Below are 288,358 nucleotides of genomic sequence, written 5' to 3' on the forward strand. Positions count from 1 at the left end.
GCTCCCATTTTGCAGATGTGAAAATTCAGGTTCAGATTAACAATGAATAATTACTAAGAGCCTTCTAAGTACCAGGGCCCAGCACTGTCAACAGCATGATGACAGTAAAGCACATAATTTTATGGAAATATAGAGCCCTATCCCTGGACTCAAATGCCAACCTTATAAAACTATATCTCCAATCTCATAGATTTTTATATTTTATACAGGGAGTTAAATTCAGGAGTATTCTTCTTTTAAGTAAAAACTCTAGACCTTTATTTTGTTTGTTTGTTTGTTTGTTTGTTTGTTTGTTTGTTTTGAACAGGGTCTCATGAGTTTGCTGAGAACCTTGCCACATTGCCAAGGATGTCTTTAAACTTGGGATTCTCCTGTCTCAGTCTTCCAAGTACTGAAATTACAAGTGCACACCTTCAAGGCTGGCACATAGCTTTTTGATCTAGTAAAGTTACTTAGAATTAGTATGGAAGAATGGAGTTTGCTGTCTCTGGCAAACAAACAAACAAAACCTGTTTAGGAAAGTGAAGATGTCCTGTTTCAAAGGCTTTAAAGAGAAATACAGGGGTCTGAGGAAGGAAACATAATATCTAAGAAGGAGGACAGGCTCTCTTCCCTTCCTCAAAAATCTAAGTTTTTTTTTTTAAAATTAATGAATACCTTCCTGCTAAAGTGGCATTATTTTGAATATGCACTAAAAGTATAAATTAGAACAAAGACCATATTTCCCAGCAAGAAGCTTGCATGTCCCTCGGGTGCCCCTGGAGCTGCTGGTGGCCAACTCTCCATCTGGGATGTCGCCAACTATCTTTCATCTGTTCATCTTAGAATAGTCAGAGCCATCCATAGAAAAGGGCGAAGGGCTTATCTTTTGGAGTTGCCTTGGCAGAAGGAGGAATCCAAAGGCTTCACGTGAAGCCTTTTTTTCACATTGTATTTACGCAGTTGTTGGATGTAATAATGTCTTTGGGGGAAACTTGGCCCTACCTCTTAAGATCAGTAGAACACAATTAACTTACTCTCATCCTATTGTCCTGTCTTTCCAATAGGGAGTCATCTATTAAAAGCACAGGCTTGGGTGTATTCATTTTGAGTCACCCCCTCATGCCATTTTGGCATGGGGTTGTATTTCTATTTTCTGTATTTCTATCTTTTAATAAACTTCTTTAAATCTTCAAAAAAAAAAGCACAGGCTTTGCATAACCTATAAATTACAAAGTGATCGCAGATTATCTCTTTTGTTCCCCAAAACTAAAAATTTCAGCTCCAACCATCCCCAGAAGTGCTTTTTATTCTTTCTAAATTGAACATGGAATACCTGTTCTCAACACCAGTTAAACAAAAACTAAAGCAAAACAAACAATCAAAAAACAAAAAGAAAAGCAAAACAAAAGAGAAAAAGACTTCATGGAATCTCTCATTAAATATAATTGAATATTCCTGGAACATCCCATTTAAAATCTCTTCAAGAAAAGGTGAAATCTAAACTCTAAACATGAGCCTTTTTATTTTAATATTATTTTTGAAAGAGATGAATGCATCACCAGGAGAACACAACTTATCTAATCACCACTTTGAACACTGCGATGCTATCTCATTAATCCTCCACAAAATGCCTCATTATTAAAATAATATGTGGGAAGTTTGTAGTCCAAACAACCCAGGATACAAATTCACTGCTAGAATGTTCCAGAATGTGTCAGACAGAATAAAACTACCAGACCTTTCATCTTATTCTAACCATAGACGTGATGTCCATGAGGAACTGTAGTTCTTCACATGACTGCTTTGTATAGGGCCAGGAAATGGTCCCAAACATAGAGACCCATGCCGGAGAGCACTCTGACTGCTCCTGTCCTCAGCCTCGATGCAAAGCCTGCAAGTGTCTCCTATCAATTAGACATTCATCCCAGAGAAGGGCTGACTAAATGCACAAGGCCGAGGAAGCTGCAGGGTTTTATGCCTTATTAATTGGACATTGCTATTTAAACTCTTGAAGACTTCAAATGGCTTTGGCATGCAGTCAGAACCATAAAATAAATGGACTCACAAAGTGAAAAGGAATACTCTGAGCTACACAATTTCCTCTCCCTCCCTAAAACTGCAAACCATGTCTGGTACCAGAATTCCAAATCTCAGTTGAATACACCGAGAGTCCTCAAATGCTGTGCCACTGTGATCCAGACTCTTCTTCCCCTTTTAGTTCTGGCCTCTTCAAGCGGTCATAGCATGAATTAATAGCCTTCCTTATTTTAAGTCGGCCAATGGGTATGCATGTGTTGAAAGAATTTATGCACCAGACTAAAATCTCACTTGATTTTTTCCCACCCCTTTGTTCTGGCTAGTGCTTTATCATATAATAGTGTCTTCTTTTCCAAGCGAGTCTTTCCTATACAGCATGCTAAAAAGAATGTGAGCTAAGCACTAAGCATGGGAGATGGTTTATTTCTGAGAGAAAAAGGTGGTAGGAGAGAGCAGCACAGGCTTCTTTTTGTCTTTCTTTCTTTTTGTTGTGGTACTAGGGATTGAATTCAGGGGCATTCTACCTCCAACTCTATACCCTCATCCTTATTTATTTACTGAAACAAGATCTTGCTACTTTGCTAAGGATCTCACTAAGAAGTTGAGGCAAACCTGTGAGCCTGCTATTGCAGCTTCCCAAGTATTGGGATTACAGGCATATGCCAGTACCCCAGGGCAGGCCTGGGTTTAATTGGGACATCTCTTCTGCTTAGGTGGGTCACCCCGAGGAATTTTCTTAAGTCCACCAGCCTCAGTGTTCTTTCTACAAAGTGGAGCTATGGATGCGTTCCTTCCAGATTTATTTTTAGGATAGTGTCATATAATACAGGAAGGCACTAAACCTGGTGTAGAGTGCTTGGTGAGCACTTCATAAATGGAGTCTTTGATTTAAGTAGATGTTTGAAATTAAATGGTCAAGATATCTATCTTAAAGTTGATAAATGAAGCTAACATCCCAGGAAAGAAATAAGGCAGGACAATGGGACTAGTGATTTACCTTCCCTTAGGATGCTGGGGTCCTTCCTTCCCCACCCCTTGGTGGAAATATTCCTTGCACTGCAATTCCTTATGTCTCGCAAGTTTCAATCAATACAATTGATTTAATGATTAATTCATTGTGTTCCTCAGTAAAAAGCCCAGCATTGACGTCTTAAAATGGAATCTCATTGCGTTTGAGCCAAACAAAACTAATTGGCAGCAATCATTTAAAGGGGAAGCTCACAGCATTATGAACACGCACAAGGAGGATCAAAAATAAAACGAATAAGCAGTGACTAGTTCTATTTTAAGAATGCAGAAATGGAGGGGCGAGGCCCAGTGTTAGTGCCCTCTGGCTGCCTGAGCTGGACTGATCATCCCCCTGTTATATCACATCCCTGGGGAGGAACCTTTACATTTTGTCCTTTCTAGGAGGACATGTGGATCTTTTTGGGGGAGGAAATTATTATTAGGAATAATTGTGTTCTTTTTGGCTTGTGGTTTGTTTTCGTCTCACCGACTATAATCAATAAGACTTTCATTCCTTTATTGGCTTATAGAAGTTGTAGCGACACATCTCTGTCCATATCTTTGTACTGAATTTTCAGTTGTGCATGACGAATATTGTCTAATTTCTGGATATGTATTACCATTTCTGCCATTATTTTCTTTTGTTTCATCTTTTTATTTATTTTATTTTTAGTATTTTGGTACTGGGGATTAAACCCCGGGAAATTCTACTTCCAAGCTATACCCCTAGTCCTTTTTATTAATTTTATTTATTATTATTGTTGTTATGAAATAGGATCCTGCTAGGTGGCTGAGATTCATCTTGACCACCAAATTAATAATATTAAAGTGAATTATCTAATGGAAGTATATTAGCTAACAAATAAACACATATAGAAATTAGAAAAAAATAAAACCTGACTTCCTGGACTCCCATGTCACAAACTAAGTTCGTTGTTGGCTACCTGGAGCAGGGTATGCTTTAAATATAGAGGAAAATGGGCTCTGCCAACCGTTACCCATTCCAGTGACTGGTTCCTTCTTTGCTTTCAGTCTTTCAGCATTTCCTTGAGTCTGAGAGAGAGCTGGTGAGCCTCTAGCTGAGGCTGTGGGAGGTGACTCCTGGAAGGCCTGGGAGGCTGGTGTGGCCACATGGTGTCAGTCTTGCAGCGCTGCTGCTGGTAGGACTCTGGCACTGTCTTTGGCAGCAGGAAATGTTCCTGCTTTCCTCACTCACCTCTTGGGTGAACAGGGATAAAATAGCATCCAGAACAGTTGTTCCTGCCCCAGAGAGGAGGGAGAAGAGCTCTATTTGAGATGTTCTTTTTTTTCTAGCTGTGCAGTATGTGCACAAGTTTAAGTCAATGGAAGAAAAGAGATATAATAATAATAATAATAATAATAATAATTATTATTATTATTATTATTATTATTATTTATCATCATCATTATTTGTGATAATGGAAATTAAACCCTGGGGTATTCTACCAATGAGCTGAACTTCACCCCCAGCCATCTTATTTTTTGTTTTGAAATAGGTATCACTAAGTTACAGTGTGCTGGCCTTGAACCTATGATCCTCTCAGTCTTCCAAGTACCAGTGTGCCCGACTGAAACAATGATTTTTGAAACTTCTTTTCTTCTACAGGGAGCACTGTTGATGGGATCATAAATTCAGCAATGTCCAGCGAGGGGTTCCTGAGAGAGCTGAGTGTCTTGGAGAAGTTCTGGGCCTCAAAGCCTGATGACCTAGATTTTTATCAATTATTGGTTCCTATGCCCCCACACCCTCACTGGCTAGTTTGTGTGGCCTTGAACCATTCTTAAACTTTTTGTGCCTCAGTTTCTTAATCTCCAAGATAAAACTATAAACCCTGTTTCAGATGAATGCTGAGAGAGTTAAGTTGGGTTGGAATGGTTGAACGTAAACTTCGAATAGACATTCAATAAATGAGAGCTGTTATTGATAAAATGTGAGAGTAGCTGCTGTCTGCTTTAAGTTTAAAATAAACCTTGTATCTCTTTCCAGTGTCCAATTAAGCTGAGCAGAAGTATGTGTGTGAGAAAGAAAGAAGGATGGAGAGAGAGAGAGAGAGAGAGAGAGAGAGAGAGAGAGAGAGAGAGAGAGAGAGAGAGAAGTGCTAGAGAGAGGAAGCTAGTATAAAGAGAAGGACAGAGAAAAAAAGAGCTAGTGTGTGTAGTGATCACAGGACATAAGTGCCCCTAGTATATCACATGAGACAGTTACTGAACTTGCATGCTAGCTTCTTGCTCCTACCTGAAGGTGCAGTGACTTCCTTCTCGTTTGAGTCAGCACTGTGTGATGTTTACGAGAGACCAACCTAGAGCACAGAGTATGGAGCAGTCTCTTCCAAGATCAGAGCTCACCGACCCTGTGCTCCAGCATCATTGGCTCCAACACTTTTTAGCCCATGGCTGCAGACAGACCAGCCAAAAAGGCAGGAACTGTGGGATCAAGTGCAGGTGGCATTTTAGCTCCTGGACTTATTAGCTGGATGAACTTGAGTAATCATTTACCCTTGCAGAGTTTTCATCAATTGTAAAAGTGAGAGTAATGACAATTATTCATGGTGTTTTCTAGGGAGCTCAAGTGAAACCACTGAAGTTCAAGGAAGCAGGAAGTCCCAGTGGCTCTTCTCTCTGCTCAGACTGAGGCCATTAAGACTGCCCCCACATGACACTGAAAATGTCTCCCTAGTCTCATGGCATCTTCTGGAACTATAAACAAGGAAAACACAAGTTTTATTTTATTACATACATGTAGCTAGATAGGTAGATAAATGGTTTCTGGGCAATGAGATATATAGATATATGGCTTTGGAAGAAGGCTGTGTGAAAAATTGAAGTCACCTGAATTGGTAGAATTATAGCAAATATATGTTTTTGCTGGTCTTCTTTGATTCACAGACATCTATAAGCTAAGTTTAACATGGGATAACTGTTAGGTCCTGTTTTTATTTATGGATTCTCAGGCAGGCTAGATAGAAATGCCAGTCTTCGACTAGACTCATTCGCTCTTGCTGGGATCTTGTATGTCCAAGTATCACTGAATATGGAATCCATTGGAATCATGAGCTGCTTCTCCTTAAGCTATGGGTTCCTGCATTCCTAAATTGAGGGTTTTGAGACTCAGTAGTCTCTATGTTGACCTGCACTATGACATTGTAGTAGACTCTTAGATGGGTGCTGATAGATTATGGATTGCAAACACATCCTTTTTATAGGGAGTGGAAACTGAGGCCCAGGAAAGAATTTAATGATTTTTCCTATCCCCCTGAAGTGCAGAGCTATTTCAATGGGTCATCTTCTTACTTACACGGCAATGGGTTATGATCCAGAGGGTAGTTAAATACTTAAGAGGCAAGGATGAAAGTATAGCTCACTCACAAGCCTATTATTATAATCTGAAGGGAAACTTCTCAAGACCTTAACATCTAGAAACCCTCTTTAATGTGGGCCATTGTGTCACAAACTTAGACTTTCATGGTTTAACAATTCCTTCAAATAGAGTGATGAACAAATGAAACATAATCCCCCTCGAAGTAAAAAACAGAGTGGTTAAGCTGTGTGCAATGGTTCATGCCTGTGATTCTAGTGTTTGGGAAGCTGAGACAGGAAGATTATGGGTTTGAGGCCAGTGTGAGCAATTTAGTGAGACTCTCAGAAACTTAGTGAGACCCTAAGTTTTTGAAAATAAAATAGCTAAAAGGGTTGGGGGGGGGTCTAGCTATAGCTTAGAAGGTAGAATGTCCCTGGGTTCAATACCCAGTACAAAAGTTAAAAAGAAATGAGGAGTTATTATGATACACGAATCTTTCAGAGTAAATGTTTTATAAAATGTACACTTTGAAATTTCTAATTTATGAATGCTATTTTGGGTAATTTATTGGTTTTCATCTTTCATCTCTGTAACAATTGAGTGACATAGACATGTTTACTATCATTTTATGTTGAGGAAATGTATTCATAAAGGTCAAGGAATTTTCCTCCAGTGCCTATAGATAACTGGCAGTGATTTCCACTGTGTATTGTTTATAATTTTGTATACAAACACAATGTATACTTCTCCTATATTTCAGCTCATAATGTTCTCTATGCCTGGAATTTGATTGCCCCAATTCCTGGCTGGGTATCTTCCTCAGGAATTGTCTTGGCTGGGCCTAGTGCTCCTCCTCTGTGGCCCAAACACTTTCTTCATTTCTCTCTTAATACTGCCCACTTCATTTTGAGAGTGTGTATTTATATGTCTCCTCTTCTCAGTAACTTACAAAGTTTTTAAGAGCAGGTGCTATATCTTCACTTGTCTCTGTAGGATTTTGTTAGGATAAATTCAGATTTTCTAAACCTCTTGTAGTGGAGGAGGATCTCTCTGTTGCAATAAACTGCACTGAACTAAGCCAGTTTTATAATGTCAAAGTCCCAAACCTTTCCCATCACACCACCCTGCATCCCATTCCAACCAGAGAAGTTTGATTAACTTTTGGTCCAACTAACTGATGAACCTATTTTTTTTCCTCCTAAGTTAGCTGGTAATTCTGTTGGAAATTATAGGAAGTACATTTTGGAGGAGAATTGGCATCTAAACTCGAATTTATATTACAGCAAAGATTGAATTAATAATCTAAATAGAAACTCCTTAGTATGGTGCTGGGACTAAAGAGAGTTCTAAGTAAACATTAGCTGTTATTTAAGTTCCTACAGTTTCAGAGAATGCATTCAGTCATTATCAATAATATTTTTGTTCTCATAATGCCTTGAGTCTAAGATTATATTACAATATCTAATGGCTAGATTGATATAACCTAAATTTAAGTTTCTTGTGCTTGGAGCAAAAGCCAGACAGAAACCACTCAGGCTTATTCTCTCAGAGTTTACTACCTATTCACACAAGACACTATTGTCTGCAGAGGGGTGTCACTAGAACTCCACTCTGCCTGAGGTCAAGTTAAATCTTCCTTCCCTCTACCCTGACAATTATGCTGGGAACCATCGGGAGAACAGCATGCTAAAGGATGAGATTGCCCATATTTTTTCCAACTTGCCATTATTTTTTAAGAATAGATTCATGGGGCTTTTTTGTTTGTCTTTCTATGTGTTGCTGTCCCTCCTATTGAAGTTTAAAGACATGCTCTTCTCTCCCCACATCCTTTCTTTTCATATCTGATGCGAAACCCTGAAGGTTATTATTCATAAATAGCTCCATGTTCTGTTTATGACTTATTCACAGTTTCATACTCTCTGAAACAGTAGTATAGGTTCTTGACTTGTCTTTCTGCCCTTGATCATGTTAAATTATGTTGGTTCAGTGCCTCAGGATCTCCCACAAACTCAGAAAAATTAGATCTTTTCAATCTGATAAGCAAATTTCTTTATACTCTATCCTGATCACTTCTATGCCTATGGGTCCTATCTCTGACATCTTCCTTGCCCAGATATTGAGGTGCACATTGAAGATGTAAGATGCCAAGCATCCGTGTCCTAATTGATTCTTGCTGGAAATTTTGTGCCTCAATATATTCCTGCTGTCAGGGATTATCTTCTTCCCCATATATTTGGCAATTTCTATAGATCATTCAAGATCCAACAACAACATTCCCTCCTCTGGGAAGCCTCTCTCCCTCCCCCAGCCATGCATGTTGCCATTTGTTTTCTGGGTTCCCACTGCACTTGCCCAGCCCACTGTTCTGTTAGAGGAAGAGTTTTGGATATTTACGAAGGAACTTTTGCTGTAGGACTGAAGGGATCAAAATGACTACTTGCTATGATATACTATTTCCCCCCTCCCCATGACTGAAGTATAAAAATTGAACTGTCTATGGTATTTTTCTAGGGAATTCTCAAGAATGAGAGGGATAAATAGGACCATGTAGGCATCATGAGTGAACAGGATAACATGGAAGAATGAATGCTGGTTATTGGAGACTGATTCTGAGCTCAGATTGACAGTTCTGATCCACATATTCCACCTGGGGCCTATCCAGCTCCCCAGAGTAAGCAGAGGCTTAGAAAAAATTTCCAGCAAGAATCAATTAGGGGTGGGGGCTGACTGGGCGATGTGTGCATGTATGTCTACAAAAGTTTGTAACCCACTATGATGTATGAATACAGTGCACCAATAAAAAATTTAAAATAAATAAATAAATAAATAAATAAATAAATGTAAAAAAAAGAATCAATTAGGACACACGTGCTTGGCATCTTACATCTTGTATTTTCTCAGAAGCCTTAAGTAACAGAGTGAGGATTTAGGATCCTGGTTTCGTCACAGCCACACTTTATAACTATACCCCAATATTATGAATGCTATTTATTTATGTGCGTCTCCTCCCTGCTAGAATGTTAGCTCTGTGTGCCCAGGGTCTTTGTAGTGACAGAAGCAATACTGAGCAGAATTAGCAGGGCTGGTGACAGTGTGGAGGACTTTGGATGTAGTCAGTTTAGGTGTCAAGCTCACCTGTGCCACTTAATGGGGTATGCCTTCAACCAACTTATATGCTCTGTCTGTATATGATCTGTCTGTGCCTCAGTTTCTCTATGCACACAGTGAAGATGATATATTAAGTTGGTCCAATCACCTAATGTGTGTAGAAGATGTGTGCCTGTCATATAGCTGGTTTTGAATAAAAGCTACATATAACTATTCTTATTCCTCCTGGGTATACTATTTTATCACCATATCATAGGCAGCTAATAAATAGAGACACATAGTTAAGCAGTAGATGATGAGCTTTCAAGGCACTGTGTAACTTGGTTTGAGGCCGAGTGTGTTGTATAAAGAGCATGAGGGTGAACTGGAGCTCTGCTACCTCCTACTTTCGTCAACATGGATGCTATTTGACTTGTCTCAGCTTCTCTTCTGGTCAGCATTCCTACATCTAAAACATAAAGGCCTGACCATGTATCTTAGAGGAAGAAAGATTTATCATCTTACAGTTTCAGGTTCAGGCCACGTGAGGCTGAGGACTGAGGATTTCAGAGTACGGTGGTGGGAGGAGGAGAAAGCAAGAGCACTTGGAGACTGGAAGCAAGAGAGCATAGGGGGAGGAGAGAGCATGGGTCCGACCCCTCCAGCCACACCGAACAGCACAGGTGACATCCCAGGTAAATCCACTGCAATGGATTTATCCATTACTGCTGAGATTACAATTTTCATGACTCAATTACATCAGCTCCAAACATTAATAAATGAGGTCTTGAGGGACATTTTATATCTAACTACAATAGCTTTATAGTATCTTATTTAGTCTTAGAGGTTGGTGTCATTGCTATAGGCAACTTTATTAGGGTGTCTATGTAGTGTATAATCTCTCATTTTCTTGACAGCTGATTCCTATGAATGGAAGCCTTGTGGTAGAGAATGCTAGAGCAGGGTTCCTGAGAAATCTCTATTTACCAAGAGCTCTTGGAACTCCTGAATCCTGTCTTCTGAATGGATACACTTTGTGTTATTGTGACCCAGTTTTTGATTTGGTAATTCATTTTATTATATTGTAAGTGGGCAAGGATTATATATTTTATTTACCTGTACAGCTTCAGATATTTGGGGTATCATTTAGCAAAATTCAATAAGTTTAATATATTTTGAAAAAAGACAAGTTCATCTAATTAATATAGCTGAATTTTTATTTTTTGGGGGGTCATAAGCTAATGAATATAATTATTTAAGTTCAACCATATCCAGATATCTCAACAATTCCAAACAAAGGTAACTCCATATCTGTGCTTTTTTATTTTTATTTATTTATTTGGTGGTATTGGGGACAGAATCCAAGATTCATTTTACCTCTGATATATATATATATATATATATATATATATATATATATATATATATATATATATGATTTTTTTTGAAACAGGGTTGCTGAGGGCCTTGTTGTGTTGCTGAGGCTGGCCTTAAACCTTTGGTCCCCCTGTCTCAGCTTCCCAAGTACTGAGATTTAAGATGTCTACCACCATACCTGGCATAAATTGGATCTGTTTAATGAGGAGATGAAATACTTAAGCCTAACTGAGGTCTTGAGGTGGGGATAGGTGGTGGCTGGGTAAGATTTATTGAGGTGTTAATTTTATGTCCAGTCATCTCATTATCTTCTGTCCTAATAGTCACCCTAGTCATTGCAAAGTCTACTTATAGAATAGGAAACTCCCAGAAAAAATAAAAAAAGATTACAGACCTGAAAAAAAGATTACAGAGCAGCAGTTCCAGAATGCAAAATCTGAGCCATTCCCTTTTTAGTAAACACCCAACTTTGCAAAGCAGCAGAAATGATTCCCAGAGAAGGCTCAACACATGGTAGGACCTCAATCTATGTTTATGGTATGGATGAAGGGATACTAGCAAAACATCTAGCAAAATAAAAGGTCCTAAAAAGCCAACAGAGGTAGAAAGGGCTCCAGAATGTTTCCAGAGACAGAAAAGGCTCCTCTTCAAGGGTCATTGGAAAGAGACTAAGAGTCAACAAGTACTGACTGCACCCACAAGGAAAAGGAATAAGCATTTTGAATGCTCCCCCTCCGGCCCCATTTGCCAAGTTGACAAGTTAATTACTCAGCTATCAGGAGATAACTTGGTAGCAGTAACACGTGTAACTGTGTAATTATCAGGGGTTCCAGTAGTCGCTGTGTAATTATCAAGTAGTTTTCATGAAACAACATGTGTTTGCTTGTAAATATACAATTAAGTGGTGTCGCCACCGTTAACTATGAAACAAAACCAGCATCTGGTACTTAAGGTGCCAGCTGTGGGTCCCTACAATTAAACTTTTCTTTAAATAGAACTAAGTTTCCCAAAGGCGCTAAGTCACAAAAACCCTCAGAAGCACATCTGATACTACTGCTAACTCTATCCTCTTGCCTAAAACGATAACTTCCTGGTTCCCTAACAAACTTTAAGAAATCCTGTGTATTCCCCAAGGTAAGGCTCAAATGTCTGCTCTCTCTCTCTCTCTCTCTCTCTCTCTCTCTCTCTCTCTCTCTCTCTATTCTTAGAGATTCCTTCAAGCCAAATGCACACTCTGCATCCTTCAACTCCCTAAACCTCTCTATACCTCTTATGACTTTGCAAAGAGTATACCTTGTTGGGAATTTTAGTTTGTTTTGATCTTCTGGTCATTCCACAAATATTTATTATGTCCCTACTATGTGTCAGACTCTGTGGTAGGCAATGGGAATATAGTCATCAACAAAGTAGATATGATTACAAACTCTACATTAGAGCAGGAAAAACATGTATATAAAAATATGAGTGTGATGTCTTTTAAATTTTTTTCTAGGTACTACGGATTGAACCCAGGGCCTTATGTATATGCTAGGTAAACACTTATCACCAAGCTATATTTCTGGCCCAAGTGTGATGAATCATAAAAAATAAAAAATAAAGTCTAAGGCTATGCTTGTTAATTCTCTTCTTATTCTATCTTATCGGAGGTCTGAATCGTATTTACTCACTTATTCATTATTTATTTAGCATATATTTTGTGTTATTCTCTATGTCACTTGCTAGGGATTTTAGAATAAACAGATAGACATTATCTCTACTTTTATTATCTGTCAAGGACCTGGCATTCATCAAGTAATCTGTGCATATGTGTTCTTGCCAATGACATCAGCTAACAACCCTAATATAGATGTATTAATATGCTTATCATTGCATTGTCCAGGAGAACCCAGTGAATATCATCATAGAGTATAGTTATTACTACTGGTCATGTTAGATATTGGCCAGATGTAAAAATTTAGCTTTGTAACTTATATAATATATATTATTCTACTCATTATTTATAAAAAGTCTTTGGTAAAAATTTGAAAAGTACAAAGGATACAAAGATCAAAATAACCACACCAAATTTTCTCATTTGGAGAAGTCTGTTAGCATTTATTTTCCTTCTATAGAAAAGCAATATCATAAATCTCATACTCTGCTTCACCATGAACATCACAGGCCCAATTTTAGTTTAACTCTGTATCTGTCAGAAGTTTTCAAAACAAGTGATGGACACAATTTTATCTCCACAGAAGGAAACACTCTCTAAACCAAACAAAAATAAAATAGTAAAAAAATTTTCAAAGGAAAATCTTGCAAAAATTGTATAGTCTATAATTAAAAGTACTTGTATATAAAATACTATACTTGGGAAAGTGTTTGTATTAAATACAAAGTTTATTTTATTTTACATAAAGTATTCATTCATACAAATAGGTATGAAAAATAAACGAATATCCTAGCATATATTTATGCAAATTAAATGCATTTTTTTTTGTGTGGGTCTGTGGATGGAACCCAGGGGCATTTAACCTCTGAGCTACACCCTCTGCTCTATTTTTTCTTTATTTTGAGACAGGGTCTCAGTAAGTTGCAGAGGGCCTAACTAAGTAGCAGAGGCTGTCAGTGAACTGCGATCCTCCAGTCTCAGACTCCCAAATGCTGCATTAAAAGGGTGCACCACCATGCCCAGCTGAAATCCTTTTAAAAAAAGGAATTAAAATATGACAATAAAAACTTTAATAATATAAGTAATCAAATAAAAATAAGCCCAAATTCACCATAACATACTTTCCTTTAATAAATCTGAGGGTGATGGGCAGTGGTAAAGAGAAAACACAAATACTACTGGAAGATAAGCAAATTGACTTTAGAAAATTACATTGGAACTACTTTCCTGATGACCCAGCAACTCACTAGTCTTGAAGCTCATCTCAGGATTATATGTAATGAAGAACAATCAGAACCAACGTTGGTTCCAATGTCAACCACATGTCAGAATGTTGACTTTGAGTTGAATCCCATACCTGAGCATTAACTATATTCTGTCTCCTCGTGTTCCTTTATCTACAAAAAGTCTGTCTATCTTGTCACTCTCCTCTCGTTCATATGATGGTAACTTCCCTGAAGCAAGTTGACCACTGAAATCTTGTCTAGATCTGCTAACCTATTTGTAGATTGACCTATTGCTATTGATTTCTTTCCCTGCTCCCCAAATATCACCCAGCCAGCAGGTAATCACTTGTCAGAATTGAAGCAAACAGTTGGTGGTTGACAGGCTTCATCTACATGTGAACACATGTATCTTTATTCTTTATGAATCAATTTACTTTTTTGTAAGATTCAAATTAACACATGTAAACATATGTCAAGTGCTTACTGTAAAAATATCTTAAAAAATTATCGATTTATTTCTCAGTGATATTTGTGTGACCCTAGAAAAATTATTTAATGTCTTTGATTCATACTTTCCCTATCTATCTGCTAAATAAAACTAATATCAAAGTGTACCCATGGGCTTTTATGAAGACTAAATGAGATAATACAGGAGAGAATTCCCTTGCTAACCACAAAGCACATTGCTTCTTACATATTAAACATTTTTCAACATTTATTGTATGAATGATTGAAGGAATTGAGTGAAAGAGTGATTAGTTTCTATGCCACTCTCATATCATATTTATTGATTTAATTCACAGAAATTATTAAGTATCTCTAAGTTCCAGATGCTATATTAGATCCTAGGGGATAGTGCAGTGAACACAATAGCCTCTCATGTAGATTTGCAATTGGTGTGATAGATAGATCTCAGTAAAATAATCAGTCAGTCCATTACTACTGCAGTGTGTGCTACCAAATCAATGTGAAGTGTAAGGCAAAAATGAAAACACAGGCCTAGTGACAAGTAAAATGTGACTTGACAAAGGATCAGATTGGTCTCCCCTTCCTTCCTATTTTCCTTCCTATTATTTATTGAATGTGATCCAAGAGATAAAGGCTGGCCTTGTAGTAACTCAGATCTATATTTGATTCTAGCCCTACCTCTTTAAGATCTGACTGCTGAATGCCAACCTATTTGTGCAATCTACTTCCCTTCCCTGTGCTTCTGTTTTCTCATCTGTAAAATGGGGGTGTAATGGGGTATTAAGAAACTGAGGTGAATTAACATGCATGTAAAATCCCAGCATAGTGCTGTGCCCATCACTCAATAGATGGATTATCTTATTTGTTTCTTTTGGGAAGTTGAACTGTAGCCCTCTTCTAAGTGAAGGTTCTCTGGCTCTTTCTCAAGGATTTTAAGTGTGAGTGATGGACACAATTCTCTCCTTGATACATAGTCTCCCATCCCTCCAGAAGTAGAGGCTCTGCACATAAGATGAGCATGGCCTTCTCAAGAGATCCTTACCAGGAATAATGGTTGTGTTGGGGATTACCTTCAAATATAGTTCTCAGTGTCTACTAATTTGAAGCTGGCTGGAAAAATAAAGGAATTTCAGAAATCAAGACATCTCTTAGAGTCACTTCCAACTTCTATATGATGTATGACGTAGACTGAGCTTACTCTTCCTCTTTCTCTCTCTATGCTTTTTTCCTCCCTTCCCTTTATCCAAAAATGTAAAGTAATCAAGTATTTTTTCACCTGAAAGGACAAAAGTAAATCTTACGGTATATAATAGGTATATATTTAAGAAAACACAGTTCCTATCAACCAGAAATTCAAAAGTTGATCCTAAAACTTAGACTTACAAGATTGCACTAAAAATAAGATCTGACTATAAATTATTCCCAAGTAGAATAGCTTTCTGTGATAGAAAGAGCATGAATTTTATCAAGCAGATGACATTTTATGGCCATATAATCTTGAAGTAAGTTTCTTAAAGTCCCTTTAAGCTTTGGTTTGCAATAATACATATTTACAGGTTGTTGTGAGACTTGAATAAAGTGATGTATATAAGTGCTTGGGATGTGAAAGATAGCTGACTAATTGAAACCATGATTGTTTTTATTAGAGGTTATTTTCCCACCCTTTTATTTGCTATTAAACCTCACATTTTGACCTAAGGAATATAATTTGATTCCGTCCTGTAAGGTACAATAAGTCAATCCCAGCCGATTTTATCCAACATGAAGTTCAATGTCAAAAATTAACATTCAATAAATAATAGGAAGGAAAATAGGAAGGAAGGGGAGACCAATCCGATCCTTTGTCAAGTCACATTTTACTTGTCACTAGGCCTGTGTTTTCATTTTTGCCTTACACTTCACATTGATCAGCTGTTCTACCAACAAACAGATTTAAAATGCTTTTACAACGTTGACTTATTCAGTGACTTCATTATTAAAAGAATACTGAGGAGGAAGTCAAGAAATAGTTTTCCAAGATCCATTACCACGTGAAAACTGCCCTCTTCCCATCTGTCTCTTGAAATATCACCTCACATTCAGTTTTATGCTATTACAGTAGCAATAAAACAACTCTCTGCAAGATACATGGAAAGTCCATCACTCTTTACTAGTGTAAAACACAGGCTACAGGAAGAGGCATCTTACGATAACTTGAAGCTCAGATAAAAACATACATATGTGGTGATAACAGTTGTATACATTTTAACTCATAAACATTAAAGATGATCACACCAGCTTTTAGATAGGAGAATACAGTAAAATTTGGTCTCTCTGTCATATCAACTAGTTAAATGATGGAAAGAAAAAACCCTCAACATTAAGCCCAGAAGCAAAGACCATTTTGTTTTAATTAATGAGAAACACTTAGAATCTGAAAGGACTGCACATATATATGAGAGGAAGATTTAAGTTTAAAATTAAGTAACTAAAAGCTCTTAAAATCATATGCATAATTATTATGCTTTTTGGAAATAAGTCATACTTGGCAAATCATTTACAATAATAAAGCAGTTGCTATTTTGTATAATCTTTCTATCCCAGAATTCCTGGGGTCAGCTGAAGAAAGAAGTCCTAGGAAGAGGGGTCTCCATAAGGAGAGGAGGAAGGTGTTTCTGTCTTCTTGTTGTTTTCGCTCCTATTGTGAGTCGATCCCATGACATTCACTTGTCTCAACAGGTATGGTCTGCTCCACTTGAAGCTGAATCCAGCACTTTTGTGCATGTCCCATATCATTTTTATGGCGAAGCCTGCAGACTCATATGCTCTTGAGATGGAGACACCTGTTTCAGAGGATAGGTGGTCAGGGGTTCACAGTGTTAACGTGCATCAGAATCAGCTGGAAGGCTCATTAGAATACAGGCAGATGAATCTGAACTGCTGACTTTCTGATTCAGTAAGTCCAGGGTCAGGTTCAAGGTTTAATGTTTCTGATAAGTTTCCATATAATACTGATACTGGTGGTCTGGGGACCCCATTTTGAAGATCATCAATGTAGAGGTTAATTACGATCAGAGGCTCCAACATTGGACTGCCTGGATTCCTATCCCAACTCTTTCATTTACAGGACCCTGAGAAAATTGCTTTATCCTTTTCAACCTCAGCATCTTCTGCTATAAAATGTTCCAACTCAAAGCATTATTACATGGATTCAATAATGTAATGCAAATGAATTTTTCATCACTGTGTTCAGGGCTTGATAATTATTTTTTAAAAGATGTTAACTTTTTTAAACAGTATTCTAAAAGTTAGCTAGTTTTTAACAGTGTTTTGTTATCTTCCTCTGCAAAACATTGTCTGTAAGCTGTTTTAAGCAGCTAACAGCTGGAGAGGAAGGACAAAGACTAGCAAGCAGCAAGGTTCAATAACAGATATGATTTATATTTAGGTCACAGCGAGTAATCAGATTTTATTGCACTTTGGTGCCATGCAGCTGTGTAAGAATCATCTGAGAGGATGCTGAATAAATAAATATAACATATATAATATAGAATACATATAATGTATAACATATATATCATATGTAGTAAATATGTATGTTACCAGATATTTGGATTTACTAAGTCTGAGACAAGCTCTGGAATTTGAAATTTTAAAAATAAAGTAAAATAAAATAAAATAGGGCTGGGAGTGTAGTTCAGAGGTAGAAAGTCCCTGGTTTCAATCCCCAGTACCCAAACAAACAAATAAACAAAAAACACCTCCCAGACTCTTCTGATGTACTTTCACATGTAAAAGCCACTGGTGTTGGTCATACAATTGCATTTCCAACATTCAGATTTTAAGGAACTGTTCTCAACTTTATTTGAATAATAGAACCATCTGGGGAATTTTCAAAAAATGTTATTAGTGAGGCTGCACCCCAGACTGATTACATCAGTAACTCTGTGGGCTGGGTTCTGGAATCAGATTCTTTTTATCAGTTTATTTATTTATTTTTTAAAGATCCAATTGTTTACCATGCACAGCCAAATTTGAAAATTAGTGGTCTAAGACAAGGAAAGCTTTATTGAATGAAGGTGAATTGGCAAAAAAATTTAAGTACTGAGCACTATTGTATTAAGCACACCTGATCTTCTTATGCATTAAGTGTTCAGAGGTGGGAGAAGGACACAGAAAGGTTTGCCCCTAAATCATGTTTCTTCAAATTTCCATTGGGGCAGCCTTTGCATCTTCTGTATCTTGAATGAGATACTGTTTCATGTTTGTTAATCCCACTTCCTTCATTAAAATATTGAAGTAAACTTGTTTTGTTTTGCCTGCAAAATGTATATTCCAAGATCCTCAGTCCACAATAATACAGGCCCCTATATATACCATGTTACATATATATATATATATATACACACACATACACATACACACACATATATATGCATATTATAACATGTATGTGTATATATTAATTTATGATAAAACTTTATATTGGGCCTAGAAATAAAAACAACCACTAGCAATGAAATAAAGAAATTAAAGTAATATATCATAACAAAAGTTGTGTGAATCTGTCTCTCAAGGTATCTTATTTTGGTGTACTAATCCTGTTTGACTGGGGGTAAATGAAACTGCAGGAGATGAAACTATGGAGCATAAGGGGCAACTATTTTACTGTGATGAGTATTTTCATATGTAATCTAATTAGAACCATAAAGATCATGAGTATGAAGTAAATATTACCTTCCCCACTTTGCAGATGAAACGTGAACTCCAGCACGATGTCACTTAATTGCCCACAGGTCACCACTAGTGAGATGTGTGATGACAGCCAGACTTCACATTTTCAACCTCACAGCAATACCTTCTTTAAAATGGCCTCCATGCCCGGTACTTGAGAGGCTGATAAAAAAGGATAGCAGGTTTGGGGCCAGCCTCAGCATCCTGTTCCACAATAAAAAATAAATTTTAAAAAAGGCCTGGAGGTATATCTGGAGGTAGAATACCCTGGGTTCAATCCTTAATATCACAAAAAAATCTTAATTTTTTTCTAGAATTCCAAAATATTCATAAAATGTTACTCAATAAGATGGGATTGAAACTGAATGTTAATAGATGAGATAAAAAAGAGTCATTCTTGACCAGAGGCAGTAAGCTTCTCCTCTGTCCCCAGGAAGAGATTAAGAAGCTTCAGCTCCAATGTCCTTCGGTAGCTCTGCCTAATATGTGTCTGAGAAAGAAATAGCTCTGAAAGAATACAGCTTTTATTAAATTGATTTGCTTACTTTCTTAGATATTTGATTGCCCTCAAAGTTTTTCATCATCTCCTCACCATTTACAATATTGGACATAAAAATAAAAAGTTTTATTGAACAATAAAAATGCTCTAATAAAAATGAAAGTGGTAAATCCTTCCAAGTGGCAGCACTGAAGGTGTTCTATGCAAGCCAAGAACTCGGGCCTGAGTTGGGAAATGCAGTCCTAGCCATAGGATAATATTAAGCCTTATTTTTAACCAAAAAAAATAGAAAATTTCAGCATATATAGATCTATGGAAGAGACCGAGAATGCTGTCTATGAGGGATGATTCAAGGCTTTGGCCTATACAAAAGACATAATATTTCCATTTTTTTGTGTCCTGAATGAACACTGCACATCCAGTGCTATCTCAAGTCACTTTGGTGGAGGGATTTATGAGGTATTGGATAGCAAGCTGATTAAATGAGCCTCTGCAAATAGATGAGGTATAAACTTACCTGTCACAGACAATGGAACTGTTTTAAGGGGGGGTTCAAGATTCATCCCAGTCTCTATGACATTTTCCTTTAATAATGCATCTTGAAAAATAAGATGTTTAGCTAAGGCTGCTAATTCTTTGAAACTCTAATCATTTAAGCTGTCTAGCCTTGTTCAGGGTAATTATTTCTATCCATTATCCATCATGCTAAGAAATGACAGCTCAGGGACACAGAGACTTTTCAAGCAAATGCTTTAAGACAGTGTTTTAGTTTGCAGGCACTAGCCAATGTTAATTAAATTATATAAACAATGACTCATGGCATAAATACAGCACAGAGAAGCCTGAAAGAAAAAAAAAATAGTTCAATAACTTTAAAACTATTCTTCCAAAAGAAAATAAAAGGGACCTTTTTGCTTTTTGGCTTTGTGTCTATATTCCTAAAAAGTCAGTTGTTAAAATATGATGTTTTTGAGGGTCTAACTTTTTAGATTTGTGGGGAATAAAATGGCCATTCCTTTATTTGGGATTGGATATACATTTACTTTAAAGGGAGAGAATTGAACATTTTTAGGGTCACAGAACCATGAGTCAATCCTCTAGCCACTATCCAAGAGAAAACCCAATTCTAATGAATGAGATTTTTATTATTATTAATGTAACTGCCAATATTTATTTATGTAACTGGCAATATTTATCTATTATACATGATTTTGAGTGAAATTATCAATATTTCTTTCACACATATCATTATTTTCTGATGAGTATACGAAAAGTTTTAGGTTACCTTGTTTTTTTTTTTGTTGGTTTGAAATTTTTATTCTCTTAGGTGAATGATGTCAGAACCAGTGGCATATATTAAAACATGGAGAAGCCATTGTATCTCACCCATTTACTTCCTTTTCTATACTAAGAGAAATAAAGTATCTGATAGGTCACTTCTTTTCTTTATGATAAAGCCAACAGCTCATCAGCCTCCTAGAAACTGAGAATTTTGGAATGCTTAATTAATACCTACATAAATGAAAGGAATTTCTATGTTACTCTTACCTTCTTTTGACTTCCCTTTAACCATGCATGATAGAGTCATAGGAAGAACTGGTCAGGAAACAAACTTTGACTATGTGAGCATATCCTGTTAACTTAGGAGATTTAGGCCAATACCTTATAAGCTCATTCATCTCTATATGGCCCAGGAGGCCTGAAAGGGTGCTTCATATGGCCTCAGTAATAGTGCTGTGTAGCAGCTGCTCCAGCTTGAGCTACCATGAGATCACCATAGGATCCAAGCACATTTATGAGAGTGAGGGAAATGGCCACAAGAGGGTATTGTTTATGGATCCACAAAACCTAAAGAATACCACACACATTCTAAAAGAAGAGAAAGCCAGTATTGTATTAGTCAGAGTTTGAGAGCAAATTCAATCTACCTTTGACTTTTTTTTTTTCTATTCAGACTCTCAACAGATTGAATGACGCCCACCCACAGTGGGGAGGGCCATTTGCTTTACTTAGTTCATAAACTCAAATGCTAATCTCTTCTGGGAATTCACTCACAGACATACCAGAAATCTAGCCAGATATCTGGGCATCCTGCACGCTGTGGCCTAGTAAAGTTGACATGAAATTAACATCAGATATCAAGTTCACACTTGGTATTGGAGAGGAGGACTAATGAGGTTTAATTGTGCAGCTCTCTTTCTGATTTCCCACTGACCAAACCCCATCAATTCACAAGTGAATCTTAACTTTCTAGAACTCTAGTAAAACAATGATTAAGCAATAATAAACACAGGCAAATCAATAAACAAATTGCTATCTGGTCCAATATGAACAGCAACTTCTGTAGGGAGCAGCCATACTAGTGGCTGCAGCAATTATGGAAAGCAGAGTTTTTGATGCAAAACCAGCATTCTCAATAGTCAGCAACCTTAGCACACATGTCAGGGGACAGAGGCAACAGTGAGGCCACTTCTATATACAGCAGCAGATTGTATGCTGGTATGATCAATGTCAAACACCAAACTTGGGCAATGCTCTTGATAAGACACAGTGTTGGACAGCTCACTTAAGGACATCACATATTGAAACCAGAGCCTTACTCACTCTATTAGCTACTCCCCTGCTTTAAGGAGAACAGTATCTGAAGAGTTGGCCATATTAGTTTTTGTGTCTATGATAGCATTATTAAATGAAAGACATGCCATGGACTGGCATATATGAATGTTAGCTGAATTAGCTGAATATGCCTTAGTGATTCTAAAGTATTTGAACTATTTATTTAAATAAATAAAAGGTCTCCATTGTTAGAACTATTTTTACAATGCGCTGAGTAGACTCATGGGAAATCAATTATCCCAAGGAAAGAGGGTCATATTATACAAACTTGTTTTAATGATGAAAAAGCAGTATTATGTATGCAAGATATACAAAAGATGTTTATAAAATGGAGAGGTGATCCAAAGCAGAAGATTATAGCCACTTTGATAATCAATTAGAGTATAAAAAGTTCCCACAGCTTGGACCATTTGGGCTGAATATAACATCATGCATGAGGTACAAGGTAATGGGTTTTTTTTTTTTAATATAAGATGGGGTAGTGAGAATTATATGATATGTCAGAACAGAATAAAGTAGGTTGCATGGATATTTTTGTTATATTCTTTCACATTAAAATTGAAATTATTTCTCATATAATGTAAGTTATATTAAGTTGCCTCTAAGTTCTTGGAATACTAATATTTTCTGGGACAATAATGGCATGAGTGAAGTTTTCAAATATTTCCACATGGGAATCAATTGTTTCATGGTGATTGGTGGCAAAGAAAAGAGAGATCTCTTAGTTGGGAAGTATTAGGCTCCTGAATATGAAATTACCATTAACTGTTTCCTATCTTGGACTTACCTCATAGACATTTGCTTTAGACAAATTTCCAAATATTTGAGGACTTCCTAGATATCATTCTGTTATTAATTTCTAATTTAATTATGCTATGATCAGAGGCAATAGTATAATTTCAATATGTTGAAATGTAATTAGACTTGCTTTGTGGCCTAACATATGATATGTTATGGTGAATGTTTCATGAACCCTTGGAAAAATGTGTTAATTATGCAATATTTGGTTTAGCTTTCTATAAATGTCAATTAGGTGAAGTTGATTATAATGTTGTGCAAGACTTCTATATTATTATTTTCTATCTATTTAAAGAAAGATTGTTTAAATCTCCATATATTATTGTTGGATATGCTCATTCATCTTTTGGTATTTCCATTTTTACTACATTCACCCTGAAGCTCTATTAGGTTCTTAAGCACACATAAACACTAAGACTGTCCTTTGTATATCTATGAGACATCCCTCTTTATATCTGGAAATATCATATTTCCTAAAGTCTAATTCTTTTATAGCAATATAACTAGTTTAGCTTTCATATAATGCTTGCATGATATTTTTTATTTTCCTCTTAATTCTTTTTTTTTTTTTTGGTACTGGGGGTAGAACCCAGGAGCATTCTACCTCTGAGCTACAGACCCAGCCCTATTTTTTATTCTTTATTTTGGAACAGGGTCTCACTGAGTTGCAAAGGTCTCACTAAAGTAGCTTAGTGTGCCCAGAAACCATGATCCTCCTATCCTAGCCTCCCAAATGCTGGGATTACAAGCATGTACCACCATGTCTGGCTCTCCTCTTACTTCTAACCTGTGTCTTTATATTTAATATCAGCTTCATGTCAATCACATAAAATAGAATCTTTTAAGTATTCTGACTATTCCTAACTTTTAATTGGAGTTTTATACAATTTTAATATAACATATATATTGGTATAGCTTGATTTATGGCTACTATTTTACTGCTTGCCTTTTCTCCTATCTTTATTTCCTTTTTCTTCTTTTCTGAAGAAGTATTATAAGATATTCTTATGTTTGATCTTATGTATGTAAGTGCCCCATCTTGGCCACTCTTAAGATATTTATACATCTCTGATGTTAAGTAATTTCATTGTAGTATGACTTGGTGTGACTTCTGTTGTCGATTCTCCTACTTTTGAACAAGCTTCATGGACATGTGGGTTTATAAAGTTAGTTTAAAGACAAAACCACTATTTCTTCTAACTATTTTTAACCATCTGCCTTACTTCTTTAGGACTTCAATTAAATGCATATTAGCATGCTTAATATTACCTCAGGTCACTGTGAATTTAGTTATTTTTCAGTCTTTTTTTTTGGTTAATGCTTCAATTTGGATAAGTTTCATTACTATGTCTCTAAGTTTCCTGCTTTTCTCTTACAGTATCTATTGATAATCCAATCCAGTATTTTTTATTCCAAATCTGCAACTTTTAATATTTAATATATTCCATTTCCCTCTATACTTTGTTCAAGTTTTCTTTTAAATCTTTGGTCATATTCATAATGGCTAAATTTCCTATCTGCCAATTTACTCAGTTATTACATTTCTGAGTCTGTTTCTGTTGACTTTTTTATTTTTTTTATTTGTTATGGGTCAACCTCTTCTTTGCATGTACCATGGCTTTTTATTGGATGCTGAATTTGTATATATAATATTTGAGAATGTGTGGATTTTTGTCATGCATAAGAGGTTGTAAAATTTGGTTTTTCATTAATTTCCTTGTAGATATCTTGATTCTTCTGTTTCTTGTTTTTAAGGATTATTAGAGGTGATCTAAGATGGCCTTTATTCTAGATCTAGTTTAGATTTACTGTGTAGGCATAACCCATCTGAGATTAACACTGAATGCACTAGGTATTCAACAAGCTTCTCCACTTTGGTTAGAACCTGAAATCTCCAGCCTTGTAAGAGCTCTGGAAATTGTTTACCTTATAGCTTTGAAAATTGTTATTTCTATGGTCATTCTCTTTCTTTGGTCTTGTGCATTCTCATGCTATACATACAAAACTTTATTTTCTGGCAGACTAAAGGGGATATCATGCAGATTTCTTAAACTTTTCTTCTGCATAGCTTCTTCTCTTCTGTTATTTCACCTTGAAAATTATGTTCATTCAGTCTAACAAATTTTCTTTTCTGTCTCCTTTCAGAGAAGCCATTGTTCTTGTGCTCCCTCTTCCTGTGTAGTGATTCAGAAACAGGACAAATGCAGCACGTCCTTCTTTATTTTACTGCTCTACTTTAAAAGCAACACTCCTGTACTACCTGTTGCTCCATGTCAGGTAACAGGCATTCATGTAGATTGTCTAATTTTCTAGTCCTGTGCTACAAACAGGCAAATTTGATACTAGACATCCTTATGGAATTCTTTCTTTTTACTTTTATGGTACGGGGGATGGAACCCAGGGGCATTCTACCTCCAATTTATACTTCCAGCCTTATTTTTTATTATTTACTTTGAAACAAGTTCTCACTAAATTGCGAAGGGCCTCACTATGTAGCTGAGGCTGGCCATAAATCTGCAATCCTCCTGTCTCAATCTCCCAAGTACTAGGATTACAAGCATGTACCACAATGCCCAGCTCACAAAAGGCATTTTTATTATTTCCTGGGGGCATTCTACCTCCAACCTATATCTCCAGCCCTATTTTTTTATTCTTTATTTTGAAACAGGGTCTCACTAAGTTTCAGAGTGCCTCACTAAGTAGCTGAGGCTGGCCTCAAACCTGTGATCCTCCTGTTTCAACAAAAGGTATTTTTAAATGAAATAAAAATATATGAAGAAGAACGAGATAAAGGAAATATTTGGAATATTTAAATATAATGGAAATGTAGTTAGACATGTGTTACATAATGAATATTTGGTCAATGATGTTCTGCATATATGACAGTGTTCCCATGAAGATTTTAAGGGAGTTGAAATATCTGTGATACCTAGTACTCTCCTTAGACTGCAACACAATGCATTACTTGCATATTTATGGTGATGCTGCCTTAAGCAAACCTACTGTGCTACCAGCCATGTAAAAGTATATGTACTGCATATACAATTACATATAGTATGTAATATTTAATAATAGTAGTAATGAGTATATGTTACTTATGTATTTATTCATTATGCTATTATTTTTATTACTTTAGAGTGTACTCCTTCTGCTTATAAAAAATTCACTGTAAAACACTCTGCCATGTTTCACCTGCAGTCACCGCTTGTGCCTCATGCTTACATTGCCTCAGCCGAATAAGAGGTCAGAAGTAATTGACCTATGCTATATATATTTATAAAAACACACTCTATACTGTTTCCACAACAACAAAATTTCCTGATAATATATTTCTCAAAACAGTCCTCATTAAATGATATGTCTGTATTTGAAATAATAATTACTGAAAATTTCTTTAAATTAATGTCAGACACCAAATTATATGTCAAGGAAGGTCAGAGGATACGAAGCAAGATAAATGTACTCAAATTTATATTTAAGCATATTGTTTTCAAATTAAAATGACTCTATAAGATATAGTCTATTAAAATATTTTCGATAATATATTTCACGTGTTTCTGACAGTTCTTATATAGACCACATTTATAAGCAACACAAGCTACAGTAAGTTCTCAAATATCTTTAAGACTCAGTTTCCTTACTTATTATACCAGCACGATAGTACCAATCTCAAGAGGCTAGTAATACTAATATATTTTATTTAATTAAAACTAATCAGGTATATAAAGTTTGGCCCTTAGAGGAAGACTGGTTCTGTCATTTAATTAACAGTCATAGAAATTGTAGTTTAAAAAGAGGTACAATTCTATAGCTACTTACATGTCTCCTGTTGATTATAAAATAATCTTCTCTTATAAATCAAACAACCAGTGAAAGGCAAGTTAACATCAACGATCTCATATTATTGCACTTTAATTATCCTACCATATCACTGAAGAATACAACGGTATTCCCTCTGTGCCAATATTTAATTGGCTACTGGTTTAAATAATAAATTTATTTAGCACTTTTCACAAACCACAAGGAATTAAAAACTACACATATAGGATCATTTAAATTTCTTCTATATCTGGCTTTTAGCCACCACAATATGATTTAATCCAACACAGAATTCTAAAATGCTATTCCAACTTCAAAGCCAAGACATACATGCCATTTTTTCTTTATTAATAAGATAGAATAGAGATATCTGTAAACGCAGCAAGAAATATTTTCAAGTTGAAGCAAAGCTTATTGACTTCTAGAATAACCTGACTTCCATATTCTGTTAGGTTTTAAAAATAAAATTTATGCAGAGCACAGATGTGCACCCGGGCCTGGGATAAGTGAACGGCAGCAAGAAAGAAGCCAGTTCAATTCACTGCATAAACAGCTGGAGAGTGTTTGGGCCTTTTGGAGCCTCATGGATCCTAATCCTGCTATTTCCAAACTGCTTCCAGCATGGAGAGGGCAGGAGCTAGACAAAGGGAGAAGGGAGGTGACATTGTCAGGGCTCTAGTTAGCCCCCTTGTTTCATTAGAATAGCTTCTGTGTTTTATTTGGGCAACTGTATTGTTTCACTGAGAAAAGAAAATATTGTTGTTTACTGAAAATTGTCAAATCATGATCTAGTTGAATGATCTCATTTTCCAGATGAGAATGACAACCAAAGAGTTACTTCATGCAAATGTACACGACTAATTAGTGACATTGTTATGAGTAGAATGCAAAGTCATGGTCTCCTGGGCTGCAGTCCCCCCTTCCCTTTCCTTCCCTTCCCTCCCCTTCCCTTCCCTTTTATTCCTCCTCCTCCTCCTCCTCCTCCTCCTCCTCCTCCTCCTCCTCCTCCTCCTCCTCCTTCTTTTCTTATTCTTCTTCTTTCTTCTTCTTTTCTCTCTCTCTCTACCCCCTCAGGTACTTGGGATTGAATTCATGATAGCCTATCTCCAAACTACATTTCTAGTGCCTTTTATTTTTTACGGTTTTGAAACAATGTCTTGCTAAATTGCTGAGAGCCCCATCAAGTTGCTGAGGCTGAACTTGAACCTTCCATCCTTCTGTCTCAGCATCCCAAGTACTTGTCTTACAGATATGCACCTGACTGCTGTTTCTTAAAACAAACCAACATATATATCTCAAATGAGTGCTTCTCGAATTTTGCTTCTTTGTTCTTTATTTCAAGTTATGTACTAGGTGAGAGGAAGACAAAATAAAGTTAACATCTATTGGAAAGAACAGGCTGCTAAGCCAGTAATTTCAATGTAGCCTTGTAAGTGCGCCTTGGAGGTAAGCAGAGGTGCTATTGGGATGCATATGAGGAATACATCAGTCCTACAGGGAATGAGGAGGCAGGGGAGAGCAGAGAAGGATTGTAAAGGATATTAATATATTTGACAAAAAAGTAAACAAAATTACTTCTCCATACAGGAAACAGGGCACTGAGGTGAGAATTGTGTTCCAGGAGAACAGATTGATGTAATAGGAAAGGGGGATGTGGGCTATAAGCTACTCTAACTTGCATCTGGGATGACCCCCAAGGTTCATGCATTAAAGCTTAGTTCCCAGATTAGTACTATTTGGAGGTAGTAAAGCTTTTAAGTGGTGTGGCTAACTGGATGTGGTGGTGTGCACTGAGACAGGATCAAAATTCAAGTATTGGTTCAGAAACTTAATGAGACCCTGTTTCAAATTTTTAAAAATGGGGATGAGGATGTAGCTCACAGTGAGAAAGTCCTTGGGTTCAATCCTCAGGACTAAAACAAAACAAAACAAATGTTGTATGGGCTAGAAGGAGGTGTCATTAGGGGTGCCCTCTAAGGAGATATGGGAGTCTGGTCTATTTTTCTTTTGGATTCCTGGATGCGATAAGACAAACAGCTTCCTCTGCCACGTGCCCTGTCATGGTGTGCTGCTGTTTGGCCATGAGACAAAATCAAGGTGGGTCAACTGATCATAGACTGAAACCTCCAGAACTGTGAGCCCAAGAAACCTCTTGTGGATTTAAGCTGATTATCTTAGATATACCATTAGAGCAGTGCCATGCTGACTGACAGAGACATATGAGGAATGAGAGAGGAGGGGAGGTCACAGAGGCCCAGTAGATTTTAGCCCAAAGAATCTGAGGAAGGAGCTGAAGACCTTCCCAATGGTTCATTCTGTCCCTCTGGTCCCTGCATCAATGGGCAGCTGTGCACCCCTTACAGGAGCTGACCATTGGCTGCCTAAGGAGAGCAACCTAATCCAACCCAGTTCTAACTAACTACCTGCAGCATCATCTCCACTCTGTCATTCTTCAGAGGTGTTTCCAGATGACATTTTATGACAAGTAACTAGTTAACCAACAAAGGGGAATAAAAATATATGAATCAGATATCGGCTTCCATTGGCTTTCTCTTTGCTCAATCTGTAAAAAATACTCTAAAATGGAATAAACACAGGATGTCCTAGAGATGGTTTGTCAGCTGAGCATGGGGTGAGACCCCTATTTAATAGGAATAATATCAGTGGAAGAAATGTTCTGAACCAGAGCTCTGGTTTTGCACTGCTTTTGAAGTGCACAAAATGAAAATAAAAGCAAAATGAAAAATCAGGTGATAGAAGAGGTAATACGAAGTATCAGAAATAGAGACTTCTTAAAATAAAATGTATGCCATCAAATTGAGTGTGGGGGCACATACCTGCAATCCCAGCACTTGGGATGCTGAGACAGGAGGACTGCAGGTTCAAGCAAAATCTCAGCAACATAGCAAGACTCTCAACAACCTAGGGATACTCTGTTTCAAAATAAAAAGGGAATGGGGTATAGCTCAGAGGCAGAATGCCTCTGTGTTCAATTTCTACTAGCCAACGTGAAATAAATAAATGAATAAAATGTATGCTATAGCAGCAACATTTTTGCTATAAAATATAGCTTTTTTAACAATTATTTTTATTTATTTATTTATTTATTTATTTATTTATTTATTTATTTGGTACTGGGGTTCTTGGAAGCCCTTCTACCTCTGGGCTACACTCCCAGACCTATTTTTATATTTTTTTAATTTGGAAACAGGGTCTCCTAAGCCAGCGTGTGTGGCTGGCTTCGAACCTGCGCGATCCTCCTGTCTCTGCCTCCCAAGCACGGGGATTACAAGTGTGCGCCACCACGCCCGGCTAAAATATAGCTTAAGGAAATGTTTTAAAAACTAAATATAGTTTTCCAGGTTGGAAAAATAAATATTGTTAATATCCTAATTTTCATCAAACTAATATGTATGTTTAATGCAATATTAAAGCACAATCTCAAAGGGATTTTGGCAGAAAACCGGCAAAATGATTTTAAAAGGTATTAAGAAAGTCTATAGCCCAGAATAATCATAATGATTCTGAAAATTAACTAAATTGGAACATTTTCATTACCTATTTCAAGGCATACTATAATAATATATTAATCTGACAGTATATATCTTTGTCAACATTCTGTTATAATTCAAACAATTGACCACAAAAATTAGAAAAAGGGAGATATTATAGTTAAATATAGACTGGCCCCTTGAAGAGCCCATAAATTGGGGTTTGGAGTTTATGTAATTGAGTCATGAGGGTTGTAATCCCTGCAGTGGATAAATCCATTGGATTTACCTGTGTGGTAGCCTAAGCCTGTAGGATGTGCTTGGAGAAGGTGGGTCCTTGGGGATGTTCCCTTGGAGATTACATATGGTTCCTCCTTCCCCTGATCTCTCATTTGCTTCTGGTTTCCATAATGTGAGGAGCACAGCTCATGTGCTCTCCTTGTCTCTATTTTCTGCTGCCATGGTGACCTGAGATCCATGGTCTCTGCTCTCACATGGACTGAACCCCTGTATCTCCAAGAAAAGCTGAGAGCAAATAAACCTTTCCTTTTTTGAATGACATGTCAAGGCTTTAGAATATAACTGTGAGATTACTAAGCAATATAGGAGATATATTTGTTTCTAGTTTTGGGAGATTTGGGGGTTCAGGCCATGAGATGATAGAGCTCAGAACATGGAGGTGGGAAGCAGAAAGTGGGAGAACAAGGACTCTGCTCTCACAACATGGAGGCCAGAAACGAGAGGGCATGCAACCAAGGAGATTCGAAGACAAAAGCACAATCTCTATATCTCTAATGGATAAATATCTATTACAATGGATTTATCCACAAGTGAGATTACATATCGAATACCTCCTGGAGTGCTCATCTATTAATGATCAGAGTCAGGCAGTTATAATTTCATCAGTAGATAAATCCATAGTGCGTTTGTCTGCCTGGTAACATAGGCAGGTGGGGTATGGCTGGAAGGAGTGACCTTAGAGATTATGCTTGCATCGTTGAATCTCCTTGGTTGCTGGTGTTTTCTCTTTTTACTGGCCTCCATGATGTGAGAGGAGAGCCCTTGTTTTCTCTTTTTCTCTATTTCCTTCCCTGATATCTGGAGATGCTGACTTCACATGGAATAAACCCTGGAATTTCCAAAAATCTGTGAGCAGATAAATCTATCTTCCTCTATATTGTGTGGTCAGTTGGATTATAGTACTAAGAATGTTGACTGAAACACTAACCATAACAGTATAGTACTGGCAAATAAATATGTCAATCAGTGGAATAAAAAAAGAGTCCAGAAATAGACCAACACACACACACACACACACACACACACACACACACACACACACACGATTGCTCAGTGTGAATGACATATGTGATTCGTTTACTTTAACAAGGCTATTTGATGGAAATGTGTTCAATAAACATTGTTGAAACAATTGGCTATCTCTATGATAAACAATTGAGCCATGGTCTTTGTCTCACATTCCATTCATACATTAACTCAAAATGGGCAATCTTTGAGTTAATGTATGAATGTACATTAACTCTGTTAATGTTATGCTTTGAACATTTTAAAAGACACAAAGAAGAAAATATTTGTGATTCTGGGGTGGACACACTTCACAGATAGGATACAAAGTAGAGAATTTATGCTCTTTTGGATACAGTGGAGAGAGCTATCGTCAAATGTGTGTGTGTGTGTGTGTGTGTGTGTGTGTGTGTGTGTGTGTGAGAGAGAGAGAGAGAGAGAGAGAGAGAGAGAGAGAGAGAGAGAGAACTTGCTATCACCAAGAATAGATTGAATCAACTTCATAAACTGAGAGAGTCCTTAATTAAGTTATATTAAAATAAATATTTTCTGCAGGTTAAGGTCTGACTTAAAGATTGACCATCAGAAAAACTAGGGGAATAAAATCTAAGTCATATATTAACTCCATGGAACAGTTTTAATTTGTGCAATATAGAAAATATAATTTTCTATATTGTGGAGTATATGTGGCTCAGATATAAAAATACTTATATGATCATGCAAATACTGATTATTCACTTAGTATTGTTTAAAACTTACATCCAGCCAGGCGCAGTGACACATACTTGTAATCCTAGCATTTGGGAGGCTGAGACAGGAGGATCAAGGTTTATTGCCAGCCTCAGCTATTTAGTGAGGCCCTTTGCAACTCATTGAGACCCTATTTTAAATAAAAAATATTATTCAAATTATTCTGTAATAAAGAATAAAAATAGGGCTAAGAATGTAGCTTGGAGGTAGAACGCCCCTGGGTTATATCCCAGTACCGCTAAAAACAAAACAAAACAAAACAAAACAAAAAAACCCATACATCCTAGGAGAATACAAAAAGAGAAAACATAAGATACGTGAAACACTTAAAAGTGTGATCTTGAGTGGGAGGAAGAGAGTGAGTAATAACTGAAGTTGAAAAAGAAGAAAAGCAATATAAGCATGCTATTAGAAGTAATAATCCAGATAACATAGTGGAGAGAAAAGCTGTTAGATGAGTTATAAGTCAGGACGAGAGTTAGGATTGAGAGTGTATGTGGGATGGGGGATGTGAAATATCAAAGGGAAATGAAGCGTGTGATTTCTGCTTTGAAGAAGTCTTTTAGTTAAACTGCTAAATACTTTTAGCTACAATGAACAGGTCTTCCTCTGATGAAAAGAAGAATTGCATATTTTAAAAAATGAAAAGGGCTGGGTCTGGTGGTGCATGCTTGTAATTCCAGTGCTTAGGAGGCTGAGACAGGAGCATCACTGGTTTGTGGCTAGCCTCAGCTACTTAGTGAGGCCCTCTGCAATGTAGTGAGACCTTATTTCAAAATAAAGAATAAAATAGGGTTAGGGGTATAGCTTGGAGGTAGAATACCCCAAGTTTCATCCCTAGTGCCACAATAAATAAATAAATAAATAAATAAATAAATAAATAAAATGAGGTCAACAAATAGGAAAGAAGAGGATAGAAAGAATACTGTAGTAAACTGCTTCATAGAGAAGATAATAAATATAACCTTGCAGAATAAATGAACTAAAACTAGCTCAATGTTATACAAATGAGTATTTATTGCTTGAAATAAAATTTTGTAGTGATGATATTTTAGAGATGTAAAAGAATCTCAAATGATTTCAGCAAAAAATTACGATATTTGTCAGATGATTTCTTTTGTATCACTACTTATAATAAAGACATTAGAGTTTAAGATGCAAATACAAAAAGCAATCCCAAGAGCCAGTGCTTATTTGGCACTTACTATATGTCAGCCAATTGTCCTAAAGACTTAATTTTAAAAAATTAAATCCCCACTCAGTCTTATGAGATAGTAACTAGCACTGTCACCATTTACCAGTCAGGAAACTTGTCCAAGGTCACAATAATTAAGAGACAGAGCTAAGATTCAATCTCAGGCAGTCTGACATTCCAATCAAGTGGAACAAAGCCATATTTTTGATACAATTTATTACTGTGCATAATACATTAGGATTTGTATAAGTACATAAATGAATACAAAGTGCATGAAGGACTTTGAGTTCATAGCTGAAAAACTTTCAGTACTTTATGTACTAAAAGTAAATTCATGATTATTTCTTCTCCATCATTAGAAGTTCATATATACAAGTCAGTTAAAAGCGTTTTATTTGGTGGAGGAGAGGGAATCTTATTAGTTGGAAGATCAGAGACAATTTATATTCAACATTGCTATATTTTGTACCAAGTTTATTATCTTAGGAAACCTTTTCTGACCAACAAGCTAGGAGATAGATTTCCTATTATATGCTTTCATAGCATTCTATACTTTTTAATGACAAAAAATAATTACAACATTTTCTAAATTATAAGGTTTTCAATGGCAGGTGCCATATAGGCTTTTGGTAATAAGTTCTGAACATAGATACACATGCATTATTTTGGTAGTTTGGTTTCCATTCTTTAGGGTAGATATCCAGAAGTGGAATTGCTGGATCAAATGGTAAGTTTGTTCCCATTCTTCTGAGGACCCTCCATACTGTTTTCCAAAGTGGTTGTATTAACTTGCAATCCCACCAGCAATGTTTTAGAGTTCCCACTTTTCACATCCTGGTCAGCATTTATTGTTGTTTGTGTTTTGAATGATTGTGATTCTAGTTGGAATTAGGTAAAATTCATGCATTTATTGGCCATTTGAATTTCTTCTTTCATGAAGTGTCTATTTAATTCACTTGCCCATTTTTAATTGGGTTATTTGTTTTCTTAGTGCTGAGTTTTCTGAGTTTTCAGTATATTTTAGGTATTAGTCCTCTATCAGAGGCATAGGTGGCAAAAATCTTCTCCCATTCTGTTGGCTCTTGATTGAGGGTCTTGACAGTTTCCTTTGCTGTATAAAAGCTCTTCAGTTTCATGCAATCTTGCATATTGATTTGCTTTTTAGGTTCTTATGTGTTTGGGATCTTGTTAAGAAAGTTTTTATCTATGCCTATGTGTTGCAGTGCTAGACCTATGCCCTCTTCAAAGATCCTCAAAGTCTCTGCTCTAATATCCAAGTCTTTGATTCAGCTTGAACTGACTCTTCTGCAGGGCAAGAAAGTGGGATTTATTTCCATTTTTCTGCATCTTGTTAACCAGTTTTGCCAAAATCATCTGTTGAACAGCCTATCATTTTTCCAGTGTATGTTTTTAGCCCTTTTATAAAAAATCAATTGGCTGTAAGTGTATGGATTTGTTTCTGAGTCTTCTATTCTGCTCCATTGGTCTATGTATCTGTTTTTGTGCCAGTATCATGCTATTTTTATTACAATGGCTTTGTATTATAGTTTAAAGTCAGGTATTGTGAATCTTCCTGCATGGTTTTTGTTGCTGAGAACTACTTTGGCTATTCTGAGGAGTTTTTTGTTGTTCCAAATGAACTTAGGGACTGATTTTTTCATGTCTGTGAGGAATAACTGTGTAATTTGATAGGCATTACTTTGAATCTTTAGATCACTTTTGGAAGTATGGCCATTTTAATGGTATTTATCTCCTATCCATGAACATGGAAGATCTTTCCATCTTCTAAGATCTTCTTTGATTTCTTTTTTCAATGTTTTATAATTTTCTTCATAGAGGTCTTTTACCTCCTTGGTTAAGTTTATTCCTAAATATTTTATTTTTTTTGTGTGTAGAAAATACTGAGTGGAAGTGTTTTCTGAGTTTCTTTTTCAGTGGATTTATGGTTGGTGTACAGAAAAGCTTCTGATTTTTTAAGATTGGTTATGTATACAGACTACTGAATTTGTTGATCAGTTCTATAAGCCTTTTGGTTGAATTTGTTGGGTCCTCTAAGGATTGTATTATGTCATCTGAAAATAGTGAAAATATGAGTTCTTCTTTTCCTATTTGTACTCCTTTGATTTCCTTTTCTTGCCTTATTGCTCTGGCTAGAGTCTCTAGTACTATATTGAAGAAAAGTGGTGATAATGGATATCCTTGTCTTGTTTCTGTTTTTAGGGGAAATTCTCAAAGTTTTTTCCCATTTAATATGATGTTGGCTATGGGCTTATTGTAGATTTCCTTTATGATGTTGAGGTAGGTTCCTTATATTCTGATTATCTGCAGTGCTTTTTATCATAAATGAATGTTGGGTTTTATCAATGCTTTTTCAGCTTCTATTGAAATGATCATGTGATTTTTGTCTTTGGTTCTGTTTATATGATGAATTACATGAATTGATTTTTGTTGAACCAGCTCTGCATCCCTGGGATGAACTCTACCTGGTCATGGTGTATGATTTTCTTGATGTTATTTTGAATGTGTGTTGCTAGTATTTTGTTTAGCAGTTTTGCATCTAAGCTCATCAAAGATACAGTCATGTAGTTTTCCTTCCTTCACATGTTTATGTGGTTTCTTTAGGTCTTCTAGTTTCATTCCATTATGGTCTAAAAAGACACAGGGAAGCATGGCACATTTTTTGAATTTGCTAGTGCTCACTTTGTGGCCCAGGATATGATCTGTTTTGGAGAAGATTTAATCATGAGCAGCTGAGAAAAATGTACACTCTGCTGTAGTTGGGTGAAATATTCTATATGTGTCTAACAGGTCTATTTGATGTGTTCTTGAGGTCTGAGGCATATTTCCTGACCTTTTGTTTAGAAGATCAGTCTAATAGTTTGAGAGGGGTGTTGAAGTCTCCCAGTATTATTGTATTGGGATTTATGTGTTATTTAATGTCACAAAAAGTTTATTTAATGAAAGTAGCTGCACCTATGTTGGGGCATAGATGTTGATTATTATTTTCTATTTCTGTATTGTTCTTTTTACCAGTAAAATGACTTTCTTTGTCTCTTCTAATAAGCTTGAGCTTGAAGTCTAACTTGTCTGATATCATAGTTGCTAATTCTGCTTATCTTCAAGTTCCATTGGTATGGATTACCTTGCTCAGAGATATTTGCAAATTGACATCCTTTCAATCATTTAGCTTACAATTTAACAAATATTAAATTAATTTTAATTATTTTATCTTTTATTTCTTAGAATTTTAGTTTTGATTTTGTTAAATATGCTTTTATTGGTACATTGTACTCTTACATCATTATGAAATTCAGAAAGATAGGAACATACATGCACACATTACTTGGTGATCTTTCTCTGGATCCCTTGCCATTCCCTTCCCTTTATTATACTTGATGTTGATATTGGCATTAGTAATTTCCCATATATACATAACTTCAATGGCAGTTTTTACTTCATTGATTTTCCCTGTGTCCCAACATCATCCTCCCCTAAGCCCTGTATATTGCTTCAACTGAAGTTTCTCCTCCATTATTTGAAGTCTTTGTTTTTGATTACTCCCTAGTTTCTTCATATGGGAGAAAACAATGATGCTTCAATTTTGTTTTTGTTTTATAATACTTATTTTTTTCAAAATATATTCCTGTTTTTATTTTCTTCAATTCTTATGACTGGCTAATCTCACATAACACAGTACTCTCTAGTTCCATCCATTTTCCTGCAAATTACATAATTTTGTTCTTCATTAGTGCTGAGTAGAATTCCATTGTGTGTATATCCCAGAATTTTTTTTTTTTACTGGTACTGGGATTCCTGGAAACCCTTCTACCTCTGGGCTATACTTCCAGACTTATTTTATACTTTTTTATTTGGAAAGAGGGTCCCTTAAGCCAGTGCAGCTGGCTTCGAACCTGCATGATCCTCCTGTCTCTGCCTCCCAAGTGTGGGGATACAAGCATGCGCCACCATGCCGGGCAATAATTTTTTAATACATCATCTTTTGATGGACATCTAGGTTGGTTCCATTATTTGGCTATTCTAAATTGCACTGCTATAAAGATGGATATGCATGCATTGCTGTAATATTCTAATTTCAGTCTTTTTGAAAGATACTCAGAACTGGTATAGCTAGATCATATGGAGAATTCATTCCCACTCTTTGGATATACCTCTTACTTACATAGTGGCTATGCTAATTTGTAATCCCACCAGTAGTGTTTAAGAGTTCTAATTTTTCTATATCCTTGCCAGAATTCCCTTTACAATCAGGAACAAGACAAGGATGCCCACTATCACTACTCCTTTTCAATATAGTGTGTGAAACTCTAGCTAGAGCCAGAAGGCAAGAGAAGGAAATCAAAGGAATATAAGTAGGAAAAGAAGAACTGAAATATCTATTGGCAGATGACATGAACCTATACTTAGAAGACCCAAAAAATGCAACTAGAAGATTTCTGGAGCTGATTAATAAATTCATCCTATTCAGCCAAATTGTGGGATACAAAGATTCAAACTATAAGTGGCTTTTTTATATGCCAACTATAAATTCACTAATTTTTAAATTTTTTTGTATATTTGTAATTTTCTTTCATTATTTTATCCTTATCTTGCCACATTCCTCGTTAAGATAATTTTAATTGTGAAATAGTTTTAGATTATAGAACAGTTACCAAGATATACTCTTAAGCCAGTTTCCCATAACAAAAAATATTTACTCCTAACATGTTTCAATATGATTAAATTATTTAATGTACAGTACTTTCAATGTGTTTTGTTATTTCTAGACTCTTGGGTTAAAATGTTTCCCACTTCCAGGATCTATTGTTTCTCTTCTGTACTAGATATATTCATGGATTTTTACCAATTTTAGAAAACTTAAACTATTTTGTAATGGGAATTGTCTTATTTAGCTTTTTAAATTGTGCTTTGGGCTATAGAAATATGAGTATAGGGTAGATTTTCACCTGTTTCTGTCTGGTCAAGTGAGTTTTCTAAGTCTTACATTTCTTCCCATTATTTCTCAAATGGAATTTCTGCCTAGTATGACGTATACAAATTCAGACTTTTTATTCTACATATTACATAGACTTGGAGTTTTGAAAATCAACAGATCATTCTTTTTCCACTCACAAAGCTAAGCAGGTGATAAGTTTGCAGAATACCTGGACAAGTAATTGGGCATTTTCTAGAAAACCATTCATGTAAACTGTCTATTACCTGCCCATTGCAGGGAGCTTCCTTTAACTTCACACTTTGTACGTGGCCCTATAAGCTCCTCAAGAAGACATGTAAATCCCAACTCCTAATTTGATAAACTAAACTCCTTTGTATATTTTACATTTATTATTTGTAGTTTATTCTTTCTACTTTTTATGTTGGGGAGTTGGAAGATAGTTAAAATGGGTTGGCCTACCTCTGCCTGCTCAATGCATCACTTTTAACTGGATTTTAGATCTGCTTATTGGTTTAGAGATTACTCTCATCAGTAAAGGAGTGTATCTGGGACAATAGGATGAAAGAGAGAAAACCAGGGCTCTTCTAGATCTCCATGTATTGAAGATATAAATGATGACAAATGAGTGTGCTCAAGATTGCAAATTCAAGCTATAGAAATAATGGAGTTGTTGATTAGCATGTATCTAAAAAGATCCTGATAGCTTAGTGACTAAGTTCACCTTTGTATCAAAGATGTATTTTGCTAGAAAGTTAAAGAACAATGATGAAATTTTTATTTCTTACTATACTACATATGTTGCTCACTAGGCACTTAGTAAACTATTTTTTTTACATTTCTAAACAATTACCTTAAATCATTCTTTATATCTCATCTCATTTAGGACTTAAATATCTCATCACATCTACCAGCTTCCCTTCTCCAATTTTCTATCTGCATATGAACTTTAAAGATTATTTCCAAGCTATTATCTTCCTGGCTATAGCTTTAGCTTCCCTAAAAATCACTCCTGATTTTTTCCACCAGCAAAACTGCTAAAACTCACCATTCCAATAGTACTAGTCTAAGACACAGCCTCCAGGATAACTTTTCCCTATATTCACCCCCGTTGTTAAATCTTCTAAACAGCCGGCCATGGTGGTGTACATTTGTAATCTCAGTACTTGGGAGGCTGAGACAGGAAGGTCATATGGGTTCTAAGGTAGCCTTAGCTACTTAGTGAGGCTTTCAGCACCTTAGTGAGACTCTGTTTCCAAATAAAAACATAAAATAGGTCTGGGAGTGTAGCCCAGAGGTAGAAGGCCCCTGGTTTCCATCTCCAGTACCATAAACACACAAACACACACACACACACACACACACACACACACACACACACACACACACCTTCTAGCCATCCACTTTGTATTCATGATTGATATTCAAACACCTAAATTCAATTCAAAACTGCAGAAACTGGATGTCTTCCTTTCATAGTCAAACTAAATGAGACCCATAGCACAAAGAAATATTCTAAGTTCACTAATATGGGATGATTAGAGCTTTTTGGAGGCCTTGCTTAGGTATGTATACAAATGAAAACAAGATAGATTTGTTAACACCTAGGGTCCAGTTCCAAGTGACAGAGATCATCCTACTCTCAATAGAAGTAATTGCAAATTGAAAGTAGGGGACTAGGAAATTGATAAATAGGCAGGCCTCCTGGAAGGATACTTTTATACCATCCATGGTCTTCCAAGTGAACTATTACTGCTATTTTGAGAAAAGGTAAAGCCTAAGGAATCCACTAGACCAACTGCAGAAGGGAAGATCCTAATATCTGAGTGTGCCACGACCACTGTTGACTCCAAAAACACATTACTTAAACTCTGATCTCAAAATGAGAAAGCTGCTGTCAGAACTATTAGTTCTTGTCATTTTGTGCCTACTGGTCCTATTACCTTGGAGTCCAACTTAGGTTTGAATGCTGGTTCTTATACGTATCAGCTATGTAACCGTGGAAATACTATTTTTTATCTTTCAGTCTTGGTCTTTTTACATATGGAATGTGAGTAAACATAATTCATAGGTTTGCTACAAAAGTGAATAAGCTCCTGGGCAATGTCTGATGCATAAGTAATACACCCAAATATTATTTACCTTTCTAAATCTGGCAAGCCTTTAGCTCACTTTGAGACCGTGAATGAGCTAGTCTGCATGCAGTGATATTAAAATGCAATTGATGATATGTTTCTTGATCTTCCCACAGGATGGTGGTAAGAATCTGGTGAAATGGAATGTGTAAAAAATGCTAAACTCACTGGGCATGGTGGCAAACACTTGTAATCCCCGTTCGTGGGAGGCGGAGACAGGAGGTTCGCGCAGATTCGAAGCCAGCCACACTGGCTTAACAGACCGTGTTTCCAAATAAAAATATAAAAAATAGGTCTGGGAGTGTAGCTCGGAGGTAGAAGGGTTTCCAGGAATCCCACTACCACCAAAAAAAAAAAAGGTAAACTCTGTGAATTGTTAGGTAGTATTATTTCTTTTATACGCCAAATGGGCTGTTGTAATAGATTTGAACAACCACCTCTGTCTGAGGATATAGTTGAATCTTTTTTTTTAGTTGAATCTTTTACAAAATAATTTTCTATTTGATTTTCTTTCACTGACAATATGTCAGGTGAGTCAAACTTAATGAATGAATATGCGTGTAGGTTTGCATCTAGGAAAACAAATGATAAAATAGTAAGAAGATGCTATCAATGAGGAAGGCTTCAAGGTACACAGATCATTATGCCTGTAAAGATGATTTATGATGGCTTTTCAAGCATGGAGACAGGCCTTGCTTCAAGAAAACTCAATATCTGAATCCCAATGCTTACAAAACCCAAATGAGGGGGTAATCAATCACTTCACAAGAGGATTCCTCACCCTGCAAACACATTTTCTTTTACATAGGGAATATCCCAAATAGAAATCAATTAAGTTTATAAGATTTAATTTGCTCAAAATGTTTCAGGAAAAGAAGATCCATCTGTCTAAATGTCTCCTACACTAAGGATGGTCACCATCTGTTTTCTAATCCCCACAGGGAGGCAAATAAAAGATTTAATTCTAAAACGTGAGATTTAAGTTGATCTGAGGGAGAATTTCATATCCACGTAGGCTTGTTAATCATAAGCTCTGATTAGGGATGGATAGCTATGAACTTTAACACATGTTTAGAAATGAGATGGCCTTCTCTGTTTTCTCCCAAAAGGTGGATGAAGATTATACCTATCTAAGGACTGAAGTGGTTGCAGTAACCTTTGAGGCCATGTAGGACTTGAGAAGTAAGGCTTATTGAAGTGCAGATAGCATTCAGAGCTATTTGTGAAAAGCATTAGGAGAGATCTTGCCATATGGAATAAATTTCTCAATTTAAGATTGCGTGCAGAAGAGAGAGTAAATATAGAGGCAGTGAAGGGCTGGAAGACATCTCTACAGCAATATGCTCTCTGAAATCCGGGACACTTGTTTTGCCAAATTGGGCAGGAAATTTTGAGAGAATATACTTTCTTGTGAAGATTTTCCTGGAGATTTCTACAACTTCCCCTCTTCGTGTTTAGCACAGCTCAACAAGTGTATACAGAGGTACAGAGACAAAAAGAATGGAAGAGAAATGAAGTTTAAAGAACATCTTTTAAGTGTCTAATATCTCAGTTCAATTTGGCTTTGTTCATTTGTTTACTTGGTGACTTGAATTAGTTTGAGGAGATGATAAGTTTAAGATAGTTGATCTTTCTCTCCTGAAAAACATATTCTTAGCACTGTATTTATATTTCTAGTAGTATGCTAGTAAATATTTTACAAATGATACTCTGAGGGGGAAAATTTCTAAAGCTCTGATTTGTAGCATTTGCCAATTTCTGTGGTATAATTTCCCCTACTTTGGACGATTTCAATCATCAGGAAGGCAGAAAAGGCAAAGCCACAAAGACTTGCCTACAATCATTTCTCATGAACCTGCTCCAGCAAACATGCACATTTTCTTCCTGACATTTGCCATTCTCATTGGATTGAGACTGGTACCCTCCTTATATCTCCATCTCACTCTAAACCTGTGTCTCTGGTTCTTCAACCTGGGTGCTTGGTTGCTTAGGGACTCATTTCTATCCTCTGCTTCCCCTGTCACACACCTGTGCCTGTCCAGTGCTTGACTAATTTATGTAGAGGACATCACTGGATCAGTGAATGATGGGTTTTAAATTCTGAATTACACTGAAGTCTGACGATGAAGAGTAAAATCTTACTTTATTTTCTTATTTTTGTAATTTAAGATTGTGTTAAAATATTACTGATACCAATTAGTCAGTTTTCCTCATCTTTCTTCGTATCTAAACTTAGAATTTAGCCAGATATTGGGTAGCAGCTTTCTTAAGGAATGTGATCTCTCCTTAGGCCATTATGCCAAAGCCTTGCCAGATTTCTGAGCGCATTTGAAGACAGAGAGAATGGGAACCAATTCTATCAACAATATGCATGTAGGGGCCTGTTGCAAAAGTTCGCCACAGAGAAAAGTGGCAATAAAGGTAAAACTCTTTTTTCTGTTCTTGGCAACCTGTCGGAGGGGAAGGTTTAGATGTGAGCAGATTGAGGCCTTGAATCTGTGATCCTCCTGTCTCAACCTCCCAAGTACTGAGATTATAGGCCTGTGCCACCATGCCCAGCTGTGAAATCATTTTGATAAAGTATATAGAGAAAATGAAGAGTTAGGAATTTTCTGAGTGGGAAAACGGTAAGTGGAGACTCCTGGAATTTCATAATAAAATATAAGAGATTCATAGAGAAAGGGATTCAATACTGATGACCAGCTGAAATGAATCACTAATTCCGAGCTACCTCCTAATTCTTATTATTAAATAATAAGCCTATGTTGCTTAAGCCACAATTAATTATTCCACTATATGCAATCTGAAGACCTCCTTACCTGCTGTATTGTCAATTCTGAAGACACTTCTGATGAATTCCTCCATCGCCTGGTTTCTATTCACCTTTGCTTCCCTCCATTTTGTCACATCTCAAGCCACCTAAGTCCTCTAAATATATCATGTGGTTCCTTACCTTTGCTCAATCATTTCGTTCTTTTTGGAAGATACACTCTAAATTATCTCAAACTCCATAATTTTTTAAAATTTTTCCAGGTTTGGGGTTGGAACCCGGGGGCATTCGACTTCCAAGCTACACCCCCTGCTCTATTTTTTATTTTTTATTTTGAAACAGGGTCTCACTAAGTTGTGGAGGGTCTCACTAAATTGCTGAGGCTGTCCACGAACCGTGATCCTCCAGCCTCAGCCTCCCGAATGCTGGGATTACAAGTGTGCGCCACCACGCCCGGCTCCAAAGTCGATAATTCTTCATCTTCTCTATCTGCTTTATCATATCTGGGCATGGTGGCACACACCTATAATCCCAGTACTTGGTACCCCGAGAGAGGGTGACAGGTTCAAGACCAGCTTAAGCAACTTAGGGAGACTCTTAGCAACCTAGGTAGATCCTATCTCAAAAGAAAAAAAATATAAAAGACTGAGGGAATAGCTCAAAGGTAAAATGCCCCTGGGTTCAGTCCTCAATACCAAAAAAGAAAGAGAAAGGGAGGAGAGGAAGAGTGAAAGTGAGAGCGAGAGAAAGCTAGAGGGAGAAGAGAGAAGAGAGAAGAGAGAAGAGAGAGGAAAAAGGACTGGACTCTTGTGAACCACATTCAGTGAAGACTCCCATGACCAACTTTGAGATAACAGCAACAGAGATCCATGCATGCAAAGGATCATGTGTTCTCTAAGAATGGGTATTTCTAGATGAATCTTGGAATTTTGTAGACTGAACATATTGACATGGCCTAGGTATCACCTGGTATAGGAAGAGAGTCTCAATAATGACTGATATTAAGGAAGAATGAAGGCTCAGAATAGACTAAATTATAAAGAAACTTGATATTTTTAAAAAATATACCTTCAGTTGTTTGGTTGTCAGCAATAAAGGCTGGTGGGGATCATGTAGATTGCAAACATATAAGCTCTTGTCTTACTTCAAGTTAGCCTCAACTTACTGTTTTAACTGTAAGCCTGAGAGTATATAACTACCAGGGTTGAGATTTTCACTTTTAAGAGGCAAAGGATGAGTTTGATTTCTTTTAAAAGTTTTGGAATTTTTCTGAATTTTCTTATCTGTAAAGGAAAGAAAACACAGGAACAGAATTGTGTAAATGCATTAGTAAAACGAGAGGATAATGCCGGGCGTGGTGGCGCATGCTTGTAATCCCCGCGCTTGGGAGGCAGAGACAGGAGGATTACACAGGTTCGAAGCCAGCTGTGCTGGCTTATGAGACTCTGTTTCCAAATAAAAATATAAAATAGGTCTGGGAGTGTAGCCCAGAGGTAGAAGGGTTTCCAAAAACCCCAGTACCACCAAAATAAATAAATAAATAAATAAATAAATAAATAAATAAATAAATAAATAAATATATATAGAGAGAGGATAAGGATGAAGAAAATTTTTACTTATGGCACACCAACTATATACCTGACATTTGAAATGCATTGTATTGTTTATTTCTCAAATGAGTCTGAAATGTGGCTGTTTGTTATTCTACCCACAGATGAAAAACCTGAGGCACAGGATGAGAAAGGAGCTTGCTGGAGTCATTCACCTAGGAGGTGGTAGTGATAAATTCCTATCAGAGGCTGGTAATAGATTCTTTTGTTCAATACAAAAAGAAAAAGAGAAGCACAACAGAAGATACCTCCTTTGTGCAATTGAGAATTTAAAATTCAGAGTAAAGGCTTAGAGGGATAGCCTCTGAAGGAAGGGAGGCAAGTCTTCAGTTTGCTGAATTTGACTCAGCATTCTAGCATCTGACATCATCCCCAGGAGGCCATTTCTGACTGATTCTCCATGCATGAATCAAATAGTTCTCCATATCTATTGTGCATTGACTCTTCAGTAAACCAGCTATTAATTTTTTTTCTGAAAAGATGTTAGTGCATGCACTTATATGTAGTGTTAACAATTAAAATTCCGTTTGCCTCAGATATTGAATCCCAACCAATTTGGCCTGGTTGTAAACCAATTCCAGTATAGTCACAATCAATCTAAAAGATGCCCTGAATACAGAATGCAATAACCTCCTTAAAAACAAGTGAAAAATTAAGAAAACCTACATGGAGGATAGGAATAACCTTCTTTGTCAAACCATGTCAATAATTCTAAAAGAGCAGACAGCTCTCAACGCAATAGGCCCATATATAAAATGGTGAACCCTTCCCAAGCGAGTAAGAAATATGCATGTTAAAGGACTTTATGCAATTATGTTCAAGGAATATTAAACCTTAATTAATGTACTGGTGATTTCAATAATAAAATACCCAGTGTTGTCTAAGAACAAATGGAAAGCATTAAACCAATGGCTAGATTTATAGCAGAATAAATCAAGCACGTTGTCAAGTTCGTCAGGGAAATCTCTCCACCTATATATGTCCTTGGTTCCAGAGAGCTCCCTCCCAGAACACCAGACATTCTGTCAATGACGCTCCACACTCATGAATTGTGACTATTGCAATACATTTAAATTATAGATGGGGTGCTTTCTGGGGAGCCATGTGTCTGTAAAGTGACCGAAGGTGCATAATTCCCTGATTTGCTTAATCTAGTCACTCTATACATCTGTGCATGTGTTTAGGGGTATAAGCCTGGAGATGGGGTGGGAATATGAAGGCTGTGGATGCTGAGCTGAGTGGAGGGAGAAGCAGCTGCATTGAAACATAGGAAAAACAAAGAGCCAAAAAAAAGATTTTTTTTCCTTATGAATATATTTAACGTGTTAAACAGATTCTGGCAATTTCCTGATGGCTCCAAAAGAAGCCTGAGCTGAGATTTTCACAGAGAGTGTTCCAGGCTCTGAATACTGTACCTCGTGTATTGAATCACATCTGCTACAGAGAGGAAGCAATGAATAATTAACTCGGCCTCCACATCACTGCCATAGATTACAGTCGTCTTGACTGCTGGGATGCCTTGCACAACATAAACCATTTAGAAAACTCAGTTATTCTCTTTCCTTTTAAATTTGTCTTGCCATCACTTACCACTTAAAGGGGTAAATCTTTCTCTAGTTTTAATTAAAGCATTTAAAATAATTTACATTGAAATCATATGTGCTCGGGTCTGTCAGAATTGATGCTTTAATAACATGCCATCCCTTTCTCCATTGCCCTGAAATCTGTTAAAATTACCACTAATCTAATTGGGAACAAAGTTGTCAAATGCATGCAGCTCTGACAGTTTGTCTTTCTGCAAACTGCCAACAGATTGCAAGTTACGCATGTGTTGAGCAGATGGGTAAGTTAAAAGGAACACCCCCCCAAAAAAAAGCAATTTATTAAATCACCTGGAACCAGCAGCTCCGGTCCAAAAATAGTGAGAATGAAATATAGCAGGAGCTGGGAGTGCTGGCACTAGAATATACCAGAAGGTACCGGTTACAAAACAAGATAAACATTTGGAGATGCCTCAGCTGTGTTACAGAATAATGAGGAGTTATTTAACCCGATATAGATTACCAGCCAAAATTAATTTAGGGTGCAGCTTTTTTGGAAAATGGTTTGCAAAGTGATTGCTTTAACCCTTTGCTGTCTTTCTGTTATCAAAGGAGAACAGGCAGGGTTTTTTTCCCTTTTCTTGTTCTCATAGAAAAAAGTGCACATCATGTACATTGATGCATCTATGCCTTTGCACACACAACACACTGGCATACGTTTACACATACATCCATACTTATATATGTATGAACAACAGGCACAGCTGTGTACTGATATACTAACATATGTTCACACACATGAATAAATATGACCTTGTGCATATGTACACACAACCACAAAACATATATGTATATGTATGTTGGCATCTATTATCTATCTATCTATCTATCTATCTATCTATCTATCTATCTATCATCTATCATCTTCTAACTATCCACCCATGACTATACTCATAAGAAATTGCTTAATTTTTATCATCTGAAGCAAGGTTCTGAGCAAGGCATGCACACATGCATGAATCACTCAGTCTATCACTGCTGTTATCATAAGTTTTTCTTTGTGTTCTAGGGAAAGACCATCAGGCAGATGCTGAGGAAGGACACAGGCCGGTGTGGGGTAGGAGAGTAGGGAGTAGGGGAAGTAAAGCCTAGTGGCCTCTTCTCGCTCTATACATCTACTGTGCAAACTTTTTGTGTGTTTGGCACTGGAAATTGAACCCAGGGGCATTGACCTTTGAGCTAAACCTCAGCCCCCATTTTATTATTTTATTTTGAAACAGGGTCTCACTGAATTGCAGAGGGCCTCACTAAATGCCTGAGGCTGTCAGCGAACTTGCGATCCTTCTGTCTCAGCTTCCTAAGGACTGGGATTACAGGTGTGTGCCACCATACCCACTTGATTAGAACTTTTGAGAAGACTTATGAGGCTTTCATAAACCTTAAGATCCAACAAATAAAGAGGACATATTTTAGCTAGTATTTGTCTAATTTAAGCAACTTGGATCTGCATAAAATCGATTCAGTTTTTAAAGAGTAATAAATCAAAATTAAAGATGTATTCTTTTCCTGCAAGGAGATCTTGACAGGCCCAGAGAATCAGAAAATTAACTCTCTTTCTGTTCCTGAAATAAGCCAATACAATTATTTCAAGGAGAATCTTTTGCTAGAAGTATAGGTAATCAGCCATAAAGAGACAGGAAACAAGCCTGTGGTCAAGAGCCCGAGGGGAAAGTAGTAGATTCAAGAAAACAGACATTGGTTCTTGGCTCACCTCCCCATTCCCACTGGCGCCTGGGGATATCATCCACTTCCATAGTTCTGGCCACCATATACCTTCCGGCTTGAAAATCTGTCTTTCTAATCGTGGTTGTTCTCATTTGGAGCCAGTGTCCTGTATCCAAAAACCTGTGTCAAATCCCTACTTGAACATGGGTTTAGAATGAACTCCCTCATCAATTCTCTACTAACTTTCTTTTTTTTTTAATCTATTGCTATGTTAGTTATTCACATCTGTTGACACTGTATCATCTAAGTGTTAAAAATGGGAATAATCGCCAGGCATGGTGGCACATGCTTGTAATCCCAGCGCTTGGGAGGCTGAGACAGGAGGATCGTACAGGTTCGAATCCAGCCTCAGCTACTTAGTGAGGCTCTCAGCAACTTAATGAGACCCTGTTTCCAAATAAAATATAAAATAGATCTGGGAGTATAGCCCAGAGGTAGAAAGCCCCTGGGTTCCACTCCCAGTACAACTTAAAAAAAAAAAAGGGAGTAATCTTTGTCACCTACTCTATCAAACAGACATAGCTGTAAGATGATTGGTGCAACCTAAGGACAAGAGACTCCAGAGGTCGGGCCATTTAAGGAAAGTTTATTGCAGGTGAGGCTAGCTGCTGGGCTGTCTTTGGCAGGAGAACAGCAGCATTAGGAGGAGGCCAGACACTTTTTCTATGAGAGAGAGAAAGGGAGGGGGTAGTGCCTGGTCCCAGGAACAGCCAGACTCAGTTGTTCACAGGTGGTAAGGGCTGAACTTTGTGGTCAGGGCTAGAATATTACCCTCTTGTGACTTATTTCTTATTTTTGCTAACTGCTCCTTAGACTGGATCAGACTGCCCCTTTGTTATCTGGTGCAACCATGTGCAACCATGAGACCCACGTAGCTATAGTGTGAAACCCACCAGGTCCCCATGTACCTCCGACCTAACATTCAGCCTTTTAATCATGGTAATAGGTGTCCAGTTTTTGATCCAGCTTTTTCCTGCTGAGTGTTTGTGGGGAGATCCCATAGGCTCTATCAGAGTAGTGGTCGTTGCAGTCCCAGGTGAGACAGCCTCCAGAGGGAGAGCAGGAGAATAAATGCCCTCACGGCCTTTGAAGGAAGAAAGAGGATATGAATAGCCACTGTTGGTGTGATCAGGATCACTAGATGAGGTCCTGTCCACCATGGACCAAGGGTCTGTGAATGAGAGGCTTTTATAAAGATCAGGTTTTAGGGGGAGGGAGCCAGCAAAAGAACCAGGGTCAGGCTGTGGGAGGACACAGTCTGGATGTTACTGGAGCAATTCTCTAAAGAAGTGTGAGGGTGGGCAGATATCTAATTAGTGGAGATTGGCTCTGATGGGAGAGGTTTCCCAGAAGAAAGGGATGCCCATAAATGAGTTTGAAGGGGCTTAGAAAGGAGGGACTTAAAGGTACATAACTGTTAAAATTAAGATCATCGTAAATAGCACTAATACAGTTAGTCTTAAAGCACTTCATTGTACCCCATTATATCAGCTTCTGGATGTGACTGGAGCAGGGCAAGTTCTCCTCCTCAGGATCAGCTTGCTTGAGTTTTCAGATTTCTCGTTAGCAGTCTGGTGGGTTGTCTCTGTGACAGTTGGCTCTGAGGCTGCTGACTTCAGGCAGCTGTGATGAACTGGGATAGCTAGACTGGTGTTTTGTCTAATACCCATTTATACATTTTTAACATTTGGGAAGCACAAATATATATAGCATTACAGTTACAGAGGAGTTAACTTTCACTTTAGATGTGAAATTTAGATAATCATAGCAAACAGACTATAGAAAATACAGGAAATTATCTTACTAGAACTTCACTGTAAACCTTTTGACTACTTTTTAAATATAACCATCTTTATCACATGCAATATTCCTTTCATAAACTTTAGCCTACACAATCATTCTTCAACATGCTCAAACCTTCTGCAACTTGTTTTTAGCCACTTTCACCTCATTTATTCTCTCTGGTTCATACTCCTTCTCCCTTAACTAAAGATATAACTCAGCCAGCATTTTCTCCTAAAAAAGTCTTCTCTGAGCCTTTCCTATCTCTACCTCCTGCCATGGTCAGAAGGTTTTGTAAACTCAGAATGAGCATCACCTATTAAAGGCACCGAGAAATTGTTTGGTAATTTAGGGTAATTCTAAATTAAATTGTAATTTAATTCCTTTGTGTTTCCTTTCTTCCTTCTTGCCATCATTTTCCCCCTGATCCTAAGGATTGAATCCATGTTAGGACAGCAATCTACCACTGAGCTATCTCTGCAGCTTCTTCCTTCCTTCCTTCCTTCCTTCCTTCCTTCCTTCCTTCCTTCCTTCCTTCCTTCTTTCTTCCCTCCCTCCCTCCCTCCCTCTTCCTCTCTTTCTTGATTTTTTTTTTTTTCAGTACTGGGAATTGAACCCAGCTACCCTCCCAGCCCTAATTTTTTTTTTTGAAACAGGTTCTCACTAAACTGCAGAGGTCTCATTAAGAATTTGAGGCTGTCTGCAAACTGTGATCCTCTATCTCAACCTCCCAAGTACCAGGATTACAAGCGTGTGCCACCACACCTGGCTTCTTCCTTCCTTCCTCCCTCCCTCCCTCCCTCCCTTCCTTCCTTCCTTCCTTCCTTCGTTCCTTCCTTCCTTCCTTCCTTCCTTCCTTCTTCCTTCCTTCCTTTTTTCTTGTTATTAATTACTTCATTTAGTCCTGACAAAAATTTTATAAAGTAAATCCTATTATTATGCCCATTTTTAAATGGACGGGAGACTTAGGAATTTGAATGTCCTATTCAGTGGCAACATATTTAACAAGTGAAGGAGCCAAAGAGTTCAAAGCAGAGTTTCTTTCTAGAGTCTGTATCTTCAATGATTGTATTAAAGGCAAAGTTCTGTTATGTAGTGATGTTTCTTATACTTGTACATGTGTGAAAATAGCCTTCACAAATAAAGAGTAATTATAAAAGATTATAAAAGATAAATTCCAAACAGCATATTTTCATTCAATAGGTTAAATGTAGCATTCTGCTTGCAAGCCAAGATTATTTTCAGGAGACTTTAGTGTGATATTTAAGATATCACAAATTAATAATATTTGGTCAGTTGTTCAGTTTTCAAAATGAAAATTCCTCATGTACTTTGAAAATCAATAAATATTAAGGACTTAAAAGGAGCGTTAAGGAAATAAATAATAATATTATATTTTTCAACAAAATTCAAAATAGTTTAAATAGCATTTTTCTAGCCAGGAACCTTTTGTTGTTCTAGAAGACAAAGAAATTCACGGAAAAGAAAATGAAACTATTCCAAGACCCTGTAGGACAAAGATCTACCATTTCTGCAAAGATCACATTATCAACTAATCAAATAAATTTTGAAGGAATTCAGAATAGGTATTGAGGAAGGAAGGGGAGCAACTCAATAAGTGGGATTGGTAGTTCAAATTCTCAATTCATTGAGAGAGGTTATGGCCACAAATTATTATAATTTACTAATATTTTGTATGTGTGTGAGAGAGAGAACTTAAATAGAATATGCAATATGAAATTTCTCTTATTTTTATCCTTTAGGGTAGTATGCAGTAAAAATTCTTTATCACTGGGCATGGAGGTGGTGCATTGCTGTAATCCAACTATTTAGGAGGCTAAGACAGGAGGATCACAGGTTTGAGGCTAGTCTTGGTAATTTACTGAGACCTTTAGGACCTTAGCAAGACCTTGTTTGAAAATTAAAATAAAAAGTAAAAAAGGTGGTCATGTACCTCAGAGATAGAATGCTTCTGAGTTCAATCCCCATTACCAAAAACAAAACAAAAATGGCCAATATCAAAGCTATTATATTATTCAGATGTCCATGTATGCATGGAGTCTTCAGTGGTTTCTAAGCAAGGTATACATTAAGTTCAGCTGAAAAGTTTTTCAAGAACACACAAATCTGATACCAGAAGACTCTTATTTAGGAGTTCTAGATAAGCATTAGCTTCCACACATTGAAAATCTTTCTAGATGACTTTGATTTCCATCCATGTTTTATAGAGGAAGAACTAGGTTATGCTGCAGGAACAAAAATAAGCACACAACAAAATAAGCACACAACAAAATCTCAGTGGTGTAGCAGAACTAAAGTATGTTTCTTGCTTATGTTACGTGGGACATATGGGTTAGCAGAGAGACTGTGTTGGCCACACAGAATTTGCATTGACTAAGACTTCATTTAGTCATCCTACTATGACTAAGAGCAATAGCAAGGATACCTGGAAAATCTCTCTCTCTCTCTCTCTCTCTCTCTCTCTCTCTCTCTCTCTCTCTCTCTCTCTCACACACACACACACACACACACACACACACTATATATATATATATATATATATATATATATATATATATATATATATATCTTTTTTTTTTTTGTGGTGTTGGGGATTGAACCCATGGGTATTCTACCTCCAAGTTAAACCACAAGCCCTATTTTTTTCTTTTTTGGAGAACTGGGGATTGAGCTCAAGAGCATTATACCTCTGACCTATTTTTTTGCATGTTTTTTGTCTATTTTATTTCCACTCTGTATATAACTGTTTATTTCTTGTAATATACTTCTCTTATTGGTGTATTGTTTCAAACAGTCTTCATCTTGATGAGGTTCAGAGTGATAAAAACATACATGCACACAGGACTCCTTGAAGGTCTCAAAAAGTTGCGGAGGCCCCAGCCCTATTTTATTCTTTATTTTGAAATAGGGTTTCACTAAGTTGCAGAGAGCCTCTTTAAGTTGCTGAGGCTGGCTGCGAATTTATGATCCTCTGGTCTCAGCTTCCCAAGTACTGGGATAACCATACCCAGCTTCACACTAGGTATTAAAACTTCTGCCTAGAGTACTGCTTCTCACAGTCCATTGGCTGAACCAAGTCACATGACCACATATTACTTCACAGTGGAAGGGGATTTTGAATTTTACCATCTTCCCAGGAATGAGGAAACCTGGAAATATTAGTGAACAACGAAAATAGGCTAGAAAAATCTTTGATTAAGAAGCATGAGTTCAATCTCTTCAGTTTATAAAGAAGGAAGTCACAGAGAAATTAAGTGAACTTCTGAAATTGCACAGCTAATTAGTAGAACTTGGATTAGCATTATGGTTTCCTGACTGTACATCTAATTTCTCAAAGTATTCAAACTAATTATGTTTTTGTTTTTGTTTTTGTTTGTGTGTGTTACTGGAAGTTAAACCCAGGGTCTATTGCCTCTGAACTACACTCTCAGCCTGTTCATTTTTTATTTTGAAGCAGGGTCTCACTAAGTTGTAGAGGGTCTCACTAAGTTTACTGAGTTTGCTCTTGAACCTGCAATCCTTCTGTCTCAGCATTCCATGTACTGGGATTACAATCGTAAGCCATCACACCCAGCTCTATTACAACTAATTTAACCTACTTTTGTTGCCACATATTCTTCTTTTCCTTTTAACCTGTTGACAGAAAATTTCAGAATCAGAAAAATTTTCTTTTTTAACAATTTATTCAGGGCTTGTGATTTATTTGATAGTAGATTTAAATAAGATATTTTTAACCCCACTTAGAAACAATCCACTTTCATGATTTATTACAACTTTCTTCCCATGTTAATTACACTCATTTCTTAGGAAATGACTCATGGCTAATCACACTAAGAATAAAATTAGTTATATTTCCCTTTTTGTTATAAAATGAGTGTAAATAACTTTAAAGGCAAATTTTCTAAAATCAAAAAAGCATGTAATAGTTCCTAATTCAGCAACATTATGCAAAATAGCAGACTTGGGGAGTAGTAAATCCAGATGCTGTCATATTATTTTATGAAACAGAGCAGCAATTTATGTTTCTTTATTATTAAAACAAGCTCTATCAATTGAATTTCTTTGTGGAAATGCTCTGTTTTTGAGGGCAAAAGTACCATTAAAAAATTCCTAGACTAAAACCTGTTGTACAGTTTCTTTGCCCACTGGAGAGATAAAAAACCATTACATTTAAGTATCATAATAGCTAGCATATGCTATTTCTTAGAAATGACACCACCATCTGGATTAGGGTCTACTGATGATTTCATACAATACTCTAGCTTTCTTTGAGTATAAAGAGGCCAAATTGTTCTGACTTTAACTACCCTGTTGTACTAATGAAAAATAATAAAAGGTTACGCTTATGTTTGACCTGCTTGCTGGAGATCACATTTTGCTCTATTAATAAATTATATAATTACCATAGTAGTTGGGAATGCAGAAGGCAAACCAGATGCCTGTGTTAAGAATGTGAGCTGGGGTCCAGAGCCACCTCCCAATATTATCCATTTCTAGCCAAGCAGATGATGAGATTTTCCTGGTTGCAAAAAAGCACAATTCTGTAGTGCAAAGCCCACCCACCTTGTGATCAAATCTGTGCTCTACTGTTTACTAATAATGGGACCTTGGGCATGTGACTCAATTTCTCTGAGCCTCAACATCAACTATAAAATGAGGATAATACTATCTATGATGAGTTTATTAAGAAACTTAAGGACTGTGTCTGTAAAATCTCTTTTTCACAAAGTAATAAGCTAGCACATCAAAATAATAATTATTTTTCCTCCCTTTAGTAATTGTCATTGACTTCAACCCGCACATGAAGAAGCAAAACACTAAATTGAAATAAGGATGGGTGGTCATGATGTGGAAGAAATCAAATTGCAAATATAAGCAAGAGTGCATTACACATCATGTTAATCCACTGGACAAATGTGGCAAAAACCACTGGACATTAAAAATATACTCCTGTGTAGAACCTGATCACAGTATTAGTTTATTTTCATGTAAGCTTCCCTCATGGCTGATTGTCTTTAAAGGTCATTTGGTGATAAAATCCAGTTTAATCCCCTTGATGAACCAAAGTCATTAAATATATGAGTGAGTGAGGGTGGGGGTTGGGGTGGGAAATGCAGAAGGGTGGAGGAAGGGGACCCTCTCACCTGGCTGATTCCTCCCCAGCCCCTTGGCTATTGTCATGCACACAGTGAACCCTCTGGGCCAATCCATCTGACTGGCTGTGCAGGGATGGGGCAGCCGGTATAATTGATGGGCTCAATCTGACCAGGCACAGGTGGCACGGAGACTGCATACAGCAGCTTCTCGGGTTTGCCAGTGCCATCTGTTGCCATAAGAACATCTGTCGTCAAGGTCACCCTGTCACCCTCTGTTAAAGTTACAGGTTTGGTGAGCAGGATAATGTCACCTAAGAAGAAGGGGTTGTATGTTGGGGGATGGGAAGAAAGAGAAAGAGAGACCGAGACACAAAAAGATAATAGGAAATCTTTTTGTTTTTAATTATGAAAGATGAATAATAAGAACTGAGTAAAAAATGAAAAAAAAAACCACATGTGATTTTAAAGGGAAGCATCCTTGGAAAAAGGTTTGCCAAAGTTTATTGTCATTGTTCTCTCTAGCTAAAACATGAGCTCCTTTTAGAGAGTAAGAACATTTTTACCAGAAGCATGCTACACATTTGTAAAAGAGATGTGATATGTAATTATAGTAGTATTTACTTGTAAAGACAAGGACTTTTCTTCCTGCTTGCTAACCACAAAAAACAATTTTTATTGTGATTCTTTTGTATATTTGATTAAGCATTTGGTGTGTGTGTGTGTGTGTGTGTGTGTGTGTGTGTGTGTGTAGTAGTAGTAGTAGTAGTCGTCGTCGTCGTCGTCATAGAGTAGTAGTAGAATCTACTTGTAAAAACAAGCACTTTTCTCCCTGCTTGGCTTGCTAACTGTAAAAACCAATTTCTGGTGTGATGCTTTTGTATAAGTATATCTGATTAAGCGTGTGTGTGTGTGTGTGTGTGTGTGTGTGTGTGTGTGTGTGTGTATGTGTATGTTCAGAGAGGAAGCAGAATGGAAGGAGATATTGCATATATCAAAGTATTTAACTGGCATTTAGGCTTTGCTCTTCTGCCAGAGAGAATGACCCATTTGTTAATAAAAAACAATTAAGTTAATAGACTCAAATGAGCTGATGAGCAACGTACTGTAATGAAGCAAACGTAATATTGGATTTTGAAGCAGTGAGCAGTACATGCAGCCAGACTTCCTCCAGTGATGGCTCATCATTCTCCCTCCCCCACCCACCCCATGTTTGTTGCTGACACTTTTTAAAGCAGTTTCACCCAGTGGTAAAGAAACATCATTCCCATCTGTTTAGGAAGTATGACTTTACTTATTGGACCAATATTGCTGGCACTGTGGGTTTTCAGGGACTTAATGATTATTATTGGATGGTGAAATGAAAAGAGGGAGACAATCTGCTGGATTTCATAAAACATACTCACATTTGCCCCATCAAACGTATAAGGTAGCAGATGAGGACAGTATGGTTTCTCAGCAGATGAGAGGGCCAGAAAAAAAATAGACAGAAAGGAAAATAGATGTTCTTTATTTTATCTGTACCTGTAACCTGGCCACCCAAAACCAGGAAGAACATTAAAATAGGGTTCTTGGAAAGAAAGAAAATGCCTATGAACAACTGCAATTACAGTATTATTGAATATGTGGAGTTTGATCCTTGATTCCATTGATTTCATTTTTGGAGAGTAGAAACATGATGATTGACAATAATTAAAGATAGGTTTAAAGCCAGTTTCAGCAACTTGGAGGCTCTCAGCAATGCTGCAAGACCCTGTTTCCAAATAAAAATAAAAAAATAGGGCTAGAGGTATAGCTCAGTGGTAGACTGCCCCTGGGTTCAATCCCCAGCACCACAAAAATAGAAAGAAAGAAAGAAAGAAAGAAAGAAAGAAAGAAAGAAAGAAAGAAAGAAAGAAAGAAAGAGAGAAAGAGACACCGTCCTACTCTGTCTTCTACTTGGAGATGTCTCTCCCATCCTCTCTTCTGAATCCTCTTTTCCCCATCCAAGACAAGTAATGAAAGTATGGTGAAAAAAAGATTAATTCAAGGAAGGGGATCATAAACATTGACTTTGATACTCTGGACTTCAAAATTATGTAGGCACATCCACTTGAATCTATAGTCCAAATAGAACAAAGGAAAATTTTAATTATTTGGCTTCATGGGGTTTACAACAATTAATTTCTCTTATAAGCCAATTCTTGTTAAATTATGATGCAGTTGGTAAACAATTGGATGTGTACTGCTGACTATGCAACCCTAAGAAAATCACTTAACATCTGGAATTTCTGCCATGAACCATTCATCCAAATCTGAGTTCTTTAAAGGGAATTGGTTTCCATGTGTGTCTTCCCCCCTCTAGTTTCTAAAGAAGATCTCTTTCCCAGCGTTCTCACTTGATCCCACTTCTTGTCTTGCCATTTTTATGCTTTTAGTTATATGCCTTAAGTTTGACAGCCAGATCCTGTCTTTTCAGATCTATCAATTTTCTCGTTTACTTTTTAAAATAAAATTTATTGGTGCATTGTAGTTGTACATTTTAATGGAGTACAAGATGGTAGAGGCATATAGGCACACATTTAGTCCTTACCCAGTCCCCGCCCCTTCCCTTCCCCCTCCCTCCTTCTCATGTTTAGCTTAGTGATTGACTTTGCTGTTTGTTAATGTACCTCATGTACATTAGGGAATTTCTCTATTCCTCCCCTCCTTCCTATCAGTTTGGTCTTCTTATTTGCTCATCTATAGTATCTCCTTCTTCATCTAAAGTTCTTACTATGACCCATTTTCTCCCTATCTTTTGAATATTAAGGAGAACATCTGATTTCTTATTTTTTGTGAATGACCAATCTCCCTTAGTATAATGTTCTCCAGTTCCATCCATTTCCCTGTAAATGATGTAATTTTGTTCTTTATGGTGGAGCAAAATTCCATTGTGTACATATACCACAGTTTGTAATCCATTCATATGTTGATAAACATCTTCTCTGGTTCCATAGTTTGGCAATGATGAATTGTGCAGCTATGAACATAGATGCACATGCATTTAGTTTTGTAGTTTGGTTTCCTTTCTTTTGGGTAGATACCCAGAAGTAGTATTGCTGGATCATATGGTAGGTTAGTTCCCATTTTTCTGAGGATCCTCCATGCTGTTTTCCAAAGTGGTTGCACTAATTTGCAATCCCACCAACAATGTATTAGAGTTTTTCCACTTCTCTAGTAGGAGTTACGTGAAATCTCAGGATAGTTTTGATTGGCCTCTCTCTGATTGCTAATGATATTGAGTATTTTTTCATGTGTTTATTGGCCATTTGGATTTTCTCTTTTGTGAAATGTCTATTTAGTTCACATTTCCTTTTAAGACTGCCTTAATAATATAGTTTACCAGGGAAACAACTGAACGTTTTGTTTTGGAGCATGGGCTTCAAAGTCACTTTGAGAAGTTGGCCATTTACTAGCTCAGTGCCCGTGTGTGTGTGTGTGTGTGTGGTGTTTCCTATCAGTGGTTTTCAGTTTGAATTATCCAAAGACAAAGCACAGAAGTACCATATTTGACCTTCAAGAGGTGAGATAGTAACACGTTCTCTGATCAGAAGTAGCTTTCTTAAATGCTTAGGGTCTGTGTAATAAACAGACCAGCTGAAGTACTGTCCTATAGTTAACACATTTGAAATCCACTGTATTTTATGGTCCCCAAGAGTCCATTGTGCATTACTAGTCTGAGATCTATACTATGACTATATATATTCACACTAACCTTTCAGAGGAAGCTGTAGAAGTCAAACATAGTTTATTTTATTTCTTGATGGTTCAAGAAGTTCTTTATGGACACAGGAGTTTTGAACTGTTGTGAGGTAAGAACTTTATCCTGAGTTCTTATTTTTTCAATCTGGCAAACAACCTCAGACTGTGTTATGTCTTTGGATGTTCATGTGAATCAGATGTTCACTTTTTTTTCTTTTGCCAACTTTCTTAACTCCGAATTTACTGCTTCTGGTATGCTTGTAAATAAGAAACTAAATAATGGATCTTGTTAGTTTTAAGTGTAAACTGCAAGTAATAAAGATATGGGTGAAGACATCAAGATCTAATCTGAACGAGATGCCTGAATAGATTCTGTCAATTGACTTTTGTTCTCTACTTGGAGGATGAGCTCATAAATGTTTAATGTCAGTTGGGGATGGATGAATCTCAAATTCATAGCATTTGCTGATTTATAGGGTGTAAATAATCCCACCATGGATGATTTCAAGCTACCGCTGAGTTATCACTGAACACAAACTTTGTTGAACTTGAAATTGTGAAGAGATGAGAATACCTACTTTATGGGATTTACTGTCCTATTAGAGACTTGTATAAAGTAATCTGCTGCATTGTTAACATTAGTATACACCAAAATATTTGATAGAAATGGGAGACCTCAGAAGAACTGGACCCATGGTAGCATTTATAACTGCTGATTTTTTCTTCTATAAACATGGTTTCTTTTAAAATCTAACATTTTAGCTTATATATCTTAGACAATCTAAACAGTTATAGAATTCAGCTCTTTCAATCCCTGTGTGGCCATCTGAAATAGGGTTAGCCACATCTTTTTTTTTTTTTGTCCTAGAGACAAAAAAATTTATTTATTTATTTATTTATTTATTTATTTATTTATTTATTTTTAGGAAACTGGAGGATACATGTTCAAGGGAGAACACAGACTATCCCAAAAGGGAGAGAGCCTAGCCATATCTTAAAAGTAAGAAAACTAAGGCTTCGAGTGGCAAAAATTACTCCAAGTCTCACAGATAGTCATATATGTAATGGGAATTTGAATCCAGGAAGTCTGGCTCAAAATCCAACATTTTAAGCCACTATAAATCAACTTTGTAAACAACATAGCACATTTGACTTATGTGTTTTTTTTAACAAGTTAACATATGTATGCAACACTGTAGTTAACCTAAAGAAGCTATATGCAAATTTGTTTTTTACCAAAGGAAAAAAATGAGAGATGTTAAGACTCAAACATCTATAAACTGTATTTTTTTATTCTTATTAACTTGCTTGGGAATGAACAGAACACAATTTATTTATTAAACCAAATAATATATTTATACAGACAGATTCCTCAAAATTGAAGGTTGATGTTTAGGATGAATCTTTTAGAACTACCCAAATTAACCACTTGTCTTTCTGTCTTTCTCAGAAATAAATCTTTCAACTGCTTCCTCCACCAAACAGCTGCAAAACTCCACACTGTTCTTTGAAGGAGCAACAGAGAAAACCAGCTTACTTTCTGGGGCATGTGGGAGAGAGATCTAGAATCCCAGCTATTGAGGTGATATTAGACTGACTAGGGTATCTCTTTGTTAAAAGCGTAGGAGATAACTTACCTTCACTTGTAAAAATACTCATCAGTGTTATCTACATACTACCCCTTTGTGGCAAAGCATCAGGGATTATTCATATCATTAAATATATCGAATTAAATTATTTGATTACAACACCACCTCGTGTTCATAGTCTCTCAGTCTTCATACTTTGGGGTATCTCCTCCCAGGTTTTAATATAAGGTGAAGGAAGGGCATTGGCCTAGGAATCAGAGAATTTTTTTCTGCAATTAGGAGCAAACATAATGGTAGTGAATGTGACCACCTGCTTCACTCTCTATTAGGCCAGCTTATAAAATCTTGGGGAAGAAAGGTGGCAGCAGAGCTATCTCCCAAAGCATTATAGAGAAGTCTCTGTAACAGTCTCTTTAGACACCTCTTTATAGTTTAGTTTCTGACCCTTCTTGTATTGAGAACCTATGGCTTTGTTACATGTTTACCTAAATATGTGTACAAATGTATTGAATATGTGAATATTAAATTCGTTTATGTTGTAATGAGTAGTTCTCTTTCTAGAAAATTTTCAGCCGGGCATGGTGGCACACGCTTATTATCCCAGTATTTGGGAGGCTGAGACAGGAGGATCACAGTTTTGCGCCCAGCCTCAGCCACTTAGGCCCTCCACAACTTGGTGAGACCCTGTTTCAAAATAAACAACAAAAATAGGGCTCAGAGGTAGAATACACCTGGGTTCAATACCCAGTATCACAAAAAATAAAGAAAAATTTTCTCCCCATCATTAAGAACATTCTATGATAGTAGAGTCCCAGTGTTTCACCCAGGTCCATTCCTTTTCTTCTCCTGTACACAACCTACCAGCTTTGCTGTTCAATGAATGTCCACTGAGGGCCTGCCATTTTGGGTTGGTACTCATGATCTGCTCCATCCATGTCTCAAGTGTATCATGTTCATGAGACCAGGCTTCTTATCAGCACTCTCAATTTTATGTTTTCTACTTACTTTAACATAAGAATAAAATACAATAAAATATTCAAATATTGCACAAACAGTGATGTGAGTGCAAAGATGCTAAGACCATTGGCCGGTACAGTTTTGCCAATGTATTCATGCTTATTCGTCGGAGAATATATGAAAATAAATTTGGCACCCAAAATGAGGTTTAGGTATATTGAATCTAAAAAATATCACTTTTATCAAAACCAAATATCCTTAAGATGGAGACTGTCTATAACAGAAAGAACAAACGTGCCAGGTGCTGTAATTTCTTGTTCTTTTATCTCACCCCCTCCTATTTCTCCCTAGTAAGTGATAAGGATAGTAAAGGGGCCACTATGTGCCAGGTCCTGTACAAGATCATTTGTGCAAATGTTCTCAGATGATGGATGTGGCCAATAGTGTATTTTATAGCAAAAACCCAAACAAAACAAACCCTAAGTCTCCTTCAGAAACTGCTATTTTCAATAGAGTTCTCATCACTGAACTGAAGAATGGAATTAAGAAAGAACTTTTAATTATTAGAAAATGACCCAATAAAACTGAACTTAAATAGATCATTACTGATAAGGCTTCTGTGTGGGATTGGAGAATGGTTCCACGGGAAACAACCAGATTCCTGATACTTTTAAAGAAATAGTTCTGATGCTCAGTGTGTGTGTGTGTGTGTGTGTGTGTGTGTGTGTTGATAAATTTCTACCTCTAGGCATTTCTTGAGGAAAAGAGGGATGGGCTTCTTGGAGATGGAAGGACTGGTGACCTAGAATCAGCAGGCCCACATTCTAGACTTACTTCTTTTTCTTGACCTACTGAGTTCTCTTGGCTCCATGCTTCTCAGGGGCCTCAGATTAGCCTTCTATACAAGGGGAGTTAGAACTAATTCCTCTCTGAAGTCTTTTTCAATTTGTTGTATGTGACCAGACCTAGCTCTTAAACATACTCCCAAAAACATACAGAAAAGTAGAAGGATTATTTGAAAATTAAGCCTCTTATCTTCTCACTTGAACACTCTAAGTCTTATATAATAATCACTTCTAGAAATCAGGCTGGCCTGGCAAATACATGAGGACTAAAAATATAAGTGCACAACAGTATAATCACTTGTAAAGTACATTTCTGATCAATCTTGTTAGGCTTCTGATATGGAAAACCAAAGGCAAGTATCCCGATTAAGTCTTCATCCCTTTGGCAAACAAGAACGTAGATCGATACGCTGGCAATGGTGAATAAAGTCTTTAGTTTTCACTTCTTCATCCTTTAATAATGTCTTTTCAAGGATGGCCCAAACCAGCAGGGCTGCCACAACATCAGCAACGAGAGTGGATCCGTGGATCTTAAGGTCAGCAGTTACGCCAGAAAACTCAACGTGAAGACATCTGCCTGGGAAAGTGGAGTTTGGAGTCTCTGAGAGCGGCCCCAGGAAAAGCGTCTTGCCCCCAAGGACAGAGCTGAGACGTGGAGAGTGGAAGACGGACAGTACCTCCAGCACAGCAAGCAGCGCAAGCACCGGTCCAGGACGAGGAGCCTCCTTAGCGTGAGCAGCGGGATGGAGGGGGACAATGAGGATAATGAAGTCCCTGAGGTTACCAGAAGTCGTAGTCCAGGCCCCCTGCAAGTGGACGGAATGCCCTCCATGCACCTGGAGAGGCCGCCCAGGGTGCCTCCTCGCGCCGCCTCACAGAGGCCTCCAACCAGGGAGACTTTCCATCCTCCTCCGCCAGTCCCACCCCGAGGTCGCTGATTCCACCTCCTAGAGCCTGCTTATCTCAGGACTTTAAGACTAACTCACCAACTTCAGCCTATAAACTGTATTTTAATCTTTTCAACTATCTCCTTTTTCCACATTCTATCTTCAAATTTTTATTTAATTTAAAATTTAAAATTATTGTTATATAAGTTACATAGCATAGCCAGACAGTCAATTGTTATGAAAACGATAAAAATAAAAACAAAGGAGCAAATACAAGTCTGATTTCTTTAATCAATATCCATTAATTCAAAGTACCATTCTAGAATATTGGTTTGCAAATAATATGTCACTGACCATCACAAAGACACATAATTTAAGCAACCATAAATGCAATGTCACATTATAAAAGACTTCTAATTTAATTGAGTTTAAAGTAGGTCAAAGTATGTCATTTATACCTCTCTGAGTAGTATATGCTTAAAATTACTTCCCAGAAAAGAAAAACAAAACTTAACACACAGAAGGATGACCAGTTCTTTCCAAAGATGAAACTATTTCCTCCAGTGATTTATTTCTATATGAATCCACTTGGCTGGGAAAACAATGGGCCTGAACACTAATCAGCAGATAGAGATGAATCCAAGTTGATAGTAAGTTAATCAATTCCCTGCAAAGGTAGTCCAGCAAAAGGTTCAGCTTTTGCTTGATGCAATTCATTTTCCTGACTATGATTCTCAGTAATCTATTCTGAGCTTACTATTGTGAGAAACTATTTCTGGATATCAAGGAAAGAACAACTGGGCTAGATCAAATTGTTTTCTTGCTTACCATTTTCAAGTAAAATCAACTGTGTGTTTATGTGTGTGCTGGTGTCTTCCTTGCTAAAATGGTAGCACTCCAGCCTCAGAAACACATACTAGTTAGCAGGGTCTGAAAAACTTCGGGTGGTGAGGGAACATACCTTTTTTCTCTTATTCCACCTCCTCCTAGCTTCAATTTAAAACAGGTAACCTTATTATCTACTTCTGGTAGTCCTGACCTAATTAGTTTTGCCAAGAGCCTAGCAATGTTTGACTGCGGAAAATTAACATACAAGTTTCTCATAGGTACTTGGGGGAAAGGAGAGAAATAAAACCACCAGCAAAATATTTCCCCAAATCCAGCCAGACTTCCTTAGTACCACATACTTTATGCCATGTTAATTTACCCAGCCAGAAGCCCAGAGCTACACCCTCCAGATGACTGGCAAGGTTAGGCTTTAGCTTTTTTAATAACCTTCTTATACACATATACTTATATATCCAGGATCTATGAAGTACACAGATGATTATTTAGGATTAATGGATCATCCGGAGTGCCAGTTGGCACATTTTGAGTAAAAAGTATAACAAATGCAGCTGTTTACTAATAAATAAAGCCTCAGCTGTAAGGGAAATAAATTAGATGCATTTAATTGGTAGGCTTCAAAGCCCCCTTTATTACAATGCGACTTCTTGTTATTTTATGATGTCAGAGTAGATGGCGGATTGACAGAGTGTTTATGAATCACAGTTTGCAGATGGCACTCTTGGTTGTCGGCAGCTAGGAGGACACAGAGCATGAGGTCTCTGTAGCAGGTTTTGCCAAAGACGACCCCTTGAGAATTAGCTGTCTCCATTTCTCTCATGCCAATCTCTCCTTGGCAGAACCCCACTTCAAAAGCCCACCTTCAATAAATTGCAGCTTTCTGGCTGGGAATCAAAGAGAGCTCACACCCAGAGAGTACCCTCAAACCCAGGTGATCTCTGTTGTTGCTGAGGAGGCCTGTGTGATAGTTATGGAAGAGGCATCCTGCAATATTTTTTTGCAGAAACGAACCCGGCATTAGGCAGGGCAAAAACCCTCTACCTTCCCACTCACTTGGCTCCCTACAGCCCACCTCCTTGCAGTTGACAGGAGTGATTTCCCTTCTCTCAGAACAGAATAAGGTCCTTGCACTTGGGCTTCAGAGCTTCCCTAACTAATGACAGCTTTGTCATCATACAGCTGAAAATAGAGGTGGGGGAGGTCTTCCCAGCCCCTGGAGCTGAGGCTTTGCCACTTCTGTACTCCTTGTGTAGCCCTGGTCACTTGTCACTTTTATGAATGGGAACAACACACAGAAGATATGCAGTTTCAGTTGTAAACAAATTTATGAACTGTTGTCACCAGTTGCATTCACAACGGATGGTTTTCTAATGGGATATCTAACATATAGCAAGATGAAAGCCCTTTGCACAGAACAAAGTATAGTTTGAACACATAGTAATAATGAGGTTAACAGTAATAGCAGTAATAATATCAGTAGCTACCGTTTGAGTAATTACCTTAGGATAGGCTAAAACCCCTTCCCAAAGGATTACTAAAGCTATGATAGTTTAAGACACATTTAATACCATCCCCTATCTCTTGTTTCTTTTTCTTATCTTGTCATGTTTAGTCACATAAGCCCTGGCCACATGTCCAGGAGAACCCCAAGAGAAATTCCAAGACTACTGCTTTTTCTATTGCCTCTATGTCCCCAGTGCAGAGCATCTGGTTTCTCCAGCTATCTAACGAAGCTTGAACTAGAATGGCTTCTGATGGTCAGGCTTTAACGAATATGAATATTGCTTATTGGCAAGGAGCAAAATCAATCCTAAAAGCTTCAGGTGGGAAAGGAATGAAGCTCAGAGTTTTCACTGTGGAGAAGGCCTCCTATTTCATGATAATATAGGAAAGATTTATTTCAAATGAGGAATAATAGGGCTAGGGGTAAAAGTCATTGTAGGGTCCTTGCCTAGTATGTACCAGGCCCTAGGTTTGATTCACACTGTTTCCATCCCTACCACAACACAAAACAGAACAACGAAGAACAAATTAAATGAGGGGTTAGATATTTGTGTTAAAGAAATTATGGGTGCATATATACAAAGACCAAGTTAAGGAGTCTGCTCTTACTACTTTGACATTGTACTAGAATTTCTAATCATCACAAAAGGCAATATATGAATATACATGTATATATATATGTATATATATATATATATATATATATATATATAATGGTTAAATATAAAATTGAAGCTATCTAGATCAGAAGGAAAGTAATACACCATCTTTATTCACAGATGACATGATCTTATAGATAGGAAATCACAAGGAATCTACAAAAACAAAAACCAAACCTAAATAAATGAGTTCACACCACCACAGGATATAAGAGCAATATACAAAAATATGTTTCTATATAATCACAATAAACAATCTGAAAGTGAAATAAAGAAAAGTTTCACTCACAATGGTATCACAAAGAACAAGATACTTAAGACTACTTTTAACAAAGAATATATCAAGTATATATACTGCAAACTACAAATCATTTTTGAGAAAAATTAAAGAGATGTACATAAAAGATATCATGTTCATAGATTCACAGTCAATATTGTTAACACAGAAATTCTCCTCCAATTTATCTATAGTTGCAATGCAATCCCTAGCAAAATCTCAATTGGCTTGTTGTTGTTGCAGAAATTTGAAAGATAATTCTGTAATTTGTGTAGAAATATGAAGAACCATTGCACCCTTGAACAAGAATAAAAAGTTTGAGGATATACACTCTCCAATTACATTTTTTATAAAGCTATAGTAATCAAGATAGGCTAGCACTTAGTATTGTTTGACATAAAAATCAATAGAACAGAGTAAATATATTGTGTTTCCATCTATATAAAATAAACAAAACTAAATTATAAGGGCAAAAGGCATAAATAGTTGCTTAGGGCTACAGATGGGAAAATTGACTGGAAAGTGTCTTGAGAGCTCTTTTTTGGAATAATGTAAGTGTCCTGTGTCTTGATAGGCAAGTGATTACTTGATTCTTTTCGTTTATCAAATGTCATTAACCTGCATAATTAAATAATTATATAGCCGGGCGTGGTGGCGCACGCTTGTAATCCCTGTGCTTGGAAGGCAGAGACAGGAGGATTGCAGAGGTTCAAAGCCAGCCTTGCTGGTTTAAGAGACCCTGTTCCCCCACCCCCCAAAAAAATATATATATAAAAGGTCTGGGAGTGTAGCCTGGAGGTAGAAGGATTTCCAGGAACCCTAGTACCACACACACACACACACATACAATTATTATTATTATAATGTATTGTTTTTAAATTATACTTTAATAAAATGAATTCTAAACTAAAATTAAAAATTATTAGCACTGAACACAGGAAAGAGATAAACCTGGAATTACGACAAATATTAAAATAAACCTACTTAAAAAATAGACATTGTCTTAGTCCTTTTGAGCTGTAATCACAAAATACTATAAAGTGGTGCTACAGGTTAAATGTATACTCCAAAGTCTGTGATTAGAAACTTAACCCCTAAGGTAATAGAGTTAAAAGGTGAGACTTTTAAGAAGTGCTAAGGCCAAGAGGATTCTGCCTTTATCAGTACATTGATGCTGTTATCACAGGAGTGGGTCCATGATAAAAGGGGACATTTGCTTCCCTCTTGATTCTTTTGTCCTCTGTCTTCTGCATGATATGACTCACCATGAAGGCTCTCATCATATGCCACCCCTTGATCATGGAACTGAAATTATGTTCAAATTAATAAAGGAGATCAGTAAGTTAGCTGATAGGCAATGATTAATAAACAAAAACAAAGCTTTACTTTATCCAGTAAAGCAATTAAAAACAATTTAGAAAAAATGCTTTAAAATATGAAAAATAAATGAAATTTAAAATACCTAGGAATTAACCTGGCCAAGAAAAAAATGAGAACCATATGGAGAAAATTAGAAATTTTTAATAGTTCTGCTAATCAGGTAGAACTAAGTAGAGAGGTATTTATTCATTTTAAAGCTACTAATTAATAATTAATTAGTCTATATTTCTTCAAATTTCCCTTGAAAAATATTGCAGATAATGCCAGAAAAATATTTGAAATAAATACATAATATTTTTTACCAGATATACATATTGACGTACACAGGCATATGCGGTATATGCAGATTTAATTAGTTGCCTAATTAAAATCAAATGTTCTCTCAGTTTTATTAATCCTATCCTCTGTTTTACTCAAAGCAATGTGCTTAAACAATAAACCACATTTCCTAATTACTCCTGTAGCTAGGAGTAGTCATATATCACTTTTCATACTAAGATCAGTTCTTGGGGCTTCTGAGAAAGCACAATAAAGGTATACCTACTTCATGAAATACCTGTATCTCTTTTCCCTCCATTTTTTTTTGGCAGGTCTGGGGGTGGAACCCAGGGGAATTCAACCTCTGAGCTACACCCTCTGCCCTATTGTTTATTCTTTATTTTGAAACCGGGTCTCACTGAGTTCCAGAGGGCCTCACTAAGTAGCTGAGGCTGTCCGTGAACCACAATCCTCAGGTCTCAGCCACCTGAATGCTGGGATTACAAGCATACACCATCACACTCAGCTTTTTCCCTCTTTCTTATTGTTTCCCAGAACATAAATGTGCTGCTGAAAGTAAAGCAATCATTTTGCAAACATGAAGAAAATGCCCTCTGGGTGAAAATTACACTCATGCTTTTGTTGGGGAGAACTTGAGAAGCCTCTGTTTCTAATGTCAACAGAGCCATATTAGCCCTGGACTGAGTTTCAGCTTCCTGTTATGTGAGAATGATAAATACCTTATTTCATTAAGCTAATGTAGTTATTTTTCTTTATTCTATTACTTAAAAATTAATGAAATTCCTGATAAAATTCTTCAAACTACCATAACTAAAAAAATTATGCATGGTGCTATTAATGCTAGAGTAGATAAAAACATTAACGGATGTTCCAGATTTATATTTATAAATATCTCATCTATCTAGTAGTTTTCAATAAAGGAGGCATATAAAGTAAATTCCAGTTCCAGGAAAATGGCAACCAAGAGAAGCAGCACATACCAGTCCTGCTGACACCTGATCTCCATTGCCTCAAAAACAGTGTTCTACAAGGCCAGAAAATACTATCAGTAGAGGAATAAAACCAACAGATACAAGGGACAGGTTAAAAGAAATTTAGAAGACCAAGCAGAGAGCAAAAAGAAACTTGCCTGCCTTGCAGCAGCAGGCTCCACAGTGTCGCTATCTTGCCTCAGAGTACCAGCCTCCAGAGATGAAAAGGAAAAGAAAAACAACCAAAGACCTTACGTGAGCAGTTGCAGACCTTTGGGGTTGTAAGCCATCAGGTCTTCCTGCATGAACACCGGATACAACTTCCAGCAGTGGCAGCCAAAATTACCACACTCTCCAGGGATCCAGAGTGGAGCTCAACACCAGAAATGAAACCTGCCAGACTCATAGCTAAGAGTGCCCAGTCAGCACCATTATGCCTCACTGCACCAGAATCTAGGAATGATCAGGAAAACATCCAAAGACCTGAAGTAAGCAGATGCAGATCATAGAAATTTTAAGTCATCAGTTCCTCCTGCACAAACACCTGCTACAACTTGCAGCACTGGTGGCCAAGCCCACCACACCCTCCAGAGATCCAGACCAGTGCACACAAAAACCGTAAGTGAAGCTGAGGTCCCTGCAGGACAACACCCAGTATGGTGCCCCCAGGGACTTGCACAGCCACCATAAACATCCTGAGTCTAATACTTTACAGTTCAATTCAGAGAAGGAGGGGGTGGAGTCTACAACTTGCAACAGTGGTAGATGAGCTTACCGCACCCTTCAGAAATCCAGAATAGAATCTCACTTCTAGAAGATGATCACTCCAAAAAAATGAACACATAGCATATAACTTAGAAAAAACAATTAGACAGCATTAATTGGACATTGAAGAAGTATAGGCCCATTTTAAAAGAGCTAACATACGAATAATTGGCATAGAGGAGAGAAAAAAAGATGAAACCAAGGGGATCAACCATCTCTTCAAAGAAGGAATATCAGAAAGTTTTCCAAACATAGAGCAAGATATCAATGCACAGGTATAAAAAACCTTATAGAATCCCCTTTAGACAAAATCAGAGAAAATGTTCCCCAAGCCACATAACAGTCAAACTGACCAATGTAGAAGCCAAGGAGAGAATCTTAGCAGCAACAAAAACAAATGACCAAGTGACATTCAGAGGCAAACCAATTAGAATCACTCCAGACTTTCCAAACCAAGTCATGAAAGCCAGAAGGGCCTGGAGTTGTATATTCCGAACTCTGAAAGAAAACAATTTGGAACCAAAAATTTCCTACCCAGCAAAACTATCATTCCAATTAGACAGGGAAATAAAAGTCTTCCATGATAAACAGAAGCTGAAGAAATTTGTGTCTTCCAAACCCGAACTAGAGAAAACACTCAATGAGATTAACTGCAAAGAAATACGTAATACACGCCAGAACCAGAGAAACAAGAATTTCCATTCAAAAAACAATTTAGCAAAGAAGAATAAACACTAAAACAGAAGTTAAATTGCAACATGTTAGGAATTTTAAAAAAATCTCTCAATAATCACAGTGAACATAAATGGCCTTAACTCCCTAATAAAAAGACATAAAGTGGCAAAATGGGTTACAAAGCAGAATTGATCTATCTGCTTCCTGCAAGAAACACACCTTACAAGTAAAGAGAGTAACATACTTTAGGTAAAGGGCTGGATCAATGTAATCCAAGCCAGTGGAACTCAAAGACAAACATGGATAGCAACTATGATATCAGACAAGTTAGACTTCAAACTCAAGGTTATTACAATAGACAAAGACGGTCATTTTTTACTGGCAAAAGGAACAATCTAAAAAGAGAAAATAACAATAGTCAACATTTATGCTCCAAACATAGGTGCAGCTACCTTCGTAAAACAAACTCTTTGTGACATTAAGTAACGTAAATCTCAATACAGTAATACTTGGAGAGTTCAACACCCCTCTCACACCATTAGACCAATCTTCTAGACAAAGGTCAGTAAAGATGCCTCAGACCTAAAGAATACCTATTAGACACATATAGAATATTCCACCCAACTACATCAGGGTTCACATTTTTCTCAGCTACTCACAGAACCTTCTCCAAAATAGATCAATTCCTGGGACACAAGTGAGCACTAGCAGATTTAAAAAATGTGACATTTCAAAACACAATGTCTTTTTGGAACACAATAAAATGAAACTAGATATCAACTATAAGAAGACCCAGAGAAGCCAAATAAACATGTGAAGACTGAACACCATAGTGCTGAATGAAAAATTGGTCATAGAAGAAGTAAGGGGTGAAATCAAGAAATTTCTTGATTTCAAACAAAGAAAAATAGAGATACAACATATCAAAACCTCTGGGACTCTTTGAAGGCAGGATTAAAAGGAAAATTCATAGCCCTAAGTGCTCACATAAGAAAACAGAAAATCATCAAATAAATAACCTAATGACATACTTCAAAGCCTTTGAAAAACAAGAAAAATCTAACCCCAAAGCCAGTATAAGGCAGGAAATTGTCAAAATTAGAGCAGAAATCAATAAGGTAGAGAATAAAAAATAATACAGAAAATCAACAAAACCAAGAAACTTAGCACTAAGAAAGCAAATAACCCAGTAAAAAATGGGCAAGTGAACTAAATAGATACTTCATGAAGAAAGAAATTCAAATGACTGATAAATGCATGAAAAAATGCTCAACATCATTAGCAATCAGAGAGATGCAAATCAGAACTACCCTGAGATTTCACCTAACTTCAACTAGAATGGAAATTATTCAAAACACAAACAACAACAAATGCTGGTGAGGATATGCAGAAGTGGGACCTCTAATACATTGTTGGTGGTACTGCAAATTAGTGCAACCACTTTTGAAAACAGTATCAAGGATCCACAGAGGAATGAGGACAAACTTGCCATATGATACAGCAATACCACTTCTGGGTATCTACCCAAAAGAAAGGAAACCAAACTAATGCATGTGTATCTATGTTAATAGCTGCCTAATTCACCATAGCCAAACTATAGAACCAGCCAAGATGTCCATCAACAAATGAATGGATTACAAAACTGTGGGATATGTACACAATAGAATTTTTCTCAGCCATAAAGAAAAAATTATATCATTTACAGGGAAATTAATGGAACTAGAGGACATTATGATAAGTAAGGTTAGTCAGTCACAAAAAATGAGTTATCAGATGCTCTCCCTAATATGTGAGAGGGAGAAATAAGTCATAGGAGGAACTCTAGATGAAGAAGATTTTATAGATGGAACAAATAAGGTGACCTGAGGGGATGGAAGAGGGAAAGAGGGAAAGTCTCTAATGTACATGATGTACTTTAACAAACCTATCAAAGTCAATCACTAAGCCAAGCATAAGAAGGAGGGAGGGGGAGGGAATGGAGTGGGAATTGGGGAAGGGCTAAATGAGTGATGTGTGCATGTGTGCCTCTACTATTTTGTATCCCATTAAGATGTATGACTATAATGCACCAATAAAATATTAAAAGAAAAAAAAATTAAAGTACCATAACTCATTTAAAGAAGCTAAAAGATGAAGATTTTTAGTAGGGCAGATTTGATCATCTTTTGAAGTATACCTGTATTCTGGTAGCCAGTCCCTTTCTGTCTCTATAACCCCGCAGTAGTCCCTTATTTCTCTGCAGCCCCTGTATCTTATATTACAGAATGTCCTCCATCACTGAAACTGCTCATCCTTGGTGAGTCTCTGTCCTGCTCTGCTTCAAGCTGTTCCTCAGGATTCCTAACATTGGACCTTTCACAATGGGTAAGTTCTCGCAGATTGACTCCTTAATTCAAAAGTCAGTTGTCTTAAAAATGTTTGATATTCCATCCTCTGCACTCTTTTCTGGCAGCCATTTATGTTGATGGATTAGGTCAGAAAGCCTAAGCTTTTCATTTAGTTCTTCTTAACACCCTTGTCATTTAAGTCCATTAGTATATGAATAGTGGACTTTAAAATATTATATTAGATTTTATTGCTTTTTGACAAAGGCAGTTCAAGAATAATTTCTGAATATCTTACAGAAACCATAAAATGTCAAAGCCACAAGGACCCTTAGAAATCACCTGCTATTACCTCTTATTTCACAGATGGAGAAACTGCAGCCCAGAGACAAGAGCGGTTTGCCTTATTATTGCACACTTCATTAGTGAAGGTACTGTAGATAAAACCTTAATACCTAATATATGTTCATCTCAATCTCCACTTGTACAGGCTTTCTTCCCTGCTTTTGGAGGGGCCACCCTTATTTATTTATCTTGTTTCCAGTAGGGGATTCCTGTTCTCCTCTATCTGGAGGAAGTGGCTGCTACTGAGCAACTAGAGTTTGTTTCTTCATTGCCTTCCTTGCTCCCATCAGCACAGGGGAAATGATTTCTAAGTGGAGAGGTGGCAAAAACCTGAAAACTCTGCAAACAAGAAGCCAGCTCATTGCACTAACATCTCAGCAGTGCAGATCCATCTCTCACTCATTCTTATAGACATCCTGGTCATACACATGGTGGCTCCTGTGCTTTCCAGTCTCTATGCAGTAAGAGGGCAGAGGCTAGTGGATAGGAGGCTTTTTCACACTCTTCAAATCAATTTTACTGATAATAAAATGAATACTGTACTTTAATCCTTATTTTATTTTGTGAATATTTTTCTTAAAATGTTTCAGTGGCTTCCCATACCCTACTGCAGCGTTTTCTAAATGAGTGTAACATAGGGTACTTAATATGATGCTGAGAGACAAGAAGAAAATATTAGAATATGTATTCTATCTACTTTGGTAATATGTTCTAAATTCTCTTTTAGATACTTTATAATATAAATAATATATTAGATAAAAGCATGTAAATTTATACATACAGTATATATATATATATATATACAGAATATATATTATATATACAGGATATATATATTATATATACAGAATATATACATATACATATAGTATATCTATATAATATATATTTAATCTCACCTCTGATTTAAGAAGAAAGTTGGAAACCAGGAGTAAATTATATTGCCTTACAAATTTTGAACTGTAAACTTATGACCTAAAGGTAAATTGTGAACAAAATATGGTCTGAGTCCATCCAGGAATGGATCTCACAACAACTCAAGAGACAATAGAGGCAGAGAAATGCGTTCACGTTGAGCCATCTCTTCTCACTTTATTTGTGGGGGACTAAGAACACAGAAGACTTTCTCATGCTGAGAGTCAGGCTGACTGAGCTCTTGTTTGTCCAGGCACCTGAAGGTAACTTTCATTTTCTGTTGTTAGGCTTCTAAGTAGGGGAAGGAGGAGAGAGGCAAGAGTAGGTTCCCAACAGCACGTGGCCAAGTCTTTGGCAGCCTTTGGCACTTTGTTCAAGAAATGTTTCCAATTTGATGTGGTGAAGTACACCTATAATGCCAGTACTTGGGAGGTTGAGAGAGGAGAATTACAGGTTCGAGGCCAGCCTCAGCAACTTAGTGAGGCCCTGTTTCAAAATAAAGTAAAATAAAATGAAATAAAGTCGGGCTGGAGTGTAGCTCAGTGCGTTAGAATGCTCCTGGGTTCAATACCTAATACAAATAAAATGTTTCCTTCCAAACTGGACATCTTTCTTCTGACCTCACATCCAAAATCAATTTGTTCTTGGCCAATACAAGGTTCTAGATACTTCCATGGCTGACAACTTTATAACCAAAGACAATTGGAAAAGGCAAATGGGTCCTGAATGACATGTGCCATTACTTTTTTGGCTGGATGATACTGGGTTTTGATGTGGCTTTCCTGGAAGTTTCTGAACTTGTTCTATGGCGATTGAAATAGCAGGTGAGTAATTATTCACCTGAGAGCCTGGCAAAAGGAAGCACTCCTGAAGCAAAGACAGGAATCTCATCTGTATCCAGTCTTAAACATATTTTTCTTTTTTGTGGTACCAGGGATTGAATACAGGGGCATTGTATCTCCTAACTACACCCCCAGCCTTATTTTTTTTTTAATTTTCAAACAGGTTCTCACTAAGTTGTGGAGGGCCTCAACAAGTAGCTGAGGCTGGCTGCGAACATGTAATCCTTCTGTCTCAACCATTCAAGTACTGGGATTACAAGCATGTTCCACCATGCCTGACACATCTTTTTTATTCTAATGTATTTTATATATTATTACATTCCTATCGACATATATGCTTATATAGACAGGGAAGTTTATATAGTGTCTGAGGACAGGCTAGCTATCCAAACTCTTAATGAAATGAGTCATGTTGAAAATCTAGGAGCTGGTCACCAGGCAGAGCCAATAGAAAGGCTATCAGGTTAGAACATCTTAGTTTGTTCTAAGAAATGCAAAAAGTCCAATGTGATCTGGGCAGAGTGGACTAAGGGGATAGTGGTAGGAGATAAGGTCCAACAGTAATCTAGATGTGAGGTTAGGATGCCATTATGCCATTATACCTACCACTTTGAGTCTTTTAGTTCATGTAATGTAAAAGTATGGGAAAATTTGAGAAGAGGGCATGACTTATGCTGAAAGGGGCACTCTAGTGTACAATAGAGAATAAACCTTGAGAAGAAAAGAACACAAGAAGAAAGAGAATGAGGTTATTATATACATGTGTCATAAGACCACATAAGTATGTAAGTATGCCTCACAAATACTTACCACGTAAGTATGCCTCGGGAAAAAAAAATATATATATATAATATTATTTGCAAATTAATGATATCATTATGAGAAAGATACTACTGTTCCTGTTTAGGAGCCATAAATAGAGATAGAGACTGGCTTGGGCTAGAGCATGGAAGCAGGGTGGAAATGAGAAGTGGCAGCACTCCAGATGTGTTTTGAAGGCAGAGCCTGATAGGTTTGCTGATGTGTGAGTGTGAGGGGAAAAGTGAAGTTGATGATGACAAAGTTTTAGCTTGAACAACTGAATATAGTAAGATGGGGAATAGGGTGGAAAGAGGGTGAGTCTGGCTTAAAGACGGAAGTGGACAGCTGTCTTCCAACATGTTAGTTTGGAAATGTGTATTAGCCACTCTTGAGAGAAGTCAAGTACATAGTGATATATATATATATATATATATATATATATATATATATATATATATATATATATATATATTCAGAATTCAGTTAGGACTAACGATAAAAATTTAGTCGGTGACATTAAATATTGAAAAATAGAACAACTTTTATCACTTAAGAAGCAAATACAGATAGAGAAGAGAAATAGCAGAAAGGACTGATTCCAATAATTTATTAACAAAGATATCAAGCAAACTTATACAATTTAACATATCTCTTGGTGGTCCAATTTCTATGGAATAATAGAAATTTTTAAAATAAGATGAGGACTTTACCCTCTAGGATGAAAAATTAATATATTTAAAAAAATTCTTCCAGTGAGCACTAAACTTAGCTCTACCTCTTAATACAAGTGAGGCCTTTTATAAATTACTTTATGTACTTGAATTTCAATATATTTACCTTGCAAGTTGTATTCTAAGTGCCTATATTATAGCAAGTATTCCCCCACACATTTTCTACCTTAATCTTGAGTACTCTAATTTCTCCTTTTTAAAATAAGGGGGAGCCTGGTATGGTGGCGCATGCTTGTAATCCCCTCGCTTGGGAGGCAGACAGGAGGATTTCACAGGTTCGAAGCCAGCCACACTGGCTTAAGAGACCCTCTTTCCAAATAAAAAAGTATAAAAGAGATCTGGAGTGTAGTCCAGAACCAGAAGGGTTTCCAGGAACCCAAGTACCACCAAAATAAATAAATAAAGAAAGAAATATACAAATAAACAAATAAATAAAATAAGTAGAAAAATGGCCTCTATTAGTGGTTAAGGGAGTTAAATGAGATAGTGTGTGTGATACTTATAAGCCTTTCTGAATACTAAATATTATTATTGCCATCATATGATTTTTAAATATAAGCAAAAGGCAGAGAAGAAATATGAAATAACTGTCTCCATGAAAAGAGGCCTGGTACATGCCTAGCTTTTAATAAATGTACTGATAATGACAGTGACATTGGGTGACTGTAGAGAGGATGGTAAGGGAGGTAATGATTGTGGTGCTATGAAGGGTGTGGATGGGGGGTTGAAAAGAAATTTAGCTCTATTTCTCACCAAACTGTAAGCTATGGAATGCATTTTCCTTTCTCACATATATGAATCAATAAATGCATCTTGGGGTTCAAACCACAGGACTAACAAAAATAAAACAATTAAAATATTTAAAAATGAATGGAGAGAGAGAGAGAGAGAGAGAGAGAGAGAGAGAGAGAGAGAGAGAGAGAGAGAGAGAGAGAGGGAGAGGAAGCGAGTGCTGCCTTTCTTAGTATATATTTCTGAAACAAATTTATTTTTACCTCTAGACATAAGGGATCTCTATTTCTTCCAAGAGGATTACAAAAAGTCCTCTGTGGAATTGGGAAAATTTGAAAATCAAGCAGCCAGGTCCTTCCTTTTTGCTCTAAGAAGTTCTGAGGAAGAAAATAGGTCAGCATAAACTGAAGCAATATTTTCAACCTGATAAATTGGTCTTTGTGTTCTTTGGCTGTACTCAAAGACAGAAATTAAAGATCAGCATCCCAATGAAGGAGGTAACAATCTGCCCATGTCAAGTGTGGGATTTGGCTTCATTCCATGTCATATTTAAAGGGTGACATTGGTGCATCATGACACCTTCAGAGGTTGATGAACCAGGATAGAGAGGGGCAGGAAAGCAAACTAATAAGGAATAGGAAGAGATAAAATGATTCACCTGTTAACAAAAATAGAGAAGGCTAAAAAACAGCAATGGCTGTTTTTATGTATGAAAAGAGAGTCTCAAGAAAGAATGAGACTGAGTCACAGTCTTCAGAAGACAGTTCTAGGACCAGTGCATGGAAATTTCAGGGAGCAGATCTGAGTTTATGATAAGAAAACCTTGATAAGGTGACTGCTTAGCAATGCTTCAAAAGATAGGAAGGGGGTTGTAATTTATATTCAATGTTCTTTTTATATTTTTCTGCATTTTTCAGTTTTTCTCCAGGATTGTAATTTATGTTATAATCAGAGGATAAAACAACCGCATTCTTTACCATAAGAGAAAGAGAGAGAGAACTAACATGTAATGAGATGTTATTTGTCCAGTATTTGACACGTTATTGGAAAAACAAGTAATAGAGCTGATTGAGTATATGTATAAAATATTTTTTCTAATCAATGCCCCTAAAACTTATTTATCATCTCTTATTAACTCTTGAGATCATTTTTTGTTACATTAAGTTATTAAAATTAGTTTTATATAGCATTAAACTTTCTCCCCAGCCTCAGTTCAAGCTTCGCTCTTGGTTCCAGGGAATGATAAGGGTGAGGATATGGGGTGCGGAAACACTGGCATTCATTGACCTCATCTTTTCCTTCTTGTTCTACATCCTCTGGTGGGAGGGATTAGTGGAAAGAGAAGAAAGCACCGGCATCTTTTTAATTGAGTCTTCACTGGTGGCTTCAGGGTACTGCTGCTCCTCCTTAGAAGAATACACTGTGTGGCAGGCATCCAAACGGGGGTAGCTAGTTAGTCATAGTGGTAGCTGAGGTTTGGCCATTTCTTTTTTAAAAACCCTACTTTTGAGCTGGATGTGGTGGCATGCGCTTGTAATCCCAGTACTGAAGAGACTGAGACAGGAGGATCACAGATTCATGGCTGGCCTCAGCTATTTGGTGAGGGCGCTCCACAAATTAGTGAGACCCTGTTTTAATATAAAGGATAAAAAATAGGGCTGGGGGTGTAGCTCAGAGGTAGACTGCCTCTGGGTTCAATCCTCAGTACTGAAAAACAACAACAACAACAACAACATCCTTTTATTGGTGCATTGTAATTATATATCATAGTGAGGTTCCAGTTGGTACAACATACATGTATACTTGGTATTCTTTCCTCCAGATCCCACCCTGCTGCCCCCTCTACCCTATACATGTTAGTGAGATTAGTAGTGGCACCTTCGTGTATGGATATGGCATTATTTGAACTATTTCCTTCAACAATTCTCCTTTTTATCTTTTCATTCTCCTCTCTCAATTCCTTTCCACTCTTCTCTTGGACTCTTTCCTCATTTGTCTGAAATCCCTTTTGTTTCCAATTTTCTCTGTATTTTTCACATATGAGAGAAAACATATGGCTCTTGACTTTGTGAAAATGGCTCAGCTGCTGACAGCTATTTTGTTTTTCTTGCTCTATAACATTGGCTATTTAATGCCTATTTACTCTCTGATTGGAGCCCTAACACCCAATTTTAAGACAATAAGAAAAACTTCACCTTCTTTTCTATGACATATATGTTATGTTGCATGTTACTATTTTCATGTTACTATTTGCATATTACATGATTCATAAATGTTCCTATTTAACCCTTATGAGAAAGTTATAAAGAAATACTATTTTATTATTGACAAGGATATTAAGGTCCAAGAGACAGAAAGCACCTAATGTCACTGTACTAAGAAGAATAATGGAGTGAGGGTAAATCCAGGTCTGGCTGACTTCTAAGGATACCCTTTGCCCACTACATCAGTAACAGTCACCTATGCAGCAGTTTAAGAATTTAGGCTTGGCTAGAAGTCCAGTTTCATCATGGCCAGCCTTAGTTTCCTATACTATTGAGTATAGCATTGAGTATAGCATAAATAAATATTAAATATAGTTCTCAAAGAACTGTTGGGAGAAATAAATATTATATTATATTATATAATAAATATAATATAATAATATATTATATAATATATATTATATAATATATTATATAATATTATAATATAATAAATATTATATATTTAAATATAATAAATATTATATTGAAATTAATGTCTCATTTAAAGTCTAGAATTATCTAGGTGTGGTGGTGCACCCTTATAATTCCAGTAGAGACAGAAGAATTGCAAGGTATCGATAATCTCAGCAACCTAGCAAGACCTTTTTTTTTTAAAAAAAAATGGGCTGGGGTGTAGCTTGAGGCAGAATGCCCATGAGTTTAATCCCCAGTACCCACTTCCCAAATAATAAGAAGAAAAGTCTATGATGTATAAGTGTCTGGTAAATATTAGTGATTATTTTATGCAAGGGGTTCTACATACATACCATCCTGACCCCATAATACTCTTCCTATGCAAAGGGAAGAGGGACAAGGTCTATCTGAGTGACTTTCCATGGTCTGAATTCAGCTTCTGGTATCAGACTCTGTCTGCAGAGCTTGGTAATGTGGAGGAGGCTCCTAGAGTCTACTAACAAGAACAAAGAAATGAGCTTCCACAGCCATCCCAGGTTTGCCTCTCCTTGAAAGGTACAACCATTGCTGTCATTTTGTTAAAAATAGTAATGATCCACATGGCAAAGACAGTGATAATAAACAGGGAAGATTATACCCAGAGCTACTCACAAATAATGAGCTCTCTATTCCTGGAAAAAGTTCAGTGGAAAGCTGGGTGGCCATTGTTTAGTCATCTGAGGCAGGATTCCAACACCATGTTGAAGGTTGAGAGGATGACCTACATGTTCCAATCCAACTCTCTTCTTTCAGCCTGAGTGCCTTGAGCTGTCTGCCTGAATTGAAGCCTTCCTTCCTGGCCTGCACTACTCCATGCTATTTCCATTTTGAGCATGCCATGTACTACTTCCCCAAGGGTGTTCAGTCTGCACCACTAAATGGTAATGCTGACAAAGAAGAAAAACAGAACTTGTTCCTTGAGCCAAGCATACCACATTTGTTTTTCCCTTTCCCAAACATGCAGCTTATTTAGAGAGCCCAATGACTCTGCTCTTGTTATATATTACTCCTAGTAGACATGTTTGCTCACATCCGTGAGAGTGCTCTGTGGGAGAGCTGTGAGATTATTCCCTCCATTCTTCCGAATCATATTTAATACAGATGCGAGCCAGATTTTGGTAGTGTGTTGCAATCTCATTAGAACGATCACTTCTTTCCATTCCAGACCAATGGGCATTCAACCTTGCCTAAGAGAAGTTCTTGGTGGAAAACTTGAATTCTCATTTTTTCTTTTCCACAGAAGAACCACCATGGAGTCAGACTCACAGCTTTTCAGGTTGGTTTAGCACAAACTGCTGGGTGAACAACTGCATCTGTGAAAGTTAATGTCCTGTCCCTTAGCCCAGATGAATAAATCCATCTCTTTATTGGCACCATGAAAATTTTCCATTTTTTGAACATCTAAAGTTTTATTTTTTTTTATGTACAGGGAGAATTTTTCAGCCAAGATCACCTGATTTCTAAAACAGAGTTTTTGTTTTTTCCTGAGTTAAATAAAAATGACAAAGATGAAAAATAAAATAAGAAAAAACAAAAACAAAAAAATGCGGGGAAGTCAACAGACCACACAGAAAAACATTTAAATTCATTTCTTCATGCGTGGACTGAATTTCCTCACACACAGAAAAAGCCAAAAAAGTTGGAAGTTGATTTTTTTCTTTTTAAATATTACTTTTTTTCAATTTATTTTTATATTAGTAGATGATGTGAGAGTCATTACATTTTATAGGCTTGAACAAAATCTTACCATTTCTTACTAATATTATGCAATGACATAATGCCATTTGTAGAGGTGTCGCATAAAGCAATTGACTTTTACTGGCTTCTGATGGCAGGGCTTGCCATTTTATATTCTGTTTTATGTAAGCATTTTCCAAATTTATCGACCTCACAGGATTTCTCAGGTTGCCTAATTATGGTAGGAAGAAGATAGCTCTGTGGCCTGACACAAGAACCTATTAAAGCTACTTTTCTTTTTAAAAAGGGAATACAAAACGTGGGGTGGGACATACTGCTAACATTTAATGCATGCCCACTATGGGCTGGATGCTGGCATGTTGAAATAAATCAAATGGTAGATATGGTGTACCTGGCACTACACTGTCAATACGTCTATTTAATTGAACAAACCGAGGCTTGGTTGTTATGCCCAGCATCATAATTGCTACTAAGTGTAGGTACTAGGATGTCCGCATAGGTTTGACTTCAAAACGATGCCTTGAAATATTAAACTCCTGGTGGATCAGTCTTGCAGGGAAATCCACTGAAAATGGGTTAATTCTTATTTTGAGAAATATATGCAGCAGGTGAAGACTCAGAAGTGCCTATCCAGTGTATTAAAAATTGGCAACTTTTGTTTATCCCCATGATTCCTATTCATTGGGGTTCAAAGTTTAATTAAAGAAGCTCTGGACCATCTCAAGAAAATAAGACTACTCTTTGTAGAAAAATATATATTTTCAAATTGTGCAAGATATGAAAGCTTACATTGCAAGTTCCCAAACCCTAATAGTCCATGGATGTTACTTAGTTCCTCCCCTGAGGAGTCTGCCTTTTTCCTTTTCCTTTTCCTTACTATTACAAACTACGAATCTGGATCAAGCTAAAATTCTTAAGAGAGAGGTAGAGTAGGGATACGAAAAAAAAGAGGGGTGAATCTGAGTCATATTATATAATAAAAATTATTGTCATACTGAATAATACTGAATAATAATAGGTTCTCTAATTGACCTAAGAAATTTTCTAATCAAGATTTTGCCTTCAAACTGAAAAAATTTGAGGCCCTAAAAGGGGAATAAAGATCTACTCAAAGCTTTGATGTAACTTTTTTTTGCTGATTCATCCCGATTGAATGAGTGCTTAGCCATGGGACAAAAGTATATGTAGTTATGAATTGATGAAAAGTTTGCAAATACCGTTTTTCAGAAAGAGCTCTCAGCACTTTGAGCTTGACACTTCCTATCACTGTTCTCAAAGTGTTATGACTACCCTTACTAAGATCAACCTCATTGTTTTTGTCTATTTCCTTTATCCTCTACCCTCATACTATTTCTTATGACCATCTCTCTTTCTTCCAGCCTCAAAATGAAACAAAAATAAATATTCAAAGGAACTATTTATCTTTGTGAGAGAGGAAGAGTCTCAAATTCCTGGGTGGATGTTTGCAAAGTTCCTGAGATTAGATAATTATACATAAAGAGAAAATGGAAAAGAACTGAATTAAGTGGGAAAAGAAGTAGAGGTGAAAGTAACTGGACACGTATTATTTTAATTGTGAGTCAGAAGAAGCAACTCTCATAAGGAGCCAAGGAGCAAATATCAGAAATGATGAATGAGTTATAATTGAATTTGGAGCCCCTCCACAGTCTAGATGACCTGCCTGTTGACACTGATGTGCACTGGTTAATCTCAGTAAATGTAAACTGATCAAATAAAGAGAGAGGAACATTGTAAACCTTGATGGAGATAATGCCATGAAGGAACAACTTGACTCCCTGACCAAATTGGTTGTAATTTCTCTATGGGTGGTGCAAGTACCAACATACGGCATAATCACATAGGATATGCTGCTCTTTCCCCTTTCCCCCTTCTTTCTACTGTGCACAACTAGAAGAGCTGTGCTAGTCTATGTTCATATGCAGTCATATATTAAAATTTCATGTGTACCAGGCACTTGGAAAAATTTTATTGGGTGAGTGAGCCAATATATGAAGTAATTTGTCCAAATTAACAGTAAGTGTAATGATCTAACTAGCAACCAAGGCCAGGGCTCCAGATCCAAGTGTAGTAGTTCTTCCCAAATATTTTCTATCTTTTCATAGGCACTTAAGAATGGATGAATAAAATAGATAAAGAACAGAACTTCTTTGATTCAAAGAAGTATTCTACAGAGCAGAGTCTAATATACACTTTACATTCCAAGCCCTGATATTTTTCCTAGTAACGAGGCCACCCTTCTTAGTAAGTCCAGTTTCCAGGAAATATATCTCCTTGTGCACAGAATATCCTTATTCACTTTAAGGTGGGCAAGCAGAGACTTCACTATAATATTGATACAGAGGTATTTGCAGGCTTAAGACTGATGATTTGAATTCTTCTCCCTTTAGGTTAGGTTTTGTTTTCTTAAAAGCATAGCTATAGAGCTATGTTCAAATCTCAATAGGTACAATCCTGGCCAGGAGAAGTAAGCTTTCCCTGAGTATTGAAGAAAAGCCAGGTGGCCAATAAGTTCAATTCCTAAAAAAAAAAAAAAAAAAAAAAAAAAAAAGGCCATTTAGTCTAGTGGTTTTCAACAGGGAGTGCCTCTGTTCTCTACAGGCCACTCAGCAATCCCTGGAGACTGATTTGATTGGCCACCTCTGCCTCAATTTGAGCTGCTACAACAAATTATATACTGGGTGCTTTGGGCAACTTTTTATTCTCACCACGTTAGAGAACAAGGGTCCATGATTAGGGTGCCAACATTAGGAAGGGCATTCTTTCTGGTTTCCAAATAGCCATCTTCTCACTGCATCTTCACGTGACAGAAAACAGAAAGAATAAGTAAGCTTTCTCTATCTTGTCTTGAAAGACATTTCGTCTATTATCTCCTGAAAGTCCCATCTCCAAACACCAACACATTGGAGATTACTGTATTAAGGTATGTGTTTGAGGGAAACACAAATATTCAGTTTATATTATGGAGGGTGCTCTTGGCATTTCATGAGTAGATGGCCAAGATCCTGCTAAGTATCCTACCATGCACAGAATTACCTTCTTCACCATAAATAAGGGACAAGAAATCAAAGTGAGGATCAATTACATGAGATTACATTAAACTGAAAAGCTTCTGTGCAGTAAAGAAAATTATCAAAAACTTCAATGGAGCACTGACAGAATGGAAGATTTGTTTTTCAGATACTCCTCTGATAGAAGACTAATATCTAGAATATGCAGAGAATTCAAGAAACTCACTGCAAAAAAAAAAAAAACCCAACAAATAACCCACTCAAAAAAGAGCAAGTGATCTAGACACTTTAAAAAAAAAAAAAGAAATGCAAATGGCAAACAAATGCTCAAAGTCATTGGTAATCAGAGAGATGCAAATTAATACTACCCTGAGATTTCACCTCACCCAATTAGAATGGCAATCACTAAAAATAAAAACAAATACAAACAACAACCAATGCTGATGAGAATGAGGATCCTCAGAAGAATGGAAATGAACCTTCCATGTGACCCACCAACACCACCCCTGGGCAGCTACCCAAAAGAATGGAAACCAAACTACGAGAGTAATTCATGCATATCTATGTTTACAGTGGCACAATTCACAATTGGCAAATTATGGAACAAACTGAGATGTCCATCAACAGATCAATGGATTACAAAACTATGGAACATATACAGATGGAATTTTGCTCAGCCATAAAGCAGAACCAAATTTTGTCATTTGCAGGGAAATAAATGGAAACAGAGAACAGTATGCTAAGTGAAATTAGTCACAAAAAGTGAAAAGTTGTATGTTCTCCCTAATATTCGGGAAGCTAAGGAGAAAATGGGACATAGGAGGGACTCCAGGAAAGGAAGAGAAACCTTAGATGAATGAAGAAGGTGATCTAGCTGAGGGAAATAAGAGGAGGAAAGAAGGAAACACTTCAATGAACATGATGTACATACTTATCAATCACTGTGCTGAACATGAGAAGGAAGGGAAGAGAGGGAATAGGACAGGACCTGGGGAGAGCTAAATGAGAGAGCTGTGTGCATGTATGACTCTACCACCCTGAACTTCATCAGGATATATTATTACAATGCGCCACAAAGTAAAATAAAATAAAATAAAATAAGATATAAATAGTTAGAAATTTTAAAAAGAAGTATCTGGCCAAAAATATTAGTCGTATTGCTGTCAAATAACCGTGGTATGATCTATAAAATTCCCAAGTTATACAATTCTACTATGACTCTGCTATAGAAAGTTTCAGTCTCTGACTGAGCATTTATAGAGATCTACTATTAGTTTACTCTTCCAGTGGTAGATTGTTTCAGTACTGGACAAAGGCTAGCTTAGTTGCTTTCCTTAGTGCCTTCAGAATGCTTAGTCCATCTTACCACATTGTTTTATAATTATTTGTTCATGTTGTTTTACCCATTAGAAATGAACCCTTTGAATAGCCAAGCTTAATCATATTTATCATTGCATTTATAGCTTTTCCATAATGCCTGTTACTAAAAAACACTAGTAACTATCTGGTAAATAAACAAATAAATGAAAGATTAGAGGTTTTGCATTTCAAGATATACTCTATTTCAATACTGGGCATCTCAGCTCTACCCAATGAAAGTGTTTTACATTTCAAGATATACTCTATTTCAATACTGGGCATCTCAGCTCTACCCAATGAAAGTTTAAGACTGGAGAGAGGAGCCACAGGCCACATTGGGCTCCACTCTGCTTTGCCTTTAGGTTGTTCTTGTGATTTTGGGAAGCTGTACATATTCTTACTTGGTACTTTTCTTCTGTTGGAAGTAAAACTTCCTATGAAAGTGCCGACACTAGGGTAAAATGGAAAATGTTTTAAAATCAACAAGTTTAATTTGCTGAGTACTGCATTAAAACCATTGATATGAATTGGGCTGGCCAGTTCCCATATTCCATTGCCAAACTAGAAGCATTTCTCAGTGTTGTTTTAAATTGCCATGAATCATTGGACCACTGAGCTTGGACCAATATTGGAAGAAGGATAGAGTCTGAAAACCAAATCCCCATGGTGTTCAGAAGGCCAGAATATCTGATTATCTTTTCCAACTCCAGTGTAAAGTCTGTAAGTAATAATTTATTTCACATGTGTAAAGAGTTCATATAAGTCTTATAGCACCATTTCAAAAAGAATTGCAGGAACAATTACTTATATTAAAACATCAACATATGCAGGGCGTGGTGATGCATGCTTGTAATCCCAGCATTCGGGAGGCTGAGACCAGAGGATCGTGGTTCGCGGACAGCCTCAGCTACTTAGTGAGGCCCTCTGCAACCTAGTGAGACCCTGTTTCAAAATAAAGAATAAAAATAGGCCAGGGGGTGTTACTTGAAGGTCAAATGCCCCTGGGTTCCATCCCCAGGCTCCCCACCCCCAAAAAATCAACATATCATGCAAAGAATATTATCTTTTTATATAAAACTATCTTTATTCATGAGAAGAGAGTGCTTAGAACTGTGTCTATTTTTCTTTTTTTCCTTTTTTTTTCCTGTACTGGGGATTGAACCCAGGGGCATTCTATTTCTAAGCTGTACCACCAGTCCTATTTTTGTTCTTTATTTTGAAACAGGGTCTCACTGAGTTGCAAAGGGCCTCACTAAGTAGCTGAGGCTGTCTAAGAACTGCAGTCCTCCTGTCTCAGGCTCCCAAATGCTGGGATTACAAGCGTGCACCATCACATCTGGCTAGAACTATATTTCTTGACCATTCTCTGCAATAGGTTCATAGCAAAGTTGGTGGAAATTTTGGCATGTTGTGACATTTGTTAATTCTTTTAATGTCTCAACTCATTCTTTCTTTTTTTAAATTTCTTTTGCCCTCTACTCAAATATTGCTTTCTTTTTTTGAAGATTTATTTGACTTCCTAAGCAGTGGTGTCCTTTTCCATCTGCTTTATTCAGCCATTTCTCAAACTACATTGTAATTAGCTGTTTATACATTCTTCTCTATCAGGCAAAAATCTTCTGGAGAAAGGTAATCATATTTCCTTCTCCACACCACTTTGACATCCTTTCTACAGAAACAGCCATGGTAACTTAACTTCATAATCCAGCCACAGTGTGAAAAGCTTCTTTCCTAACACCCCCTGGAGCCTGTGATACCATATTTATTTCTTAATTTTTTCTTGCTTTTCTAAACTAACCAATTTTAATTTGATCAATAGAGATGTATTAAGCTTCTAGTGTGAATTAGGTCCTGTGTTTGCATAAATAATGTAGAAATTATTTAAGAAGTGTAGGAAAAGGACTAAAATAAATAGATCATTTTCTCTGTATCAAGCACCAAGCTAGCATTTAATAAATAACTAATTTATTCCCTGCCACATCCTTTGAAAAACTATTTTTGTGTGGTATTGGGGGTACCACAAAACCTAGGGGTTTTTCTACCTCCGGGCTATACTACCAGACCTATTTTATATTTTATTTAGAAACAGGGTCTCAGTATGTTGCTGAGAGCCTCACTAAGTAGCTGAGGCTGGCTTCAAACATGGGCAATCCTCCTGTCTCAGCCTCCCAAGCACTGGGACTGCAAGCATGTGCCACCAAAACCAACAGAAACTATTGATTCTATTATAAAGATTGGGAAACTCAGTTCCATACATAGAAATCACTTGCTTAAGGTTACACAAGAGGATCTTTACATGTTACAAGAAACGTTAATCCAATCAGAAAAATAAAGCAAGTGTGCGCGCACACACACACACATACACACTTGGCAACAAGTTATTTCTCATGTGTGACAAACAAAATAGAGTAAAAATAACAAAAGTTCTGAGTATTGGGTGAGGACTCTATAATTGAGTAGCGGTTACACTAGACAATACCTTTGTTCTCTCTTTATACATTCTCCTCTAGCACATCCCCATCTTCTACCTGGGTCCTGTTAGGCTGGTCTCTAAGGGCTGCATCTTTTTCTCTAATGCACTTTATTTATAAAGAATAATGGGATTTATTATAGTATATTTATACATGAAAAAATTTACTTTGATCTTATCCACCTTCCATATCCCTCCTTGTCCTCCCCTCCCCCTCCTTGATGCCTCTCCTTTTCTCTAATAATCTCTTTGAACTTTTTCAAGTTGTCTTTTTTCTCCCATATAAGCATATGAGGGAAAGCAAATGGTACTTGTCTTTTTGTGTCTGGCTAATTTCATTTATTATTAAGATCCTTCAGTTCCATCCATTTTTCTGCAAATAACATGATTTTGTTCTTTATGGCTGAATAATACTCCACTAGGTATATCACACCACATTTTCTTTATCTATATATATGTTGACAAGCACCAGTGCTGATTGCCTAATTTGGTTATTGTGAATTGGGGCATTCCTCACAGATCTAGAAAAACAACTTGAAAATTCATATAGAAGAAAAAAACCTAAATAGTCCAACCAATCCTGAGCAAAAACAGCAATGGTGGAGTTATCACCATCTCCAATTTCAAAGTGTACTGTGGAGCCATGGTAGTAAAAACAGCATGGTATAGACACATCGACCAATGGAATAGAATAGAGAACACAGAGACAAACCCACATGGCCACAGTCATCTGGTCCTTGACAAAGGCCACAAAAAAGTACATTGGAAAAAAGACAGCCTCTTTAACAAATAGTACTGGAAATACTGGATTTGCATATATAGGTAACTCAGTCTAGATATCGTTATTTCACCATGAGCAAAAAGCAACTCCAAATGGATAAAAGACCTAAGTGGAAGAGCTGAAACCTCAACACTTCTAGAAGAAGGCATAAGGGAAATACTTAAAGAGATAGAAGCAGGAAAAAGCTTCCTGAATTGAACTTTATTCGCTCAGAAAATAATAACAAGAACCAACAAGTGGGACTGTATTGAAGTAAAAGGCTTCCCTGGATCTTGTCTGTCTTCTGGTTGTTTGTGCAGTAACATGCATGGGGAAAGGGAACTAATTCAAGGAATTTTTTCCCTTCCTCCGACTCACTTGTTGCTGGTCCAGGGTATGAGCTCTCTGCTCTCGGGAGATGGAGGGGGAGAGTGGTTCTCTTACAGATATGGCATTTATCATTCATCAGGTTTTTGTTACAGCATCCACTTCTTGTCTTTTCAGGCATAGGGTGGTAATGCTTCTTACATAAAATCTCCAAGGTCTTTAATCCCTGACCCCTGCTCCACACCATCTTCACTGACTCTTCAAATACTAGCAACGCTATTTCTGTTAGGACTGGGACTGACACACCTTAAATAGTTCCCCTCCCTTTTCTGAGATTCAGTTTTTACATCTGTTAAATGAAAATACCACATGCAATTCAGAGAAGTTTGAGGATAAGATAATATATGTTACAAGCACTGTGTAAACTTAGAGGTATGACCAACACATTTGTGATCATAAAATTATTTTTCAGTTCTGTTAGAGTTTGTACTTTCATTTAGCAAATACCTACTGAGGCTCTATTATGAGTAAGGCTCTATGATAAATACTAAGGGAACCCCGCTAAATATAGGTTTAGTTAGAAATATCTAGGGGCCCCATTAGAATAGAGGATGGAGGAGGAATAGTAATAGAAAAAACAATGACCTGGACCTTAAAAAATAGTAGCAGTTCAATAGGAGAAGTTGGGGATAGTAGGGGAGAGAACTGTGTGAGGGGTAATAGGAAGTGAGAGAGAAAAAGACATACCCAGCACCAGAGAGTAAACCATTTTCAGAGATGAGGTTGAGATGTGGTGATTTTCAAGGTCTTCCTGAAAATTATATCCTCTAAGAGTCTGGATGAGTAAGAGAGAAATAAATTTTAATATATTTTAATATCTTTTTCCTATGGTGGCATCTGTCCTGTGAAATGCTCTACATTGAAAAATAAGTGATCCAGTGGGATTTCAATGTCTTCACAGGATTCGATGGATTGCCTTAATGGATTTCACAGCAGATTGGATATTAAGATGGCCAAAAAAAGATTTAATTGAAAATATCTAATTTTGACCAATGGATATTTTTAATAAACATTTATTGAACTACTATGTCATCATTTCTTGGAACCTGAAGAGGTTAAAAAAAAAACACAAACAGCTTTTTTTTTTTTTGTGGGGCCTCTCTCTGCCTTTTTCTCCTATCACTCCTTGACATGTGCTCCCAGAATCTGGCACAAGGCCTGGAATATATTTGTACGTACACAGTAGTAGAAGTATATAGCTTCTTTTCTTTTGATTAAATGAAGACATGAATGACTTTAAGATGTAATCTAGTGCAGTCTCCCCAAAAGAACTTTCTGTGATAACAAAACATTCCAAATTTTTGCTGTTCAGTGTGAGAGCCAGTAACTATGTGTGGCTATCGAGGACTTGAAACAACATAATGAATGGGAGCTAAAGTTTTGGGTCTATTTAATTCTATTTAATACAAATTTAAATTTAAAGAGCTTCTTTGGTTAGAGATTGTTATGTTAATAGGTAAATAAACCTATTTGATTGTGTGTGTGTACATGTGCATGCTCACATGCACAAGTGTGTGTATGTGAGAGAGAGAGAGAGAGAGAGAGAGAGAGAGAGAGAGAGAGAGAGTGTGTGTGTGTGTGTGCGCGCGTGTGTGTGTGTGATACTGGGTAGTAGAACCCAGGGGGATTTCTCTAAGCTACACTCCCAGTACAATTTTAATTTTTCTTTTCAAACATAGCCTTTCTAGGTTACTGAGAGTCTTACTATCTCACTACACTAAGGAGATTGTTCTCAAATCTGCAATCCTCCTGTCTCAGCCTTCTAAATACTGGGATTACCAACATTCACCACAATGTCCAGATTTCATTTGTTATTATAACACTTCACAGTTGATGAAGTCCTTTCCCATATGTCCTCATAGCTACAGGCTTTGAGCTATGATTTGGAGGTTTCAGGCACTAAGAATCTCTACCTTGTTCCACTGTTTTTGTATTTTTTTTTCAGAACTGGGGATTGAACCCAAGGGCATTATATCTCCAATCTATCCCCCTAGCCCTATTTTTTATTATTTATTTTGAAACCGGATCTCACTAATTTTCAGAGGGCATCACTAAATAGCTGAGGCTGAACGTGAACCTGCAATCTCCCTTTCTCATCCTCCAAAAGTACTAGGATTAAAAGCCCCCTCTACCACACCCAGCTTGTTCCACTGTTAAAGCACTATTTAATCCATGTTTACTCACTTCCATGGTGAAATGAGGATACCAGGAGATGATTATCCAACTGTAATCATCATGATTCACTGAATGTGTTTACACCTGCTGGGTTTAAAATAGTACAGCTTTAATTTAGTAGCACCTGTAGTCATCCTAATTATAAAAAGGCTTGGTAGCCTGTGGGTATGCTGAAAAGTAGTTGCTGTGTGACAAGTCAAATGATCAACCTGCCAAGAAATCTACTCGAGAGATAGGATAGGTAAGCATAAACTGCTTATTATCATTTAATTATTGAAAAATGTTGTGTATATGCAAAGCAGAAAATGTAGACTATTCAAACATAGAATTTTCATATGAAATAAACAGTTAAGAAAGTCTTTTCCAATTAGGCATTCTGACATTATGTAACCTTCAACTCTCTGTCACCGATCCATTCCTGCATCAGAACCTACATTGCCTTGAAGTAAGCCTGGGGAAATCTAAGAAAAGGAAAATAAAACATGTTACTAGTTTTTCTAACCATATTGAGCTATCCTGTGACTCTCTGCCCAGTCCACATTCTTCCACAACACTACTCTCTGCAAGTCCTGTCTATCCAGTCAAGGGATCCTTCATCTCCTTCATCGATGGATGGACTCTAGCTTGGACTGTCCTACAAGAATCAGTACAAATGATACCTTATTTATTGAGATTTCCTCAAAGTCCAAATAGATGGAGTGCAATTTCCACATACTAGAACAAATAAATTACTATGATATTTTTATTTTATACTTATGCATCCTAAGCCCAACAAAGGCAGGAACTGTGTTTAAAAGAACCATTGTATTCTAAATAATTCTTACAGAATTAAATGATGATCCATTAAAAGTTGTTAAAATGAAAACAAAACAAAACACAAAAAAGTTAAAAAGAAAACTTTATGGGGCACTATTCATAGCTTGAATAAATTTCAAGTTAGATTTTGTTCCTATGTATTTATAGTGATAAATGATTGACATAATACAAAAGAAAATGATCCCCAGATATTTGGAATTGTACACTATATTATTAAGGAATTCTTGCCTTATTTTAGTGTGTTTTGCTTTGGGTAATATTAAAATTTGTCATTTTCCTCAATTCTCAAAGCTTTGAACCCCCAATTTGATTAACCAAGAATATATTCTATAACTCTTACCCTACTACTACTATTTATATGGATCCTAATATTTAATTATTCTTTCTAGATATTACAAAAGAAGTATGTTTGGGTTTTTTTTTGGTGGTACTGGGGTTCCTGGAAGCCCTTCTACCTCCGGGCTACACTCCCAGACCTATTTTTACATTTTTATTTGGAAACAGGGTCTCTTAAGCCAGCTTGCGTGGCTGGCTTCGAACCTGCGCAATCCTCCTGTCTCTGCCTCCCAAGTGTGGGGATTACAAGCGTGCACCACCACGCCCGGCCAAGAAGTAGGTTGTTTTATGTAAAATATCTACTACTAGCCAAGTGTGGTGGCACATACCTATAATCCCAGTATTTGGGAGGCTGTGACAGGAGGATTGCAGGTTCAAGACCAGCCTCAGCAACTTAACAAGACCCTGCTTTAAAATAAATTTTAAAAACTACAAAGGGCTGAAGGTGCAGCTCTAAGGTAGAATGACCCTGGGTTAAATTCCCAGTTCCTCCTCCCCTCAAAATATGTATCTGCCGGGTGTGGTGGTTTATACTTGTAATCCCCATGCTTGGGAGGCGGAGACAAGAGGATTGTGCAGGTTCAAAGCCAGCCGTGCTGGCTTAAGAGACCCTGTTTCCAAATTTAAAAAAATATATAAATAGGTCTGGGAGTGTAGCCCAGAGGTAGAAGGGTTCCCAGGAACCCCAGTACCACCAAATATATACATATATATGTACTACTAAATATAAATTTCATCAGAACAAATATTACATTTTTGTAAGTTTTGATTGTTAACACCATCCTATAGACTAGAAAAGTGCCTCATACCTAGTAAGCACTAAAAATGTTTATATTAGAATTGATAAGTATAAAAATCTCTCTGTATGATATCATTTTTATCATAGCAACCACTATAGTCACTACCATACTTAACTGACCACTATCACTCTGCTACTAACAAATTGCTGCCTCTGCTCTGGCTTCTCCTAGACAACAGCGTACCTGTCCATCAGGTGACTGTCAATCTTATTGCGGACTCTATGCATCCACCCTGGGATTATTTCACTAGTTAAACTCTTCTTTGCAAGGTCTTTTGAATGGGATATCTCCACCACAGAGCCCATGTGCTCAAGTGTCACTGTTCTCTTCAAGTGACACTTTCCAGAACACACAGGCAACTCTGGGATAATGGTGGTAAGGGAAGGTCTTCATGAGAGATGCTCAGATGGAATCTGGAAGAGAGAGCTATAATTGAAACCACAGTTCTCTCCTATAGCTCTCTCCATTCTGCCAGAGTATTTTTTCCTATGGAAACTTAATTTCTTTTCCATTAGTCTAGGCACCTTCATGAATCTCTAGTTTATGGTCTGTTATGAATCTGGAATTGTGCTGCCTTTCTTGGGGCTTCTGAGTTACAAACAAATCAAAATATGTATTTGGATATCTGTTTGTGTGATTTCCACATGTGGCCTTCCCAGAGAACTCAAGTTAGCCCAAATGGGGCCCACAGAGCAGAAGAGTGAGAGGAGGGAAATTAAAAGTCTTCACAATAAGAAGGTCAGTAAGAAAGTCATTATGATTAAGAAAGTCATAACTGGGGCTGAGGTCAGAATGAGTGTGACATAGGAACTTGCACATTCCCAATTATAGTTTGTTGTGGATCAAAGACCAGAAACTAAAAGATCAAGTTATTTCATAGAAGGAATCACTCATCCTCCCTGAACTAGCACAGATTTAACTACTCTCACTGAGTACTTTCTCATTTTCCTGTTCCAAACCATTTATCTCTCTTTGACCTATTATTAACTCTTATCTGAGCCATTATTGTACATATCACATAACAATGTTGTATTATAGCTATTTGCATATAATCTGATTAGTAATAATTAGACATACTTTGGTTTAAATCAGCTATTATCTGCCACTTACTGGATGGATGACCACATAACAATGATTTAAATTTGCTGAGTTTCAATTTCTTTAACTTACTGGTTTAAGTGTAAGCCTATTTACCATGCTATAGTTTGTTTGCAAAAATATCCAATATTCTCAATCTCATATCATTGGCCTTTGTAGTGTGACTTTGTCCTTCATCCTCAGTAACTGGTATGCACTTCTTTACTCATTGAACTTGGGCTGGTAACCCACTGTACTCACGCAATTTATCAATACATAGGCTTGAAATGTGAGCTGGAAAAAAAGACTATATATAAATATATATAATATATATATATTATTATATATAATATATATAATATATATAATATATATAATATATATAATATATATAATATATTTATTATATATAATATATATAATATATAATATATATAATATATATAATATATATTATTATATATAATATATATAATGATATATATATTATATATAATATATATATAAATATATATATATATTTATATATAGTCTTTTTCAATATATATTGCATATATATATGGCTATTTGGATCCAGTAGTTCTCAGATATTAGCTTGCATCAGATCCATTTTTAGGGCTTATTAAAATACAGACTAATGCCTACTCCCCAAGAGTTTCTAACTCATAGGTCTGCAGGAGGGTCTCTATATTTGCATTTCCAACACATCCCCATGAAATGTTGGTGCAGGTGGTCCAGGTATCATATTTTAATAATGACTGAGTCAGGTGTAGTGGTTGTAATATCAGTACCTGGGAGGCTGAGACCGGAGGATCAGAGATCCAAGATCAGCCTCAGAAACTTAGGGGGACTCTCAACAACCTAGTGAGACCCTGTTTCAAAAAAAATTTTTTTTAAAGATCTGAGTGGAGCTTAGAGGTAAAAATGTCTCTGGCTGTTTTATTTTCCATAGCCTCTCTCCCATCCTATCCCCCAAAAAGACTGATTTAAACTGCTAGGTTTGGGAATAACTTAATATAGCAAAAGCTACCTCACAATAATATTCTGAAACTTACTTGTAAATATACAGTGTCTTTGAATCTCACTATTATGTATAATTAAAAATATATAAAATCCCCTAATAACTGACATATAAAAGCCAACCAATATCTCTTTATTGTTATATCTTTCACCTCTTCAATTAGCCTATAGGTTTCTTGAAAAAAAAAAGCATCTTAGAAGTGATTGTGTCCCATTCTTGTTTCAGTTCACAGTACCTTGCAAGTTTTAAATGTGTATATTACAGTCCAGTATCTCAAACAAATAGCAAGCAGGTGTCATGGACCTGGAGACTTAACCCAGGGATGTTCTAATTCTGAACTACACCACCAGACCTTCTTGATTTTTAAATTTTGAAACAGTCTTGCTAAACTGAGAGTCTCACTAAGTTGCCAAGGATAACCTCAACCCTTCAATCCTCCTGTCTCAACCTCCCAAGTACTGGATTACAGGCATGTTTGCTACCATGCCTGGTTTGAATTTTAAGTGGCAGACAAAAATGCACAAGCCAAAAATGCACAACGCACCTCGAAAGGTTGAACATCCTGGTAAGAGGGTAGATTAAGTAAACACTCAGGAAAAGAAAGTCAAAGGGAGAATAAATAGACTAAAAGAAAATGGCAAGAGTAATATACTAGAGGTCTCTACAAGGTCTGAAGGCCACAGTGGAAATACAAGTGTAAGCAAAAGAGAAAGGAACTGAGTTATAGTCAGAATGAAAACTATCAGAATTTAACATTTGGGAAATAAGGTTATTAAATAAATTCTCATAATCTTATTTTTTAAAAAAATCTCACAATGACTCTAATGTACAGCCAGGTTGATCATAAATGTTCAACCACCCTATACTTTTTCTTGACTATGAGCAAAAGCCATGAAGACAGACAAGCAGATGATGAGCACTTCTGCAAGCTCTGAAAAACTAATGCTGAGAACATTACCCATTATGTCCTTCAATGTTTCCTAAAAAAATCCCATGGAAAGAATTTCTTTTCAATTTAGTGCTCCCCAAAGGGAAGAAGACAAATGTGTCTTCCCTGAAGGATTGCTACAATTTTTTCTCTATGATATTCAAAGCTATAAAACTCACCACGGTTACCAATTTCTCATAGCTGCTAAGAAGCTCAGGGTAAAACCTCAAACTCAGTCATTTCCATACTGGGTGAAGTGCTCAGTCACTGCTCTTGAAGCCACTTGAGAATATCTCTTTATTACCACTTACACATCTTACGTTATTCATTAAATATATTTCTTTTTCATTCTACTATAATCCTTTAGAAGTAGGGGCTATATCTTTTACATCAGTTCATCTACAGTAACTAGCATAGTATCTAGTATTCAGTAGACTCTAGGGAAATTTTTGTTAAATTATGGACCAAATGGTAGGAACTATTACATATATGAATTATATTAACACTATTGGTTAGTAGGATTTCTGTTTCTTTCTTTCATAAGTTTTACTTTTTAAATTTAAGTTAAATTTATTTTAATGACATAAAAATAAAAATTGTACATATTTATGGGTTATCATGATATTTCCATAAATGTACACATTGTATAATGTTCAAATCAGGAACAGCGTGTCTGTCTCCTTAAAAATGTACCATTTCTTTATGGTAAAAATATTCAAGATCTTTTTTTCTATCATTTTGAAATGCATATTATATTATTATTATGTCTGTCATCATACTGTGCAAAAGCGTGCTGGAGCTTCTTACTCCTAACTAACTCTAACTTAGTACCCAGGAGGAGGAAATCCTCTCCTCCTATTTCTTATATTTTCTTTTAGGCAGAAAGAACACAGTGGATCTTACACCACTGGTCATTCTCTACCCCTTTATGCAGTCTATCCCAAGCGGGCTGAATTGCCTTATCAGATTGGTAAATCTAGAGAGAGTAAATTAGATGTGCTTGGCCCCAGCCCTCTGTTTTTCCAGTTTCATCTTCTAGATATGTGTTTCTTTGATTGATTTCCTTTTACTCTTCCATTCACATTGAGCTACTTTGTACTCTGAAACCTCAACTGCCTCAGAAAGTACACATCTTGCTCTTTCATTTCTCAGTTTTAGTTCATTTTCTATCATTTTCAGAACTAAAAGATATTGGTCGAACCCAATATTTTCTTCACCTATAAGGCACCCACCAATAATATAATGTTTCAGCCCCTGAACTGTTTCTGAGGTAGCTCATTTCCCAAAGATATCACAGACTTGCTTCTTTCATGATTGGGGGGTTAGGGTTGAACTTGTGGTTATTTGTTCTACTATCTCTATAAAACATAACTTGGCTCTTTAACTTGATAATGATCTCCATTTCTTTTTATTTGTCCAATAGTAAAAATTACTTTATTTTACAGGGTGAAACCACAATAGAATATCCAATATTTATAAGCATATTTGTGAGGTGCTATATTGTAGAGCTTCAAAACCAAGTCATGCAACTCCAGACTAGTGCTCATTTGTTCCAATTGAAGATCAATATTTATCACTGAAGGTTCCAAACATGTCAGAATGTTAAGCAGGTATAAGAATACATTAGATGGTATGAAACTAACCACTCCAGGGATATCAGACTAGTGTGCACAAAAAAACATTCCTTAAAGGGCAAACAGATAATCAAACGAAAATAGTTAAAAATCAAAGATTTCAAAATCCCAGACTCAACTCAGAAGACTTGGGGAGTTCCCCTAAATAGTGCTTTCCTTTGTAGTTCAAATTATTTAGCAATGTATTAACAGATGGGGGATAATATATTGGCTCCCATTTTCACTTCTGCAAGACTAAGTTAGAAGATATAGTTTATATGTGGAGCAGTATCTCCCCCAATACTGACCCAGATTCCACAGATATATCCATCTTCATGCAGTCATAGACAAATATTGATAGCACTCAAATAGAGCAGGCTCCATAAAAACTTGTCATGGAGGAAAAAGCAGGGGAGAATGTAGGCTCCCCGAAACTTACATGCCCTAGGAGGAAAAGGAAAGTGCTTGTACTGGGCATGCCTCATTTAGTCTTCCAAAATTTACCTATCATCTATACTTTTGTGTCACTCCATTTCCCTTGGACTCGAGTGCATAAAGAGGAAGAGTTTTGGACATATTGTAAACACCGTGACACATGAACTGAAATTGATTAATAAAATCAATATGAATGAATTAAAGGGAGAAAGATAAACAGGGAGATCCCACTAGAAAAACACAGGTAGGTAGAGATAGTCACCTTGGCATTTCTAGGTATCACCTTTAGAGTACCAAAATGGAAAAATTAGCAGAGTGTTGTGGCTAAATTTACTTTTTCACACCTCTATTAAAATTCAGGCCATTGCCTGCAAGCAGCTGAACAGTAGCAATATAATCAGCATGCAACCATATCAAACAATATTCACACATTGGCAGATTTAGAATTTTCCAATAAAATATTATGGTATTGTTAGAATAATAATAGAAGTTAGCATTTATGAGCCTTCCTGTGTAGCATGCTGTACATGATACCATATTTGATCCTCAAAATAACCCTGTGAGTTAGCTATCACTATTTCTATTTTATAATTATGGAAAAGAAGGCCGAGCAACACACCAAATCCCAAAACACTGAAAGAAGTGAAGTCAGGATTTGACCCTAGATTGACTGACTATAAACCCTGTGTTCTTTTGCATCTGCCAAAGTAAACACATCTGTAAATATTATGAGGCTGGATTATGAGAACTCCTGGACCCTTCTGACTCTCCATGTTTCCATGACCTGATAGTGTAAAAAGCTCCTGTAGTCCCTAGACCATCGTGTTTCTTTCCCCCTTTTCATTATTTTCTGTTTCTTCTCTATTTGAGGGTTCCAAGATGCTACTTGGAAATATCTTGCATAAATACAGTAAAAGTCATTATAAGGTTATCCAAAGGACAAGTGTGTGTGTGTGTGTGTGTGTGTGTGTGTGTGTGTGTGTGTGTAAAGGTACAAGTGGAAAATTGTTATAAGTTTGAATTACAACCTGGTTGGACTTGTTCAGAGCTTAGCATGGAAAGACATCATATACTAACACATTAAAGAATAGATTTTACATTAAATTCTAAGATACAAAGTAAATATTAATTTAAAAATGGAAAATAAATATTTCACATTTTGGGATTTCAAAATTTGAGAGTAATCTCTACGTAGTTATATGTATATAATCCTGATCATCTCAGAAAATATTCCAGAAAGTGCTTAAAGTATACATGTATTTCCCCAATTTAAAGTAATATTGTGCCAAGAAGCACTGGACAAAGTTAAGAGATCTGGATCCTACTCTGTGATGTGAATTGTATGTGTTGGTCTCTTTGAGCATAATTTTCTTTATTTAAACCAAAGGCCAAAAAAGGCATATATTTCACAAACTTATTGTGAGTGGCCAAGGAATAATAATATACAGTAACTTCTATTTCAGTGTCTAGCCTCCAGTTATTAATAAGTGATAGATTGCATTCAAATCATATTACATTTTCTTCAAAACCTCATATCACCGTTTTGACAGTTGTAAAAGACTAAAGAAATTTTTTCATTTATATAATATTTCTTTTAGTGTTTTGGGTTCCAACAGTATGCTTGGTTTGGGATAGGGTCTATGGATATGAAAACATTACTTTTCAAGTCACTTATGATTAAGTCCAAGAGAAGAGACAATAAAACTCTGTATATAATTACAAAGCATCATGAAACATTATATGGTAGAGGTAATCCTCCAGAAAATTTCCCTATCCATAAAACAGAAATTATTCTAAATCTAACTGGATTGGTTTGGTAGAGTTATTTGGCACACACAGTGCCAAAACCATCACCCAGTGATTTTCTACATTTGGACAAATCATTACCTGACCCAGATATATGACTCTCATACTTCTCTGTGGTATTAAAACACACTCTGGACTCAGAAGTAGAAATTAAATTTTTATTCTGTGTTTATCATTTAGCCATTGCTTGACTGATAAAATCAAGACACATTTGTTAACCCTGGTTTTCCCTTCTCTGAAAGAGATATCTAGAGATATCTTAGGGGTGTGTGTGTGTGTGTGTGTGTGTGTGTGTGTGTGTGCATGTGTGTGTATTAAACAAGATAATTGCTCATTTATGTAACATTTCAAAATAACTAATCAAATGGTTACATTAAAAAGGTCAATAGTAATTTGGAGACTTAGAAACTTTGAAAAGGGCAAAGAGAATCTAAAAATCATTGAACACCTAACAGCTGAACTGAGTGGTCACCATAGATAAAAGTTTGATTATGTGTAGGATTATTAGTGCCAGAAGAGCCTCTTTGGCCTCTTGGGTCCACTGATGTTTCAGGCAGGGTGGCTGTCATAGCAGGAATCATTCTCTGACTATAGTTCTCTTCCCTATTGAGATCAAAAAGGCTTCATGATCCTCTTTCTAACACTTTTGTTTCAGGTAGTCACTACCCATGGAGCAGAGTTAACTCTTAAATTGAAACATACTTGTTATTTTGCATTCATAATTAGCCTCTGACAGTCTCTCTGGTGTGTCTTCTGTTGCCTGGTTCCACTAAGTACTGTCTGGAATGTTTTTGGAAGCCATAGGAAATATTAAGAAACAGGATGGTTTCACACATATGTTCCAAAATATCTAGAAATTAGTATAAATACATACTATGACCAAAGTACTTAGTGTCTTCAAGTAACCCGATAGCTGCTAAACTGCAACAATAGGCTTCTTCAGTTTCCTGTAGGCCTTCATGAGAACTGCTTCTACCTAAACTCACCTGCTAATGTCTTCCTAACACACTTTCAGTTCTGTAGTCAATGGGGCTATACATTTGTGACTATATATTTTTATATATACACATACACATTATATTCAAGGATAAATATACACACATGTGTATTTGTAATATTTATTTATTTGATGGTAAGCTCTTTATTGCTGTTTCAATGTCTATGATTGTGATTGGTTGATTTAAGTGTTCTATGTCTTCTTGACTGAATTTAGGAAGGTTGTATTTATCTAGAAAGTTGTCAATTTCCTCCAGATTTTCCATTTTGTTGGATTATAGTTTTTCAAAGTAGTTTCTGATAATCCTCTGGATTTCTACACTGTCAGTAGTAATGTCTCCTTTCTCATCTCTTATCTTCATGATTTGGGTTGATTCGCTCTTTTTTGTTTGTTTGTTTAGTTAGATTGGCTAGTGGTTTATCTTTCTTATTAATTTTTTCAAGAAACCAGCATTTGGTTTTGTTGATTTTCTGTATTTTTTATATTCTCTACTCTGTTAATTTCTGCTCTAATTTTAATAATTTCCTGTCTTCTACTAGCTTTGGGGTTAGATTGTTCCTGTTTTTCAAGGGCTTTGAGGTATGTTGTTAGGTTATTTATTTGAAGATTTTCTATTTTTCTTATGTGACCACTCGGTGCTATAAATTTTCCTCTTAATACTACCTTCAAAGTGTCCCAGTGGTTTTGATATGGAAGTTGTTTTCTTTCAGACTTTGGAATATGTTACTCCAAGCCCTTCTGGCTTTCATGACGTGGTTTGGGAAGTCTGGAGTGATTCTAATTCGTTTGCCTCTGAATGTCACTTGGCCTTTTGTTTTTGTTGCCTCTAAGATTCTCTCCTTGGCTTCCACATTGGTCATTTTGACAATTATGTGGCATGGGTAACCGCTTCTCTGATCCTGTCTAAAGGGAGTTCTATAAGTTTCCTGGACCTTTGTATTGATCTCTTGCTCTATGTTTGGAAATTTTTTTGCTATTACTTCCTTGAAGAGATTATTGATCCCTTTGCTTTCACCTTCTTTTCCCTCCTGTATTCTGATTATTCTTAGGTTAGCTCTCTTGAAATGGGCTTATATTTCTTTGATGTCTAATTCCTGCTGTCAGTTTTTTTTTCTATGTTATAAATTATGCCTTCGTTTTTGGAGTGATCATCTTCTAGGAGCGAGATTCTATTCTTTATGTGGTCTAATCAGTTGTTCATAGTTTGAATTGAATTGTTTACCTTTCCTCTCTGGAGCCTGGTGCTGTGAGGCAAGATGGCATCAGTGTGGATCCATCACCACAATGGGGACAGGTTTCTTTTCTGGTCTCTGGTTGTTCTTCTAGTCTTCTTTTTCTCTGTCCCTTGTATTTACAGTTTTTATTTCTCTACTGATAGTGTTTTCTGTCTATGAAAAGCACTGATTTTGTGGCAATAGAGATCGAGTGCTTGCAGGACTCCTGAACGCTGCTTTTCTCAGTCGCCATCTTCCCGGAAGTCAGATTTAATAAAATTCTATGAAGGATTATGTTTATGGGGGCTTTTGGTCTCCAGTTGCATTATCTTGCAATATCTTTGTTTTAATATTCTCAATAATGGTTGTTATATAACATGAATTGAGACTCATTCTCTTTGGTTTTCTAGAAGAGTTTGTTAAAAATTTCTCATTTGGTACTATTCATGCATTAGATATTCATGCATTGATAGTATTCACCATATAAGTCACTGGGGCTTGAAGATTTCTTTGGGAGATATTAACTATAATCATAGTTTCTGTAGTGAATATCTATTCAATATATCTTTTTCCCTCTGAGTGATCTTTGATAGATATATCTGTCAAGTAATTTTTCCATTATATCCAAATTGTCTAATTACTGGCAAAGGTACTCATAATATTCCCATCTTAAAATATCTCTAGGCTCTGTAGAGATGTTATTTTCTTTCATTTATCATATTGGCCATTATTTATATCTTTTTTTTATCTCTAATTAGTTTAATTAAAGTTTTATCAGTTTTAATGACTTTTCATGGAAACAAGGTGTTAGTTTTCTTCTTTCATTTTCATTAGTTTTGTTCATCTTTATAATTTCTCTTTATTAATTTTAAGAAATAATCTTAATCAGCCTCCTTCAATTACCACAGAGAAGAACTCTTACAGTGGGGTTGAAAGAGCCCTGACCATGAAGGTACAGAAGTTTAAAAGGACAGAAGGACTTTATTGTTGTTCTTTACCTTTATAAAAGACACTTCACAACTCTGGGGCCTAATATTCTCATTTGTGAAGTGAAACAGTAATGCTAGAAAACTCATATTCTCCTGTTTAAAAATGTCCCAGGAAACTACTTTTCAGTAAGGCATTGTAAAGGGTTTCCACTAAATAGGCCTTTTGTTACATAGGGATTTGGTCTATCTTGTTCATCACTGTTTGCCAATACCTAGAAGAATGCCTAGCACATAGTAGGTGCTTAGCATTTGTTAAAAAATGGCATGGAGTCCTTACCTTAGGAGGGCCTTCAAGGCCTTTTTAACTGGTCTTAAGCCCTTTTGTCACTATTTTTCTGCCCTTATGAATCCTGTCACAACTCTTCACCCACACAGACCATATTCTGGTTAATAAACAATTCATAATAACCTAAAAAGGATGAAATCATTGAAGTTTGGTTTTTCTAACCATAATAGAATTAATCTAGAAATCCGTAACAGAGCAATATCTGAAAGCTCACTCAATTATTTAGAATTAAACAACCACTTCTAAAGGGAATTGGAAGAGTTGTCAATATCAAGTCTTTAAAGACACAGGCTCCACCAATGGTGGTTTGAAAAACAACATGCCAACCTAGTACAGGACACAAGAATTGAAGTCAGAGCTTTAGAATAAGGTTACTCTATGAGAAACATCAATGATTGGTTAGGGCAGTGACATCCATATGGGGTATTTTAGAGATCCAGAAGGAAAGGGCAATTTAAGTGTGGTTTATAATTGGCATGTAGGAAGTGGCAAGTAATTTCCTTTGGTATTGGTTGTAGGTGACACCTTTTCTGTTGAAGCCCCAGGCTTGGCTCCAATAAACTCTTGTTTTTATTTGAGTTTCCATGCCCCAAATAGTGTTAGCCTCATGAATTAGTATTTCCTAATGAGTTGGTTGAGTGATTTTCCCTTCTTAGTCAAGAATTGCTGGGTCTGTGCCATTAGTGGCTATGCCGACCCTTAACAATTTATTTTATGACTCTCCTGAAACCAAGAAATTTATTCTTTTACCAAAATCTAGGTGAGAGGGACACAATGAACTTAGCAAGATGACTGCTTCTTTTAAATTGCAACCTCTGAATAAGAATTCAGAGAAACAGAACAACAAAAACAAAATTCAAGATGCTATGAAACCTGTGAAAAATCAACTTTCTAGTGGCTGAAAATTTTATTTCCATGAAATTGGCAGTGCATAAAAATAACTGTATTATCTAGTGCTGGTGGCGATATAGGAGATAAATCAATCTGCTCTATTATTAACATAAGTTTGAAATATAATTTATTAACAGATATTGTAATAGAACCTATATATACCCTTTGACACAGTAATCCTAGTTCTAAAAATCTATTTAATATAGTAAAATTTCTTAAGGATATGTGCAGAATAGTCTTTTCAATATTAGTTGTAGTATATAAAACACTGGGAAAATGTTCATCGATAATGGAATGATTAATAAAAGTTTTATTAACTAAAGATGTGAGCTGAAAGAAACAATATGTGGTATGACTTTTATTTTAGAAAAAAAAGAAAAAAAAACCAAAGCAAAAAATTTGTTTGCCCAGGACTCTTCTTGGAATACAGAGAAAGTGATTAAAATAAATATATATTTTTTTAATTTTTCTCCGATTCTTCAATTTTACAAAGTTGGCAGTAAAGTTGCAAGGTGGGGAATAAGGCAAAGAAGAAAAGTGATGGCAAGAACCTGCAGAGGAATGACTGGCTGAGATTAAAGAAAAACTAGAAGATTATCTTTATGATGCCGCAAAAGTGCAGGCAAGCAAGTGCTAGAAAGTGACACAAAGTAACTCAGAGATTGATTTGAAACACATGAAACTCTGCATAACAATATTCAGTACTGTTGTAATTTGATATGTTCATATATTGATTATATACTTAGTATATGTTAAAACAAATAATACAAAATCAAAGTATCTGGGGGAATAACTGTTGACATAGTTATAAAAACTCACTTGGTATATATTTTCTCTCTGCAAAATCAACTAAAAAGGAAAATGTATAGATGTGTATGTGTGTGTAATATATATAACAAATAAGGTAAAATAAAATATTTAGAAAAAACTGTTGACATAGTTATAAAATCTCATTTAGTATAAATTCTCTCTCTGAAAAATCATCAAAAATGGAAAATATATTGATGTGTGTGTAATTATATATAACAAATAATAGAACATCAGATATTTGGTGAAAAAACTGTTGACACAGTTAAATCTCTCTTTTTGGTATATAGTATTTCTCTGTTTGAAAAATCAACATATATAGGGGTATGTGTGTATATAAGCATATATACACACAATTTTTAAATTTTTTAACATATAGACTCTAGCCACAAACACCATAACACACAGAATGATGCCCTCTGTCTTGGCTAGTACCCTGCTGCCTGCACCTCAGCGTACCTGTCTTTTCCACTGCCCCTGAGCCTTGGCACCTCCAGGCTGTTAGCTCCTTGAAGACACTGTCCCTTCAGCTTTGTAGTCATGGCACCTAGCAATACCTTGCACATAGTAGGCATTCAGCAAACATGATGAGTTACATTGAAAGAAAAGGAATGGGATGGTATAAATGGTACTCAAAGAATATAAGTGGAGCCAGAAATGGTGCTGCACACCTGCAATCCTAGTACTTGGGAGGCTCAGACAGGAGGATAGGTTTGAGGCCAACCTTGAACTTAGCAAGCTGCTCAGCAACTTAGTGAGACTCTGTTTTGAAATAAAAAAATAAAAAGGTCTAAGGTTATTGGTTGGAGGTAGAATGTCCTTGGGTTTAATCCCAATTACCAAAATACCCTCTCCACAAAAGAAATCTAAATGGGAGATTTTGAAAAACAAACCGAGGCCACATGGTCCTAATCATATAACCACTTATTCCTTAACAATGAAAATAATGCATTAAATTTGAGTTTTCTATTTGATGCAGAAGTAGAATGTCCAAGATAATATGTGCGTGTGAACATGCATGTTTATGCACAGGCATGTGCACACACAGGCTTGCACTTGTGTGCATGCACGTATATGTATATATGTGGATATATATGTGTATTAGTGATATACACTGCCTTGGTGAATACTGTTGTACTGTCAATTGCATAAAAACGTTTATATTAGAGAAGTGCGGAATAGTCACAATCATGCAGAAGACCAAAACATATAACTGACCTGTTTATCGTCAGGTCTTTCATATAATAATAAACTACATATAACTTATCCATATTTAATCTTGTCTTTCTAGAATTTTGAAACTCTCTCTAGCACTGCATTTTTCTACTATAACAAGAAACGTGTGTGATTTGTTACGCTGCTATCACTCTCTTGTCCCAGTCCCTTGCACTGTGCAACCCAGCCCCTTCTCTCAGCTGGCAAGCACAGGCCCCAGATGCCAAGCTGTGGAAGATATTTATCTGCTGCATCTGGTTCCTTAGCAGATTCGACAAGCCTCTGTGCTGGCAGCTTTAGAAATGCCTTTGGGCTTGTCACATGGTACAAACTCCCAACTGGCTATCTAAATTGGCAACCATGCTTTGGCTTGCTAGAGAGAAGGCAGAAATGGCTCCTTTTTGTCCATCTACTGATACCCCTTCATGTAAAGTGACCAGTGACAAAAGTCTGTTCTCAAAGGGCAGCCCCAATGTGGGGCTAAATTCCATCTCCTGATACAAAGTCACAGGAAGTACACAACTGAGTTTTGTTTTCCGGGCCAGAGAGGATATCCCCACCATTTGGTTTTCAGCATGTCTATTCTAAAATTAAATTCAGAATGCATCATCATTTTAGAGTTGGACAGAAAAGTAAGAGTCAGCTAATTCATCTCCTTAATTTTTCTAATGAAGAAACTCAGGCTCTATAAAGGAGCAAGGATTTAGCCAAGATACCTCACAAACAGGACAGAGAAAGGGACTTGCCCCGGATGGGTGCTGCTAGTGGGGAAATGAGAAAGCCAGCTGGAGCAGAAAATGACAAAGGAGGACAGAAGACTGCAGAGAAGGAAGGCTTGGAGGTTGCAGCTGGCAGTGGCAGGGAAGCCAGCTCATAGCCAGGAGATCTGTGCTGTAAAGCAGAGGCTACCACATCAAAGCCAACCTTAAGCAAGTTACCTGACCTCTAAGCCTGAATGCTTACATATAAGGGAGGAAAAAAAAATAGACTCGGTAATTTTGTAAACATTTATATATACAATGTAAAATTACAATTCATCAAATAATTAAATGAATAAATAAAAGAAGACTTAATCGCACTTCCTAATTTATTTACTTGTTTGAGGATTGAAATAATGTGTAAGGGACCTAAGGACCTATATTTTTTTCAATAAATATTTATTGAGAGCTTAACCTTGTGAGGGCCACTATGCTAAATATTGACAAAGAGCGATTATTATCATTTAGGAAAAGAAATCGGCAAGTGAAGGCAGTCGTGGATAATTAGGGCAAGAAAAGGAGTTTTGTGACTGGTTCCTGCTGCGACGCATGGAGGCAGCCGCTGACAATGTTCTCACTGGGAAGTGCAGAGCCGCCTCTACAGGGGCCGCATTAGTTCCAGTTCTCTGGCTGCAGTGAGCTCAGGTTTCCAGCAGGGGACATCCATAGCCCAGACAAGGAGCACAGGGTCTGGCTCAGCCTTAGAGATGAAGATTGAAAATGAAGAAGAACCCAGACCAGAGCCCGAGACTGGCCAGTTCCCATAGTCATCCCATAAAGATTAACGTTAAGCCTCCCATCCCAGAACTGGTAGAAATGCCGGTGAATTTCAACTTCTCTTAATCCTTTATTTACAAGCTGAGACCAAAGAGTTTTAGCCATGTTAATGGAGCAAGATTCCCTCTACCTAGGGCAGGTCTACAGACCAGGTCTTGATAACTCACAGGTCACACAGGTCATACTGGGGAAGGGAGTCCTGAGAAGGATTGTAGAGCTTAGAATATGGATTGGCTGGTATCTGGATTTATTTATAATCTACCGAGGGACCAGAGCGGTGACAACTAGAAGGTAATTTGTCTTGAGGGCAGTGGTTCCCTGATAACGATTTAATGACTGGCTCTCTGGGGAAAATATGTGTGCATATGAATATACACATAAGTGCCTTATACTAATGTATAGAATGTGCAGCATACCTTTCATAATAAGATATGCGATAATCCTTATTATAAATTTCGTATAGCCAACTCTCACACAATATTTTGAATTTTTTCCCCTAAAATCTTGTTAATTGTAGACATCTTATTGTAATTCAACTATGATTTGACAAAATCAGACTGCAGATAAATGCTTGATTACTATTTGGTTCGGCAAAGAAATCACCTTGTTCAGCAGTGAGTGTGGTTATGGTATGACTGTGGAGCCATATTTTTACTTATGTTAACAAGGAGTACAAAAGTGAAATAGCAAAAGCAAATGGTGAAACTTCATTTATCAATGCATGTATGAGTCAGATCTTTGCTCATTTCTCTAATAGTGTTGAAGACTGAAAAATATTCCCTCAATTATTTGCATTGTTTACAGTGTAATAGTGCAGACACCGTGCAGCCATATTAACCCATCAATTCAAGTCTAGAAAAATTAACAAAACAATAAATCAAACCATACTTATAGTATTTTTTAATTTCCAGGATATAAATAATGACATCAGGTATAATTTCAAAAGTGAGGTAATGTCACTGCACACTGAACTCACAGTAGCATGCCACTATATACAGTTTCTACAGGGTCCTTAGTATACATGCAATAAAGACATAAATAAGTTCAAGAGCATAGATAACAAGAAAATGTAGTAAAATAATTAGGAAGTGATGAATTTTAAGTGTCTACCTTTTTATTCACAAAATGCAGAGAATAATATCTCTTCTATTATCTTTTATAATTTTTAATATATTTTGTTATTTTATTTTATTGGTACACTACATAGTTTCATATCATAATGTGGATCTTATTGACAATGACATGCATTCACACAGTACTTGTTGCCCTCCCCTCTCCCACATCCCCTCTCCCCAATATTGAGTGTCCAGGTTAACCATGCTACATTCACACTTATACACATATTTGAATGTAGCTCCTCCATTAATCAACCTCAGCCTTCTTCCTCCTGTACACTTCCTTTCTAGCTTTGCTGAGATAACCCCTCCATTATCTGGAGTACCTTTGGTTTCCCTAATATTCCCTAGTTTGGGCATAGTAGAGAAAACATATGTCCCTTCTCTTTCTGTGCTGTTCTTTTGTGTTAATTGAGATATGAATTGAGATTCATATCTCAATTAACACAATATCCTCCAAGTCTTTCCATCTCCTTGTGAATGACATGACTTTGTTCTTCTTATTGCTGAATAGAATTCCATTGTGTGTATTTCCCATAATTTTTCAATCCATTCATCTATTAATGGAGACATAGGTTGGTTCCATATACTGGCTATTGTGAATTGTGCTGCTATGAACATAGGTATGCATATGTTACTGTAGTTCTCTGATTTTCAACCCCTTTGGAAAAGATACCCAGGAGTGGTATAGCCAGATCATATAGTGGATCCATTTCCTGTTTTCTAAGGAATTTCCACACTGATCTCCATAGTGGCTAAACTAATTTGCACTCCCAGCAACAGTGTTAAAGAGTTCTTCTTTCCCCACATCTTCACCAGCATTTGTTATTATTTGACTTCTTTATGTTTTCCACTCTGATTAGGATTAGGTGGAATCTCAATGTAGTTTTGATTTGCATCTCCCTGAGCCTAATGATGTTGAACATTTTTTCATTTATCTATTGGTCATTTGTATCTCTTCGTTTGTGAAGTGACTATTCAATTCAGTTGCCCATTATTTAATTGGTTTATTTGTTTTGCTAGTGTAGAGTCTAGGAATAAACCGAACCAAAGATGTAAAAGTCCTCTACAATGAAAACTATAAAACATTAGAGAAAAAAATTAAATAAGACCTTAGATAATGGAAAGATCTCCCTTGCTCATGGATAGGCAAAATAAATATAATCAAAATGAACATTCTGCCAAAAGTGATCTACAGATTCAATGCAATTCCTATCAAAATACCAACAATATTCTTCATAGACCTAGAAAAAAAGCACTTATTAATTTTATATGGAGAAAGAAAAGACACAGAATAGCCAAAGCAACCATCAGCAATAAGAACCACACAGGAGGCATCACAATTTCTGACTTCAAATTATACTACAGAGCAATATTGGTAAAAACAGCATAGTATTGGCACAGCACCAGGCACACAGACCAATGGAACAGAATAGAAGAATCAAAAGCAAATCCACATACTTATAGTTCATTTATCTTTGACAAAGGAGCCAAACTCATATGCTAGAGAAAAGACAGACTTTTCAACAAATAGTACTTACTATACACTTGTAGAAAGATAGAACTAAATTCTTAGCTCTCACCATGCACAGGAATCAACTCAAGATGGATCAAAGACTTAGAAATTAGACCCGAGACTGTGAAGCTATTAGAGGAGGGCATAGGCTCAACACTCCAACACATAGGCACAGGTAGTAACTTTCTCAATAAGATCTCCAAAGTGCAGGAAATTAAAGCAAGAATTAACAAGCGGGATGGCATCAAACTAAAAATGTACTGCTCATCAAAGGAAATCATCAAGAATCCAAAGAGAAAGCCTACAGAATGGGAGAAGATCTTTACCAGCCACCAATCTCATAGAGGGCTAATATCCAGAATATACAAAGAGCTCAAAAGACTCCATACCAGCAAAACTTCTATAATCTTTTAAGTGATGAGCCTACTCTGCATAAGACTTAGCACACATTAGCACTTAACACATAATGAGCACAATGAAAAAGGAAGAAGAAAGCAAAGACTTAGATATGCTTTTCAAAAACATCTAGAATAGTAAGAAGTTTATTGAGAAAATCATCACATTCAAACCACTGTCCTAAATTGCATAGATTAAATAGCATAATCCTCACAGTGACCATACATGGTAAGCTTTATCACCCCCAGATTAGAATGTTGGTGTAGCAGATGAGAATCTGAGGCTCAGAGAAGTCAAGTGACTTGCTCGAGTTCACACAGCTAGCAAATGATGGGTCTAGGATAAGACGACATTCTGACTTTAAGGATTTTGTAAAAAATTAATCAACAGCAGTTCACAAAATGTTAATACGGGGTAAAATGTAAAGTAAGGGGTGGAGGAAGAACCCTGAACTTGAAATTGAAATCTAGTCTTGATTCTCCTGGAAGAATTTGAACAAATCATGTTACTGCTTTAAATTTGCTTCATAAAGATAGCTGTATTTTTAAAAAGTCTATCAAATGTGCTTTATTAAATTTTAAAGCTTAGATGCTGGAGGCAGAGAGGCTTAGTAAAGATGGCACAACCTGACTTTGCTAAATTTTTGCTCCTAGTGATGCCAGGTAACAGCAGCTGATACATTGGAAGTGCATTTGGATCGACCAAGGCATCCAATTCTTACTCATCCTCCCTCCCCATCTTCTTCCTATATTCCTCAGACCAGAGGATGGGGAGACATTCTCAGGTTGTAACATGAGTATGGAAACACCAAATTGTTTGTTTTACAAGTTAAAGATCTATGGCCAAAGTGTAAGTGCAAGATTTTCAGCTCCCCTTTCTCTTGAATGTTTAGGCAGACAGAAGTGGAGTCCGTTAAAGGAGAGGACTAATCTTTGGGAGCGAATGTCTTAAGGCTTCTGGGTTAAGAAACAGCACAAAGCCAGCTGTGCCAAAGCTCTCTGGGATAGTCTGTTAGAGAGCCTTGTGTGTCACTTGGAATATTCATTGATTCTTCTCACGGTGGTTTGATGAGGATGGCATGCTGACAATATCTAGACTATATAAACTGTCCAGAAACATGTCATCTTCCCTGTGTGTTCATACACTGGGACAACTTTTATCACCCAACTTCAATGGTTCAGAACATGGAAATCTTGTATGGGGCCCTAGACTTGGAAAGAAGAGAGCCTTGCTAGGGCAAACAAACAAACAAACAAAAAGGACTAGATGGAAACATCTAGTCCTTAATGCTATGATAGGGCCCAGGTATTAGTGGAAAACATTTCCCATCCCTCAGCCTGGCCACCTCGACCTTTCACCTAACATTCAATACACTCGTATCATATGTTTCCCTTAGAATGTTAAGATCCTATATGAATACTGGACATAACTCTGTCACAGCACTTTTTACTGTATTGCTGTATCTCTAACAGGCTGTTGGATACTTCAAGAATTGTCTGTACCTTACTTTATAGTGTATCTGTAGAACTTAGCACAGTCATTGGAATAGAGATGATGCTAAAAGAAACTCATAGAAATAATATATAAAATCTATAGGGCAGGAAGTATAGTATGCAGTCAGCTCTCCCTATCTCTGATTCTGCATCCAAGGATCAACTAATTAGAACCAACTAATTTTACATTGAAAATATTCATGAAATAAACTGTAGCTGTATGTATATTGTCCAGATTTTTTCTTGCCAATATTCCCTAAACAATTTAATTAAACTGCTATTTACAAACAATTTGCATTGTATTACATATCACAAGTAATCTAAAATGATTTAAACATATAGGAGGATGTGCGTATCTTATATGCAAGTACTATATTTTATATATAGGGCTTGAGCATCTATGGATTTGGGGTTCAGTGGGTTCTCCATAGGCACCCTGGGACAACTGTACTCGGTAAAACTGTAAAACATGAGGAAATTGAATCTCAAAGAGAATATGAGTAATTTTCAAATATCAACTATATGTTTCTCTTTCCAATATTCATCTCTTTACATCCTGTTAACTTGATAAGTTGGGGTTAAATTGTTCTAATTTATATAATTAATGTTACTTCACAAATTTCTCCACACTGAAGTATGCCAGGATACATTCTTTTAATGTTTAGGTTGAACCCTAAAATTTACAGAGAAAAATTCTAGAAACCAGATGAAGAAAACTAATCAGCAAAGAGGGATACAAATGTTCAAAGTATGTTTTAATCCTTTCTGCCAAGCTCATGTGTAGATATTTTGTGGATGGGCAGAGGTGGTTGTGAATAGAAAGGGCGTGTGTGTGTATGTGTGTGTGTGTGTGTGTGTGTGTGTACCTATAAAACTTGAGATTTTATGAAAAAAAAGTACAGGGGTGGTGATCCATTATTCTTATACTGTGGAAAATCTTTGATCAAGACAAAATGTCTTAAGATAAGATGCCCTTTATGCTTAACAAACAAGGCTCTCCATCCAATTTTAAATTACATATCTATTATAACTCTACATCCATGTTCCTAGGTCTAGAGATGCAATTGAGAGTTAATTTACCATGTCCTTAAGTTTCTAAAAAGTTTAACCTATTTAACTCTTTAATGTTTAAACTTCTGGACAGGGGAAAACTAATAGGATGAGTTCAGGATAAAGAATGATTTCTCCAATTTTTTTTCTGCTCAGTACTTACCAGCATGTGAGGAAATTCTTTTGTCTTTGTTGAAATGCTAGCTGAACAGCCATATAGCAGGAGGTGGTATGGAAGAGAGATTGAAAAGTGCCTGATGTTTGAAAACAATGCTGTACATTTCAGTTCCGTGGCTTAGTCAGCTGTACTATGACCTTGACCAGGATGTTTCTATTTTTGAGCCAAGAAATTTCATACTTGGATGACAAAGATAATATAAGAATAATAACTCGCATTCATTGAGTGACTTCTTGACCTTAGATTTATGCTAGACATTCTAGATTTTATTTAATCGCCATCAGAAGCTTATGAAGTCATTACTATTCTCACCAAATTATAGGTGAAGAAATTGAGGTTTAAAGCATTGAAGCCACTTACCCAAAGTTACATAATAAGATACAAAGCTGGGCCTGGCTTATTTTTTGACTGCTTTCTTACTCCGTTTCAGTGCTTGAGTAGAAAATCAGACCTAGACCTTGGACATCATCTTGATGTACGCTGAAGAGGGCATGATAGGAATTGAATCAAGTATCCTGGAACTCACTCTGCTCATGACTTGAAAAATCATATGAACCATCTGAGTTTTTTTTTTTTTTTTGGTGCATTGTAGTCATACATCTTAATGAGATAAAGGACTTATGGAGACATACATGCACATATCACCCAATTAGCCCTTACCCAATCCTCACACCATTCCCTCCCCATTGCTCCTTCCCATGCTTGGCTTAGTGATTGACTTTGATGTTTGTTTAAATGCATCATGTGCTTTAAAGAATTTTGATCTGAGTTTTAATTTCCTCCTGTGCAGAAAGTTTAGTGATAATTGTTTCACAAAGCTGAAAGATTAATTGAGAAAAAAGCTAAAGATCTAGCTTATGATATGTCATAATATGTACCTTCCTTTCATAATCCACATTCTAATCATTGTATTTTGGTATATTTCTTTAAGATCCATTTAAAGTAGGACTATAAAATAAAAATTGTTAAGGAACTAAGGGTACCTTCCTTCAGCCTCTTTTCTGTTCTCCCTCTTTCTCTCTCTGGTCTACACATGAGCTCTTTGTGGCCTAGATCTAGGGCCATCACATATCTTTTTACTTTACTAATATATAAAATGGCATGCTTTCTCTACAGAAAAAATTCAGTGGAAGTACATTTGACCTTGAAAAATAAGCCCCAGGACAATGGTCTGGACTAAAATTATGAGCTCAGGAGAAAACAACATTATCATTATTAATAACTTAATAAGCATTTGGAGGTAATAAAAGAAAAGAGACTAGAAAAAGAGAAAGAGGTAAAAACAATGGTTAAGAAGTACATGTGAAAAGAATGCTATTAGATGGAGAAAGACAAAATTTTAGAGGGAGAAGCTTAAGGGTGAATTATAGTCAGTGAGACATCTCTGGGGTTGTGAAGGGCAGAAGGATTTAAAAACCAGATTCATCCTCTTCCTGTTCAAGATGATGGAGTAGACTCAACATTTCCTTCTATCACTTTTATAATGTATCCTCCTTAGATGACCATATAAAAGTTTGAAATGAAACAAATCAATCATATAATAAGGCAAAATGGAACAAGGTGTTCCAACAAATTTCTAAAAGGTGGAAAAATTAGTAAGTTTGAGGAACATAGCAAATGGAGATGCTTCTGCTTAGAATACAGGGCTCTGTGACTCCTGATAACGTGAATACGTAGACTGGCCAGGTGATCACCACCCATATTTTTACTTACAGGCCTGTTGAAAAATTCTGTTTTTCTCTCTCTTTTACTTAAGTTTGGTTCATTGACTGGGTCCTGATCAGTAGAATATGGACAGAAGTGTTTTTTTTTTTTTTTTGTCACTTTCCAACCTGTATCTGAGCCCCTGAGTAATCCTTTGTGGGTTCTTTCTTGCCCAATTTCTTTTTTTCTTTTCTTCCTTATTTTTGTGATGCTGGGGTTCCTGGAAGCCCTTCTATCTCCAGGATACACTCCCAGACCTATTTTTATATTTTTATTTGGAAACAGGGGCTCTTAAGCCAGTGAGACTGGCTTCGAACTGGAGCAATCCTCCTGTCTCTGCCTCCCAAACACAGGGATTACAAGTGTGCACCACCATGCCCGGCTTGCCCAATTTCTAAGTGCAGAAAATTCCACATAGAATTTCAAGGAGGTCCTGGGGAAGGCAGAGCCTTAAAATGGAAGGAACATGAATCCAGTAACCCTTAGAGGAGAGTGAGTGATTTGGACTGTGAGGTGAACAGGCATTTATTTTGTTAAGCTCTGTGGGTTTTTAAAATATGCCTTTGTTGGTGCATTATAATTATGTATCATAATGAGTTTCAATGTGATACAAACATACATGAACACAGCTCTTTATGTATTCCCCTCCAGATGCCCCCAATTCATATTAGTAAAATTGGTAGTGATATCTTTTTAAGATTTTTTTATTGGTGCTTGTAGTCATACATCTTACTGGAGTACAAGATGGTAGAGGAATACATACACACATTGCCTAATTAGTCCTTATCCAGTTCCAACCACATTCCCACCCCCTTCTTCTTCTCATGTTTGACTTAGTGATTGACTTTGATATGTTTCTGAATGTACATTATGTACATTAGAAAATTTCCCTCTTGCCCCTCCTATTCCTCCCAGTTAGGTTTTATTATTTGCTCATCTATAGTCTCTCCTTCTTCTTCTAGAGATCGTTCTATGAATTTATACCATGACTCATTTTCTCTGTAGCTTCTGCATATTAAGGAGAGCATCTGATTTCTTATTTTTGTGATTGACTGATCTCACTTAGCATAATGTTCTCCAGCTCCATCCCTTTCACTGGAAATTATGTAATTTTGTTCTTCATAACTGTGTAAAAATTCCATTGTACAGATCCCATCATTTTGTAATCCATTCATCTGTTGATGGACACCTTTGCTGGGTCCATAGTTTAGCAATGGTGAATTGTGCAGCCATGAAAATAATATGCATGCATTAGCTTGGTTTTCATTCTTTTGCGTAGATACCCAGAAGTGGTATTGCTGAATCATATGGTGTTCGTTCCCATTCTTCTGAGCATCCTCCATACTGTTTTCCAAAGTGATTGCACTATTTTGCAATCCCACAAACAATGTATTAGAATTTCCAGTTCTCCACATCCTCGCCAGCATTGGTTGTTTGTGTTTTGAATGATTGCTATTCTAGTTGAGCAAGGTGAAATCTCAGTGTAGTTTTGACTTGCATCTCTCTGATTGCTAATGATATTGAACATTTTTTCATACATTTGTTGGCCATATAAATTTCTTCTTTGGTACAGTGTCTATTTAGTTCACTTGCCCACATTTTGATTTGGTTATTCATTTTCTTAGTGCTGAGTTTCTTGAGTTCTCTGTATATTCTAAATATTAGTCCTCTATTGAAGGAGTTGGTGGTGAAAATTTTCTCCCATTCTGTTGGCTCTCTGTTGAGATTCTTGATAGTTTCCTTTGCCATACAGAAATTCTTTAGTTTAATGTAATCCCACATATTGATCCTTCTTTTAATTTCTTGTGCTTTTGGGGTCTTGTTGAGAAAGATTTTACCTGTGCCTATGTGTTATAGTGTTGGAGTTATGCTCTCTTTAAGGAGCCTGAAGGTCTCTGGTTAGATTTCTAAGTCTTTGATCCATCTTGAAATGACTCTGTGCAGGGTGAGAAATTAGGGTTTATTTGCAGTTTTCTGCATATGGTTAACCAGTTTTGCCAACACCATTTGTTGAAGAGGCTATCTCTTTTGGCTGTTTTGTCAAAAATCAATTGGCTGTAATTATATGGATTTGTTTCTGAGTCTTCTATTCTGCTCCAGTGGTCTATGTATCTATTTTTGTGCCAGTACCATGCTGGTTTTTCTTTTCTTTTCTTATTTATTTATTTATTTTTTTGGGTGGTACTGGGTTTCCTGGAAACCCTTCTACCTCCAGGCTACACTCCCAGACCTACTTTTACATTTTTATTTGGAAACAGGGTCTCCTAAGCAAGTGTGTGTGTGTGGCTGGCTTCAAACCTGCACGATACTCCTGTCTCTGCCTCCCAAGCATGGGGATTAGAAGCGTGCACCACCATGCCCGACCCATGCTGTTTTTATTACTATGGTTTTGTAGTATAGTTTAAGTCAGGTATTGTGATTCTTCCTGCATGGTCTTTGTTGCTAATGACTACTATAGTTATTCTATATTTTTTTCCAAATGGATTTAAGGATGGATTTTCCTATGTCTGTAAAAAAAATGACCTTGGTAATTTAATGAGTATTGATTTGAATCTGTAGATCATTTATGGAAGAATGGCCATTTTGATGGTATTGCTTCTGCTTATCCAAGAACATGAAAGAGCTTTTCATCTTCTATGGTCTTATTCGATTTCTGGTTCTTCCTGGGCATTAGTACCACAATAGATACAGAAATTGAAGTCAAGGCTGGAAATAAAAATTTCTACTTTAAAAGGGGTTCCAGATGGTTCTTATAAAAAAAAGGCAGCTCAAATTTTCAAAGTGAAGAGATCCCTAATCTTGCATTAGAGAACCTCAATTCTCATTCAAACTTTTCTAGTTATTATTTGATTTGAAGACTCCACACTAATGTCTTCTTATCTTAATAGTGGGCCAGTATCAGCTTTTTCTATTTTCCAGTATTTTCAACAGAATCAGAGTCCCTTATTGTCAATAATTTTAATAGAAAAGGTCCAGGAAGTAAGAGGGATAATAGCCAGACATGGTGGCATATGCCTGTAATCCCAGTACTTGGGAAGCTGAGACTGGAGGATCTCAGGTTCAAGGACAGCCTCTGCAACATAGCAAGACTCTCAGCAACTTAGTGAGATTCTGTTTCAAAACAGAAAATTAAAAAGACTGCCTCTCTTCCTAAGACAGATTGGTTTTGAATAATACTCATCCTTCAGAAGTACTCTTTTGTTAATGAAGCTAGCTAGTACAGTGTTGTTCAGATAGGTACACAGGCATGGGAAGTTATAGTTTTACAATATACTAAAAGAAGATGTCAGATAAAATCTCAGGAGACACAGACCTCATGTTTACAATTTGATACTTTAAAAGAAAAATGTCCTCCCCTTAAAGACAAATGACTTCAGAAGGTACTTCTTCCCCTCCCATACCCTTTTCCAGGTTTCCCTCCAAAATGAATGAAATGCTGTTTAAAAGCTAACTGATTCCCCCATTACATCATTGAGCAAACTTCCAGGCTGGTAAGAGTGATTCAAAGGAAATCTAGTACAAATGATGCTGACCAATCCAATTCTATCAGCAAAATAAGTGAAAAGGGCAAAAACATGAACCTGGCTCTGAATGTTGTAGGCATCTTAGTGTAAGGTAGAAATGGTCATCAGTTTTTATCAATAATGCCACCTCCTATCAGAAAAAAAGCAGCTGCCTAGAGGTGGAGTCTGGGCTTAGAATTCTACCTGATGAGAAATTTGTACCTGAAGAAGGGTGTGGTAATGAGTGCCAGGAATTTGCCCCATCTAGAGCACAAAGAAGGCCACGCTACATAAGAAGAAATCACATGGGTCAGGAACTGGACGATCTTGATCCTTGGTTCTGAAAATTGGCAAGTTTGTGACTTTGGACATTTACTTCATCACATCACTTCTGAAATGAGCTACCTAGTATTCTCACACGGTGTGTAAGAGTGGTGGGGTTAATATTACAAAAAGCATTGCAGATGTAATAAAATTGATATTTCACTTGCATTTTTGTAATCACTAGTAAAATTGAGGTTTTTTTTCTTTAGAGGTGATTTTTAATCAAACTCTAAGAGGCTTTTCATCCACGTTAGGACTTTGAAAGTAGTTAATATATGCTCTAGTTTCCCTTCTCCTAGTGTCTGTCCCTGTTGCTTACAATCCAGACATCCCCAGCCCATTTTTTTCAACTTTTCTCCTTTAATAACTAAAAGTTTTTTTTCTGTGTGTGTTCTCTTACCAAAACTTACACCAAATCTTCCTTTCCTGCATGGTACATTCTGCCTTTTCATTTTCTACTTACAAAACAAAATCTTCCACAGAAGAATGGGAATGAAGGTACCATATGATCCAGCAATACCACTCCTGGGTATCTACCCAAAAGAAAGGAAATCAAACTACTAAATTAATACATGCATATCTATGATCATAGCTGCACAATTCACCATTGCCAAACTATGGAATCAGCCAATATGTCCATCACCAGATGAATGAATTAAAAAAACTGTTGGATATGTACGCAATGGAATGTTACTCAGCCATAAAGAAAAACACAATTACATCATTTGCAGGGAAATGGAAGAAACTGGAGGACATTATGCTAAGAGTGAGATTAGTCAGTCACAAAAAATAAAAAATTGGATGCTCACCCTAATATGCAAAAGCTAAGGAGAAATGGGTCATAGGAGGAACTCTAGATAAAGAAAGAGATTCTGTAGATGAGCAAGTAAGGCGACCTAACTGAGGTGTTTAGGAGGGAGAGGGAAATTCTCTGATGCACATAATGTACTGGTTTTGTTTTGTTTTGTTTTGTTTTTGTTTTTTTGGTGGTACTGGGAATAGAACCCTTCTACCTCCGGGATACACTCCCAGACCTATTTTTTATATTTTATTTGGAAGCAGGGTCTTTTAAGCCAGAGAGGCTGGATTCAAACCTGCGCAAGTGCAGGGATTACAAGTGTGCACCACCATGCCTGGCCACATGATGTACTTTAAAAAACACATCAGTGTCAATCACTAAACTGAGCATGAGATGGAGGAAGTGCGAGGGAACAGGGTAGAAATTGGGTGAGGGCTAATTGAGTGATGTGTGCGTGTATGTCTACACCATCTTGTACTCCATTAAGATGTCTGACTACAATGCACCAATAAAAAATTTTAAAAAGTAATACATTAAACATGGTCTCATTAGTGATCATTAGGTGTGCATCTACTATAAATCCCCCTTTTCATAAAAATTTCAAACTGTATTTATCACATTCTTTCAGTTATAATATAAAAGACTGACCATATAACTTAGAGGAATAAAGTTATTTTTCTATGTTTTCAGGTTTAGTCCATATGAGGCCAGGGATGGAAGATCTCAGGAAATGGAGACATGAAGTGGAGAAAGGGAAAGGGCGTGGGCCGTGCTCACATCATGGAGGTTGGAGTCAAGAGAGGGAGCAGAGGGAGGAGAAATATATATATTCTCCAAAGCTGCACCCTCAGGGACCACCTCCTCTAGCCATACCTTACCGGCCCAATGGCTGCCACCTAGGTAAATCCATTATAATGTATGTAGCAACTTTGGGAATTACAACTGTCTTGATGTCATGACTCAATTATATCAACTATGAATATTAATACATGAGCTCATTGGGGGACATTTTATACCTAATTATAACAAACATAGGACCATATTGTAATAGGAAGTATATTTAATCAACTTTAGGTTTTTAAATGAAATATTTTTGAACTTTGGAAATTTCATTTTTACATTGTGCTCCATCTTACAAATGCCTGCCAAATGCTTATTCTATCTCATAATGGACTGCAGGATGTGTATCTCAAGAATCTGTGGTTGTCACCAGTTGTCCTATGGTTGAATTGTGCCCCTTGAGTTATACATCAGGGCAATCATCTCTCTGGGATATCTAAATAATCTTAAATTATAGATTTTAGACAGAAATAGGAAAAGTTATAATCAATTACAAAAATAAAGCATCACTAAAATCACTCGTTGATATCCCTTACTTCTGAGTTTACTAATTTGCTTACCTATCTGTCCCATGATTATAGCCATAAAAGCCATTTAGCCTTCTTGTTTTCAAGATTTCTAAATTTATAGGACTCTAAAGAAGGATCAAAAATCACTACTCCTCAAATATCAGGATGTCACTCCTTTACATAAAGATCCAAATGATCATCATCCCACTTTGCATTTACATATACTCATCTATTCCTTCCCCATCCTAATGGGCTAAAAATCAATATCTATTCCAGGGCCCAGGATAGAATAATTGTTTCCACAATTTCCTTGTGTAAAAGCTCCTGCAGAAAATGACATTAAAAATATACCCAATGTGTGGCTGCTACTCTCTAGAGACTGTAACTCACTCTCAAGTCAATTAGTATAAGGCTAGAGGAAAAGGGGTCACCCTAAATCATCTGGCTACACATTTTAACTGGTGTAAAGAGCACTAAATTCACCCAGAACACACAAGGCAGTGTTTCCAACAAGCAGGGAAGTGAGAGTTTACACCCACCTAGTTCTACCCAGTGAGTACAGGTTGACTATCAAGGCATCCTTTTAATGTTTCTCTGCTTTCCTTTCAATTCATGTCCTTCCTCATTTCTTATGCATTATTCTTGTGCTTGATCATAATGTCACTGGGGGTCCTCCATAGCATACCATATCAATGTGGACTCTATCTGCTTTCCAGAGTTCCTTAATGCCTGGCAGAGTTGCCTCAGATACAATTCTTCCTTTCAAGTTGAGCCCCCATGTGTGTAGCATTAATTTCTCTGGCTGCATGTAATTCATTCAGGGACTCACACCAGCTGAGAACCACATATGGGAGTCCAGATTTACAGAGCTGTTTTATTTTGTGCCTTGCCAACCCAGAGGAGACAATTTTCTATTTGAGTTTTGAGTGTCTGCCCTCGTTGTGTAGTCTACTAGAAATGGATGATTAAGAAGCTGCATTTAACAAGAGGCCCATCCGGGCCATGGGTTGAGACAGTCAACAATCCTCTGCAGCCTCTGCTGTCCTTGCTTTGAGCATAGTTCTACTGCCCCTGCCCACACAGACTTCAGCTACTGTTTATGCATTCTGTAGCCATGGGTCCAGCTTGCTAAGTTTTCATTCCCTCAGTTTCCCCAACTCTTTCTTCTGTGTGACCTCAGTAACTAATGCTCTTCCTCTAAGCTTTAGGGATTTTCACTTGTAAAATAAAAAGGGTGGATTAAATGAGAACTATTATATGTCTACAATTGTTTGATATCAAATAGAATTCAAGAACATTCTCCAACCATGTAGAAGATGCCTCCCTCTACCAAAAGTCTTGAATGGTAGAAAATAGAGCTCACAAAACAAAAAGAAATCCCAGAACTGGAGTGAACATCATTTTTGTTAGATTCTCTGATGAAAACCTGCATCAAATCTCCCTCTCCTGCCATAGTATGCCCCATTTTTTATTTCTCACTTAAAAAACAAATACAAATATAACTATATCATTAAAGAGAACATATTTAATCAATCTTAGTTTTTTTTACATAAGTTATTTTTGAGCTTTGGAAATTTTATTCTTATTTTTAACCTATCATTGTACTACATCTTGCAAATACATTATATTTCTACTTTCTATTTCTGGCTTTTAAATAATGTCACCATTTTAACTTGGAATCTTGACATTCTTCTCTCTATCACAATCCATTTGTAGGAAAGAAAAAAAAGAAATTTTCAAAGGATATGGACAGCATCAGGGATAGAATATCTTCTCAACCATCTCCAAACAGAAAAGGCTTGTGCAATTCTGAGCAAGAGAGGCAGCTCCTCACAGAATTATTGTTTCTTCAGTTAGAATCTGGGCTTACTTTCTGTCCTATATTTTCACCTAGGCCACCCTGAACGTTCCTAATTCTTCTTTGTTCTATCTATTTGCAAGCTTTATTTTTCTCCTTCAACATAAGATACCAGATTTCAGGATGATTTACAAGATGACAAGTTTATCTTGGAATCATAATAGGAGCCACCCCTTCTGTTAAAGGTAATTACATTCATCCTTCATCACGAGTGTGCAGGAAGGGTTCAAAAAACTGTGATACAGCCGGGCATGGTGGCGCATGCTTGTAATCCCCATGCTTGGGAGGCAGAGACAGGAGGATCATGCAGTTTTGATGCTAGCCGTGCTGGCTTAAAGAGACCCTGTTTCCAAATAAAAAAGTATAAAAATAGATCTGGGAGTGTAGTCTGGAGATAAAAACAAAACAAAACTGTGATACACAAGGCTTTATGTCCCTCACCTAAAATTAAGAAAGTAATTGAGCAAATGTGACCAAAGAGACCAGCATGGGTAAGGGGTGCAATTAAAGAAATAATAAGCTAGAGAGGTGCTTGAGAAGTAGAACATGGCCATCAAATTGCAAGGGGGTGGAGGGATTAGCAGTAAATCACAAGCTCTGGATCAAGTAAAATGAGGACAATGGAAAGCTCAAGCCAAGTGCCCAGCCTCACATACAGCACAGACAAGATTCACTTCAATTAAGCAAGGTAAGAACCCTGAGTCCAGACACGCCCTATTTTGCTTAAGATTCTAATTGAGACCCACATCCTAGCTCCAAAGCTGCTTTTAGTTGAATGTCCTCATGTAGGTTAAAATAATTCATTAGACTTCTGTTAGTCATTGACCTACAAATGCATTTACATGGTAATTGTTCCTGGTCCACTTAACTTAATCATTTGGTTGTGTCTTTATGCTTCAGAAGATTGCACCTACTGGGTTATGACTCTTACCATCTTTTAAGAAAAAAATCTTTTGCTCTATAATTGATTTGTAACAAACTGCACATATTTAAAGCACAATTAATTAATTATAATTAACATGTATTGACATATGTATACAACTGTGAAATCATCACATCAAAGTTAATGAGCATACTCATCACCTCCTAAAGTTTCATTACCTCCCCTGGTAATCCTTCCTTCTTGTTCTTTCCTGACCACAACCCCAGTAACCTTGATCTTCTTTCTGTCACTATCAGTTTGCATTTTCTACACATTTATATCAATGGAATCATTATGTATTTTTGTTCTAGATCCTTTCAGTATGATTATTTTGACAATCATCTATTTTGTCTCATGGATCAGTAGTTCTTTTTATTTTATTGCTTAACTATATATTGTAATTTGTCTATCTTTGTACCTGTTGATGAGTATTTGCTTTGTTTTCAGTTTTGAAACAATAGGGGAAAAGGCAAATTCCTCTAAGCAGATCACCAAGCTTCAATCTGAATCTACAATGAAGTCAAGACAAGAATTTTGTCTACACTAATATTATATGCTTCAAAGTCACAACAAACTTATGAACCAGAGCTTTATTTAACTGTTCCTGTAGACCAGGAAACAAAGACTAGAGAGATTAAAGGACTGGTCCCAGTATCACACAGCCAGTAAGAAGATGTGTGTGCACATAAATAATTCAAATGTGTACTTCTAGAGTTCTTTTCTGCATTACAGACTTGGGATTACTTTACAATTCAGGTTGACTATTCAGGTTGTGTTTCTATAAAACCATCTGCTTCACTTCTCCAGGTATAGAATAAAATTAAAAAGCACTAAATCAACTGTCAAGCATCTACTCTATTCCTACAGAATTAAACAGGGCAAGAATCCAATGGAAGTGGCACAGGTTCACTATCTCACTAGCCTTCTCCTGCAGGAATTCTCTTGCAGGGATCTTACAGATAGGAAATTACCTCTTCTCAGTTACTTTCTGTCTGTAAGATTCTGCTTCTTTTAGAGAGGTTGAGAATGACAGATTTCCCCCCCATGGTTCCTTGCTGCTGAAGCATGGCATGTGACCCATACTGACCAGTGAGTCTAAATAAAATGTATGCTAGGAATTCTGGGGGAAAAGATGACAGTATTCTTCTCTACTAGAGATACAAAAGAGACAATGACTCTCCATTTGCTGGATATGGCTATCTCTGCAAGCAACATTTGTAGCAGCCCATCTGCTACTCTGAGCAGATAAGTGGCCATCATGCTGAGGATGGAGAAGCAGAAATGTACAGAGCACAATCATGTGCATTGTGAGCCATTGTTTCTATCAACCTTAAAGCTGCCCGAGCCTATACTTTTTCAGATATAAAATTTTCTTCCCATTTAATCCACTTTTAGTTTGACTTTCTTTACCATGTGCTAATTGATTCAACTTACAAAAAAGCTGCAGGCCAGACACCAGACTAAGTACCTTCAAATAAGTGATCCCATTTAATCTGTAAGACAAGGTCATGGGATAATTATTGCTATGCTCATTTTGGAAATAAGAAAACAGAAGCTCAGAGAATTGAGATGACCTACCCAACTTTAAGCAGAAAACAAGTGGTAAAGAGTCAAACCAAAGACTGCTTAAAGTCCGTGCACTTTTTATTACACTCTGACAAGTCATTGGAGAGGCTGTGGTATAGATGCAAATTTAATTAGAAGATATATTCCCTTAATTAATTTTAAAGATGGCAACATGCTGGCTATTTTATTAAGGTGACACAGTTCAACTATACTTTTATATGTGTCTTGAGTTTTATCCTAACAATCTTGGAGAAGTCCAGATAATGACATTCTTTCAGTTATGTTTTTAAAAACTGCAACTTAAGTGCCTGATACATGTCAGAGACAAAGCCAGGTTCTGTGAGATGCAAAGACTGCAGAGAAAGCAGAAGATAGGATTCTTTGTCCCTAATACTTGTGTTGGAGTAAGTACATAATGTATGGCAGATGCTTGGTAGTAGTATTATATTAAGTGCTATTTATTATAAAGTGTTTCAAAATGATTTATCTTTAAAAGTCCAGAAACTCGGTCACATGTACACTTAGAATATAATGATTAGCTTTATGATCAGAATTAGTGTCTGTGTTTGAGGAGAGCATTTAAGGGATATAGTGGGGAGGGGAGGACAACTGAATGGGTCAGCAAAAAGGATGTCTCCAGGTGTTGGCTAAAATCATCATCCTGATGGCCGCTGTGCGGTCCTTCCCAGGGGGCCTCACCCAGAGATCCTGGAACTGGATGGAATTGATGTAGCAAGTCGGATGGAAACTTCATGAGAATGGAGATTCACACTGAAATGAATAGGATAAGAAACCAGCATGGGGTAACCTAATTCTTCCCAATATAGCAGGATCTTGGTGGAAAATAACAAAACAAATAAATTTAAAAAGGAAATTTTCGTACCAAACTAACCAGTTCGAAACAGTGATGTGTATCAGACCGCAGAATACTCTCCCCCAATGGAAGTTGTAAAATGCTCTCCACCTGAGCCATTTAAAAGTAACTTGGGTAAAATAATTGGAAGTTTGCTCCAGGGAACAATCCATTAGTGGCCAAGGATGTAGGAGATGAATTGAAAGGTCCCTTAAAGTCCTACTTTCCATAACACAACTTTGTGGGCACTTAGGTAATTGTTGCCTTCTTTAAAAATAATTTTTTTATTTTACTAGTTTTGTTTGTTTCAAGACACTGGTTGAATATTAATACAAAGAATGCTTTCTAGATTGAAAATATATCTCCTCAGTGTCAGAGTAAAATAGTCTGCTCTGTTCTATCTCATACATTACAGGACTTTTATTCAGGGTACTGGGGATAAAATCATCAGCCATGCTCCTTCGGCAACCCTCAAGGGAGTGGGGGTAATTTCCTGGCTCCAGTGCCCAATTCACTGACCAGGTCATGCTGTCTAGCTTATCTGTATTAGGACACAACTCTTCTCTGAAGGAAAACATAAGTTTTGTGGGAATCAGATGGCCTGTTTCCCAATATTCAGGTGCTTTGGAATAATGCCAACAATAGTACTCTTAAAAAACAACAATATGTATATTTCTGTTAAAAGATAAGATTCACATCCAGGACCAGGGCCAGACAAGCAATCTGGAACCTTTAGGGGAAGCCTCAGGAATTCCTCCAGGACAAAATGCCTCTGTAACATAGCCAAGCCAACTTTGTAAACTCTACATCTGAGAAGCAGCAGAGAAAATGGAAAGGTTCTCTGGGAATGTTCCCATCAATGAAACTCTAGATTTTACTAACTGGTAATTGTGTTACTTTGCTCTCTGCACAGTTTCCTTCTTCTATCTTTCCTATACATTTCCTCTTTCACTTCTGTCTATATTGAGCAGCCCTTTATAGAACTTCATCTTGGACCAGATACTCTGCAATATAGTATGAGTGCAAAATGGCACTGTGGTCTGAGTGTCTCTGACTTCCAAATTTACAGATGAAATCCTATCTCCCAAAGGGATGCTATTGGGAGATGAGAACTCTGGAAAGCAATTGAGTAGTGAGGACTCTGCCTGTAAGAGAAAAATAACTTTATAAAAGAGCCTCCAGATAGCTGTCTCACTCCTTCTACCAAGTGGAAACACAGGGAAAAGGTGACAGCCATCTGTGAGAAATAGGTCTTCACCAGATATTAATCTACTGATCCCCTAACTTGAGACATCCCAGCCCCCAGATTTTAAGAAAGAAAATTTTTATAATTTAAACATCAAATCCAGTTTATGACATTTTGGTTATAGCAGATGAAATGGACTAAACCAGAAAAGACGAGATATATATATTTCCTGTCCCTCAGGGTACCCCTGTGGTTACAGGTGGTGAGATCCCTAGCAGAAAGAAAGCAAGTGTGAGCTACCATCTGGAGGAGAACAAACAGCAAAAACAACTTTATGCTCCTATTCCTTGTATAGGGTTCTGCACAAAATGGCCCACGCCCAAACTATGCACAAGGATGTTACACTTTTCTTAGTCATTGCACATATGTGTTACACTTTTCTAATCATTTCACATAACTTGTGTAAAGAAATGTTTTTTTATGTTTTGTTGTTGGTACTGAGGATTGAATATAGAGGTATTGTACTTCAGAGCTACACACCTAGCCCTTTTTTATTTCCTGTTTTTGAAATAGGGTTTTGCTAGGTTGCTGAGTCTCACTATTTTGCAGAGACTGTTTCTGAACCTGTGCTCCTCCTGTCTTAGCCTTCCAAGTACTCAGACTATAGGTGTACAACACCCAGCCTGGATCTTTTATGGTTGTAAAGGTTAAGTATAGATTAAGTTGCTGCAATAAAAGACCTCAGAACACAGTGTCTTCTGTAATAAACAAGTTTATATTTTCCTTCATGGAAAAGTTTGAAGGTGTGTATAGTGTTGAGTGTTAGGGATATGAGAAAGACTACAGAAAATGGAGGGTAATCCTTAGCAAAGCCAGAAAGGAGGGGTAGGAAAAGAAGAAGAAGGCAGAGGTTAATTAATGGAAAAACTACATTCAAATATGTGTATACATGTGAATATAACATTTTTAACCTGGACACTCAGTACTGGGTGGGAGGGAAAAGGGGAAGTGTGGGGAGGCACCAAGTACTATGTGAATATATGCCATTGCAAACATGATCCACATTATTAATTGAGACTATAGTGCACCAACAAAATCAAATATTGTAAAACCATTTTTATCATCCCATAGGAAGTTTTTCTTCTCATCACAGTTCAATATGGCTATGACAAAAGCAATAAAAAGTAGAGAATCTTCTTTATAGCAGAGATTCATAAGGTACACATTTCCCAGACTCCCATTCTGGGAACAGGAATGTAGATAATGTGACCTCTAAAGCTCAGCATATTCTCTTCCCATAATTAAATAAAGGAAAAGATGGCAATGAATATTCAAGCATTTAAAGTCTTTGCCTTAAGAACATAGTAGAAAAAAAGTCACTAAAACAAACAAACAAACAAACACACCAACAAAAATGAGAAGACCTCAGAAACTTTTCTGGACTTTCAAAGTCTTTGGTTACTTTTTTTGTAAATGAAGGTATAGAAGGAGCATGAGACACTTCTCAGGTCCTTTTATAGGAATTTTAGCTAAGTAAGATTAACCTGTCTCAGAAAGGGAATAGTTTTAAGTTTTCTCTCATATATGGAAGCTAAAGAGAAACTGGGTAACAAAAAAGACCTTAGATAAAAGAGTAGAGACTCTAGTTGAGCATGGAGGGAGGGTTAGAAAAGGGAGGAGGACAGATAGACACTTAATGAAGGTAATAGTTTAAATAATGCTATGTGTATATATTAAATTATCAATGCTAATCTTCATGGCATGTATGAAGAAGGAGAAGAGAAGTGGGATCTGGAGGAAAACACATCAAATGCTGTCACATGGATATTTTTATCACTCTACCCAGTATGATGTATAATGGCAATGCACCAATAAAAGTATATAAAATTTAGGATAAGCTGTTAATGTTTTTAGAAAATGCAGATGAGGCAAATAAGGTTTTTGCTTTTTCTCTTTGTTTAGGTTTTCTTCCATTTTTAAAAATTATGCTTTATAATTTTAAGTGTACTTGTCATACATTTCTTTAGTCTAATTTATTCCTGTGCATTTTATTTTTTGAGGTGCCACTGTAAGTGAATTTTTTATATCTTATTTTCAGATTGTTCATTACTGGAGCAAAGTCCAGTTGATTGTGTGTGTGTGTGTGTGTGTGTGTGTGTGTGTGTGTGTGTGTTACTGAAAATTGAGCACAGGGTCATCCTATTTTGGAGCTACACTGCAGCCCTGTTGTTAATATTTTGTTTTGAAACAGGGTCTCCCTAAGTTGAAAAAAGCCTCACTAAGTAGCTGAGGCAGGCTGTGAAGCTACTGTCCTCTTTTCTCAGCCTGCAAAGTCCTGGGATTACAAGTGTGTGTCACCTATCCCAACTGCATCATTTTGAGATTTCTTATTACTTTCAAGTTTTCTTAGATTTCTTAGGATTCTTTTTTTGTTCCAATTTTTTATGTATCTATTGGCTAATTGTCCTGGCTAGAAACTCCAGTGCAATCAATTTTTAATAGATGTAGACATCCTTGTTTATTTATCTTATGGAGAATTTTTTAATTTTTTGCTACTAAGTATGATGTTAAGTGTAAGAGTTCCATAGATGACTTTCATAAAATTAAAGTTTTCTTCTATTTCTAGTTATATATTTTTATCATGAAAGGTATTTTAGTGTTTCATATAGATTTAAAAAGAATCATTTTACTGTTGTTTGTTGAAGCTAACTATAAATGTCTGTGATGTTTGGGTAATTTATAGTATTGTACTACTTTTACTTTTCAAAACATAAAGACTGGTAGAATTAATAAAAAATATAGCTTATCTACATGCTGTCTAGAAAAGATTCACATTAGATCAAAAGACACACATAGATTGGAAGTAAAAGAATGTAAAATAGATAGGATGCAAATAGTAAGCAAAAGAGACTAAGAATGACTAAAATTAATTAGACAAGGTAGATTTTATTATTATTGATATTATTAACTTGCAATGCTAGGGATCAAATCCAGGGCCGTTTGCATGTTAAGCAAGGATTCCACCAGAGATAAACCATTAGCCCCAGAAAAGACTTCAAAACAAAAAAAAATTGCAAGAAATTTTATAGACCATGGCACTTATGATATGGGAAAATTTCCACCCCCTTCCTCATTAGGATCACTCATATCTATCTAATAATATAGTGCCACCTCACAGGAAAACTTGAGGCTACCTGGTTTAATGCAAAAAAGTAGGATTTGGGACTGAACACAAGGTACTCTTCTGTGTTAGGTATTACCACAAGTTGGCCAAATGGAAGAGCTTTCTATTCATTGTATTTTTTATTTTTAGAGAAAATAATAAAGTGCTACATTGTTGAATACAAAGAGCCATCATTTATATTTAACATTAAAAATAAATATTACAAAAAATAAAAATAAAATCATATTTATGAGTTCAATAGAATGATTATAAATATTTAATAAAACAAATAAATATCATTAAAGAGAATACAGAGAAGTGAGAATTTGAATGCATTGTTGGTGGGATTGCAAATTAGTGCAACCACTTTGGATAACAGTATGGATGATCCTCAGAAAAATGGAAATGAACCTACCATATGATCCAGCAATACCACTTCTGGGTATCTACCCAAAAGAATGGAAACCAAACTATCAAACTAATGCATGAATATCTATGTTCATATCTGCACAATTAACAATTGCCAAATTATGGAACCAGCCAAAATGTCCATCAACAGATAAATGGATTACAGAATTATGGGATATGTACACAATGGAATTTTACTCAGACTTATAGAGAACAATGATGTCATTTACAGAGAAATGGATGGAAATTGAGAACATTTTGCTAAGTGAGATTAGTCAGTCACAAAATCTTAGAAATCAGATGCCCTTTCTAATACGTGGAAGCTTGGGAGAAAATGGGTCATAGGAGGAACTCTAGACAAAGAAGGAGAAACTACAGATGAGCAAATAAGGCAACTTAATTGAGGGGATGGAAGGGTAAGAGGCAAATGTCCTAATGTACCTGAGGTACATTCACAAACATATCAAAGTCAATCAGTAAGGCAAACTGGAGAAGGAGGAAACAGGGAGGGAATGGGGTGGAAATTGGGGAAGGACTAAATAAATGATGTGGGCAGGTATGCCTCTACTATCTTGTACTCACATTAAGATGTATGACTAAAATGCACCAATAAAAAAAAATGGTAGATTTGTTCCCATTTTTCTGAGGATTCTCCATATTGTTTTCCACTGCAATACCACTTCTGAGTATCTACCCAAAAGAAAAGAAACCAAACTACCAAACTAATGCAGGTATATCTATGTTCATAGTTGCACAACTCACCATAGCCAAACTATGGAACCAGCCAAGATGTCTATCAACAGATGAATGGATTACAAAACTGTGGGATATGTACACAATGAAATTTTACTCAGCCATAAAGAAAAAACTCAATTACATCATTTTCAGGGAAATGGATGGAACTGGAGAACATTATGCCAAGTGAGATTAGTTAGTCACAAAAAATAAGAAATCAGATGCTTTCCCTAATATGTGAAAGCTAAGGAGAAATGGGTCATAGGAGGAACTCTAGATGAAAAAGGAAATCCTATAGAGCAGCAAACAAGACAACCTAAATGAGGGGATGGGGAGGAAGGAAATTATCTAAAACACACAATGTACTTAAACATATCAAAGTCAACCACTAAGTCTAGCAAGGGAAGGAGGGATGAGGGAATGGGGTGGGAATTAGGTAGGGGTTAAATCATTGATGTGTACATGTATGTCCACACAAGTTTTTTACCCCAATATGATTTATGAATATAATGTACCAATAAAAAGTTAAAAAAATAAATAAAAAATAAAAATAAAATAAAAATAAATAGTTGTGTGTCAGAAGATTATATAACTTAGATTAAATCGAAAAATTCAAAAAAGTGCAAAATCTACAAAGATTGCATCTTATGAAATAGAAAATCTGAATAAACAAATTATGTAAGAAGATTGAATCAGCCATCAAAATCTTTAATAAATGATGTCCTGGACTTCATGCTTTCTCTGTTAAATTCTACCAGATATTTGAGCAATAAATAATACCAATTCTAGCACTTTCTTAGAGGCCAATATTGTTCAAAGGCAAAATAAAAACATTATAGGAATAGAAAAGTACAGATCAAAATCCCTCAGGAAAACAGATGAGAAACACTCCACAAAATATTAGTAAACCAAATTTCTAGCAATATTAAAAGCATTATACATTTGTATGATAGCCTATTGCTGGAATGCAAAGATGGTTCAACATATAAAAATGGATCAATGTAATATACCACATAATAGTATGAAGAAAGTAATTCACATGGCTATCTATTTATATTGGATCAGGAAAAATCATTTGACAAAATCCAACATTCTTTCATAATAAAAACATGTAGGAAAGTGTGAATATAAGAAAACTACCTCACCATAATAAAAAATAGATATAAAACCAAAAAGAACATTATACTTCATGGTTAAGGATTGAAAGCTTTCCTCTGAAGATAAGAATCAATGCAAGGGGAGTTATTGCTTAGTAAGTACGGAGTTTCAATTCTGTAAGATGAAAAAAGTTCTAGAGATATATGGCAGTGATAATTTTATAATGACAGGAGTATATCACCGAACAGTATACTTTAAAATGATTAAGATGGCAAATTTTATATTATATGGATTTTATAAAAATTAAGAACAAAAATATATGAGGTACATATAAAAGAAATCTTATTTGGCATCTTCTGAAGCTGCTGGCTCACTAGTTCCCTAGCAGCCTACTTCTTTCCAATTTGGAAGACACAGAATGTGAATTCTTAGGATTGTACCCATTTTATTCCCTTGTTAAGTATTAAGTATTGTTTCTAACATCTGGGTCAGATATGAAGCCATACCATTCATCCTGCTCTACTGAATTTTCAGCATCTGCCTTTGGCAACCACTTTTGACCTTGAGTTTAACTTCTTATTCTTCTTGCTCCTAGCTGCTGCTTCTGCTAATTATAATGATTTTTTTTTTGCTATTTTTAAGTTGTTTCCTTGGTATTTTTAAAATTATTATTCCAATTGTTTTTTAATTATTATTTTAAAATTATTATTCCTGATATAGTTTTATTCTGCCTTTGTTACCTGAAAATGCTCCTTAATATTTAAATTTAAATGTTTTTATTATAATAAAGTCCTATTCCTCTTGACAACCTTCCCTATGAGTTCTAAATGCATGTGTATTATGAGTGTTCTTTGTTAATTACATCTTTGGTTAGGCATTTACCCAGCTGAAAAATACTGTATATAGATTGTTAGGTCCATACATTGGTCCCTCAAATGGGCATTCCAAGGAAGTCACTTAACTGGTCTGAACTTTGTTTTTCACAACCAATAAATAAATACAGTACTGATTTTATTCACCTCACTTTTGAAAGTATCAAGTGAGACATATAAATGGGATTGCTTTGTAGATACTCATGTGTTTTACAGATTGCAGGAATTGTGATGATGAGAACATAAGGGTGAATATGATGATGAATTGTTTTTCAGTAAAAGGGAAGTGAAAAAGCTCAAGTGATAACATGAGCTTGGCCATTAACAATATAGCTTGTTGACATTTATAGTGACAGTTATGACCCCATGAATTTCCACAGGGAAAACTTAAAGGTTGACGACCTTCCTCTTAAGACAGAGCAAAGCCTGGTAGCAACCTAAGAAACTAATGCAAAACCCAAGATGCCTACATTTGCAAAATTCAAAGCCGCAGTTAATTTTCGATTAAATTATTCTCAGTCATATGCAATTACCAAATGCGGTTAGGTCGTTCATTATAAAGAGAAGAAAAAGACCACATCACTGTGTTAGTTTTAGTGGCAGTAGAGCAACTGAATACAAAGCACCATGACATTTTTCATTTCTGTGAGTTGATTCTCCCAGAAGAAACACTATTAGCTTTCATATATAACTTTATATTTTCCCAAGTTTCTAGACTCTTCCTGGTGCACAGCTCATGACATTCTTACTTGACTAATTTTCTAACAGTAATATCTAGAGTACTCTCTGAAGCACCAAAGACAGTATATTAATTAATTAATTAATTAATTAATTAATTAAAATTGTTAATTAATTGGTGAAAAACAAAAGGAAAGATAAATCTTTCTGGAATGCTATAAGAGACAAAATTTTCAAATTATACTTCTGAATCCCCTGTTTACTGAATGACTTTAGCCAACTTCAGTTTACTAATCTATAAAATGAAAATAGTATAGAACATACTGCATGGAGGCATGAATAGTTAATATGTTAATATGACAAAGTAATTTAATAAGGGCTTGGTATCTGATAATATTATTTCATCTAATCCATACGATGGATGAAATGAGATGGTAGTGATGATGTTTGCATTTCATTTACTCTCTGTTCACTCATTTTTGCAAATATTTTCTTGAATAATTTCTATGCATCAAGCATGAGGGTAGATTTTGAGAATGAGGAAATAAAACTAATCAACTTTCTCAACTTTCTGCTACTAAATTCAAGGTATATCAGTTCTAATCCTATTTATTTTGATGTTTTGTTTCTCTCTTTGCAAATTCTTTCCCAACCCCTTATTCTTTATATATGTGTATCTTTACTGGAATGGTTTCTGGAGATTTTTACATGGTCTCTTGAATTCTAGTCTGACTTCTTCCTATATGCCCTTCACTCTGATGCAAGATAAATTATTCTTATGTTGTCCCTCTCCTACTTCTATTTTAAGTAGCTCTACTTCATCTAGCATGAAACCTAGATCTGCTCAGAATCTATCATATGACTGTCTCCAGTCCAATTTCTGACCTCATTTTCTAATATACATACCCCCAGGAGCACTACTAGAATATTTAAACCTTTTAAAATGTGCTATGTACTCTCAATCCCCAGTGTATATACAAATTGGTTTAAGCATAATCCATCTTCAGAGTGAAGTAACTCTCTTTCCTGTGTGCCCGTTGCTACAGGTATCTCTTAATCTGAGTATGGATTATATTGTATTGGGTCTGCTTATTTTTCTACCTACTTCATTAATTATTTGAAGTCTATAGCTTATTTTGAGATAGAAAAGGTAATAAGGAAAAGCTTTAAAATGAATTGATATGGCAATATATGAATAAAAAAAATCTTGGGCTGAAGATATAACTCAGTAGTGGAGTGCTTGCCTAGGCTGTACAATGCTCTGGGTTTATTCCCCAGCACCACCAAAAAAAAAAAAAATAGAATCTTTTTCTATTTAAAATCTATATTGTAGTTTGTAGGGTTTGTATGCAATATATTAATAAATTCTTTAAAAGTTAATGTTAGAATAAGTAAAAAGTTAATGCTAAGTATAAAAATAATTTGACATTGCATTGTATTTATACATCTCAATGGGATAAACAATGGTAGGGACATACATGCACACATCACCCAATTAACTCTTACCTTATTCCTGTGCCATTCCCTCCCCCTCCATCATTCCCATGCTTGGCTTAGTTATTGACTTTGATATATTGTTTAAGCATATTATGTATTAAGTATTATGATATATTGTTTAAGTATATTCTTTGTTTAAGTATATTATGTGCTTTAGAGAGTTTCCCTTTTCCCCCCTCCTATCCCCTCAGTTAGGTCACCTTATTTACTCATCTATAGAATGTCCTTCTTCATCTAGAGTTTTTCCTGACACCCATTTCTCCCTAACTTTTGCATATTAGAGAAAGCATCTGATTTCTTAATTTTTGTTATTGACTAATCTCACTTAGCATAATGTCCTCCAGTTCCATCCATTTCCATGTAAATGATGTAATTGTGTTTTTCTTTATGGCTGATTAAAATACATATCCCATAGTTTTATAATCTATACATTTGTTGATGGACATCTTGGCTGGTTCCATAGTTTACCAATGGTGAATTGTGCATCTATAACATAGACAAACTGCATTAGTTTGCTAGTTTGGTTTCCTTTCTTTGGGGTAAATACCCAGAAGTGGTATTGGTGAATCAAATGGTAAATTCATTCCCATTATTATGAGGATCATCTATACTATTTTCCAAAGTTGAACTAGCCTTGAATCCCTCAGACATAAAGAACACGATTAATCAAATGGACTTGTTAGACACATATAGAATATTCCACCCAACTACAGCAGAGTTCACATTTTTCTCAGCTGCTCATGGAACCTTCTCAAATATAGATCACATTCTGGGCCACAAAGTGAGCACTAGCAAATTGAAAAAATGTGACATATTTCTCAGTGTCTTTTCAGACCACAATGGAATGAAACTAGAAATCAACTACAGAAAGACCTAGAGAAACCACATAAACATGTGGAGAATGAACACGACAGTGCTGAATGAAGAATGGGTCATATATGAAGTAAGGAGTAAAATCAAGAAATTTCTAGAAACAAATGAAAATAGAGATACAACAGATCAAAACCTCTGGGATACTTTAAAGGCAGTATTAAGAGGAAAATTCATAGCGTTGAGTGCTCACATAAAGACACACCTCAAAGCTGTTGAAAAACAGGAACAATCTAACCTTAAAGTCAGTAGAAGACAGGAAATTACTAAAATCAGAAAAGAAATCAATGAAGTAGAGAATAAAAAATAACACAGAAAATCAACAAAACCAAAAGCTGGTTTCTAAAAAAAAATTAACAAGATAGACAACTAGCGAACCTAACCAAAGAGAGAGAGAGAGAGAGAGAGAGAGAGAGAGAGAGAGAGAGAGAGAGAAAGAGAGAGACTCAACCCAAATATGAAGATAGGTAATGAAAAAGGAGATATTGCTACTGACAATGTAAAAATCTAGAGCGTTATCAGAAACTACTTTGAAAAACTATACTCCAACAAAATGGAAAATCTGAGGAAATTGAAAACTTTTATATAAATAAAACCTGCCTAAACTCAGTCAAGAAGATATAAAAAATGTAAACCAATTAATGGCAATCAAAGAGATTGAAACAGGAATAAAGAGCTTCCTATCAAAGAAAAGCCCAGGACCAGATGGTTTCCCTAGTGAATTTTATATAATTGTTTAAAATAGGAGAGTTTAAGGTTTCATTTTATCAACTGTGGCTCAGATATATCCTAGTAATAATACTTTAGGTTTATATTAGAACTCAACATATTACAAAACACTTTAACATTAAATCTCACTTGATTTTCACAGGAATAGACACCTTGTTTTACCAACTTGGGAAGCTCATTGGATAGAATATTTTGTTAGAATGAGTTTCATATTTAAAACGTAGTTAGTTGATTAATGTCTCTTTCTTCTGCTTCCATTTGGCCAGGCTATAGTGTCATTTATTTAACAAAAGTTTGAATTACTAGCTATCTAGCAGCAGTAGACTCTGTGTACTTTGCTATGACTTACATCTTTTTATTGTAAAGTGGATAAATTAATAGTATATAACACCTAGTCTTCATTTTAGATTCAATAAGAAATTATGAGCACTGAGCTAAGAATTATAAAAATAAAAGAAAAAATAGAAAAAATAAAAAGAAAGGGTTGTGCTGTACTCATTAAGCAAGGTTTGTTCCTATTGCTTCAGACATTTTACTTGGGAAAAATTTGTGTAAATGTAATGAAGTACATATTTACATCTCAATTTGAAAGGTGTTTGGGTATTTGGGGATGGTCCACTGACTCTTCTATATATATTTTTAACCAAAAGGACACCGTATTGGCCTGAGGACACAATCATCAAAAATCATAATTAGATGTGAAGACAGACCAACGACAAGGAGAGAGAACTCACCTGTTTCACTGGGAACCAGAAATAATTGATGTTAAGGACCTGAAATACAACAGAAATTCTGCCTCTAAGTTTCTTACTTGGTCTGTTCTATGATAGGAGAATTTGTATATGAATAGAATATCAAAATTATGCATTCTTAAACAACAAAATAGACCTTAAGACCAACTCAGGATTGTATATAGCTTGTGCTCTTTGGTAAATGAATTCAGAGAAAGGTGAAGTTTTGACTTAAAGCAGTACATGGTGATGGATCAAATAACTCTGTGTAACATGTGGAGGAGCCTGGAGCTTTGATGGTACATTAAAACAGATGCAAAAGTGCATTCTTTTTTATTTTAACATCAACTGGGATTGTTTAGCCCGATAAAGTGTTTGCATTAACCAAAGAACAGCCCTGTCTGCATAGCTGCTATTGATTGGATTAGATGAAATCTAGACATCAAGTCTTGATTTGTTATCCATGTGGGCAAATTAAGTGCCTTATCTGGACATACAGACAGATGTTGTGTTTAAAATAATAAATGGTTTTCAACCAACAAATACTTTCCCCCCAAATTTGGATCTCTTGCTTTTAAAACTCATTCACCTTTATAGTAAACATATTTCTAAGGTACTTGCTATGTGTTAAATTTTAAAATGGTCTGTAGAGTCTAAAGATAATGAAGATAGAATCCTTTCCCTGAAGTATTCCAAAGTCATATTAGAGTGTCAGTGTTATAAATTAGCAATTATAGAACAAAGATATGAGTGTAATGATTGAAACATTTAGTTGCTTTGAAACTAGGAAGAAACTCTTGATTTATGTTTGGATGGTTAGATATTTATGAAACAATTTGTTAGTCCTAAACGTGGGTAAGGCATAGTAAAATCAAATAGACAGAAAAGTATTTTAGGCAGAAAAGACACTGTAGGCAAAGTCATAGTGACATGTATGGAAAGATGTTTCTTGTGGGAACATAAAATACAAAACAGAGAGAGAGAGAGAGAGAGAGAGAGAGAGAGAGAGAGAGAGAGAGAGAGAGAGAGAGAGAGAATTGTAGAAGAAGTGGTACTGTATAAAGGATCTTGAAAGTTATATCCTAAGAATAAAAAGACATGAGTGATTTCCAGAATACATTTTGCATTTTATAAGGATCATTTTGGTGATATATTTGTGAGAAATTTATAGAAGGGAGAAAACAAGAATGGTGTTTATGTTGGTGCAGGGGAGTGAAGAAAAAGTAAACTCTAATAGTGGAAGTAGAAAAGCATAGGAAAATTCTGATTCAAAATAATTGAGATGATACAGTTTGGAAGATCTCTATAATTTAGTTATTGGTCTGGAGACAAAGCAAGGTAAAAATGTACATGACTATGAGGTTCTAGGGATAGAGACGAATCACTTGTGTAATTACTTATTATACATCTCTCTAACTTCACTATAAGCTTCATGGCTGGAACTAGGTATGGGTATCTATTGCTTTATTTACAACATTTTGTAAACTTCCTAGCAGGTAGATATGCTCAATAAATGTTTGTTGAATTAATATATACTAGAAAAGTCAGAATGCTGAAATGCTTTTGAGAAAGTGAAGACGGTAAACTTCATAGTGGGCATGTTGGGTTGGAGATTTCTGTGACACATGGAGATAAACTGGAGATTAATAGGTGTGTGTGTGTGTGTGTGTGTGTGTGTGTGTGTGTGTGTGTGTACTCACTGGGAAGGAACAGGTAGGAAATCACTGAAATTGCTTGCATAATGAGCAGGTGACACCTTATACACAGGTAGATCTGATTTTTAATGTATTTACTGGTTGGCCAATTGATTGTTTTTTCCTGATTCATTTTTTTAACAGAAACACTTCTTTATTATTTGTGCTAAATGAGATTTTGAACCACACTGCATTCAATTCCTTTTCCATTAATAACTATACAATCTGGGGGATAAATCTGAGTTCCAGAGGATTGTGCATGAACTCTTAATGTAGCTTAGGAAAGTCCTGAAAGGAAAAAGAAAGAAGATCCTCCCCAAATAGGTGAGAAATAACAAGTTGAAAAGCAAAATAATTACCAAATGAGGAAGCCGACCAAGACTAATGACTTCATGGTAAATGCTAATTTGAATTATATCCAGGAAATGTTGAAAGAGATCATTTGCCATCAAATCATACCTGAGCACATTACCAAATCCCGAATTTGGAGCCAGTGAGGTTACACAATCAAATATGAGCTAAGTTTGTAGTCTGTATCAAAGTTTCATGTACAGTGCTAAGGTCACTCTACTGACATTTACTATAATTAGTGATATCTTCTATTGATATGGGGTAGGAATTGATAGTACTCTGGTCACATATTCTCTCTCTTTCTCTTTCTCACACATGCATGCACACACATAGACACACATACACACCACAAAAACCATATGAGTGAAAATAAAATTAATAATTTGAAGTTTAGAAAAAAAATTTAAAAGTCACCTGATGTTGGGATTCACTTTATAATACATGTGTTTGGTGAGCATCCACTGAAGTCCTATGAAAATAGAAGCTTTACTCTTAACATACTGACTTAGTTTTTTAAAAGCTCTGACCATAATAAAGGTTTTTAAAGTAAAAGTGAGGAGTAGTTTTATTTTAACGTCTGTCCATTGTCTCAAATTCTACTTTTCAGGACAATATAGAGTAAGTTTAATCATTAAAATAAAATAATATCTACAGCAATGTGCAAAAGGTACAATGGAGAACTGAACTATCTAACCTTTCTACTCTTTACAAAAACAGAAAATATATTTTATATTTATTTATTTATGTATTTATTTTGTGGGTCTGGGGATGGTCAGGGGTTTTTGATCTCTCCTAGCTACACCCCTGCCCTATATTTTATTCTTTATTTTGAAACAGGTCTCACTAAGGAGGTCCTCACTAAGTAGCTGAGGTTGTCTGCAAACCCTGATCCTCCTGTCTCAGCCTCCTGAATGCTGGAATTACAAGCGTGCACCACCACACCTGGCTAGAAAAAAGTATTTAGTCAGAGTGATGCAGTATTGAATATGTAATGTGATATGATAGATAGAGCCGGGCGTGGTGGCGCACGCTTGTAACCCCTGCCCTTGGGAGGCTGAGACAGGAGGATCACACAGGTTCCAAGTCAGTCTTAGCTGGATTACGAGACCCTGTTTCCAAATAAAATGTAAAATAGACCTGAGAGTGTAGCCTGGAGATACATAGAGCCTTATCTCTTATTTCCTAGTTGGCCAGTGTCAATACATTCTGGGGAAAATAATTTCTTATTTTCAAAGATGTCATTTGATGTAATCTTGGTGTCCTCATTAATTTAAAGGTTTTTGACAACCACAAATATTTATGTGAAACTTCTTATATGCTTAGTATTGGGGTTAGTTTTTTGTTTGTTTGTTTGTTTTGATTTCTGCTTTTGTTTTGGTTTGCTTGGATTTTGTCATACTGAGGATTGAACCCAGTAGTATTCTACTTCCACACTACATTCTCAGCCCTTCTTATTTTTTAATTATGAGACAAGATATCTGGTCTTGAATGTGAAGTGTTCCTCCCTTAGTTTTAAAAGAAATGTATCTTATTGTCTCTGCCTTCATGAAGCCTTTCTCCTTTACTGGGCAATGGCACTATTTACTCTTCTTTACCTGATGTATTTCTAATCAATAGCTTATTCATATGGCTAGGAGTTTCCTAGATTATAAAACCTGAATAAAGTACTCTTCAGAAAGCCTCTGAATAATTGCCTTATTCCTTATTTTAGTCAACAAGTTGATCCAAGTGTATAACCTAGTTCTCTTTCTTTGCCTATTTTCCTTTGATCAAAAAGAGAAATTATAATTTCACCCTGATACTACAATAACCAGATATCTTCTTAAGATGGAAACCATATGTATTTTCTTATAGAAAGGAAGCTATGTTTTATATCACATGTACCACCTGTCTCTTGATCATGCCTGATCGGCCCATAGTTGGCCATGTAACACAAAGAAAAGCAATATGTAGATTGCACCATTCCCTATAATATACACTGGTTACAAACTTCTGTCAAATAGATAAAAATAATTTTATGGACCAAATAGATAGCTTTTGGAATATGAACTTTATAAGGATATGATTGTTCAGATGATTCTAATAGAAGAAGATAAGATATATAATAAAAAGCACACACAGGTGAACTAAACTATATTACTGGGAGAGAATATTGAAATAAAAATGAATTGATGCCTGCTTTAAAAGGGAGAAATTTTGAAGGACCTATTGAGTTATCAGAGATGTCATCTAACTAGCAGAGTTATTTTTCTGTCTTAGAGATGGTCTGGTTTTTATGAGTCTCTGACACATTACCGATACTTTTATTATATATATTCTATTTGTTTCATACATTGAAAATGCATTTATATTCAGACCAACTTTTTAAACAAATGAGTATTTCCTATCTGACCATAGAAATTTATCTAAGGCACACTTAACATTCAGTTTGTCTAAAGCACATGTACTTCAAGTATTATGGGAAGAAACTCATCATGCAGCATTTTATGAAATTCCAGTAATAGAATATTCACACATGCAGCATTATGCCCCAAGGACTGACAGTGATAAATAACTATTTCCAAAGGAGAATAATAAAAACTGTGATCCATCTCATAGAACGAACATCTGAAGACTCTTGACATTATAAGCTTAAGAAAATAAAAAGACATGACAACTAACATCAAATATGTGAAGAGCAAATATAAAAGAGGGATCTCGGATTTATTCTATGTGTGCAATTGAAGTAGAAACAAGAGTAATGTCTGGAGGCACATAGAGCCGGACTTCCTTTAAATTTAAGTATTGTGAGAGTTTAACCCATTACAACATTGTGAGTTATTTCTTTCTTCCCTCTTCTCAGATTCCCCTAAAAGAATGAACCAGATTCTTGAGTTAACACATATTTCATCACTAGAGAGACTGTAAACAGACTGGATCTCTACTTCTTCCTTCTCTCTTAACTGGGAATGTTGTTTCTGCATGAAGTTAGCTTGAAAGAAATGACAAGGCTGCTTCTAATATAGGAATCCATATCAAAGGGCCTCTGAGAACTGACCTCAGGAAGTGATTTCTAGTTTAAACCTCAGGTAGATAAAAGTTGAGATTCTACCAAAAGAGCTGGAAACTAACAGTAATTGATAGACAAAGAAAATAACTCCCTGACATAAAGACTTGTCTCTAAGATTTTACAACTGTTTTCAACTTTAACAAATCTCTGCAGATTGGGATCAATGTTAGGTTGAAGACAATGTCAGTAAAAGCTTCATTAGGATTGTTACCTTTAAGCTGGGTGTGGTGATTGTGATTCTAGTACTTGGGAGGCTAAGACAGGAAGAGAGCAAGTTGAAGGCTAGCCTCAGCACTTTAGTGAGACCCTCAGTAACTTAGCAAGACTCTATTTCAAAATAGAAAAATGAAGAGGTTTAGCTCAGAGGTAGAATGCTACTTGAATCAATTGCCAAAATTAAAAAAATTGCTACCTTAACTTACTGGTAATGAAATCAATTGAGTTTTATCAAAAAACTTTGAGTGTTTTTTATTTATATTCCAAAATAATAACATACCAAATAAAGGTATATTTGATACATTAAAATAATCTAGAATGTTATAAAGTGCTTTCTTCAATATCAGTTTATAAAACAAGAAAGCATTGGGTTAGGAAGGACAACTTCAGTTTCACACCGTCGATTTCAATGAAATCAGTTGAGAAATGAAAAAAATATTAAAGATGATTATTTGAGGCAGTAATAAATAAAAATTAGGATAATAAGGAAAAACAACTGAAATAATTTTCATTGGAGAAAATACAGCAAAGAAGAGAAATAATGAGGTAAGTAGAGCTCAAATGATAAAAATTCTTTTTGGCTATTTACAGCTGTGTGGAACTTCTCCATATCTCCCAGTGAAAATCACAAGCCTATTCTAGCAGCAAGACTGATATTTGTTTCTGCTTATTTCTGTATCATATGGTTGCTACTGAGAGATATACACAGAATAGGAAATAGCAATATTTAAGTAGTATATGTAAATTCTCAAACTTCACTAGCCTTTATCTTATTATTTCTCCTCCCCTCCTCCTTCTTAATCAAAAGACTTTTTCCAAGAGATGTTGTGGGTAAAAGTCATACTTTTAGTCTTTAGATTTTTAGGGCTATACACAGTTATTGTGGATTTCTTTTTTATTCACTCCACCTTTAATTAGGTGTGGCTATTTGATTTTCTTTGATCAATGAATTTGAGTGCTAGTGATGTATATGTCACTATGGGGCTAGACTATTTTCCTGTTGGCAATTGGCCTCCTAGAATTCTCTTTTCTCTCTACCACAGCAACATCAATGTTCTCAAACAACCTAGGTAGTGATTAAGTACAATGAAGACACAAAGGAAGCCTCCAGTTAACCCAACCTGCACATGTAGTTCCCATAAGAAGAAAACAAAGAAAGAAAAAGCCTTTCTTGTTTTATTCAGTTGAAGATTTGGAAGTTCTTTTTTAAAAGATCCCCATATATTGAGGGGTGGAATTATAACATTAAAAGTCTGTAAGTATTACAACTAGTCTCACTGAATAGTATCAAGTGAAGAACATTTAGGAAGACAATTGAGGAAAAGAGGCTCTTTCCTACCTGCAATGCTCCATCCAGAGAACTGAAAGTGTTGATCTGGAAGGAAAACTGGATAATTATTCCTTGTTTGAGATACATGGAGTTAGATTGTCTCTGGGGTTAACACTAAATCTCAAGAAATTGATACAAGTTTTCAATGACTATAATGATGACAGAAAATTTCCCAAGCAATTGTTCATTGTTCATGAAGGTGTGTGTGTGTGTGTGTGTGTGTGTGTGTGTGTGTTACTGGTGATTGAACCAAGGGATTGGTTCTACCTCTAAGATGCACCCACAGACCTATTTGTTTTATTATTTCAAAAAAGTATCTAAGTTGCTGAGGCTGGCTTTGAACCTATGATTTTCCTGTCTTAATCTCCCAAGTACTAGGATTACAGGTGTGTATCACCATAATATGTTGTTGGAATTTTTTTTAAGTACTGGGAATGGAACCCAGGGGTATTTTACCTCTGAGCTATACCTCTGGCCCTATTTTTTATTCTTCATATTGAAACAAGGTCTTACTAAGTTTCAGGGGGCCTCACTAAGTAGCTGGGGCTGGCCTCAAACTTGTGATTCTCCTGTCTCACCCTCCCAAGTACTGGTATTACAAGCATGCATCACTATGCCTAGTGAGAAAAATTTATATTGCAAAAATTTAGGCTGTTTCAAGTAAATCAAGTGTTGTATGAACAAGCTTTTATTGCCCAATCATATTTCCCACAACTGCTACAATTAACTAAGAAAGTAAAGAAATATTGTATTTCATTACAAATTAGTTAGAAATATTTTGTCTAAAGCAATTTGTTTCAACAAAGAGTAAAAAAGTATTAAGAATTTATAGTTAAAGTTGTTTCTGAACCCTGGGGTCTTATGTTACAAATGAATTAAATATTTTGTATAGAGCATTGATTTCAATACTGGAAAGTTGATTTCAATAATTATTCAATAGGTTTTAAAAAGGACTTGAAAAGGCAGAGGTAGTTTAATATGGTAAAAATAGTCTTAGAGAGGAATTCAAAAAGTTTGTCCTCTGTCTGTCACAGTTCAGCAATGTGAATTCGGGCATTTAACCAAACCTCATCAATAGTGTTTCCTTAAAAACATATAATAATAAGTGGATTGATTCCAGAGGGGTCTCTGCAATTCTTACAGGGTTTGAATACTGTGATTCTCTGATCCTTTGACTTGGGGTTGATTTCCCAGTCTGATATTAACTTGTTCAAATGAGTTGTTCAGTATTTCTGGGCTTCATATGCCTTGAGAGAATAATAATAGTTTACCTACCTGAAGCAAAGGGCTGGAACACATTATCTCTCAAAGTCCCTTCCAACCCTAACATATTTTTCTATGAAATAAGTACTTTGGGAGCTCATTATTATGTCTGCCAATGTGCGTACCAGTAGTGTTGATAGGTGCCATATGAATTCTGAAAGAAGAAAAAGATGGGGAGGTAGGAAAGGGAAGAGAAGGAAGCAGAGTAAGAGAACCGTTAATAAAGATAAGATGAGGGAGAGATGAGAGTCAGAGGTGGGCGCCAGGAGAAGGACTGGCACTGCTCTTTGTTCTGTCTATCTTTTAAGGTGCTTTCAGTTACAAAGCAAAACAAAATAAGAGCGGAAAACACAGACGACTTAAATCAGACTGGTTACAAATTGCCTTGTGAATTTTACGAGTTGAGAAACACAGCAGCTTCAGGCCTAGTTTGAACCAGAAGTTCATGATGTCATTGGGCCTCCGGTTTCTTTCCTCTGAAATTTACTTGACTCTGCTATCAGCATGTGTTGACTTCACCCCTGCTCAGGCTTCCCACGTGGAGAAAAGTTGGCTATGGCCTCTTCAGTCCTCATGAACACACATTATGCTTGCCTCAGGAAGAAAACGGACTGTGTTTCTCTCATTCAAGGAGAGTATTGGATTTTGTTTTGTTGTGATCTTAGGTCCCATACCTACCTCTGATCCTTTCTCTGTGGTGTGCAGAGTTAAAGGCATGGGTGATTTCCCTGAGACTAGATAATATTATTTATTTATTTATTTATTTATTTGTTTGTTTGTTTGTTTGTTTATTTACACACACACACACACACACACACACACACACACACAGATATATTTCTACTTCCTCAGAACCCATTGTATCTCCAAACAGGAAGTGTGGGATGCTGGGAAGATAAAAAAGAAGTAGAAACTGGGAGAAATCTGAAAATTCTCATTTGCACCATGCACATGTACTTGTGCATGGGATTTAGTATCCAATAGCCTTGGTTCTGGCTGCTATTTTCTGTCACTCTGAGAACTTCAAAGGACTCAGTTATACTTCTTAAAAACAACAGAAGTGATCAGATGGAGGCTCCACACAGAAAGGAGCTTTGCTTTGCTCCCCATTGCATCCTCCGAACACTGACATGCACAAAGTAGGTTCTGAGAAAAAATGAGTTAAGTGAATGAATGGTACGTACCTATAAAAGTTATTATGGGATTTACAGTAGATCCTGTGTATGAAACACCTAGCAGAGTGCTAATGGTAGCTAGTGGTGTTGGTGACAGTTGAAAATAATATTACTTAGACAAGGATAATATTGCAAAGATTTCTTATACTCTATGAAAAGGTTAAAACACAGAAATGATACAAAGTCAAAAAATTTAAAAAATTCTATTATAGACAAAGACTTAATCAAATAAAGAATTTTCTTTTTATAAAAATGTCAACATATTTTCTGACTTTAGAAATATATCACATCTGCTAGAAAAAAATGACATTTATAGAAAAGTAGTTTAAAGTCAGGCATAGTGGTAGTGGTACATGCTTGTAATGCCAGTATTTGGGGGGCAGAAACAGGAGGATTGCAGGTTTGAGGCTAGTCTCAGCAACATAGTGAGAATTTAAACAATCTAGTGAGACCATATTTTAAAATAAAAAAAGAAAATAGGGCTAGGAGTATAGTTCAGAGATAGAACTATCCTGGGTTCAGTCCCCCACCCCCAAATAAAAGTGGTTTGTACAAAAAGCAAAAACCGAAAGAATTTGGCATTCTACAGGAAAGGAAATAAAAGTAGTTAACATTTATTATTAATTATATACCAGCCACTGTTCTAAGATCTTAACTGCCACTTAGTCCTCAAGCAACCTTTTGTGCTAGTAGTGTTTACTTTTCCCATTATGCAGATGAGGAAACTGAGATGCAGAAAGAATCTGTGAACTGGCCAAGGTTAGACAAGTGGAAACTGGCAGAGCCTCATCTCAGACTCAGAATGCTTCTGGAGCTGGCTCTAATCTACTAGGATCTACTTTCTCTTTATTATGATGGGCCATTCTTGAGCATCTGTGCCCTTCTTATAGACTTATGTTTTTTTTTCCTTAAAAATAAGACAATGTCTTGCCCTTAGAAGTTTTAGAAAATAAAAATAAATCATATATATATATGTATATATATATATATACATATATATATATATATATATATACAGACTTTATTAAAGTAAATAAACCCTTAATGCATAGCAGGATTCCTTTTGTAAAGGAAAAATGACTTATTCTCCTCACAGAAAACATGAAGAAAAAAGGAACTTAGCAATTAGTTGTTGACAGTAACTGGAAAGCAATCATCTTTCACAGCACAGAAGCCAGAAAGTCCCAGTCTAGAACACAAGAACACCCTTGCCCATATCCTCATTAATGCCTTAACCAATATACACTTGGAAGATATTATATTTTTATTTTTAAGCTTAATCTGTAATAAAAAAATTGCAGAGTATAGTGTCCTGTAGCTCTTGGGATAACTTGCCAAATTTGGGGTCTTTACTCCTTTTAAAGTATCTTGCAGACTATCTTCTCCCAGGTACTCTTTCTGTGGCAACTATTGGCAGAGACAGTTTGGGAGAGGGGTCACTTGATGCATTAGGATTACTTATCCTTAAGTCCACTAAGAGTGGAGGTGTGGAAAGAACATGCATTGAGAAAGTAGCTAGAACTCAGTTTAAAGCCCAGTTCTGTTGCTTTCTCACTGGCTGTGTTAGTGCAGGGATCAATGCCATAAGTTCTAGAAGGTTGTCCTAATAGCTCCCCTTTTATATGCCCAACCCTTATTTTAAACAAGCTTTCATCAGCTGTGAATTAATTAAGCACATGACCTTGAATTGACAGGAAAACAGGGACATGTATGGACAGAATGGCTGTAATGTCTGTTGACATTCTATTCTGTTGTCCTGTTTGAAAGAAGGAGTTACTTCTTTGTGGCATTGGCTTGATTCAGAGCCTTTGCTTGGAGACAAGTGATTTATCAGAACCTTTGGGTATAAACAGTGCCAATTTCTTCTAATTCTGTCGATGGCTGTTGGCTAAGTGATTCTGATCAAGGGTTCATTAGAGACAGACAAAATGACTTAAAAAAACAGGGAATTTTCCCATTTGTTTCCAGACCTGAAGCCAAAGTAGAACAAGCAAGAATCTGAATGAGTTTGAGTGATTTGAGTTTCTCTGATTACCTAGTCTGTCTCCAGGAATAACTTTGGTGGATAATATCATAAGATGTTAGTGAGTTACTCTCCCTACAACAACAATCATCATCAATAAGCTACAATGATAATCAATAAATACAAGAATAATCATCCTTAAACTAAACATTATTGTCTCAAACACCTAAGACAGTGTCGATGTACTCACAATGCTTTTGGTACATATTCATTAATGATCAAAGGAATGCGTAAGTGGATGACTATCCTTGGCTTCTTATTTATGTGAGTCAGAAACTTTGAAATGAAAAGAACTGAATGTGAAGAATGAATGTGGGCCTGAGAGAATTACTTAATTTCTGCCTAAGTATTTTCATTTTATCTTCTATACCAAGTGGATTACCAAGTCCTAATATTCATTTTCCCTAAATGTTTCTCATTCCTTTCTGAATTCTGGACCTTGTTATCTCTTGCCTAATCTTGCTGACTTGTTTTCCTCCATTCATGTATGTATGTATATATATTCATGTATGTATATATTCATGTATATATATGTATATATATTCATGTATGTATATATTCATGTATGTATATATTCATGTACATATGTATATATGTATATATAATATATGTATATATATGTTTGTATATATATATTTTCCTTCATTCATATATGTATGTATGTATATATATGTATATATATGTATATACATATATATACATACATATATATATATATATATATATATATATATATATATATATATATATATATTCACACTCCCACAGCACCACGGAGATCTGAGAATGTCTTCCCCGGGTCCCAACTTTTCAGTGGTACCCAAGAAAACAAGATAAAGTGCTCTTGGTGTATCCAAATCGTGTATCCAAATACTTGGCAAAATGACTTCTCCTATGTGGCCTTGATGGGTCAGGACCACCTCATCTTGTGAGCCACATCCTGCACATGGCATTAGGAAGGTGACACCCAGCCCCACTCCACCGCATGATACTCTTCTTTTCCTTATCATTCTGCCAAGTATGGCCACAACTTTTCTCTCAACCTACATTATATACCTACCAATTAAAAGCGGAAACCCACGTGTTATTTTCAGTTCCCCCGTAAGCTCTGTATAAGAAACTGAGTTGAGATGACTCTACTTTTCATTTTGCTTTAAACAAAGCATTGTACTCTGAGTTTTAAGCACCAAGAGGCCAGCAAACCCCCAATATATTTTCCCAAGCACTTTCCCCCTCGATTTTTCTAACCTCTTTCTATCATGGGGGAAATTTAATCCATATGTTTCTGGTTCATTTACACTTAACTCATCAAAATGTTGTGCTGTAAGAGCGATTTGATGTCAAAGAAGCCTTGTGGGCCTCATTTATCCACGTCTTTTCTTTGAACCAGGAAGTTAAGGTTTGCCAGAAAAAGCAGAAATCAACCCTGTAAAGGCTCTTTCTTTTTCTAACGTGAAACTTTAGAACTTCTTACAATGTGAGAACTTCTAAACCCAAAATGCTAGGGTTTTATTGCTCAGACATCAGTGTGCCCTCTAATCCATTTTCCTTTCTCTCCTTACTCCCTACCAGACAGTGTGCCGCCATTCTTAAAGAACTACCTGAGGAACAAAGTGTTAATTAGGGAAGTGGGAATAGAGCAGAAGGCAAAAAGGAAAAAAAAAGTTACATATAAGGAATTGCCTATATGGAAGGTCTGTGTCATTTAGGATAAACACATTTACTCTGTTGTCATGAGCCAATAGGGATGAATGAACCAGCATGTGATTTACCTCCCAATGAAATCTGCTCTATTTGGGATATCTGTTAGTCACCCCAGATCAGTGCTGTCTGATGAAGCATTCAACAATAATGGGAGTGTTCTCTAACTGTTCTGTCCAATAGAGCAGCCACATGCAGCTATAGAGCATGTTCAATGTGATTACTATATTTGGGAAATGAAAGCTTTAATTTCATTTATATTTAACTACATTAAGTTTAAACTTAAATACCCATATTTGGCTAATGGCTACTATCCTGGAGAGCACAGCTCTGAACTCTACAGGGATCCTAACATCTTCTTTTAGCTGACTCTTAAAGTGCATAAAAGGCCTTTATAAAGAAACATTGACAAATTGTCAGTATTAAAAAAGTCCGCCAATGGGACTTTATTGACAGTGGTGGGAAGCTGGGTATGGTGGTGCACACCCGTAATCCCAGTACTTGGGAAGTTGAGACAGAAGGATTGCAGACTTGAGGCCAGTCTCAGCAATGTAGCAAGGCCCTCAGCAACTTATTGAGACCCTGTTTCAAAAGAAAAAATGAAAAGGACTGGGGGCATTGTTCAATTCCTCATACTAAACAAGTAAATAAAATGGTGGGAAAACCTCATTAAGCCAAAAATATATCATAATTCAATAATGGAAGTTAATTTGAAGTTTCATTGCATTCTTTAGTGATAGAATCTTCTTTTAGAATACACTAATGTCTATTATATAGAAAACAATTAATCCCATATATCTTTATAGAAGAGTGACAGGACATGAGATAAAATATGCTTCTTTGGGGAGTTATTGTCCATACAATGGTTTATAGAGTAGTTCTTTGGCTCATCAAGGTAAAGAAGTTTCAGTTTACTGGTGAGGCCGATAGACGGTACATTGCAAGATCATGTGAACAGTTGAATAATCCATAGAAGCTTGAAGGCCATACAAAAAGGTTCATGATCTTTTCTAACAGCTAAAAGAATGTCATGTCTTAAAGATGTCCTAACTGGTGTCCTATGAAGCATTAATCTTTGAAACACTCAAAAGCTAAACAACAAAGTGGAATGAGTCAAAATTCTATTGGTCTATATTAGATAAGAATATTTTTCTCTGGCGTTTACCAGCAGGAGAGAACTAGGCATATTGCTGGGTCTAGTGGCTAGAATGAGAATTAAAAGGTAAATGACTGTATTTTTATCTTTGAATATTTCTTTTTTTAAATTTTTTATTGGTGCATTATAGTCATACCTCTTAATGGGCTACGACGATGAAGACATACATGCACACATCACCCAATTAGCCCTTATCCAATTTTACATTAATCATGAAGAGTCAAGAACTATTGGGGCAATCCAATCTCTCACAGAGAAACTCTCATATACTGTTAAAAATGTAAGTCTGCCTTTGTCTCTGTACATTATAATTCTGGCCAGGTTGTAATAAAGATGCTGACTATTTTTGGCCAGTAAGTATTTGGAAAAATCTCAAAATTGTTCATTAGGGAAAGCAAAGGTTATTTGAGCAATGCTTTGAAGTGTTGAAGAAAGATTACAATTACCCCTGAGTCACTGGAGCTCATGAGTCACTATTGCTGACTATCCCCAATTAATTAAAAATAAATTAATTATTTCTTGAGCTCTTATCATATGCCAGGCATATGAAACAGTTTTTGTTAGCGCTCTTCAGACTTTATTTATTTATCTATCTATTAATTCAACAGCAACATTGAGCCTTGTGCTCTGCTATGCAAAGTCAAGGGATTACTCCAGGGTTACTCAAAGACTTGATCATTACTCACTAAATTACAAACCTGGACTATTCACTCTTAATGTTCACTCTTAATGTCAAAGACTCTTAAGACCAGGAAACCTTTATGTGCATATGCATGGAAAATCTTTCTTGTCAACTAACATAGCTCAGTTCTTGTTCTTTCCTTTGTCAGGAATAGCTGCAGAGATCAAATGACCACAGTGTTCTGCAGTGCTGTCTTACTTTCTCTCTGGCTGTCACTTTTCAGGCTGCAACACAAAAATGACTCAAATAAGTCATATTTTTTTTTACTATGCATACACTTTGCTGGATACCTTTCAAAGCGTATTTCCCTATAACAATGTTAAATAAACAGCAGTTCTTTGAAATTAAATTTAAAAAATTAGACACTAAATACTTCCTATATATCCTCACTTGTCACTAAGAATATTTTTGTCCCTCTTTTGTCATTACTCTAAGGTACTAAATTCTGGGCATTTTTCATTCAAGTCTAGTATTGAAATGGGAACTTGCATTTATTAACTGCTAACTATGTGGTATACACTATTCTAAGTGTTTTGCCTATTTATTTTAATTCATTCTCATAAAGTTCCTATGAAATAGTTATATTCTTTCTTATTTTGCAAAAATAGACAATGAGATTTATAAAATTTAATTGACCCAAACTTACTTAACATGTAATTAATTAGTCATGCTTCCACCTTGCTAAATCCTAAACTCATGCTTTCAATATATTCTTTATCTGCTACATGTTAGGCTTAATACAAGTCTTCCTAATAGTAAATTATTAAAGTGATATACTTTTTCAGATGACATGTCTAGAAGCCATTTACAAGAAATATATAGTTCTAGAAAAATGCTGAAATTATACAAAATACAATAAATATTTCTACAATGCATATGTATTTACATATATAAGTGTAGGTGTAAGATTTTATAGAACTCTTACCTTGTTATAATAATAAAAACAACTAATATATACTAAGTGCTTACTAGACATTATATATTGCCCTTTGTCACCATTATTTTTGAAGAGCACAGATAATAATTCGCTCAAGGTTATGCATTTATAGTAGCATTGTCAGGAATCAAACCCAGTTTGTACAGCTTTAGAATACATGCTCTCAATATTTTGCTGTACCACCTCAAGAACACAATTGTGAAAACCTTACAGGAAGTTGAGAACTGTGGGAATGTGAGAATAATTGGATTGAGAATGTATATATGTCTTTCCCTTAATGATACCCAAAACATTTCAACTATAATTTGGATATACCCTTTTTCAATAAGGATTTTTCAACAGAATTCATCACCTAACTGAAGCCCCAAATCACTACTCATGAAAAAAAAAAAAAAAAAGCAAGATGCAGCTACGGAGTGAGTTCCTGACTCAGCAGAGAATAAATACCTACTTGACAGGCCCTTAACTTCTTTACAGCAGTGGAACATGACACTGGAGAGGAAAAGATGCTTAAGGAGAGCAGGAAGAAGATCGACCTGATTTAGCATCACTATTTGTACTCCCTGTAAAGATCTCAGGGTCTGAGCCACTCATCAGATGGTCCAAAGGGCCTCATCATCTATGGCTTGAAGTTTAATGTTGTTGCCAAGAACCAACCTGCATCAGTAACCATTACCTACAAAACTCTGATGGAGAGTGGGTACTAAGGGGCATTCATCCATTCAGCAGGACCATAATTCTGTGAAAGGTAGTTAGCATTGGCAGGCGAGCCATAATATATCTGACCTTCAATTGTGAATCAAACAGTAGGTAGAGAAACCTCTGGACAATATATCTCCTGCCACTACGTTGCCCATAAAATACAGTACACTTCTCTGAGCAATCACAGATAGATAAAACAGCGTGCTGTTTAGATCATCCCTAGGCCTCTGGGTTGGAATAAAATGAAAAGCTTTGGTATTTTTCCACCCCCCAAAAGATTTTCTCCTTGGGAGTCCTGACATGTCAGCCGCTGCATTAATACCACAGCTGCAGACCAATGTCTGAAACCACTGATTGCCTTAAAAAATAGAAGGCAGGCTTCCATAGAAACAGCTTCTCCAAAGCCCCAGATGAAATGGCCCCGGTTTAATGATCCAAAGAGAGAGACTGATTTGTTTCTTACCATATCAAAGGCAAAGAGATCTTTTACAACTTGTAGTTCTGTGCCCTCACTCATCAAAACTATATATCTCAGTGCCAGAGTTTCTAATTCCAAAAGATAGACTTCTTTATCAAAATTTTGTTGGCCATGTGTTATGTGCAGGTGTTGATGATACAAAGACAAATAGAATTGCTCAGATCCTTCTATTTAAAGGCTCACAAGCAGCAAAATGTATGTTTAAAATAATGAGTTTGCCCTTGGTTTTTAGAGTTTTTGCAGCATATCAGGAAACCTAAAAGAGTAGTCAGTTCTTCCTGGGAGTGGGGCAGGAAAAACCTTCCTAGACCTCCTCTGTGAAGGGTTGTAAAACACGTTTGGGGTTACCAAGGAGAGACGTGAGATATGAAAGTCATTCCAGCAGAGAAACTGACATGAACAAGGACAGGCACACAGCACATTCAAAATGCTGTCAGTGGTTGGTGTGGCTGCAGAGAGCCTGTGACCAAGGGCACTGGCGATACTGCTGCAAGGGGCTGAGGTTAGATCCTGGAGAAGTTATACCAGTGAAAGTAAAGTCTATTCACAGGGAGCTAAGTGGAATTATAGATAGCTGGTGTCATGCTAGGAGATTATGATTCCTAATCCCCATCATTCCCAAAAACAACAACAACTAATACTGCTGCAGCCAGTCTTTGAAGAGTTTTAAGAAGGAAGAGACACATACTGGTTCATACCTTAGAAAGATTATTCCAGAAATAAACTAAACTATGAATCCAAAGTGGTTAGGACTGAAGTAGTAAGGAGACCCTCTTAATAATTATATTGTCATATTTTAGGGATGAGAAATTGATGCTCAGAGAGCTTTAATGACTTCCTAAATCTGTACAACAGAATTTGAAACCTGGTCTTTATGATTCAAAAATCTGGACTCTTTCCCTTATACTGTGTTGTACCTTATCCTGATGCTGCAGGGATGCTGTTTAAGATAGCTAAGTCTCCCTGCAAGGGCCAGAAGCAAAGAGAATCAACTCTGGCAGCTGAAGCTCCTAAGATAACAAGTGCGGAGAGCATGGGTCACAGACACGAGCTGGTTAGAACTAGGCACTTTTGTTGATTAGATTTCAATTCCTTGACCCTCTTGTTATTTCAATGTAGCATAATTGAAACTCATTTAATTGGCATCACATTCCATAGAATAATTAGGAAAGTGGTACATGCTGTAAGTACATTGTCCTTTTCTGGCTGCACTATGATATAAAAGATGAATCAAGCAAACAATGACTACAACTAGAAATTACTGTCAGTTGAGTCTTTTACCGCACTAAGCTCTCATTGTGTGTGATTTCACATAACCGGCACAACCACCACATGAAATAAGGTGGTATTAATACTGATTTTGACTTAAGAAAGCAATGGTCAGCAGGTTTTAACAACCTGCTCAAGACTACAGAGTAATAGGATCTTAATTTCTGATTCTAAAGCCTTTTTTCTATACATTTTCTCATCTTTATTTATTTTCCAACAGTCTTAGTTGTGAGCTTTGCCTATCTGCCTTGGCTCCTCTCCTGCCATAGAAAATATCATGGAAAGTTGGGTCAATAGAATGAAGCTCCTCTATTTCTTTCTCCACATTATGTTTAAAAATCACTAGTGGGAACAGCAAAGAAATATGGTATAATCTGGGTTCCCAAGAAGCAAATTCAGGGGCACAGAGTAGGTATAGAGTGGTCATTAGGGTGCACTTAGAATTGGTACCTTTACAGAAATAGAAGAAAGCCAAATGGAGCACAGAGAGAGGTTACCTTTGAAGAAGTCACAGAAAGCCCTTAATTAAATCTGAAAGAAACTCAAACATGGGGCTGGTGGCCCTTTTGCACTACTTGGAGTTGGAATGACATACCCCTTCTCCATTAAGTAGTCATCAGATGCATGGGCCTGGTAAGGGCATGGTCCTAGGGAAGCCAGCTTCCTGATGCAGAGGGAGAGGGTTAACAGGAGCGGAAGGAGAAGTGCTTCTGTCCTGAGGGGCACTCCGGAAACCTCAGCACACTGTCCACTATCAGATCTCTCTCTGCTGCTATTGTGAGAACTTCTTCAGCTTGGGAGGGACTTTCAGGATGGAGAAAGACCACTCATAGTGCTGGGTACTGATCAATCACTAGTGATCACTATAATTTGCTCTTGAGGACCGCAAAAACTAGTGGAAGGTAAATAGTTATAAAAGCTAACATTTATTGAGTGCTTAGAATCTGTGCACCATTAAGCTTCCAAGGGACCTTATCAGAGAGATGATATTATCATTACTAGTGAGGAACCTCAGGTTGATTGGATAATTTACTGAAGGTCACACACAGTTGCTTGTAGGGCAGAGCCAACATTGCAATATATGAATATCATACACCATAAAATGCATATTCTTACAAAATCTAACATCATACAAACTCTCACTAATATTTCCATACATAATTCTAGATACACACTTTTTAGGGCTATTACAGCCACTACATGTACACTTTTCAAGGGCATTACAGCTTCCTGTGAAGAGCTAGATTGTCTGGGTTCAAGCCTTACCCCTGATATTTAACAACATATTTAATCTGTGTCTCACTTTCCTTACTCATAAGCATGGATGACAAGACTACTTACCTCAGAGCATTTCTGATGATACTATGAGTTAAATGAGATGTTCAAAACATGTATATGTTCACTTAGTAAGTACCATATGGGTACTAGATCTAGTTGTTAGAACAGTGATTTTTCAGCTGGGCGTGGTGGCTCACACTTGTAATCCCAGCATTTGGGAGGCTGAGACAGGAGGATCTGGGTTCACAGCCAGCCTTAGCCACTTCATGAGGTCCTCTGCAACTTAGTGCGACCCTGTTTCCAAACAAAGAATAAAAAATAGGGCTGGGGATGTAGCTCAAAGGTAGAATGCCCCTGGGTTCCATCTCTAGTACCACACACAAAAAAAAGAACAGTGATTTCTCATTCCTGTGAAACTGTGAGATTAGTTTTGTTGATAGTCCTATATGTAGGGATAAAAGCAGAGATAGAAAATGGTTCCTCTTCTGCACATTTAGAGGACTGAATTGTTAATGTTCATCTAAAAATAGCATTGGGCCAAGGCTATTCTCATGCATAAAATCAGGCAGAGAAAAGGAGAAATTTAATTTTGCTCCCACAACGTATACCCTAAATTTGACTTTTACATCCAGCAATCATGTAAAAACAAACCTTACTAATAAATTCTCTCTTCCTCTGGTTTTCTCTCTCAGTAACATGGACACAAAGAGCTGAACACAGACCCAGGTCAGACACTTACTTTCAAAGGAAAGGTCAAAGTTTATTAAGATTGTCACAAGCTCAAGTGCTTTTACAGAAAGTGGGGGAACATTCAATTCACACTAGAGCTTTAAATTCCCAGAAGCCTCAGATCGTTTCAAAGAATTCTAATTATCTTATTTATAGAGTATGGCTCAAGAAAACTTTTTTAAAAAAAATTCTGGGCATTTGTTTTTCAATGTGACATACTGAATTTTATTTCCTCTGTGGGACCAAATAATAAAAATAAACAATCTAGAGCAGATACCAGGGAAACAAATGAACAAATTTCTTTCAGCAAACTGAATAGAGACTAAAGTATAAGAGAAAATAACAAAGTCTTTAGAACCTTTGGACCTTAGAAATTAAGTTGACCTTTGTCATGAATGCCCTGATGAAATAAAAAACATGTTTGAGCCCATATACTGCATGCATGTGCCTATATACATATGGGCAGATACATATGTGTTCATACACACACACACACACACACACACACACACACACACACACACATACACGTATATAAATAGCCATAGACTGGAGTTAAACTTAAAGAGTCTTCTGTTTATATGGACAAGGATCAGTAGTCAAATCTCACAGTGGTGCTTTAGAGTCATGAGGTTGTCAGAGAATCTAGACTCTGGGCTAGTGAATTAGATGGGATTCCTTTGGACAGGAATTATCATACCTGCTACAATTTTTTTGGTGGAACTTAGAAATCTACCTCAGAGATACACCCCAAGGCCTATTTATTTTTACTTTTGAAACAGGATCTCACTAGGTTGATGAATCTCACTACTTACCAAGATTGTCATGAAACCGGAGATCTTCCTGTCTCAGCTTCCCCAGCTTCCCAGGTACTGGGATTACAGGGGTTCACTACCATGCCTGGATATACCTGCTACTTCTTTTTTTGATATTAATTAGGTTACTCGTATTGTATGAAAATTTCTTAAAATCCTCTCTGAACCCCATTCTGTAGCCATTAATTTCTCTTTTTACCCATGAAGAAAATGAATTACAAATGTTGAGAAAAGAATTTTACTCAGCCATAAAGAAGAACAAAATTACGTCATTTACAGGGAAATGGATGGAACTGGATAACATTATGCTAAGTGAGATTAGTCAGTCACAAAAAAATAAGAAATTGGATGTTCTCCCTAATATATGGAAGCTAAGGAGAAAATAGGTCATAGGAGAAACTCTAGATGAAGAGAAAATATAGATGAACAAATAAGGTGACCTAACTTAGGGGGATGGGAGAGGGAAGAAAGAAATTCCCTAATGTACATAATGTACATTTACAAATATAACAAAATTAATCACTAAAGCAAACTTGTGAAGGAGGGATAGGGGAGGGAATGTGGTGGGAATTGGGGAAGGGCTAATTGGGTGATGTGTGCATGCATGCCTCTACCATCTTGTACTCCATTAAGATGTATGACTACAATGCACCAATAAAAAAATGTAAAAAAAAAAAAACAATTTGAGCCTGATTTTCAAGGACTGTAAAGTCTAACACTTTCTACAAAACCCAATGCTGGGGGAAATCTCTATTTTCTTAATAACTACATTGGTTGTGGTGTTTGAAAATTCCTCTAGCATTGGGATCTTACAGGTTTTATATGTTGAAAGGAAAGATGTATTAAAAATTAAGTGCATTATATCTGATAAGCAGCAAGTAAAAACTTAATGGTGGTCACAATAATCAAACATACTTTGAAAAGTCAGTTGGTTTTCATGAGGCTGTTTTAATAAACCTAAATCTATGGTTTGGCTTGAGCACTATCTTTCAGTTACCCAGTGTGAGAGAAAGAGAAGTAACAGGGTTTTATTTTGGGATGATGAAAATGTTCTGAAATTATTGCTAATAGTTGTACAACTCTGAATATAATAAAAGCCACTAAATTATACTCTGTACAATGATGAATCTTATAGTATATGAATTATGCCCAAGAAAGCTATTATTACAAAGAAAAATGTGGCTCCCTCCTTAGGTTGAGGTAAATAGACTCTGGCAAGTGCAAAGTCTGATACTTTGTGACTGTCGTCATTGGAGAGAGACTCTTTCCCACATTCCATGCAAACAAACAGAACAAAGTACATCCAAATGGAGGAAAACCTGTAACCTGTCCCAGCAGCTTTGGGAAAGGGAATCTGGTCATAGGACACAGATATGATGGTTAGGCTGGATTGTCAATGTGACTGGATTATGAAACACCTAAGATTATGTGACTTTGGGTGTGTTGAAGAGAGGATTGGCTTATATAACAGTAGACTGAAGAGAAGTCCTGTACAAAATGTGGGTGACACTGTTCTGATAGGCACAGGACCTGGAGAAAAAGGAGAAAATGGCATGAAAGTATGTGTGGCTCTTCCTGAGGAAAGCACATCTGCTCTAGTCATCTGAGATACTGGCCTTCGGTTCTTTGAACTAGACCTTCACTATTGTCTCCAGAAAGTTTCCTGGCTTTTCCATCTTGGACTTGGACTGAATTAGCCTTTGCTTTGATTCTGAGACTCCACTCTTGGATGTTTGACCAGCTCTGGTTCCGCTGACTCTCCACTACCCGCCAGAAACTTGGGACTATACTGTTTCAGACTGTAAGCTGGTTTGATAAATCTCCTTGTACCATATATGTCTTGTGAGTTCTGTTACTCTAGTGAACACTGACTAATACAGGGTGTCTCAATTCAGTCAATGGGGAAATGTTAGCAGAATAAACAAAATCAGAAGTATCCAATATACCAGACTTTTCTGCACATATGTTTGTTTGTTTATATGCCCAGTGTCTTAGGCCATAGCCCCCTTACATTAATTGTTAGGGAGTTCACAACCATTTTGTAACATATAACTAACAAATTCTATGTCCTTAGATAACTCACTTTAATTCTTATGGTTTTCAGTTTTACTTATGAAAATATAATAATAATACCTCTATAACTTAGTCATAAGTGAAAAATGATATGATCAGTGTGAAGCACTCAAAATGGAGCCTCTGCACACAACCTGTGTAAACAGCAGGTGCCCCATGCTAAGGAAGCAATGGTATAACCTATTGCCTCATTTCTTAGAAAGCCATGGGGCAGCAATTGATGTCACTATTCCAAAATAGTGACATCACATGGATACTCAACCAAGAAGAGGAAAGAATGAGCACAGGAGCTGGTGTTTCTCATATGTGTTCCTGACAAGTCAATTAAGATATAAGATACAGTCAATCCTGTATGCAATATCTAGAGTCCAATGTTCTAAAGATATCACAAAAACAGCAATGATATGCCATGAGGCTCACATTTTACCTATTTTTATATCCATTCTCTGTTTTGCTAATACCTGTTTCATCTACACAAATACAGTTGGTGTCATCTCTCTGAGACAACTTCACCATGACGCCAAACAGAATTAGTCCCCCCCCCTTGTATTTCTATAGTAATGCATTTAAACTTCTTGACCGGTATTTAGCACATCATTAGATTTCATAACCATTCCCTATAGATTGTAACTTTACATAGAGATCTGGAACCTATTATGGCATCTAGCAAATGATGGGTACTCAATAACTATTTGATGAACATAAAAATAAAAATGCATGCCGGGTGTGGTGGTGTATGCTTGTAATCCCCGCGCTTGGGAGGTGGAGACAGGAAGATTGTGCAGGTTCGAAGCCAGCCGCACTGGCTTAAGACACCCTGTTTCCAAATAAAAAAAGTATAAAAATAGGTCTGGGAGTATAGCCCGGAGGTAGAAGGGTTTCCAGGAACCCCAGTACCATAAATAAATAAATAAATAAATAAATAAATAAATAAATAAATAAATAAAATCAAAGTACCTGATACCCAGAAAGAGCACAGACATTTTTTTCTGACTTCGAGTAAATCTGGTCATCACTAAGGGAATATGAATTATATCAGATAAAAAATTTATTCACATTGTTAAAAAAAATAGAAAGATTAGATTACTTTCCCCCACAGAAACTTATTAAGCAAATGGTAAAGCTAAATTTAAAAGGGAAATGTTCCTCTTAATTTATAATTTAGTTTATAATTTCCATTTCACTGTGTTGCCTCAAAAATTTTAATGAAAAAAAATCTCTACAACAAAATAAAAATTTAGAATTAGATTGATGGCTGATAAATATGGCATCTTCCCTTTGATATTTGCCACTGAATGAAGCAAATCAACTTGATTTTAAAATTAACCACTACTTCCAAAGTCTTGGCCTATATTGGCATCTCTAACAGCTATTAGGACATACTGAGTAAAGTTTGGTACTTCTTGTGCAAAACCTCATGGCTCTGAGGAAGAAAGGCTGCCTTGTGTGTTGGCTATTAGGTGAATCCTGTCATTTGATCAAACTGATAATTGGCATATGTTAAGAACTGAAACCCATATCTCCATTCTCCAGGACAGTGAGCTCCCTCCAGGTGATATGCAAGAATCATCATAGTCAACTGACAGATGCACCCAAATAAGTAATGGGCTGTCTTTTGTAAGAATTGAAGAGGAAATAGGTCCAAACATGAATACAATGCCGAATGTGTCACATTCAACTTTTAATTCTTACCTATCATTGGTAGAAACGCCTATAGTCATATTGATCTTACAACAATTGGTTTCAGATCAGAGACCTCCAGTCTTGATCAAGTTCACAGATACTCTGTGGCCCATCGATCCATGAACCAATCAAGGGTTAAAATTCAAACTATTGCCCTAAAATTGTAATACTGTGGAAGATGTCTTTCTGCTCTTGGCATACATTCTCCATCATAAAGCTGACATTTCTAACATGATTTTTTTTATTAAACACTCTCAGAGAAATATAGAAGAATATTTCTCACTGAGTTGCTCATAACTACTCTGTCTCATTAATCATCCTCATTCCCTTGTGATTGTGAGAAACTGAAAAATATTAAAAAATACATCCCAATTTTGTTGATGACTCACCAGAGAAAGGGAAATGAAAACCTCTCCAGATATCACTCTGCAGTGAGTATTTCCACTTAACTATATCATTTACTCTGCATGACCCCATAAAATGGATGTAATTGTCTTTATTTTACTGACAAGAAACTAAGACTCATAGCAACTAAATGATCTCCACATCAGAGATCCCAAACTTGGAGCCAGGGTCCACTTCAGGTTTTTTCCAGTTTAATTTTCTAGTATTTGCCTAATAGTAAACTTTATGAATAGCAATTATATATCACATTGGCTGCCTTATGGCTTTCACTCATTCCTTCAACAAATACTAATTGAGGATCTTACTATATGCTTAAACAAAAAAAGGGAATATTTTTAAGTGAAAAATCAAAGGGAAATTTCTGATGTAAATGTTTCCAGATGTTGTCAGAAATTCTAGGAAAGAACTCTATCTCAGCCCCATTCCTCTTAACAAGTTATGTCAGAATATCAATTTGATAGTCATATTATCAGTGTTGATAAGGCAAATTTGATAATAAAGCACAAATGATATGTCTTTTAAAAACATATTAGATTTCTGATGGTTTATTAAAAGGAAAAGCATATGGTCCCAACTTCACTAGTAACATTAACTTGGTAATTTATTGCCAAATGTCAACTTAGACTATATTCATGCAGTCATCCTCTTTTCCCACTAACTAACCTTCAGTCACATAACTATTATTAATAATATTAACTGTCACCCTTTTCAAAAGTTTTTAAAATATCAGGCATTGTTCTAAATACCTAAACATATGTACAACAAATCTCTGAGATAACTACTATTACTATCTCAATTTCATAGATAACATTAGGTTAAGTACTTTACCAAAGATCACAAGTTGGCAGAAATGGAGACAATCTAGCGCTAGGATACTGATAGGTCGGTTCCTCCCCCTACATGACCCCACATGGGGACAGGAAGTATAACCCTGGAAGCCAGGAGAGGAGATATCCTGAGACTTCAGGTGCCTCAAGACTCCAAACATCGCAAGACAGACTCCAGGGGTTGCAATACTACAGATGTCACGAGAGAATCAGCATGCCTATAAAACATCAATGCTTCTGATCCGCCATGTGCGTGACTCAGCTGGCTGATTGGGACTATACAGGACTCTCCAAATGTGTGGCTCATTGGTCCCTTCCCCCATGGCCAGCTGACTCCCCGGAGGGTGCCGGGTTGGGTCCGAATAAAGCAGCGATCTCTGATAACCCAGTTGGTGTTTATACCTCCCTCCTAAACTCCCTAACTCTATTTGCATTCATTCAGATATATGCTCTAACCAATAGAACATCATGTCTTTTGTAGATTTATTACTATTTACTTTATATCAGACACTCTGCTACATTAAATGGAAAATACTATGAAGAAGGAAGACGTGGTTCCTGTCTTCAGGGAGCTGCTGCCCAGCTAGGAAGATAGAGAATGTCTGAACACAAACAATTTGACAAGGATTTTGATATAGAAAATACAAGGTAAGCATAGATACATGTATGAAGAATGACTCTTGTCATAGGAAAGGATAAATGAATGTTATGTAAATGGCATGATAGCTTTCCATATATACAATATATGAGTGCAGGTAACTAGTAAATTAGATGCTTAGACCCACACCTGGTGCCAAGCTATGTATGTTAGATTTTGGTTGTGAGCAAAGAACAGAGAGGTACTGGTGCCACAAGATGGGCAGGTCTTTGCTTTAGGGATATATATGGAAGAGTTACACTCTGAGAGGTGAGGGGTGAGGAGTACAGAGGACAGAGACCTGCAACTGTAGAGTCAGGAGAGTGAAGCCTAAGCCCAGAGGAAGGTGGGAGCTGGAATGTGTGAGCAAGCCCAGTGAAGCAATATGGAGAGGGGACTGTATCCCTACCACTGATAATGTGGGATGTTTCCTGTGTGCTCTGCCAAACAGAGGTTTTTTAAAAAACTGCTTTAAGAAGACATTCCAAATGGAGCAGTGATAATTATTCAGAGATTGTTCATTATATTATGTATTTGAATGCATATTTTTCTCATATTTTGCCTCAAACTGATGCTACCATCTTCTGTCCAAATATATTGATATTTCTTTTTGAAACAGACTTCTTTTTGTTTGTCTGTGTGATACTGGGTGTTGAACACAAAAGCATCCTACCTCTGAGCTATCCCCCAGCCCTATTTTATTACTTATTTAGAAATAGTCTCAATCAGTTGCTAAGAGCCTCACTAAATTGCTGAGGCTGGCTCTAAACCCAGAATCCTCCTATTTCAACCTCCCAAGAAGTAAGGTTACAGGCATGTGCCTACATTCCTGGCTTATACAACAAATTTAATCCTTTAGTCATGGAATAAAATAGTTTGAAGGGAGCATGTGTCCTAGTTTCTCTGTTTCATAAATGATGAAAAAAGAAATAAAAAATATCTACAGAAAACCAGAGATGCTAAACACAGTATGTGAACAAAATAAAAATTCAGTACTGTTATACCCTAAATCCATATATTAAAACCCTAACCCTTAGTATCTCAAACTGTGACTGCATTTGGTGATAGGACTTTTCTGGAGGAGATTAGTTAAAATGAGATCCTCAGATCAGGCCATAATCCAATCCAAGGGGTGTCCTCACAAAGAGAGGAGATTTGGGCACAAGAAGAGATATCAGGGATCTGAGTGCACAGAGGAGGGGCCACATAAAAACACAGCAAGATGGCTATCTGTAAGCCAGGGAGAAAGGTCTCAGAATCAGCTCTGCTGCCATCTTCTAGCCTTCAGAATTGTGTGAAAATAAGTTGATGTTGTTTAAGCCACCAAGCTGTGGTATTTTTTAGCTAACTAATACACACACACACTCACACACACACACACACACACACACACACACACACACACACACAGCATTTTTTCTTCTCCACTCCCACACCCAGTATAAAAGCACTTTCATTAATATTGCTGTATTTGAGCTTTGTAGCATCTTTGTTAAGAAGACAAAGGAATGATTAAGTTCACAACATGAATAAAGCAAATGAGGTTCTGAGATTATAAATTACTCACAAATACTATGGAAACAATTAGGCTTGAATGTGAATCTAGTTTTCCTAATTATAAGCCTAGCCTTTTAAATGTATCCCAACTTTCTCTTAACACCACAAGTATTTGTGAAATGAATGGCATAAATATAAAAATATAAATGGTACAAATATAAAAAAGGGAAGCAATATTAAATTGGCTAGTAAAGTGAAGAAAACATCAATAAACAAAATGTAATATCAGCCATAGAAAACCAGTAAAATAATGCCCCAAACCCAAACTTATTAATCATAACCATTAACTTGTCTTCTATTGCCAGGATTCTTCTTCTAGGTACCCCTATATCTTTTAAAATAGGTATAAATAATTTTTCTAATTATTATTAAAAACAAACAATGTATTCTTTTGTGTGTGTGTGTGGAGTTCTTAGGGTTGGTCCCACGGGTATTATATTTATGAGCTATACCCTTAGTCTTTTTTATTTTAAAACAGCATCTTGCTAACTTGGTAAGAGTCTTGCTAATTTGCTGAGGCTGGCAATCCTCTTGTCTCTGTCTTTCAACTACTGGGATTACAGATGTGTAACATCACATCTGGCTTCCAGTAATGTATTCTTGCTCCTTCTAGCGCTCTCTGGTATGTATAGATTACCATGCCAGAAGATCTTTCTTAAATAGGTTGGTTCCCTTATACTATAAAGATCTAGTTCTTGCTAGAGTCTATATCTGAGGGAGAAACGTGTCTCTTTGATAATTTCAAAGTTGGAATTCTTTATGAGGCATGTTGGCCTCCCCTCTTTGGGAAAGAAGGTGATAGCGTATGCGTGCCAAACACTTAGCTTCTCATCACAGATGCCAACAGCCACAAGCTAGGTCACTTCACGTGGCTCCATCTTTAATGCCTCTAACTGTGAACATGAAGCTTGCCTCCTGTACATAAATCCATGATGAAAAAGACCATATGCTGTTATATATCAACATAAATTTTCCAAACAAATGTTCATGTCTTCACAGACACAAGGCTTCTGTTTCACCATCCACAGTAGGGAAATAATATTTTTATGCAGGCATACGGTAATAAGACCTAGTTACCTTCCAATTCTTACACTTGTAGTTCACTGCCAAATGTTTCCTGTTCCACCACCAACAGGTGCTTTAGCGTAAGGCATGTGGGTGAGGCAGCATCCACCAAAAATTCTGGGAGCTGGTGATCCTGCAAAGAAGCTCTGCTTTAGAAGACATAACAGCTTCTCATAAATATGCCAGCCCTTTAACGATAAGCAGGAAGGTTGCAATGGGAGACCTCTGTCCATGGTGAATTCTGTAAGGTAGCAAAGCTTCAAGTACAGTTTATTGCTCAACTCTGTGTCAGTTATACCTCACTAAAGTACATGGAGTCCCATTTTGCCAGATCTGAAACATAACATCAGAATCATAACCTTTGTGGATGACAGATTATTCTATAGAGGGAAAGGTATAAAGAAAACAGAAACAATGTGATAGAGTTAAAAAAAAAATTGGCTTCAAAGTCATGGAATCTAGCCGTGTACCAGTCATGCAAAACTGAGTTAGTTACTCCGCATCCTTGATTCTGCATTCTCATCTCTAGAGTGGGAGTGACAATAGTGCCTCAATTTCTGTTCCACATCCTAAGAAATGTCCACTTTATATTAATATCTAACATCAGAAATAAATGATACTCGCTAGGCGTGGTGGTGCACACTTGTAATCCCCGTGCTTGGGAGGCGGAGACAGGAGGATCGCACAGGTTCGAAGCCAGCCTCACTGGCTTAAGAGACCCTGCTTCCAAATATATATATATATATATATGGGTCTGGGAGTGTAGCCCGGAGGTAGAAGGGTTTCCAGGAATCCCAGTACCACCAAAAAAGAAAAAAAAGAAATGATTCTCTTTTAACTATGATTTTCACATGACCATTCCAATTAGATGATCTCTAAAGGATTCACATAAATTGAAGATATAAGATAAAATATATATATATATATATTACTATATAAAGTACTTTTGTATACATGGATTTTTTTTTTTTTAGGTACTGGGGATGGAGCCCAGGGGCATTCTACCTCTGAGCTACACCCCCAGCCCTATTTTTTATTTTTTATTTTGAAACAGGGTCTCACTGAGTTGCAAAGGGCTTCACTAAGTAGTAGCTGAGGCTGTCTTCGAACCACAATCCTCCTGTCTCAGCCTCCCAAATGCTGGGATTATAAGCGTGAGCCACCACGTCCGGCCTACATGGAAATGTTTGACAAAAAGAGTGTATGTCTGGGGTTTTAAGGGAAGAATAGATTTAACATTTTAAAATTGCACGTCTTTTTACATATGCACTATGTTTTCTTGAGTCAGATGTCTGTTGTAGATAACACTGTAATGGAGAAAATGATTTAGATCTGAAAACAAAGTAAAGAGCAGTGACAAACCTGGAAGACTACTTCCTTATAGTTGTAAGAAAGAAAGGCTTTTCTAACTCATGGGATAGAGCAAAAATAAAGAGAAAATACAATGTTGTTTCCCACAATGCCTGAATTCTTGCTTTTTCAATTCATTGATCTTAACACTCAATCCTATGTTAATTTCTAATGCATTATTTCCCTTGGAAGCAAAGGTCTACAGTTTAGAAAGACAATGATGTTGTTGGAGTGGTGGTCCTTCCACCAAGAGCAGCTTCTGATCCTGGGATGGTAGTGGATTATTTCTTTTTTTTTTTTTTGCCCTCAATCAGGATTACCATTACAGTTTTTCTGGGGGCATCTATCATCTTACATGATAATCTTTATGAACAGTGCCCCTCATCATCCATCTCTCTAGCTCACCCAGCAGCCCTCCAATAGAAAAGATCAGGGCTAGGAATCAAATTCACTGAGTAAAGACCACAGTGCAGTTGGGCTAGAAGTTCACTCTCTGTTCTGGATTCCATTTCTAACTCTGCAGAGGCATATTGTCCAATATGTCACATGCGAGGTTATGTAATGGTCCCAGATAACAGCAGGGAAATACATAATTTAATGTAGTGCTTACAATACAAAAGGTTCTTAAATTTGGACATTGTGAATCAGTCATTCATTAAATAACCAGGAAAAAAAAGGAAATTTTGAAAATTAAATTGGCATTTTCATTAAGGTTCAGAAGAATTCAAGTATAAATGTTTTCTCTCCTCTTTATTTTTCTATTTGGCTCAGCTAAAATGAAGTTCAATTCATTTAGATTAAACTATTATTTCTTATAGTAGCTATAGCTTCCAAAGCTTTAAGTGGTATCCTTATAACCCTACATATCTCATAAGCTTCACCTTTCAAACTCTAGATCATCAATAAGATAAAAAAAAGTTTATTTAAGCACCAAAACAAGATCTAATAACTGTTTAAGTCCTGCACATGGATCTCAAGTACCAAAATGTTTATCCCAAGGAAAATTGTGATAACTGGGTACAGAAGAGAAGTTGAAACCACATCACTGTCAATAGCCAAAGACCATAACTGAGGTTTGGTTGCATTGCATAAAAGAGAGGAAATAACATAACTCATGGAACAACAGTGACTAAAAGAAAGGAGAGACCCGAGACAGAAACAGAGAATCATAGTAGCTTCATAATACTAGAACAAAATAAACACTAGTTTTAAGATGTGGACCTAAACTGACTGGGAAGTGATGGTCTAGTTGATATCAAAATGATTAATAAGATGTATAATTGGGAATTTGGTAGAATTGGATATCAGATAACTTGAAGAAAGATCACTGATGATTAATTTTCTTAAACCCTGTAATATACAGAAAGTGTCAGCATAACTAGTTACCTCTAAAATATTCTCTGGCTAAGAATTGTGGCTCAGCCTACTGTAATTATCCTTCTGGAGATTAGAGGAGGTGGGGGATTACAGGAGTCTGTGACAGAAGATCACAGATTTGAGGCCAGCACAGGGTAACTTAGCAAAACCCTATTTCAAAATAAAAATAAAGAAAAATGCTGGGGTGCAGCTTAGTGCTAGAAAGTTCTTGGGTTCAATCCCCAGTACAGTACATGCATGCATACATACATACATACAAACATATTCCCTGAAAAATCCTTTTTTTTATATTGGTGCACTGTATTCATACATCATAGTGGGATACAAAGAAAACTTTTGTAGACATACATGCACACATCGCCCAGTCAGCCCCCACCCGATCCCCACCCCATTTCCTCCCCATCCCTCCTTACCATGCTTGGCTTAGTGGTTGACATCTAGTATTATAGCAATTTATCCAAAATTAAAAATGATAATCTCACATAACAGTTTCATTTGTCTGATACCAAGCTTTTGATAACTTAAAGATAACATTTCAGTATTTCTTTTTGCTTTCTTTCTTACCAGAGAATATTTTTTTTCTATTTTTTAGGTGAAACTATCATATATTTATATATTTATTTTTCAGAAAAAAAATCATCCTAATATGGAATATGGATTCTAGATACCCAAAACGATCTCGAAAAAGAACAAAGTTCTTTTCTTTCGAAAAAGAACAAAGATGTATATTTTCTGATTTCAAACCATATAAAGCTACAATAATTGAAACAGTGTAGTACTGTTCTAAAGGCAGATATATAAACTATTGGAGTTAAATAAAAGCCTGGAGCTAAATTCTTCCCTATATTGTCAAGTTATATTTGACAAAGTTTCCACGAACATTTGGTGAAGGAAATAATAATCTTTTAACTAAATAATGTTGAAAAATTAAAATTACATGAAAACATTTCAATATTTCTTTTTGCTTTCTTTCTTACCAGAGAATATTTTTTTTCTATTTTTTTAGGTGAAACTATCATATATTTATATATTTATTTTTAAGAAAAAAAATCTATCCTAATATGGAATATGGACTCTAGATACCCAAAACGATCTCGAAAAAGAACAAAGCTAGAAGATATATATTTTCTGATTTCAAACCATATATAGCTACAATAATTGAAACAATGTAGTACTATTCTAAAGGCAGATATATAAACCATTGGAGTTAAATAAAAGCCTGGAGCTAAATTCTTCCCTATACTGTCAAGTTATTTTTGACAAGATTTCCACGAACATTTGGTGGTAGAAATAATAATATTTTAACTAAATATTGTTTAAACATAATAATTACATGGAAAAGAATAAAATTGGACCCTTACCTAATCCCATATACAAATACTAACTCAAAATAGATAAAAGACCTAAATATAAATCTTAAGATTATAAACTTTTAGAAGAAAATCTGGGTCATAAAACCTCACAACATTAAAATTGTCAGTGATTTCTTGGATATAATTTCAATGGCACAGGCAACAGAAGAGTATACAAACTCCCTAAAAAATAAAAAAAATATTTTATATCCAAAGACAATGTAAACAGAATTAAAAGTTACTGATAGAATGGCATAAAATATTTCCAAATGCTATATCTGAAGGTATATTAATATTCCAACTAGACATCCTAAAAATTAACAACAAAAAGGCAAACAATACAATTTAGAGATAGGTAAAAGACTAACATAAATAATGAATCTCCACAGATAACCAATCTTAGTTGTCTGTTGGATGAAAAATCTTGTTTCTCTGGTTCTGGTGTGTGTTACCTATTTCTTCTTTGTAGTTAATCTCTTTGAGTATTTTCTCTAGTGCTGGTTTTGAAGACATAAATTCCTTCAGTTTCTGTTTGTCATGGAAGCTTCTTATTTCTCCATCTAATTTGATAGAAAGTTTTGCTGGGTAGGAAATTTTTGGCTGGAAGTTGTTTTCTTTCAGAGTTTGGAATATGTTACTCCTAGCCCTTCTGGCTCTCATGACTTGGTTTGGGAAGTCTGGAGTGATTCTAACTGGTTTGCCTCTGAATGTTACTTGGCCCTTTGCTTTTGTTGCCTTTAAGATTCTCTGCTTGGCTTCCACATTGGTCATTTTGACAATTATGTGGCGTGGGGATCCTCTTCTCCGATCCTGTCTAAAGGGAGTTCTATAAGTTTCCTGGACCTGTGTATCAACCTCTTGCTCTATGTTTGGAAAATTTTCTGCTATTACTTCCTTGAAGAGATTGTTGATCCCTTTGGTTTCACTTTCTTTTCCCTCCTCTATTCCAATTATTCTTAGGTTAGCTCTCTTAAAATGGGCCCATATTTCTTCAATATCAGATTCCTGCTGTTGGATATTTTTTTCTAGATTAGAAAATATGCGTTCATTTTTTGAATGATCATCTTCTAAGAGCGAGATTCTGTTCTCCATGTGGTCTAATCGGTTGCTTGTGCTTTGAATTAAGGCCTTTACTTCATTAATTGCATCCTTTATCTCTTTTTGGCGCTCTCTGAGTTCCTTTCGAAGCACCTCTATTATTTCTACAGTTATTTTCCTGATTTGATCTTCTAGAAATCTCTGATTTTCTGTTTTATCAGGTTCTGATGTTGTGGGGTTGTGGGCATTCATTGCTCCAGTATTATTCCTCATTCCCATGATTTTGGAAGTTTGTGCCTTCACTGGGTTCTTCCCTTGGGTCACTATGACTTCACTTAAGGTGCTCTGGATCTCGAGTCTGTAGTATCACAGACCCCACTACTCCTTTACTGGGTTGTATCACAGAGTCTCCGACCCAGGGAGTCGATAAGAGGCTGCTTTAGACTATAGGGGGTGCCAGGTTGGGCATTCTCCTATGGTGTGATATCTCTGCCACCGCCACTCCCCCACTGGGTCAAGTCCCAGGGAGTACAGTACTGGGATTTCTCCTCTGTGACCCGCAATTTGACTCACTGTTCTTGAGTACGCAGATGTAGCTGTACTGGACTCGGTGAATTCGCTGCTGCTGCCGCCAGTGGCAATATGGTGCCGCTGCTACGCCCTTGGCCGTGAGGCTGGCTTATTTCTTCTTGGTTTTGAGTTCCACTCTGAGTCTCTGCAGCGTGTGCTGAGCTCAGCCACTGGGAGCTTTAGATGCTCCCTGCGCTGAAAGATCCCGCCTGGCTGTTCTGCAGCGGCTCACCGCTTGCTGTAGGCATCCGGTGAATTCGCAGCTGCCGCTGGCAGTATGGCGCTGCTGCTGTGTCCTCGGGTGTGAGGCCGGTGTATCTCCTCTGTGGCTCTGAGCTCTGTTCTCAGTCCGCTTTCTCTCTGGAGCCTGGTGATTTTTTTGTTTCTCTGGTGATGGTGTTTTCTGGCTATGAAAGGCGCTGATTTTGTGGTAATGGAGATTGGTTGTTAGCGGGGCTCTTAAGCCCCACTTTTCTCGGTCGCCATCTTCCCGGAAGTCTGAAAAATCCTTTTTAAGAATGTATCTGTATATTAACAGCTTACCCATGCATTTAGAATCATGTTCAAAATTCATAATATGCATATCAACCAAGTTTAAGGATAGCCACATTTCTAGAATTGGTAAATTTAACATGCTCACTAACACGCCAGGCTCTATACCCCTCACTGTCCCTACTCACCTTGTGGTGGGCTCACTACCAGGCCTTCCTGCCTGCCTTCCAGTTATCATTAGGTGCAAGGCATGTGACAATAGCTCACACACTCTATTTAACCTTCATACTGACTTTCCTTTTCCCAATGAGAAAGCATACTCAGAATAAAGCAATGAGCCAATATGACACCAGCTATAGGAAAAGATAAGAGAATTTGAACTCAAGGTCGGAGTGACTGGAAAGCCTATTTGTTCATTTTGTTAACCTGGAGTGGGCAGTAATAGCTGAGAATTGAAACTAAAATTCCTGCTCTTCCTAAAATATAATTATGCATCTCAATTCATATTGTAAACATATTAAATTACATAGCTCTTCACCTATAAAACAGAGTGAGTGCATTGCAATTCCTGGCAGTGTACTGGGATAGAGAACCCTGGAAATACAGTCACTAAAGAGTGCCTTGATATTCCTTTTAATAAGGCAGTAAGTAGGGCATGCATTAGATTCTTTAGTCAGGCAATAATGCATTGAATGATTTGGAAGTAGGTTTATGGGATAAAAACAGTCTTATCACAAAATATAGTGCATTTTCCATACTATAACCCTAGAAAATTTTCCACATTTTTAGGTAACCAGACAGTCAATAAGTGGTAATACATAAATTCATACATGTGTATGTGTGTGCTCAAGAATGTTACATTCTGAACAAGTCTCTGCTTTTTTTGATAAGTAATGAAATGAAATTATTATGACATTCCTATAATTCAGAAATTGTTTCTTGCCCAACTTCCCAATTTGCATACTATTTCTCAGATTCTCTCTTGCATTTTTAAATTTTAACACATATGCATTATATAAGAATGTAGGTGAAGATCAGTAGATACTACAGCAGAAAAAAGTAAAAATGGACTGCCTCTAACTTATCAGCATAATATGTAATTTTTAACTTTTCATCTGTCAGTGGGGGCATCCTGAGGGTCAGTCTACACATTGGCTGGCTGATGTATTATTCCTGCCAAATTATCCACTTGAGCTGGGAACATTAATTTATTTGAGCACATGCGTGTCTCTGTGTCTTTAACAAAACAGCCATATGCTGCTCTAGTAACTAGCATTGCAAAGAATGCACAATTAATGTCGAACCCATCCCAGAACATTTGACAAGGACTAGGTGAAATGATCTTCACACTTATTTTTCAGTGGCATTTCTTTGTTCTGATTATCAGTCTTGCCCATTCCATGGTGTTCTGATTTTGTGTAAATTTTGTAATGTTTTGTATTAGCCTGTACTTTGCCTCTCCCTTTTAATGAATTTTGATTAGAGCACAACCATAGCTCATTGTACATAGATTTTCCTACTCTACCCAAGGTCTTGTGGAAGGGATCTCTTATAGCAATGCCAGGGTAGTGGGAGCCAGGGGCCACTGACACATAGAATTTTAATAGATTTTAATGAGGTTCCAGGGTTAACCCTTGGTGTCTGGCTTTCCCAGGACTGGTGGCATTACTCTTGTAAATAAACTGTATTACAATATAAATGCAATACATAAAACATTCAGAAATTTTAAAGTAGAAAGATAGAAAATCTTTTATTGGACTGCCCTCAAATGTCTACTATTATCACTTTTTGCATTTTTTACTGTAATGGTTTTGTACAGTTTTTCAACATCTTGTGGATATTAACATATTGTACATGTTATTTTTGTGTTAAAGTTAATCATTTTTCCTAACCATTTAAACCAAAATGTCAAGGACTACAATAATGAAGAATACTATAACCTAAATATATTCAGAATTGGGTTGTTTCCAATATTTTGCTAGAATAATGCAAATATTACCAAATAGTACTTAGAGATACCTGCTGTTACTAGCTATTTGTATATCTTTTCAGATGTTTCTGCTTTAGAAGCATATATGTATGTAATGTGTATATTTTTTATACAAATAGATGTGTGTTAACCCTATTCTGCACTATTATAAAAAGTATAAATGAGCAGAATAACTTCCATAGGCAACATATTTTGTGGTTAGTAGCAGATTCTAGAGACAAGTTGCTTAAATTATGAGCTTTAATACAGAATAACTATTGTAACCTTATTATTTACTCTATCTGTATCTCAGTTTGTTCACCCGTAAAATGGGAATGATAGTACCATTTTCTTCATAAAAATTTTAGCAGGATTAAACAGCATATAGAAAGCATAATGAAGGTATGGTATTTTAATATTTAAAATTTTATTTTACAACAGCAATATAATATTTCCTAATATAGATGTACCACAATTTATTTTTAGGGATATTTACAGCCATTGATCATAATTTATTTCAAGAAAAACTGTGATAAACATTCTTATAAATTGATCTTTTCCCCATGTGAATACATGTTATATCTACAGTCACAGTTTCTAAAATTTATATTTCTAAAATTTATATTGCAGAATCACAAATATGTTTGAATTCAAAATTTGATAGCATTTCTTCAATTTTCCTTTCACTTCAGTTTTACTTTGACATTGCTGAGTGTCTGTCTCTTACTCTTTAGCCAACAATGGTTTAATCAAACTTTTCATTATTTGTTAGTTTACTAGGCAAAAGAACTTATCCTTCTTTAATTTACATTCCCCTTGTCAATTTTTTTTCTAGAAACTGAAGAGCTATGTCCTTAGATCATTTTTCAAAATTGACATGTTCTGTTTTTATCTGTAACAGTACTTTATTGAGAAATTAGTATTTTGCCTAAGGTGTTGAAAAAAATCTTAGTTGACAATTTCTTTTTAGATTAATTTGTTATACATTAATACGTATAATCTACTTTTGTTTATATATAGTCAGATATAACTATGTTTATTGTTATAAAAATTATACAAATTCAGCCAGGAGAGGTGGTGCTTATTTGTAATCTCAGTACTTAGGAGGCTGAGACAGGAAGATCACAGGTTTGAGGTAAGCCTCAAGTACTTAGTGAGACCTTTCACAATTTCAGACCCACAAAAATGAAAGAAAGAAAGAAAGAATAAAAAATAGGGATGGGGATATAGCTTGGTGGTGCCCCTGGGTTCAATCCCTAGTACCACAAAAATTATACAAATTTATGGTCTACCATAAATATTTACAACTTAATAATTATAACTGCAAAAACAAAATAGCTTTTCCTATTTTTTTTTTTTTTGGTGGTACTGGGGATGGAAGCCAGGGGCTTTCTACCTCCGAGCTATACTCCAAGACCTATTTTATATTTTATTTGGAAACAGAGTCTCACTAAGTTGCTGAGAACTTCACTAAGTAGCTGAGGCTGGCTTCGAACCTGTGCAATTCTGTCTCAGCCTCACAAGCGCGGGGATTACAAGCCTGCACCACCACACCCAGCGGCTTTTTCTATTTTAAGATGACTAAATTGTTACTGAGTAAACAAAGGTTACTAAATAAAAATTTTACCCAATGTATCATCTTGTGCTTTTATCTTTCCTGTATGTGTATACTTTATACATATCTATCTAGAATTCATTCTGGTGAAATAATATATGTATATGGTTTAGTATGTGTATATATACTAAAATGTTTTGTTATTAGTACTTGCATATGCACAATTTTTATGAATTTTCTGAATTCATTTTTTTTTCCTTATTATGTTTTGTTACCTAACTAAAGGATTTTTTAAGCCTTTAAGCTCTGACCAAAGAAAACCACTTCTAGTTTCTTTTTCAATTATTATTTTGTTTATACTTTACTCAGGTCTTTAATTTAGTGTAAATTTAATTTGAAGGATGATTTCCTTGGCTTTATTTTATGAATGCTCTGGCCCCATTGTTATTTCTTTAGGGGTTAAACGTGTCTAGTCCATCATATTTTACCTCAATTTTTTTTCTAGCAGAATTTATTTATCAGGATTTCTTAACAGTTTCTGTGCATAATAAATCCTTAGTATTTATTCTAAAATTTAACAAAATTCTTTTCTCTGCCTGTTATAAGGTATAATTATAATATGGTTAGAAAGACTCTTTGGGTAACCAAGATGGAGAGAGAGTTCTCTAGGGCACCTGTGTTTTTATTGTACTGCTGCTTAGAACTCTTCCTGAGGGTTTTGAGAAGGTTTTGCATTCTAAATTCACTGAAAAAAGTAAATATGAAATAATATGGCAACAGTATTTATTAAGTATGTTGAGATATAAAACAATACTTATGGTTTGTTTGCTTATTTTTACAAGTAGAGATTTACAAATAAATTTTTGTGCTTACTTTTTTATATTTTTTGTTATATTGAAATAAATACTATACTGTGGCCAACCGGCTCAGTCGGGAATAAAAAATCCAGCACTGAATATGGCCACTGAGTCCACTTGAGATCGAGTTTCTCAGAAAGCTACATTTTTTTCTAGTCAGTGGTTACAGAGAACCAACATGAAATAGAATTGAATTCTTCTCTCTATTCTTGAATACCTCCAGACTGCAAATCTCCAAACTTTCCAGCTAAATTGCACAGAGAAGCTGAAATAATCTGGATCAAGAAATACAAACACTTTCTTCAGGTACCAGATGACATTCAGGGCAAAACAATAAGAATCACTCTCCACTCCAAACATAATAAACCAGGAAGGATTGATATTATGTACTCCAAATTCTATAAGAAAATAGCTTCCAAAAACCAAAGATACCCTTTAAAATTGATAGAGAAACAAATATCTTCCAAGAGAAATAAAAACTAAAATAAACTCATGACTTCCAAGATAGCACTAGAGAAAATACTTAATGAAATAAAACACAAAGAAGAAAAAAGAACCAAATACCAGAACCAGAAAAAGGATGAATTCTACCAGAGGAACAATTAAGCAAAGGAGAAATAACATGACATTTAACCAAAAAAACCTAAAATTTAGAAAATAAATATCATCTATCAATAACATTGAATGTCAAAGGTCTGAATTCCTGATTAAAAAGCATAGATTGGCAATGTAGATTAAAGATCATAATCTAACTATATACTGCTTGCAAGAAACTAAATTATAGTCAAAGATATTCATAGGCTATGGGTTAAAGGATGGACAAAAATATTCCATTCAAATGAAGACCCAAAAAACAGGAGTAGTAACTCTCATATCAGACAAAGTAGACTAAGCCAAGACTTATTAGAAGAAACAAAAATAGGTCATTTCTTACTGATAAAAGGTACAATTCAATAAGAAGATGTGATAGTAAACAATTATGTCTCAAATGTGGGCACAATCATCTTTATAAAACAAACTCCATAGGACATTAAGACTCAGACCTCAATACATTAATATTGGAAGATTTTAACAAACCACTCATGAGTGGTTTGGAAGATCAATCTTCCAAACAAAAGATCACTTAAGTGTCTTTGGACTTAAAGAATGTTATCAATGAAATGGACTTCATAGATATATACAGAATATTTCAACCAACTGCAGCTGAATGCACATTCTTCTCAGCTGTTCATGGAAACTTTTCCAAAATAGACCATGTTTTTGGCCACAAAGCAAGTACCAACAAGTTTTTTTTAAAATGTAATATAATTCTATGCATCTTTTCAGATCATAATGGAATAAAAGTAGAAATCAACAAAGAAATTACATAAATACATAGAGATTGAATAATATACTTTTGAATAAGGATTGGATCAAAAAAGAAATGAGATAAATAAAATATCCTAGAATTAAATGAAAGTAGAGGTAAAACATACCAAAATCTATGGGACAGTTTGAAGGAAGTTTTAAGAGAAAAATTTATAACACTGAGCGAGTGCCAACAAATAAGAAAAATAGAAAGTCATCAAATAAATAACCCCAAGACTCTCATAAAAACAGGAAGCCAATAAACTAATTATAAAATCAATAAAATTCAGGAAATAATTAAAATCAGAGCAGAAATAAATGAAAGAGAACAAAATGACAACAAAAATAATACAAAAGATCAATAAAACAAAAAGCTGTTTTTTAAAACATAAACAAAATCGATAAACCCTAAGCCAACCTAACAGAAAGAGAATTTATCCAAATTATTAAAATCATAAATGGGAAAACAGACATCACCACCAACAGTGGGAAAAATTCAGAGAATCATCAGAAACTATTTTGAAAAATTATACTCCAATGAACTGGAAAACATAAAAAAAATAGACAGATGCCTAGACACATAACAACCTACCTAAGTTGAACTAAGAAGATAGAGAAAACCAAAATTGTCCAATAGAAAACAAAGAGATAGTAACAGTAGTAAAACTCTTTCCATCAAAAAAGTTCAGTAAAAGCCTTTCATCAAAGAAAAGTTCGGGTCCAGACAGATTCCCAGCTGAATTATACAAAACTTTTGTGGAAGAACTGAACTAAATTCTTCATAAAGTTTTCTGTGAAATAGAGATGGAATTCTTCTAAACTCCTTCTATGAAGCTAGTATCAGCTTCATACCAATATGAAATAAAAATACCTCAAGGAAAGAAAATTATAGACCAATATCTTTGATGAGCATCCATGAAAAAATTCCAAACAAAATACTACCGATACACATTCAAAACCTCCACAAAAGAAAAGTTTACACCATAGCTAAGTGGTTTCATTCCAGGGATGCAAGGCTGGTTCAACATATGCAAATAAATGCATCCACTTATCAGAAATAAAACTGAGGACAAGAATCACATGATCATCTAAATAAATGCTGAAAAGCACTGATGAAGTTCAACACTGCTTTATGCTAAGAACACTGCAGTAAACTGAAACAGAAAAAACTTACCTCAACACCATAAAGACAATATACAATAATACCAAAGCCAAGATCACAATGAATAGGAAAAATCTGTAAGAAATATCTTTAAAATAAGAATCAGACAAGGATGCCCACTATCACCAATATTTTTCAATACAGTACAGAGTATTTTCAACACAGTAGCCAGAGTGATAAGGCAAGAGAAGAAAATCAAAGAATACATATAGGAAAAGAAGAACTGAAATTACTCTATTTTTATATGACATGATCCTGTACTTATAAGATTAAAAAAATCTCAAAGAAAAAACTTCTAGAGCCGATTAACAAATTCAGCACAATAGAAGGATACAAAATCAATCTAAAAATATAATCAGTAGCTTTTATATATGTCAACCATGTATCCAATGGGGGAAATAAAATCCAAAAAAGCAATTCTTTTCACAATTATCTCAAAAACAATAAAATATCGAGTACTAAATCTAACCAAGGAAGTAAAACACTACAGATAGAAATTGAAGATCTTAGAAGATAGAACAATTTCTCATGCTCTTGTATAGAAAAAATAAATATTATGAAAATGGCCGTTTTTCTAAAAGTGATCTATAGGTTTAATGCAATCCTACTAAAATGCCAATGTTAAATGTTACTCTTCAATATAATTCTTCTCAGAGCTAGAAAAAATCAGTTATAAATTATATTTGGTAAAACAAAAGACTCAAAATAGCTAAATAAATCAATTTTCAGCAATAAGAACCATTTAGCCGTGTGTGGTGGCACATGCTTGTAATCCCTGCACATGGAAGGCGGAGACAGGAGGATCACCCTTGTTCAAAGCCAGCCTTGCTGGCTTAAGAGACCCTGTTTCCAAATAAATAATATAAAAAAATAGGTCTGAGAGTGTAGCCTAGAGGCAGAAGGGTTTCCAGGAACCCCAGTACTACCAAAAAAAAAAAAAGAGCAAAAAATAAAGAAAAGAACCATTTAGAAGGCATCACAATAGCTTACTTCAAATTATACTATAAAGTTATAGTAATAAAAATAGAATGGTTTTGATACAAAAACAGACAACTAGACAAGTGGAACAGAATAGAAAATTCTGAAAGAAATCAATATACTTATAGGCAAATATATTTTTCAAAAAGTGCCCAAAACCTATGTTGAAGAAAATACAGCCTTTCCAACAATTGGTTTTGGGAAAACTGATTATACATTTGTAGACAAATGGAATTAAATCTCAACTTCTTACAACTCAAGATGAATCAAAGACATGGAAATTAGATCAGAGACTTTGAAAGGATGTCCAACAGTTTTACATATAGGCACGGGAAGAAACTTCCTCAGTAAGGCCCCCAAAGTTTAGGAAATTAAAACAAGAATTAATAAATGAGATTCATTAAATTGAAAAGTTTCTATTCAGCAAAGAAAACCATCAAGTGAAACTATAGAACCTACAGAATGGGAGCATATCTTTGTCAGCTATTCCTCTGATACAGAACTATTATCTAGAATAAAACACAAACTTAGAAGACTTGACACTGACACAAATTGGATGCAAAAGTACCCAATCAACATCATTGGCCATCAGAGAGATGCAAATCAAAACTACCCTGAGATTTCACCTAACTCCAACTAGAATGGCCATCACTCAAAACACAAACAACAACAAATGCTGATGAGGGTGCAGAGAAGTGGGAACGCTAAAACATTGTTGGTGGGATTGCAAATTAGTGCCACCACTTTGGAAAACAGTATGGAGAATCCTCAGAAGGATGGGAACAAATCAACCATTTGATCCAGCAATACCACTTCTGGGTATCTACCCAAAAGATAGGAAGCCAAACTACCAAACTAATGCATGCACATCTATGTTCATAGCTGCATAATTCACCATAGCCAAACTATGGAAGCAGCCAAGATGTCCATCAACAGATGAATGGATTACAAAACTGTGGGATATGTACACAATGGAATTTTATTCAGCCATAAAAATTTGAGATATTCACAGGGAAAGGATGGATCTTGACATTATGATAAATGAGATAAGTCAGTCACAAAAAGTAAGGAATCACATGCTTTCCCTAATATGTGAAAGCTAGAGTGAAAGGGGTCATAGGAGGAACTCCAGGTGAAAAAGAAGATCCTATAGAGGAGCAAATAAGGCAACCTAACTGCAGGGATAGGAGAGGGGGAGAAGGAAACACTTTAAAGCGCATGATGTACTTATTCATATCCAAGTCAACCACTAAACCAAGCATGGGAGGGAGGAATGGGGAGAGAGTGAGGTGGAGACTGGGTGGGGGGCTGGCTGGGTGATGTGTGCATTTATGTCTACACAAGTTGTTTACCCCATTATGATGTATAAATACATTGCACTAGTAAAAAATATATTTTAAAAAGATCAGAAGAATTCAAACTGGAAAGAAAATCTTTTGAGCCTATGGGATATATACACAATGAAATTTTACTCAGCCATAAAGTAGAACGAAATTATGACATTTACAGGGAAATGAATGAAACTGGATAAAATTATGCTAAGTGAGATTAGTCAGTCATAAAAAGTAGAAAATTAGATGTTCTTCCTAATATGCAAAGCCAGGGAGAAAATGGGTCATAGGAGGAACTCTAGACAAAGAAGAAACTATAGATTAGCAAATAAGACCACCTAACTGAGGTGGATGTGAGGGGGGAGAGGAAAATTTCCTAATGTACATGATGTACATTCACAAACATATCAAATCCAATCACTAAACCAAACATGAAAAGTAGGGAGGGGGGAGGGAATGGAGTGGGATTTGGGTAAGGGCTAACTGGGTGATGTGTGCATGTATGCCTCTACCATCTGTACTTCATTAAGATGTATGACTACAATGCACCAATAAAACAATTTTAAAAATTAAAAAAAGAAATAAATGGGCACTTGATTTAAAAACAGTATGGAGGATCCTCAGAAGAATGAGAATGAGCCTGCCATATGATCCAGCAATAGCATTCCTGGTTGTCCCCAAAAGAATGAAAAAAAAAGTAAAGCTACCAAACTAGCCTGTGTATCTATGTTCATAGCCACACAATTCACAATTGCCAAACTATGGAACCAGCCAAGTTGTCTATCAACAGATGATTGAGTTCATCTCATTCATGATTGAATCCCATACAAAACTATTGGATATATACACAATGAAATTTTACTCAGCCATAATAAAGAACAAAATTATTTTATTTTCAGAGAAGTGGATGAAACTGAAGAACATTATGCTAAGTGAAATTAAACACAAATGTAAAAAAAATCAGATGCTCACCCTAATATGCAGAAGCTAGGAAGAAAAAGGGTCAGTCATAGGAGGAACTCAAGGCAAAGAAGGGAAAACCATAGATGGGCAAATAAAGCAACCTAACTGAGAGGGATGGGAGGGAGAAGAGGTAAATTCCCTAATGTACATGATGTACATTCACAAGCATATCAAATCAATCACAAAGCAAACATGAGAAAGAATGAAGGGGGAAAGAATGGGGTGGGAATTGGGGAAGGGCTAAATGAATGATGTGTGCATGTATGCCTCTACAATCTTGTACCCCATTAAGATGTATAACTACAATCTATAAATAAAAAAGAAGAAAGAAAAATCTAAAAATATGAAATAGGCACTTGAACTAAATGAACACTTCACAAAAGAAGAATTACAAATGGCCAATAAATATGTGAAAAAATGTTCAACATTATTAGAAATCAAGGAGACAAAAATCAAAAACAGATTCTGCCTAATGCTAATTATTATGTAAATCATCAGAAAGTCAGAAAATAAGTGTTTGTTGGTGAGGATGAGGGAAAATAGGGACTCTTATACACTGTTGGTTGAGATTGCAAATTATTGCAAAGATTATAGCGATTGGTGTGGCAATGCCTCAGGAAGCTGAAATTGGATATGATCTAGCTATACCACTTCTGGGTATCTTTCCAAAGGGACTGAAATTAGAATATTATATTAATACATACATATCCATGCTTATAGCAGCATAATTCATGATAGCCAAATTATGGAACCAACTTAGGTGTCCATCAACAGATAAATGGACAAACAAAATGTAGTATATATACATACAGTGGAATTTTACTCAGCCATACAGAATGAAATTATGTCATTTGCAGAAAAATAGATCAAACTAGAGAAAAGCACTGTGAGATTAGCCAGACTCAGAAAATTGTAAGTGGATTCTAGAGAGAAGAGGGGAAGAAAAGGAAACTATATATCTCTCTAACTAAGAGTTTCCACTCTTATGTGACTCTCTCCCAGAGAGTCACATTGTCACTCTTGTCTTGTTTTTTTTAGACTTCATGCAATCCAGTTGTCTTCTGTTTTATCATTCATCTATGAGTGAGTCAGGTTACAGAGCCAGTGATTCTTTGATATCCTTTGTTTACAATTTACTTGGATTGGTTTTGCAAATAAACAGAACCAAAGATAATTGATTTAGAAGGCAGCCATTCACTCACTCCTTCATTGAAAAAGTATTAAACATCCACTTTGTCAGAAATCAAAGGTGGAGGTGGGCAGCAATGAGAAGGGTAAGTTCCATAGGGCTCAGAGGTGATGATAATATTCTGTTTTGTAATTCCATTGTTGGTGTGTGGATGCTATTTTTAAAAGTAAAGTACATATAACAATTATTATTTTGAAACTATTCAATCTTGCACAAATATATTAAAAAATTCTTGTACCCGCTGCCTTCCTGAGAAAGAAGTTATGGTATGCTTGCTTGTGCAAGAACTTCCTGAATAGTAAAACAGAATGTAAACAGAGACACGGTGTCTATTATCATTCCTTATCATTTTATAACTGGAAGGTTCATATGTACCGAAGTTGCCACAGGTAAATATTCAAAAAGAGCCCTGAGCAATATAAAAGAACATAAACAAAATGTTAGTTGATTTCTACAAAACAGAAGACAAAAAATGAAAAAAGAATCTCAATAAGAAAGAAAAAAAATCTGTGTAAGTGGCAGCAGCAACATGTGAAAGTCTTGAAGGGTGACCAGCTGTGCCTCTCTGAGATTTGTCAAAAGAAAGACTTGCGGAGGAGAATCAATTGACAGGAAGCTGTCTTGGAGGGCTGGAAGAGGGATCAGAATGTGATGCCTGGGGAGAAATGGAGAGCACTAAGCTATACTGGGAAAGAGCCCCGGGCAGATGTAGCGCTTGAAGCGGGTCCTTGTAGCTGCACAGACTGTCTGCATACAAAGAGCTGGGATTGGCAGCATCTAGGAGCACTTGGCAGAGTCAAGGCGGCTTCTTTTTCTGGCTCTGCCACTCTCCTGTCTTACCATCTTCAGTTACTGGATGGAGGAAGAGCTGATCTCTTTGCTGTCTGCTTTTTTCTCCTTGACGATGGGGTGAAAAAGAAGTTGAAGTGTGTGTGGCCTCGTGACAGAAGCAGAGAGCTGTGTGGCCACTGGGTTGACTTGTTCTATGATGGGTCTTTCAGCATCTGTGTGTAGGAAGGTAGAGAAGCCAAAGTCAAGCACTAGGACCTGTCCCGATCCTCTCAAAATGCTTGCTGAAGACATTGTTAAAATGGCGTAGAAATGGGCATGCTTAGGAAGATTACAGGTCCATACAATTACTAAGTCTGCAGAAGCTAAGTTAAATTTTGCTCAGGCTGGAGTTTGAGAGAACTTTGGTGATTTCATTAAAGAAGAGGCATAAAAACTTCTTTACTCTTAACTATTAAGCTCATATGAAAAGCATTTAGAATATCTGTGCATAGGTACATGTGGATCAGGTTTGGCTTCCTTGGGAACACTCAGGCATTCTCAGAGCAACTGGTTATCTAATGGATGACAGGTCTGCAAGCCACAGTTAAATACTGACCTTTCTCTGCAGCTCCTACTACTTCTTGGCGTCTCTCACAAAGGCTAGAAAATTATTAGATCAAGGCAGGCACTGAGCAAAAGTGATTGTTAAGAACCTTGCCTAAGCCAAAGTGCGCTGTCACCCAGCATATTTGATAAGCCTTGCTGTGTGCAAGTTACTTTAGACATTATTTCACTTGACCTGCATTTATGTCCCATTTTTCAGAGGAGAATATTTCCCTACTTGGTAGGTTCAGAAAGGGGTACCTCATCCCCCCAATAGGATGCTGAGCTGGGAGTTGAATTCTTTTTAATCTAACAGATTTCAAAGTTCATTTTTGTCCCACTGAATCTTGTTATCTACTAAATGCATTAGACTTATATAGATCTAATTTATTTCTTCCAAATATTCAAAAAGAAGCATAATATTACCCTTATTTCATTAGAAAGACAAAGAAAAAGATAATCTTTAAAAATATAATTCCTTAGAGGCAAAGACAGTCATGTAGTAATCCTCAGCCTAATGAGGTTTGATAGCACGACAGTGTGCATGTACATAATCACCCTCACAGTAGTTTTATTTTGAAATAGATATGATTATTAGTTTCATTTTTCAAATGGGGATACAAGTTACACAATATCATCTAGCTAGTGAAAAGTAGAACTGGAACTCAAGCATAAATAGTTGGACTCTGGCAACCTGAGCCTGCCCTGAGAAGGCACTAAATGAGCCTACTAAGTTGATCTGAGAAGAGGGTGGTATACCTCTGAGGAAAAAAATGTTGTGGGATCAATCCCCAGTACCCAAAACAAACAAACAAACAAAAACAAGACAACAAAACTGACCTGAGAACACTAGTATGTCTCAAAACAATTTAATTTATTTGTCCCATTTGTAAGGCAAATTGATTTTTTATAAAAGTGTCAAAAACATACACTGGAAAAAGATAGCCTCTTCAACAATGGTGTTGGCAAAATTGGCTAACCATATCCAGAAAAATGTAAATAAAACCCATTTTCTCACCCAGCACAAGAGTCAATTCAAAATGGATCAAAGACCTGGAAATCAGAACAGAGACTTTCTAGTTCCTTAAAGAGGGCATAGGTTCAACATTTCAATACATAAACACAGGTAAAATCTTTCTCAACAAGACCTGAAAGGCACAAAAATTAAAAGGAGGATCAATATGTAGGACGGCATCAAACTGAAGTTTCTATGCAGCAAAGAAAACTATTAAGAACCTCAATAGAGAGCTGACAGAATGGGATATTTTTTCCAGCTACTCCACTGATTGAGGACTAATATTTACAATATACAGAGAACTCAAAAAAACTCACTGCCAAAAAATAACAATCCAAAAATGGACAAGTGAACTAAATAGGCAATTCACAAAAAATAGAAATGGTTAATAAATGAATAAAAAAGTGCTCAACATCATTAGAAATCAGAGAGATGCAAATCTTAAACATAGCATCATAATCATAACTTTGTGGATGGCAGATTATTCCATTTACCTAACCCAAATTAGAATGGCAATCAATAAAAACACAGGCAACAACCAATGCTGGTGAGGATATGGAGAAGTGAAAACTCTAATACATTATTTTTCGGACTACAAATTAGTGTAGCCACTTTGGAAAACAGTATGGAGGATCCTTAGAAGAATGAAAATGAACTTTCCATTTGACCCACCAATACTACTTCTGGGAATCTACCCAAAAGAATGAAAACCAAAGTAACAGACTAATGCATGATTATCTATGTTCATAGCAGCACAGTTCACAACTACCAAATTATGGAACCAGCCCATCAAGAGAAGTGAAATGGATGGAACTGGAGAACATCATGCTAAATGAGATTAGTCAGTCATAAAAAGTGAAAAGTCAGATGTTCTCCTAATAATCAGAATCTAGGAAGAAAATGCAACATAGGAGGTACTCCAGATAAAGGAGAAACATTAGATGCATAAAGAAGACAACTTAGGTTGAGGGAGATGAGAGGGGAAAAGAGGAAAATACTATAATGCACTTGATGTACATTTACAGACATATCAAAGTCAATCACTATGCTGAACATGAGAGAGAGGGAGAGGGAAGGAATGGGGTGGGATCTGAAGAAGGGCTAAATGAATGATGTGTGCATGTATGCCTGTACTATCCTGTACCTCATCAAAGTTTATGATTAGAATGCACCAATAAATTAAAAAAATTCTTTGTCTCCTTGCTTCCACTATAACAACCATAAAAATCATTTTTACACTTATGATGTGTTTCAGTCATTTCTTTTCTTTTTGTTAGAAAAACAAAGTTAAAGTCCAGATATCTTTCCTTCCCCAACCCCAGTACCACTTTGGCTTCAATGTGAGTGTGCACACATACACATACACATGCTCACAGATACATACATACAGATTACTATTTGCATATTAGAATAATATTAGATTGGATTCTATTCTGGAATAATAGTCTCTGCCTGAAAAAACACATGAATGTGATCTAATCTTATTACATATTCCACATTTGAATTATTCTTACAGTCTTTCAAGCCTACTTGCACATCTTTATGCATGAGACACTTACTTCTTGATTTAGAATCCTAATGCATTTTAAGGTTCCTACAACTATGTCAAAGTGTTTCCCAACAGAGCAGACATCTGGAGTGCTGTTTTTCTGCTTCATTGGTTCCAGTTCTTTTACCAACACTGACACAAAGAATATGATCATTTTTTCTCAGGTGTCAACCTTAGGATAAAGGGTGGAGGGAGAAAAGCTATTATCTCCTTCCTTAATTATTTGCTCCTTTCAAGTTAATATAATTTGTTCTTTCAAATACACCTAAGAGAACATTACTTTAAAAAAAAAAAATTCTCCGGCCAGGCCTGGTGACACATGCCTATAATCCAGCACTTGGAAGGCTGTAACAGGAAGAGCACAAGTTCAAGGTCAGTTTCAGCAATTTAGAAAGGCAATCTAGTGAGATTTATTTCAAAGCAAGAAAGAGAGAAAGAAAGAAAGAAAGAAAGAAAGAAAGAAAGAAAGAAAGAAAGAAAGAAAGAAAGAAAGAAAGAAAGAAAGAAAGAAGAGAGGAAGAAGAGAGGAAGAAGAAAGAGAGAAAGAAAAGGAAAGAAAAGGAAGAAAGAAAAGGAAAGAAAGAAAACAAGCAAGCAGGAGTCTAGCTTGAAGGTAGAAAGCCCTGGATTCAATTCCCAGCATCCTACCACCACACAACCCCCTGCTTTTGCATGAACACAGTTTAGATTTTATCAACATCCTTTTGATGTTGATAAAGCACCTAAGGCTGATCACAAAGCCAGTTCTGAGCTTAATTTCCAGATATTTGGGACAAACTGTGTTTGAATTTGTGTGACTTAGAGGCAAATCTCTGCTTACTTGTTGTCTTCAACTAGTTGAATTCCTCCAAAGACAGACACAAGAGAAATCAATGCAATAGGACACTGTAGTTCCTATCCAGATCCTGTTTAGTGTCTGTATCTGCTGCTAATGACCCAGTGCTGTCACTTTTTCCAAAACATTATCTTTGGCTTAATGGAGAGTCATCTAGATTTAGAGGCTATATTTCACACTAGTGATTATCCCTTTCAGTAGATGACTTCCTTGGCATTACTGTATCTCAAGGACTGTATCAATACCCATATTTCAGAACTCTTTCTGAGATCAGGGAGAAGCTAGAATCTAGCTAGAGATTTCTCTTCAGATTCTTCCTAATTTCCCTAGTCCATGTTCTTGAGAACATGTCTTCAATAAACCAAGAGTATTCTGACCACTCTATTAAACTCTGCTTCCAAGAAAATGGAGCTAAAACAGCACTTCTTCTCTGCCTCCTCATTGCCTAGGACCCACTTCTCAGACAGAGGTGGTACCTCTCCAGCACTCTACCTCTTTTAGGCTTCAGTAACTATGTTTTATCTCCTATTCTTTCATTCCTAGAGGTGGTGATGGTCTCTAGCTGTTGCTATTCTCTGGATCCCTCACCACTCCTTGTTTGTTTCTTTAACCCTGCCTACATTTCTGCAAGTAGTCTTTTTATTAGACTCTCTTCATTGAAACCATCTGTGCCAAATTGACTTCCAGCTGGGATTCTGGCTGATACAGCTGGTCTGTGTATATGTGCTTCAAGGAATTCTTTTTATTATATTATTTTAAAGTGCTCATCATTGATCGCCTTTCATTGTGACATAAGTCTGTTTCTCCAGCCCTTAAATCTAGGGTGGTTTTGTGACTTTCTCTGATCAGTGGATATAAGCAAACAGGACAAGAGCAGGGGCTTAAGAAGTGTTACATGCTACAGCATTCTTGCACTGCGTGGTGTTCTCTGCACTGCTCTGGGGACTCTGTGACCACCACCAAATGAAAAAGTCTAGACTAGTATGCTTGTGACAAAGGACACATAGCTCCATGATCCCCATCACTCTATCATTTGTCCTGACAATTTCTAGGCATGTGGGTGAGACTCTCCTAGACTATCTAACAGCCAGGCAACCTACCGACTGGTGTAAAACAAGTCCAGCAGAAATCAGTCAAGCTTTGCCTAGATAAGTAGAACCATACAGACACTGGAGCTAAATAAATGGTTTTTCTTTTAAATTAATATTTTTAGGGTTGTGTATAAGACAGAAGAAGCTAACTAATTAGCACTTTTCTGGTTATAAGAAATAGAATGTTGCTAAGTGAGATTAGTCAGTCACAAAAAGTAAAATATCAGATGTTTTGTTTAATATGTGAAACCTAGGGGGAAAATGGGTCATAGAAGGAACTCTAGACAAGGAAGGAGAAACCTTAAATGAGTAAAACGGCAATTTAACTGAGGGCGATGGAAGAGGCAAAGAAGGAAATTCTCGAATGCACATGATACACATTCACAAATGTATCAAAATCAATGACTAAGCTGAACATGAAAAGGAGGGATGGGGAGGGAATGGGATGGGAAATGAGAAAGAACTAAATGGATGATGTGTACACATATTCCTCTACCATCTTGTACCCCACTAAGATGGATGATTACAATATGCCAATAAAGAAGAAATAAAAGAAATAAAACTTAAGGTTTAGTATAATAATAATATGTATGTATGCCTTTATTATTTAGCTAATACTTGTATAAGGTTTTAGCAGTCTGTACATTCTTATATAGTACCTCATAGTATTCCATACTTCAGTGTAAACTACAGATAATATCCAGATATTATCAGCTCCTCCAGTTCCTTCCTCAGCTTTAGAATCTCCTTTTCCAAGTAACACTCTTCTCAATTTATTCCATATGTAGGGACTGAGCAAACCAGCATTATTTTCCCACAAGGAAAAACTCTAACAGGCAATAATAATTCCAGACCTCTTTGTGTGTCGGCTACAGCCTTTATCATTAGCAAGATACTTACTGTTATAAGAAAATGAGTATAATATCAATGTACAGAAGTAAGACTAAAAGGATATGCATCAAAATGTTAATTTTCTATGTCATAATTTTATTTTATATAATATTCCACTAAAGCAAAACATAGTCACTCTGACCTTTTATTTCTCATCAACTCCTTTCTGTATCCTAAACTTTGATTGCTCTTATTTGTTCCAGGAAGTATTTTTTTCATGAATTTGTATGGATACCTCATTCTCTCATTCAGAATTTACCTGGAAGTCACCCTAGAAAGCCCATTCTGTTTATATTACCTAAAATGATATTACTTTGAGAATATTTTGAAACCATATTTATTATCTTCATAGCTTTATCATTATAGACCTATCTATTTTTTATTTCTATATTTCTTTTTTCCCACTAAGCATATACTCCATGAAAGCAATACTCTTATCTGTCTAGTTTAATACTGATATCTAGGGCCTAGCAAAGTGGAAGTATGGAGTAGGCACTCAATGAATACTTTTGCATGAAAATGACTTTTTTAATGTGGCAGAATTTTAGTTAATTATATTACCTGGTGTAACATTCAATTTTCTTCAAATGTTCTAGAATTACTAATAATATATTTATAATATAAAACAAAAACATTTAAAACTATATTGAATGAATGACTGTATCATAATATCCTGTCCTCCAAATGATTTTTAATGTTACTTGTGTAGCTTGCACCATGATCATTGGAATGCCGGGGTGGTCATATCATCTTCCAATTTCATGACTGAATTTTAGCTCTCTTGCATTGGGGTGGAGTTAGAAGGCAAACAATATGGAGAAGAATAGACTCAATGGTATAATATATCTTTCTTATATATTTTTTGACAAAAAATTCTCTAGAACTTGGAAATCCATTGGCAGCTAGAAGTGCTTGTCTCATTTTACATAATTAATTGAGCAAAGTTAATGTGTTCAATCCCAAAGGATAGCTTCAAGAATCAATTTATACTTTAAACATGATGAAGTAGATTTTTACTTGTGGTTCACACAAAGGAGATGGGGTTAACATGTATTGAATGCCTACTCTATGGCATTTTTTGCTAAGAATTTGGAATGCCCTTTCATATTTAAATATATATTTTCTGAATTACAAATAAACTACCTATAAAAATATAGCTAGTAACCAGGACTGAAAAACCACACTCTAGATTATGTAGTCAGTGTTGTTTCCCTTACATTTCTTCCTTTGTGAAAGTAAGGAAGTTCAACAAATTACCTATAGTTGTTTTTATGCTGTTTCAGAGTTTTCTTCTCACCTTGAAACCTTCATTTTTGTTGAAGTCTTTTTTTTTTTTTCTGGTCTGGGGATGGAACCTAGGGGCATTCGACCTTCAAGCTACACCACCAGTCCTATTTTTTATTATTTTTTATTTTGAAACTGGGTCTCAATAAGTTGCAGAGGACCTCACTAAGTAGCTGAGACTGTCTGCAAACCGCGATCCTCCAGTCTCAACCTCCCGAATGCTGGGCTTACAAGAGGGCACCACCACGCCTGGCTTGTTGAGGTCTATTGAAGACCTCAACACATGGACATATGGACAGAGTTGAGGTGTTGCATATTTTGTCATCATTTTGTTGCTTAATTTTGTCTCCTTTAAAAAATAATACGTCTGTAATGAATTGTATTTATGCACCATAGCACAGCCTGCATAGATACTTGTTAATTAAATTGTCCTCAGATGGAATTCCATGTACTCACAAGCCACAATTCTTTATGAGTTCTATTGCCAGGTTTTTATTTGAAAAAAAATGAAAGGGGTCTTTTTACAAAGGCAGCATCAATTATTTAAAGTTCCAATTGGCAGAGCAAAACAAAGGAACACAATACAAATGCAATCCTGGAGAACTTATTATTTTTTCTTTTTTTATCCTTTATTTGTATTTATTTTTAATTTATTTTTTTTAGTGGTACTGGGATTCCTGGAAACCCTTCTACCTCTGGGCTACACTCCTAGACCTCCTAAAGAACTTATTAGAAGTTGCTCATCATTATGGGGATGAAGTGATTATCAATAATGACAGAAAACTCGGGTTTAGTGCGATTTGAGTTCAGTGTGAGACTGGGTTAGGGTCACAAGCTTTGCCTTACATTTCTGAAGTAGCACTGGAGGAAGACAGGTCAGCACTGAGGATTTCACTTGAAAAACTATTAAAGTGCTCACTTTGGCAGCACATATACTAAAATTGGAATGACACAGAGATTAGCATGGCCCCTGCACAAGGATGATATGCAAATTTGTGAAGCATTCCATATTTTTACCCAACTGAGAGGGATGGGAGGGGAAAAGAGGGAAATTCTCTAATGTACATGATGTACTTTCACAAACATATCAAAGTTAATCACTAAGTCAAACATGAGAAAAAGGGAGGGGATAGGGAAGGGGGTAGGAATTGAGGAAGGGCGAAATGAGTAATGTGTGCATGTATACCTCTACCTTCTTGTACTCCATTAAGATGTATGACTGCAATGCACCAATAAAAAGAAGAGAAAAAAAAAAGAAAAGCTGTTGAAGAGTCAACAGTATGCACTGAACATCAAAAAAGACAGAGTTGGGATGCAGAATTAGTAGTCAGGAATTGGAGACAAAAGCCTAGGATCTAGCACAGAAATATGTGGTGGATTCCCTATTTGTTTAGCCAAATTTCATCAACTTGACTACCTGGTATGATAAGATAAAACACAGTTGATGAAGGCATCTCATTACCTTTGAAAGTGAACTGGTAAGAAACCTTCAGAGCGTCAGATCTTGCCTCCCTTTCTTTCAGGTTATAAAAAAAAAGTTCTTGTAGCTACACCATTATTATTTTTCCAGCATCAATTGAGACTTTACTCTCCCTGTATTTCTACATCTTTGACTCTCTTCTTTCCTCAAATTTACTTCAACAGTCTTTCCTTCTTCACCTATTTAAGTTCTCACTTGTTCTTTCAATGTCAGCTCATATCATCATGTTTAGCATGGAAGAATGGGCTGATTCAGGAACAAAGAACATAAAAATAAGATTCTGAGTAAAATATAATAGTTATTTTCAAAAATGCATTCATAAACTTATATTCCTTCTTTCTAGCTATAAGACCCAAGGAAGAAACTCAAAGTCAGAGCAGTGAGTACCTCTAAAGATCAACAGCTCACAGGTGGATCAGAAATCCATATTCATCAATCAATTTCTTCTCTCTTCCTATTTCCATTCTTCTCTTTGGGGACAGATTATTTTTGTATTATGGGGATTCAGAGGGTTAGAGGAACATAATTGGTAAAAGAGAGAGAGAGAGAGAGAGAGAGAGAGAGAGAGAGAGAGAGAGAGAGAGAGAGAGAGAGAAGAGAGAAGAGAGAAGAGAGAAGAGAGAAGAGAGAAGAGAGAAGAGAGAAGAGAGAAGAGGGAAGAGAAGAGAAGGGAAGAAGAGAAGAGAAGAGAGAAGAGAGAGATAGATAGATAAATATAGTGTCCTTCATGAACATCCCCTTAAGGAGTAGACTGATATAAGGCATTTGAATTTGGATGGAAAAGATATATTCAAAGGAGCTATAATACAACTATGGTGAAAAAGACACTGACACATACAGGGTATTTGATGTCTGGGCCCAGGCAGGGAGAAGGGCATGTTTCTTAGAGAGGCAGCTTTGCATGGAATATCAGGGCCTGAGCAAAACAAGCCCCAGAGAGCATTAAAACCTACATGGGAGTGAGTATGACCCTAGGTGGAAAGGATGCTTAGTATAGGGTTCCAGAAGCCAGTCATAGTACACTGTAGGAGTAGAGGTAGGTAAAATCAGGGGAAGTATTGGAGTCTGTGTGTAACAAGAAGATAATCCACACACCAGGGATGCATAATGCAGGAGTTAGACCATGGAAGACAAGGAGAAAATTCACATGAGAGTTTCGTAGTAGAAACCCAGCACTGGGAGTTTGCTTTAATTTGGATATGATTTAAATGTGTCCCCAAATGGTTTGTGTACTTACTGAAACTTGGTCCTAAGTGTGGCAATGTTGAGGAATAACACCACTTTTATGATGTGGAACCTAGCACAAGTTACTCTCCAAAGGGATTAATACTGATATCACAAAGTGGGTTAATTATCACATAAAGAATTATTAAGTAATGGTACCCCACATTCTTGGACTCTTCATTATGTAACTTGTTTCTTTCTGTTTCTTCACCATTTTGTGTCACACCATGGGGCCATGTCACGACACCATTGCCTTGCTCTTTAACTTCCAGAGCTGTGAACTAAATAAATCTCTATTCTTCACAAAGTTTTCAGGCTCTCATATTTTATTATAGCAACAGAAAGTGGACTAAAATAGTGTTGAGTTTGTGTGGAGTAAAAGGGCCTCTACGTGGAACAGGTGATGGCATGACAACAGAACACTGCTATCATGCAAGGGTATTAAATTAGAAAATATGTAAGGATCACAGAAGCCAGATAATGCACTGTTGGAGAAGAGGGCTCCAAATACAGACAGGGTGAAAAATAGATTGAACCATTTGTTGTTGGATTGAAATTGAATTTATCAGTGTGAATTCTTAGTTCTCAATACATATATACACAGAGAGAATGATATATAAAATGCATTTAAACTTATCATCTAAAGACATTTGGGTGGGCCAATGGAAGTGAATAATGAAAGAAAAAATAAGTCAATATGGAAAGGGTTATAAGATTAGTATTCTAGATGGAAAGAATACTTAGTGTCAGTGCCGGTGCTTGCTACCTGATGCTAGAGACCAAGAAGGTCTGTCAAGTCCATCAAATAGGAATGAGATGCACTCCAACTCTGTCAAGGTCGTGACTTCAAATGAAATGAACTACTTTAAGCCAGGGGCAGAAATGAAATTACATGGAGAAGTCAGATCACAAGCCTCTGTTGTGCCTTGGCCTATGGTTTACACTCAGATGGCACACACATAGGATGGGTCTCAAATGTGGAAGTAATCATAAATTCTAGTCACTCTAATGCCTTACTCAGGAGGTTTCTGGTGATTCCATTACAGCACAATCTCCACTGTCCATCCATATTCCCAGTGGCTGCCATATCTTTATCCTTTAACAAGTTTTTATTCCTATATGGATTCCTATTCACAGAAGTTAGAACTGAGTTCTCAATTGGGTATTATAAGGCCCTATGCATTGTGAACCTATGCCTATAGAAAGTAAGTTCCTTTTTAAAAAAATATTTCTATTGGTGCCTTGTAGTCATACATTTTAATGGGATAAAAGATGGTGGAGACATATATGCACACATTACCCAATTAGGCCTTACCCAATTTCCACACCATTCCTCCCCTTCCACCTCCCCATGCTTGGCTTAGTGATTGACTGATATATTTGCTTAAGTACATCATGTGCTTTAGAGAGTTTCCCTCTTCCCCCTTCCCATCCCCTCAGTTAGGTCACCTTATTTGCTCCTCTATAGAATCCCATTTTTCATCTAGAATTTCTTCTGTTACCCATTGATCCTTAGCTTTTACATATTAGGGAAAGCATCCGATTTCTTATTTTTTGTGGCTGACTAATCTCACTTAACATAATGTCCTCCAAGTAAGTTCTACTTAGGGTTTCTGAAGGAAAGACTGAGTTTGGAGTTAGGTATGTGAATTCAAAAATGTCAATGAAAATGCCAGTAAACTTCTAATGACAGATGAAAAGCTGGCAGGTCAGAGGCCAAGGATAGAACTATAGGCTGTGGCAACACTCCAGAAAAGAGTGATCAGGATGAAGGAGAGGAGGAGGAAGATTAAAATGACATTATCATCATAATATCAATGATGATGGCTATGACACTGATAGATCTCTATTTGGGGCTGCCTATGTGCTAGCCACTGCATCTTGTGCATGTGCTAAAATGGACTATTTCACTTAATTTTGACATTAATGTTATGAAAGAGGCACATCCCATCTTGCAGATAAGAAAATGGAAGTTCTGAGAAATTAGTGACTTTCTCAACTGTCTAGTCAGTAAGTGACAAAGCCAGTGTTCAGACAGTATAATTGTGCAATCTCATCTAAACTTATACATCCACACTCTTAACCATTTTGTGCTGTGGTATTTTGAAAGAACGAACAGAAAAAAATATCTAAAGAAACAATACCTAAATGAAAAAGGCCAGACTTGGGGAGGAAGAAAAGGGGGTTAACAAGAGAGACAAAGGTAAGAAAAGCCTAAGAGGGTATCTAGGTGAAAGAGTGTGTTTTAAGATCTGGAAAAGAATACAAAAGGAAGAATAGGCTGATTAAGAGATAAATTTGATGTCATGATTAAAATATTGGGGGAAGCCTAAAGCCTAGATAATGGGAATTTGAGAGTCAATCATTTAATATATAGTTTCGTGTATTTCAAACCATATATTCATGATTATTTCTATTTTTGGCCTCTTTCCCTAAAAATATTCTTCAGGTCAATATTTCAAATGGGCTTGGACATGAAACTAAAAATATACACATTTTACTATTGAGCTTCACTTAAATGGAAGCACCATTAATAAGCAAGTTAGAAGGTAATATTGAGATTTTGACATTCTATTCTCACTTCAAGAAAAATCTTCAGAATTAATTCTCAAGGAAGTATGTTTTCTAGAATTGCAGTAAATGCACACTATACACAATAAAAAATATTTCTTTTTCTCCTCTTTCTCACTTGTGCACACACACAGCATATACACACTCATACACATACTAGTTAAAAACTCTTCCAGGTTTTGAAATAGACCCAAGAAACAGTGTGATTCTTTCTCTGTAGTTTGCTTCCAAGGCAAATTTAAGTCATAATAATGCTGGTTCAAATTTTATATAACTAATTGACTCTAAAAAACAGTATGGTTTTATGTAAATTAATGATTTATCATGATAGAAGTAAGACATTTTTGTGGTACTGGGGATGGAACCCAGGGGCATTCTACCTCCAAACTACCCTCACAGCCCTATTTTTATTCTTTATTTTGAAACAGGGTCTCATTGAGTTGCAAAGGGCCTCACTAAGTAGTAGCTGAGGCTGTCTGCAAATTGTGATCCTCCTGTCTCAGCCTCCCAAATGCTGAGATTACAAGCATGGACCATCATACCCAGCTAGAAGTAAAATTTTTAAGCGTTCCATTACTTCCCAACATCTATACCAAGAATAAAGTTGAACTTATCTGATTGGTTATTTTAAGAAGTTCAAGTTGCAATAAATTCACCACCATTACAGATTCCTAAGTGTCTCCAGGACCCTTTTCTTCAAAAGGGTTCTTTGTAATGATTGTTGAATTTAGGCAACACATTAGTTTAGTTTTATCACACATAGGCCTAGGAAGAAGAGAAAAACAGGTAAATGAGGTTCATAGGCAGCTCAATCCTGGATAATTTGGTGAAATAATTACCTTCTAGAAGAGGCTGGAGTGCGTAGGAAACATGATCTAGAATTGGAGCCAGAATTGTAGGTGTCAAGGCTTTGTTATCTTGTGATTCCATGTTTTCTACTGGGTCTTGTCACCTGCAATTATCACACTGTACTGAGAAAGTCACTAATTTCTCAGAACTTCCATTTCCTTATCTGCAAGATGGGATGTGCTTCTTTCATAACATTAATGTCAAGATTAAGTGAAATAGTCCATTTGAGCACAAGCACAAGATGCAGTGGCTAGCACATAGGCAGCCCCAAATAAAGATTCATCAATGTCATCATCATCATCATCATTGATATTATGATGATAATGTCATTTTTATCTTCCTCCTCCTCTCCATTATCCTCTTCACTCTTTTCTGGAGTGTTGCCACAGCCTATAGTTCTATCATTGGCCTCTGACTTCCCAGCTTTTCAGAAGACAGAGGATATCTGTCTTCTCCACTGGACTTCTCTATGATTACAAAGGCTAATCCTGTTTTGCCCAGTGTTATTTTCCAGTGTGTCCAGCTGTTATTTATACCTGTAGGCTTCTGTAAAATATAGTTCAACTCATCCTTAAAAGAATTTGCATCTTGCCCCAAATTTAGCCAATTTTGTAACATCTGACAAGTTTTTTTTCATGTGGTTTTCTTTATATAAGAGGTCATTAGCATTGATCCAATCTATTTCAGAGGATGAGATTCAAATAATCCAGTGTGAATGAAGAAACCATAGACATCCAGATATGCCACACAAAGGGTTCTTTTTTCCCATAAATTTTTATCTCAAATGTCTGCTAGAAGGTGAAGGCATTTGACATATATTTGGATCCAACATCCTTTCCGGTACATTCTAACTGTGAAATCATATGTTATAACTCTAATCACTTCAGTATATTTAGAGTATATTTATCTAGTTACCTCATTTAAGATCAAAGAGAAAGTACTCTCTCTATAATGTGCTTTTATAGGTGCATGATATTTTCGTATCATAATGTAAACCACTCTGACATGCATGCACACAGCACTTGGTGCCCTCCTACCTCCCCATTTCTCCCATTCCCAATACAGAACACTGAGAATGATTTTGGTATATTCACATATGTACACACAGTTGATGGATGGTAGTATTTCCATTGAAGAACCTCAGTATTCACCCTCCACTTCTTTTTGACCACCTCTCTGGTTCCATTGAGGTTTCTCTTCCATTATCTAAAGTCCCCCTTGTGTCCCAATTACTCCCTAGCTTCTACATATTAGAAAAAACCATATGATTCTTCACTTATGTGATTGGCTAATCTCACTTAATACAATGTTCTCTATGTCCTTCCATTTTCTTGCAAATGACATAATTTTGTTCTTTATTGCTGAGTGGAATTCCATTGTGTTCATTTCCAATAAATTTATAATACATGCTTTTTAATTATTAAACTCCTTAATATAATTTGTTCTTTTTTTTTTTTTTTTGGTGGTACTGGGGTTCCTGGAAGCCCTTCTTCCTCCGGGCTACACTCCCAGACCTATTTTATATTTTTGAAACAGGGTCTCTTACGCCAGCGCGGCTGGCTTCGAACCTGCGCGATCCTCCTGTCTCCGCCTCCCAAGCGCGGGGATTACAAGCGTGTGCCACCACGCCCGGCTCTCCTTAATATAATTTGAAGTCAGGAATTGTGATGTCTCTTGTATGGCTCTTATTGCTGAGAATTGCTTTGGCTATAAAATTTATGACTAATTTTTCTAGTTCTATGAAGGATGAAATTGGTATTTTGATAGGGATTGCATTGACTTTATAGATCACTTTTGGTAAAATTGTCATTTTGATATTTATTTTGCCTTTCTAAGAGAAAGGGAGATCATTCCATCTTCTAAGATCTTGCAAGATCTTCTTCAGTTTCTTTCTTTAGTGTTTACTTATTTTTATTGTATATGTCTTTTACCTCTTTGATTAGGTTTGTTTCTAGGTATTTTATTGATTTTGAAGTTATTGTGAATAAAATTGTTTTCTGTAATTTTTTTTGGTGGTACTGGGGTTCCTGGAAGCCCTTCTACCTCTGGGCTACACTCACAGACCTATTTTTACATTTTTATTTGGAAACAGGGTCTCCTAAGCCTGCACGCGTGACTGGCTTCGAACCTGCATGATCCTCCTGTCTCTGCCTCCCAAGCACGGGGATTACAAGCGTGCGCCACCACACCCGGCTGTTTTCTGTATTTTTTTCTCTGTAGATTCATGGTTGGCATATAGAAGAGGTGCTGAATTTTTAGATTGGTTTTGTATCCCATTACCTTGCCAAATTTGTTAATCAACTCTAATAATATTTTTGGCTGAGATTTTTTTTGAGGTCTTCAAAATATAGGATCATGTAATCTGCAAATAAAAAATTTAATTTATCTTTTCCTATTTGAATTTTTTAATAACCTTCTCTTCTCTTATTCCTCTGGAAAGTGTCTCAAGGATTATATTGAAAATAAATGGTGATAGTGGGCATTTTAGCTTGTTCCTGATTTTAAAGAGAATTGCTAAAGGTTTTCCCTGTTCATTATGATGTTTGCTTTGGGTTTATTGTATATTGCCTTAATGATGTTGAGATTTTTTTTATGTGGTTTTGAATATTCATGGCTAGTATTTTGTTCAGAATATTTGCATGTATATTCATCAGTGATATTGGTCTGTAATTTTCTTGAATTATCTTTATTTGGCTTTGGTATTAGTGTGCTATTGACTTAAGAGGAGCTTAAAATAATTCCATCTCTTTCAGTCTCATGGAATAACTTGTAAAGTATTGGGTTGAGTTCTTCTGTAAAGGTTTTGTAGAATTCAGCTAGAAATATGTCTGCACCTGGGCTTTTCTTTGATGGTAGACTTTTTATTGCTGTTTCTATATATATGCTTGCTATTAGTCAGGTTAGGTTTTCTATGTCATCTTGGTTGAATTTAGGTAGATTGTATGTGTCTATAACTCTGTTGATTTCTTCCATGTTTTCCAGTTTTTTAGAATATAAATTTTCTAAATTGTTTCTGATGATACTCTAAATTTCTCCACTGTCTGTGATGCTATCTCCTTTTTTTATTTGTAATTTTAATAATTTTGGTTGTTTCTTTCAGTTAGATTTTATTTATGTTCTGATTTTAATTATTTCCTACCTTCTACTGTCTTTGGCATTAGACATTCCCTGTTTTTCTAGGTCCTTGAGGTGTGTCATTAGGTTGTTTATTTGGCAATTTTCTGCTTTTATTATGTGAGCATTCAGTGCTTTGAATTTTTCTATTACCACCATCTTCAAACTGTCCCATATATTTTGGTACATCATATCTCTATTTTCATTTAATTCCCATAATTTTTATTTCTCCCTTTATTTCTCTTCTGATCAAGTCCTCATCCTCATCCAAGAGTATATCATTCATTCTCCATGTATTTATGTAATTTATTTTGGCCTTATTGTTTATTTCTACTTATATTCCATTGTGATCTGGAAAAAATGCAGTTATATTACATCTTTTGAATTTACTAGTGCTTGCTTTGTGGCGCAGGATGTGGTGTATTCTGGAAAAGATTCCATGGGCATATGAGAAGAATGTGTATTCAGATGTTGCTGGTTGAAATATTCTGTATATGTCCATTGGGTCCCTTTGGTTTATAGTGTTCTTTAGGTCTGAAGAGTATTTACTTATCTTTTGTCTAAAAGATTAATCTAGTGGAGTGAGTGGTATGTTGAAGCTTCCCAATATTATTATATTTGAGACCTGATGTTCCAAAGACTTTGTTTTACAAGTGTAGGTACACCCACATTTAGTATCCAATTGCTTACTATCATTATATCTTTTTGATTGATTGTTCCTTTTATTATTAAGTGACTCACTTTGTCTCTTCTAATGTCTTTTAGTTTAATCTCTGTTTTGTTGGCTATGAGTATTGCTACCCTAGCTTTTTTTAAATCTCCATTTGCATGGTATATATTTTTCAATCTTTTCATCATTAGCATAAGTATATCTTTGTCTGTAAGGTGAGTTTATAGTAAGCAGCAAATAGTTGAATTATGTTTTTTAATTCCCATTACCATTCTGTCTTTTAATTGAGAATTAAGACTTTTGATGTTCAGTGTTATTATTAAAATATGATTTTTGTTTTATGTCACTTTGTGTTTCAATTTCTGTCTGATGTAGTGTTATTTCTCCTTTGCTTACCTTTTCACCTGGTGGAGTTTACCTTTTCTCTGATTCTAGAATTTGCTTCTTTTTTTTCTTCATATTTTTCTTTAAATACTTTTTCTAATGATCATTTGTAGTCATGAATTCTTTGAGTTTCTGCTTCTCTTATAATGTTTTTTTTTCTCACTCAATTTTTTTTTTTTTTGATCTAGGAATGGAATCCAGGGGCATTCAGTCTCTGAGCTACTCCCCATGACCTATTTTTTTTATTTTGAGACAGGGTCTCACTAAGTTGCAGAGGGCCTCACTAAGTAGCTGAGTCTTTCCATGAACTGTGATCCTCCATTCTCAACCTCCCAAATGTTGGGATTATAAGCATGAGCTACCAAGCCCAGCTTTTCCCTCATTTTTGAATGATATCTTTGTTGGATATAGAAGTCGTGGTTGAAATTTATCTTTTTCCAGGGTCTGAGGACTTCATAACAGTCCCTCCTAGCATTCATGAGATTAGTTGAGAAGTCTGAAGTGATTTTTTGTTGTTTTGCCCATGAATGTCAGTCATTATTTTGTTCTCACTGCTTTTAAGATTATTTCCTTGTCTTATATATTAGTCATTTTGATTATTACATGCAAGGGGAGGTCTTTCTTCAATCTTGTCTTAATGGTGTTCTGCATGTCTCCTGTACATGGATGTCCAAGTCTATTTCTGGTTGGAAAATTCTCTAAAATTATTTCTATGAAGTGGTTTCTGATACCTTTGGCTTGTGCATCTAGACCTTCTTCAATGCCTGTTATCTACACATTAGGATGTTTTGTATTGTCCCATTTTTTTATGTTTAGGTCGTGTTGTTGTAATGTCTTCTGTACACTGTTGATTGTGCTTTCAGTTTTGAATGAACTGTCTTCCAAGAGTGATACCCTGTTTTCCATTTGGTCTAGCCTGACAGAGTTGATTTCTATTGCAATCTTCAATTCATTTGTTGACTTCTTTATTTCATTCATTGGCTTTTTCTGGTTCTTTTTTTTTAATGCCTAAATCATCTCCTCCTTTATTTTCTGTACACTTCCTTTGAGGCCTTTCATCATACTGAAGATCAAAATTCAGAATCTCTTTCTTGCGTTTCCTGCTTATCAAATTGATAATCTCTCTTGTTCAGTTGTGAGAGTTTATTCTTTTCTCACTGTTCTTTGATTTTATATTTTAATATTTCTCAGATTTGTGTTTTTGCTGTCTTGGCATCTTCCATCTGTTTGTGTGTGAGCCCTGTGTTTATTATCTTTTTATAATAAGGTCTATGATGTTATGTATTCCACTCTATCATTGTGCCTTATATAATCAAACTTTTGAATTTGTTCCCTAGGGCTTCTTTAACTAGATACAGTTCTTAGTGCAGGCAAACAGGAGTCTATGATTGGCTACAGCCTGTTGTTCTCTTCAGGCTCAAACTCTTCAAAGCTAAAGACTATAATGTTGTTTCCAGAGGCTTCAGCCTGCTGGTTGGAACTTAGAAACCACTCATTCTCTGCTGATTGTGAGCCCATCTGCTACTCTGCAGTAGCAGAATGGTATACTCCAGCCTTTGAAATCTGTGGTCTGAGGCTCAGCAAAACCAGTGATTCCTATATTCTTAGCTTCTGGCCCAGCTTGCTGAACATTGATGGCCCCTGGAACACCTTTCTACATCTGCTTGTTATGATCACAGTCACTAGCATGCATACATGCATGCATGCCAGGCAAAAAATCTGCTGGCAGAGGGAATATTTAGTTCCCAGCTTGTAGATGTGATCAAGTGAAACTTTGCTGGACCCCTGGCCTCTTGGTGCATCCTGGCCAAGATGGTACAGCTGTTTCTCTCTGCCCAAGGCCCAAGGTCTGGCAAGGAGAGATTGTACAGCCTCATGCTGGGGACTTGGGTGGCTCAGTTTCTTAGCCAGGGACACTACCACTGTCCTGGGTGGCTGAAGTCGGGAAAATTTTTGCTGGCCTCTGGTGCTGGTGCTTATAGCCAGGTGCAAGTTACTGTTTTTTTTTTTTTTTTTTTTTTTTTTAATCTGAAACTCAGTAGGCTGAGATATTTCCCCTAGACACTTTGGTTGAGTGTTGCAGCAATCTATAGGACTTGGTGAGCTGTGGGTTACAGTTCTTTCCTGCCAGAATGTCTCTCATGGATATCTGCTAATTTACATTTCTTTTGTGTATGATAGTACTCTCCATCTCCACCTCTGCAGGGGTAATTGGCAAAGTCTCAGACTCTTGACATGCAAGCACCTGAAGCTACACAAAGCAGTCTCCAGTTGGGTTGGCTTGTTAACTTATAGTCTTAGTGAATGCTGGTCTAGATCCCTGCTGGAATAGATGAGTTCTACTGCAGCTGCAGTGTGCAGTTGGATTGAATGGTCTGCAGAGTACTTATCAAGCATGGTGTGAAATATTGATTTGTTGCTTTCAATGATGGTCTGTAGTCACTGGCCTCATAACAATCCATAGTTTCTTCCTGGAGGTCTCTGGGAACTGTGGTACTGGCACCTTTGATGGGGCCTGGAAAAGATGGTGATACCACCACTGCATTGGGTCTCCATTTACCAGGTAAAACACATGGATCTCTTTACAGTCCTTTGGTCTTTCTTCTAGTTCTGATTTCAATGTGTTTCAACTTTTGTTGAGGTTTTCTTTTTCTTTCTTGTCCTCCCTTGTCAAGAAGCAGTCTTCCTGGTGACTGAATTACAAGTTCAGCATGCCTGAATTCTGCTATCTCTCTCTAAGTTGCCATCTTGCACTTCAAGAGCAAGTATTCCAAACCTTTTTTTTTAGCAACTAAAATCTCGCAGTGCTATATCTTTGTGACTTTTTAGAAAAAACCAGCTAGACTGTTAATACTGAGCATTTCGCTTACTCTAAGTTATATCTATATATCTATATATCTATATCTATATCTATATCTATCTATCTATCTATAGATATCTATCTATATCTATATCTATCTATATCTATATCTATATCTATCTATATCTATAGATAGATAGATATAGATATAGATATAGATATATAGATACATAGACATAACACAACATATCATAATTTTATAAACAATTTGTTACCTCACTTAATTCTTTTATATCTTTCATTATTGTTTATATTTTTCCTGGCTCAGTGGCCTGTTGGAATGTCATTCACAAGATAAGTCACACTGTAAGTATGTTTACTGGCTTTGCTGGTGGCAGCCACTTCTCACACAGCAGAATCACACTGGGGAATGGAGAGCATGAGCAACATGTCTTGCCATATTCTGCCTCCTGCGTCCAGTCTCATTCTGCTCCTGTGCTGGAGGCAGGAGAAACAGCAGACTCGCCTATCAACAAGCTAGGGCTAGAGCAGATTGCCAGGAAGACACCAACTCTTCAACTACAGGCTTGCCTCCACAGCAGTGCCTGTGGCTCAAGCCTGGTCTCCTGCAGAGGAATCCAGGCCTAACAACTAGGAAGGCTAACCAGACCTCCTGCTGAATGAAGAGAATAGATGGGTGGGTTTCAGGAGCCACTTGCAAAGAGACCAGGGGTGATTAGGGAAAAACATTTCATTTGGAAAGTTGCTTCTGACCTCTAATTCCCAAACCTGGCAGCTATTGAGAAAACACTATCACCCATGGGAGCAGTTAGCAGAGTGGAAAGCAGAGTTCTTCCAAGTCCTCAGGAGCCACGATTCGAGACATACCACTCTGGCTCCTCATTCTCCTCATTCTCTCCTCCACCTCAAATGCCTGCCATAACTTCTTTTGCTTCTTCCTCCTCCTTTTCTTCTTCTCTTCTTCCATTCTTCTCCTTCTCCTTCTCCTTCTCCTTCTCCTTCTCCTTCTTCTTTCTTCTTTCTTCTTCTTCTGCTCCTGCTCCTGCTTCTGTTTCTGCTTCTGATTCTTCTTCTGCTTCATCATCACCATCTTCTTCTTTGCTCCCTTTTTGTCCTTTGATGTGTGCTTTGCTCTTTTGCTCACCTCACTCTCAGAGTCTGAGCTATCTGATTCAGATGAATTTCTGTCTCTGTGTTTCTTTTTCTTTTCTTTTCTTTTTTTTTCTTTTTGGTGGTACTGGGGTTCCTGGAAACCCTTCTACCTCCGGGCTACATTCCCAGACCTATTTTTTTATTTGGAAACAGGGTCTCTTAACCCAGAGAGGCTGGCTCAGAACCAGCGCGATCTTCCTGTCTCTGCCTCCCAAGTATGGGAATTACAAGCATGCGCCACCACGCCCAGCTTCTTCTTTTTATTTTTTTTATTCTTTCTTTTTCTGAAATAATTTTTTATGGGATCAGGTTTCTCAAATTCTGCTGATTTGGCCTTTTCTTCTTCTTCTTTATCAGGTATAAGAGAATATTTGGTCCCACCTGGTTGCATGAAAATATCTTTGGAAAAGTGGTCTTTACAGCCACACTTCTTGTAGGCAGTGTTCAGGACAGCCTCAAGTGTGATCTTCTGCCCAGAATAATGCTGGAGTGACTGCCTCTGCCTCTCTTTTGGCTTAGTAATAATAATGTTTGGGATTAAGCTCTTTCCTTGGTTGATAGCTTTCATGGAGAGGGATACTTTCATCCTATTATTTTCATCTCTTTGCCAATGAGCTTCACCCATACTTTGTCTCTGACCTCTACAATCTCAGAGCACTTATTCACATGGCATGACGACATGTGAGTTCTATCAAACAGACCTTGCTTCTGGCAGCCTGGGATTTTGATAAAGGCTCCGTAGTCTATCACCATAGCAACTTCTTTTTGGAAAATAGTGTAGAGAGCTGGCAAGTTTTCCATGGTCTCAGGTCTTCCTGAATTCATCATTAATCATTCTATGGCTGTTCTGTTTCTCTTCTGTTGAAGCTAATTCAAGTGTCACACATCAGCTCCTGGTCTCCTTGTTTCTATTTTATGATTGAAGGAAATATTATATGTCATGCTGTCTCCTTGAATTGTGTTAGAAGAAAGCAGGAAGAGGCAGAATTAGGCAATTACTTTGGAGGCATCCTCACTGCCAATGTATGCATAGATTATATTTAGGAGATCCATTTTACCACACCATTATCCAGGTTAAAATTTTATTTTAGGCTCTTTTTTAGTCTTACATTGCCCTTTAACAAATGACCACAAACATAGTGTCTTATTACAACTCATTTTTATTATCTTATGCTTCTGGAGGTCAGAAGGGCTGTGTTGTTTCAGAAGGCCCTAGAAGGAATATGTTCTTTTTCTCTCCAGAATTAGAGTCTGCCTACAGCCATTGGCTTGTGGTTCCTTCCTCCTTTTCCCAAGCCAGCACCATGGCATTTGATTATCACTCTTACCTCTTACTTTCCTCTTATAAAGATTATTGAGATTATATTGGTCTCACCAGATAGTTTAGGATAATTATCCCTTTCTTGAATTTATATCAGTGAAGCTCATTTTGCCATTTAAGGTAACATAGCTATAGATTCTGGGGACTAGATTTGGACATCTTTAGAGGTATAAGAATTAGAACTTTATTCAATCTTCCATAGGTTAATCTTGCAAACTTTCTTTTCTCCCAAACAAGCTGCTCAAAAACTAATATAACCAGGACTGCAGCATGATCATGGAAGAACTTATTTGGAGGATATAAAAATTGGGTTTTAACTAATTTATTTTATATTGGGATGGCTTTGGTATTGTCACTTATCCTTTTAAAATTTTACTTTCATCTCCATAAAAAAATAAAAAAAAATCTTAATTCAGTGGTATCTAAGAAAAAATTATTAAGAACCTTCTATGCCAGTTTATATTGTTGGGTAATTTCTGCATTTGAAGTCTAATTTTCTGACTAACTCTGCAAGATTTTTTTTAACATTTTAAATAAAGATGTTGAATTTCAGAGGGGTTAGGACATATGCTGAAGATAAAATAGTAGTGGGAACCACATCAGAATTCATACTCAAATCTGCCCCATTTCAATACTCCTAGTTTTATTATAAGTCCTGGTTGTATTCTTCAAAGCCCCTTGAGACTACATTGGTGACAATATTTTCAAACTAAAAATGTTACTTAGAAGCAAGGGTTTTTTATTCCTACTGCTGAAGGTAAGAGATTTTCTTTTGGAATCTCTATAATTGGGCCTGCCAGCATTATAACTCTGTGTATATGCATACTTCCAAAAATAATATTATTCAAAGAGTAAAAGGCTGTCTCTTTATATCATTAAGCTAATTTTTTCACTTTAAGTGAACTAAAGAAAGCTTTCCAAATGCGTTATTAAAGACCTCAAGCCTCTTAACCATAGAAACATCCCCTGGGGAGTCACTAGCCCTAGGCAGCTGCCATGAGGGTGAGGATGGAGGAAAGTGACACCCGGAGTCAGAGGAGTTGCTTCAGTCCTCTTGCTCTGCATGTTCCCTTGGTTTTCTTCCTTTAATAATTCTCTTTGTTTCTGAAGATGGTAATCTCTCTCTACTGGGGCTGTATGGACCAACTGATTCCAGTCTGTGCATGTGTTTATGTTAGCACCTTGCTGCCTTCCAGTGCTCTCAGAGCAATAAAAATTTCTTCAAATTAGCACATTGTTTTTAACATATAGAATATCTTAAAATAAAAAATCCTATATTCTATGGTATACCACCTCCAAGACATAATGTTAATATTTACTTAATTTTTCTTCCACAAAATAGGATAGCATCACAATGACACTAAAGAAGGACAAACACTACTGCTTTGAGAGAACAAAGAGGATATGGACCATGTTTAATGGGAGATGAATATAGACTTAAAGAAACTATTGTTTTTAATATTTATGGGTTTCTTTTATTCTTTCTTTTAATTTTATTGGTGCATTATAGTCACACATCTTAATGGAGTATAAGATGGTAGAAGCATACATGCACACATAACTCATTTAGCCCTTAACCAAGTTCAACCCCATTTCCTCCTCCCTCCCTCCTTCTCATGTTTGGCTCAGTGATCGACATATTTGTGAACGTACATCATGTATATTGGGGAATTTTCCTCTTCCCCTCTCCCATCCCCCTCAGTTAGGTCACCTTATTGGTTCATCTATGGTTTCTCCTTTCTCATCTAGAGTTTCTCCTATGATGCCTTTTCTCCCTAGCTTCTGCATATTAGGGAGAGATCCAATATTTTATTTTTTTTTACTGACTAATCTCACTTAGCATAATGTTCTCCAGTTCCATTCATTTACCTGTAAATTACGTAATTTGTTCTTCTTTATGGCTGAGTAAAATTCCATTGTGTACAGAGCCCAAGTTTTGTAATCCATTCATCTGTTGATGGATATCTTGGCTGGTTCTCTCGAGAGGAAGCATTAGTTTTGTCTATCAGAGACTAAGTTCATTACTTACAGAAATAACTATACTGATTCCCCCTGATTTCTTTCACACCTCAGAGCAAAGTGATGAGAGTCAATGTCATATTCCAAGGACAAGAGAAAAATCCCAAAATTTCGAGTTCAAAAGTTATCTATAAACCCTGTATAGCTATCCCCTCTCTTTTTGAGAGTGGGAGGTCAACCCTTCTCCTATAATTTCATCAAATACCTTCTGGGAAACAACCAAAGGTAGTTGCAACCTTTTGGAATATTAGGGATGGGTCTTGGGTTTATTCTTCTTAGAGACTTAAAAACTTGGCTCCAGTGAGATAGCCTCTAACTCTCACTACCTAAAGGCTAACATTCAGATGTCCCTTAACCCAAGTAGCCAATAATTGTACAAATAGCATATGATCATTCAGAAATATGAAAATATTTATACTGCGCCCCCATAACCATCATTCTCACATTCCCCAGCATAGTTGGTCACCCTCCCTCAGTATCATCATTGTATAATACATCATGCTCCTGACTCTTGTATATCTTCCCAGGACTGGTCTCTATATCTAGACCAAACACAGTTCCTGATATATTGGATGATAAGTAAAGGTTTGCTGAATAAAGGAATGCATTAATTGTGCAATTGTATTATGTAAGACAATATCTAGAAAAAAAATTTAAAGTTAAGCAGTTTTTGAACTGTTATCTCTTACACCAGTACTTTGAGTTAGGTCCACTCATCTCATATTTACCCATGAAGAAATTGATACTCTTAGAGGTAAAGAAACATTTCCAAGGTCATACAGCCTGTCAATAATGGCATGCAATTCACAATTAAAAGCATGAGATGTAGGATCAGATAGATCTCATTTTGGATCCATGCATCAACAACATCAGAGATTTTCTCTATATACCTTGATAGCTACCATAGAAGAAATATAAAGTTTTAAATCCAATTGAGTTCCATAGAAGAAGAATCCAAGATAAAAATTCAATGCAAAGGATTTATTGAAAAGTTTATTCTCAATAGAATGGGGATGTGAGGCCCATGGTAGATGAGAAGCAATAGATGTGTTTTTAACTGGAGACTAGCTCACTCCACTCATACAGTGAGCACTGGGTATCATGTACATCAAAGAGTTGGCCCCATCTTACAGGAATGGCCAGCCTTCTGCAGCTCCCTCTGAGTCATTCATTTTCTTCAGTATGCCATCAAGGTTAAGAAGGAATAACTTGCTGGGTGCCAAGGGAATTTTTCAGAGATGGGGACAGATTAAGCTATTAGCAACCAGTGCTCACAGTACCAATGAATACGTATGTGGCATTGTAAAGGAGATTCAGATGGGGTAACAAGAACACCCTTCCTGGAAATGCTGTGGCTGATGCCCCTTTATGAATGGAAGATAGCTTTTTGACTGCAACTAACTGTACTTGAGTGGCTAAATACAAGTTGGCTATTTTTCCTTTGGGTCAGCATAGCCTCCAGCTTGAAGCTACACTGGTTATTATTGTAAGATTCTCAGGCTCTGATTTTTGCTGAAAAGATGAGACCACTTTGGGTTCAGATTGCCAGAATATGCACCTGACATCTCTCAGAAAGGTGTTTAAAGGGAGGCTCCACCTGTATGAATATACATTGTCATCCATCTGTAACCATGGGGGTAAGTTCCAGAATCCCCTACAGATACCAAAATTTATGGATGTTCAGCGTCCTTATATTGAGTAAAAGAGAACTTGCATATAATTTATTAAAATCTTTCCACATACTTTAAAGTAACTCTAGAATACTTGTAATGCCTAGTTCAATGTAAATGCTATGTACATAGTTGTAATATGTTATTTAGGGAATCATGACAAGGAAAATGTGTATAGCCATTTAGTATAGACACGTAAAATATTTTTTAATTCACAGTTGGCTGAATACAGATGCATAACCCATAAATACAAAGAGAAAACTCTATAACCAAATAGCTAAATGCTATAATATGCATGTTCAGCCAAGCATGTTCATGGACAGCCTCAACTACTTAATGAGGCCTTTTGAAACTCAGTGAGACCCTGTTTCAAAATAAAGAATAAAAAATGGGGCTGGGGTATGGTTTGGAGGTAGAATGCCTTGAGTTCCATCCCAAGTACTGCACAAAAATGTTCATATTCTTTTAAAGCATTGTGTTGAGAATCTTATTTCCAATCTGATAACATGAGGAGATTGGGGCTTTGTGCAGGTGATTAAGTCATGAACACAGAGACCTCATGAATGGAATTAGTGACCTAATAAATTCAAAACCTTATAATACCCCAGATAATGACCTTATTAGACCCCAGAGATTTTTCCTAACCCCTTATGCCATGTAAGGTTATAGCTAACAGGTGCCAGATACTATGAACCATGTCACTAGACATCTAATCTGCTGGTGCCTTGATTTTGGATTCTCCAAACTTCACAATTGTGAAAAATACATTTCTATTGTTTATAAGTCAACTGGTCTCTGTTACTTTGTCATATCAGCCCAACCATACTAAGAACCTCTATACCTTCAAACAAGGTACAAATTCTGAGCCCAAGCTACCTGTGTAAAGAATGAAGATAATTCCTGTCCTGCCTTGTTAGAGCATGATTGTGAGGACTATATAAAAACACCATGCAAAGTTGTTCTGACCACTATAAAATGTTACCTTTCTATCCTGGTTGCCTGCAAAAATTCTCTATGGTCAGTATGTAATATATCATTGAAGCAAAAAATGAAAGAAGAAAGACAGGAAAGAAAACAGGTAGGTAGGCTTACTTTTATCCCTGTCTCAACAATGTAAGTTTCTAATATCATAAAAATAGAAGCACTTATAAAATGCAAATCTCTCTATGGTAAAGAGAAACTTTACCATCTTGTGGGTTCCATATTCCATGAGATTTTCAGAACCATGGGATTCTTTATTTCATGATTTCTGAATGAATGGATGGAATACTCAAGCCCTTGATCTGGCAAACCAAAATATGTCTCACTGTAACCTACAATGTGTGTTTTCTCCAGACTGTATTCTTTTATCTTTCAAGACAATATAATTTTATAGAAATTGAATAAATATGGAACAGATTCTATTTCTTTCCTATATCTTTCTATCTACTGTACCCATTAACTTTAGAGGAATTTAACCTGGAAGGGAGTATGTGATAGTGGAAAAACATATCATTTGTTCTGGTTTGTTGAGGGCAGGAGGTAGAGGAAAGGTCACATCAGGTTCTTTAATCACCAAAGCCACAACATATCAGACTTTTTTCTTTTTTGGGGGGGATCAATTTTATTTTGTCTTTTTGGCACTGGGGATCAAATCCAAGGTATCATATTTGCAAAGCCGATCTTTTACCACTTAGCTGCATTCCAGCCTTATCAGGTATTACTTTGTACAGCCTCTGCCTCGTGCACAGCGGCTGTCTGAAGATGCAACTCACTCACACATCTTCAAGTATGCTGTCAATGCCTCCACCACCAGGGGTCCAGTCACTAAGACTTTCTCAGGGTTTCCTGACTTTCTCTTTCCCCTTTTATTTTCTTTCCACTCATCTTGGGATTATTGGGAATTGTTATGGTTAGATATAGAATGGACCCTTGAAGGGCTCATAAATTGGTGTTTGAAGTTGATGTACTTGAGGGTTGTAATCCCAGTAGCACATAAATTTTTTTTTTAATGGTTTATCTGGAAGGGCCTAGGCAACTAGAGGGTGGCTGGAGAAGTTAGGTCCCTGGGGACAACCCTGGGGATTATATATGACTTTGTCTCCTCTCTCTCTCTCTCTCTTTCTCTTCTCTTCTCTCCTCTCCTCTCCTCTCCTCTCCTCTCCTCTCCTCTCCTCTCCTCTCCTTTCTTCTTCTTCTTCTTCTTCTTCTTCTTCTTCTTCTTCTTCTTCTTCTTCTTCTTCTTCTTCTCTCTCTCTCTCTCTCTCTCTCTCTCTCTCTCTCTCTCTCTCTTCTACTGATTCTGGTCTCTATTCCATGATGTAAGAAAGAAAAAAAGAAGAAAAAAAGCTTATATGTTATCCCTTTTTCCACTTCCTTCTGCCATCATCCCCTGAAACTTCCAATCATAGTCTCACATGGAATGAATCCCAGTATCTCAAAAAGTAAAAAAAAATTAAAAATCCATAAGCAAATAAATCTTCCGAAAGCCAAGCTTGGAGGCACATGCTTTTAATCCCAGCATTTGAGAGACTGAAACAGGAGGGTCATGGTTTAAGGACAGCCTCAGCTACTCAGTGAGGCCCTTATGACTCAATGAAACCCTTCCTGTTTCGCAATAAAGAATAAAAAATATGGGGTGTAGAATGCCCCTGGTTTCCATTCCCAATACTGCAAGAACAACAAAACAAACAAACACAAACAAACAAAACTTCATTCCTCCAGTTTTATGGTCAAGTCTTTTAGAAAATAAATATGAAAATGCTGATATATACAGAAAATGATACCAGAGCAGTGGGGTCAGTACTATATTTAAGTCTAACCATCTGTTTTGTGAGAGAAAATTGGAAGGGCCAGAATGTGGTTAGAAATGCAGACAGTGGAGACTGTGTTCAGGAGATTTTGGAAAACAAAGAGAACTCCATAGGAAAATGGAGTAGAGGCCACATATATTATACTTTGGCAAAGAACTTCCTGGCATTTTGCCCATGTACCAAAACATTGTGTGAGGCCAAATTTAAAGGTGATGTGCTGATTAAACTGGTACAGGACACCTCAAACCAGCAAAATATCCAAACTGCATTATGGATATTGATGTTCATGTTCAGTGAATTGTATGCTGAATTTCAGGAGTGGAAAGTAAAGCAGAGGTAATTTATAGATCTGCAGTTTTGCTGGAAAGGCTTGTGTAAAGCTGGGGCCCAAAGAGATGATGTCATGGAAGAAAGTAAGATGGCCGAAAGGAAGAAGGAAGTGGTAGCCATGATGGAGGTGGGGCCAGCGATGGCCGTGATGGAGGTGGCAGGTGGAGATAGGGTCAAGGGCGATCCAGATAGATGCAGGCTCAGGTGTGGCTTCCCTGGAGCAGGCCCAAAGGCTATGGTTGAAGAAGCCTTGGTGGCAATGATTAAAGAGGGTATGATGACCTTTTCTGCTGGAGGGCTCTCTTAGCACTCACAAATGTCTTGCTTTTCTGGAAACAAGGGGTCACAGAGGCTTCCTTCTTTTTTTGGCTCTATTCCTTCATTTTGGAATGCATATTTATTCTTTGCCATTGTATATTAGATGCATGTAACTTACTTTTATTTTGATTTCCATTGTCTTTTACAGGGGCTTACAAGAGTATACTTTGAGTCTCGGAGGTGATGTTGAACTTTGGACTGTTGGGCTTTTCAGCAATGCTGGAACTGTTAAGACTGTGGGAATGCTTAGAGAGGACTAAATGCATTTTTCATTCAGAAATGGGCATGAGATCTTCAGAGATTGGGGTGAAATGTTATAGTTAAATATATAATGGAAGCCAGGCGTGGTGGCACATGCTTGCAATCCCAGCATTTGGGAGGATGAGACAGGAGGATCGCAGTTTGCAGACAGCCTCAGCTACTTAGTGAGGCTCTTTGCAACTCAGCAAGACCTTGTTTCAAAATAAAGAATAAAAAATTGGGCTGGGGATGTAGCTTGGAGGTAGAATGCCCCTGGGTTCCATCCCCAGTACTGCAAAAAAAAAAAAAAAAAAAAAAAAAAAAAGAAAGAAAAGATATATAATGGCTTCTTAAAGAACTAATAAATTGGTATTTGGAGTTGATGTAATTGAGTCATGAGAATTGTAATACCAGTACATGGATTTATGTGAGTGATGACTTAGGCAATTTAGAGTATAGCTGGATAAGGTGGGTATCTGGAAATGCAGCTTTGGGAGTTATATATGATCAAGTATTTTAGATTATATCTGTGAAAATAATGCTTATATAGGAAGTGTTGGAATTTTAAGAGGGAGGACCTAGTGGGAGGTATTTATGTCATAGGAGGCATGCCATAGAAGGAGGTAGTGAGACCTTGGTCTCCTCTTTTTTATCTTTAGCTTTCCAAGAGGTGAGCTGTTTTCCTTTGCCAGGTATTATCTGCTATGATATGTGTGTGGCCTTGCCACAAAAGTAAAGAAACCAACATTAAATCATGGATTGAAACCTCCAAAATAAAATTCTTCTATTTAAAAGTTGATTAACTCTGGTATTTGTTACAGTGTTAGAAATCCGGCTAATACAGTAAATAATGCAATCCTTTTAAAGCTAGGCAAGGTTTTAATATCACCTTCATGCAGCTACACTCAGAAAGTAAAACATTAAATAAGAAAGCTACAGAGAACTAGAGTTTGTTTAAACAATCTGTTCAAATTTCATATGGAGATACTGGGGTCTCAAAAAGGGAAAAAAACCCACCCACGATTCATGTGGTAAATAAATGGTACACATTAGAACCCACTTTCCTCGGACCCTCACAACATTATATCTGCATGTCCAACCTAGGTTCCTCTGTCATTTACTGAAATCTGTTCCATAAATTGGCACTCAGGGTTCATCATAGACATTGCCATGCACAACAGGGAAGAGGAAAGCTTGGTCACTTTCCTCTAGAACATTTATTCTGTATGTGAGTCAGTGCAAAAAAAAAAAAACAGTTTGCACTTCATTTATTTATGTACTAATTTTGAATTAAGCTGCACCACATAAATTATCCTGAAAAATGATGCAATTAAGCTTGGACTATTTGAGGAAGGACAACAACATGTGGCTGTAATTATCATGGCAAAACATCTTGGTAACATGCTGACTTATTAGTGGCGTAATTAGTGTTGGTGCAATGCATACTGAATAGTCCATAAAACAAATAATGAAATGTAAAATCCTGAAAAAGAGTCATAATTTTCAAATGAACAATCTTTGGATAGTTTGCCTGTGGAAGCAACCATTTGTACCAAATCATTCCCTCCACATACTATGCTCTGCCTCCTTCTTGAGTACTGGGTATTAGAAAGATCTTTAGCTTCTGACAAACTACAGAATAATGTATAAAACTGTGAAATCACAGTAAAATAAACTCTGTTAGGGACTATTATGTAAATGCAATAGAGTAAACATTGGCTGCATAAGCTTGGATTCTGAAGTAGGTTGTACAAATTTCAGTTATTAAAAGCTACCATTAAGGTAGATTTATCCATTCTATGGTGTACATATATTTCAAAATGTCACATTCTATACCATAAATATGTACAATTTGTACCTGTGAATTAAAAAATAATAATTTTTTAAAGTCATAAAAGGTAAAATTATCAGACCTTCAATAATAGAAATGGATGAAATCTTGAGATATTTTCATTCAATTCCTAAATTCAGACAGTAAAAATTATCATTTTATTTTATGAATGAAGTAATTTAAGTCCAGAAAATTCCCAGTAGATGGAATCATACAAAGTGAGATTCTAAAATGTGAAGATAACTTAATTCCCAGCCAAATTCATTAATTTATCTAAAACACTCAATGTAATGTATTATAGTAATGTATTTACCAATACATAAACTTTTAAAAAATATCTTCTCAGATCTTAGTTCATGCCTTTTATAATCTTATACAGATATTGAAATGTTTTCTCCAAAATACTGGATAAGAGAGGTACAAGGCTAGACCACTTCTTCTGGACTGTCTTTAGCTGGTTATCAATATATACTAAGTAGAATGTAACATATTCAATCTGCATCAAGTGCTGAGAAGGGGAGGAGTAGCAGGTTAGACAGAGCTGGGATGGGATTTCCCAGTGCAGGCTCCTCTGCATACACTCAAGATTCAGTGAGTGGTGCTCAGTAAGGTGTGAAAAGTCAGCCTTCATATTCTCTCATCTTAATAACCACAGAGATAACAGATCTGTACAAATTCTTTAAGTCATAAAGATGCCCCATCAAGATTTCATATGGGACTTTTTGTGTGACATACTATCTCTGACAGTGGCCCAGACACACAGAAAGCAATCTTTTGATGGGTGCCAGAAAAGTTTATGCAATGAGTGAAGGTTCTGTGAGGAGTCTGGGCATTAAAGCAGGTTTGATGTCAAGGCTAAAAGTGAGGCTTTTCCTTTCACTATGAAGAGCACCAGGAAATGGTACACAGCTCACCATGAAAGATGAAAGGGAGGGAGTACTTATTTTGTGATAGGTATTATAAGTACCTTACATGGCCTAGCACACTTATCCTGATAACGACCCTAGGAAGAGGGACATATTATCATTTCCCTCAATGGATGTAGAAAGAATCAGTAAATCTGATCAAGGTTACACAGGTGGGAAATGAGTCACACCAGAATGTGAACATGTACAGTTAGTTGTAGTGTGTAGTTTATGCTGTGGCTCCCTCCTGGGTGGTGTAAGATGAATTCTTACTCTTTCTTGTGGGTGGAAGTGATGACAGAATAAGCTTTGGTTAAGTATAATTAAGACAAAAGGTTAGAATTACTCCATGTTTGAAATCATCAGTCCCCAAACGTGAAAGGAGCTGGAGACAAGAGATTACTGAGAAGTAGATCCTATTAATCAATGAGCAATAGATTCAAAAGAAGCTGCCTTTTATTTTTTGGTACTAGGAGTTGAAACAAGAGGCATTCTATGTCTGAGCCAAACCCTCAGTACTGTTTTATGTTTTTCTTTTTAATTTTAAAAAGGGTCTCACAAAGTTTTTGAGGTTGGTTTTGAACCTGTAATCCTCTTGTCTCTGCCTCTCAAGTACAGGGATTGCAAGTGTGGGTCACTACACTAGACCAGACTCATAGAGTTCTTGTTAATATCCTAGTGTACCTTTTTACACTTCTGATCTCACTAGTGACTAGTTCTCCAAACTTAAGAAAATAAATTTAAAACCCCATTTTTGTCTCTTGCTCTTGACGAACCTTTGGGAATTTCATTCTTTTTCTTTGAACCTTGATTTTCTCATCCAGAAAATGGCAATGAAGGAATTTCCTATCACTACCTTTGATGTTAAATTGTTATTGTGTTGTTATCAGAGGATTTAATTGATTCTCTTTTCACAGCTTTCATTCATTTAACAAGAAGGTAAGCTTAGTGTTCCAAATTTACCATCACATTGAATTCTTGTAAAACTTATAGATCTGGTAGTTTATTCTAAAAAATTATTGATTTGCTTCCTGCCATCCACTATACACCACGTTGATATAAATTACAAAATGCTCAGGACCATACCCTGTGACCTCATACATAGTTTGAAAATAAGAAATAGTGACTTGGAAGTAGATTGTATGCTTGGAGTGCCTCTAGTCACTTCATTGTTATGAGCATGGCATATACTTGTTCTAACCTGCCTTGTGAAATATAGTGTCCACACTTTAAGATAGTCACAGCCGAGTGACCTTTCAAACCATAGATAACCAAGCCTGAATCTTAGTGCTACCATGTATGAGCTGTGTGATCTGGTTAAATTACTCATCCCCTCTGATTCCCAATGCCCTTACAGTAAATCGCAGAGGATATTATCTACTTCTAGAGAATTATGTGCCTTCTTGAATTGTGAGCCAAGAGTAGTAGTGTGTTCTTAGCCACACACTTGGCTCATGGCAGAGGCCCTTCGTGCTCTCCTAATTTGTACTCCTCTTCACTCCCCAGTACTGTGCCCAACCCAGTGTACATGCAAGTACACACTATGTACCAAAATATACCTTTATATTTTGGTTTAAAATTAAATACACCAGTGTAATAATATAGAGATGTCATCAAGTTGAAATCTTGAAAACCGTGGTTTCAATGACAAACTGTGAGCGTGTGTACTAGTGGGGTACAGTGACAATGTGATTATTCTATCTACATTGATGCATCCACCCAGTATATCACTGGGTTATTTTACTAGCAATGATCTTGTTCAGCAAAATGTTTCCTAATTTCTTTTAATTTTAATCTGAAAACCTCATCTTTAGGCTGTTGACTATCCAGCAGTCAAAAGATTGCTTTCGAAGTATTATCCTCATTAGTTTTCAAGTACTTTCCTAATTGTAGGGCAGAATTAATATAAAAATAACATAAGATCCAAAAAGAAAAACCTTCTGAAGGCTTCCTTAAAATTATTATCAGAATGAAGACTCTATCTATCTATTATCTTCCTTTCTTTTCTTTGGTCATACTAAGGATTGTACCCAGGAACATTCTTTCTTTCTTAGTTAACCTTTTATTTTGAAACAGCGTCTTGCTAGGTTTCTGAGAGTCTTGCTTAGTTGCTGAGGCTGGTCTCAAACCTGCTATCCTCCTGTGTCCGCCTCCAAGTACTGTGATTGTAGGTGTTCACCACCATGCCTGGCTTCTCTCCACTCTGCGTTGTGTCATCCACCTTCCACCATATTTTGGAATAGCCTCATCTGTTTACAGGTCTGCCTCAATCTCTGAACTAGGAGCCTCTTGAGGGTTGCAGGGGCCAAATCTTTTTACTTCTCTATCCCAAACATCTATAATTAAGTCTGGTGCCTAACATGGAGCAGGTGCTCTTAATAACCATTCAAAAAATTAATGAATAAGTGAATATAAAAATCCTTCCCACTTTTTAGTCTTTGCTCCACTGTTCGTACAGATAAGTAGCCTTGATCCTACTTAGATTCATTACGAGTATATGGCCATTATGATTTAGTTGGGGAATTATTGGAAGACACATTTTATAACTCTTGCCATAATTAATGTGACAAGAAATAATAATTGACTTAGTAATGTAATCAAATCAGAATGTATTTGATTTGATCTGTCAAGTTGTTATTCATATCACTAATCCTTCTCGTCAGAGCTTTCAACGCCTAATTATTTCTGAAAGCAGTGAAAGCAGCCATATTCGATGTCAGGCTTGGCTGGAAAACAAATGGGGAATGGTTGGACCCTCCATCCATTATGTAAAGTTGAGAAAGTGGGAGGTGAATCTTTTACACAACTAAATGATAGAATGTTCATGGTCTTCACTCACAACCAGTCTGGGTGGTGTTAACTAAGCTATCTGCTTTTTTTGTTTTAAGATTTTTTTTTAAATCAAGAGCTTGTATTTATGGAGAACCTTAGCCAAATAAATGAAAACAGAAAGAAAGAGAGAGAAATAAAGAAGTATAATATTATCCACATAAGTATTCATTCAACCTATGTGTTCAACAAATATTGAGGATCCAACCATGTGTAAGCACTGGAGATTCACAGTTAGAATCACAGTCTCTCCCTGAAAATGTCCAAGACTAACAATATGATAGAGCGGGGTCATTGCTCTGGTAGAAATACTGTGTTTCAGGGAGAACTTCCTAGAGAAGGTAAAAGTTCAACTGAATGCTGAAAGAGAAAGTTGTACTTTCTTTTTCTAGGACAAAAGGAAGATTGGGAATGAAAGGCAGAAGGGATAAAATATACGAAGTATATTATCCCTGAGGTAAGAATATCTCTATTATAGGCTAAAAATCAATCAGAAATTGACACTATGATAAACAGATTAGATTTGCATAGAACAAGCAATTTTGTTGAAACAAAATAATATGAATATCTCAAGTCTTCCTCTTATCCTTCACAAAATTGTCATTTAATATGGCTAAAGTTTGACATAATGTTTGAAAATTAGAATTAAATTCTTCCAAGATCCTCAACTTGATGAAATCTCTATATGATTACACTGGTATTATTTATTTCAATGTAATGAAATTTTAATCTCTTCCAAGCAGGAATCCTCTGGAAAGTATTTGATTTTTTAATCTAGCCATTAAATATTTTTAAATATCCTGTTAGAAAGTTTACATGGAAACGATATCTCAGAGCTGGAGTGGTGGTGCATGTATATAATTCCAGTACTTTGAATGCTGAGACAGAAAGATCTCAGGTTTGGGGCCAGCCTCAGCAACTTAGACCTTCAGCAATTCAGTGAGACCCTGTCTCAAAAAAAAAAAAAAAATTAAGACTCGTCTGTAGATTGAAGATAGAATACCTCTAGGTTCAGTCCCTAGAACTAATTTGGCATGGGAAGGAGGGACTATGCCTTACCTGAAGTATAAAATGTAAATGTAAAAGACAGATAGGGTAAGTTTCTATTCCACAAAACTTCAATATGATCGATGCATGATAAACTTTTTCCAACCTTGGTCTTTGGGATTTTTCATAATTTTTTCCAAAAATTTTAATAGTTATTATCAGATGCATTTTGTATTAGTTAAGCTGTCACATTGCAAGAACTAGAAGTCATTGAACTTTATTTTATGATTGCCTTTCAAATGAATCATGAGTTCCTTGAAAATAGAGGACCAGTTCTTGAATCCATGTGTACTCACTAATCATTCTAGTACATGGCACACAAATTCTTTCAAAAATTTAAAAATAAGCAAATAATGTTTGGACATTGTGTTTTTTGAAACTCAATTTCTTTGCCAATAAAGTAAGTAGGGGAAAAGATTATCCAAAAAGAAGGACAAGAAAAATTTTGAGAAATTTTCTGGATATTGATTATGGCTATCATCATGGGAATGCAAATATCAGACAAAACTCAGTGAAGTATATCATTAAAATGCAGGCATTTTATTGTATGTACATATATGTTAATAAAATTGTCTGAAAAAAATATTTATAGGAGCCAGACTAAAGTGATTTCCAAAAATTGAATCAGGAACAATTGGCACATGAAAAACTAATACTAAATATAAAAGAATCAATATGAGTTCATAGTGATACTAATAAAAAGAGTACACAGTTAATACGTTGATGAGACAGAAGGATTCAGGTTCGCAGACAGCCTCAACTACTTAATGAGGCCTTTTACAACTCTGTAAGACCATTTCAAAATAAAAAAAAATTTAAAATAGGGCTGGGGATGTAGCTCAGAAGTAGAATGACCCTGGATTCCATCTCCAGTACCAATAAATAAATAAATAAATAAATAAATAAATAAATAAAACGTTGTTAAAGGGAATATGTGAAATAATACATGTAAATCCTCTAGTACAGCTCTCTTTTATATTGTAACTGTATAAAATGTTAGTTGAACAAAGACTACATAAATTCAGGATTTCTATTACATTTTCTTAAAACTAATGAAAATTAAAATCCATCCTTCCACCTTTTGCATATTGCCTCCCTCCAAAACTTGAAACACATTCTTCTGGGGGTGAGCTGGAGCCACACGCAACCCTCCTCTTCATCCCGTGGCTGATGTGAGTTTTACACAAAGAAAAGCAGCAGTGTCAGGTTGGCCATGATGTCATTCTATAAAGTTGTTCACCAATTATTTGTATGTCTCTTTCTAAGCCCAACAAAGTTATTTAATTCCCTGCCCTCTTAACTTAGAGGTGGCTTTCTTTGAGAAGGCAATTGGAACAGAAGTCACCTCTGGGGAAAAACTTCCAGATGCAAGGACCCTGAGTCTACCTCTTTTCCTGCCTCGACCATGTGGGTGCTCATGGAGCATCACTGTCCAGGAAAATCATTCTTTGGGTTGGATCCCTGAGTGACTCTGATACGCAAAGGTGTACTGACACCTGTATTGAACATGCACTTTGAGTTTGAAATCAACACTTGATTGTATTCCACTGAGCTTTTAAGGCTGTTTGTTATTGCAGCATGACCTAGTCAATCCTAATTAATACAAATGTTACTTTGCACAGGATCCAGAGCAGAGCAGGGGATCATGAAAAACTTAGTGAATTGAACTAATTTCCTTGCAGAAAACCATCCCAATAAGGAAGGTCTCAAGCTAAATTTGCTTATCATGAAGTAAAAATAAATTTGCTTTCCTTCCAACTGCCTCTGGTGATTAGAAAATGCTTCTAATATTTGATCTCTGTTTTTCTCTCTCTTCCTTGAGAAAAGAGGAGATTACTTTCCTCCTGATTTTATAAATCCCATTAAAAAAAAGGTGGTTTCACTAGTGACACATCAGTACAACAGAAACAATAAAGAAAGTCATGGTAGAGTAGAAATTGAATGTTGGGACCAAAATTTTTTCTTACTTTTTACTATTGCAAGACAAAATTAATTCATATTCATGCAAAATTAGTTCACCAACAGCTTTCCTACAACAAAATTACCAGATAAAAAGATCACACACAATGTCCAAATAGAAAAGACATCACTAGTTCTAGCCACCTGACCTAGGAAGATTTTGAGAGTTATCTTCACACCTCTCCCCACCTCACTCCCGGACAGCCCATGTTCAGGGACCTGGAATTTCTGTGCTTCTTTTCTTGGTTCCTTGCTTACCAACTGTCAGGTTTCAGTGAAAAAGAGCACTGGCAGAGATATGGCTTCTCCTGTCCTCCAGCTGCTTTACTTGCCCACCATGAGCCCAGATGAAGGGCTCAGTTGAAGCTCGTGGCTGCTAAAAACTGACAACATCCATCACATCTGAATGGGACCTAGTTTTCTTCATCAGGAGAATCCTGAAATACTCATTTCTTCACTTTTGGTAGTTTCTCTCTCTTTTTTTTTCTTTTCTTGTTTTTTTGTTTTTTGGCATTGGGTATTGAACCTATGGGCATTTTACCTTCAAGATACACCCCCAACCCTATTTAGTCTTTATTTTGAAAAAAGCTCTCACTAAATTCCTGAGGTAGGCCTCAAATCTGTGATCATTATGTCTCAGCCTTTCAAGTATTGGAATTACAGGCTCATACCACAGCACGCAGCTAGTTTCTCTTTTCTAGGTAGCTCCTCCCCACTCACCCCCTTTCCCTTTTAACTGTCTATAAGTAGTGCCCAAACACCCCAATTCAAACATTTCATTCATTATATCCTATCTTTCAGATTCCATTTTGGATGGCATGATGTGCCACATTTTGTTTCTGAAGATAAAGCCATCACACCACACATTGCAGAGCAAAGAAAATGACACTTAAAATTCCTCCAACGAATAAGTGAATAATATAATCAAATATATGAGTTCAAGCCAGGCAAGGTGGCACAAGCTTGTAATCCCAGTCTTGAGAGGTTCGGACAGGAGGACTGCAAGTCTGAGGACAGCCTCAGCAAGTAGTGAGGCTCTCACCAACGTAGCAGGACCCTGTTTCAAATTAAAAAAAAAAAATAGGTCTAGGGATATAGCTAGGCAGTAGACTGCCCCTGGGTTCAATTCCCAGTAGCCTCCCCACACAAAATATATACATAATATATGTGTTCCAAAAGTAAACTCCCACAGAGTAGGAGAAATGATTTATTCACTTTCATAATCTCAACACATATCATCCTGGTTGTACATAGTAGAAACTCACGGAACAGTTGTATTATGAACAGCATGGGATTTGGAATTACAGTCTTGATTTAATTTTTAGCTTTGCTACTTGCTTGCTGAGAAACTGGGGAAAAAAACTGACTTAACCATTCCTTGTTAGGAACGGTTTCCTTGTTAGCAAAATAAAACTGTTAGGAGAATTAAATGAGGTAATGTGTATCAAGTAGTTAGCACAGAATAAGCTCTCAATAAAGTCTATTCATTGTTTCACCTTGATAGCTTAGTCTCCTTATTAATATTGTCTCAGCTCCTCACATTTCTGCATTTTCAAAGGCATGTGCACCTGCAACCAGCGATTTAGATATTAATGTGATCCATGGTGTCAGATCTTTAATTATAAATAGCGTATGAGCAAGTTTCCTCTCCCTCAACCTGGCAAATTCATTTAAAAAATTATGTCTATCATACAAAAGAAGGCCAACTATCCAGAGAATTCTATTTTAAAAGCACAGCTTGGAGGACGGCGGGAAAGGGATGTGTGTCAGGAACACATCACACCTGATTGCCTCGAGCTTGCAGGTGTGCCAGAAACGTCCACAAGAGTGGTTTCATCATTTACGAGAAAGAAAAATAAGTCACCACATTTCCCAGGAAGATTCAGAGTCATCGTTAGTGGCATGAATAATTTATCAGCAGTTCCCAAATCCAGATAATGATGCTTTTGTTGTCTGCTCAAAAAGCAGAGAGGCTGTTCACCACAAACAAAATTAGTTCCCCCCAAACAAAACAGTCTTTCTCACCCTTGAACTTGCCGGGTTAAAAACTGCAGATGTATCTGGGCACAAACTGAGCCAAAAAATACATAATATATTTCTTCTTTAAAAAAATAATAAGATAAGGATAAAGAATCTGAAAAAGCATTGTTTACTAAATCTTCAAGGATCTTTTCCTCATTTTCTCAAAAACATCCAACATCACTGTCTCTTGGCTATGTTTCCCAAGTACTAAACTGTATTTCTAAAATTGATAGAAGTCTTATTTCCGGGCAGCTGAAGGATGTGTATAGAAATGAGTGCATTTTCCAGTCTTTAAAGTTCCAAAACCAGCGTTAGATCTACTGCAGCCAAATGTGAAAAGAACCAGCGTTCAGGCGTTGAGCAGGACTTGGTGGAAGACCAGATTAAATAGTGAGCAGCAGATGTGGGCCAACGTGAAATCAAAGCCATACCCGGAAACAGAGCAGTTTCATGTGTTTGAAAGCGGAAACTTTGCAGAAGACTGGAAGGGTTTCTTTAAGTTGCTTGACCTCTTAAAATGCAACCTTCTTTCCCCCTCAGAGAAAAGAAAGGGGGTTCGAAAGACGTTTAAAAAGTCAGAGGAGGCATTAGAAGCAACTGTCTCGAAGCAGAGCCTAGAGAAGAAAAGGACTTCAACGCGCAGGAAATGTGTCTAGCCCGCTAACTCGCCCCACTCCGCGGCCCTCCGTCACAGATGTTACCGATTTTGGAAGATAGCAATTCCCAGCTCCCAAAACAGATTCCAAGTGAGAAAATAGGAAAAGCAATTGGTTGCTATTAGATACGCATTCTGAAGTAGAAAGAAATGCGGGCAGAGAGGAATTTCTGGCCTGGATTAGAGGTTCCATGGTAATCAAGCAATTACCACAAAGAGAATTCCCAACAACCCCTTTGAAACACAGAGAGTAGGTTTAAAATGCAAATGGGAAATGTGCTTCTTTCAAACCCTATCAGGAAAACTTTCTGCAGAAAGGATCTTCCCAGGCACAGAACCTCATTACTGAGCATCATAGATACACTTTCAAAAGTGCAAATGTTTGTCCAAGGAATTTCATTGTTAGGACTCATTCTAGCTTGGGATGCTTTTACTTGAATGACCCTTGTCACCTGGCCTTGCCATGCTAATAATGCTCCATATTTTAATTATATTTCTAGGAGGTGCTATTATACTTTCCAAAGAGAGCTCATTAATTCCACAAGAAGTGTTTCTTCTTATTTAGAGTTCATTACCTTGAAGTGTTTCCTGGGGTCCTTTTGAATACATTGGGTTAGGTTGTAACACAGAAGTTTATTACTAAATTGTTCTTCAGTCTTAAAAAATAAAGAGTGTGAGTTTTCTTTTAAGTAGTCTTATTAAGATATAATCTACCTACCATAAAACTCAACTTTTTTATAGTGTATAACCCACCAAATTTTAGTGTATTCCCAGATACATCCCATATAGAAACTCATAACCATTGGTAGACACCATTAATTTCCCAGTGGCCTACGCCATCCCCTTACCTCCGACACTCACAGCCCAGACAACCAGTCATCTTCGTCCTTGTCTAAGTGTTTTATACAAATGAGATCATACAATATGTGGCTTTTGTGAATAGCTTGAGTTTTAAGTTCATGTCAACAGACAAGAATCCAAGAATTGAACCTCCATTTTCTTATTTGTAAAATAAAGAAAAACATGCCCCTGTAACTCTTGAACAAATAAATAAAATAGTAACATGTTAAAGAAGGTAGCATAGTGCTTGCTGCAAAAAGAGTTGCCAAATAAAATTTGGCTTAACTAAAGAAAACAATTCTGAGGACACTGTCTCAAATCTTTATGTCAGAGTAGTCCCCACATCTTCCTGACAAAGGGCAATGGGATGCTTTATGTGGGCTATTTATAGCCAATGAAAAATCCCTACTTATCCAGAGTTCTACTTGCCATTGTTTCAGTTATCTATGGGCAACAGTGGTTTCAAAACTATTAAAATAAAAAGCTCCAGAAATAATTTATGTATAAACTGTGCACCGTTCTGAGGAGATTGATGAAATCTTACGCTATCCCATTCCATCTCACCTAGAATGTGACTCTTCCTTTTCTCCAGTGTGCCCACACTGTATATCCCACCTGCTTCTTAGTCATCTAGTAGCCATTTCGGCTATAAGATCAACTATAATGGCATCACAGTGCTTTTTAGAACCTAATGGTATCTCACAAGGCCTAGGTCATTCACCTTGCTTTGTCTTATCACAAGATAAGATGCTTTGTAGCATCTTACTTTATCACAAGAAGAGTGAGTAGATAGAGTACAGGTTGTTGAGAGGAAGAGAGAAAGAGATCACGTTTATATCCTCTTATTACAATATATTGTTATAATAGTCTATTTTATTGTTATTATTACTGTTAATCTCTTAGTATACCTAACCTAAAAACTAAACTTTATTATAGTATATATTCATAGTAAAAATATAGTACATATAGGTATTTTCCGGTTTCAGGCATTAGCTTGCAGTCTTAGGATGTATATTCTGTGAATAAGATGGATTACTGTATTTGAAAATTTCCAAAGAAAGATGCAGAAAAATAAAATAAAATCCATTCATAATGTAACCACTTAAAATTTATATAAATAATTCTTCAGAGATAATAATTATTAATAGTGCAATGTATATCCATATATTTTTTCTATATTTAAAACAAATCTATCTATAATATATTGTACTCATCTATAAGAGAACAAGACATCTATGGCTTTAAAGGCTACATACTGCAGATAAAGATAGAAAATATAAAAATATAAAAAATATAAAATGAAGTTCTGCTTAGTGATTGTCTTTGATATGTTTGTTAATGTACATCCTGTACATTAGGGAATTTCCCTCTTCTCCCCTCCATTTTGCCTCAATTAGATTGCCTTATTTGCTCATTTACTGTTACTTTCTCTTCATCTAGATTTTCTATGACCCATTTTCTCTCTATCTTCCAAAGTCAATCACTAAGCCAAACATGAGAAGGAGAAAAAGGGGGAAGGAATGGGGTAGGAATTGGGTAAGGGCTAATTGGATGATTGTGCATGTATACCTCTACCATCTTATATTCCATTAAGATATATGACTACAATGCACAAGTAAAAAAAAATTATAAAATAAAGTTCTGGATGGTGTGGCAGAAAAAAAAGAAGAAAATTATTATAGAATATATAACCTCCATCATGAATAATACTAATGGTTTTTGCTTTCAAATAATAAATACCTAGAGTGCAAACTTACATTAGGACATAAATATTAAAAAGGATGTGTCACACATACGTTTTGTTCTGAATAGGTTTATTTAATATAACTTAATGGAGAATCTTTCAACTGCTGTTGGTTCACAGCAAGTTTAGTGTACATTAACTATTTTCCAAACCAAAAATAAAACCTAAAAATGTATTATGTAGTTAATACAAACAACTAAAAAATATTTATATTCTAACTATTTAATTGAAAAATATTACACATATGGAAAGAAAAGCAACATTTTATTTTATTTTATACAACCCAAATTGTGTTCTTTTTGGGGGCTATATAGCTTCTCAGCTTTGGAATGAGATTGAGATCCACTCTCATTTTCTGTTTCACATTGATTTGCACGTGATGCTTGTGTTCTTATTTTGCTTTGTAAAACAGAATTTTTTAGGAGGAAGTTCACAGCAAATTGAGCAGAACGTACAGAGAGTTCTCATATACTTCTTTTCTGATACATATTGGTGCTAAGCTTTTAATAAAAAAAATCTAGCTTTGCAAAAATGTGACATCATCAAAAAGAATGTGATATGATCTAGTACTGAAATTCTGAACTATCTTAAGCTAATGGTTTACATGGTGTCTGAAAGACGAGGAGTGTCACTGCACTCCTTGTCTTAAAGTGCCTTTGTGAGTCAGCTGCAGCACACCCTGTGTATCTTAGCACACAGTTTTGGAAATGCAGGTGTATTTGAATGGTGTGCTGAATTCTAGAAATGTCATTATAAGCATAGAAGTTTAGTTAGCAGAGGAATAGCAATACATTATAGTATCCCAAGATGATGGAGAAACAAAATTGAAAGATTTTTGGATGACTACATGGAAAAATCACTGGTAGAATTTCTACATGAAACTGTTGAAATATTGAAAAATAAAGTTCTATTTGGTTAATCCATTGTCATTATGAAATTGTAATAATTAGTTGCTTTCCATAATAATTTCCATGTAGGACTCGACATATGTGGCCTGTTTTCCTCTCTAGTATCTCCTTTCACCATTACCTAGAATGAACTGGATACCCTGTACACCAGCTAAAACGAATTCTTTGCTGTTCCTCAGACACCTTATTCTTTTATGTAACAGTCATTATTCTCCTTCTCTTTGTGGCTCAGTCCTCCTCACTCACAGAAACTAAATTTAGATGTCACATCTTCTGGGAGTCCTGATGAACAACTCTGGGACAGATGCCTTCCTCCCTCCACCACCCTGTTTCTTTTTGGTGCATACCTATTCAATCTCCTGAACTACTTTTCTGGCATTCATCTCCTCTTATCAGTCCTCTGCTTATCTCTTTTTTCCTGACCCACAGTGCCAACATAATATTATCTCTAGGCAAAAATCATGAATGATAATTACATACCAGACTCCCAAATAAAAAAACACTGACCTCCCAAGGTTTTTTGTTGTATCAATAACAATAGTAGACAGTATTTATGAGTATCTATGAGATTCTTTTACTGTTTTGATTACTTTATACATACTTAACTATTTAAAATTCAAAACTGTGAAATGAGAATGATTATCTTTCTTGTTTTACACTTAAGACACAAGACAGAGGATGAGGAAGCAATGACTGGAAACCCTCCTAATCTTCCTGAAACTCACTGGGGATTATTAACTCCTTGACAGTTTGCCCATATGTTTAGAAGTATGGATTTCACTTTGGGGATTCCCAAGTTAAAAATGCTACTTTCAAACTCCCAACTGCTACCTGGTATCATATCGAATTAATTTTCCTCTTCAGCCCCAAGTTATATATTTTTAGAATTATATCCTAAGTTCTATGAGAACACATACCATATTTATTTTCTTTGCTGCTACATTATACCTTGAAGACTACTCACTAAGCTGGTAGAATAAATGAATTAATGATAGTGAGAATTCCTCTGGTTGCAGAGAACACAACAGGTTTGGGATTACTCTGTATAGAATGACAACTGAAAACTTCTTCTAGTTTCTTCTTCTAGTTCATTACTCATTGGAAGAAAAGAAGTTGGAAAAAGTTAGATGAAAGCAATCAGCAAAAAGTAAATATATTTGCAAGCTATAATGAATGGTAGGGACTCCAAGTAATTTTGAGAGATAAACAATTGTCTCTAAAGTACATATGCAGATCATACACTTTCTGTACTAGATTTCTAGTACAGAAACAATTTTAAATTCTGTTGATGAATAATTCAGTGTGGTCAAGTCCTGGGAAAGAAGTATGCCTGCAGTTAAATAGACTTATCAGATAAGAGACATTGCTATATAAAATGTGGGTTTTTTATACTCTCCTGAGCAGGTCTTAAATGAATGAAGAATGGAAGAATAAAAGAATTAAGATTATTTGTCGAGAGGAATACAATAAGGAAGTATTACCTAACTATATCATTTATTCTATAAAATATAAAGCAGATGATGTATAACTTACAATGGTTCTTTATAAAATATCTGACTGTAGAGCATTTGTATGTGTTGGGGGGAGTACTGAAAATTGAACTCAGGAGAGTTCTACCTCTGAGCTACATCCCAAGCTCGTGTGTGTGTGTGTGTGTGTGTGTGTGTGTGCATGAATATGTGTGTGTGTATTCTATTTTTTTTAAACAGGGTCTTGCTAATTCACTGTTAAGAACCTACATCCCTCCTGTGTCAGATTCCCAAGTATTGGGATTACAGGCATGTGCCAACACACCTTGCTAATGTATATAGCATTTTGGATATCTCTAGAAAGATGAGGCTGTGGGTCTTACCCTCACCCAAGCAGACAGTGATAAAGAAAGTTTGATACTCAAGTGATGGATCATATATATACCAAAGAGATTTAGTGCCTTGGATTCAATAATCTTCACTCCTAGACTTTTCCCAACTTAATTATCCACCCAAGTACACATCTCTCTTCAATATTTATCTGTTCTACATTTTCTAAACTTTTTTACTTGCTGTTATTGTTGTTTGCCTTCTTGAAGAATGTTTATTCAGTTCTTATCATCACAGAAAATTAAACTACATACTTTTTTATACAAGTGGATGAGTGTGAAGATGAGTGGACATACTTGAAGCTATCACCAGTTTGCCATACACCCATCCATCACTCTAAACTGTCCTTCTGAGTATTTATTACTATTTTTATAAGAACACCTAAGATATGACTCGCCATCTGATCAAATTATAAGTATACAATAGAGTATTACAAGTATAGGCACACTTTTGTACAGTAAATTCCTAGGACTTATTTATCTCTAGACTTCTTTTTGAGAATCTTCCATTTTTATGCTTAATGCATTTTATATATGTAACTGCAATTCCCATCAAACTGCTGTCAAAAATAGAAAGAATTCTCAGAAGAGATGTAAAATCCTAGAACAGAGACGTGTAGATGAAATTGTGATTGGAATCCCAGAAGCACTACACTGCCCAGAAGTAGTACCCAGAACCAACTGGGCCACATGGATAAGGAGTGAGGCCCAAGCAACTTCACAGCCTTCTATAGGGTTCTGACTTCTGGGACTAATGCAGAGCCAGGAGTGGGATATAAAATTTAAAAATTCAAAGCAGATGGCAGGTCAGGTTGCTGAGACTGCATTCTTGTTTTGTTTCCTTCAGGCATTGAACTTCAAGCATATGGCAACACACTCAGCAGACGTCTTATCCAGGTAGAAGAGAAGCTTCTAATGTGTCACTTATCGTAGCTCTAATTGTCCATATAGCTAAGATACAACTGAACTTGGAAAAGACAAGTCATTACTGTTGGGACCTGCATGAAATAAGATGGGTATTTATTGATATTATAATTAGATACTACCCAGAGTATAGTTTCAAGTTAGGAACTCTATTTTCAGGAGAAGCTAGCAAATCAGATTCCACTAAGGTAAAACTATAAGGAACAATTAACATCCTGATAATAAAACGTGAAACATATATTATAAGCCTTAACAATGTTTCTCTTAGCATCAGATTCTTCCAGAGCAGAGCTTGTCAAGAATTTTTGTGCAAAAAGCTAGGCATGGTGGTGCATGCTTGTAATCCCAGCATTCAGGAGGCTGAGACAAGAGGATTGCAGTTCTCAGACAGCCTCAGCTACTTAGTGAGGCCCCTTTGCAGCTCAGTGAGACTCTGTTTCAAAATAAAGAATAAAATAATAAGGCTGGGGGTGTAGGTCAGGGGTAGAATGTCCCTGGGTTCCTTCCCTAGTACCACCAAAGAAGAAGAAGAAGAAGAAGAAGAAGAAGAAGAAGAAGAAGAAGAAGAAGAAGAAGAAGAAGAAGAAGAAGAAGAAGAAGAGGAGGAGGAGGAGGAGGAGGAGGAGGAGGAGGAGGAGGAGGAGGAGGAGGAGGCGGAGGAATTTATGTGCAGAAAAGTTGCTCCAGAGAATAAGAATGAGTGATGAGTGTCTGTGGGGAGTGAGATAAGGAAAGAAGAAAAAGCAGACTATTGGTAGAATATCTAGGTTACTACTGTGGTAAATAGGGAAGCAATTCTACTAGAACTTCCCCCCAAACACTCAAAACTCTACCCTAAATTGTTTATCCAAAAACACATGGACAAGATTATCATGACATCAGCCTACATCAAACTTTCAATCACTAGTTGCTCTCAGGGATACAGTGCCCTACCCTGCTGAATTTATGTATTCATAGGCCAAGAAAGGACCTGCTAGATTCCTGGCTTTGGGAGAAGAAAAGATGTACAAAAATACACTTAGGGTGAGATAGTGAGATAGAAAATCAGGATGTACAAAGATGTACACTTAGGATGAGATTGTGTCAACATAAAATGAACTCAGTGGTTCTTAGCATGAACCACCTCAGCCACAAAGAGAATGAGAAATCCAGCAGTCAGAATGCAAACCAGGGCTTTGGAAGCATTGTATTACAGTCTTTCCTATTAACACAATATTTCTGGTCCATACCATCTAGCCTAAGTATTTAAGCTAAAATGTGAATAGAGATGATAAGGATTTTTAATCATAACATTAACACTAGAGGATAATTGTTACTGACATAGAAGTTAAATAGAAGGATTAAGAAATTTTATGGTAGATATATTTGAATATTAGGGAATTATTTTAAAGTTATGTATCTAAAGGATTAGTAAGAATATGTGAAAATGTTTACCATGAAGCTGGGAAAAATGAACGCAAAACTATATACATGGGATTATCATACCATATAAAAATAATCATGTACAGGAAATAATTCTTAAAATGTAAAAATATTGCATTGGATCTTAAGACTTTAAATCAAAAGTTCCCTTTGTTTCTCTACGGGAACCCTGAGAAGAGATCAAAGGTTTCCATCAACTCAGCTGAACATGATAATTAACTATAGCTTTTGTAGTCTCCATCCCTTAGATCACAAAAGGTTATGATTCTCCCTGCTCATCCTATTCCCTGAGTACTGACTCTCTTCTTAGAATGGTTGGGGACATTTGAATTAAATGCATTCTGATTATTCCTTTCCTAAGATATCCCTGTATAAAATTGTATTTTAAACAAAACACTTGATCAATTGATTCTCCTCAAAACTTACTTACTCCTCCAGTAGCTTGTCCTGATCTGATCCTCTTTCTTTTCTCTGCTAGTTAAGTGCCTTCTGTATAGTCCCGGAGATTCTGCACCTGTCCTACCTTAGCACTGTTTGGCAATACTTATGTACCCAATTACATGAACTATCTCATTAACTGTAACAACTTCTGTATCAAATAGGGCTTTTTATTAACTATTTCACACATGAGTACTCAGAAACTTAGAGAATTTTACAGCCTGTATATGATTTTATAACTAATTGGAGACCAGTATCTGAACTAAGATAAGAATCTAAAATAATCTTTACTACAAATCTATATTTTAATCATAGACTCTTTATGGTAGTAAGTGAAACAAAATAAAACAAAAGGACTTTGTTTAGTGAGTGGATTATTTTGCAATTTGCCAAATCAATGAATATTCTGACTTTTCATTGACATAAGCAGGTCTAATAACAAATATTCAGTAGCTCCTTTATTTAGCTACTTTATTTAACCCTTTTAATTAGGTTTATACATTTTTGAGATATAAAAATGTTCATATTAGAAAAAAGCAGGTTATAAAATAAAATGTATGTGCAGTGTTATGTTTTAAATATTTGCAGACACATAATACAAACAGAAAACTAGAAGTAAACATAAAACATTAGCAAGTTTTATAGATATTAGGATTTTTATTATTTTAATTCTATTTTCTATATTTGTCAAATATTCTAAAGTGAAATTTTCATTTTTTATAATTATAAAATGTAATTAAGCTTTGATATTTATGTAATTTGTTTTGTATAAATTCATGTGCAAGATCTTGGCCATAGAAAGCTTAAAGAGTAAGACAAAATGCTTACAAACCATAGGTACCATTTGATTTGTTTTACCTGGAGCAGAATTGAATGAACTAATGTTTCCAGGGCAATACTTAACCAACTTAGGTTATAGGTTTATAATGAAAGGAACACAAAATAGTAAAGTACCTTGATGTTCCTCTTTCTGTGAATTCTGTCTACATGAGTTTGCTGTCAAGAGACACAATCTTTCCCAGTAGACGCAAATCAGTGGTGATAGTGAAAGGCACCTTTTCATCTTCAACTAAGATCTTCAATAAAGAAACTTTAAGCTGAATCCTTTTCCTAAAGGATTTGGAAGTGCTGGTGATCTCATCAGTGGTTTTCAACAATTCTAATAAGTGATTCTGACATACAGTAACATTTTGGGAAGGAAGTATGTGATTAACATTTTTTTCTGAAAAAATATGCATGACATATGATATGAGAGGGTAGTTTCTGAATTTCCCATGATAAACTTGAGCTATGGTGGAATCATAACTCAATTATGAAAATACAGACTTGACTGGAACTTGGAACAGAACATCCTGTCTTGGTTTGGAAGTACTTTTACTTTTGAAAAATAAATAGTAATTTTTCTTTGTGGTTTTGAAATTTATTCTTAATTTTACTTTAATTCTAAGAAAACATGTTTATAAATGAACAACCAACAAAGGTCAAAGTACAACGTTCACTGTATAACACTGCTATGTTTCAACTAAAAAATAGAAGAAATTTCACCAAGATCTAAGATTAAGTTTCTATAACTTGTTTAAAGCTCATAAAACACAGACAATATTCTTCTCTTTATTAAAGTCCTCCAGCTAGTTTCTACCTATTTGCAAGATGAAGTGTGAATGTTGCATTCAGTTTGCATCATCATAATGCACCAGTGAAAAAGCGTTTCAGCAACTCAGTGGTAGGGAATTGGGGATCTGAACAGGCTGGGTTAACAGGAGAGAAAGCTGAAACACTATTCTGGTTCAATGTCTGCAGAAGTCAAAGGAGCCAGAGCTTAATTACTGAATCTCAAGATTTGTAGATACTAATGTGCTCAGGTGGCATTATCCATTAAGGTACCACTTGCAAATAAGGCTGTTTAACCCTGTAAACCACTCTAACAACAAAATTTTGCACTTAGTTTTATACTAAGAACAATTGTAGAAATGAAGACAGAGAGTGATGTTCAGATTCCAGCCTGATTATTAGCTGTGTAACATTAAGTGAGTCTTTTAACTTCCTTGCGTTTAGAAAATCTTCCATAAATTGGGGATATTTAACACCTAATTGATTTGAAAATAAAATGCATATGATTAATTCTGTGGCTTTAAATACTTGGAAAAATGTATACAAAGGAAGGAAATAACTGGCAGATCTAAACTACATTAGAAACAATTAAAATGACTGTGAGAAAACATGGCTAAAAGGTAACAATGGTTGCTTTGGGATGCTGGGATTAAGTTTGGGATTTCTGGATGCTACTTTATTCTTTTTTCTTTATGCTTTTATGTACTTCTCTGGAAGTACATATTCCAAGCTGCAGATGAAAACAGTTTGGATAGGCAATTCTGTTGGAATTATAGATTCTCCTTCCCTTCTGGTTATAAAATACTAAATGGCCCCATTTCAGATATCCCCAGTGGTCAATCTTTGGCAATAGATCAAACACCACAGTATGTTTGAGAAGGGTGTGAGAAAAAGAAAGCAGACCACTAGAACTTAAGGCTTTGGGCAATATGAACTATGAGGTGACTTTGGAAAGAATGATTTAAAATAAATGAGAAAGAAAAGCCTGTGGTTTTTGGCAAGAAGGATGTGAAATGCCATTGCACTGCTCTCCTGCCTCTGTGTCCCCAGTCCAGAGACATTAGGAAGGGGTGAGTATTTGCCTGCTTTGGATTTGGTGGTTGAGTATTCTTGAAAATATCGGCTCAGTTTGGGGGTTCTCTCAGGCTCCAAAATCAGAAGACATTAGAGTCTAGGGTTAAGACCCAGTGCTTCAGTGTCATGGGGGACTCTGACCTCTAAGGAGGTGCATGTAATGAGATATGAAGTTATTATGGGCATTATTCTATGCCTTTCTTTTACAGACTTGGAATTCTCAGAAGACACCTCTCAGGAAAAACAACAACAACAACAACAACAACAACAACAACAACAACAAACCTAGCTCAGCAATGGCCTCACTTCCCACTGTTCTCCACCATCAGGGCAAGTTTACAGAAAATCATCCCCAAACAGATGGCAGTACTGCTCAATGGGATGGCTGTATTTTATGTTAAGCAAACCAATGGATTCTCGTTTGTATGCTCACACTGTGCAATTCTTTGTAGCTGGCAGCATTTGCACACTTCTCACAGTATTGTCTGTGTATATGGCCCATTTTTACGGTGCCTGCGTGGGGATCCTGGCTTAACTTACGTTCTGTTCTAAACCTACTGCAGAAAAGTTCACCAGCTTTTTCACAAGGAGCAAGGACTTTTTATTTTCTTGCACAATTTTTAAAGAATCGCTCTAAATGCTCTTGAAAGAAAATAGCGCATGTAATTCAAGCTGTTTGCCAAGTCAATAAAGAGTTGCAAGAAGTAAGGGTTGGAAGTCTAGACCAAGATTAGAGATGAGAAAACGTGCAGAGAATGAATGCCCACCTTTGAAAGGCAGTTTCTCAGAGCTCTGCTCCAGACTCTCTTCTTGTTCTTCTTCTTTTTTTACTTTGCATACTCTCTCCCTTGAATTCAATCACCCCTGTTTTCAAAAAGGCTCATCTATGCTGACCAAATGTAGAATGTCAAATCTACATTTTAAGCCCTAACCTCTTTCTATATTTTCTACTGCCCACCAATAGTCCAGGTAAGATGTTATATAAAAGCTCATCAAACAAATTCAACATACAAAAATCCATCCTCCTCCTTCCTAAACTTTTCTTATTAAACTGCATTTTCTGGGTAGTTTATATTATCTCTATCTACCCAACTGCCCATATTAAACATTCACAGTTGTCCTTTATCTCTTCCTCATAATCCATTGACTATCAAGCCTTTGCAATAATATGAATAGAATTTCTACCATGACATCCCACTTTTTGCTTTCCATTAAAGTTTCCTTTCACCAGGTTCTCATTATCTCATCTCTTTTAATACAAAAATCTTCTAAGTGGTTTCTCAGTACAGGCCCAATGATGTGTATTTGCCACATCACTTCTTATATAAAAGGTAGCCAAAACTTCTACAGTTAATATCAAGGTTCTCCAGGGCACACATCCCAGCAGACACTGAGAAATTAAAAATACAACTCATACACAACACATGAAATCTGAATAAGTGAGCTCATCACTCCCATATGATATTCAGCCAACCTCTCTCCCTGTAAGGCTTCGCTCCAAGGATGCCATCCTACACACAGTTCTCCTGCACGTTTTAGACCCTCTGCATTTTTACTCCCCTGTCTTCATTCGAATATTCTGCTTCACTTTCCTGGAAATTACAACCTTCCTCCTAGTCAGAATTAATTGCTTTCTCATCTGTGTTTCCACTGAAATTTATATATTCTTCTCTTACAGCAATCATCATTATTTATGTGGCTATCTTTCTTATAAGTTTTAATGCTTTAAGGACAAAGATGGAACCTTATTTATCTTCATATCCCAGGCCATGTGCTTTGCCTGCCAAGGAGGAAGTGCTCCAGGACTCTTCTCTGAATCAAATGAAGAAATAGTCTTTGTTGCTTGAGACAGTCAGAAACCTACCTGACTAGAACTCCAAAGCTGTGAATCTCCAATTAGATACTACAAGCACTGAAGGTATTTGAAAAAGTTACAAAGGGATCCAGAACTCTTTTTATTAAAATTCACATTTTTATTACCATAGAACTTTGGCCTACAGAAACTATTCTTGTCACTAAGGTTGAATAGGTGAGGCTTGGATACAATTTTGTCTCTAGTCTAAGATTTAGCTATGTTGTCTTGCCTTGAGCCTTGTGGAAATGCATAGAAAGTCCATCCAAAAGTAAGAAACTGATTTTTAATGAGCAGTTTACTACACCACTTCCCAATACTTGCATATACACCTTTATGCATGTGTGTGTGCTTGCACACATGCACACACACACACACACACACACACACACACACATTTCCACTCTAATAAAATAATGAGTATACTTTTGTACTTTTACTTTGACCCAAGTCTTCATTCCTTTTCAAAAGAGGCTAAGAAGTGTACTTAAATATAAGTCTCACTTTTATTTTTCAAGTAGTTGAGGTCTCTCTCAGTGATAGCTGTGGAAGCAATACAGTCTTCTGTGGAATGACTTTTTCTTTTCCGGGGACTCCATCTGAGAAGTAGGAGGGATGAGTGTGGAGAGGCACAGGAGCTTTCTCATAGCAGATGACATCATTAGAGCTAAATACCAGCACAGTCACAATGAAATCTACATAAGAAAATTCATCAGAGCAACAAGCTGGAAGCAGGGGAAATCGAGAGGAGGATGCTTGCAAGATACCCGAAGGCCTACATAAGAGGTCTTCAGAACCTAAGCAAGAGTAGTGGTACAGAGGGAAGAAGGGGCAGACAGGGTGGTGATAGCTGTATTAATAATCCAAGTATATGTAGTGAGAGCACCCATCATGTATAGCTCAGCGTTACTGAGACTTCTGAGAGGCACAGCACCAAGTGCTTTACAGTCATTTAATTATCAGAAAACTAGATAATCTATCAGGTATTCTTTAATTCTAGTACTTAGGAGGTTGAGACAGGAAAATCCCAGGTTCAAGGACAGCCTCAGCATCTTAATGAAACCCTCAGCAACTTAGTGAGACCTTGTTTCAAAATTAAGTAAATAAATAAATATGGTTGGGAAAAAAATCTAAGGCCTAGAGGGATAAGCTAAGTTACTTATGCAAAGTCATATACTTCATAAGTGGCAGAACTGGGTCTAGAATTTCAGCCTGACGGTCTCCAGAGATACTGTCCTTACATTTAGGAGGTAGAATAAATACGATCCATTGAGCCTGTAAAAGAATGTGGAACATGGAGGAGGAAGAGCTAAAGATTAGCTTGAGGCTTTCTGCCTGGATGACTGAGAGCTTGATAAACCGTTAGGAAAAGTGGTGTCTCAGGAATAGGAGGAATGGATCTTCTGTAGGGGGTGAGTTCATGCTGTGCGGTACATTTTAGATGCCCAAAGGACACTGAGGGGGAAATGTTCAAGGGGCTGTTAATGGAAGACCAAAGCCAGTGTCGTTTGCTCAGATGCCATGAGGACCAGATTTAGATTACAAAAGTGGATACATGAATCCAACCTTCAAAGGCAAATATAAGTTAAACCTCAATGCTAAAATACCAGTTAAAATTCCTGAGCACCTTGATAATGCAGCTCAGCTTCCATTTCTGCCCATTAGCAGAGAGTCAGTATATACTTTGTATGTTATAGCATATTTTTTGCATGCCCTGGGCCTGCAGGTCAGTTTCTTCCTTTGCAAATCATTTAGAGACAACAACTTGATAATAATTGGAACTTCCCGAGGCAAGTATGAAAAACTAATACTATGGTATAAGACCATCTATTCTGATTATTTTTCAGAATGAATTAAGCCAGGCATGGTGGTGTACACTTGTAATCCCAGAATTTGGGAGGTTGAGACAGGAGGATTGCGGTTCACAACCAGCCTCAGATACTTAGGCCCTTTTGCCACTCAGTGAGACCCTGTTTAAAAATAAAAATAAAAAAATAAAAATTAGGGCTGGAGGTATAACTTGGAGGTAGAATGACCCTAGGTTTCATCCCCAGTCCCTCCCCCCAAAAAAGAATCAAGATAGTACATATGTTTGTCAATGTAAATGATAATGTCGTTTTATTCTGGTGCTTGTTTGATTTCCTTCATTCCTGGTTAACGTAACATTTGATAGTTTCACCTTCTTGTATCTATCACTTTCTTTTTTTTTTCTCATTCATTCTCTTTCTTTTTTTCTTAAGATACAGTTTGAAATAAGTGTATTGGTCAGTGGATTTGATATCATTTGGCAAGCTAAATTCCTAATTGGCACACTATGGTAACTTCTAGGTTACCAATATGTTATGTTCTTATAGAAGGAATACACTAATTAAAAAAAAACTTTTGTTATATGAATACTAGATAGTGGAAAATTGATAAATATTTGGAAACAGATATTTCCAAGAGCCTCATTAACCACACAACTCAGAGAATATCTCAAAAAAATTTAATATATAGTAAGAAAAAAAGAGAGTAGGTGAAGAGCAATAGTAAGTTTCCAGGTTTTTTTTTTTTTTTTTTTTTTTTTTTTGTGTGTGTGTGTGTGTGTGTGTGGTACTGGGGGTGGATCCCTCCGTGCTATACTCCCAGCCCTATTTTATGTTTTTTATTTTGAAACAGGGTCTCACTAAGTTGCTGAGAGCCTCACTAAGTAGCTGAGGCTGGCTTCGAACCTGTGTGATCCTCCTGTCTCAGCCTCTCAAGCGCAGGGATTACAAGCGTGCGCCACCACACCCGGCAATTTTCCAGTTTTAAGAGACATAGTCAATATTATGTAAATTTCACAAGTCTAATTCAATAAACATTTGCTTAAAGTACAAGGTACTTTTTTGCATATGGGACTCTAAAACAGGTAAAAGAAATATTGTCCACTTCAACAAGAAAGGAGCAAGTATTCTAAGGACTTTTGTAGTTTGAACATTCATATATAAATTTTTCTTACTCTGTAAAATAAAGCAGTATCACCAAGATAACCATGTGAAGTTTAAAAGGGAAAGCTAAAATACTCTTGCTTACTTTTAAATGTTTGTACATTTCTGTAAAGATTTTAGAAATGTACATTATATATAAAGTGTGTACTTAAAAAAATTACTCATTACCTGGTAAACATCAATTATAAAAAAGTTCAAAAAATGAAAGCATACTAAAACAAAAAATCAAATGATCATATATTATATAAGAAGATAATTGATAATTTAGTTTCTAAAGATCTTACATGTAATATACTGAATAATAAGCTCTCAATATATTTCAGGTTATCCTCAATGTTTAAAAGATAAGAAAAGCAGTATCATTTTATTACATAAAAGGAATGATATATTTCTGTGATTTTGCAGAAATGTATCAACAAATATTTTTAAACACAAATTTACTATATATAATATATACTCCTTAGTACCATACAAAGTGTAAAGAAGAAATAAATCCTCTGTTTTAATAGCAGTAGATTAGAATCGATAGGCACATGTTGCATACTTAATTTTCATTTGTTTTTATTTTTTTGGTGGTACTGGGGTTCCTGGAAGCTCTTCTACCTCCGGGCTACACTCCCAGACCTATTTTTTTATATTTTTATTTGGAAACAGGGTCTCTTAAGCGCGGCTGGTTTCAAACCAGCGTGATCCTCCTGTCTCCACCACCCAAGTGCAGGGATTACATATTGCCACATGTTGCTATATGTTGCATACTTTATTATTTTATATTTTTTCCTCATTGCATTCTTCTCCTGAACAGTATTTCATGTTCTATTTCAATATTATGATCCAAGTTTGACCACCAATCAATCTAATTGAGCACAGGAAAAAAGTTGTAATATAATCCAGCTAAGTACTTAAAATCTTTACTTTCAATCCAGGAGTGAGAATAAACTGATGTAGTTAAGTTGGAGCACAAACTCTAACCCCTTTTGCTAAGAGTGTACAGTTAAACATGAAAAGACTTTTTTTTTGCAGACTGGTATTTGTAGGACTTACTCTAGTAGGTGTGACATAGATTGCTGAGACTCTCATTTCATTGGCAAGAATTTGCCTCAAAACTACATCTAGAAGAAGAACAATAGAATATATATATATATATATATATATATATATATATATATATATATATATATAATAGAATAGAATAAAATTTTCCTTACCCTGCAATTGCACCAAGATAACATGTGAAATTGAAATATATATATTCAAGTATATATATTTGTTTTTTAACTTTTTATTGGTGCACTGTAGTCATACATCTTAATGAGGTACAAGATGGTAGAGGCATACATGCACACATCACTCATTTAGCCTTCCTCAATTTCCAACCCATTCCATGCCTCCTTCCTCCTTTTCATGTTTGGCTTACTGATTGAATTTGAGATGTTTATGAATATACAGCATGTACATTAGGGAACTTTTCCCTTCTCCCTTCTCATTTTTCTCAGCAAATAAATCTCCTTATTTGCTCATCTATACTTTCTCTTTTTGGTCTAGAGTTTCTCCTGTCACCCCTTTTCTCCCTAGCTTCCAAATATTAGGATGAGCATCCAATTTTTTACTTTTTATGACTGACTAATCTCATTTACATAATGTTCTCCAGTTCCATCCATTTCACTGCAAATGATAAAATTTTGTTCTTCTTTATAGATGAGTAAAATTCCACTGTGTACATATCCCATAGTTTTGTAATCCATTCATCTGCTGATGGACATCTTGGCTGGTTTCATAGTTTGGAAACTGTAAATTGTGCAGCTACATAGATATGCATGGATTAGTTTGGTAGTTTGGTTTCCATTTTTTTGGATAGATACTCAGAAGTGATATTGCTAAATCATATAGCAGGCTCATTCCCATTCATCTGAGGATCCTCCATACTTTTTTCCAAAGTGGTTACACTAATTTGCTATCCTACCAACAATATATTAGATTTCCCATTTCTCTACACCCTTGCAGAATTTGTTATTGTTTATGTCTTTAATGATTGTCATTCTAATTGGAGTTAGGAGAAAGCTCAGAGTAGCGTTGATTTGCATATCTCTGATTGTTAATGATATTGAACTTTTTTCATACATTTATTGGTCATTTGAATTTTTTCTTTTGTAAAATGTCTATTTAGTTCACTTGCCCATATTTTGATTGTATTATTTATTTTCTTAGTGGTGAGTTTCTTGAGTTAATGTCTCTGAAGATGACAAAAGGCCCCATGGGCCAAAGAATGCATAGGGCACCTAGAATCTTAAAAATGTAAAGAAACAGATTAACATAGACATATTGATTTTAGACCAGTGAAACCCAGTGGTCACCTAGTGACCTCAAGAATAGTAAGATAAATGTTGTTTAAAGCCACTAAGAATGTGGCCATTTGTTACAGCAGTAATAGGAAACTAATACAAAAGTTCATGACCAAAATTGGTAATAGCTTTTATTTATTTAGTTCATACTGTGTCCTGGGCATTGTTCCAAGCCTTACAATTGCTAACTCACTTAATTCTCAAAATAAACCTATAAGGCATGTATTAATCCCTTGAGGCAATGAAGAAATAGTACAGAGAGGCTAAGGAACATTCTCAATTTGCATAGCTAGTAATATAGCTACAATATGCATCTGCCATTAGGGTCATATCCTTAAAGAAAAAATTGAATATTATAGATTGACAAACACACACACACATAAACACACCACACACACACACACACACACACACACACACACACACACACTCCCCATAATATTTTCAACTCTTTCTTTAACAACCAAGGACTTATGAATGTTAATGCTATTTTCAGCAATGTCACAAAGAAGAGTCAACTCACTTTGTTTGAAATCTGTTTTTTCATTCCTCAAATCTGGGATTGTAAGTGTGACTTGCTCTGGATGACAGGGCATGAACAAATACAATGAAAATAGAACCTGAAACAAGTGCATGCATCCTGGAGTTTGTCTGCTCTGGCTGTTTTGTTGACATGATCATAATGGGAAGAATCCAAGGGCTATCCTGCCTGATGTGAGTGATGTATGGCCCAATTATCCTTGCTCCCCTATCCAAACTCCAGAGATGTGAGTGAGTCTCAGAACAGCCCTCTAGTTGACTATAACCACATGGCTGAACCTAGAAAGGACCTCCAGAAGAACCACACAGCAGAGCCCAGGCTAAATTGTCAACCCCACAAGATTATAGATCAATAATCAATGAGTGTTAAGCCAATAAGTTTCAGGGTAGTTTGTTATACATAAAAAAATAATTCATAATGTAGGCTACAGAGAAGTTATAGCAGTTTGGAAATCATATCCAATGCTTGAAACCTTTTCAATTAATTCCTGATTGGCTTCTAGGGAAATAGTATTGAGGTTGATGATGGAACTAATTCATTTCATTTCAAACTTTTTTATAGTTTTTTTTTAAAAAGTAACAATCTCAAACTGTGCTCTTAAGTAAAAGGAAGTATATTATTTTCAACCAAAATTATAATATTCAGAATAGGAGTATAAGATACTAAGAAAAATTAAAATGTCTCCTTAGCTCTAACAAAATCTATGGTTTTATTAAAATGTTTAGCACTTCTATTCACAAAAGTCTTACAACTTTTTGCCTATGGTTCTCCAGCTTATACTCGAATATATTTAAAACAAATAGGACTCTGTTTCTTTTTTATTTCCTAAAACAAGTAATTGCTCAGACAACTCAGTACATCAAAAAGCAGTGTCTTTTAAAACATGGAGAAAAATTCTGTAGAAGTACTATGAAAGAATTATAAGACCACAACAGAAAAGTTTTGTAAATTTGCTGCTGCTGCTACCTCAGTCCAATTTAGTATAGTGCATTTTTGACCCAAAGCCAGTCCATCACCATATCCCAGATTTCTAAATGTTCAAGATGAAAACTCATTTTTCCAGAAACCACACAATTGCTGTTCTTTAACAAACTCCATTTCATTTTTCAAAGTAGTTTTTATAATCCTAGAGTCACCAGAAAAGTTTATTTCTCACCTTTGGTTTCACCTAGGGAAATTTTACTTCCCTATTACCCACAACCTTCTAATGCAACTGTACAAAAATCAAATTGTTTTTCTAGAAGTCACCAATAATGCTTCACATTTTCGGCAACACAGAAAAGAAGCCTGGGTTCTGGCTTATTCCGTGATTTATGACTAACCCCTTCTGAGCTATTCCTATTTATACATTCATTTGTCGTGTCTTTGGGTGATATATTTTTGGCAGCATCACTGGACACAATATAGAGTGTCCCAATTTTCCTCCTGAATCATAAGAAAACATTTAGCAGAAGTGAAATGATATTGCCTTTTAATTTTCTTGTAGAAATCTGTGGTTTGTGTAACATGACTCAGTCCAGTTCTGATTAATGGGGATGCATTTTACTGTCTGCAACAGCCAAGTCCACAGGTATTAAAAGCACTCATGATCCAAGTACTGGAATTAAATGCAAAGCCCTGTGAGCTCAGAATTTACGGCCCGAAGGAAGAGATCACAATGGAATTGGAAATAAATCCAGTGGTAAATTTAAGGAGGCTCCTGAGCTACTGTTTCCTCCTGCCATGGTATCCTCGTGACCCTGGGTTAATAAACTGCTTGGATAGGAGCTGGCCCCAGAGTAACCTTTGTAATAGAAGTGATGTAAGGAACGACTCCCTGCAGCTAAGGGAGTATCACATGTGAATCTGGGGGCTGATGTATTATACAAAGATGGAATTATCCTATTGGGACTGTCAACAGTGAGGTTATGCCTGATGTCAGTAACCCTCAGACAGGAAACCTAAACATGGAAACCGTTCCTCTGACTACATTAGCACTGCTACCTCAAACTGTGATCCTTTTCGGATGCCTATGAAAATAAATCTAAAGACTCTAGTGGAATATTAAATTATCCCCCAATATTTAAATTCTCAAGCCTCATTTTCAGACATGACATCTTCTTTTGTCATCTGACTTCCTCTTCTTCCCTCACCTCCCCCTTTGCTCATCCTGTTCCTACTTCTGGAAATTGCATCTCCTATGTTTCAAGGAGATCCTCCTTCCTTAGCTGACAGTGATGTCTTTATCCTTTTGTTTTTAATTTATTTTAGTTTTATACTTTTATTGGTACATTGTAATTTTACATCATAATGAATTCTAAGGTTAATCACACAGACATGCACACAGGTCTGGTTGTGTTTCCTTACAAGCCCCACCCATTACCCAGCTTTTCTCATATATAATAATGAGGTTGGTAGTGATATTTTCAAACATGGGCATAATTTGAACTGTGTCGTTCCTCAGGTTTTGTTTTTCTCCACCCCTCTTCCTTCCTTTATCCCCTTCCACTGTTCTACTAGTCTCTGTCCTCAGTTATCTAAAAGTCCCTTTTGTTTCCTGTTTTTTTTCTAGCTTCCGCATATGAGAGAGAACATTGTACCCTTGAATTTCTTTTAAATGCTCAGCATTTTTCCCCTTTTGTAGGAATATTGTCAATTCAAGCTACCATAATAAGGTACAGTAGACTAAGTGGCTTAAGTAAATGAAATTTATTTTCTTACAGTTATAAAGTCATTAAGCCCCAAATCAGGGTTCAAGATGATTCAGCTTTAAGTAAAGGCTCTCCTTCTAGCTGGCAGATGGACACCTTCTATATATGTCTTCACATGGCCTTTCTTAAATTGGGGAGCATAGAGAGGAAAGAGCCTAAAGATGTCTCTTATGAAGACATCAACCTCATTAGATCTATGCCTTATCCTCATAGCATCACTTAATCTTCATTATTTCCCTAAATGTCCCACCAATTCTTTATTTTGTTAATTCAAAATATTTAGTAATCAATGTGCCCCTATAATAGGCACTGGCAATATTAATGAGAATAGAAGATAGTTTTGGACCTTAATAGCTCAAACATTGGTAGAGGTGGCAAGAATATAAAAGAATACTACTACACACAACAGAGTAATTGATATGATCAGTCCTGAGAAGTGCCCCTATGTTAACTACCCTTTAAAAACTTAAGTTCTGAGCCAGGCATGGTGGTGCACGTTTGTAATCCCAGTATTTGGGAGGCTGAGACAGGAGGATTACACAGGTTTGAAGCCAGCCTCAGTTACTTAGTGAGGCTCTCATCAACTTAGTGAGACCCTGTTTTCAAATAAAATATAAAATAGGTCTGGGAGTGTAGCCCAGAGGTAGGAAGTCCCTGGGTTCCATCCCTAGTACCACACACACACACACACACACACACACACACACACAAACAAAAAACTTAAGTTCCTTGGGTTAAGTGTAAGATATGCCTCCTGAGGGATGGGGGAAAATGGGTAGGTGCCAGAGCCCTGACTCTTGGCAAGATGCTTGTCTCTACAGAGACTCTAGTTTAGTCTCTAAGGAATATCTATCTATTTATATAAAGGACCTACACAGGTATATATATTTATATAAACAGAAAGATGTCCCCTTTTTATTATTAGTCCTTTACTCAGGCAGAATCCTTGTGTGATCCTCTTCTGGGCAACGTTGAGTTAAATAGATGAAGTATTTGTATTTGTATTACTTTTTATGTCACACCAACCCCTACCTTTGCCCTATATCCAGTGCAGAATTAGTCTAAAGATTCCATTCCAGGCATTTCGCTGACTCTCCTTGATAGCTTTGGCCATCCAAAAGGAAACAAGCTTCTCAGGATGCCATTTCCAGACTTTATCTAACAATGTCCTTACTCTAAGAGAGTGGAGAGTGAGCCAAAAGATCAATCCCAGCATAACTATGCTACCAGCTGAATATTTATCTCTGCCTTTTCCATTGTGTATTGTTTAAATATATATATTAATGTGTTGCTATGAGTATCACTATTATGTATGTGGGAAAGTAGGGAAGGGAAAGGTAAAGTATGGGGAAAGAAACAACAAATAATGTCATGTGTATATATAAATACATTACTATGAATCTCACTTTCATGGATAATTATAGTACACAAATAAATTTTTTAAAATAGTCTGTTTTGTCCTTCAATCAGGACAGAGATCCTCTCCATTAAAGATGAGGGTGTGGAGAAGAACTGTAGGCCTTGAGATTCTCTAGAGATAAGAGTGGGTGACCTAAATCAAACTGCCTGTCTGCCTATTGACCTTTACATACATCACAATAACTAGTCCAGGATCTGGTCCAGAGTAGATGCTCAGAGAATTCTTTTTAAATGACTAACCAAAGTAATTACTGGCTTATTCTTTGCCAAAGAGTTTATTTACTTTACTTAGACATGGCCATAAACAAACCATATAATTTAATGTTCATAATTGGACTTGAAAATCTCTGAATTAACATCCCTCTCATTCTCTTTCCATCTGAGTATCATACACGTAACTGGATAAAATCCATTCTCTGTAATGCACAGTAACCATAGGGCTCCCGGAAGACTCCAGACAACAAGACACCTGCTGCTTTACAGCCCACGTTCAACAATAGCCAGATTGCTGGGGCTCACAGTGCAGCTTCTCATCCACAAGCTTGTTGCAGCAATTGCTTTTTACGTATATAAGCACCTCCAAATGGAGTGCTGATCATGTTGCATGATGCTTTCCAGAAAAGGATCAGTGCATCACAAACATGAAAAGGACAGATTGCCCTGATCTCTATCTTAACCTCAGAGCTAATTGGAAAGCAGATTTTTCACTCAACTTATTCATCTCTCAACAACTATTTATGGAGGGAGTTTGATATGCTAAGACACAGATTAGCATTTTCCCCCAACATCTTATTATTAAAAGTTTCAAACATACAGAAAAGTTGAAAATATTTTATTGTGAACACCCAGATTTCTGCCACATAAATTATGTAATTAGCATTTTGCTACATTCAATTGCATACTATCTCTCCATCTCTCAAAACCAATATAGGTTAACATTTGAAATTTCTGCTTCCATGCCATGGCACTTGTTTTAATCTTCACGCATTCATTAAGTCAATCATCTGTTTAGATACATTATTCGGTGTCATCTTCTGTGTGCCAGGAACTGTGATAGGTGCTGGGAATGCAGAGATTGATCAAAACAATCTCTCTTATGAAGGAGATTGTTGTTGGCAGAATAATGGCTCTCAAAGGTGCCACATCCTAATCCTTAGACCCCATGGATATCGCATTCCAAAGGGAATGAAGTTTTCAGATGGAAGTAAAATTTCCTGAATTATCCAGAAGGATACAATATAAACACAGGAGTCCTGAAGCAAAAGGAGGAGAAAGAGGAAGATCTGACAAGAGAAAAATAACAAATAGAGGTGCAACATAGTTGGTATTAGAGATGGTGGAATGGTACCATTAGCCAAGAAATGTGGATGACCTTTAGAAGCTGGCAAAGGGCAGAAAATGAATTTTCCGCTATAGCCTCTTGGAGAGAGCCAGCCTTGCTCACATCTTAATTTTAGCCTGGTAAAACCCACTTCAGATGACTGAACTATAAAATTTTAAGAATAAGTTTGTGCTGGTTTAAGCCACCAAATCTTGTCAACTTGCAACAGCTGCCCTAAGAAACCAATATGGAGATGGACACAGGTTATTTTGATGTCATATGACAAGTCCTGTGATGTAAATAGCCATAGGGTTACATTAGAAAATAGAATACAAACAGGACAGAACATTCTGAACAGAAGGAAAAAATCCAAAATGTTCCTTTGAGTTAAAGAAAAACAATATATTCTTGAAATAGTTAACTGTATGAAGAGTTATGGAAGTTAGATTTTGTGTGTATATTTTTCCTCTTTTTCTTTTTATTGGTGCATTAGTATCATGTACAATGTTACATGATACTAAGATTCATTGTGATATATTTATATATGCACATGTTATTTGATCTGTTATATACAAATATTTCCTCTTACTCTGAATTTAAAAGCATATATATATTATTATCTGCCTTCACATAGATGTATGTATAATGTCACAACTATAACACAAGGGATAAGTAAAAGTAATTTATAATAAAATATAATTATTATATTATTTATATTAAAATTAATTTAAAATTATATTAAATTTAATTATATTATATTAGTAATTAATTATATTATATTAAATTATTTTAAAATTATATTAAATTATTTTAAAATCATATTGAAATTATTTATAATAAAATATAATTATAATAAAATATAATTTATAATAAAATATTACATTTTTAATGTATAATTGGTTTTCAGGCATAATTATGTCTGAATATTTAATAGTCATTTTCTTATAGCTACACATACTTTTCTTGTGAATGTAGTAGAGCATACTGAAGCAAGTGTGTTTTATATTGGCAAATTCTGTAAGTGATGTGACCTCAATGTTTTCAGAGCTGGTGATGAAGGCTTGAAAAAGCTATGGAAAAGCAAAATTGTCTTTTAGTCTGTAAAACATAGTTATGTTTTCTGAAAATCACCATAAAATCATGCCAAAAAGAAAAAAAAGGAACTTTAGGTGGAAGATTGTGGTGATGCATACCTATAATCCCAGTAGTTGGGATGCTGAGATAGAAAGATTTCAGGTTTGAGGCCATGCTCAGAAACTTAAATGAGACCATTAGCAATTTTCATTTCCAAAATGAAAATTAAAATAGAGCCGGGCATGGTGGCGCACGCTTGTAATCCCCGCGCTTGGGAGGCAGAGACAGGAGGATCGCGCAGGTTCGAAGCCAGCCGGCTGGCTTAGGAGACCCTGTTTCCAAATAAAAATGTAAAAATAGGTCTGGGAGTGTAGCCCGGAGGTAGAAGGGCTTCCAGGAACCCCAGTACCACCAAAAAAAAAAAAAAAAAAAAAAAAATAGAGCTGCAAGTAGAGCCCAGAGATAGAATCTTCCTGAACCCTGGGTTCAAACTCCAGTACTAAAACAAATAAAAAACTGATGGCTGAGATGTTTTCCTATTTCTGCCTCTGGTTCTGCCTGAAGCTAGAACTACCTTGGCTTTCTTAAAATCATGAGGAGACAGCTGAGGGCAAAGCCAGCAGGAGTCTTTGATGACATCATTGAGTTACTGATTTAATAAACACTGAAAACTCTATGTTCAAAATTGCTATTGCATATGATAAATTTTATTATTGTTTAAGCTAATTTTGTGTTTGTCTTATTCTACTTTCTTTCTATTACTTCTTGTTACTGTTTGGATTTAAAATCCCTCAGAAAAGCTCCTATGTTAAAATGGTGCAGCGGTAGCTGCAGGGGGCCAATGCCTGGTTGGCCTGGCCAGGGATTTCCTCACTCACTCCTGCTTAGTGACCTTCCTCTTGCTCTGCTACCCAGCCACCAGAAGCCCAGGCAGCCTTTCCTTCTCCATGCCCTGAAGACCTGCCACCGAGCTGGCTGGTCATGGACTGAACTCTGAAATCATGAGCTCTGAAACAAACCTTTCTTCCTCTAAGTTATGTTTATCAGGTGTTTTGTTCACAACACAAAAAGCTGACCAAAACATGTATGGCCCAAAGCAATGACTGCAACGGATACCTTGAGTGGTGTGACCCTGCCAATCAGTGTGCTGCAGGCAGACCAGGTTGCATATTTGATACTTATTACTCATACTACTTGAAATATACACATTAGATATATGAGCTATAGATTGCATTCCTGGTGACAAACTTATATCTCTTAGTTTAGAAGTCTAAAACAGAATTGACCTGGCTAAAATTGAGATGCTTCCTGAGCTGGTTTCTTTCTAAGGCTGCCCACATCCTTTCCTAGGTGTTCAGAGCCAGCAATCTCATCACTACTACCTCTACTTTAGGCACAATATCTGCTGCTCTTACTCCCACTCCCCTACATAGCTCTCATGAGGACCCTTCTGACTGCATTGCAGCAGCAAAATTATTCACCATAATCTCATCTCAGTCTCTAACACAATCGCAACCGCAGAGTTCTTTGTGCCAAGCAAGGGAGTAACTCACCAAGTTCCTGCCTATCGCTAGTTGGGAGAGAGTAGTAGCTAGATTGTTGGGAGAAATCATTAAATGTCTTTCCTGCTCAGCTCAGGGTTTGTGCCCATTGTTTCTTCTTTATTAATGTTGTAATTATTAACATACCAATTGTACAAGTTAACTGGCTGTGATATTTCCTTACACATGCTTATCATGCATTGATCATGTCCATCTACTGTTGTTCTAGCCTCTCCCCAGCCCTAACAGTCCATTTTCTACTTTCTGGCCATCTTTATTTTTAGTTTCTACATATGAGAGAAAACATGAGATTCTTGTGTTTCTGTGTCTGGCTTGTTTCTCTTAACACAATGTTCTTCAGATCTATCATTTTTTTTCCTGTGAATGACAAAATTTCAATTCTTCTTTTTTCTCATTCTTTAAAGAAATTTTTTATTGGTGCATTGTAGTCATACATCTTGATGGGATAAAAGATAGTGGAGACATACATGCACATATCACCCAATTAGCCCTTACCCAATCCCCACCCCATTCCCTTCCCCTCCCTCCTTCCCATACTTGGCTTAGTGATTGACTTTGATATGTTTAAGTACATCATGTGCTTTAGAGAGTTTCCCTCTTCTCCCTTTCCATTCCCTCAGTTAGGCCACCTTATTTGCTCATCTATAGAATCTGCTTCTTCATCTAGAGTTCCTCCTGTTACCCATTTCTCCCTAGCTTTTGCATATTAGGGAAAGCATCCAATTTCTTATTTTTTTGTAACTAACTTTCTTCTTTATGGCTAAATAATATGCATATAGACTCTATTTTTTTATTCATTTACCTGTTGACAGGGACCAAAGCTATTTCAAATCTTGGGTGTGTTAATAGTGCTGTAATTATCATGGGTATACAAATTTCTCTTTTTATATTGATTTCATTTCCTTTGGACATACACTACAGAGTGGAATAGCCAAATCATGTACTAGTTCTATTTTTAGTTTTTGTTTGAGGAACCTTCACATTCTTTTCCACAGTGTCTGTACTGACTTAGATCCTCACCAGCAGGTATAAGTATTTCTTTTTCTCCATATCCTCATCAGCAGTGGTTATTCTTTTGTAAAATATCCATTTTAACTGGGTTGATATGAAATATCATTTTAGTTTAATTTTCATTTTCCTCATGACTTTGATATTGAACATTTTTTCATATGTTTATTGGCAATTTGTACTTATTCTTTTTGAGATGTATTTATTCAGATAATTTGCCCATGTGTGATTGTATTAATTATTCTTTTAGTGAGTTTTTGAGTTCTGTGCATATTCTGGATTCTCTGTTGTATGAAAGCTTGAATGAGTTGGCTCATGGAAATTCTAGCTTCAAACATCATTATGTCTATATACTTAAATACCATTAGAAAAAAATATCCTTTCTTGATCCCTTTGACCCCCATCTTTCTCTAAGTTTTCTTCACTGTTAAGCAAGTGGGCAGGCAAGATGGAAATCAGGAGATCCAGGCACTAATGGGCCTGATATAAGAAAACTAGCTTATATATGGTCCAGTTCATACCACAAGCCTATCAATGTAAAATCGATTTGTAAAATGTCACACAGATATGCATAAAAGCAAGTAGGGACTATAATTCACTTCTCTTGGTAGCTGCTGTAGTGCAGGGTCACCTATTGCAGGAGACACAATAAAACTGCTATCATCAAGCACTCACTATTGACATTCTGTTGAATTGGAGTTTTATGAGCATTATTTCATAAATCCTTCACAAAAAAATTCTAAAAGTTATCCCTGTTAAGACCTTTGGGAAAGCCTGAACATTCACCTACCTGACCCACATCTTGTGGCCTTAAGTAGTAGAATAAAGTTTGTCTTTAAACATCTGTATCCTGTTACTGACCCCTGAACATGGAGGATGCAGATCAGCACATGAGAAGGTCATTTCATGCTATGTTGAATGAGAAGCTATATTTAGGACTCCAAGGAGGTGAGAATTGGAAAAGAAATGGAATAATATTGTTTGCATTTGAGTTAACTTGTAGTTCAGGTATGCAATGAAAGTATATAGTACAGAAATCCCTTATACACTTTTTCTATTCTGGTTAGTTCAATGTAGTGTGGCTTTTGTATTAATATAATTACTTCACCTACAGTATTATTGCCTTGATTTTATACATGAATAATCTAGAAAACTAAGAAAGTTTAGTTATTTCAAATTTCCCCAGGATCAGCTCCCTGGTGAGCAATGAAACTGGCGCACAAACATAGGCCCATCCATGTTAGATCAATGCTCTTTCTGCAGAGTTGCCCACCCCTATCTCCCAAATTCTGCCCAGCCTGCAGCTGCACTCAGCCTGTGTACACATATCTACAGGTTATACATTCCTATAATTCCCCTCTTTTCTTGCTGGTTACAGCCTGCTGTTACCCAGCTTATTTAATTCTTGCAATTTGCACTGTTTGCCACAATCTGTTCTCATTTCCTAGAAATGCTCCATAACTACTATATTTGCCATGAAACCAAGCCTAACAAAAGTGCAGAATTACCCCCACATGCTGCTAAACTTGAGTAGTTCAGTGGACCCAACTGAAGCAAAAGTGTTGGAATACCTACAAGTAAGTGTCTTCATACAAAAAGCTGATTCTTGTCCCTAAACTTTAATCAGCTCTACTAAACCACCAAAGCCAGGAGATTGTGGGAAGGAAGCCCACTGGCTCAGTCCTTTGAAAATGTTATTGTTGCACTGATAGAAGGGAAATAAGAAATAACCCAGTTTATTCTGTTTCTCATAGGTACCTGTCATTGTCAGTAATTCATGAATGGACATGATACACTCACTATCCTCAGAGGCAGGAAGGTCCCCTGGCAGTTAACACAGCAAAAGCCTGAGGTCCATGGTATACAGGAGCTGGCCAATGTCTGTGAACTTACAGCTAAGTCCATGCTTATCAGGGCATTTGCTTGATTTAATAAATTACAAATGCATTTGAAACATGGGCCTCTCCACATTTTAATTTTGCATTGGATCCTACAAATTATGTATCCAGTCTTGCAAAAGATATATGCTTGCCCAAACCAAGGCCATAGAAATGGTTCAGGGACAGGTGATGTCTCTTAAAGGATAAAAAATAAATTAAAAAATACAGTGAGAGAGAACATGACTTTTGCCTTTGCACTGGAATGTGAAAGCATCATGAGCCAAGGACTCCCACTATTTCTAAGTATAAAGCATAGGATGGGGACTAGAAAGCCTGGGAGAGAATGAAAACATAGGATCCAGAACACGCAAACCTCTGGATGCAGTCCTCAACAGCCTGAAATGTGCCCTGTCAGTGACCAAAAAGTACTGGAAACAACAGGACTCCAGATAAATGAAGAGAATAGTAAAATAGTAGAAAGACATTGGGGGAGACTGGTGAGGAGGAGAAAGAAAGGAACAGTTCAAATAATGCTATGCCCATATATAAAGGTATCACTACCAGTATCACTAATATGCATGAGGAGGGGCAGTGAGGTGGGATATGGAAACACCAAGTTCTGTGTGTATTTATGCTTTTATTACTTTGAATCTCACTCTCATGTATAATTATAATGCACCATCCAAACAATACCATCCAGTCAAACAATAATGATAAAAAATAGGAGAGGAAGTAATGAATCAAATAAATATTTAGGAAATAAAGTTGGAATAATTGTTTGTGCCAAATGCTTTGAGCGTCTGTCCTTCCGTCCTCTTCATCTTTATGAATACAGCCCTATTTTTAGAAGTGACAATGAGGAGTTAACTCCTCTTTTTCTTTCTTTCTTTCTTTCTTTCTTTCTTTCTTTCTTTCTTTCTTGCTTTCTCTCTCTCTCTCTCTCTCTCTCTCTCTCTTCTTTCTCTCCTTCTTTCTTTTTTTTTATGGTGCTTGGGATTGAACTAAGGAACATTCTATCTGTGAGCTACACTCCAGCCCTGGTTTACTTTTTTATTTGGAAACAGGGTGTTGCCAAGTTGCTGAGGCTGGCTGACTTTGAACATGCAATCCTCCTGTCTTAGTTTCCCAAGTACTTGTATTACTAGTGTGTAACCATGCTTGGCTCTTTCATTCTTTTTTAAAGTTAGAAACTGCCAAGTGATAATAGTCCTGCTCAGTGAAAAGCAGGCAGAAGCCACTGAAGTGCAGCAAAGTAGATGCAGAAGCAGAGGCTTTATTTAGTGGAGAAGCTACTATTTTCATGATAAACAGGGCAGGCTCAGCTGATCTGTGCCTTTAATTCATGCCTCTTCCAGTTTTGTGATTATAACAAAAAAAATCACATGCTGAAGATGAAAGAGCAGGAAGCTAAATGGAGCTTGAGTCCTTGGTCGCTCGTGTGCTTCTGATGGCTCACCCCTAGACTTCCTGTAATTAACTTATTACAGCTCAGGTTAGCTAACCCACTGTGGTTGGACCTCCACCATGTTGCATTTTAATGCAGCTCTAATAGAAACAGTTGACTATTAGCTAAACACTAATGGTAAGGAAGACAAAAGTGTCAGGATAATTTCATTTGGGAACCTGAATGCTCGTGTGGATGGCACATGACAGTACAGAAAAAGCCAGTCCCTTACGATACCAGCAAGGCTTTTTCAAGCCAGCAAATCTTGGAGGTGACTTGCTGCACCTATAAATGTGGAAGATAGAATGAAGTAGAGGGTGGTACGTAGAATTCTAAGGTTTTCATCCTCAGGTAAGCCACATCTAAGGAAATTGCACAGAAGAAGGTCATGGTTGGCCCAAGTAGCAACCTAGAGAATGATGAATTGAGACTTTTGTTGAGCTGGGAAATGAGACTGGAGAGATGGACTTTACCTTCTTTTTGTGTTTTAATAAAATAGACATTTACTGGTGAAGAACTATATTACCTCAGGCCTCAGTGAAGTAACTTGGAAAGAAAGATTCAACATTAGTGAGGAACGGAGCCAGGACTTGATACAAGATCCAATAATCCCTAAAGCTCCAGGGAGCCAAGCTGAGGATGCTAAAGCCAGTCTTTGGTGTGTGGGTGCAGAAGAGATCCAGGGGTCCAACCACAGCCAAAGAGAGAGTAAGAGTGCCCAGTCCTCTTTGGAGGAAGGGCTGGAGCTTGGCTAGACATCATAACTGGGATTTAGAATAGAGACTCTGGCCAGGGAACAAGAGAACTACCCAATGCTTTTGGATCACAAGAGTATGTAAAACTAGAAGGGCAAAGCTTGTCAGAAACCCCAGACAATGACCTTCTTTCATGGAGTCACACCTGGAACCCAGGCTGGGATATGAGTTGCTTACTTTTGGGTGGCCAGGATAGTGAGAGCCCTCCAAGATGACACCAGAGAAGGACCAATCCCTCAACTTTTCTGTCACCACCTTCTTGCCTCCAATCAATACAAGAAACAACACAGTATAAGGTATACATAATATACAGTACAAGGATGGCTATTAGACCTGTAGAAGGTACTTTGTATAACTTATTTACCTTCATCTATCATCACAGTTTAAAATCTTTGCCCTACCATTTTCTATCCCATATTTAATCCTGGGTAATGAACTGTACATTTTAGCATTATTGTCGTGGTAGGACAAGGTGGGAACACCCCAGAGAGAGTCTAAACCAAACTAGAGGCTCAAAAACATATTGTTTTCACTGTACTCAACACCTTTTGGAGGGCTGTTGTTTTTTAATTTCATAGATAAAATAAATGTGATTTTAAAGTACAAGTGTCCTAGAAAAAAGTTGAAGCCAGGTCACTTTATTCCAAAGGTGGTGTAGATTCTGCTGCTTCTTATAATGATTATTATATCAACCACCATTCTTTGAACATCTGTTATATGCCCGGCACTGTTATAATACTTTATGTATTTTATATTATCTTGTCAGAAAATCTATGGGTTATATATTTTCATTGTGTGAATTTCAAAGTCCTGGTATTTCAAAGCAGGGCTGTGATAAAAACCAGGCCCTGTAACTGACAAGACTGTGGACTCACCACAAAACTAAGCTTCTCAATACCACAAACCTAGCCCGCACTACTGTCCTGTTACACAGGACAATGATCTTGTCTTTCACACTCACAAGAAGGAATTCTTAAATTCTTCTTCCAAAACAGGATTGAATCTAAATTGAAGGCTTCAGTTGGCCAGTGACAACAAAATTGCGAGAATAAACACCATTCATAGTTTATCTGGAGAGCTACCTAGGATTCTTCCAACAAGCCTCTCCTCTTCCCTGGTGGAAAATATATTTATGGGAGAACATCAGAGGCAAAATGTGGCATCGATTCATGATAAAAAAAAAAAAGCTAATTCCTACCAGAGCTCTAACCACAGTGCCCTGGGAGGCAAGTAGTATCAAAATTCCAGGGCAAAAAGCAACATCAGGAGTCAGGGACTAAATAAAATTAAAATAAGTCATTTTCTCTACTCTGCCACTAACATCTGCCCTTGCTCAATTTATTTCAGTATTAACAACCAAAACAATAATAGTTATTATCTATAGTATGCCCCATGTCCTTGAAATCTGTTATTTGTTTACATTTTAACTTTCACGGTAAAGATTACAATCTTTAATTCTAAACAAAGAAATTGAGACTTGTAGAAGTAAAATAAATTATTCAAGTCACAGAGTTGGTAAGTGGTGGAAGTACCATTCAAACTCAGCTCTTTCTCTATCCAAGCTCTCTGTTCCCAATCACCCAGCTCCAGCCAGTGGGTCCTGTTATATAAACTCACCTTGTTATATAAACTCACCTTGTTATATAAACTCACCTTGTTATATAAAATCACCTTGTGATTTCCCTTGCATCTACTTACAAGAACCAGAAAAGTCTTTACTTTGAGTCACCAAAACTTAAATCATTTTAAGCATTACTTTCTTTTTTTTTTTTTACATGATAATGTTTCTAATCCCTCTTTTAGAACTTATTTTCAACCAAGTATGGACTCTCCTTCCCCGAAATACAAAGTGCATTTGGTTTATTTGTTCTGTGGTATGTATATCTGTTTTTTTGTTTTTGTTTTTGTTTTGGTGGTACTGAGGTTCCTGGAAGCCCTTCTACCTCTGGGCTACACTCCCAGACCTATTTTGTATACTTTTTTATTTGGAAACAGGGTCTCTTAAGCCAGTGCGGCTGGCTTTGAACCTGCGCAATCCTCCTGTCTCCGCCTCCCAAGAGCGGGGATTACAAGCGTGCACCACCACACCCAGCTGTATATCTGTTTTTATTATAACTGAGATCATTCTGTTTGATTCCCATCCCTTAAAGATTCTCTGTGAAAGTAATTTCTGCTGACTCCCTGGGTAAAGGAGGTGAAGAAATGTTTGGAGGGGAAGTAAGAGAGTTTGAAGCAGGTCATGTATGCAGAGCACATTTTGTCTCTGCTGTCATGTTCTCCACTGTATTGGGAATCCTAAAGAGAATGGAGCTTGGAATCACTCTAACCAGAACACTGGAAGATCAAAGCTGGACAAAAATGACTTGGGAAAATAAAGATGACTTTATGGTACTTTTAAGAACTGAGAGAATCAGAGTCCTTGAGACTCCTGTTCTCCTGTCACACAGTTGGGAAGAATGGGATGGAGGAAAATTTCCTATGTCCCTGGGAAATGGAGAACTTTGAGGAGAAGATGGACCTTACTGGGTCCCAGGTCAAATAGACTTGAAACAGAAAGGGATATAGAACAGTGACCAGAGGCCAGGGGAGCAATTCAGACTAGTGTAACCATGTAAGTTGTTTTTCACATTAATGTTATTTTAAGAGTGGATAAAATAGAAAATGAGCAGGATACTAAGACAGAAGGTATAACTGGAAATATCCTGGATAGAGAAGTACATGTGACCTCCCTAATTCATTCAAATGTCAGAGTAGGGAAACATAGTGCACCAGAACCAGGTGGGATTTTACACTGGTGTGCTATGATGCTGCCACATTTGTGGACCCTTAAGAGCCACCAGAGTACAGACCCTCCTGCAAATGCAGCATGGTCTCTAAGAGACCTTGAAATTTAGATCCCACCATAGAGTACAAGGAGAGGGAAGAAAATCTTAAATAGTTTAATTTAAACATCAAATAACTGAGTTTACATAAAACAAACTAAAGAGCATTTTATTCCAAATGACATAATGGAGTTTTAATGTAAATATTAAGTTGAATTACAAAAATAAATCATATTGCAAGTTTTCAATACTTGAGATGGAGGGTTAAGATGTTGCTCATGATACACAGACATTATAGAATGGATCTCAACTAAAGTAAATTCAATCTATTTATAAGAAAACAATTCACAGTGATTAAAATGTACTTCCTATCTGAAGGTTTTCTCAGAATATTGAATTCCCCTCTTCCCTTTATCCAAGAGTAAAAATAAAGCCAAGATTCAGGAAGAAGTGCCCACAGAAGAGAGGTGGCTGGTGAGACGCAGCTTATCCTAGAGATACATAGGTAGACCGTGAGGTTTTGTATATCCCTTCTGGTGATAAGTACTGTAGCACTCTAATGGACAGTCACAGAGCTATTGACCCGTCTATTCTTACTTGACATTCCATATTCAGTGGATCCCAGCTCTCTTTACATGCTTGCTAAGTCTACTGTGCATCTTTGTCATCACACCTGCAGTTAAACAGCTGACTTAACAAACACTTGTCATGAACCAGGCACTGGCTGAAGCACATCATGTACAGCATGTCATCAAACTCCTACAGCAACTTTTTGAGAAGGATCTATTGTTATCTTGATTTTACACATGGAATACCGGGACATTGATGGCACAGCCTGGCTCCTTGTTTACTGAATTTATTTCCCTTTGTTCCTAGGCACATATTTGGGCCTAAGACAGCCTTCTCCTGTCTTCCCTACAGAATGCAGGTAAGTGCAGTTTTCTTCACTCCCAAGTCTACCCACATAAGCCTCTGGTGGAATCATTTACTTTCTCCCTTTTCTGTTTACAAGGTGGATGCTAATTTCCTGGACAGTCCTTCCTTCTTGGCCTCTGAGAACAGAGACTCCCCACCATACCTCCATCATCACTTAGATTTTAAATAAGCAAGAAGCAAACTTGTATTATGTTGAACTATGGAGGTTTTCTTTTTTGATAGCATCTAGCATTTCCTGAGCAAATATTCCTAGTGAGGGAAAATAGTTTGTCAAATGTCTTATATGGAGTAAGCACTAAAAAGTCTAAATCAGGACATGTGGTGGCAAAGCAGGCACTTCTAGACAAAATGCCATACTGCCTCTCTAAAGGTTATTTACCTTGTTTTTTTTTTTAGTAAACTGAGAGTTCTTTGATGTATGAGATTTTATTTTTCATTTTTGAATTACAATAATTGAGTACTTAGAAGAAACTCAAGCAAAATGGAGTGGAAAGGAACTAAATTGAATTGGATGAGATGTCATACTTTTCCCAGCATTATTGCTCAATGTCCCTCCCTACTAGCATCTTATACAAACTAGCATTGTCAAATAATTTTTTTCTTTCTCTAAATCTGTTGCACATTCCCAGAAGTAGTTGGTGTCTGGGTAGAAGTCCAGTCGGCAGGTTATAATTCATCCTGACACCTTCTATGTAAGCAACTATTTGAGCAGTCTCACATCATGTTTATGTGAATTATTCAGACCCAGCAATGATTGATTAGGCTCAGTTAGTGGGGTTGGCAATTTCCTATGTCATTAGTTATTTCCACAACAACTTTATGGAGTAGGTATTATCTCCATTTCACAGAAAAACAGTGAGTAAACCAAGGCTCAAAGATGTTCAAGGACTGACATAAAACTCACTGTTGCATATTTGGGAAGAGTACCCAATGAGGGGTGTGTGTGTGTGTGTGTGTGTGTGTGTGTGTGTGTGTGTGTGTAACATACTGATGATCTCTATAACAGGGCTTTAGTCAATTTGTTTGGGATCTCGTACATATTGGCTATATAAATAAATAAAAGAAGATAGACACAAAGGGAATTACTTCAGAAAGAGAAGTTTGGTTAAAAGTTTAAATTTATCAAAAAGATAAATTATACCAGAGCTTCAAAACACACAAAAGGAGAAATAAGTTAATCTATAATTATAGCTAGATAGTTCAAATTGATTTCTCAGTACTTGAAAAAGTGAGTAGACAAAGACTTCTCTTTTATTTATTGTTTGATTTTCACAAGATTACCCTCCATATGAATTCAATATTTCAAAATATATTTGTTTTGTATCGGGCATGGTGCCACATTCTTGTAATCCCCGCGCTTGGGAGGCTGAGACAGGAGGATCGTACAGGTTCGAAGCCAGTCTCAGCTACTTAGTGAGGCTCTTAGCAACTTAGTGAGACCCTGTTTCCAAATAAAATATAAAAAAGGTCTGGGAGTATAGCCCTGAGGTAGAAAGCCTCTGGGTTCCACCCCTAGTACCACCAAAAATAAATAAATAAATAAATAAATAAATAAATAGTTCTTCATATATTACCTACAATAAACTTGTCTTATTTTAAAAATATCTATCAATCAATCTATCTGTGTAGACATACACATATGTTTTATATATATACATATATAAATATATGTTAAAGTTATCTTTAAAGATATCTAATTATATATAAACTGAGAGGGAAGGAATGGACAAAGATATTCCATACAAACTAAAACCAAATGTCGGAAGGATGAGCCAAGCATATATCAGATAGAGTATAGAACATTTATGAAAAAAGACAAAAGTAATTAAATAATGATAAAAGGACCACCAACAAGGGTATACAGCAATTATAAATGTATCCACAAAAAACTAGGGCACCTACATATATAAAACAAATATTATTCAATCTAAAAATGTTAGACTATAATATAATAGAAATAGAGACTTAGAACCCATTTTTAAACAATGGATAGATCTTCCAGACAGAAAAAAACATTGAGCCTAACATTGCACCATAGACATAATGGATCAAACAGATATTTACAGAACATTACATCCTATGATTGCAGAATGCATAATTTTTATCAACTGCACATAAAATATTTTCCAGAATAAATCATATGTTGGACCACAAAAAAAGTTTAAATATATTTGAGAAGACAGGGATTATTTCAGGTATATTTTCTGAACACAATGATATAAAACTAGAAATCAACAAAAGAAACATCAGAAACATTACAAAATATGTAAAAATTAAACAATATGCTCCTAACAACAAATTATTCAAATAAAATTAAGAAATAAATTAAAAAATTTTTTAATACCAATGAAAATTGCCTTTAAAAAAGGCCAAGAGATTTTCTATATAAGATATAAGACATAATATATATACATATATATTATATGAAAGACAAAGAGGAGAAGAAGAAGAAGAAGAAGAAGAAGAAGAAGAAGAAGAAGAAGAAGAAGAAGGAGAAGAAGAAGAAGAGGAGGAGGAGGAGGAGGAGGAAATGCGGTGGCGGCGGCGGCGGCAGCAGCAGCTGGGAAATGTCAACACGATCCACATTATAATGCGAGACAATAGTGCACCAATAAAAATTAATTAATAAAAAAGGTGAAAAGGCCAGGAGTGGTGGCGCATGCTTGTAATCCCCGCGCTTGGGAGGTGGAGGCAGGAGGATCGCGCAGGTTTGAAGCTAGCCTCGCTGGCTTAAGAGACCCTGTTTCCAAATTTAAAAAAAAAAAAAAAAAAAAATATATATATATATATATATATATATATATATATATATATATATATATGAATGTGGCCCGGAGGTAGAAGAGCTTCCAGAAACCCCAGTATCACCAAAAAAAAAAAGGAAAAAAAAAAACCAAAAAAGTATAAAAAAGAAAAATGCATCTATTTAAAGAAAAAGAAAGAAGAAATATAAGAGAGAGCGCGTACTAGGGAGGGAGGAAGAGAAGGAAAGACAGGGAAAAATATGCAGGGAAAAAAGGGAGAGAAGAAAATAACAGTCCCAGTAACTGGGAACAATTTGAGCAAAGAGAAAAAGAGGAGAGCCAGGCTCTGAAGGTCCAGAGTTTCGGTCAGAATTCTACAGTTCTTCAAGTGGCCAAACTAAATCTTGATACAAAAGCGAAGCATATTTTGGAGAAGCAAGATGGAAAGATGAGCTCTGACCCCTGACTTCTGCTCTATTGGTTTTAAATAGCACTTGGAGTTACAAAAGTCTATTCTCAGGGATTCATTTGTATAGTTCTCTTGTTCAGTTCCTTTAACTCGGAATATAAAAGTTGTTCCAAATTACCCACTGTATTTCTGCCAAACTTTTATGTGAAGAATTGGGTGGCAGGTGTTTCATTCTGTAGTCATTCTTAGAAGGGTTTGTTCCCATGTTTGAATGGAGTCAGTTGTGCACTTCCCCCTCCCCCCAGTCCCTCATTGCAGCCTTGCCTGAAATCTATTCTTCTGGAGTACAGTGGAATGTTAACCCATTTATAATTGCAGCGATCATTCATTTCTCTCTCTGTTGCTTTGCTGTGCCAAGCACATCAGAGCTAAATTCTTGGCAAAGGATTATTTTTTTTGCTTGTAGTAGTAGAAAACAGATCTTACTCTGCCCCTGAAATGTGTGTACTGGGGGGAGATGGAGCAAAGTGTACAATAGCGGAAAAGAGGGGAAAGAGTTTCTCAGTAGCAATTGCTGGTATATAAAACATAACTCTCACTACAGCTCTATGGAGACATCTCCAAACTGTGGGGAAGAAACAACAATCACATTAAAAGGAGGAAACCCCCCAAAACCGATATAAAATAAGTCAACTCAGGCTATACAATATAATACTCACGACCACTCTCATAGACAGCCACTATTTTTTATTCAAATGATGAAACTTATAGTTACAGGCAGATGCTAAAAAGCTTGGCAAAGGTAAAGAAATAATAACCTCTACAAGTGGTATTAGAATCTTGTATATTAGGCAGGTATAGTGGGGCATGCCTGTAATTCCAGTATTTGAGAGGCTGAGAAAGGAGGATTAAATGTTTGAGGACAGCGTCAGAAACTTAGTAAGACCTTCAGCAACTTAATAAGACCGTGTTTTAAAATAAAAAGTAAAATAGGGCTGGGAGTGTAGCTCAGAGGTAAAACTCCCCTGGGTTCAATCTCCAGTATAAAAAAAAAATTTTTAAACTTGTCTCTCTAGTTTTATACCCCAGTGTACTTTTGCTATCTTATGCTGTCTTATCACTATAACTCCTCTGAAAAAATTATGAATGTGTATATGTTGAATGAAAAATTCATACAAAATAATCTATGTCAGGGATAGCTCAGAAGTTCTAGGATAAAACTAAGTCAAATATCTATGTCTAGAGCAGCTAAATTTCCTAGAACCATGGGAAATAAGGAAAATAAAAATATAATTAATTAGCTCTGGTTAAATATATATAGTAATAAACACTTATATTTCCAAGAACAAGTGTTCAAAGATATACTTACATCAGTAAATCACTTAAAATTTTTCTAACATATTTAGAAATTTAAGTAACTAACACTGGTTCTCACCAGTTCAGAGACTTTGGACTGCCTCCTTAGTCATTGAGAGAATCTTTTATAATAATGAAATTGCTTGGCCTTCATATTGCAACAAGACAACCAATGATCATTTCTTCTGAGGTGTCTAGCAGCCAAATGACTGACAGTCAGTCGCATCCCAACAGAGGTAGAGGAGTTCACATTTTGAAAATCATTGCTGTGAAGTGATTTAAAGTACTCATGTTTTAGGATAGCTATTTTTAAAAGTGTAAAATATATTTGTTGAGTGTCTGAAATATTTAGGTACCATGCTGGGTGTTAGGTATACAATAATAAGCACCTACCAGGACAAATAAACCAGAATGGCAATAACGGGAATAACTGAATTGACAAAACAATTAGACTGTATCATGTGTCTGGTCTCACCTTCCAAGGAGAATCTATATGGGAAATAATGTGGTCCCACCCAAGACCTCCTGAGAAGAAACTCTGAGGTGGAGAGGAGACTCAAAAGTTGAGCTTTAACAAGCCCACCAGATGATTCTGACCTATGCTGACATTTAAGAAACACGTTTTTAGAATTTACTCTAGTGAACTAATGAATGGAAGTTCTTAAACTAGCCAGATGGGACCTCAAAAGCCCCACCAACTTTCTCCCATCTGAATCACTCCCTGATGGCACCTGTAGACCTTTAGGGGTGCAGCTAGAAACTGTCTATTTTCTGACTTTAGTAAGGCCTGATCAAAGGTGTTTTCCATGGTTCATTGAACACAGATTGGGATCTGACCTGTATAAACTCAGCAATCTGACATTTGTGAACTCTGTATTACTATAGGCATTACCTCATAAATGGATGAAAAAGTCCAGGCTAATAAAAAATTATATGTAAGTAAAAACAACAATTTAAAAATGTACATTGTGAGGTATAATTGCCATTACATTTCATTTGTGGCCAGACTAACTTAAGGAAGTCAAGGAGCGTCTTCAAAGCAGGCAATGCTAAAGTTACCTGCATTGGTCCCTTGTTTTAACAACCTCAAATAACAATAAAAAGGCCAGTATTTTAAAGTATTTTAGGTACAAACTTTTTGCTAAGTAATTTACATATATGCTAGCATCTTCTCTTCACAAAAAATCCTATGAGATAGGTATAATATGATCTACATTTTACATATTAGAAAACTGAGAGTTGGATTAAATAGCCTGGCCAAAGTTACCTTGCTAGAAAATATCAGAGTCAAGATGTAAACTTCAAGCTGTCTTACAGTACATCAGTGCTATTAATTACTACGCTAAGTTACCTGCTTTAAGACCCATACAACCCTCCCCAACTGAGGAGTGACCTGGCCAATTGGGTTATAGTATTTGTAATCCCTGTGCCAAGACTTTTTCATTAGAGGAAAAAGCAAAATTGGGCTCTACCACTGATCACCTATATAACACTTCTATAATTTTGTTGCCTGATTAACATATTTTAATCCTGAGTGTGCATTGCCTTTGTCTAGGTAAATATACTTAATGAAATTAGAATGAGGGCCCTCAACAGGACAGTCGTTATAGCTATTTCAGATAACTCATATTTGTGCTCTAACTTATTAATATTACTATCTTTTGCAGTACTAGGGTTGGAACCCAGGGGCATTCTACCTCCTAGATACAACCCAAACCCTATGCATTATTCGGAAACAGGGTCTCACTGAGTTGCAAAGGGCCTCACTAAGTAGCGAAGGCTGTCTGCAAACCACAATCCTCCTGTCTCGGCCTCCAGAATGCTGGGATTACAAGCGTGTTCCACCACGCCCAGCTTAATATTACTATTTTTATCTTTAGGTGATAGTAAAAACTATCTTTCTTAAAGAGAAACATATTACTATTTTTCTAAGAGATAGTAGACACTTTTTTTTTCAATTTCTTAGAGAAACTTTCTCAATATTTCCTAATTACCAGTTACAGTTGAAATCAATTGGGTAAATTTCTATAAAACTGACGCAGTGGGTTTGTAACCCATAATGGAATTTCTACCATTTCAATAACTCTCTATCCCACTCCCTTAAAAATCCTAAAAATAAAGTGGGCTGGGGGGTGTAACTCAGTGGGAGAGTGCCTGTCTTATGTGTATAAATCCCTCGATTCAATTGCAAAAAGAAAAGAAAAAAAAAGTCTAACAATTAAGAGATGGGACAATAAAAGTCAAAAGTTCAAAACCAAGCATTGAAGGTGTCACATAATGGGAGAGTGCTTGCCTAGTATGTGCCAAGTCCTGGGTTCAGTCTCTAGCACCACAAAGAGATATAAACAAATTAAGAAATTAAAACCAAGTAACTCCCATATTTCAGATGATTTTGTCCTATTTTTAATCCTAAGCCTTCACTCTCAATGGGAACTCTATAAAGTTTGTATTACCTTCTCCAGTTAGGAACGAAGATATCAAGGTTCAGAGAAAGCAGAAACCTTAAATGATTTTTATCAAGGTCTATCTGTGACCATTGGCTTGGTCTGTTTCTCTGCTTCTTCATTTTTTTAGCCTCACACAAAATTTGATGGCTTCCTAGGAATTGATACACGGCTACTTGGATAGAAAAGGGTGGTTAAAAAAAAAAAAAGGCCTTTCCTGTCCTCTATTATATTCTTGTTATTCCTTCCATTTAACAAAATCTTTCAGTCCACCAAATATGTGGGCAGACTTAGCATCCTCTGATGCTTTTAACAGCATAGGTAGCAGGCAGTGAAACTGTAGGGCAACCACAATCCTTGAATACAGGTCAGGAACAGAAGCAAAGAGATGTTAACTATTTTATCTGAGGTTACTTATTTATGAAAGGTAGAGATAGAAGTATTACGTAAATTTTCTAACTCCTGCTTTAGTGCTCAAGTAGCTCCCAATATAAGAGGAAGGATAGGTCATGGAGGATCCCAATATAGATTTTTAAGAGATAACAAGGCTGTGACTGTAGCATAAAACCACCCTTAACTAAAAAAAATGGTTTCTCAGCTTTTCTGAATCTCACACTACTCCCAGAAAGAGAATCCAATTTTCTAGTTGTCTTTGTGAAATATAGTTTTAAGATAATAGTCATTATGAGATAATAGACGTTCTATTTCCCTCCTGCATAGAACTTTCCCACAAGTAGACTGGACCTGGTACCAATTGCTTTTAGCCAAGCTCACTTTCCCCTTTAAGAAATCCAGGCTCAGAATCACAATCATAGGTGCCTCTAGTTTCAATAGTCGACACATTTTGTTTGGAGGTTACTTGGTCTCTAGGTAGCAGGAAGCATGCTGTTTTCCTTTTTCCTCTTGGCATGTGTTCAGGTTCCCAGGGGCAAGTTAGTGACCAGCAAATCCAGAAAAAACAGAAATCTTTACCTAATAAAACACCAACAGACTTTCCAGGCCTCGGGGAGAGTAACACCCCTGCCCTTTCTAATTCTCAGACCACATTCCAAGTGCAAAATGGAATCATTTTTGTTTTCAAAGTGATGCTAATTTATTAGCCATGGTGCAAATGTTGACTGTGGTAATGGAACTTCAAAAAGAATGTCTGTAGTCCAGAAAGCTTGAGGGGGAAAGGGAAATCAATCAGGAGGTGAATGGAATCCAGTAGGGGTCTCCATTCCAAACTGTACTTAGTGATTCATCTACTCACCTTACTTCTCCTCATTCACCAACTCATTTATTACTGACCCAGTAGATTGTAGGGACTCCCCAAGAAACTAAGGGTACATAGATGTTTTAATATAGGATCTGTTTTCTCATGGAAATGATGGTTTCCACAGAGACATGGATGTGTAAACAGAATTCTGAAGCCAAGTTTGTTACTTTCAAAATAGAAACATATACTTAGTACCAAAATTCTGGGAGGAAAGGGCAGAAAAGGAATTCAGGGGTAGAAATTGTTAGGAAAGGCATTAAAAGTTCAAAAGATGAGAAATTTATTTCAATAAAACCTTAGCTCTTCCAAAGAATAATTAAAGATGTATATGTTAGAGACTATTTCTAGAGGGGATGAATAAATTCATTCTAGTCCCAAATCTTATTCTGGCTGTTTTCTCCTCTTAAGATCTCTTCCACGCTATTTCCTTGCAGGTTTAATTAAGCAAAAGTCTTTATTATTCAGAATTCCTAGTTATTTGTGAAAAACCAGACTATGATCATTTTAAGCAGAAAAGAAAATTACTGAAAAATTATTGGGTGACTAGCCCATTGACAAAGGTTCGATTGTTTCTCAGTTCCTGGAAAACATCCCCATGGGTACCCTTATCTTCCTTTGGGGGAACTCCCAAGTTATATGATACTTGAAAAACTGGCTTCTTCCCACTACAGATCTCCCTCTACTTTCCAAGTAAACACTAGGTAATTAAGTGCACCCAATTCAGGGGTCTCTCCTAGGAGTTTGTATCTTCAGCCAGAGATGCAGAGATGTGAAGATGTGAAGCTGATTGGAGATGTAGTCATGGAACCTGCAGAGAAGTGACCTGTCCAACATCACTTTTGAAGTAACTGATCTGTGATGTCAACCCAGATGATATGAAATCAGAATCTAAAAGATGTTTAAGCAGAAAACTGTATTTTAGCTACTTATTGAACAGAAAAGTTGGTGGCTTCCTTTACACAGTAGCTCATAAAAATACAAAACATATAAACAAGGTACTCTGTGTGTGTGTGTGTGTGTGTGTGTGTGAGAGAGAGAGAGAGAGAGAGAGAGAGAGAGAGAGAGAGAGAGAGAGAGAGAGAGAGAGACTGGGGATGGAACCCAGGCGCATTCTACCTCCAAACTACACCCCCAGCCCTATTTTTTATTCTATATTTTGAAACAGGGTCTCACTGAGTTGCAAAGGGCCTCACTAAGTAGCTGAGGCTGTCCACAAACCATGATCCTCCTGTCTGAGCCTCCCAAATTCTAGGATTACAAGCGTGCACTACTCAGCCCTGCTTAAACAAGGTACTCTTAATGTGGACATATATGAGCAATAGCAATATATTTTGATGACCTGGTTCTAGATTCAATGGAAATATAAGAAAATAAAAGCCTAAGTTGTTTTGGAAAGGATTCTGAGAAAATTTGGTGCTTATGTGAGTCACCTTTTCATCACTATAACAAAATACATGAAACAGCTAACTTAAAAAATGTTTAATATTCTCATAGTTCTAGAGATTCAAAGGTATGGTACATGTATCATCTCAGTTATGAGAAGGATCTCATGGCTAATGGCAGGTGGAAATGGTGGGAACACAGGTGGGAGCCAGCATTCATATCTCCATAACTAAAAAGCAGAGAGAGCTGGGGGTACTGAATTCAAGCTTTTGTAATGACCTTCTTGTGAGAATTGCCAAGGAGTCTTGTAAGTACTGTCTTCTCAGGTCACACCCCCAGAGACCTAAAGACCTCCTACTAGAATCCATCTCCTGAAATTTCCACCACCTTCCAGTAGACTCACCCTACATATCAACCCTTCAATTACAATGGACCCTTGGGTAGACACAGACCATAGCTATAACAGAGCCAGGTCTTAAATGTTGGTGATAAGTATGTTTGTGAGCAAATTCCAAGGATCTAGAGATAGCAAACATACAGAGGCAAGAGAGGCCATGATATTCTATAAACTGTCACCAACTTCAGACTGCTAGAGCATGAACTATGAGAGGAGTCATGGACAGAAAGTACTCAGGATGAGTGGTTAGGGAATGGATTAAATATTGGAAATGGCCTCTTATATTATGCCTGTGGGTTTTCTTGTGGGTTCATGAGCTACCACACTGATCCCATGTCAAAATATTGGTAGTAGATCATTTTCTTAAAAGAATTTTGACTTTTATAATATTTTCATTGTAGTGAGTAGAATCAAATGAGTAAAATATCATGGAGAGTTCTTAAGTTATTTCTGTTTTCTACCCAAAATGCACTTGTCCATTGATAGTTTACAATATAATCCTCACATTGGTCAAACTTCCATTGCTGGGATTTATACTGGAGTAGAAGTGGTGAGAGTGTGAAGAGGTGTGGACAGGAGGCATGGATGTGAATTATAAGAAGATTGGATTCTTTTTCCCTAGGAGTAGGAGAATGCCAAATTTCCCAAACAATGAACTCATCCCAAATGTCAGTGCAGTGAGTGCCAGGTGAATAAGGGCTTTTGTTCCCTCCTTTCTTGAGCAACACCTGCTGTGGCAATGTACATCAACTTTGGGAACATTGGTTTCCATTAACATGGAAGAAATGGAAAAAGTGTTAGAGAAATGTTTGTAAAGAAAGTGATTAACTGGAGAAGGAGTTTTGTTATAGCATAATGTTCTGTTAAAACTATCTACACTGGTAGGATGGCAGTAACATCTGTCTTCCCTTCTTAGTTTTATTATAAAAAAAAGCAATGAATGCTACAGTGTCATTTTTTTCTTTCTCCCCCTTGGTGCCTAAACAACACAAGGCATATTTTTAAATGAGATATAACAAATTTATTTTATTTGTAAGAAAATGAAATGACATGGAGAATATTTTTCTAAGAAAGATTAGCCAGTCACAGAAAGTGAGAGTCATGTGTTTTCTCCAATATGCGGAAGCTAGACAGTAATTTGATACCAGAGGAACTCCAAATAATTGAGGAGAAACTTGAGTGGAGCCAGAGAGATAGAAGGGGAAAAGCAAGAGTGAGGATCAATGAAGGAATAACTACTATTGGTTTTATGTATGTATGTGAGTATACCAGTGTCAATCTCAGTACCCTGTATGGGGAAGGAGAGGAGAGGAGCTGAGGAAAAGTGTACCAAGTGCTGGATACATATATGCCACTATCAGTATAATGGACATTATGATGTGAAACTATAATGTACCAATAAAAGTATGTTAGAAAAATAAAATGAGATAACTCACTAACTTAAATGGAACTACAGCATCTCAGTAAATTACTTAACAGGGCAGTAGTAAGCCTCTGCCAAGTATAGAGATAGCAAAAGTCCCTCTCTCAAGGATCAGGGAAATCAAAACTACCCTGAGATTTCACCTAATTCCAACTAAAATGGCAATCATTCAAAACACAAACAACAATAAATGCTAGCAAGGATGTGGAGAAGTGGGAACTCTAATACACTGTTGGTGGTATTTCAAATTAGTGCAGCCACTTTAAAAACCAGTATGGAGGATCCTCAGAAGAATGAGAATGAATTTACCATATGATTCAGCAATACTACTTCTAAGTATCTACCCAAAAGAACAGAAGACAAACTACCAAACTAATGCACACATATCTATGTTCATAGCTGTACAATTCATAATTTCCAAACTATGGAACCAGCCAAGACATCCAACAATAGATAAGTGGATTACAAAACTATGAGATATGTGCACAATGGAATTATACTCAGCCATAAAGAAGAACAAAATTATGTCATTTACAGGGGAATGGATGGAACTGGAGAAAATTATGCTGAGATTATTCAGTCACAAAAAGTACGAAATGGGCCATAGAAAGAACTCTAGACAAAGAAGCATAATCTATAGATGAGCAAATAAAGCAACCTAACCGAGGGTGATCAGACAGGTGAAGAGGGAAATGCCCTAATGAACATTCTCAAATATATCAAAGTCAGTCAGTAAGACAAACATAAGAAAGAGGGAGGGGGAGGGAATAGGCTGGGAATTGGGGAAGGGTAAATGAGTGATGAGTACAGGTATGCCTCAACTATCTTGTGCTCCATTAAGATGTATGACTACAATGCACCAATAAAAAATAAAAAATAAAAAGGCCACTAGTTCTGAGTGCAGGTACAGAGAAATTATAGCCAATAAAGTGATAATGGACCTGAACTTGAAAGGATGAGTACAATTACTATCAAAGAATGGAGTGAGGAGGGAGAAGAAGAAGGCCCAAGATAACACAGAGTGGTGTAACTAGATGACAAAATGTGAAGAATGGAATATCAATCCACGTGAACAGCCAAATAATCATTGTGTAGAACAGGGAGCTCTTGGAGACAGGTGGAAGTTAAGTTAGACTAAAACCATAAACAACCTTCTTGCCTTGATAAAAAGTAAAACCGAATGAATGAATTTATTTGATTGGTATTTTACTGATACTTTATTTATTTATTTATTTATTTATTTATTTATTTATTTTTGCAGTACTGAGGATGGAACCCAGGGGCATTCTACCTTCGAGCTACATCCCCAGCCCTAGTTTGTATTCTTTATTTTGAAACAGGGTCTCATTGAGTTGCGGAGGGCCTCACTAAGTAGCTGAGGCTGTCCATGAACCACGACCCTCCCTTCTCAGCCTCCCAAATGCTAGAATTACAAGTGTGTGCCACCATGCTCTGCTCTTTATTTTTAATTTTTTGCAGTATTGGGGATTGGACCCAGAGGTATGCTACCACCAAGCTACACCCCTAGTCCTATTTTTTATTCTTCATTTTGAAACAGAGTCTCACTAAGTTGCAGAGGGCCTCACTAAGAAGCTAACATCCAATCCTTCTGTCTCAGCCTCCCAAGTACTGGGATTACAAGCATGTGCCACCATGCTCAACTTGATATCATATTTAAATCTTTGTTCAATTAAATTTTTAGTAAGACCACCTAAAATTAGCAAATTTGAAGTATAAAGATCCTTACAGTACTCTATGTAGTGGATAATGAGACTCAACTAAAGCAATGTTAACAGGGATGGAGAGCTCAGCACCGAAGGACAATTGGTGGGGGGTGGTAAAAGTAACTATTATACATCAAAGACAAAAAAAAAGAGAAAAAAAAGAGTAAGAAAGAGAAAAATAGGACAAAAGTAAAATAAAAAGCCCTAGTGACCGTGTGAGACAACAAGTAAAGCAGACAATCAAATAAGCAAAAACCCAAATAAAGGAAAAAAAAAACAATCCCACCAAAAAAAAAAACCCAGAAAACAGTCCTACTAATTTATGAATATGAGGAAGGCCCATATAATCTATGTTTATAGCATCACAATTCGTAATAGCCAAAATATGGGACCAATCTAGGTCTTATCAACAGATTGCAAAATTATGGAAAATATACACAATGGAATTCTATTAAGCTATAAAGAAGAACAGAATCATAGTATTCGCAAGAAGATGGAAAGATCTGGAGAATGTTATGTTAAGTGAGCTCAGCCAAGCTCAGAAAGTGAAAGGACATATGTTTTCTCTAATATGCCCAAACTAGGGAGCCCTGGGGATACCAGAGGGACTCCAGATAATTGAGGGGAAATCTCAGCAAAGCTAGAGTGGAAGGATAGGAGAATAAGGCTGAGGCTGGAGGAGCTACATCTGAATATGTGTAAAAGTATGAATATAGCATGGTTAATCTGGACACTCATTGTTGAGAGGGGGGAAGGGAAATCAGGGGTGGGTGGAGAGGGCACAAAGCACAGTCTAAATGTATACCATTTTCAATATGTTCCACTTAAAAGTAAAAGTAAAAAAAATAAAAAAATTTAAAAGTAACAATATCAGAAAACTTTCGCAAATTTGTCCCAGAGGTATTAATTACAAGCAATAAATATTGTCAATTAATTTTTTAAAGTATATAATTTATTTACTTGTATGTTTTTTCCTTAAAATATGTTCTACATCCAATTAACTATTTAAAAAGAAGTCTTAAAAGATTGTGGGAGCCAGGCATGGTAGCACATGCTTGTAATCCCCACGCTTGGAAGGTGGAGACAGGAGGATCGCGCTGGTTCGAAGTCAGCCGCACTGGCTTAAGAGACCCTGTTTCCAAATAAAAAAACAAAGTATAAAATAGGTCTGGGAGTGTATCCTGGAGGTAGAAGGGCTTCCAGGAACCCCAGTACCACAAAAAAAAAAAGATTGTGGGAAATATATATAATTCTCATTATATATTACTGTGGAAGAAAACAACTCTGATTCTTAATTGTCTAAAACTACAACAATTTTATTATTCTCATGATTTATCAGCTTGACAGAACTCAGTTTATTCACATTGGTAGCTCCATTCTCATCTGACTTGACTGGGCTGTACCATCAAGAGGGACCACTCACATGTCTGCTGGTTTCCAACTGGGGATTCAGCTGAGAACGCTGCATCTCTGTGGTGTCTCAGTTTTCCTCTACCTGACCTCTCTATGTTGTTCCAGTTTCCACAAGACAGGTCATGGAGGATGCTAGTCTTCTTATGGCCCCTGTTTGGAACAACTGCTGTTCTCCCTGAATTGGTAGAGCCCTCTTTACGATCATCAGGCTAATATCACTGACTTTGACAATCAATACTTAGACCAGGAGTGATGCCTGAGAAACTATTTCATCAAATTCCCAAAATATGCCAATATTTCTGGGCCTTAAGAGGTAAGAAACAAAGAAAAAAATTAAATTTATATGAATTATTGCTTTATTCCCCTTCTTCAAAAACTATCGGTCACCCAAATCTTGTCAATTATTCCTTCCAGATATTATTTAAATATTTTGTTTTAATTATTTTCTTGTGTTCTAGACTGGTTTGGACCATTGCAGTGAGCTTCTCATTTACATATCTGGTCTCATTTTACTTTAGTATGATCTACAGGATGTCATCAACATTATCTTTCTGATATAAAAATATTATCACAAAATAGATCTTCTGGTTTAATATTTTTCCATGTTGCCAGTAGGGCAAAGATAAACTCATCTGAATATATTCTGCCCCTACTTCTGTATGCAATCTCTTGTCCTGCTACTCCTTGTTATTTTTAAATGGGGTACAAGACAGTAGAAGCATACATGCACATATCACTCATTTAGCCCTTCCCTACTTCCCATTCCATTTCCTCCACCTCCCTCCTTCTCATGTTTGGCTTACTGATTGATATATTTGTGAATGTACACCCTGTGCATTCATAAATTTTCTTCTTCTCCCCTCTCATCCCCTTTAGTTAGGTTACCTTTTTTGTTCATCTAAGGTTTTACTTTCTTTGTCTAGTGTTCCTTCTATAAGCCATTTTCTCCCTGGCTTTCACATATTAGGGAGAATCTGATTTTTTTCTGAATCCCCTACCTGCAACACACATTCACATACATATATGCACACACATACACACACACACACACAGAGACACACACACACATTAAGTTTTGTGTGTGTGTGGTACTGGGGATTGAACAGGGGCTTCTATCTCCAAGCTATAACCCTAGCTCATTTTTTATTCTTCATTTTGAATCAGGATCTCACTAAGTTGTGGAGGACTTCACTAAGTAGCTGAGGCGGGCTGAGAACTGTGATTTTCCTGTCTCAGCAACCCTCCTCCCTCCTCCTTCTTCCCTCTTCCCTCCTTCTAATGTTTAGCTTACTGATTGACTTTGATATGTTTGTGAATGTACATTATGTACATTAGGGCATTTCCCTCTTTCTTTCTCCCATTCCCCTCAGTTAGGTTGCCTTATTTGCCCATCTATAGTTTCGCCTTGGTCTAGAGTTCCAACTATAACCCATTTTCTCCCTACATGCACAATTCACACAAACTATGGAACCAGCCAAGATGCCCATCAACTATGTAAGTTTTAAAATTTTCCAATTATGTGATTTTATGATTCCAAGAGGTTCTGTGACTTTGAAAGGAATGTTAATTTTAAAAGGGTTCTAGGCCATGTAATAATTTCCTCCTAAACTATAAAAAGACTAAAGGGGGTTCTAGATTTGAAGCACAAAGAGAGACAGCATTCCTACCATCCACATTTTCAAAAGTGTTATGTAAGCTTCCCTGAAAGAAGTTAAAATCATCAGCATCTCCTTGACATATCTTTCTCTCAACCCAAAGTTTTCCAGCTCAGCAGAAAAGCCTACATTACTAGCTTCAGGAGACCATGTAGACAACTTGAGTTTGACCTTTTTTCTCAATGCTATTCTGTAATTTCTGTAAAACCTTTGCTCTTCAAAACAGTAAAGTAGTTGTTGCCAGAAGAAAAAAAAATAGAATTTATGGAATCATAGTCTCAAAGAACAGAAGGTACTCCCAAGGGACAAATTTTTTCATTTAAGGATATTGCATTAAATCTATAATTTTCATTCTTTTGGCCAGCATTACAGGAAGAACTGCAAATTTCCTTCCAATTTTGTATCTGAATAGTTCTTCATCTGTCATAAAGTTCAAGAATATCAGGGCTAATTGAGCTCTATAAATTTATTTACTCAACAATTACACAAAAAAAATCATTAAGCACTTGGAACTGCTACATATTGTTTGATGTTACAAAGACATATAAACAAGACTCAATTCCTGCCCAAGAAGAAATCAAAGCCAATTTGTTAAATGGCAATCAGGAACAATAACAGCAACAACAACAAGTCCTCATACTAATTTACTAAAGAACTAACTAAATCAGTGGAAGACTATTTCATCAAATTAAAAAGAAAATTACGTTTGGCCTTGCGTACTTAGGTGATTGGATGTGCTTCCCCATGAGTAAGTGAGTGAGTGTGTTATTTCAACCTCTGTCTAGTGGTGTGTAAATGTCCTACACTTTTTGTTCTTTTTGTCCTACTCTTGCCCCACCATGAAGATTGTCTGTCAAACACTTCAAAGAGTCTAGGAGATTCACTACAGCCATGTTTTCTCCAAGGCAAGTCATAGGGCAGAGGCAAACCAAACAAAACTAGGAACAAATCTGTAATAATTAGGTAATCTGATTTTTGGTGACTTTTGAAAAGTCGAATTTTAAAAAGCCAATAGTCAACTCACCATCAAGGATCTCACCAGTCCATTGAAGTACACAAAGGCATAAACTAACAATTACAAGAAAAGTGTATGCCTCGGAATGTGGTCCCTACAACATCATTCACAGTAGCCAAAAAGTGGAAACAACCCAAGTACCCGAGTCTGTCAATAAATGAATACACAAAGAAAATGGGAGACACATGCACTCACACACATGGAATAGCATCCAGTATCCAAAGAAAGCAATCCCATCATTTGCAACAACATAATGAACCTAGATGGTTTTAAACAGAATAAGACAAACAGAAAGACAAATATTATAAGATTTCACTTATAGAAACTTAAAAAGTTGAACTCACAGGAGGTTGGATGAACAAAAAAAAGCTCAAATAATACTATCTCCATACATGATGCTATTATTGCAATCCCACTAGCATGCACATAGAGAATGGGGAGGGGTGGGATGTGGAGGGAATCGCACCAAGTGCTTTGGGCATACATGTTTGTATCACTTCGAACCTCATTGTGATGCATAATAATATGGCACCAATAGAAGTATATTTGAAAAAAAAAAAGAAAAAAAAGAGTAAAAGCTTTGCTGCCAAAGGTCAGGGGATGGGGAACATGGGAAAATCTTGGTCAAAGAGGACAGATTTTCAATTACAAAATCAGGTTCTGGAGACCCAACACATAACATGGTGTCTGTAGTTAAGCCTATTGCACTGTATACTTGATATCTGCCAAGTGAATAGATCTTAAGCATTCTCTCCACAAAGAAGGAAGTCACTGTGATATGACACATCTGTTAATTACCTAGATTACAGAACTCATTTTACAATGTCGACATATATCAGAGCATTTCTTATTACACTTTACACAGAGAAATATTTTTGTCAATATAACTTCAGTAACCTTACATACAGAGATGTTTTTTGTCAATATAACCTCAGTAAAGCTAAGAAAATAAAAAAGTTTTAATATATTTTTTTAAAATGTTTCCTGGAATAACAGCATTATTAGCGTCCTTGGAAACAGATCGAGTGACTCCAGATCCATGGACTCAGAAACTCAGAAACTCAGAATCTCTGATTTAGTAAGCCCAGCAGGTGATTGTAGTGATGGTTCATGGCTGAGAACCATGGAATGAAGTATGGAAAGAGGGACATTTCAGAGTACTGTATAAAGAACAGAAGGGGCTAATTAACCCAGCATGAGGAACGTGAGCCAGGCTTCTTAGGGAGAGTCAACACCTTATACTTTTATCATTTAATTCAGCTTTTCCTTACATTTTGCCAGGCTGATCAACATAATATTGTATGGTTTGAATTTCTTCACAACTCCCTTCTCTTAACTATTCTCCAATGATTTTTAAATATAATTAGAACCACAGGAAACAGGGATTTAGTAAAATAAATTGGAGATAACGAAGAGTGTGGAAATTACCTAATTTTTTTTCTAATGCAGCACAGTGGAAAGAGCATGGGCTTTGGGACCAATTAACCCTGAGTGAGGAGTGTCAAATTCGGAAAATAAAAAAATATAAGACATCTCATTAAATTTAGTTGTCAAAGAAGAAATAATTGACTTTTAGTGTTTTTAGCATGTCCCATGCAATATTTTGGATTAATACATACAAGAAAATTATTCTTTTTAATTTAAAATTCAAGTTAACTGGGTGCTCTGTGTTTTATCTGGAAACCCTATTCTGGCTTTGAATCATGAGTTCTCATTCTCCCACTTTTTACATTAAATTGGGATAAATACAAGTAACAGAAGAAGTTGTTGGCCACTTTCCCATTACCAAAAGTTATTAAAAGGTTATGTGAGTGTTATCTTATTTTTTAAAATTTTTATTGGTGCATTTTATTCATTCATCTTAATGGGGTACAAGATGGTATCTTATTAATTTCCCACAATATCCTTATAAAGTAGTATGTTAGCTTTCCATTGTTAAGACCAAACACCCGAAATAATCAACCTTACCCATTTTGTCCTATCATTCCAGATGTGTAACATATATAAAAACTTGAATATGGTATGTAATATATAAGTATATAATTGCATAAGATTATAATTATAGAGACTTCCGGGAAGATGGCGACCGAGAAAAGTGGGGCTTAAGAGCCCCACTAACAACAAATCTCCATTACCACAAAATCAGCGCCTTTCATAGCCAGAAAAGACCATCACCAGAGAAACAAAAAAAATCACCAGGCTCCAGAGAGAAAGTGGACTGAGAACAGAGCTCAGAGCCACAGAGGAGATACACCGGCCTCACGCCCGAGGACACGGCAGCAGCGCCATACTGCCGGCGGCTGCGGCGAGTTCACTGGACGGCTACAGCGAGCCGAGGTGAGCAGCTGCAGAACAGCCAGGCGGGATTTTTCAGCGCAGGGAACATCTAAAGCTCCCAGTGGATGAGCTCAGCACACGCTGCACGGATTCAGAGTGGAACTCAAAAACAGAAGAAATAAGCCAGCCTCACGGCCGAGGGCGTAGCAGCAGCGCCATATTGCCACTGGCGGCAGCAGCAGAGAATTCTCCGAGTCCGGTACAGCTACATCTGCGAACTCAAGAACAGTGAGTCAAATTGCGGGCCACAGAGGAGAAATCCCAGTACTGTACTCCCTGGGACTTGACCCAGTGGGGGAGTGGCGGTGGCAGAGATATCACACCATAGGAGAATGTGCAACCTAGCACCTCCCATAGTTTAAAACAGCCTCTATCAACTCCCTGGGTCGGAGACTCTGTGATACAACCCAGTAAAGGAGTAGTGGGGTCTGAGATACTACAGACTCGAGACCCAGAGCATCTTAAGTGAAGTCACAATGACCCAAGAGAAGAACCCAGAGAAGGCACAAACTTCCAAAATCATGGGAAAGAGGAATAACACTGGAGCAATGAATGCCCACAACCCCACAACATCAGAACCCGATAAAACTGAAAATCAGAGATTTCTAGAAGATCAAATCAGGAAAATAACTGTAGAAATAATAGAGGTGCTTCGAAAAGAACTCAGAGAGAGCCAAAAAGAGATAAAGGATGCAATTAATGAAGTAAAGGACTCAATTCAAAGCACAAACAACCGATTAGACCACATGGAGAACAGAATCTCGCTCTTAGAAGATGATCATTCCAAAAATGAACGCATAGTTTCTAATCTAGAAAAAAATATCCAACAGCAGGAATCTGACATTGAAGAAATATGGGCCCATTTTAAGAGAGCTAACCTAAGAATAATTGGAATAGAGGAGGGAAAAGAAAGTGATACCAAAGGGATCAACAATCTCTTCAAGGAAGTAATAGCAGAAAATTTTCCAAACATAGAGCAAGAGGTTGATACACAGATCCAGGAAACTTATAGAACTCCTTTTAGACAGGATCGGAGAAGATGATCCCCACGCCACATAATTGTCAAAATGACCAATGTGGAAGCCAAGCAGAGAATCTTAAAGACAACAAAAACAAAGGGCCAAGTGACATTCAGAGGCAAACCAATTAGAATCACTCCAGACTTCCCAAACCAAGTCATGAGAGCCAGAAGGGCTTGGAGTAACATATTCCAAACTCTGAAAGAAAACAACTTCCAGCCAAAAATTTCCTACCCAGCAAAACTTTCTATCAAATTAGATGGAGAAATAAGAAGCTTCCATGACAAACAGAAACTGAAGGAATTTATCTCTTCAAAACCAACACTAGAGAAAATACTCAAAGAGATTAACTACAAAGAAGAAATAGGTAACACACAACAGAACCAGAGAAACAAGAATTTCTATCCAACAGACAACTAAGATTGGTTATCTGTGGAGATTCATTATTTATGTTAGTCTTTTACCTATCTCTAAATTGTATTGTTTGCCTTTATTGTTGTTAATTTTTAGGATTTCTAGTTGGAATATTAATATACCTTCAGATATAGCATTTGGAAATATTTTATCGCATTCTATTAGTAACTTTTAACTCTGTTTACATTGTCTTTGGATATACATTTTTTTTTATTTTTTAGGGAGTTTGTATACTCTTCTGTTGCCTGTGCCTTGAAATCATATCCAAGAAATCACTGCCTATTTCAATGTTGTGAGGTTTTATGACCCAGATTTTCTTCTAAAAGTTTATAATCTTAAGATTTATATTTAGGTCTTTTATCTATTTTGAGTTAATACTTGTATATGGGATTAGGTAAGGGTCCAATTTTATTCTTTTCCATGTAATTATTATTTTTCAACAATATTTAGTTAAAAGATTATTATTTCTACCACCAAATGTTCGTAGAAACTTTGTCAAAAATAACTTGATAATATAGGGAAGAATTTATCTCTAGGCTTGTATTTAACTCCAATGGTTTATATATCTACCTTTAGAACAGTACTACACTGTTTCAATTATTGTAGCTTTATATGGTTTGAAATCAGAAAATATATATCTTCTAGCTTTGTTCTTTTTCAAGATCGTTTTGGGTATCTAGAATCCATATTCCATATTAGGATAGATTTTTTTCTGAAAAATAAATATATAAATATATGATAGTTTCACCTAAAAAAATAGAAAAAAATATTCTCTGGTAAGAAAGAAAGCAAAAAGAAATATTGAAATGTTATCTTTAAGTCATCAAAAGCTTGGTATCAGACAAATGAAACTGTTATGTGAGATTATCATTTTTAATTTTGGATAAATTGCTATAATACTAGATGTCAACCACTAAGCCAAGCATGGGAAGGAGGGATGGGGAGGAAATGGGGTGGGGATCGGGTGGGGGCTGACTGGGTGATGTGTGCATGTATGTCTACAAAAGTTTTTAGCCCACTATGATGTATAAATATAGTGCACCAATAAAAAAAAAAGATTATAATTATAATAAGTATAACACAATGATATTAATTAGTATGATATATAAAAGCTCTAGATATGATTTCCAACATATTTTAATATACTTTTGTCAATTTTATTAAACATTTTCACATAATTAAAACCTTGGAATTCAATGGGTTAAAAAGAGGAGTTATTTTGGCTCACAGTTGAAAGGTTTCTGTCAATGGTAGCTTGTTCCCATGTCTTTTTATCCAGGGCAGTAAAGCATATCATGCTGACAGGAAGGTATGAGAGATCAGACTACTCAATTCATGGTGGCAGGGAAGAAAAGGAAAAAGGAGAAAGAAGTTGAGAGTCCTAGGTCCCAATATCCTCTTCAAGAGCACATCCCCAATATCTAACTTCTTCCACTAGTCCCTACTTCCTAATAATTATTCTACCTTGAAATAGTGCCACAGCCTAGTGACTAAGCCTTTAACACATGGGACTTCTGGGGATATTTAAGAGCCAAACCATAACAAATAGGCACTATTATAATTCTCTTTATACTTATAAGGAAACTGGGTATTAGCAATTGGTCCATCAAAGTCAGTAAAAGGCAAAGCCGGAATCTGAACCCATAAGCCCAGCTCAGAACCAAAGCTTTTAATGATCTATGGTCTCTTTCATACTGCAATTTACCTAATTGCAAAATTGTGAATCTTAGTGTCTGTTGAGTTATTGCAAAGGTTAAGATTATATATTGTACCTTACCCAGTGTGTGACAACTTGTAATCATGCAGAAACACTTAAGAATAATACTAGTCAGGTATGGTGGCGCACGCTTGTAATCTCCACGCTTGGGAGGCGGAGACAGGAGGATAGCGCTGGTTCGAAGCCAGTTATGCTGGCTTAAGAGACCCTGTTTCCAAATAAAAATATAAAACAGGTCTGGGAGTGTAGCCCAGATATAGAAGGGCTTCCAGGAACCCCAGTACCACCAAAAAATAAAAAAAGAAAGAAAAAAGAAAAGAATACTAATAATTAAAATGAAGAAAATAAACCTAAAATATAATTAGCTTCAGGACAATATTTCCATTCAACTGAAATCACACGTAGTAATCTGAGGGTAAAGGAACACTGGTTTTTAGGATATTATATAGATTTACCTTTGGCCAGAGATAATGAAGGACAGAATTAAATAATGTAGCTGGTGCACGCTTGTAATCCCAGTACTTGGGAGGCTGAGACAGGAGGATCTTGCAGGTTCAAAACCAGTCTCAGCTAGTGAGATGCTGTTTCCAAATAAAATATAAAATAGGTCTGTGAGTGTAGGCCAAAAGTGGAAAGCCTCTGGGTTCCATCCCCAGCACGACAAAAAAAAAAAAAAAAAAAAAAAAGTTAAATAATGTATATCCAAGCAAAGAATTGACGTTTTGTTCTCTGAGCAAGCTGATGAAAAAAGAAGTGTCCCTCTACAGAGTCATGGAATCTACAGAGTCTAAGCAATCATGGAGAAAGAATGGTGCTGGAGGATATTGGTTTTTATCCGAAGGGACTCTGAGACCCCAAGGACCATAGCAATTCTACATGGGAAAAGGTGAGAGATTTGAGTGACCATATAACAAGGAGTGAAATGATTGAAGAGTGCAGGAATAATGAGGCTAAACAGTAGGTCTAGTTATCAAAAGCATGAAGCTTCAAGTGTCTGGATTCCTTCATCTCGGGCACAAAAGTATTGATACGTGTAAAAAATGTTTTGCATGTGCCAGAGATGCAATGCCTTCCCAACAAATTATATTTTTAAAATATTATTAATGCAGCTGGAATCGTGGTGCACACTTGTAATCCCAGTACTTGGGAGGCAGAAACAGGAGGATCTGGGTCCATGGCCAGCCCCAGCTACTTAGTAAGGCCCTCTGCAACTTAGTAAGACCCTGTTTCAAAAGCAAAGAGGAGCCAGGCGTGGTGGTGCATGCTTGTAATCCCCGTGCTTGGGAGGCAGAGACAGGTTCAAAGCCAGCCTCGCTGGCTTAAGAAGACCCTGTTTCCAAGTAAAAATATAAAATAGGTCTGGGAGTGTAGCCTGGAGGTAGAAAGGTTTCCAGGAACCCCAGTACCACCAAAAAATAAAAAATAAAAATAAAAACAAAAGTAAAGAGGAAAAAATTGGGCTGGAGGTATAGCACAGAGGTAGAATGTCCCTGGGTTCAATCCCCAGCACCACAAAAAAAATACTGTTAACGCTATTATTACTAAAATAAATAGGCAAGAATTAATTCAAAAGGAATTTTTTTTTAAATGAGAATCACAAGTATTTCCAAGTCACAACTGTTGGTCTCCAGTGAGACACAAATTATAAATCTGTATGTGTTTTCATATTAGTCATGCTCAAACAAAAGAGCAAAAGAAACTCTTGTTCCTCCTTTCCTATTATTTACTAGTAAGAATTGTAAAGCTTCTAAGATTTCATCTTACTTTCAAACTATTAAATTAGCCTGTCACAATTTCATGTACACAATAGAAGATGGAGATAAAAATCAATTTATTACAACAACAGCAGTAGTGAGAGTATCAGCAGTTTTTCGTTTTTTTCCCTCAAGTCTCAGTCCTCACAGAGTGACAAGGAAAAGACCGACTGTCATCTTTCTATGCAGTGACTTGCATCACAGGAAGGGAAATTCAAGATTAGAGAATACAAATCTCTTTATATGCCTGGCGGTGCACACCTGTAATCACAATACTTGGGAGATTGAGACAGGATTATAGGTTCAAGAAGAGCCTCAGCAATTTATCGAGACTTCCAGCAATCTAAGAAGATTATGTTTCAAAATAAAGATAAAATAGGGCTAGGAGTGTAGCACAGAACTAGCATGGACCTGGGTTCAATCACAGGTAATACACACACACACACACACACACACACACACACACACACACACACCCTGAAATTTTTCCAGGAGAGGAAGAGATATCCTTATTATCCTGAACAGCAAGTAGGCTTTCCTTTATTCCCAAGGAAGATACTCTATCTTCCAAGGCCATATATTCTATT

General features: G+C 36.4%; 1 protein-coding gene across 1 annotated transcript; it reads right to left on the reverse strand.

The window, feature by feature from the left end:
* Positions 1 to 62,517: 62,517 nt before the first annotated feature.
* LOC308260100 (uncharacterized protein) lies at positions 62,518 to 208,765 on the reverse strand (the record flags this gene model as incomplete). The annotated part of the gene is given in 7 exon segments (XM_080691430.1): positions 62,518 to 62,949; positions 72,647 to 72,771; positions 74,713 to 74,836; positions 207,876 to 207,995; positions 207,998 to 208,034; positions 208,237 to 208,537; positions 208,540 to 208,765. Coding segments are annotated over 7 exon segments (1,365 nt in total).
* Between the last annotated feature and the right edge of the window lie 79,593 nt (positions 208,766 to 288,358).

Source organism: Muscardinus avellanarius (assembly GCF_963383645.1).
Source record: "Muscardinus avellanarius genome assembly, chromosome: 3".
NCBI classification, from domain to species: domain Eukaryota; kingdom Metazoa; phylum Chordata; class Mammalia; order Rodentia; family Gliridae; genus Muscardinus; species Muscardinus avellanarius.